General features: G+C 43.7%; 5 protein-coding genes and 1 non-coding gene across 19 annotated transcripts; 4 read left to right on the forward strand and 2 right to left on the reverse strand.

Annotated features, from left to right (window-relative positions):
• Nucleotides 1-17,192: 17,192 nt before the first annotated feature.
• POLB (DNA polymerase beta) lies at nucleotides 17,193-36,529 on the forward strand. 2 transcript variants are annotated; one of them, XM_059049138.2, is made up of 14 exons: nucleotides 17,193-17,435; nucleotides 17,760-17,817; nucleotides 20,128-20,194; nucleotides 21,456-21,530; nucleotides 22,139-22,197; nucleotides 23,633-23,682; nucleotides 25,565-25,616; nucleotides 27,201-27,255; nucleotides 27,353-27,425; nucleotides 28,566-28,636; nucleotides 29,232-29,318; nucleotides 34,621-34,685; nucleotides 35,153-35,292; nucleotides 36,297-36,529. In XM_059049138.2, the coding sequence occupies exons 1-14, from the start codon at nucleotides 17,375-17,377 to the stop codon at nucleotides 36,389-36,391; spliced, it is 1,008 nt and encodes a 335-aa protein (XP_058905121.1). In that variant the 5' UTR covers nucleotides 17,193-17,374; the 3' UTR covers nucleotides 36,392-36,529. The 2 variants fall into 2 exon arrangements, with proteins under 2 accessions (XP_058905121.1, XP_066878565.1); XM_067022464.1 differs by lacking the exon at nucleotides 34,621-34,685 and having other exon boundaries at nucleotides 17,224-17,435; nucleotides 29,287-29,318.
• A 909-nt stretch (nucleotides 36,530-37,438) lies between these two features.
• On the reverse strand, nucleotides 37,439-44,859 carry DKK4 (dickkopf WNT signaling pathway inhibitor 4). The gene is made up of 6 exons (XM_067022533.1): nucleotides 44,820-44,859; nucleotides 44,340-44,633; nucleotides 44,089-44,242; nucleotides 41,922-42,007; nucleotides 38,717-38,875; nucleotides 37,439-37,851 (listed from the first exon to the last, which is right to left on the reverse strand). The coding sequence occupies exons 1-6, from the start codon at nucleotides 44,857-44,859 to the stop codon at nucleotides 37,514-37,516; spliced, it is 1,071 nt and encodes a 356-aa protein (XP_066878634.1). The 3' UTR covers nucleotides 37,439-37,513.
• Nucleotides 44,328-57,071, forward strand: VDAC3 (voltage dependent anion channel 3). Of its 3 annotated transcripts, none has more exons than XM_059049141.2 (9): nucleotides 44,328-44,570; nucleotides 46,726-46,794; nucleotides 47,605-47,654; nucleotides 50,600-50,752; nucleotides 51,579-51,631; nucleotides 52,946-53,173; nucleotides 54,398-54,548; nucleotides 55,371-55,428; nucleotides 56,541-57,071. In XM_059049141.2, exons 2-9 carry the CDS (start codon nucleotides 46,728-46,730, stop codon nucleotides 56,630-56,632), a joined length of 852 nt encoding a protein of 283 aa, XP_058905124.1. In that variant the 5' UTR covers nucleotides 44,328-44,570; nucleotides 46,726-46,727; the 3' UTR covers nucleotides 56,633-57,071. The 3 variants fall into 3 exon arrangements, with proteins under 3 accessions (XP_058905124.1, XP_058905126.1, XP_066878644.1); XM_059049143.2 differs by having other exon boundaries at nucleotides 44,427-44,570; nucleotides 55,371-55,432; XM_067022543.1 differs by lacking the exon at nucleotides 44,328-44,570 and adding an exon at nucleotides 44,646-45,152.
• A 10,123-nt stretch (nucleotides 57,072-67,194) lies between these two features.
• On the reverse strand, nucleotides 67,195-175,249 carry SLC20A2 (solute carrier family 20 member 2). 11 transcript variants are annotated; one of them, XM_067022539.1, is made up of 12 exons: nucleotides 174,684-175,249; nucleotides 167,804-167,862; nucleotides 116,207-116,757; nucleotides 111,513-111,653; nucleotides 110,154-110,239; nucleotides 106,930-107,026; nucleotides 97,095-97,211; nucleotides 92,378-92,581; nucleotides 90,508-91,072; nucleotides 81,756-81,941; nucleotides 80,132-80,216; nucleotides 67,195-68,658 (listed from the first exon to the last, which is right to left on the reverse strand). In XM_067022539.1, exons 3-12 carry the CDS (start codon nucleotides 116,493-116,495, stop codon nucleotides 68,494-68,496), a joined length of 1,935 nt encoding a protein of 644 aa, XP_066878640.1. In that variant the 5' UTR covers nucleotides 116,496-116,757; nucleotides 167,804-167,862; nucleotides 174,684-175,249; the 3' UTR covers nucleotides 67,195-68,493. The 11 variants fall into 11 exon arrangements, with proteins under 11 accessions (XP_066878640.1, XP_066878642.1, XP_066878639.1 ...); XM_067022541.1 differs by lacking the exon at nucleotides 174,684-175,249 and adding an exon at nucleotides 174,598-174,661; XM_067022538.1 differs by lacking the exons at nucleotides 167,804-167,862; nucleotides 174,684-175,249 and adding exons at nucleotides 152,645-152,845; nucleotides 154,299-154,503.
• SMIM19 (small integral membrane protein 19) lies at nucleotides 174,567-189,104 on the forward strand. The gene is made up of 4 exons (XM_059049157.2): nucleotides 174,567-174,846; nucleotides 178,811-178,948; nucleotides 180,469-180,593; nucleotides 187,040-189,104. The coding sequence occupies exons 2-4, from the start codon at nucleotides 178,815-178,817 to the stop codon at nucleotides 187,102-187,104; spliced, it is 324 nt and encodes a 107-aa protein (XP_058905140.1). The 5' UTR covers nucleotides 174,567-174,846; nucleotides 178,811-178,814; the 3' UTR covers nucleotides 187,105-189,104.
• Nucleotides 189,105-243,378: 54,274 nt separating this feature from the next.
• LOC131747628 (U6 spliceosomal RNA) lies at nucleotides 243,379-243,485 on the forward strand. The gene has a single exon (XR_009332959.1). It is a non-coding gene; the product is annotated as a U6 spliceosomal RNA (small nuclear RNA).
• Nucleotides 243,486-288,358: the final 44,873 nt, after the last annotated feature.

Raw genomic sequence — 288,358 nt, forward strand, 5'->3', positions numbered from 1 at the left:
ACCCAACAGCAACCACTTTACTTAATGGTGAAAGACTGAGTGCTTTCCCCTTACATTTCAAATAAAGCAGGGATGTCCCCTCTCACCCCTGCTGTTCAACATAGTAGTAGAAGTGTTAGCACAATAAGGCAAGGAAAGGAAATAAAAGACATAGGGACGGGAAATGAGATAAAACTGTCCCTATTTGCAGATGACACGATGGTTTATGTAGAAATCCCAAAGAATCTACAAAAGCTCTCCTAAAGCTAAAAAGTGACTTAAGCAAAGTCACAGAATACAAAGATAAACATTCAAAATTCTATACTAGATGAGCACATGAAACCCCAAATTAAAAATACACTAGCATTTATAATTACTCAAAACCAAATTAATACTTAGGTGTATTAATATCCAACATATATAAACAGCTCATACAACTCAATGTAAAAAAAAGAAACAACCTGATTAAAAAATGGGCAGAAGAACTGAATGGACATTTTTCCAAAGAGGAAATGCAGTTGGCCAACAGGCACGTGAAAAGATGCTCGACATCACTAATGCATCAGGGAAATGCAAATCAGAACCACAATGAGATACTACCTCACACCTGTCAGGATGGCTGTCATCAAAAAGAACATAACAAATGTTGGCAAGTATGTGGAGAGAAGGGAACGCTTGCACACTGTCGGTGGGAATGTAAATTGGTGCAACCACTGTGGAAAACAGTATACAGCGTCATCAAAAACCTAAAAATACAATTACCATATGATCCAGCAATTCCACTCCTGGGTGTTTATCTGAAGGAAATGAAAACACTAATTCAAAAAGATACATACACTCCACTATTTGTAGCAGCATTATTTACAATAGCCAAGATATGGAAGCAACCTAAGTGTCCATCAACAGATGAGTGGATAAAGAGGATGTAATACGTCTATACAATGGAATACTACTCAGCCATAAAAAAGAATGAAATTTTGCCATTTGCAGCAACATGGATGGACTTGGAGGGCACTATGCTTAGTGAAAGAAGTCAGACAGAGAAAGACAAACACTGTATAATATCACTTATATGTGGAATCTAAAAATACAACAAACTAGTGAATATAACAAAAAAAGCAGACTCACAGACGTAGAGAACAAACTGGTGGTTACCAGTGAGGGGGGCAGTGGGGAGGGGCATTGTAGGGGAGGTGGAGTGGGAGGTACAAACTATTGGGGGTAAGACAGGCTACAAGGGTGTGTGTGCAACACGGGGAATAGAGCCAATACTTTGTAATAACTGTAAATGGAGTGTCACCTTTAAAATTGTATAAAAAATGAGAATAATAAGAAATTTGAAAATCATAAAATAAAAATGGATCCGAAGGCAAAAAAAAGATACTTAGGTGTAAACCTAACAAAACATGTATAGGACCTGTATGCTGAAAACTATAAAATGCTGATGAAAGAATCCGAAGAACTAAATAAATGGAGAGAAATACCATGTTTGTGGATTGGATGACTCAACATTTTAAAGTATCAGTTCTTCCCAAGTTGATAGTCAGGTTTAACACAATTTTTATCAGAATCCAAGCAATACTTTTGGTAGATATAGGCAAGATTGCTCTCAAATTTATATGGAGAGACAAAGGAGCTAAACAGCTAAAATAATTCTGAAAGAGAAGAGTGAACTGGATTAATGACTCTACCAGTTTCAAGACATTCTAGTGATTAGAGAAGTAGACACACAGATCCGTCTAACAGAAAAGAGGAACCAGAAATAGACCCACACAAGTACAACCAACAGATTTTTGACAAAGTGCAAAAGTAATTCAATGGAGGAAGCCTAGTCTTTTCAACAAATGGTTGGATATCCATTAGCAAAAGAAAAAAATTTGACCTGTCTCACACTTTATATAAAAAAAATCTCAAAATGGATCATAGATTTAAGTGTAAAATGTGAAACTACAAAACTTTTAGGAAAAATACAGAAAACCTTCAGGGTGTAGAGCTTGGTGAAGTTTTCAGACATTATATCAAAATCATGGCCCGTAAAATTTTAAAAATCAATAAAGTAGACGTCATCAAAATTGAAAACTTTTGCCCTGTGAAAGATACTTAAGAGAATGAAAAGACAAGCTATAGATTTGGAGAAAATATTTGCAAACCATATCTCTCACAAAGGATTCATCTAGAATATATAAAGCATTCTCAAAATTTAACTTTTTTTTTTTTTTAACTAACAATCTGATTAGAAAATGGACAAAAGCCATGGAGAGATATTTCACGAAAAAAGGATGCACGGGTGGCAGTCATGTAAAGAGATGTTCAATAGAAATTCAAATTAAAATAATTAGTGATACAATATCATTATCACTTACAAAACAAGTAAATTTTAAAATGGTGACAATATCAAGTGTTAGTGAACCTGTGGGGAGCTGAATCACTCAGACATTGCTCATGGTGTATAAAGTGGTGCCCTGGAATAGTTTGGCAGTTTCTTAAAAAAACTAAATAGATACCATATGACTCAGCAATCACATTCCTGACATTTATCCTTGAGAAATGAAATCTTACGTCCACACAGAAAGGTGTTCACTGCAGCTTTATTTTTAAGAGCCAAAAACTGGAAGCAACATCTCCCACAACAGGAGAATAGTTAAACAGACTGTGATACATCATAGCGTGGAGTACTACTCAGCGATAAAAAGACGCAAACTGTTGACACATGCAACAGTTTGGATAGACCTCAAGGACGTTATGCTGAGTGAAAAAAAAAAAAAGCCAGTCTCAAATGGTCACATACCGTGTAGTTCCATTTATATAATGTTCTCAAAATGACTATGTTATGAGATGGAGAATAAAGGGAAATTAGTGATTTCCTGGTATTAGTAACATTGGAGGGGTGGAGGGGAGGTGTTTAAGGGATAACCCGAGGGAGATATTTCTGGTAATAGAATGGTTCTGTATCTTGATTCTGGTGGTGGTTGCACGAATCTGCATGTGATGGCGCAGAGCTGTACGCACACATTGAATCAGTGTCAGTTACCTGGTTTTTACAAGATGTAACCATTGAGAAAAACTAGGTGCAGGGTGTGTGGGACCTCTCTATGGTGTATTTGCAACTTCTTGTAAATCTGTAATTGTTTGGAACTTCCTGTGAATCTATAGTTATTTTAAAATTAAAAGTTTTTTTAAAAAAGAGCCTAAAATCCCTGGAGGTAGAAGCCCAGTTTTATGGATGGGTGTTGGGCTGGGGCTTGGGGAGAAGAGGAAGGTGTGGGCAGAGAGATGGTAACGGTAGAAATGGAGAGAACGTGAGTGCCATGGACACTTAGTAATATATTCTGTGTATATAAATAGTGTATGTCTATTGCGGCAACACGGATGGACCAGGAGGGCATTGTGCTTAGTAAGATAAGTCAGACAGAGAAAGACAAACACTCTGTGTTATCACTTATATGTGGAATCTAAAAACAAAACAAACGAATGTACATAACAAAACAGAAACAGACTCACAGATATAGAGAACAACCCAATGGTTACGGGGGTGGGGGAGGGAGGAGGGAGAGGAGAGGGATGTGATGGGGGGAGGGAATTAAAAGGTACAAACTATTATGTATAAAATAAATAAGCTACAAGGATCTATTGCACAGCACAGGAAAATATGGCCATGATTTGTAATGACTTTAAATGGAGTTTAATCTTTAAAACTTGTGAATCACTATGTTGTACACTTGAAACTGATATAATATTGTAAGTCAGCTCTACTTCAGAAAAAAAGCAGTGCTCAGTACAAATTGACAGTCTGTTTTCTAGTTAGCGACGCTGGTTTTATCTTATCCTTTTCTTCTATACCCATTCTGATGAATAAATAAGAGGTAGCGTTCTCCTTACCCTCCTCACCCCGTGTCATCTTGATGCCAATCTCAGTGAGATTAAAAATTGTTAAAAACAAAGATATGCATTTTTGCTTATTCCAGGCTGCTGAAGATATTTTCATAATCTACATTTACTTTTAGAAGCTTTCTATGTTTAGCATTTAATTTAAAATAATATCTGCATATGTTATGAAGAATAAAGTTTCAATTTTATCCAAAAAAAAAATATATATATATATGTCCTTATTAATAGAAGTTTCTAGAAAAGTGCTCCTCAATAGAACTTCGTATGGCAACAAGAGCCATCTAATCTGCACTGTCCAGTAAGGGGGCAGCTGAGACTTGAAATGTGGTGAGTGCGACTGAGGAACTAGATTTTTTCATCTTACTTTTTATTTAATTTCATTTTCTATGTAAATAGCCATGTGTGGCAAGTGACTACTATATCGGACAGTGCCTTCTAGAAGGAAAACACTGTCTTTGAAAGATGTATCTGGAGCAGGACCAGCATGTGTAGACTGGTTGAAATATGCCAGGCACTGAACTAACTTTACTTGAAATACATGTTTCATCAGCGATAAAAAGTGTGTAATTTTTTTCAACGTGGGACATGTTTTTGAATCACTGTCATGTCACAATTATGGTTATGGACTTACAGTTGTCATTTGCGTGTGTGAACTCGGTCATAGCTGTCATTCAGTTGAGCTATGTACACTTGGTACTACCCACGTTGAATCTAATTGCCTTTAAAAATCTCTTCAGAAAGATTACCCTTTTTCTTTTTTTTTTTCCCCTTTGGCCTCGCCACGTGGCACGCGGGATCTTAGTTCCTCAACCATGGATCGAACCCGTGCGCCCCACAGTGGAAGCGCGGAGTCCTAACCTCTGGACTGCCAGGGAAGTCCCAGAAAGATTACCCTTTGATTCAACTTGACACAGAAATGTATTATGTACGCAGAAACGCATAGAAACAGCAGTGAGCATAAATCTGATATTGGTCAAATAAATATTTCATGTGGAGATACGACCATAATTCTACCAAATTCTAATGGGTCACAAGAACAGAATATACCTACAAAAAGGAGAGCCTGTCTGTCACTGAAACACAAGCCAAAGGACAAAGGTCTATCTCGCATGCCAAGCAATGCAACGGAAGGCAAGAGAAACTGCCAGATTCCTCAGGGTAGCTGAAAAAAAGCAACAAGAGGCTGGTGTGACTCATTCATTTGTCAAGGCGATTACTGCTAAGATGTGGTGCCAAAGTTTAGTTGATGGCATTTTTTTCTTACTGGTGTATGAAATCATGGTGTTTCTTACAATTCAGTGGGTTTAGGTTGTTGAAATACAGCCTTCGGTAGCCCTCACATTTCTGATGAGGTTAAGTGCTATCATTATCCTCCTTTTATCCATGAGGAAACTGGGGCTGTAATCAGCTTAAATTAAATGTGATCTTCTTATGGGGGTCCAGGAGGTCTCTCAGAAGTGGTTCTCCCTCTCCAGGAAGAGCTGGCTGTGGGGTGAGGGCAGTGAGCAGTCAGATTTTTCCCATCACAAAGTGTCTCCCAGTTTGTTGGAACGATGCTGGCTCTCACATGATGTGGCATTCCTGCATGGATCACTGCACACAGCTCACTGAGAACTGCCTACGGGCATGGGCGCCTAAGACGAGCACATCCGAGAAGCAGGAAGAGCCCCTCCTCCTCTGTGTCCCTCCTGTGTTCCCAGTGACAAAGCTGATAACGGGGCCAGCCGTCAAGGCGGAGATGTTCCAGCATCAGAAACAGGACCACGAAGGGTGGACTTGGGATGAACAGGCAATAAGCCGGTGTTGTACAGAGTCCAGCCCTTCGACGGTCAGCTTCCATGTCCATCCTCCCACATACACTTAAACTCCCTTCCAACAACAAAACAACTCTGTTTCCACCTAACGAGATATGACCATCCTGCACAGAGATGAAAATGTTCTCACCCTTCCCCCCAAATCAAGAGATACAGCCACTGTATCCATCACCGGCTATATGAATGACTCCTCAAATTCAGTCACCCTAAATTATAAAGTTTTATCTCCAACAACCTGTATGTGAAATAATGTTGGGAAGAAGGAGAGAGAAGAAAATGGATTGCATGTCCAAGTAAGCACACACGTAACAAGCAAAGAGAAAATGCACACAGCCCCTGCGTCCTTGTTTCTGTACCTGATACCTTTGTCTTCCGTGAGGCTGGAATTGATCAGATGGCTTTCTTTCCCCACTACGCGTTCCATATTTGCCCTGCCGTCAGCCAGAGCCTCAGCTGGTCGGGATTCTTTGCCAGGTGCTGTGATCCAAATCTTCATTGCTAAAAAATCCAAATCCAAAATCATACAGCCTTTTTTTTTTTTTTTTTTTGCTGTAATTTTACATTAATCTTAACTATTGCACATAAAAGTGCCAACAGACGCTCCAGAGAATCCCCTGGGTTCCAGACACAGTTCTCACTGCCCCGATCGTATAGCAGCGACTCAATTTCTTCCTGGCAATCAGGATCAATCATTCTAATCAGTAGAGTAAGCACTTTCCTGGCCTGTTGGCTCAGAGGTGTCAGGGACCCAGAATGGGCACGTGGCAGTCTCATGCTCCAATTCAATGGAACGCTGCTGGTTGAAGTGTTCCCTCCTTGGGCTCTAAGACCTCCAGACCAGCAGAGCTCAAGACTGTCGGTGTGGGAAGCAAAAATTCTGCAAGGCTTTGTTTTGCATATATAGTGAGTAAAGTCTCTCCTTGCACCCTTTCAATCCCAGACCCATGCATTCTCACTATGGCAGAGATAGCATCATATAATGTCCTTTGATTCAATGCGTAGACTGCATCCTGTAAGGCAGAATCCCATCCTTTCAGGATGTTGTGTCCCAACTGGTACTGTAACTGTGTCTTCATTAAGCCACTCCAATATCTGTTTTCCCAGCCACTTCCGGACGATGGAGTATGTGGCCGCACTTCCTTTGCTGTGAAATGAGCTCCTTCATCAGAAGCAGTGCTGTAGGGTGTGTGGTTCTATGGGTCCGCAGACGGTGGTGCTGACAGAGGCAGATGGGGAGAGCAAGTCCGTATCCCGAATGCGGAGCTGTTCCAGTAGAATGACGCCCAGGATGAATCTCTGCCTCTTCCACTGTAATCAAGCTGCCGTCATTTGGCTGGCTTGTCTCCCTGGGAACAGTGCCACGCTGGGGGCTCGTGGGAGTCTCTGCTGGCCGGTTAGCAGCAGCATTATCCAGCTCTGCCTTGGTCCCAGGAAGGTCATACTATTGAACAAACAGTGTGGTGGCCGGGCAGAGAAACTGACCAGCATCCACTTACCATGTAATTTTGCCCGCCTTGTTATTAACAGGCTCCCTGCAGTGGATGTCCTCTGTGGGCATTGACAGGAGACACGAGTATCTTCAGTCTCTGCCCATCCTGGGAGGTTCATCCACGTGCCTCTCCTCCAACCTCCCTTGCCCACTCCTTCCATGTCTCTTATCATCCAGCCACCCATGAGTGACAGCCCAGGAATCAGAGTAGATCCATACTTCTGGCCATTTCTTATTCCAGACAACGTGGACAAGAATTGTAATGTTCAGAATTGTAATGCTCACTGAGAGGCTTGGCCTTCACTTCTGTGCTTCCGAGCTACCCGAGTGAGGCTGTGTAGTGCTGCAGCTATTTACTTCCAGGTGGTATCAGCATGTCACGCAGAGCCATCCACAAACCAGGCTTCAGTATTTTCCTCTTTAGTCCACTGGCCATAAATAGCACCCCCAAGAGGCCACAGGCATGGATTGAGAAAGAGGAAGAGGAAGCAACATCAGTTAGTGTTGAAGGGGTCTGAGCCACCCACTCCTGCAACTTACACCCTCTGGACCTTCCCTCCCAGGCAATTACCCCCCTCAGCAAAAAGAACCAGTATTCTGACCTCTCTCACTGTAGATTAGTTTTGCCTATTTGCACTTCACATAAATGTGGTCACATAGTATATACTCTTTGGTGTCTGACTTCTTTCCCTCAACATATGGCTGTGAGATTCATCTATGTATTGTATCTGTCCATTTATTCGGGTCTTCCGTAAAGCTTTAAATAACTTACATATTTTCCCCATGTAGATGTTGTGCATTAAAAAAAAATTCTAGACAGTTTGTTGTTTTGTTCTATTGTAACTTAGGTCATTTTTTCCAATATATTTTACTTCTACGATTTTTTTTTTTTTTGCTGGCTGTTGCTCATGGGAAAGTATTAATTAATGTTTATAAGTCATTTGTGTATCTGAGAACCTTACTGGACTTTTATGAGTTATAATAGTTTATCCTGACTCTATTGTGTTATCTGTCTAAAAGTTATTTTTAGCTGCAAATAATTATGGCTTTGTCTTTTCCTTTCTAATCCTGATGCCTTTTATTTCTTTCTCCTGTCTTACTGCATTGGCTAGGATCTCCAGTACTGCTTGTACAGTTGTGATTATAGTGGACATCTTTGCCCACTTCTGAGACTAAATTTTCCCTGTCAAAAAGAGTGTTTACCCTAGGCTTTTAACAGAGAGTCTTTGTCAAGGGAAGGATATTTTCTACTATTCAGTTTTCTGAGTCCTTTTAAAACCATAAATTGGTTTGAACTTTATCAAATGCTTTTTATTTATATATTGAGATTATCACGTGATGTATTTTTTCCTTTATTCCATTATAGTGAGAAATTGCACTGTTATATTTTTCCAGTGTTAAACTGTTCTGGTATTGCTAGGAAAAACTCTACTTGCTCAAGACTTTTAAAAATAGACTTTACCTTTTAAAGCAGTTTTGGGCTCACAGCAAAGTTGGGCAGAAGGTGCAGAGATGTCCCATAGACCCCCTGCCCCCACACATGCGTCACCTCCCCCGCCACCAACATCCCCACCAGACGGTACACTTGTTACAACTGATGATCCTACGCTGACACATCATTATCATCCAGAGGCCATAGGTTACATCAGGGTTCACCCTTGGTGTTGTGCAATCTGTAGGTTTGGACAAAAGTATAATGACATGTATCCACCATTATAGTATTGTACAGAGTAGTTTCGCTGCCATATAATTTTTTGTTTTGAAAATCAGCTAATATTTTATTTGATATTTTTACATTATTTTAATATCTGAAATGAGCCTATACTTTTTCCATGGGCATTCAAAGTAGAATGTATATTTTATGAAACTGAAGGGAAATTCTTTTTTTTCTCATGGTTGGTGTACATGGACTGTCATCTTTATGTTGACGGCTCATAAATCTACATTTTTATTGCTAAACTTCAAGTTTGTATATCTGCCTGTGGTGAACATATCCCATTACCTCAGAAACACTGACTTTATTATCTCCCCTCCCCCAAACCTGTAACTTGTATATTTTTGATTTCAAGTATTAGCATTGCCTTCCACTAAGCCCTATAAACTGGAGGTTAGTGATCGTGCTGGACCCCTGCATCTTCTTCACTCCCTCCCTATTTTCTACATTTTAATTTTTAAAAAATTTTCTCTTTCATGTTCTCTTGCCTTCGTTTTTAAAATAGTCTCCCTGCTTTCAGCCCACTTTCTAACACCTCCCACAAAACAAAAATTCATTCTCTACAGTGCTGCTAGAGTGATTTTACTAAAGAAAAATTGAAAAATGTCACTTGGCTATGTGAAATCTTCCAGTGACCCTATAGCACCCAAAGATTAAAGTCTAGTCTCCACAGTCTGGCATACATGATCCCATCTTGGTTTCTTTTTTTTTTTCAATCTTCAAATTAGAATTTTTTTAAAAAAAATTATTTTTATTTTATTTATTTTATTTTTGGCTGCATTGGGTCTTCATTGCTGCACACGGGCTTTCTCTAGTTGCGGCGAGCAGGGGCTAATCTTCGTTGCGGTGCGCGGGCTTCTCATTGCGGTGGCTTCTCTTGTTGCGGAGCACGGGCTCTAGGTGCGTGGGCTTCAGTAGTTGTGGCACGTGGGCTTCAGTAGTGGTAGCTCGCGGGTTCTAGAGCGCAGGCTCAGTAGTTGTGGCACACGGGCTTAGTTGCTCCGTGGCATGTGGGATCTTCCTGGACCAGGACTCGAACCCGTGTTCCCTGCATTGGCAGGCGGATTCTTAACTACTGCACCACCAGGGAAGCCCTAATTAGAATTTTTAAATTGAAGTATAGTGTTTCAGGGCAAAGTGACCCAATTTTATATATATATATATATATATATATATATATATATATATATATATATATATATATATATGTATGTATATATTCTTTTTCAGATTCTTTTCCATTGTGGGTTATTACAAGATATTGAGTATTCCCTGTGCTATACAGTAGGTCCTTGTTTATCTGTTTTATATACAGTAGTGTGTATCTGTTAATCCCACACTTCTAATTTATCTCTCCCCCCCTTTTCCGTTCAATAACCATAAGTTTGTTTTCTATGTCTGTGAGTCTCTTTCTGTTTTGTAAATAAGTTCATTTGCACTCATCTTGGATCCTGACTTCACATTCCTCTGTATACACCAATTGTTTCTTCTTTATGGAAGGTTTTTCACATGCATCTCCTAATCTAATCCTTTTCATGCTCATTGGTGGCTCTTCCTGTTTTCTTGGTTGATTCCATGACCTCTCCCTGACCTCTAAACTAGTTGCCCTCCCCACATCCCGCCAGGAGTTCTCTTCTGTAATCCATCTTTACTCCCAAGGTGATTTAATCCTGCCCCATGGCTTTATATACCACACTATGCTGATTCTTTCACCTCCACCCTGAACTCCAGAGTAATGTACCCCACTGCCCCTTCAGCATTGCTGACCGGATGTGGAACAGGCATCTCACATTCCAAAGTCAGCTCCCGATTTCTCCCTTCCAGTGTGCGCTCCATGTTCTCCCATCTCCTTACGTGGCAGCTCTCCTCTTCCAGCAGCTCAGTCACGGACCCATAGAGTCATCCGTGACCTCCTGACCTCCTGACCTCCTGACCTCCCGACCTCCTGACCTCTCTCTCACTCACATCCCACCTCCCATCCATCAGTGAATCCTGTTGGCTCAACCTTCAGCCTAGAGCCGGAATATGAGTACTTCTCACCATCTCCTTCAGCCTCACCTGGCCCAAGGCCTCATCACTTCTTGCCTGCATTATTGCATTATCCTCCTAACTAGTCTCCGCACGCCTGTTATGTCCTCGCTCCCCTACATCAGCCAGAATAAGTCTTTTAAAACCAAGTCAGATCCAGCCACTCCTCTGCTCACAGCCCTGAAAGGGTTCCCACCCTACTCTTAGTAAAGCCGGAAGTTCTCACAGTGGCCCTGTAGGATCTGGCCCTGCTGTTCTCTGACCTCACCTCCTACCCTTCCTCTGATGCTGTGCTCTGGCCACCTCCCTGGCCTTGGGCTGGCTGCATCCTCCTCTGAACACACCTCTGACCTCGTCATCTGTTCCCCTCATCCTCGCTCACTCGGCACCACCCACATTATCCTCCTTGCTGGTCCTCGAATAAAAGAAAAAGATTTCGTTCCAAATTTGGTCTCATTAGTATCACCATTTGTTAAGTGCCTGGATCACTTTCTCCCCAGATATCCTCCTGGGTCCCTTCCTCTTCACCGACATCTCTGTTCATCCGTGGCCTCATCAGAGAGGCCTCTCCTGGTCATCCTCTCTATCCTGGTACCCATCCCCTTCCCCACCTCCCAGGCACTGCCCTCTAACTCTGTTGTCCTGACTTCTTTGTTTTTTTTTTTTTTTTTTTTTTTTAAGATTTATTTACTTATTTATTTATTTTATTTTTTTGGCTGCGTTGGGTCTTCGTTGCTGCGCGCAGGCTTTTCTCTAGTTTGCGGCGAGTGGGGGCTACTCTTCGTTGCGGTGCGCGGGCTTCTCATTGAGGTGGCTTCTCTTGTTGCCGAGCGCGGGTTCTAGGCGCGTGGGCTTCAGTAGCTGTGGCCCGTGGGCTCAGTCGTTGTGGCTCATGGACTCTAGAGCACAGGCTCAGTAGTTGTGGCGCATGGGCTTAGTTGCTCTGTGGCATGTGGGGTCTTCCCAGACCACGGCTCGAACCCGTGTGCCCTGCATTGGCAGGCAGATTCTTAACCACTGCGCCACCAGGGAAGTCCGACTTCTTTGTTTTTATGCCACTTATCGCCATCTGATATATTTATTTGTCCCTCCACACCCCCACTAAAAAGCTCCACAAAGCATGGGATTAACAGATACACACTACCATATACAAAATAGATAAACAACAAGAATTTACTGTATAGCACAGGGAACTATATTCAATATCTTGTAATAACCTATAATGGAAAAGATTTCAAAAAGAATGTATATATATATCTTAAATGTATATATATATATATATATATATATATATATATTTTTTTTTTTTTTTGGTTTTTGTGGTACGCGGGCCTCTCACTGCTGTGGCCTCTCCCGTTGTGGAGCACAGGCTCCGGACGCACAGGCTCAGCGGCCATGGCTCACGGGCCCAGCCGCTCCGCGGCACGTGGGATCCTCCCGGACCGGGGCACGAACCCGTGTCCCCTGTCTTGGCAGGCGGACTCTCAACCACTGCGCCACCAGGGAAGCCCTGTGTATATATTTTAAAAGAATGTATATATATTTGTTATATATATATATTTTAAAAGAATATATATATTTAAAAAGAATGTATATATATTTGGTCAAAAATATATATGTGTGTATATATATGTATATACATATATATATATAACCAAATCACTTTGCTGTACACCTGAAACTAACACAATATTGTAAATCAACTATACTTCAATTAAAAAAAAAAAAAAAAAAACCTCTGCAAGATGGGACTCGGTCTGTTCATTGCTGTATACCCAGACTCCAGAGCAGTGCCTGCCTCTTGGTAGGTATTCAATAAGTGTTTGTTGATTGAATGAGCACTTTTTACCCCAGAGAAACTCCGTCAATCACATTTATCTCAGAAGTACCGAGCACGCTCTCTTTAAAGCGTTCAGGCTTTGGGAATCCTACAACGTGAGGCAGGGACTTTTTGCTGTTACTTTTCTCTCCTGAGCAAATGAAACAACTACAATTATTGTCTTGGGATGGGTGGAAGGGAGGAGAAAATTGACAGATCAGATTTCAAAAATACTATCCTCTACAGCAGTTCTTATGTCCCATTTTCCCAAGGGAGTCCGCAGACTTGTAGGTTCTAAAGTAGAGCATGGTTTTTCGGCCAGAGCCAAATGCTATTTCCACGTGGGGCCCCGAGGCCCTGCTCACCACTTGAGGTCCTCTCCATCCCAGCCACCTCTGGCTCTCTTCCTTTGTACTGTGTGTGAACCTTTCCGGTTCTCCCAGTGAGTACTGTGGCTGCTATAGCTCTCAATCCCTCTTGCTCCTCTTCCCCACCTATGATCAATTTTACAGACATTCAATAAATATTTATTTTAAAAACTGCTCCAGTTAGGAGCCCTGAAAGACTGCTCAGTGTTATATTCCAAATTAGGTTTTTTTTTTTGTTTTTTTTTTTTTTTTTTTTGGTGGTACGCGGGCCTCTCACTGCTGTGGCCTCTCCCGTTGCGGAGCACAGGCTCCGGACGCGCAGGCTCAGCGGCCATGGCTCACGGGCCCAGCCGCTCCGCGGCACGTGGGATCTTCCCGGACCGGGGCACGAACCCGCGTCCCCTGCATCGGCAGGCGGACTCTCAACCACTGCGCCACCAGGGAAGCCCTTAGGTTTTGTTTATGTCACGCTTTGTTAAAATGGCGACAAAACTTAGGATGACCCACTTGTCTCGGTTTGCCTACAATTTTCCTGGTTTTAGCCTTGAAAGCTGTATCTTAGTAAACCTCTTATTGAATGAACCACTTGTATCTTAGTAAACTTCTCAGTGCCCGCCAACCTGGAATGATCAGCCAGCCCACATCATAATCGGTCAGTATCCTGTGTAATTTGAAATACTTGACACTTAACTTCAGCATGATTACAATTTAGGATATTCATCCCAGTTTTACTGAGCACCTCTGTGTGGCGAACAAAGAGGCAGTGGCCCGAACGATGAGACATGAGCCCTGAAGCAGGTACCTCTGTGCACACCTGTGTCCTAGACAAAGGGGAAAGTGGCAAGAAGTGAAGCAGGGGAGTTGGTAGCAGGCGGACACATGAGGCCTTGAAGGCCACGGAAAGGAGCTTGGATTCCATTTGAAGTGCAATGAGAGGGTATTTAAGCAAATGAATGACATATGCTGATACATGTTTTTTAAAAAATCACTCTTGTCCTATTTGGAGAGTGGTCTTTAGGGTAGAGGTCCCCAACCCCCAGGCCACGGACTGGTACCTGTTAGGAACCAGGCTGCACGGCACAGCAGGAGGTGAGCGGCGGGCGAGTGAGCGAAGCTCCATCTGTATTTACAGCCGCTCCCCGTCGCTCGCGTTACCGCCTGAGCTCCGCCTCCTGTCGGATCAGCGGCGGCGTTAGATTCTCACAGGAGCGCGAACCCTGCTGTGAACTGCGCATGCGAGGGATCCAGGCTGCGCGCTCCTTAGGAGAATCTGATGCCTGATGATCACAGGTGGAGCTGAGGCGGTGATGCTGGCGCTGGGGAGCGGCTGCAAATACAGATCATCATTAGCGGAGAGGTTTGACGGCACAGAGACCATCATAAATCAACTGCTTGCAGACTCATATCAAAACCCTATCAGTGAGGCAAGTGAAAAAAAGCTCAGGGCTCCCACTGATTCTGCATTCTGGTGAGTTGTATAATTATTTCATTATATACTACAATGTAATAATAATAGAAATAAAGTGCACAAGAAATGTAAAGGGCTTGAATCATCCCACAACCATCGCCCCCCTGACCCCGGTCCATGGAAAAATTGTCTTCCACGAAACCGGTCCCTGGTGCCAAAAAGGTTGGGGACAGCTGCTTTAGGGGGTAAGAGCAGAAGTGGGGAGGCCACTAGGAGGCTATGGTAGTAATTGGGAAGCAAAATCATGGTAGATTGGACTAGGGTGGTGGCAGCAGAAGCGGTGAGAGGAGATCCAATTCAGAATAAATATTCTGGAGACAGACCAGACAAGACTTGCTGACAGATTGGATGTGGGGTGTGAAAACAACAATTAAGAACGACTCCTAGGGGCTTCCCTGGTGGCGCAGTGGTTGAGAATCCGCCTGCCGATGCAGGAGACACGGGTTTGTGCCCTGGTCCGGGAAGATCCCACATGCCGCGGAGCAACTAAGCCCGTGAGCCATGGCCGCTAGGCCTGTGCGTCCGGAGCCTGTGCTCCACAACGGGAGAGGCCACAACAGTGAGAGGCCCGCATACCGAAAAAAAAAAAAAAAAAAAAGAATGACTCCTAGGATTTTGGCCGGATGGCAGGGTGGATTAAATGTCATTAATGGATATGGGGAAAAGTTAAGGAGAAGCTAGAGGGGCAAGAAGCAAGAGTTTGTAGGACATTTTGTCTTTGAGATGGTATATTAGACTAGAGCTCAAGGGAGATCAGGGCTAGAAATATAAAAGGAGTCTTTGGGAACCAGCACACACACAAACAAACCAACACTTGAGAAGGGGTGGCTAGTAAGGAAGTTGAGGAAGAAGGAAAATCCAGAGCACGGGCTAACTTAGAAGCCAAGTGAAAACAAACTGTTTCCAGAAGAGAGTGAATGAGTGGATCAAATGTTACTGGTTTATCCAAGAAGATGAGGACAGAGAATTGATCATTTTCCTTGGATTTTCTGGCACTGATCTTTTAAAAGTTGACATAACTCATATAGGGATCCCACAAGACCCTAAAGTTGTAACTTTCATCATCCAGAGGTGAATAAAAACTTTTTTTTAATGAGAAATGATCATTCTTCAGAACCAAATAATATGAACATAACCTGGAATAGAGATTGCATAGGAAAAAAGGAGAACAGAGAATATCTAAATGAAGGGAATCAAGGTGGTAAGAAGCTTTAGAATAAAGTTAAAAGGCAAGGGACAAGAGGATAGTGCAAATATTTACAAAAAATTTACAAGTAAAATATACAAAAAAGTGTTAGTAGTAATATTTTTTAAATCTAACAAGTTCATAACAGATAACTACCCCATTAGAAAAATGAACAGGACTTCCCTGGTGGCGCAGTGGTTAAGGATCCACCTGCCAATGCAGGGGACATGGGTTCAATCCCTGGTCCAGGAAGACCCCACATGCCGTGGAGCAACGAAGCCCATGTGCCACAACTACTGAGCCTGTGTGCCACAACTACTGAAGCCCGTGCACCAAGAGCGCAGCAACAAAGACCCAACGCAGCCAAAAATAAATAAATAAGAAAAATGAGCAAAGGATATAAATAGGAAATTCAGAAAAGAAGAAATACAAATGTCCAAGAAGCATAACTTAAGATGTACACTGACAGTGTAAATAAAAACAACAACAAAAACCACACAGCTTAATCACAGAAACTTATTATATCTAAATAATTATTCCATTATTGAAAAGGATTTAGAAAGGACTGGATTAGAAGACTGGAAGTATATGTCCCAAAATATTAATAGTGGTTAAACTGGATGGTGAGAGAATCATTTATGTTACTTTTCTTCTTTTATATATTTCTTAGATTTTTCTACAGCAACCATGTATCATTTTATTAAGCTTTTATTTATACACAAAGCAATTGCCTGGAATTGGCAGTCGAGTATGAACCCCAGGAGTTACTCTTGTAAATAAAATATTGCTGATGTCACATGTCCATTTCTTAAGCAGAACTGTAAATTTCTCAGATATAGGTCATCATGTTGTAATGACAGTTGCATTGCTCATTATCTAGGTTAAGGGCTTCTTAGTGGTTTTTTCACTTTGGCCCCTGCCGCAAAAGGAGGGGAATAAAACATAAAATATCTTTTGACACTGGTTGGCATATCTGCTAAAAAGTTTAGTATGGGAGGCATTCTTGTGATCGGCAGATTTCATTCCAGGCTCCTGCCGCAGCCTTACAGGACTCCTCTGCAGCGTGGACTGCATTGCGGTCTATGTACTTTACTCGCACCCCATCATCTTACGTACCCCACCATCTCAAGTTTTGACTTCAGAGTCAAAACCAGACTTCCCTTCTAGGGAGAGGACTGCAGAAAACGTTATGCCTGGGAAGACAGGTACAACGCCTTAGGTTAGGAGTCCAGGTCTTCCCACAGGAACCCCACTGGGCTGTAATCCTGAGGCTCCCTTTTCCCGTCCGCCAAATCTAAGCTCGGGTCCAACGTCCTCCTCCCGGTCCTGCGCGCTCCAGGCTTCTTTTCCTCGCTTGCCGTTGAGGCCCCGCCCCGGCCCCGGCCCGGCCCCGCCCCTTGCCCCTGGGTCCCGGCCCCGCCCCGCCCCGAGCGCGTGACGTCACTCACGCGCCGCGCACCGCCCTCCCCCAGTCAGAAGCCCTCATTGTTCAGCCGGTCGCGCTGGTTTCGTCGCGTTGGGCTGGTCCTGCGTCCTCTCCAGGTCCCAGCCCCTCCCGAAAGCTGGGCGAGGGGACCATCCCTGGCTGTGAGCTCTCTGCGGTCCTCGGGTGCAGGCCACCATGAGCAAACGGAAGGCGCCGCAGGAGACGCTCAACGGGGGCATCACCGACATGCTCACAGGTTAGCCCGGCCCGGCGCCGCTGCCTTTCTCTTCTCCTCCCTCCCCGCTGCTTTCCCTTCCTTCTCTCACGTCCCGACAGCCCAAGGATGGGGTCGGCCCTTAGCAGCCCGGAGTCTTCCGTGCGGATCTTCCTCCGGCGCCGGTGGCAGATTGTCAGTCCTGCTGGGGACCCTTGAGTCACGCTTTGGCTGCCCTTGGACTGGCCGGTGTACGAGCGAGGCTCCCTGTCCCTTAAGAGGTCGTTACGCCCCCTTCCAGGAAACTCTGTTCTCGTTTGTGTACTCGTGGTTCTTGTTCACCCGAGCCTCTTGTTGCCTTTTCAGAACTCGCAAACTTTGAGAAGAACGTGAACCAGGCCATCCACAAGTACAATGCCTACAGGTGGGACGGGGCGGCATTGTCTGTTAGCATGCGTTCTCGGATGTGTGGCAATTAACAGGGCTGAGCGTCCAGTGGATATTAGGACCGTCTGTAGGAGGAGAAGAAAAGCAAGAACTGAGGGTATTGACTCTGGTGGCACTTTACTACGATATTTCTGGGAGAATTTGGGCAGAGTTCTGTAGGATCAGTTTTAACTAGTTGCCAATTCTGATTGAAAATAGGCTAATACATATTTTTCCCATCATCGAACGTGAATTACTGAAAATGCAGTTTGATTTTGAGTCATAATGAAAGATAGTGGGTGAGGTCTGTGCTGTGAAACAGATGTGGTTCAGGGGAATCTTTACATATGGTTGGTGTGTGGCTGATCTGTCACGTTTCGAATCTCATCCTTGTCCATTTCACCAGGGCCGTTATCCTAGCCGTTAATGCCATATCCGCCTGCTTCCGCCCCTTTAATCTGTAAACATGGCCAAGTCCCTCAGCTCTTAAGAGCAAAAACAAAGCAGTCTTCTTCACCTCCCTCTGCTCTCTAGCTAGCACCTTTCTCTTTCCTCCACTTTACAGTTAACCTTGAATAATCTGTATTCCTTGCCTGGATTTCCTCATCCCCAGTCATTCTTTATCTCACTGCAGTGTAATTTCCATCCTGCCATTCCTCTGAAAAGGCTCTCACCCGTATCTCACCTTATTGGACTCTCAGTGGCATTTATCTTGACTTCCACGATGGTACAATCTTCTGTTCTTTCTCCTCTTCTATCTTACCTTTTGATGTTGGTAGTTCCCAGAGGTCTGCCCTTAGCCCTCTTTTCTCACTTTTATACTTTCCTTGGCAATCTTACCATTCTTGGCTTTGAATACCAGTCAGTGACTCCAGATCTGTATTCACTGGGCTTTTCTCCAGATTTTCAAGCCCATGTTACCTTTGTCTCTACCCTTTCGAAACTAAACTCAACTCCCATCTTTCCTTCTCACTCACCATAACTAAAAACTGATTACACTCCCTTTCTTTGCCTCCTGTGAATTCCTCTGTAAAATATTTGTACTGTTGTCCACACATTTGATGATCTCAAAATCAGAGAGAGTTTTAACCCCGTATTCTACTTGAGTCTCAGGAGGCTTCAGAGAGGAGGTGTTTAATCTTCAAGGAGCCCATCAGGAGATAAGGGAGAGGAGGAACAATCTAAAGAAAAGAAACAAAATGAGCCAAGGCACTGAGACATGAAGGGGTATTGCATTTTCTAGGAAGTCAGTAATTCAGTTTGCATAAGGGGTATGGTCTGAGTGGGCAATAAGTCTGGAAAAAGCAGATGATGCCCTACTACCCCTGCAGGCTCCTCTCCACCCCCCAGTCCCCATATACATTTCTCTTGATGTGACCAAAGTATTCTCTTGAATTAAATATTTCCTCTTTACCTTGATAAAACCCCAAAGCATCTGCATACAAAAGGCCTTTCCTGATTTAATTCTTCTTCCCTTTCAGGCTTTGTGCCATAGTGCCAATTATGTGGAACTGCTTGTCTTTGCTGAAACAATTTCCTCCACAAATTGCCCTCAACCTACCTTTCCAGACTCATCATCAGTAACATGCTAATACAGAAGTCGAAATCCAAATCTGAAGGTTATATGTGCTAGAACAGAGTGAAAAACTAAGGCTTCAAAGACTATCCAAAAACTACATTTAGCATTGAAATTATAGACAGGATACCATCAGTGAGCTCCCAGGGTGGACCCAATCTGTCACCAGACTACTGAGCTAGGTATGTGTGGAGATGGCAAGGATACAGGTCACTGCTTTATGTGGAACCGAAATGAGGGCAATTGAAAAAAAAGAAGTGGTACAAGGACGTAGGGGAATACAGTTTTAAGTCATGAATTTAAAAATAACCATCCATAAGCCAGTTTGGTATGTAGTAGTTTGAATACTTCTCGGTGGCACATTTTTTATGAAAAGAGAGTTATGAACAATTTCTAAAAACTAGCTATTAAAAAAAAAGGCTCAATGATATTTTCCACTTAATCCCAGAAAGGAAAGGCTACTGGTTTCCTGAATCTCCCTAGTTTTACATGTACGGTTAAAACTGTGTTATTCTCAAATGTGAGGGTTTTCAGGATACTTTTACAAGTTAGAGATGCAGGTGGTCTGTCAGCTCGTTGAGTTTTAAATTTTTACACGGATGTGGAAAATAAGTTATCTTGGTGAAAGGTTACGCTGTGTATTTGTTTGTATGTATATTCCAGTTTAAGAAAAACTAATACTTTGCTGGCTTTCTAATTGGCTTTCCTTTTTCTGGTTCTTCTTACTTGTAGAAAAGCAGCATCTGTGATAGCAAAGTACCCACACAAAATAAAGAGTGGGGCAGAAGCTAAGAAACTGGTAAGTTTAGGGAGCAAGTTGGTCGAAGCGCTCACACATGCACCCATCTGATGGGCTCCCACAAAATGAAATTTGCCTCCGAAGCTGCCTTGACCCACGGGCAGATTTCACTGCCTTCTTGGAATAATATTAATGCTATTTCAAGCATACTTTTTCAAGCTTGGAGTGTTTTTATTGGGGGAGGGGGTGGATTTAAGAATTTTTTTTAACATACGTAATTACAATTTTCTTTCTCTACTTTGCCGTATATATACGTGTGTACTCATTCTAACACTGAATTTCAGCTTGAGTGTTAGTCTGCAAGGAGAGTGTGGTAACAGAGTGGTACTAGCATGTCTGCTGTCCCTTCTGATCCCCAGGTAGAGGACCTGATGTGAGTTACTGTTCCCAAGGAGATCTTACCCACTAACAAGCGCATGGTTAAGCCCCTCTGCATATTATGGCATTTAGCCCTGTTCTCTGTAATTTCCACGGAGCCCTGTATGCTAATAGTGTCACTCTAGCGTGGGACCTGGCATTCTGTTCTAACGCATCCCTCATTGTGATGCAGGTGTATGTAAAAGCTTGAGAACTTCTGTTCTAGAGGAAGTCCACGACAGCATTGTTATAATTTCAAAAATTGGAAAACATCTAAATGTTCTCCTGTAGGGTATTTTTAAAGTAAATTACGATACATTCATACAGTGATACGCTATGCGGGCATTAAAGATGTTGTACTTGATTTATCGATATAGAAATTTGTTCATGATGCATTTTTAAGTTAAAGCACTTTACAAAGCAGTATGATTCTATGTTTGTAAGAAAAAAGTAGGCGTATATATAGACACACACACACACACACATACACGCATGTAACTTTGCATATATATATATGAGCAAAAAAGAAGTCAGTATATAGCAGACGTCAAGTGGCAGGGTTACAGGTTATTTTAATTTTCAGGGTGATGAAATTAACAAGTGATTCTAATATTTTCTTTATGCAACTTTATATTTTCTAATTTTTCTACAACAAAAGTGAATTTTGAAAAAGCAAAAGGTCATTTAGAATTGTCTTATTAGTGCTCCTCTTTTGCCAGTCATTTAAACATTTTGGCTTTGGGAGAATATATTTTTACCGGTGCTCAATTTTCTGTGTCCTTTGCTTGAAAACCGGTCATGTGATGATCATTGTTTTTTTCATTTCTCATTTTTTCCTTTATCTTTTAGTGATTTGGTAAGCATAATATTTATGTGACTTTTATATTTTTTATTTTCTATGTAGCCTGGAGTAGGAACAAAAATTGCTGAAAAGATTGATGAGTTTTTAGCTACTGGAAAACTGCGTAAACTGGAAAAGGTAAAATGCTAACTTATTTGTTTGCTTATGGTGTCTGCCTTTATGGCAGCTATCATGTAGCACCATTGCAGGGTGGGTGATGTCATCCATCCTCTGTTAGATTCAGTGAGAAAAGGAAGGAGCAGTTTATGGCTTTGTAAGTGTCCTATATTTTAAATTTTGAATATTGTTCTTATAAACTGTTCACTTATTTTATGTTGCATTTAAGAGACTATTAGCATCTGTGATAGAATTACATCTTTATTTTCAGTACCATTTAGAAGGGAGGTTATAAACTTTGACTAAATGATTGTTATCTTTTAGAATTTCTCTGCTTAAACTCTCGCAAGCATTTTTATGGTTTTATTTCACCCTGATGATAGTCGTTGTATCACTTCTGGTCTTTTTATGAATAAGCCTTTTAAAAGTATTGGATAAATTAGAGAAGAGCCATCTTCATTTGCTTTCTTACTCATCTGTAACCACTGGGGTTTTACATGAATCCTTCTGCATGGCAGTGTAAATGGCTCTTCAAGTCTCTTAGCAGCCTAGTGTATTTCTAGTAAGATCATTTGAGTCCTCAAAGCATTCCTAAATCATTGTTAGACTTTATTTTTTTTTCCTTAAAGATTCGGCAGGATGATACGAGTTCATCCATCAATTTCCTGACTCGAGTTAGTGGCATTGGGTAAGAATTATTTTTTAAGCAGACACAGTAGTAGCATTGTTTAATGTTTTTATGTCAGCCAAACGAAAGTACATGCTGTTTCTCTTCAAAGCCTGTACCTTTCCACCTCTGCGCCTTTGCCCATGCAGTTCACTCACCCATATTTTTACACGTCTCAGGCTGGTTCTTCAGAGGCTGCCGCGACTTGAAGAGCCCCATTCAAGGCACATGAATCCGGTTTGAGTCCCCAGCCTGAGATCGTCTCTCCTTCCTCTAAGCTCCATTAGCACTTGCTCTGTGGACTTATTATGACTCCCTCCAAATTGTGGCTCTTTTGCCTCTCTGAGCGTGGTATTTATCTTAAACATTTAAGCTTTTTCTGTAGTACCTGGCATATGTGCTTGGAACAAGCACTCAGGTGTTTCCTAGTGAAGGCATCTCTATCTTAAATTTGACCTAGCAGAGGCTTCTTTGACACTGGAGAGAGTAAAGGTTAACACTGAAAGATTAGGGCTGCAGTGCTTTACTTAACTCTCATCTTGATGGAATGAGGCCATTCTTTTAGGTATATGATGATTGTTTCTTAATGGCAACCATTTGATGAATGTTATTTTAAAATATATTAAATTCCTAAACCTCGTATACTGAAAAGGAGCATGACTCCTTGGGGACCCAAGACAATTATAAAATGTTAATATTTGTTGTAGAGAGCATCTGTTACATTATTCTTATTTTCCAGTCAAGGAAACTGAATGCAGAAAAGTGAGATAGCTGCGGCAGGGCCAGAATCAGAAGCTAGGTCTCCCGGCTCCCAGTTCAGATCTATTATTTCTATGCCACGTTGCCTTCCTGATATGGATATCAGTTTCTGTACTACACAGTTTCTGTACCAAGGCTCTTTGTCATTAAAATCTCAGCTTAAATGTCATCCGAGAGGCCTTCCCTCACCACCCAATCTAAAGAAGACCCAGCCACTCTGGCATATTACCCTATTTTAATTCATCTACCAGATATTTTTCTTTGTTTATATATCTGTTTATTTTCTCTCTCTAACCACTGGAATCTAAACAGATAAGACCAGGGCCCTTATTTGTCTTATTCCTGCTATATTTTCAGCACCTAGAAGAATATTTGACACACAATAGGCCCTCATTAAATCTCATCTGAATGAGTGGTTTTCAAGTGCCTGTATGTCTGGTGTATGAATAATGTACATGGGCATTATGCCACCTAGCTGCTTGGGTGTCTTTTTCCTATCTAAATTTATGACTGTCTTCCTAGATTAAGGCTTCAATAATTTGAACATTTATCAAAGTAACCACACAGTAGTTTAGCAGGTGTTGTTTTTAGCTCAACAGTAGCTTTTATGTTTGACAAGAGGAGACATAACTGGTTATTGGTTACAAGGATCCTGAGTTTCACTTGATACTGAGATAATGCTTTTCTTTCTTTGTAGTCCATCTGCTGCAAGGAAGTTTGTAGATGAAGGAATTAAGACATTAGAAGGTGAGTCGGTACAGTAGGTCACTAATTTCAGGTCAGATATAGTCCTGAAGGGGCCATGCTCTAACAAACTGGAATTTGAAAAAAACCTTTCTCAATTAGTAGAAATGAATGGTAAGATTTTCTTTTTAACTCTGCAGTAGAGAACAGATATAAAGTATAGTTTACATTCCCATTTTAAACACGTTTTGGTCTATAATTTAGAAAAAAAAAATCAAGAAGAACAAGAAGTGGCTTCTTGGTTTAAAGGCAGTGATTCATTTGTAGATTTTTAGACGATTTTTAAATTGCTTTTGTTTCTTTAATAAAATTCTATACCGTAAAGTCCTATACATTCAGCCTAAAAGCCAAGTTATGTATATTGAGAAAAATTCTGTTAAGAGGCTTGCAATGCTTATTGAAGGGATTTTTGCTTTCAAAGAAGTGATAAAAATAAAAGTCAAGTAATTATAAAACATTTTCCTTAAACCTAATATAGCAATCTTTTAAATATAATTTATCTCTTCATGCTTTCAAGGGTGTATACTATATGGATTCATTACAGCACATCTGTGGCACTTAGGGATTAATATTTGTGGGCTCAACTATTTATAAGCAACCCAGATGGTCAGGTGGACAGATTTTGGAGACTGACCTGGGTTTGAATCCAGTCTCCACCCCTTTATTAAAATAGATGACTGTGATACTTCAGTCTCTCAGCTACAAAACGGTATCGTAATATCTCTCTCATGTGATTTAATGCAATAATGTATGTAAAAGACTTAGCAGAGTGCTTGGTACCTAGTAATTACTTAAAAATAGTAACTGACTCTTAAAAGGCATGATTAATTAGTAATATTATTAACTTAAGAATTTGTGTGAATCACATAGCCAGAGAATGAATTGTTCTATATATGCATCTCAGAGAGGGTTTGTGCTTTTCTGCTTGTGGCATATATATATTTACCTGAGTGAAATATTGGTTAAAGAGGTCAAGAGTTTGTTTCTCAAAGGTATTCCGTTGCATCCCTTGCGAGTGTCCAGGATCTACTGTGGTGGTTTTACATTATTTCACCGTTCACAGATATGTAATGTAATAGCTGTAGATATCCTGCTCTCCGTATATAACAAACTCAATATTTCTGTGGCATTTTCGGTCGTATACCTTAATGTTTTCTGTGTGCACCCAATTATGAGAAATATTACGTGCTTATTTTTAATAATAAAGGTGCTTATTTTTCTCCATTTTATGTCTCCAGCGAGAATTTATGTTTGTGAATATAAGGGTGACCATAGGAATTGCTTTTGAAGCATAATCTTGCAGTTTCTTTAACAAGGCTCACTCCTGTGCCTGTACCCACTAAAGGACCACCCAGATGGAACTCGGTCACTTTCAATTTAAGATATTACAGTTTTCTTGATTAAAAAAATGATAATACTACCTGTCCTTTCAATGAGATTTTTAGCATAATGCCTGCACAAATCAGTACTCAATAAATATTAATACAGTGAAGGAGTGAATGAACAAATGCACAGTACGAATGAACTTCTCCTGCTGCTATTAACCGTAAATTAAGCAATATAGCTTCTTAGAAGGCTGCTTTTTGCTATACTCAGTGAAGTTTGGTATGATCCTGGTATGTTTTATCTACTGTTCTATGTAACTATAATTGAAATTTTGATTCAGTAAATAAAAATGATTATGCAGTCACTGTTGGGTTCTACTATTGACTTGAAGAATCACTTTTATCTAGTTCTCAATATCTGAAAGTTTTTTTCATTTTCTTTTCAAAGTCATTTCAGTGTGTTTTCCAGGTAGTTCTTTGAAAAAAAGGATCACTGAAATTAGCATTTTTTTCCAAAAATATTTAAATCAGTATCTCAACTTTATTTATCTTCTATACAGATCTCAGAAAAAATGAAGATAAATTGAACCATCATCAGCGAATTGGGCTAAAGTAAGATAGCAAATTTTCTTTTGACACTTGAAATGTAAAAGTAAAAATTTTTATAGCCATTCTTCCGTACACCATAGGTCTTCAGACTTAGCTAAACACAGCCATTTTACTATTCAGAAATGCTAAGATTTGTTGCAGACTCCTGTAGAGAATAAGCCTGTATTCACACGTGTTTTTTTTACTGCCTTCTAGTTTGTTTGCTTATTTTGAGTATATCCCACATTCCCTTGACTTTAGCTGGGAACTTCCCCTTAAGATACATAGAACCGAGGGCCTCAGTCGGTCAGGGTGTTTATCTCACGCTTACATTGTAGAAAGCACTGCCTCTGAGGTTAGGATATAAACAGGTTCAGTGTAGCTCTTAAGAAGTTTAGAGTCTACCTGAGAAGACGGGACATGACCATGAAACACTAAATTTTTTAAAAAAAGGAAAAGGAAGAAAACCCAGACACCTAAATACCAGAATAGGAATAACCAGTAGATGTGTCGTCTGTCAGCATGGGTAATTACTTTGTCAAGTGCAAGATACAGACCCCTCCCTTCTGACTGATTATTTACAGCACGTAGTGTGCATGCATAAGCACGTATCTCCTCTGGTCTTAGGTTGTCCTGTTGGCCATTCAGTCCTAATAACCTTCTGAACGTCCCTGCTGATGCCTTACCACAATATTTTACAACTTACACTGCCTTTCCACGACTCTGAACCAGTGAAAGGTCAGGGTGGTGTAGTTCTCACTGCCCTTGCATTTACACAGTAAATGGAGATCTTCTGAAGAACTTGCTTGTTGTGAGAATTGGTTTTGAACAGGCACTCTATCATTCTTAGATGTTATTTAATGCTAAGACAGTATTTTTAATAGCCTTATTGAAATATCATTTCATACACCATGTAATTCACCCACTTAAAAGTGTGCAATTCAGTGGTTTATTATATTCACAGAGTTGGGCAACCGTGACTGTAGTCAATTTTAGAACATTTTTGTTATCCCCCAAAAAGCCCAAACCCGTTAGCCATCACTCCTCATTTCTTCCCAACCGCCCTTCCCTCCCTCAGCCCCTGGCAACTGCTATATTCTACTTTCTGTCTCTATAGATTTGTCTTTTCTGGATATTTCTTGCAAATGAAGTCATAATATATGGGCTTTTGGGGCTGACTTTTTTCACGTAGCATAATGTTGTCTCGGTTCATCCATATTGTAGGATGATATTTTAAAATACAAGTATTTTTCAGGATTTAAGAGCAATAAACTGTAATCCCTGGATTTGCCAGTAGGGAGCAATCTAACTTGGAACCGTATTAACTTAAATATGTTTATTTACTCTTGGTATGTGAATGAGAAGTTTATTTAAAATAAGTTCGGATGGAGTATCTGGAATATCACAAAGCATGACACTTAAGGATTTTGATCCAAGTTAAGGAATAAACCTCTCCCCACCCCCCCAATTTTACTCTTGTCGTAATGAATTCTAGTCTTGATTTTTGAAAGATCTGCTTGTATAAGGACACTTGATGAGGTAGGCAGTTTAATTTCTAGGATTCAAATTTCACAGAAAATCTTTTGTCTACTTACTCTGTCTTTATAGATATTTTGAGGACTTTGAGAAAAGAATTCCTCGTCAAGAGATGTTACAAATGCAAGTAAGAGTGTGCTGAATTGTATTCTTTGATTAGAATTGAGAATGTCAATTGGTGAAAAGCCATTTTTAGAATACTGACTTAATTTTTCTTCTATTAGGATATTGTACTAAGTGAAGTTGAAAAAGTGGATTCTGAATACATTGCTACAGTGTGTGGCAGTTTCAGAAGAGGTAACATACTTCCTAAGCTTAGGTTATTCTTGCCGTGATGTTAAAATTGCCGAACGTATATGAAAACCATGGATTAAAAAGGTGTAATTTATGCTACTTTATAGATTTACTAAGATCTAGTAGTAGTAGCTAAATTTGTTTATAAACGGGAATATAAATTAGGAAATTCATCCAGATTTTATTATAGGATGGGTTTGTTTGATGACTAGTTCTAATAAAATGATTATAAAATAATTCTAGGTATATTAAATGCTAATAGTGGTTATCTGGCTAGATGCTAGTGGAGCCGTGTGTAGTTTTTGTGTTCGTTGTTTTACTTTACTTAATTTTCTAAGTTTTCTCTAATGGATCTAAGTTTAATGTCTCAGAGACATCAGCTCAGAACCAGTTCTCAAAACAACCAGGTTCTTCAGAAGATCTTGATTTACTATGTGAACGTGAACCAAAGTGAGAACCACACAATCCTGGTCTCTTACTGGCTCAAAATTTTGGAAGGGTAACCTAAATTTTAAAATATTATCTGAAAAAATTGAAATAGAACTTTATTTAAAACCTTGAAATAGATGTCTGACCGAATCTCTGGCCACCTCTGGAGTTTTGCTTAGGAAGTGGTAAGAGGCTATCAGAAATTCTCTGGGTAGCTGCTCTAAGAATCTAGCATTCTTATCTATGATGCCATAATAGTAATTGTTACCAATACTCATTAAGTGAATTCATTCAGAAAAAGTGAAATGAATTTTCTGATTAACCTTTGCAGAGTTAGAGCATATTGTTTAATTTGAGATTTTTAAATATTTAGTGTCCATAGATATATTTTAAAGGTACATTTAAATGTTATTTTTAGTCATTATTGAGTAGTTACTCAGGTACATTTTTAATAATATTTAACCAATTGTATGCAACATATATCTAACATCAATTACTGTTGTTATCCCAGATTCTGCTGTTTACATCAATATACCTGAATAGTTGGACAGAAAATTGAACTCTTTTAACTAATTCTGAATATGAAGCACAGTGAAATAGAAAGTTAGGCTGTAAGAAGTAAGACTCTTCTATGTGTGTCATCACCTTGGTTCTGTGTTTGCCTAATTGATAAATTTACAAGGAGAATTCCATACATACTTTTTGCTGTCATAGGTGCAGAGTCCAGTGGCGACATGGATGTTCTTCTGACCCATCCAAGCTTTACCTCTGAGTCAACCAAACAGGTACCTCAGAATTTATAAGCAAATGTGATTGGTCTTACACAGCAGTGAATATCATTTTCTGAATGATAGTTGGATATTTTCAGAATGAGTTTTTGTCTTAATCTTTCTGAGAGTCAGTTGAAGTGTTTTGTACTGACTGAATTCTTTGAGAGGCAAAGTAAGTTGTTGGAAGGGATACGCATTGTTTGTCCACAAAGAATTGGCAGGACAGTCTAACATTTGAAAGAGATGAAATTTAGTAAGATACTTCCAGAATTATTTATTTGTCTATCAAGAAACTTAAGCTCTGTTAGAAGACCCATGAAGGCAAAATGCTTTTGATTTTGGAATATATACCTTTTAAAGATGAAGCAGGTAACTTTTTGTTTAATGAAACAGATAAAGACAAATGATGTCTATTTAGTGGTCTCATGATATTGGTGAAAAGTGGTGGTTTCCTTTGATAAGATGAATTTTCTGTTAGAAGAAAAAGTACGCAGAACATAGGAAAACTAGGCATTTCTGCATAGAGCATCAGAAAACTCATTTTAAAAATGCTCTCTTGCTGTAACAGAGTAATTGCTTTTTTTCTTATTCCCTAATTATGATTCTATAGCCAAAGTTGTTACATCGTGTTGTGGAGCAGTTACAAAAGGTCCATTTTATTTCAGACACTCTGTCAAAAGGGGAAACAAAGTTCATGGTAAGTACTCGCTTGAGTTAACACATTTAAAAAAAACTGTGGAGACTGTCCAGTAACCATTCTGAGTGTGACCTCACTGTAGCTTAGTGTCACGGTCAGTCAGTAGGACATCCTAGACCTTCGAGGAGATATATTCTCTAATTTGAGAATATTTTAGTAAAGAGGTTTTTTTTATTGTTTGTTTGTTTGTTTTAAAATTTATTTGGTTGCGTCAGGTCTTAGTTGCTGCAGGTGGGCTCCTTAGTTGCAGCTCAAGGGCTCCTTAGTTGTGGCATGCGAACTCTTTGTTGCAGCATGCATGTGGGATCTAGTTCCCGGACCAGGGATCGAACCCTGCATTGGGAGCGTGGAGTCTTAACCACTGTGCCATTAGGGAAGTCCCAGTAAAGAGTTTTGTTCTAAATTCCCCACTTGCAAATAATCTGTGCCATTGGAATAGGTAATTATGCATAATCTGCTATTTTAAAAATATCCGTAATGACTTTAATACATTATATTTTTTCCCTAAAATGGCAAATACTCCTTGACTCAGAATATATTAATAAGTGAGGTTAGAATTGTCTGAAGAGTATTAATCTATTACAAGACCAAAGAAAGAAGGCATCAGGGTACGTGATAGAATGTCCAGGGGAAGAACCATGCTGTGTGAAATGATAAGTACGGGGCTCGTAGAGGGGGCACCTGTGGAGTCATCCCAGTGAAACCCATTGTGATGGACCGTCAAAGTCCTGTGTTCTTCCTAGGGGATTAAGACTTGAGGATTCAAGACAAATAGCAAATGGATTAAAAACACTAATAAATGGTCCTGTATAAAAACCGAAGGCAAACAGAAATCTAGGGCTAATGTAATAAAGGCTCACGTTTATCTGCTGCTCACTTAAATACAGTATTTGGGTGCTCTTTTCTCCATGCCCCCCTTCTCCTAAGTCATGTGACTGAAAGGAAAGAGACTATGCTTTTGGAGCATGGACATGCTAAAATTAGCAAGAGTCTCACTGTGTAGATTTGACAGTCTTAGCCAAAAGTAGAAGAAGATGGTTGAGATAGGTAATTGAATTACCATGTCATTCAGAAAATGGACCGGTGGTTGCCAGGGCATGGGCGGGGCAGCCGGGAGACGGGGAGTGAGTGTTTATGGGGACAGAATGTCAGTTGGGGAAGATGAAAAAGTTGTGGAGACGGATGGTGGTGATGGTTGTACAACAACGTGAAAGTACTTAATGCCCCTGCACTGCACACTTAAAAAGGGTTAAAGTGGTATATTTTAGGTTATGTGTATTTAACCATATACGCAAAAAACATGTCATTTGATTCAGCGTGGTGATTTTAATGGGCGATGAAAGTATATTGCCTAAGTTGTCACACTTTATCAATATTTTCAAAAGAACTTTGGGAAAGGTAAAAATAAAAATTCTAGTCAGTTTTGGGGAATTACATTTATGATCTGTTCTCCCTAGTCTGTCAGGTTTTGAGCGCTTACTCTATGCCCAAAAATATATGCACACGTGAGATATCAATAAAAATAGGATTCATATATGCCATATGAACATCCTTTTAAATTTAGATTGACTTTAAATCACTCAGAGTGAAGGTGCATAAACCTTACATTTAAAGAACATTCAATAAGATAAAATTCTAAAAATCATGTGCTAGACAAGTTGGGTTGTTTTTTTTTAAATAGTAGGAAAGTGTCCTCGTATGCCACTGGGGGCCCCTTCTGGCCTGACTCTCTTCCTTCGATGGTCATCTCTGTGAAAGCTCTGGACTCTCTCCTGGGGAAATGCAGCAGCTGTTTTCAGAGTTAGCCACCAGGAAGGTGTTTACGCAATAAAAAAGCAGAAGCATTTTTTTACAGTCTGAACAGTATTCTTCTGTGCCCAAAGAGATCCAGAGGAAAGACCTACAGAGGCTGTAGTAATCCAGCTAGCAAGAATACAAGAAAAAATGACAAGCTGGTGGGCTGGGTGTAACCTGCAAAGGAAGGTGGGTAGCCAAGTATATGAACGTAAAGAGTTGCTGACATAGTGGAATTGGGTTATCCTAGTAGCGGCTCAAAGAAGAGAAGTCCTTTGTCTCGGAAGATCAGAGGCAGCCAAATCCCAGTGATGCTGCAGAGTCGGCCGGTTCAGACCTCACCGTCCATGTGGTGTGTGAAAGACGAGGACCACTCACCCATCCTAGGATACGGGCTGGAGTTGTGGAAATCTTGGCTCTATCTTGCCTTCCGTTCTCTCGGTCATACCTGGCAGCACGTGTACAGGTATTGCCAGAAAGGGAATCCTCCAAACCTATTTCCAGAAGAAAACAGGTTAAAAAATAAGAATGCAGGCTTTTTGTTTGTTTTTAAAGTATAGAAGACTTAGACCACAATAAGAGACTAAGGCCTTTATCTTGTGACATAGGAATCCATCTTAGTGGATGGTCTGTGTATAAAGTTTGTAGACTGTACATGTAGTTCATGTATTTACTGAAGCTTAGAAAATGCCATGTTTGAGCCCGCTGTTTTGCCATTTATAATTAGTATTTGTTAGGATGAGAAGCACTCCAGGTCAGCTCTCAAATCATTTTATTTTGGAGGCAATAAGAAGTGATTTGTATCTTGTTGCAAAGACGGTGGGTGTTGGTACGTTGCATCGTAGGAAAGTAGATTTGGATACGGAGGCTTTAAGATCTTTTGGCTCCATTACCAATTTGTTGTGTGGCATTGACAAGTTGCTTTACGTCTCTAAGGCCTTAATTTTCTTGTTTACAAAATGATATCCTTGCCCTCTGTCAAAGGACTGTTATGCAGATCAGTTTAAGTAATATATGTGGAAACATTGAACGGTTTGTACAAATATCTTTTGAAGATACTGAATCTTCAAAGAGTTGTGCAGTTATACTAGTATAATACATAATAATAATGTAAAAAATAATATGTTTCTATTTGGAAATAGATCAGTTGGAAGAAGGTAGTAACCTGGAAAGAATTAAATTGGGGAACAGAAAAAGGGATAGAAAGAGAGAAGATGGTGCTATGAAAGAACAAAGTGGGGAGATTGAGTGTCAGTCTTCAGTCAATTCACCAAATACATACTTAGCATCTACTACATTCCAGGCCCTGCTCTAGGAGCATGGGATAGATCAGTGAATCTAAGTAGAACTTTTATTGGAGGGTATGGGAAGGCACTGCTACTTAACAATGAACATATTAAGTAGGTAAAACGTTAGGTTAAGATAATAAGTATTATTTTTTAAAGAGAAAGGGAGTGCAGGAGACGGTTTTAAAGAGTACAGCCTTATTGAGAAGACGAGACCTGGGGAAAGACTTGAAGTAAGGAAGTTAGGCAGGCAGGTCTCTGCGGGGAGAGAGAGGCAGGCGGGAGTCAGGGCAGTGACCCTGAGCACATGAACACGAGCAGAGATCGCCAAAGGAGTTACGATCTCTAGGTTTCTGAAAGGAAATCGGCTGCAAAATGAATTCAGCTTATGAAGTGGAATAAACTCTTCTCCATATCAGTCCACTTGATTTCAGAACATCTTGTTGCTATAAGCACTGACTAAATAGTTTTAAAGATACGGCCATCCGTGTGTTTTTAAAGTTATCCTCAAAACCTGAATTCTCTTAAACTAATAGTAATCAAAGCTTAGGAAAGCCAGGGTTATCCCAGATCTTCTTGTAAACTCAGGGTCTTTAGTTAATGGAGCTCTTCTTCCTGTGAATATAATAACATTTGGAAGAAAAACCAATTTCCTCTGCATTTAGATGCCTTTTTACTTTATATATGGTGAGTACCACTCAAATTTTAGCATTTTGTGCAGGTTTGACCTTGGAGGATGAGTTTCTGTGAAATATCTACAGCGAAGATTCACAGGACAAGAGATGATACCTTGGCTACACTGGGGAAATGAAAGAGGCTTTATTTCAGACAGTCAGCATGAAGCTACCTAACTGAAATGCCAAACAAAACGAATCCACTCAATCGAATAAAGAATTTACAGTAATACAGGGAGATTCTTTAACATTAGCACTTCAGAAAAAGTGCAGGAAATAAAATTAGCCTTGAGGAAAGGAACAAAGCCATTAGATGCAATCCTATTACTGATGTGACAGACAGAAAGATCATTGCCTGTGGGTTCAGACACCCAGATCTGCAAGGTAATGCCTCATGGTAATTCCATTTGAAGGTTGAGTTGGAACTTGTTAGTGCCAAAGAAGGTAGGTTTCATATTTGAAGATAAACAGGTTTCATTAATCTCTCAGGAATAGGAGTTGCTAAAGAAAATATCCATTTTAGATTTTAGATTTTGATTTTTCTCTGTTGCTAAGTGAAAAGTGTGTCTTTTAGTGACGTGTGTACCAACTCGACTGCTCTTTAGGACCAGAAACCTGTCACTTGTGTGGTCTTCTTAGAATGTGGCATTTAGTAAAGGAGAAACTAACACACTATTGTAAAACAGTTATACTCAAATAAAGATGTTAAAAAAAAAAAAAAAGAAATCAGAACCTGAAAAAAAAAATAAATAAAATAAATTTTAAAAAAAAGAATGTGGCATTTGAAGCTTTAGGTTTGAAGTTTGGTGATGTTTGTATTTCTTTTTACATATTTATGCGTTGCCGCCCAGTCCATAAACTTTCCCCATTTTCCTGGAAAAGGAAAAGATAACAAAACAGACCTTGATAATTGTTGTTTAAAAACTGCAGAAGTATAATGAAAACTCACCTGTAGAGAAGGAAGAAAACGATCCTCTAATTTTCTTATCTTTTAAATTTTTCTTAATTTTCCTCTCTCTGTCTTTTCTAATTTCTGGGAGACTTCCTCAATTTCAACTTCTTCTACTTCTATCATATTTTAAATTTTGATTTAAATCTTTTCCTTGAGTTTTCTTTTTCTGTAGAATTCTGTCCTTGTTTCATGGATAAAAATCTGTGATCTGAGAATATTACCAGTAGCTTTTGTGTCTGTTTTCTTCTCCCTGAATAATCATTGTTTCTTCCAAGTTGCTTTTTTCTGTTTGTTTTGGTCTCCGTCTTTCACACTTTCCTTGATTAGCTTCTGGTTTAGAGTCACACAAAAGCCAGACCCTTATAACTGGAACCCTTGCCTGCTGTTTCATGTGGTTCTTTAGTTATCATGAAGCACAATAGGAAGGCAGGGGTAATATATAGTGCATAGAAAACCTACTAGGTTACAAGCGCTCAGCGGTTCTAAAACTGCCTCCATTTAAAGCAAAAATAACTTGACAGTTAACAATATTTGATTAGAATTAAGCCTTAAGTTTAAAAAAATCTTTAAACATTATTTTTAAATATACGTTTTAGGGTGTTTGCCAGCTTCCCAGTAAAAATGATGAAAAGGAGTATCCACACAGGAGAATTGATATCAGGTATTACTCACAATTTGTTGCTGACCTATTAACTTTTCCCTTCTTTTCCCCTTTTCCCCCTTCCTCTGTATGTCTTGGAATTTGCATAAAAGTGCCATATGTCCCTGCAACAGACAATGTTTAGCCTGAAAGTATGTAAAGAGTAATGACTGTCTACAGAATCTACTTTATTATCTCTAGGTTCACCATGGTGCCTTCTGCAGCTCAAAGCAGATCCTGCCTGGGGAGAGTTGGTTGCAACAAGTGATACTGCTTTGCATTTGTCCGCACCTCTTGCAGAGCGTAGTTTACTGAAACCTCAGCTAACTGCAAGGTTGAGGTCATTTGAATGGTCTACCTAATGATGGTGTCCTCTTCAGTTATTGGACCACACAGACTTGTTTTGTGCCTTAATGGTTTTAAGAGTCCTAGTTTTGCTAAGTTGGAAATACGTAGTAAAAGATTGGTGAATTGTTTATTATTTGTAGGTTGATACCCAAGGATCAGTATTACTGTGGTGTCCTCTATTTCACTGGGAGTGATATTTTCAATAAGAATATGAGAGCTCATGCCCTAGAAAAAGGCTTCACAATCAATGAGTACACAATCCGTCCCTTGGGAGTCACTGGTGAGTATTTTTGTCTGCATTAGAGATAATCCCAGTCATCTGGATATTTTGGTTTAGCAACTTTGGTTTTTCTAAAAAGCCTTCCGGTAACCGTGCAGGTTAATTGCAGTTTCTTTGGTATTGTTAGCCCCTCAGGCGACAAAAAAAGCTTTAATCCACAGGGGCTCCCAGGCCCTCAGTTGAAGGCCCATGATGACAAGATTCATTTATTTCCAGCTCGATTAGAATGGATTGAATTCTTTCTACTTCTGATGGTCAGTAAATAATCTTATTGATCTGAAGTGGTTTTATTTTCTTAAATGTATCTCCAAGACTTCCAGAGAACCCAGGTATTACTGCTGTTAGTGCCAGGCCAAACTTGGTAGCTTTGGCCCCAAGCTTTTAAAGTTTAAAGAGGAAGAATTGCTTAATCTCTGTTTTGTAGATCTTGTTAACATTTCACAGTATGCTATGTGATTTACTCTTCTCTTCTAGGAAGATGAAGATTTTGTCCCTTTGTCCTACAAGTGTTTTTCATCCCTGGTAGATGAGGGCTGTGCTTTTCACGTGTCAGTGTGTATACAATACAGACCACGTGAGAACCTCGCTAAATGCAGGTTTTAGTTCGCTGGGCTTCTGCATTGCCCGTAAGCTGCCAGCTGGGGCCAGTACTGCTAGTCCGGGGACCTTATTTTGAGTTGCAAAGGAACTCACTAGAGTATTGTCTCGAATACGGTGGAGATGCAGCAGACAGAAAAATCATGGATTAGGGCCACTTCAGATGGCCAGAGTTGGGATACTGAGGTTCTTTGTGTAGCTCTGGTAATATGTGTGGCCAAGCACAGACACAAGCTCATGGGGAAGGGGGAGGGCGGTCAATATCTTTTTTTTTTTTTTTTTTTTTTGAGTGGCTTGGGGACTATTTTCTTTTTCCTCTGAAAGTGAGTCCTGTGTAGCTCTCAGTCCTGAAAGCTCTAAACTCCAGAACTGGTTCAAGAGGAAGGGTCTGTTCTCCCTGCTTTCAGGAGTTGCTGGAGAGCCGCTGCCCGTGGATAGTGAGAAGGACATCTTTGACTACATCCAGTGGAACTACCGAGAACCCAAGGATCGAAGTGAATGAGGCCCATCCTCCCCGGCACAGCCCAATAGGTCTTAATTTATTTCTTAACCTTTGCTACGTAAGGGTCTGTGGTGTTTTTAAATAGTTGTTTCTTCATGCCGTAGCTTGCATTAGTCAATAAAACCTCTTGTACTATTATCAGATGATCTTGTGCTTATTTTATTAGCAAATGTGTTTAATTTATATATTCTGTTCACGATCACACTTTACTAAGGGTCAGTGGAGAGGATTAAGAGATGAGATGATAACAAATCTTAAATGGGAGTTTTTGTTTTCCCATTTTCTGCCCTTATGCTATCAACCACATTACCTCATTACCTTTCCTCCTATTTACTGATTGTAAATTAGTCATTGAGGCAAGCCTTTGGGAGAGGGTTCAATCTTTTTTAGAGACTTCTTTCTATGCTTGGCCCATATGCGATTTTGTAACATATACTTATAACCTAATTCTAAGAACAGGTGTGTGGTTTATCTCTTAAATGAAATCTGTAGCAGTTGATTGTAATCCATCAGAAAGAGCTTCCCTAATTAAAACCACTTTCAATATGTACCCATATGTATAAAATATGGTCTCTTAAACTTCGAACAGAGATTTTACTTTTTTTGCCCTAATTTTCCTCCAATGTAACTTTTAAGTTCAGATGGTCAAAATGTATAAGTAAAAGCACTCCTTGAAAGCCCTCGCTTTGAAATATAGAAATTATTTAAATACAAAATGTAGGAAGTTCTCAAATGTTAAGTAAAGCTATTGAAAACAAAATAAGGTAAAAATGCTCTGTAACTTGCAGTGGGCTATACAGACCTAAGATACTACCTTTTGAATCTTCTGTATCAACCAAGTTATTTTGTAGCAAACCGGTATTTCCCTTCCAAGAAATAAATGAGTATAAACAATGGGGCTTTTAAGGAAAAATAAAGTCTTTGCTGTGATAATTTTCCCTGCTAACTACTGTCAGGTACCATAACTTCACCAGAAATTACGTAAAGATTTATTTGAACTAACTGAATCACTAGATCAAAGTTCAGTCTGTTATAGAATCACATCACTTTTCTGCAGAAATAGACAACAAGCCCAAACTAGTTTCCATTCATCACAAAGCAGCCTCTCCAGCTCAGTCTGTTTCACTTACTACAAGATTTGATTTTAAGAGTTATTTGTATGGGAAGAGTTTTAGGTTCTTGTCTGCGACTTCTGCTGGCAGACGTGCAGCCGTTTAGATTTTTCTGGCACACTCTTAACCGTGAGTGTTGTTGACGCCCAGTCGCCTGACTTCGACATGATAGTCCAGGACCACAGTCACAGCGCTGGAAGATTCCTGGAGCTTGCGCGGTCGCTTTGTGCCCTCTCCTAGAGCAGACCTGTCCCTCCAATGGGACCGGTTTACAAATTTTAGTCCAAAAATGACGAGCACAGCAAAGTTCAGGTCCACAGTCGAAAGTTCTAAGACAGCTTTCTCCCTCTTGTCGTGTGACGAGATTGATACGGGCTTTAGTAATAAGCAGGGGAGTGGTGGCTTGTGAGGGCATGACTGGGTCAGGGCGTCGGGTGTAGGATAAGGTCGCAAAGTAAAGATAGAACAGCATGCCTGGCTCCTGGGCTGAAAGCAACGATGGAGTGAGTGGACATCTCAGTCTTCCCGAACAGAATTTACTGCTTTATAAAGTTAAAACATTTATTAAAGAAAGATGGGATTTCCAGACTTGAGATGTCAAATAAGTATCACTCAGCAGTGTTTTATTAAATGAGATTTGTACTGAACCAAAGAGAGACCGCTACTTAACACAGGGGTAATTAGCCGTCTTCAACAGACAAGAATGGCCAGTTCACCACCTTCAAAATCCTAGCTGCTTTATGTCAAAGACTGGAATTTGAGACTACAATTTTGTAAAAAGCATCTTAGTGACGTTTGTATTTTGTCCGAGAATGAAAAGTTATTGCATCTATGTTCATCTCTCTTTTATTTTGTATCCTGAGGATCTAGAAAGGGAAATTTCTATTAAATTATAGGCTGTAAAAAGATGTGCATATAAAATTTAATTAAACAATTCAAGGCTTTCTTGCTAATCAGCCCGTTACTATAGCGACTTCCGTCCTCTTGGCCTGCCAACTACCTTGTGCCCCTCCCCCCACCATCTCCATAGCTGTTTATGGAAAGAGATTGGAAATAGGACATGCTCCCTAGGTGTTTCTGGGGTGGAGAGGCATAAGTCAGTTTCAGCCTATCCTTAAGAGCCTAGGAGGAGAAAATGTTTTTCTTTAAAAAAAAAAAAATATATATATATATATATATATATATATATATTTATATATGCTTAGAATGCTGCTCTTACCCTTCCTGCCTTGTGATTTTGTAATATTTGGCTTCCTCTTGGGTTTGTTTTCCTGAATTGGGTGCTCAGTTGTTCCTTGTGTATCTGTGTCGTCTTGGTCATCGATCTGCCTCTCCAGTATCGGGGTTGCATCTTCCATTGCAGTGCAAACATCTGAGAGACACAAGCAGGTGGAGTTAGAGCATGAGAACCACAGACAGGCTCATCATCAGACTGTCGCAGGGGTTGGCAGTACTTCCGCCTTCAGTTTCTGTATAACTTTCCAGATTTCCGGGACACGGGCACTAAATATTTACGTCTCACATATGGCAAAGCAGGTGCTTAAGTAATTAATGGAACCTAAGTGAAAACAGAAGAACTCGAGAGAGTCCAACTTGAACCCTTGCTTTAAAATCATCTCCAAGTTGCTGGCAAGAGTTGTTGCCGGGAAAGAAACTATTTTGCCGCATCGGGAAGAGGCAGCTGCGGAGAACCACTTTGGAGCCTCTAGAGAGCGCCTGTCGCGGAGTACCCTAGTCTAAGGGACCCGGATGCTGTTCCTGCTCTTTGGGAGCGCTGCGTATGACTTTGAGGGACAGAGAGAGGACCCCTGCAGCCGTCCGCACATCCCAGGACGCCTGTTTCAGGGAAGGAGCGTGCAAAGGGGAATCCTCCAGCCTGCAGACAAGATGGGTTCTGCTGTCTTTGGGTTTGGACCCTACCTGGGGTCTGATTCTTTTTCCTCGAAGGTAGGGGGGTGAATCCCATAGCGTTAGGAGATCCCAGACCTGCCTGGAGTCCCAATTCTGAAGATGCAAATTTTTCTACATGAATGGCTCTGGCAACTATAGTTAACAATTCTGTACTGTGAACTTGAAAGTGCCTGTGAGAGTGGAGCTTTTATGTTCCCACCGTAATAAGCAACAAAAAAATGGTAATTATATGAGGTAAAGGACACCCTTAACCAACCTTACTGTGGTAAATATATTTTGCAATATATATTTGTATCAAATCATCACACTGTACACCTGAAACTTACACCGTGGTTCATGTCAATCACATCTCCCTAGAGGGGGTGAGGTGGGGTGGTGAATGGCTGCCCTGAGCTCTGCACACACGGGCTCCCGTGTGTACAGGCCTTGCCTCTCCCTGGGGTGTTCTCCAGGGGCCCCTATCTGTAGACTCCCTCCCCGGAGCCCCTCCACACCCCTTCAGGATGAGTCTGCGTCTGGCTCCTCCATCGTCCTGGGGCTTGTGATGTGTCTGACTCACTGGTGTGATCTGGCTCCGGCCCAGGGTGAACCCTGGTGTGTGGTCCAAGCCTCCTCAGAACTTTGGCCACAGAAAGCCATCTGGTGGAACCCCCTGGGTGGGCCCCGTCTGGATGGACGGTGTACTCCTGGGGAATCTCCATTTTAAAGACGAAGACACCAAGGCTCAGAGAGGTCAAGTAACTTGCCCAAGGCCACACAGCCGGTGAGTTGCAGACCTCGGATTGAACATAAGTTTTCTGGTTCCAAAGTTGATTCTTTCCTCTACACCACACTATACAGCTCACTAACCTAAGGCCATTCCCCAAAACATCAAGTTGCCTGAAACACAGCTATATATTCACTAAGGGGACACTGCCTATTACTATTTTTAGGTTCCGTAGGAGTATGCCACCCTCTTTTTTCTTGATTTATGTCTCACGTATAAGTGATCATAGTGCTTCACTAGCAAGTGATTAAGATGAGCTAATTTGCAGGTTGTGTCAGCCAGGCTGTACCCTAATGCCCCTGTGGAACGTTGACAAAACAATTTGCAATTATTTGCTGCCCTTTTGACATTCAACTCGGACTCTAACTTGGGTAGGAAAGCCCCCACAACTGTGTTCACAACCGTATGGAGAGCTTGGATGAGGCTCTGGGGATAAAGACAGGACAGGGGTCATCACCCTGACTCGAGTCCCAAGCCCCCGGCCCAACAGCAGGGTTAGCTAGTCTTTACCTTGGTTTCTTGCGCCCCCTTGTGGCCAACAGTGAAGGGAGCTCCCAGAAGGCCCAAGATAAATTCCAGGGACTGATCCCAGAGGCATTTCCCAATTTGGGGTGGAAATTGCCCAAGGAACAGCATGCCCGTCTCATGAACCTAGTATTTCCCCACCTTATGAAAGTGAGTTTAACTTTTCTGATTATAACAGAAACACGTCTCCAAAGTTTAGAAATTTTGGAAAATACAGAAAAGTGTGAAGAAAATAAAAATCACATATACTCTGACCCAGCAGAGATAGTCACTGTGAGATTTGGGAAACATTTTCCCCATTTCTTTATATGTATGTACATATACACACACGTATACAGCATCTGTCTATTTTATATATAATCTATCACCAGTCCAGAATTAGCCATTACTAAAGCCTACATCTACCCACGTGGGCCTCCTCTACCCAGTCTCTCTGTCTGCCATGCTTCTTCTTAAAGTAAAACTGTAAAACACACACACACACGCACGGAATTACACTGTACTTAAACTTTTGTTTCCTCCCCCCTTTTTTTAACTGAGCCTTTCCCCCAGATCATCAAATATTATCAGAACACACGGCTGTACCATATCCCAGAAGATGGGTGTATTATAATTGAATGAATCTTCTAAATGTTGGCCATTAAGTTGTTTTTAATTTCTTACTACTGTAATTCATTCAAGCTATTCAAGATGAACCTTTGCACGAGTCTGTTTCCTTGAGCAGAGTCCTCAGACATGGAATTTAAGGGTATGATATACACCCTGAATATACAATAACACAGTCTTGGATGTCTGTCTCTCTGCACTGCAAGCCATGCCCCTCTTGTCCACCTGACCCATCCCTGGCACAGTGAGGCGCTTTCACCACTGGGTGCCTGTGCTCTGCTGCCCCCTTGAGGAGGCCCAGGGATGGGGCTGGTCCCTCCTCTTCTTCAAAGATGCCAAGGGGATCCTCACCCTTCATCAGAATTCTGAAGTCCTTGAAAACAAACAAGTGGGCCCTGTTTTCTTTAAAGAAACAGGGAATTAAATAACACCGCTGGCTTCAGAATCTAAATTTTCCTTACACTTAGGGCAATCGAGCTACTAAATCTTCACAGTGGGGCTTCTGTTCTTAGGGTTGTTTTTTTTTTTCTTCTCATTTTTGAGGGTAAAACTATACTAACCTTCTGAGATTTTCTCTCACAAAGGTCACACAGGCAGGCGATCAGGTTACCTTGACTACAGCAGGTGGCGTGTGCTGGGAGCCTGCTCACAGAGCCTCTGGACGCACACAGCACGGATGTGTCTGGGCGTGTGATCCTCCATCAGCTCTGAGCATGGTGTCCTGTACGCAGTAAGCACGTAGCAAATGTCTCACGAATGAAGGAGTCCAAAGCCCCTTCCCTGCTCTAAAATTCTGGTTCTAGACATTTTATAGGAGAAGAATGCCAGGTGATTAGAAGTTGGACTGAGAAAGTCCTTTCTATGCTTCCCAAGAGCTTAGAGCCCATTGTGGGTCAGGCGTGAGCAATGGCTGTAGTTTGGAGGTGGCAGAGGCCAGAGGCTTGATGTGGACGTTGAGGGTTAACGTGGATCCTGCTAAGCCGGGGCCAGAGGGATGAAAAGCAAAGGAATGACTCCCTCTGCAGCTGCCGTTTTCCTTAACAATTTCTTTTACCACCTTCCTGCGTCAGGTGTTGGGGAGAAAGAGGAGGTCTCTTGGTGCATGACCTGGGGCTGGTGTTATCAGTTCCCTTCAGAAGAAAGGTCTTTGGATAAAGAAGCCCAAGGGAGGAATGTTGCCAAATTCCCATTCAAAGTGCTCTTTACAGCCTTCAATGGCCTGTTGTACCCGACAAAGTCCAGGTCTGTGCCAAAGTACAGGCTGAAGTTGTGGCTCTAATATGCGTATGTATGTGAATAAACGTAGTTTTGCCTGTACAGCTTTTAATCACTTATAGCATATTAATTTTCATCTGTGTTATTGACTAATGAACATTTTCCGCATGCCAGGTAGATTGTTACGTGCCCTGGATACATTATTTTCTTTACTATTCCCTACAGTCCTCTGAAGTAGACCTTATTTAGTTCTGTTTCACAGATGTAGAAACAGAGGCATAGAGAGGTTAAGTTGCTCGCCAAACACCACAGAGTTGGCAGATGTGAGATACAAACCCAGCCTCTTTTAACTACAAAGCTCATTTTGTTTAGCCTACTAAGTTCTATTGCTTTGCTGATGACATTTATAATCTTCTGCCTCATTCAGCAGGTATTTGTCTAAGTCTTACATTATGAGCCCTTTGGGAGCATTTATCTTATCTCTTATTAGCCTGAAATGCCTTACGCACAGCAGGGAAATAATCTTTGCCTCATGATTCAAGCAGCAACCTGGTACCAAGAACTGAATATCAAAGACTTTGTGGGGTTTTTTTCTTCCCAACTTTCTATTTTGAAAAATTTAAAACTTGTCGGAAAGTTTCAAGAATAATGCAATGAACATCCACATATGCTCCACCTAGTTACACCAGTTGTAAACATTTTGCATGTTTTTTCCCTTGACCATTTGAGAGTTAGTTGCAGACACATGCTATTTCACTCCTACATACTTCAGCACGTATCTCCTAAACACCAGGCCATTTCTGCGTAATCAAGGTATAATCATCACTCTCAGAAACTTTTACATGTTACAATACTAATATAGTCGACATTCAAGTTTTCTCAGTTGACCCAAGAATGACCCTCAATAGATGCTTTTTGTTTTTTGATCCTGGGTGCAATTTAGGATCACATTGCTCTTGGAGTCATATCTTTGTCTCCAAATTTTAATCTAGAACAGTTCACTAGCCTTTTTCTTAATATTTCATGACATTTACATTTTCGAAGAGACCAGGTGGTTGTTTTGCAGAATGTTCCTCAATTTGGATTGTCCCTCAGTCTGACGGTTTCCTTGTGAATAGAGAGAAGTCACCTTTTTGGCAAGAATGAGCATGTGATGTCAGTCTGTACCATCCCTGGTGATGTCAAGTTTGATCAGTCGGTTGAGGGTGACTTCTTTGATGTGAAAGTACCCTTTTCTCTTCACTAAGTAACCTGTGGGATAACACTTTGGAACTGTATGAATATCCTCAACCGTCCAGCATCTATTAATGAATTTTGCTTGAATCAGTTATTGGTGGCTCCAAAGTGGTGATTTCCTATTTCTATATTTCTTCTACACTTATGAGCTGCAGTTCGTCTCTGAAGGAGAGCTTTCCCGCCTCCATCTCCTCTCTGCCTTTGAATGATCATTTACCCAGGGTAAATGATAATTGAATAAGTCACGTCACTTACCCCCTCGGGACTTATTTTTCTCATCCTTAAGACGAGATGACCTAAGGGCCACATTCTTGAATTTTAGTCACCCTGAGACGAAATCCCCATACAGATCTGACAGGCATCTGCCAGAGAAGGAGACGCCGGGGTCGGCTGTGCCAGCATCCACTGCGGACTGGCTGGTACCGCCGCATCCACCGCCGCGGCCCCTCCCCTGGCAACGGTAACTAGTAGCCTCCACGCCTTCTCGCGAGAGCGGGGCCCTCGCGGACAAAGGTGCGGTCCCCCGGCTTGCGCGCCTCACGTCAAGCCCCGCCCGTCACTGCGCGCCCGGCCCTACCGCGCACGCGCGCACTCGGACGGTTGGAGATGTAGGTCCGCCTCTGGCCTGCCGCGCGCGACCCCGGCGCGATACTCCGGCGCAGCCGCGACGCGGGGCTCGGGGCGCGCAGGCGCCGCGGGCGTGGGGCCGCGCAGGCGCGAACGGCGTTTCTCTGAAGAAGACCTTCTTCGGTGCCCTGGCGGAGCGGGCGCGCCCTCCTGGCTGAGCGGACAGGTCCTCCTATCGGAGGTGAGACGAGCCGGGGCAGCGGGCCGGCGGCCGGGCGGGGGCGGGGCGGCGACCGGCAGGGCCCTGCGGGAGGAAGGGCCGCCTAATAGGGCGCGGGCCCGCGGGCGGGGTCGGCGGGGACCGGCTCCTCGGGTGATGGACCGTCGCCGCCACCTGCTCGCGCCCGTCCGGCCCTCAGGACTCTCCGGGCGTGAGGCCGGACGGGAGGTTGGTTTCGAGGGAAGTCGGGTCCTCGAACCCCGAACCCACCCCCGCCCCCGTTTTCCTCCTCGGCATTGGAGTCCAGCATCAGGGGGGCTCTTCCACTCTCTGCCGCCGAGGGGAGGATGCTGAATGTGCACCTTCAAGGGGCGAGGCGAGCTGACGGTCCCGTTAGTAATCGTGTGAAGCTGGGTTATAACTAACCCGCCACTCCCTATCCCCCGACTGCGGTTCCTGCAACCCCGGTGCGCTGTGCGTGCCCACGGACAAGTGCATTTGTAGTCATGGAAATGTGCGGAACGTGACGTCTCTGGGGTTTCTCGAGTTTTTGCTTGATCATACCAGCAGTGCACTTTCCATCAGGATCCTGGGCCTGAAAAAGTAAGCTTAAACTAGGCAAAATTGAGGTCCAACCCCCTACACGACTTTTGCAGTGTCTGGCAGGTCGTTTTGAAAAAGAAGCAAAATGCTGAAAGACTGTAATGGGTCCCTGGATGGATGTTTCTGAACATTTAAGTGTATCTTTGGTCGGTAGAGAAAAAACCAGCCTGTAAAACCTTAACATTTCTATTTGAATACGTAGTGCCTGCTTTTTAGACTGAACTTCGGGAAACATTTCAACAGATACCGGCATCGGTTGTGATCATAAAGAGTAATATCAGATTGCAGTTGGCAATGTGTAAAAAGCCTAAAATTGATCCTTTGAACACAAAGGACTGAATTGTAAATCAGTTGCTCTGGGAGTGAACTATGAAACGTTGTGGCTTAGAACAAAGCTTTACGATGCTATGAGTCAGTACATTTATCTCCTTTCACCTTTACGCTTTCTTTATAACTTTATATATATTATAATACTCTGTTCTCCGAACATATCCTAGTATCTGTCATATTTGACAGGTTTAGGTTAAGGGACAAATTTTAAGTGAATTCACAATTACGAAGTGCACCATGAAGTGTGTGTAGTGTTCAGGTGTGGTGGGATAGGCAGAAACTTAGCAGCAAGCCAGACTAAGAGCTCGGCCAAATAGAAATAAATACCTTCGGTTTTTGTAGGTGGTTCAGGGGCTAGCTGGTGCTCTGGATGTTTCTGGTGTGGTAGTGGGGCCACTGGGGTTGCTTGAGGTGGTTCTACGACCTGTTGGATGTGGCTTTTGAGGCTGCTGCTGCAGGAAGAGGTCTCCCGTGGTGCACAGGGCAAAGGAGTGGTATGTTCAGCAGTGTTGATAGGCCTGAGATTTTGATGTGAGGGTCGTCTTGGCAGTAGAAAGGCTGGCTGAATACTAAGTAGGCAAGATGGAAAGTCGGGCCCCTTGGGTTTTGAAGGCTGTAACTTTAGAGTGTATACTGATTTGGGGGAGCAGACTGCTGCAGGTAGACCCTGTCCTATATCTGGTTACTAGGTAAGATTATAGCACTTTATTTTAAGAAGAGTTTTGAGAGAGGGCATACTCTGGGTGAATACATTTCAATTAGTGTGGTAATTCTTAAGAACTGAATGTCAGAGTGGCAAAAACGGTAACCCTGAAGATGTTTAATTGCATCTGTTTTACAGATCCTCAGAAAATTTACCTTGACACCTTACACAGCTCTTTGGCTTTATAACAGCCCGAGAAATGTTTTTCTAATGTATATTTTTGCATTTTTTTAAAAAGTGAAACTCCAGTTTAACAGAGCATCTCCTTCAGCCTGGGAGAAATTTCTTTTCTTTGCAATGCAATCAGAAAGATGACCTTTGTGAATCTCATGAAAAACCCTTTTATTCTCTAGCATTCTGGAAAGCTCTTTTTAAAGGAGCAGCATGCTTTCTCTTAACTTGGCTTGCATTAGGGCATAAGCATTAATGACGCAAAGGAAGAAAGAACTGTATACCTCTTCTCACAGAACTAAACAGTTGAACAGTGAATAAATACTAAATAGTTACTTTTATCCCCTTGTCCTCATTTTTCTCTATAAGATATGTGTAACACACCGACTTACTGTGACCTAGGAAAGGCTGCCAAGGATGTCTTCAACAAAGGATATGGTAAGTATGCTATTGTGAATTGCCAATTTGGGGGTAAGCATTAGTACTGAATGCCTACTATATGGGAGATACTGTGCTTAGTAAAATGAGGTTAAGTCAGCATTAATCTATTTTACAAGGTTTAAGGCGATCACCATTAGCAGGTTACTAGACTTCTGTTTTTAGAGGTAGAGTCCCACAGGCATTAAAAGCTGTTATGTACATTAACACATACACAGCATTTGCGTATTTAATATTATCTGTCAGGTGAAATCATATAAATCTGTAATATGTGTGTCTCCTTTGGTTAGCCCTGGGGACAGCTAACGTAGGGGGTGTAGTTTTCCTCCAAATAATGGCAGTGTTTTCACGAGGGTGAAGACACAGCTTTTGACTTCTTTGGAGGAACATACAGTGTTTGAAAGCAAGTGGACATTTATTTTTAGTTTTAAAACTTTAGTCTTTACATTTTTAATTTTTTGTGCTGAACACATTTGATTTTTTATTAACTAGTAATGTTAACTATATATTTTAAGCTTGTATATATATATCTGCATAATTTCTAATAATTTTGGTTCTTAAAATAGTACATATTCCTTTCATCTGTTTGTTTTTTTAACTTATATTTTCAAAATATGTCTTTATTATTTTGAGGGACTTAAAAGTTAAACTTATTTTGCTATAATTCAATTCCTTGTGGAACTCTCACCTAACAAGAATACTGAGTATTTTCCATATGGAATGTACTATGGACTATTTTCATAATTTCTAAGTTGCAAAGACTGGAGTGCATGTCACATTTTGTACATTAATGTTTTTTTGTGTGTCTAGGATTTGGCATGGTCAAAATAGATCTGAGAACCAAGTCATGTAGTGGAGTGGTAAGTACTTTATATATATATATATATATATATATTTTTAAATTAATTAATTAATTATATTTTTGGCTGCGTTGGGTCTTCATTGCTGCACGCAGGTTTCTCTAGTTGCGGCGAGCGGGGGCTGCTCTTTGTTGCAGTGGCTTCTCTTGTTGCGGAGCACGGGCTCTAGGTGCGTGGGCTTCAGTAATTGTGGCTCACAGGCTCTAGAGTGCAGGCTCAGTAGTTGTGGCACACGGGCTTAGTTGCTCTGCGGCATGTGGGATCTTCCCGGACCAGGGCTCGAACCCTTGTCCCCTGCATTGGCAGGTGGATTCTCAACCACTCTGCCACCAGGGAAGCCCCTTAATATATTTTTAATAGATGTAGCATAATTAACTTAAAGGAACCTGTTTAAAAATCATTGTTTAGTCAAGTTACTTGAAACGGCATACTTTTGGTGCTATGCTGTCTTCCCTACAGCTTTGTCCTGCTCTCAGATTTCAGTGAGCTGCTCAGCCACTTGAGCTCAAGGACAGTCAGGTTGAATTTGGGGGAAGACCCTTTGTGTTTGTCATAATAAGAGTATTCTGAGTCTTATTCTCAGAAGATACAGAATATATGTATACATATGTATGTATGTATATATATATATTTTTTTTGACCCATGCCATATCTTTATGCTTTCATGAATATGTATATGGGCACTAAAATCTTTGCTTCCCTTGTATTGGGTTCATGCAAATTTTGTTGTCCTTTTACAAAAACAAATTAATTTTAGTCTCTGTCCCTTCATGATTAGTTGAAACAAATGTAGAAATGCATGTAGAAGATTAGTCTGCAGTTTTTATTAATGTTCATAAAGTCTTTTACTGGACGTTAAGAATATGGTAAAGGATATATCAGTGTATTATCAAAGCGTCACTAACCAGAGCTTTCTTTAAGTAAGTCTCAGCAAATAGATCAACTTTACCTTCACCTTATTCTCTGATTTCTCTTTATTGGCTGCATCTTTTTTGTTTGGTATTTACCTATTTCAACCAGCACAAATTTTATTTCTGGATATAATGATTAAATTAGAAGGGCAAGAAGCATGTGGAATATTTATGGTACTTTGTCTTATGCTTCATGTAGTCCTGGTTTGTCACTATTATTCTTTCCCTGGGTTTTCTGGTAGTAAATAAATATGTATGCAACTACCCTACTAGGATGGGATTTTGTTATATCATCTATTAAAATAGAAAAATTATACTCATTTTGATTAGTACTTCAGAATTTGCTCAAGGTAGGTTTGTGTTGCAAAAATCAACAACTAAAATCTTATCTCCCTTTCATGCTGCTGTTGTGTGTGAATATTCATTCAGATGGTAAGAAAAACAGTATATTTGTGTGCTTGTTTTTATGGCTGCTTTTGTTCTCTGGTACTGATTTAGGGTAAATTTCATCCACCGCTCCAAATTTTCTCAATCGTATCTTGGTATTTTTATGATATGCCATCTATAACAGTAACATTTTCATGATTGTTTTGCTGCATACTAGCATTTAATGCAGAACTGTAGAAGTTATGTATATGTTATAAATATATTTTGCACTGTTTGAGCTAATTATGAAATTAGACAAAAACTGAAGCAACTGTGAGCCTGGAACTCAACTTAGGAAAATTCTAGCCTTTGCTTTGCGATTTGTACATCTGGCATTTTAGATTTTTGACAGAGCTTCAGACTAAGAAATGATGATGATAAGAGAGAAATATAGACTAAATACTCTTTTACCTTTATTTTTTGCACCAAAATTAAGGTTTATATTTGCTATACGTGCAAGTTTATGAAAGGTAAATGTGAAAAATGAAACATTAGATAGCTGGATCTACTAAAAGAAAGTGATGTGAACTATTAAACATGACTAGCATTTTATCGTGTTTTACCAAGGCCTTGCCCTTAGTGTGCAGTGTGATATTCTCTTTGAAAACTTTCTGCGTGGTGTAGATAAACAGATCACAGTTTCCCAGTTGTTTCATCGGCCTGTAGAACGAGCGTTAGGGGGCAGGGTTGGCAGGGTTTCATTACTGTTGGCAATATTTCAGAAATGTTCTTTAGAAACAGGGCCAATCAGAAATGTTTTTTCTCGACAGTTCATAGATTGACAGTGACAGGTGTTGACTGTTTGCTTCCCCCAGAAGGAGATCTATTTCTAATTGCTTATTGTCATATGACTGAGGGACACCTAACTGGGCGGAGGATATATTTTAAGGCATTCATAGTAACTGTTTGACAGGGAAGAGGGATAAATTACAGCATTCCATTTTCTTGTGAAAAGTGGGTACTTTCAATTATTGAAATTGTTTATGCTGATAGTCTTACGGATAGTTTTGTGGACAAAAGCAATAAAGTTTTTAAAACAGTGTGAATGTACTTAATGCCAGTGAACTGTACAAATAAAAATGGTTAAAATGGTAAATTTTATGTCGTGTATTTCACCACAATAAAAATAAGGCTTTTTAATGCATTAAAGTTCTGGCCCTATTAAAAGGGGGCAATCTAGGGCTTCTAGTGTTTGGGGATTTTTAAGGACTTTAAAGTTAACTAATAGTTAAAAAGGTATGATAGAGAACTGATAGTCTTTTTCATGTCATGAAAGTACATATTTAAGATTCAATATTTTTGTCTTTTTAGAAAAGACATTTATTTTCAGTAAAGATATTTTTTTTTTAAAAGAGAGATTCCCATTTAGTAAGAGAGTGTATGGCACAGAAGTATCAGTAAGAGAGGTGGAGTAATGGGAAGATGCAAGACTGGTTAAAATATTTAGAGATTGGAAAAAAGGAAGGAAAGCAGGAAATAAGTTGCTACAGAGTAGGGCTGTGGTAAAAAGTAAGTTGTGTTGGTTTCTGCTACATTGAACATTACTTTCTGGAATGAATATTTTCTATCTGATGAGCTGATTTTAAAGTAATTATTTTTTCTTCCCAGGAATTTTCTACTTCTGGTCATGCTTACACTGATACAGGGAAAGCATCAGGCAACCTAGAGACCAAATACAAGATTTGTAACTATGGACTGACCTTCACCCAAAAGTGGAACACAGACAATACTCTTGGGACAGAAATCTCTTTGGAGAATAAGGTAAGAGAGCGTTGGAAGTTATTTGTAGGGTAAAGTGATCTTGGGGATAAAATGATGAACAAATCCCAAATATAATTTGAGATCTTGCACCCTGTCTAGTTTTTGTATTTTTTTCTCTTTGGTATGTTTTATGTTTCTAGAAAGTAAGGTTTTGTTGCTGTGTACATAATTATGATATATTTTGTTCTGACTAGTTCTATAATACTTACTGTTGCACAGCGGAGCCTCTCCTGAGTAGACCAAGCTATTTGTAGTGATCTAATTTAATTTTGTTTTGTAATCATTGCAAAATTGACTCCACAGAAAAATGTTTCTAAAATTCTTTAATGTTTTCAAAGAGAAAATCTTTCAGCAGTTATTTATCAAGTGCCTGCTACATTCAGGGCACTATTTTTTGAAGTATGTTTATTTGCACATTACCATATATAGATAATGCATATGTATGTATAGTTGAATAAATTACTTAGGTTGGCTTGTTAAATATCCAGTTATAATAATTTCAAGAGAGTATCACAGTTATTTTGTTGTATTGGGATTTTGTGGTTTTGTACTCTAATTTACATTATTGGCTATAACAGGATTTGACCTGTATGTTTTAGCCTTTTTTTGGGTGAGAGAATCATGATGAAGCCTGGGGGTGAGGGGGGTGGGATGGGGGGCTGGGAAGGAAGACGAGGCAATTTATTAAATCATTTAATATTTGGCTTTCTTTAATGACTTTCTTATTTGTTAGAGAGGAAGTTAGAGAGAACTTTAGAATTGGTTTTTCAAGTCAAGAAAAGAATTAAAAATTGCTGATTGTTAATTTGAAATCTTTATTTTTCAGTTGGCTGAAGGGTTGAAACTGACTCTCGATACCATATTTGTACCGAACACAGGGTAATTATCGCAACCCCATTTTCTGAAATGTTCTTGTGGCTTGAAGGGATAGAGAGGTCTAGGGCAGGGAACTGCAGAAGGAGCTCTGGAGGTGAGGGGCACAGAGACCTGTGTGTGCAGGAGAGAGTGAGGGACACTCCCTGAGGACACTCCCTGTGTGACACTCAAAGAGGCACGTAGTAGAAAAAATTTAGGAGCTAGAGGGGTCTGAGACGAGATATTTTTTAAGCTGTCCTGAAGATTCATGGATGTGATGTCTTGCTGAGAAGTTAACATCTTAAGAGAAGAGTGTAGCCTCCTGGCACCAGAACACTGCAAAGAATAGTTCCGCTCACTTGATTTCTTAGCCTTTGTAAATCCCCCAACTTCTCTGACTCAGTTTCTTCATCTGAAAAACGGGGATTATGTTGTTTCCTACCTGCCTTTCTCTAAAGGACAGGTGCTTGATGGGGGCCACGTGGCATTTCTCCTCCACTGTAACAGCAGGCGTGTCCTTCCTGCTACACACCCGTGTTGTCTTCAGGACAAGCGCAGGACTATTAAGGACTGATTTCGTGTTTTCAATGTTGTCCTTCAAAAATGTACACTTCTGTTCCATCCATCTAACATTGTCCAGGGAGAAAACACTGGCCTAAGGGAAATAAATATGCTTATTAAAAAATAAAGTACACTTCTCTCTGTGATAGTTAATAGTTTAGAAGTTTGTCGGGCATTACCTTTTGTAGCACTTGGAAACATTTAAAGAAATTTGGTTTCTTGTATGTATATCTGTATACATACACATTCAAATTATTAATTTGGTACTGAAATACCTTACACCTGTTTTTTTTGGCGGTATGTGGGCCTCTCACTGTTGTGGCCTCTCCTGTTGCGGAGCACAGGCTCCGGAAGCGCAGGCTCAGCGGCCATGGCTCACGGGCCTTGCCGCTGCGTGGCACGTGGGATCCTCCCGGACTGGGGCACAAACCCGTGTCCCCTGCATGGGCAGGCAGACTCTCAACCACTGCACCACCAGGGAAGCCCATTTTACACCTTTTTAATACTTATGCTTTCATGAAATTAATCATGAAATACCCTATTACTTGAACTTACAGTGAGGAATAGGTAACAAATAGTATATATATTTCTAATCCTAACAAAATTACATTTGTAGAGCTGTCATTTGAAACATTTTTACTGTATATGTGCCACCTGTCAAAACAGTATTTACATTATGGGAGAGGAGGGATCTTACTCTAAAGATTTCTGGACAGCAGTGAGAACTTGTGCTGTTTTCATTGTGTTGTTTTTGTTTGTTTGTTTGTTTTTTTACAGAAAGAAGAGTGGGAAATTGAAGGCCTCCTATAAACGGGATTGTTTCAGTCTTGGCAGTAATGTTGATATAGATATTTCTGGACCAACCATCTATGGCTGGGCTGTGTTGGCCATTGAAGGTTGGCTTGCTGGCTATCAGATGAGTTTTGACACAGCCAAATCCAAACTGTCACAGAATAATTTCGCCCTGGGTTACAAGGCTGCAGACTTCCAGCTGCACACTCACGTGTGAGTGTTCATAGTTCAGAGTTCCTCCTTTAGTGCCAGCACAGTCACCCAGAAGGATGGTAGCCGTTAGCGTGTGGAGAAGGTTGGAAGGGGTGGTGCTCGCATGAACTCATGCCTTGGTGGGCATCCAGCCTCACTGTGCCGCCTGTAGTCGGCAGAGCACTGCGGGCTTCGTGCACTTGGCGCTAGTGCTGTGCTGCTGGCAGTTGCTGGCCTCTGAGCCTGTACCCCAACCACTGGGACGGAGAGCCCGGGCAGCGGTCACCTCCTGATCGAAGGGATCCTTTGGAGGCGTTCCTGCTTCCTCTGGTTCCCTGTTCATCTTGTCAGTTTCTAGAAGCAGGTCTGTTAGGATCATGAACAACCCCCTAATTGATCTGAGCGTCCTGGAGCATCCCCGGTGTAATTCTGTGGAGGTTTTCAGGTACCCTCGTCAGAACCCAGTTACCTGGGCTGTATTCAGAAGTAGCGGAAGTCCTCAGAGCAGTCCTGGGTTCAAGTCTGTAGGCTGCAGCCTGTTGGTTACATGAATTTGAACTTTTAAACTGTATTTTATGTCTTGGCTTACTGGGCACTGCTGCTGTCCCAGGGAGAAAAGCGAAGGATCAGCTCTGTTTTTGAAATGTTGCAGATTGCTTTCCACTAGACACTGTATTCCACTTATGGTGACTAAAAGTCACTAGTGGTGTAGAAAGAGGCATTGAAATAGATGAAACAGTATTATGAAAACTCAGGGACTGACTGCTGAGGTGCTCTGAAGCAATACGTCACGTACTTCCCTGGGGCCATGCACTGTAGCTGTTGTCTGGAGGGTGCTTTCTAATGCTAAGATTATGTTCTGAGTGAAATCCAGAATTGGCTTGTACTACTATATATTTTTTTTCACAGAATCTTTATATAACTCTACTTTGAAGTTTCTAAATACTGTGAACATCTCAGAGACATACAGATCATATTTACTTGAGGTGTCTGCCTTTGTGCATAATTGAATTGTGTCTAAGAAATTCATGTCATGTGGAGGAGCCAAGTAAATGAGTCAGATGTTACTGTGCTTTAATTAGGTGGCTATAAATCACATAACTGGTTTGTTTGGAAGTCAGTTATGCTAGAAGTCTGCTGAAGTCTATAGCTGTAAAATAAGACCCTGATTTAGATAGTCTTAGAATTTGTTTCCATATTGTAACAACCTAGATATTTATGACTGTTCTTATGCTGTGAAAACAGGAACGATGGCACTGAATTTGGAGGGTCGATCTACCAGAAGGTGAACGAGAAGATTGAAACGTCAATAAACCTTGCGTGGACGGCTGGCAGTAACAACACCCGTTTCGGCATCGCCGCTAAGTACAAGCTGGATTGTAGAACTTCTCTATGTGTAAGAATGTGCTGCAGATTGGGTCTGCTCTCAGGCTTTCGTCTGAGTCGTAAATGGATGCTGTGATGTGGTTGTAGTTTGCATGTTCTTTATTAACTTTGAGCTACTCATTGTGTAGTGAAAAGAGCATATACCCAAAGTCAGGAACTGTGGGTTCTAATCTTAGTTCCTCCTGTATTTGTTGTCTGGCCTTCTAAAGTCATTTTCTGTCTTTGGCCTCAAAATTTTCTTATCTATAAGTTCCTGGGTTTCGATTACTATTCCTGTTGCCATTGGTAATTCTTGTTAATAACACTAATTGAGCTCTTAAATTTCAGGTCCTGTGCTAAGACTTTATGTGTAGTATCTCATTTAACCCTCACAACTACTCTCTTCGGTGAGTAGTATTACCCTCATCCGCATTTTATAGAGGAGGGAGCTGAGACTTAGAGAGGTCAGGTAACTTGCCCAAGGTCACACAACAAGAGACAGTGCCAAGATTTGATCCTAGATCTGTCTGTCACCAGGGTTCATGCTCTTATCACTGTCAGAGGTTGTAAAACTGGTAACTCAAAAGAATTCCGTTCACAGGAGGGATGTTTGGCTGCACAGTGTTTTAAAATTTTGCTCGAGGCCTTTAAGCATGCATTCTCAAGGTCCCCTCTGTCCCCTACTGACTTCTTAAAAGATTTATCTTTTATTAATTAACTTTTCAGTTTTACTAATTCTAGATTGGTCCTAAGGTGTTTCAGCTTTGGAAATCTGATGCATGGAGTGGTTGTGTTGGACTTATATATTATGAAATTAATTGTTTTCTGTTTCTATTTCATCTCCTAATCTTAGGCTAAAGTGAATAATGCCAGCCTGATTGGACTGGGTTATACTCAGACCCTTCGACCAGGTGAGTAAAGGAGTGAATAACTGTGGGCTTGGGGTAGAAGGTGATTGAGGGATAATGAAAATAACCTACAGACAACCTGCAATCACTTTAGGTTGATTCAGACCGTTTTGTAACATTTGGTTGTTCGAAGTAAAACAGATTAACACTTTTGTTTAAAAAAATATTTTTGTACAGTAAGTTCCCTACATATGAACGAGTTCCATTCCAAGAGCACGTTCGTAAGTCCAACAGAGTTCGCCTAGGTACCCAGCTAACACAGTTGGCTGTATAGTGCTGTACTGTAATAGGTTCATACTACTTTTCACACAAATAATACATAAAAAACAAGTAAAACGTAAAGAAAACACGTTTAATCTCACAGTACAGTACCTTGCAAAGCACAGTAGTCCAGTCCAACAGCCGGCACACAGGGGCTGGCGTCGAGTGGACAGGCAAGAAGAGCTACTGACTGGAGGAGGAGAGCAGGAGGGAGATGGCAGAGCTGAAGGGTCGTCAGCAATAGGAGACGGAGGGCAGGCTGCCATTTCCCTCACGCCTGACGTGGATGGCACAGGTTCTGGCTCCTTGCTGGATTCAATTCTGTCTACCCTCTTGAAGAAACGTTCCAGTGATGTCTGGGTAGTACTGTACCAGCTACATCACCACTGCTTTTATGCTTGCTTCTGGATGTCCTGGGCTTGAAATAGAGATGCCGTACTACTGTATTCTATACAGAACTGTACAGTAAAGTACACAAAAGCACAACCACTTGTAGAGGATGCATACGTGTGACAGTGTATGCCGGACACGTGAACACACGTTGGCCTCTTTGAAAGCTCACAACTTGGACGTTTGTATATAGAGGACTTACTGTATTCCTAATAATAACTTGGTTCCTGTGGCTTGTGAGTTTGGTTGATCACTTATCATTCTTAACCCTGAACTCCAAATAAAGTGTGCCATGACTGTGCTTTACAGATCAGATGGCTGTGGATAACCTGGCATCGGGTTAGTAACAGGTAATCTCATAGCCAGCTGAAACCCATGTCATTGACTCCACCCATTGTTTCTAGGAAATGCAGATCTGATGGTAATGCTTATTACAAGTGATTGTGGTGTTTGCTTCTTCCTAGGAGTGAAACTGACCCTGTCAGCTCTAATCGATGGAAAGAACTTCAATGCAGGAGGGCACAAGGTCGGGCTGGGATTTGAACTAGAAGCTTAATGTGGTTTTGAATAAAGCATCAGCTTTGTCCCTGGAGGTGAAGAGAAATGAACCCACTATGTTTTGGCCTTAAAATTCGTCTGTGAAATTTCAAAAGTGTGAACTTTTTATTCTTCCAAAGAATTGTAATCCTTCTCACACTGAAGCCTAGATATCGAGTCCAGCCTAAGGGAGGGGTGCTTGAAGGCACGCCCGGAAGTTGTCATGTTCGTGCCACATTTCAGTTCAGTTCCGCAGTGTTATTTTCAGTGTGTTGCTCAGCGACAGTGTAGTGTCATGTTACCAAGGAGATGACCCGACCCTCCAGTTGTCCATCACGTCCTGCATGTCCCACACCACTTTTTCATGACCTTGTAATATACTGGTCTCTGTGCGGTAGTGGAGTCTTTCGTTTTGCATCAGAGTAAAATAAAATAAACCCATCACATTTGGAACATAATTGTTCATCTCACTTGCCAGTGCTGGTTTCTTATATTTGGTGGGATTGATTTTGTTGTGAAAAGCACTCATCCGTGGGATTTGTGTCTGAATCATCTGTGCTGCCGCTCGTCCCGCCACTCTTGCTTACCGCCCTCCTGCTGCTCTTCTGCGGTCAGGCCGAGTTGTCAGACAGTGCGTTTTGTTCTGGGGGGGTTAGAAGCACGTCTGCTGAGGTCCTTGCTACCTGTTGCAGTATGAGAGACTATATCCTGTCGGTAGTTTTCCTGTCGGTGGTTTTGTAAAGCTGCTGAGGGAGAGCGAGTGTGTGAGTGGATGAAAAGAGGGCAAAGGAAAGAGTACAACTGGGGGAGATGCTGCCAGGGAGAGGCTGGTGGGAGGGGTCACAGCAGGACGGGGTGCATCCGTGGCCCCCCCACCGGGCCTCAGGACAATGCTTTTGATGACTAGATCTAGAAGAATGATGGCCAGTGGATGGAAATAGCAGTTTAGAAAAGAAATGAGTAGACTGATGTCTTCAGGGCTTACTGGTAAATCATCTTTCTAAGAGTAGAGCTCCTTTTGAAAATCTTTTTTTTTTTTTAAACAAAATATGTGCTGGTTGCTACAGATTCAGTCAGGGTAAGCATAAATAAAGGTGAAAATTCCCATTCCTCTCTCCAGTCCCTCTTTCTTCCACTGCCACTAATAGTTTGACATATGTCCTTGCAATAGTTTTCAGTGTCTTTAGAGATTACATATATATCTATATATATAAAATGTTAAAATGCATATCTTGTCTTGCGACATTCTTATAAAGTTAACAGCAGAGTTCTCTTTGTATAAGTATGCCTCATATTTTTTATTTTTATATTTTTGTATAAATGTAGCATTTATTTATTCTCCTTTTTCCTATATCCAGTCTGCTTTACAAAGAGTGCTGCATTGAATATCTTTGTCCGTTTATCTTTGTCCACTTCCGTGAGTATTCCCATGGCAGCACTGCCCAGTAGAACTTTCTGTGGTGATGAAAATGAGGTATGTCTGCACTGTCCCACACGGCAGCCACCAGCCATGCGAAGCTGTTGAGCACTTGAAATGTAAGTAGGTCGGTGGAAGAACTCAGTTTCATTTAAATTACTTTTAAAATTGAATAGCCACATATACAGTAGGGGCTGTTGTGTGAGAGGTGCAGGTCTACAGGATCGGTCTCTGGAAGTGAGATTGCTGAGTCATAGGTTGTGCACATTAGATAAGTAGTACAAAATCGCCCTTCAGAAATTTTGTACCAATCTGTGTTTCTGCCAATGGTGGTGAAGAGTACCCATTCCCCATATCCGCAAAAACGCTGAATGTTATCAGACTTCAAGATTTTTACCAGTTTTAGAGGTGAAAAATGATACCTTGCTTTAATTGCATCTCCCTAATGGCCAGTGAGATGGAGCTGTTTTCGTTATGTTTACTAATCATTTGTAATTCTCTGATTTGCCTATTCAAGTTCCTTGCTCAGCTTCCAAATGAGTCATCTTAAAAACAACTGGACACGATTGCTTTTGGAAAATTTCAGTGCTGCAAGGTATTTCCCTACCACCACCAAAGATTATCTTTACTAGAATCCAAATTCCAACCACTGCTTCTTATGTCAGAAGATATCTGGGATACCAGCCACATGACACAGTTTTATCGTCTCACTGTCTTTGTGGGTTGAACCGCCATTACAGGAGATTAAGTATAACAGAAAAGGAAAAGGGAATGAGGGGCGTAAACGACAAATTCCTTCTGTGTTGTTGACACCTGTATCTTCCAGGGAGAGCTCTGTGCAGCCTGAACGGGGATGGGACGCTGAGCTGGGCTGGCGGCTGCACCGGGAGTTCCTCGCGTTAGAGGGGTGTGGCTGTGGACGTGTCTCTTCAGTCTGGTGGTGTTTAGGGGCGGTGGACGGAAATGATGGTGCTGGGGCATGACGAGGTGCAAGGAACTGCTGCTGAGATGCTCCCCTAATCAACTGCTTCGTTACCTACCTGATGAGGTTGGTTGTGCTTACGGCCTGAGTCAGATGGGAAGGAGATTGCTGTAGGTCGGTGCCTTTTCCTTCCTTGCGCTCTCCCTTTGAAGTGATGTGTTCTTACAGCGTTAAGGAGCCAGACTTTGTGTTGATCCAGTAACCCGGACATGAACGTAGGGACGTGAAGTTCAGCCTTTATTCCGCAGTTTTACTGACTCATATTGCTGGCTGGACTGTGTTCTGAGTACCCTCGTCATTAGGTTGTAGCAGAAAGGAAAGCACATTTCTTGAGCTTCTGTGCCAGGCCCTGTCCTGGTCACCTACGTGACGTAATCTGCTGGCTGCTCACACAAACAGCTTGGAGCACAGTCGCCCGGGAGAGGAAGCCATGCCAGGGGTCCTGGGACAGACGTCTTCCGTGTGGTTTCTCATGTGGAAATTCTCAGTACTAGCTCTTCTCTCCTGTAAAATGCACCTGAGCAATTCCCCCCTCCGCTGCCGCCCCCGTCTCTCCAGTTTAGCCTTGTAACTCCTGTGGCCACTCATTTATCTGATCTTATTTAATTTGAAAAATCGGTCCATTCAGGACCCCGCTGGGATCCACATTCTTGAGCCTTACCCTCGAGGTAGCTTATTTGCCCTTCAGTGCAGCCTGGGAGCAGAGAACCAACATTCTGGTTTAGACGCGTCTGATGTCAGGTGGTTCTTTGATTCGGTGGCTCCATGCCTGGGAATTTGCCTTAAGGAAATCATCAGAGATGCACACAGATTGATGTACCGGGTTTCTCACTGCAGTGTTCTTTATAATAGAGACAAATTGATAACTGTTCAAACGGGGATGATGAAATGAACGGGGAATGACGGTATGTCTCTCCATTAAGCAGAATATTACTCAGCCATCAAAAATCATGTTTCTGAGGAGTAAGAATCATTGAGGATTGTTCACAATGTTACACAGAGAAAGCAAGGTAAAAAAACTAATCTCAGTTTTATTTAAGAAAAATGTTTATGCAAATATAGGAGAAAAGACTCCAGAATATTAATGTTCATTACCTCAGGAAGGTGGAATCATAACTAATTTTTATTTGTTTTATGTTTTACTACAATTTTTCTGGTTTTCTAAAGTGAATTTCTTATTTCTGTAACCAGGGGCAAGTTCTTCTAATCAGTGTTATTGTGAAAAAGGCAGAGGGCTCCTCGCAGGCCACAGCAGGCAGCGTATCTGGCAGTGGTGAGTGCGTTCAGGGCTCATCAGAGGATGCGCCCTCTGGTCCCAGGGTCCGCGAGGCTGGCCATCAGCCAAGGCAAGAAACACCAGTGGTTCCTGCTAGCTTCCCTTGGGAAGGTTACCCAGAGACATTGAGCAAAGTGTGATGTTGCTCGTGATGAGAAACTAATAGGCATGAGGTTTTTATTAGATTTTGTAAGAAGAGATGAAAGTTCACACACCATATTTTAAATATTAATTCCCTCTGCAAGAGACTGTGCATTGCTAATCCATCATCATAGTCTGAGCATCGCTGCTCAAGGGGCAGAGGACAGTCAATGTCCTGAAGCTTCATTTAGTTACTAAGTGACTGTGCTTGGAAGCTCACTGCCAACTTGGCCAGGCTCAGGTTCTAGAACCCGGGACAGAAGGAGCCCTGAGAGAGAGCCGGAGCTGTTTGTGGGCCACCCCGCCGTGTTCTCTGCACGCACATGCACGTGGAGCCCCCCTCCCTTTAAGCCTGCAGCTCTGTGTGCTCTTGGGTCAGTTCCCTTGGCCTCTTCTCCTTTAGAAACAGCACCCCTGTTCTTTTTTTTTTTTTAACATCTTTATTGGAGTATAATTGCTTTACAATGGTGTGTTAGATTCTGCTTTATAACAAAGTGAATCAGCTATACATATACATATATTCCCTTATCCCCTCCCTCTTGCGTCTCCCTCCCTCCCACCCTCCCTATCCCACCCCTCTAGGTGGTCACAAGGCACCGAGCTGATCTCCCTGTGCTATGCGACTGCTTCCCGCTAGCTATCTATTTTACGTTTGGTAGTGTATATATGTCCATGCCACTCTCTCACTTTGTCACAGCTTACCCTTCCCGCTCCCCATATCCTCAAGTCCATTCTCTAGTCAGTCTGTGCCTTTATTCCTGTCTTGCCCCTAGGTTCTTCATGACCTTTTTTTTTCCCCTTAGATTCCATATATATGTGTTAGCATACGGTATTTGTTTTTCTCTTTCTGACTTACTTCACTCTGTATGACAGACTCTAGGTCCACCTACCTCACTACAAATAACTCAATTTCGTTTCTTTTTATGGCTGAGTAATATTCCATTGTATATATGTGCCACATCTTCTTTATCCATTCATCTGTCGATGGACACTTAGATTGCTTCCCTGTCTGGGCTGTATTGTAAATAGAGCTGCAGTGAACATTTTGGTACATGCCTCTTTTTGAATTATGGTTTTCTCAGGGTATATGGCCAGTAGTGGGATTGCTGGGTCATATGGTAGTTCTATTTGTAGTTTTTTAAGGAACCTCCATACTGTTCTCCATAGTGGCTGTATCAATTTACATTCCCACCAACAGTGCAAGAAGGTTCTCTTTTCTCCACACCCTCTCCAGCATTTATGGTTTGTAGATTTTTTGGTGATGGCCATTCTTACCAGTGTGAGATGATATCTCATTGTAGTTTTGAGTTGCATTTCTCTAATGATTAATGATGTTGAGCATTCTTTCAAGTGTTTGTTGGCAATCTGTATATCTTCTTTGGAGAAATGTCTATTTAATTTGTATGGAAACACAAAAGACCCCAAATAACCAAAGCAATCTTGAGAATGAAAAACGGAGCTGGAGGAATCAGGCTCCCTGACTTCAGACTATACTACAAAGCTACAGTAATCAAGATAGTGGTACTGGCACAAAAACAGAAATATAGATCAATGGAACAGGATAGAAAGCCCAGAGACAAACCCATGCACGTATGGTCACCTTATCTTTGATAAAGGAGGAAAGAATATACAGTGGAGAGAAGACAGCCTCTTCAGTAAGTGGTGCTGGGAGAACTGGACCGGTACATGTAAAAGTATGAAATTAGAACACTCCCTAACACCACACACAAAAATAAACTCAAAATGGATTAAAGACCTAAATGTAAGGGCAGACACTATCAAACGCTTAGAGGAAAACATAGGCAGAACACTCTGACATAAATCGCAACAAGATCCTTTTTGACCCACCTCCTAGAGAAATGGAAGTAAAACCAAAAATAAACAAATGGGACCTAATGAAACTTAAAAGCTTTTGCACAGCCAAGGAAACCATAATCAAGATGAAAAAACAACCCTCAGAACGGGAGAAAATATTTGCAAATGGATCAATGGACAAAGGATTAATCTCCAAAATTTACAAGCAGCTCATGGAGCTCAATATCAAAAAAACAAACAACCCAATCCAAAAATGGGCAGAAGATCCCTGTTCTTTGGCCCTCCACTTAAATTTGACGTTCAGGTTCTGCCCTCGGCCTTGGTTATTCTCTAACTCGACGCCCTGGGGGTATGTGGGAGTGAGGAGCTTTTTCGAATGCACTGGCCTGGCCTCCTCAGTGTAAGGGCAACCGCTCCATCCTCCCTCCCTGGGGCTGTGAACAGACGGCGGGTCAGGACAAGGTGGCTTCGTCCTCACCTCTGTGAAGGCTGCCGGACACTAGCTCGGGGCGACAGTGACACAGCAGTGCAGGGCCGGGCTGCCCAGCCGGGGTGGCACGGAGGAGAGGGCCACGCGTGCTCCGGCCGCTCATTCTCCCCAGTGCAGCAATCAGCAGCACTCCCTTCCCCGGGAGTATAAAATACAGGGCACGGAGAGGCCGGAGTGTGATGGACGGTGGCCCGTCACACGAGGAGACATCCGGCATATTCACGCCTGCTGTGTGCACTTTTAACCCTCCCTCCCCCGGAGAGATGGCCAGGCGAGCTCCCGGCTGGCGGTGAGTGGGCCGTGTGCTCCCTTCCACGTCCTCGAGCTGCTTCTCATCCCTCACCGCCCACCGTGTGTGTCCTCCCTCCTGGACGGCTGAGCCTCTCCGGACCTTTCCTGCCAGCGGCCTGTCACACTTCTCCGCTATTCTGCCGGCATCAAACGGCGCCATTTCCCAATAGAACCACCGCTCTCACTGCCACTCTGCGCGGTAAGTCTTCGCCAAAATTCGGCCTCTTCCGTGAAAGCTTCCCTTCCCCAGGCTCCTAGACTCTAGAAACATCCCCCCGGCGGCCGCAGTCACACCCTTCAGCCGATTTCCCTTCCCGACTCCCCCTGAAGATGAGCTGCCAGAGACAGATCCTTCAGTCCCCTTAGCCTCTGTCCTCTAACCCGTCTGTCCTCTTAGCCTCTGTCCTCTTAGCCTCTGTCCTCTTAGCCTTCTGTCCTCTTCGCCTCTGTCCTCTAACCCTTCGGTCCTCTTACCCTTCTGTCCTCTTAGCCTCTGTCCTCTTACCCTTCTGTCCTCTTAGCCTCTGTCCTCTAACCCTTCTGTCCTCTTACCCTTCTGTCCTCTTAGCCTCTGTCCTCTTAGCTTCTGTCCTCTTAGACTTCTATCCTCTTAGCTTCTGTCCTCTTAGACTTCTATCCTCTTAGCTTCTGTCCTCTTAGCCTTCTGTCCTCTTAGCCTCTGTCCTCTTAGCTTCTGGTCCTCTTAGCCTTCTGTCCTCTTAGCCTCTGTCCTCTTAGCCTTCTCTTCTCTTAGCCTTCTGTCCTCTTAGCCTTCTCTTCTCTTAGCCTTCTGTCCTCTTAACCTTCTGTCCTCTTACCCTTCTGTCTTCTTACCCTCCGTCCTCTAACCTCCTGTGGCCAGGCCAGCACTTGGCACATGATGGGCGTACAGTGGTTGTTTACTTAATGAAGAAAACCGTCAGGCAGGTGGGCCTGGTTTGGAGTTTCTGCCTCTGGATTGAGGTCCTCCTTTGGCAGGTGCCCATAGTTACCTGTGGCCATCAAAGCAGCACAGATAATTCTTGACATTCCTAGCAACTGTTTGAATTATGACATAATGAACATTCCATGAGGTGACTTCACTGCTGCGATTTAAAAAGTTCTGGAAAGAGGCTCATGACCGCAATTACATCTGACCCCACTGGGTGCCGCTGTTGTCGCAGCCCATGGAAGATGTTGGCCCGGGGGTGGGGTCCCTGCCTTCTGTCCTGAAGGTCAGTCTGTCTCATTGCTTTTGACCTCCTCCCTCCCTTCCCCAACACCTCCCAACTCATAGTTTGGAATCTACATTTCGGGTTTGGTTTAACGTCTGAATTTCAGGCCTTGGGGAACAGGCAGCAAATCCATCCTGCTCTGGCACTGTTGATGGTCTCATTTTGTTCCAGGCAGTGGAGGTTGAGAGCAGTTGCTCACCCTTATTGAGTCTGAAATTCCCTACTTAAAATCAGATTTAATTCCTCGTGTTTCTTTATAAAAACAGAATAACCCTCTCACCCTTTTTCCTGGGCTTCCTTTCCAAGGTCTTAATCGTGTTCCTTCTCTGACCCTTCCTCTCTTGGCCATGGCACCGTCCTTTATCTAGAGCCCACATTTGTGGACACGGTCTGACAGCCGCTGAACAGGAGGAGACGGAGATCCAGTCAGTCCTGGGGCTGCTCTGTCCTGTTACCATTGGGCTGCCTGAACTTTTTCCTCATCCCGTGCCTCAGTTTCCCCAGTGGCTGGCCAGCTCCAGGTTTCAAAGGCCAGTGTTTCAAAAGGAATGGTAGTGGGGTGACGGAGTGTAGGTGATTTTTTTCTTAATATGTTTCAGGGGCATTTCATTGTCTTTTCAATAATAAAGGATGACGCGCTGTAAAGTTATTTAGGAAGGTGACAGTCCGAGAACAGAGTTACATCCACTCGTGAGAGTTTAAGCACATTCCGCCGGTGTCCCAAGCCTGCAGAGAAGCCATTCTCCCCGTTCTTTAGCCTCTAGTTTTGCCTCGCTCAGCTAACCACGATTAATCTACTCCTTTTCTTTATCACCTAATTCAGTGCTGCCCTTCGAGCGCTTCTGTGGGAAATCATCCTTGAAAAGTGGAAAAACAGGCCCCTGTTTACGGAGCCCTACTGTGGGCCAGGCCTGGAGCGGCCCCTCTCCTGCCACTGTCCCAGAGACCCTCACGGCCCATGTGGCCCCATTGCCCTGTGAGGAACGTGCGCCCCGGTGCCCCCCGGAGAACCTGGAGGCAGTGGGCGGGGCGGCCTGCACACAGCCTCCTGTGCGCCCCGCAGAGCCTGTGTCATCTCCCTCAGGCGCCCTTTTCCTGCCTCCCTCTGTACTTGAATAAGCTCGCTGATGCCACAGATCTTTACACTCTACCATTTTCTGAGGGATGAGATGGTTTTAAATCTCTACTGTGCAGCTTATTCTGAGGAGACAGGGAGATTGATTCTTTAAATTATCTTCTAGAAATGAACAGATGTGTTTACATATTTGCTCAGGAGGTCAGTTCATTTGGAAAAGCAGAGAATGAAGTACAAGAACCTTGTCCCGGAGCTCGAGCTCCTTCCGCAGCCTGGGCTGCGTGCAGGCTCAGCCCCACGGGGAGGCCGTGTCCCCAGGCGCTCCTGAGCTGCACGCCGCTGGCTCTGCACAGCGCAGTATCTGGTGACAGAGCCACAGTGAGGTGCCAGGGATGCCGGAGGGTCCCTTGTCCGAGGAGTGTTTGCATTTTTAGAGGAAGAGGCTGATTAACTCAAAGGAAAGACTATTGGGTGTCCCCTCCCCTGGGGGAGTCCCTCCTCTGCCCTCATCCCAGTCATGTGACAGGCTGGGAGGAGCAGCTGCACACAGCTTAGTCATTGCCTAGTCTCAGTGTTGTGGTCGGAAAAGATGCTTGATATGATTTCAGTTTTCTTAAATTTACTGTGGATTGATTTGTGGCCTAGCATGTGATCTATCCTGGAGATCGTTACATGTGCACTTGAAAATTGTGTGTATTCTGCTGCTTTGGGATAGAATGTTTTATAAACAGCAATGGACTGGCCTGAAGGCTAGTGTTTCTGGACTGATTTTCCATCCGGATGATCTCTCCATTGACGTCGCAGCCCAGGACCTGCGAATATTGTGTCACTGTCAGTTCCTCCCTTTGTTTGTTAATATTTGCACTATGGATTTAGGTGCGCCTGTGTTGGGTGCATATATACTTACAATTGTTATATCTTCTTGGACTGACCTTGGATTAATCCCTTGGTCATTATGTAATGTCCTTGTCTTCTGTTACAGTCTGTTTCCATTTGTATGGAATATCTTTCTCCATCCTTTCACTTTAAGTCTGTGTGTCTAGATCTTAAATGATTCTCTTGTAGGCAGTCACTGAGGGCCCAGTGTGGGTGTGACCTTTGTCCCACTTCATATCCAGGACCTCTGCCACCCTGGCTGCAGGGCTGAGACAGCAGCCTTTCTCCCAGGACACAGCTTGCAAACTGACACTGTGTCGTGCTGTTATTTTTCTTACAAAGTTTAGGAGGAAAGAGAACTTCTTGAATGCATGGTTTTAACAAAAGCAGGGACACGAAAGGCTTAAAATGCCATTGAAAAATCAGGGTGGGCAGGTTTCTTTGTGGAGAAGAACTGTTTACACCCGGCCAGCTCTCCCCACCTCTTACCTTTCCGGCTCCAGAAGGAGATGGACTCCTGCTGCAGAGACTGCAGGAGCTTCCTTCTGAAGCTCCTCATGCTCCACGGAGCTGGGTTTTTGAGCTGCTTGAGCAAGAAGGGAGATGTGATGTGCGTTCCTGCTGCGTCCTCAGCTCTGGACGTGTGAGCTGCGGCCCCAACTCCCCTGAGTCTGGCTGACTTAAGAGCGAAGAGGGAAGACCGAGCAGAGTGTGACGGTCCCTTTAACAAAGGTCCCATGGGGGACCAGCCCTGCTGGCAGACGGCTCATCACCGAAGGCTCGGTGTGTGCGAACGCACGGCAATTTCGGGATGCCGGGCTCTGCAGGTCGTTCTTTCCTTTTCTCCCTCATGTGTATTTTCTGCACAAACGTGTACTAGTAGTAAAATAAGAGAAACAAAGGTATTTGAAAAATAGAAGTAAACAAATCATAGCTTTTATTTTTGTGGAAACTCAATAAGAAACATTATATAGGTATTTAGAAAAAGACTTCAGAGGCAAAACTTTTGAGGGGCATGTTTTTATTATAAATGTAATATGGTTGATTAATGAAAAATCACAATGAAGTACCGAGAAAATGTTTGTCAATATAAAAGTTTTAGCAGCATTTCCATAGTTTCAGGCTCTAGCATTAGTCACACTTCCTCCCGCTATTGAAAAAGAAGACGCCAGTGGGGCTCCAGCAGAACATCGCACCGCTCCACTTAGTGAAGGCCTCAAGGAAATCCTCAAGTCCAGTGTATGTGTAACAGCTCAGCCCTCCCCACTCCTGAGCTTCCAGAATGTCAAAGCACTTGCCTCCATGTCTGAGGTCAGAGGTCCATCCTTCAGGCTGCAGGGGAGGAGGGGGTGGAAATTTAAACCGGACTTGATAATGTAGTGCTCGATCACGCGTCCTCGCCGCTGTACCTTCTCTACACTGGCGACAACGAAGGGCCAAGATCTGGCACGGGGCAGCGGTGGCAGCGTGGTGGCGGGGAGGGGGACCGGAAGTGGGAGGTGCACATGTGGGGGGCTGGTGCCTCACCATACACCCTGCTCCAGGGCAGCTCAGAGCATGGTGCTCCTGCCGCCTCCCAGGCTCATGGCAGGATTAGTGAGAAGGGGAGACAAACAGTATGAAAATAGAATACTGGCAAACTATTCCCCTGCTTCTTTGGTACTCTCCAAACTTCTCTGATCAAAAAAGGATAAGGGAAGCACACCATTAAAAAAATTACAGTTTTAAGTATTTACAGAAGCCATTATGATATATTACATAATCAATACACAGTATATGAACAAATTCTTCAGTGAAAGCACTTGTGAACTCCTGTTCCAGTATTCAATAGCACAGACACGCATACACCTTCCCAAATGGGTATCATCCATCCTGTATCTCACTTACGTTACAGTATATTAAATGGGAAAAAAATACCGTTTTCCAATCTACATTTTCCTTTTCAAAGGTTCTTAAAATTTGCCACTGAAATCAGTATGTACAAAGATTTGTTGAATATCGAATTCTAGGCAAGTGTCTCCACTCCCATTTCGAGTATGTCTGAAATAGCACTACCTATTATTCTATGTATACCATATATATTTAATATATAAGTAACCGCACCATGTTATATCACCACGATACCAGTTTAGTGCACATGATTATGTACAGTAGTCAAGTTAGCTCTGGAGGACGACTCTACACCTAGGTGGACAGTGTGGTTTGGAACATCACAGAGGTGGTGGAGGCGCTGGCGGGAGACAGCACGCAGCGCCCACACGCAGCCCGGCCCATCCCTTGTTTACCAGCTGGAAGAGGACCGGTCACACGAATGGAAGGATCCCGTACATGAGCAGAGCCATGACAGCAGCACTGAACAGCCCTGCTACAGGCACGGTCACGAACCAGGCCACAAAGATGTTCCGGAAGAGGCGCCAGTCCACGGCCTTCCGCGAGCGAATCCAGCCCACGGCCACCACCGAACCCACCTGGAGGGACACAGGCATTTCAGAGTCAAACCAGAGGTGAGACACAGTCTACACACTCGACCGATGTTAACTGGCTAATCTCAGAAATAAACTACATCACAGGATTCCCAGTTTTTCCCCCTACATTGGGTAAAAGCTTTTAAAAATACTTTTTAGATTTTAGGTACAATTATTTTAGGATTATTCCATTCAGAATACGGTTCTGATGCACTTTTCCACCTGTATTCTGCTCTATTTGAGTGGACGCTTAGCCAACCAAATGTTTTCTATTCCCCCTGCACTTTATCAACTAGCGATGACCGACCGCCCTCGTTTTAAAGATTCCCCAGGCAGGATACTGCTTATTACAGTACGTGAACCTGCTATAAGTGCACAAGGAAATGGCAATAATGCATCCTTCTCCTGGAAGAACAGCATCATGAAACGTTGGAGCTGGAGACCTCTGCAAATATCTAATCCATCTAATCCCCGTGGCTCAGTTTGCAGAGAATAAAACATTTCCAGAGGGTTTGGGGCATGAGGAGATTTGTAAATCACGGCAGGTTGAGAACTAGAACTGAGGCCTCTTGATCTTAAACTGGTTTTCTCCACTATCTCCAATTGCCTTGCAGTCCTTGTACTTTAGCTGATTGAAAAATTAATTAACTAACTCGAGCATACATATAATTGGATCTAAACTCTCAATCATGTTTCACAAAATGATAGAGATACTTGAAGATCAGAATGTTAACCTGGATTAAGATATTCTTCTGTACACTCGCAGTTCATTTTGTGATTTGTTGAAAATGTACAAGGGAAAACCCCACAACTCTAAGTATCTAAAAATGGAAATCATAAGAAAGTACAAATCCTGTAGCATCTCACGCCTCACTCAGGCTCTGGTGAAACTCAGAGACGTGCCCTTGACGGTGGCCCTTGGCCACTGGGAGGTGGCCCCTGAAAATCTCCAGGAAACAGGCTTCGTCTCTACTGACCCACAAATACTTCAGAGTCAGAAGGGGCCAAGGAGGTTTCAAAGAGCAACTGGGGTCTATTCTGGGGTCAACGGAAAAAATAAAATCCAACACTCGTTTATGGAAGCAAACTGGAACACCAAAACCAGCAGCATATTTAAAGGCAGTTTAATCTGACATTTTGACAACCCAAGCCGTGATTAACCAGCGATTCCATACATCTCCAGGTAGCAACGAACAACCCATCAAAGGGGCATCAAAATGATCATTCTGTGTAAACCCTTTGTCTATAACCAGTGTACTGCACGAACTTGATCATCCTGCTTAGCAGTTCCTAGCACACGCCAGCCAATCGAGACTTTTCTACTGCAAAAGGACTAGCTAGGTTCTCCTGGTCCTAGAATATGGTCAAATCCACTAACACTAGTTTCCGAGATTAGACTCTCCTTGTTACCATCCCTCCAGGGCCTGTCCCTCTTCAGCGCACTTCAGCTTGGCTCACACACAGAGAACATGCTTAAGTTTCAAGGTCATCTACGCCCTCTTCCTTTGTTAAAACACTTTTCTTAAAAAAGCATAAAAGTAATATATTATAGCAAGTTTATGTAACAGGAGTGGACAATTACCCACTACTAGTGGGTTACCCCCAAACACCACTATTGTCATGTTTATATATTCCTTTCTACTATTTTTTATAAATACACCTTTATTTGTAAACAAGAGGGTACACTACTATTTCCTTTCTTTAAGAAAATAAGCATCTTCCCATAGTGCTCACAGCCTCCAGGAGTATCATGTAAAATGCTACACCCTATAGGTGGATGTACCTTAATTTATTTAAACGTTTCCAATTTGCCTCTAATTTTTCCCTATTAGAAATAATTTCATGATTAATATACTCATTCATATAGCTTATATTTAGGCTTTAAAAAATAATATTCCCTGAAATGGATTATTAGTCACAGGGGGCATTTAAAAAATATCTTGAAATAATGTGGAAACGTAGAGAAAATCTGCAAGAACTCTCATACACCCCTTATGCAAATTCACCAAATTTTATACTTTGCCACAATCATGAAGAAACATTTTAATACCACTGAAATATCCTGTTCCTCACCAACTGCCTGCCCGCTCCCCCTCAATTTCTGCTAAAGATTTAGCAATCCAATCTTTATTACAGGGGTTACAGAGTGGTGATTTACCAACTCCCTTCCCATGTTATCAGATGGAATGTTATTTTGAGAAAGAACTCTTTCCTCTCCTAATGCATTTTAGGATCTTGATACCTACTGCCAAGTCAGTTGTAAATGTACAAGGGCATCCATAATCTGTGAATTTCAGCACACTATAACAATCCTGTAAATTGTTCTCTTTTTGCTAATCAACAAAACATGTTACTGTTGCTTTTATCTGCATATCTTTAATTACTACTATGGCTGAACTTTATCCAATTTTACTCCCTCTAGTCTTTAGATATAAAAATTGTCCCTTCCATAAAGATGCAAAACATGAAACCAAAATATAAAACATGGGAGGTGGGGGAGGAGTAAAAAAACGTAGAGCTCTTAGAATGTGTTGGAACTTCAATGACTATCAGTTTAAAACAAGTAGATATAGGTTGATGTATATGAACTACACAATAACCACAAATCAAAAATTTATAACAGATGCACAAAAAGCACAGAGAAAGGAACTCAAGCATAACACTAAGGAAAATCATCAAACTATAAGGGAAGAGACTAAAAGAGGAAGAAAAGAACAAAGAACTACAAAAACAACCAGAAAACAAAGTGGCAATAAGTACATACCTATCAATGATCACTTTAAACATAAATGGACTAAATGCTTCAATCAAAAGATACAGGGCAGCTGAATAGAATAAAAAAACAAGACCCATCTATATGCTGCCTACAAGAGACTCACTTCAGAGCTAAAGACACCCACAGACTGAAACTGAAGGGATGAAAAAAGGTATTCCATGCAAATGGAAATGAAAAGAAAGCTGGGGTAGCAATACTCGTATCAGACAAAATAGACTTTAAAACACAGTCTATAACAAAAGATAACAAAGGGCATTATATAATGATAAGAGAGTCAATCCAAGAAGAGGATATAACGTTTAGAGACATATATGCACCTAACATAGGAACACTTAAATATATAAAGCAAATATTAACAGACATAAAGGGAGAAACTGACAATAATACAATAACAGTGGGGGACTTTAATTCCCCACTTACATCAATGGAGAGATTGATCATCCAGACAAAAAATCAGAAAGGAAACACTGGTCTTAAATGACACATTAGATCAGACGATCATCTATAGAACATTCCATCCAAAACCTGCAGTATATACATTCTTTTCAAGTGCACGTGGAACTTTCTCCAGGATGGATCACACAAAACTAGTCTCAATAAATTTAAGAAGATTAAAATTATATCAAGCATCTTTTTCAACCACAACAGTATGAAACTAGAAATCAATTTCAGGAAAAAAAATGGAAAAAAACACTAAAAAACAAAAGACTAAACAACCTGCTACTGAAAAACCAATGGATCAATGAAATCAAAGAGGAAATAAAAAGATACCTTGACAGATAAATTAAAGTGAAAACACAACTGTCCAAAAATCTGTGGAATGCAGCAAAAGTAGTTCTAAGAGGCAAGTTTATAGTGATACAGGCTTACCTCAAGAAACAAGAAAAATCTCAAACAACCTAACTTTCCATCTAAAGGAATTAGAAAAGGAAGAACAAAGCCCAAAGTAGCAGAAAGAAGGAATAATAAAGATCAGAGAGGGAATAAATAGAGACCAAAAAATAATAATAATAGAAAAGATCAGTGAAACCAGAGATGTTTTTCTTCAAAAAAACCCAAAAAGCCAAAAACCTGACAAACCTTTATCCAGACTCATGATAAAAAGAGAGAGGGCACAAATAAACAAAATTAGAAATGAAAGAGAAGTTGCAACCAATATCAAACAAGCATAAGAGACAACTACAAACAGTTATATGCCAACAAACTGTACAACTTAGAAGAAATGGATAAATTCCCAGGCACATACAATCTTCTAAGACTGAGTCAGGAATAAAAGATCTGAACAGACCAATAACTAGTATTGAAACTGAATCCATAATCAAAAAACTCCTAATAAACAGAAGCCCAGGACCAGATGGCTTGACAGAGGAATTCTACCAAACATTTAAATAATTAATACCTATCCTTCTCAAACTATTCCAAAAACTTGAAGAGGAGAGAACACTTCCAAACCCATTTTACGAGGCCAGTATTACCCGGATATCAAAACCAGACAAAGATGCTACAAAAAGGAAAATTATAGGACAATATCCTTGATAAACACAGACGCAAAACTCAACAAAACATTAGCAAACTGAATTCAACAATACGTAAAAAAGATAATACACCATGATCAAGTGGGATTTATTTCTGGGATGCAAGGATAGTTTAATGTCCACAAATCAATCAACATGATACACCTCATTAACAAAATGAAGAATAAAAATCACATGATCACCTCAATAGATGCAGAAAAAGCATTTAACAAAATTCCACATCCTTTTATGATAAAAACATCTCAACAAAGTTGGTATGGAGGGAAGATATCTCAACATAATAAAGGCCATTTATGATAAACCCACAGCTAACATCATACTCAATGGTGAAAAACTGAAAGCTTTTCCTTTAAGATCAGGAACGAGACAAGGATGTCCACTCTCATCACGTCTATTTAACATCGTATTGGAAATCCCAGCCACAGCAATCAAATAAGAGAGAGAGAGAGAGAAATAAAAGGCATCCAATTGGAAAGGAAGAAGTAAAACTGTCACTGTTTGCAGATGACATGATCCTATATTTAGAAAACCCTAAGGACTTCACCAAAAAACTGTTAGAACTAATAAATGAGTTCAGTAAAGTTGCAAGACACAAGAGTAATATAAAGAAATCTGTTGTATTTCCATACACTAATAATGAACTATCAGAAAGAGAAACCAAGAAAACAATCCCATTTATAGTCAAACCGAAAAGGATAAAATACCTGTGAGTAAATTTAACCAAGCAGGTGGTGAAAGACCTGTACTCTGAACACTAGAAGACACTGATGAAGGAAACTGGAGACAATACAAATAAATGGAAAGATATCTTGTGTCCATGGATTGGAAGAATAATATTGTTAAAATGTCAACACTACCCAAAGCAATCTATAGATTTAATGCAAAGCCTATCAAAATACCCATGACATTTTTCACAGAACTAGAACAAATAGTCCTAAAATTTGTGTGGAACCACAAAAGACCCTGGATAGCCAAGGCAATCTTGAGAAAAGAGAACAAAGCTGGAGGTATCATGCTCCTTGACTTCAGACTACATTATAAAGCTACAGTAATCAAAACAGTATGTTACTGCACAAGACCAGACAAATAGTTCAATGGAACAGAATAGAGAGCCCATAAATAAACTCACGCACTTAAGGTCAATTAATCTACGACAAAGGAGGCAAGAATATACAATGGGAAAAAAACAGTCTCTTCACTAAGTGGTGCTGGGAAAACTGGACAGCTACATGTAAAATAATGAAATTAGAACATCTTCTCATACCATATACAAAAACTCAAAATGGGTTAAAGACCTAAATGCAAGACCTGACGCCATAAAACTCCTAGAAGAAAACAAAGGCAGTACGTCTTTGACATTGGTCTTAGCAATATGTTTTTGGATATGTCTCCTCAGGCAAGGGAAACAAAAGCAAAAATAAACAAACAGGATCTAATCAAACTAGAAGGCTTTTGCACAGTGAATGAAACCATCAACAAAATGAAAAGGCAACCTACTTAATGGGAGAAGATATTTGCAAATGATATGTCCAATAAGGGGGGAATATCCAAATATATAAACAATTCATACAACTCAATATAAAAAAAGAAACAACCCGATTTAAAAATGGGCAGAGGGGCTTCCCTGGTGGCACAGTGGTTGAGAGTCTGCCTGCCGATGCAGGGGACGCGAGTTCGTGCCCCGGTCCGGGAAGATCCCACATGCTGCGGAGCGGCTTGGCCCATGAGCCATGGCTGCTGAGCCTGCGCGTCCGGAGCCTGTGCTCTGCAACGGGAGAGGCCACAACAGTGAGGGGCCCGCATACCGCAAAAAAAAAAAAAAAAAAAAAAAAAAAAAAATGGGCAGAGGACCTAAATAGGCATTCTTTCAAAAAGACATACAGAATGCCAGCAGGCACATGAAAAGCTGCTTGACGTCACTAATCATCGGGGAAATGCAAATCAAAACCACAATGAGACATCACCTCACACCTGTCAGAATGGCTATCAACAAAAAGACCACAAGTAACAAATGTTGGCAAGGATGTGGAGAAAAGGGAACCCTGGTACACTGTTGGTGGAAATGTAAACTGGTAGAGCCACTATGGAAACCAGTATAGCAGTTCCTTAAAAAATTGGATATAGAACTACTATATAATCCAGCAATTTCACTCATGGGTATTTCTCCAAAGAAAATGAAACCACTAACTTGAAAAGATATGTGCACCCAATATTCACAGCAACATTATTTACAAACAAGAGTCAAGACATGGAAGCAACCTAAGTGTCCATCAACAGATGAATGGATAAAGGAGAAGTACTGTGGCACAAGAGAATATTACTCAGCCATAAAAAGGAATGAAACGCTGCCATGTGCAACAACATGGATGAATCTGGAGGGTATTATGCTAAGTGACATAAGTCAGAAAGACACATACTGTATGTTTTTACTTATATGTGGAATCTAAAAAATAAGACAAATAAATATAACAAAACAGAAAGAAACTCACAGAATCAGAGAACAAACTAGTGGTTACCAGAAGGGACAGGGGTGGGGAGAAGGGTAAGAGAAGAAGGGGATTAAAAGGTACAAACCACTAGGTATAAAATAAATAAGTTATAAGGGTCTAATATACAGCACAGGGAATATAATCAATATTTTATAATAACTTTGTATGGAGTATCATCTATAAAAATATCAAATTACTATGTTGTACATCTGGAACTACTATATTGTAAGTCAACTATAATTCAATTTAATAAACACCAGCTAAAATGACATCATGATAACATTAAAAATTCTCTTCATGTATTTTGTCCATTTACATATTGGGATCTAGATGTGTCTCTTATTTGTTTATGTGGTGTTTAAATAAATATTAACTCTGATATTTAATGCAAATACTTTCTCAATCCAGTATTTTGCTTTCACTTTTAAGTTTCTAATTTCATGCAATATAATATGCTACGCTTTTCTTCTGTGATTTATCCTTAGCTTGAATATTTGATAAATTCTCATTTATTTTAAATTTTCTAAAATAAAATTCTATTTTATTCTAAATTTTTAAATAGTTTAAAAACATCAAGCCATCAGATGTATGTTCACGTATTTTGAGAAGTGTGGGTCTACTTTTATTTTTCTAGGGTGCTAGCCAGTTACTCCACTTACTGGTTAAAATTTTCCTGCCCCAAACTATATGCTTGTATATACTAGGTTCTATCTCTGGTCTATCTACTTTTTTATACAAGTATCTAATTTTTTACTATTGTGGTAAAATACATAATGCAAAATTTATCATTTTAACAATTTTTAGGTGTACAATTTAGTGGCATAGAGATCCTCATTGTTTGGCAGCCATCACCACCACTTATCTGCAGAACTTCTTTGTCATCCCAAACTGAAACTCTCTGCCCATCAGCCCTCCTTCCCCCCACCCTCCTGCCTCCTGTTTCCTTATAACAGACTTCCAATCTGGTAAGGCTACTCCCTCTTCATCGCTTTTCTTTGTAGATCATTTTATATTCTTGCTAATTTAACCCACCAAGTTAACTTTAGCCTTATTTTGGAAAGTTATGATAAAAATTTGGTTGGGCTAGTATTTGAGGACTTTCCCACCCAGTGACACAGTGTGTCTCACATTCAGGTTTTTCTTTTACCTCTGAGCAAAGCTTTGTGCCTTTTTCATGTACATCATTCACTTTACTAGGGTTTTCAAATGTCTTTTTGGCATGTATTTCAACAGATGACCCTACGTTGTTTTCTAATGGATCGCTGAGCCCTGTGTTATTGAAGACGTCTGTAAACACCCATTAGTGGAGCCCTGTGAGGGGCCAGCCCTGCATAGGCCACCAGCCCTGCCCTGTTCAGAGCCTGCATTCTGATAATCCAGATCAATGTGGTCCTGCTGAAATATTCTTCCATGATATTGTTGATGTCATTTACTAGCATCTTAAAGTTTTAACATCAACATTCATATGTAAACACAGCTTTCATTGTTTGTGATGTTTTTAATCACGTTTCAGTATTAGGGTTATTCAGTATATATGTTTTATAGACCAAACTGGAGAGTTTCCTGTTTTATTTTGTTTTTTTCTCTTACATTATGGAAAGTTCATATAATGTGAGAATTATCCATTCTTTTAAGATGGAAAAGATTAGCCAGTGAATCCATCTACAACTGGAGTCAGCAGTGTCCTCCTCCTTTTTGCCTATTCAGGTGAGAAGAATTGTTTTTGGAGAACTTCCTTAATTTCTTCCTATTGCTCTGGTCAGGTTTTCCACTTTTTTTTTTCTACTTTTTGTGTCACATTTACTTGTCATGTAAATTTTTGCAAAAAATAATTCAATTTACAGAGGTTTTCAAATCCTTAGCATACAGCTATATGGTTTTTTTTTTTTTTTTTTTGCGGTATGTGGGCCTCTCACTGTTGTGGCCTCTCCCGTTGCGGAGCACAGGCTCCGGACGCGCAGGCCTGGTGGCCATGGCTCACGGGCTTAGTTGCTCCGCGGCATGTGGGATCTTCCCGGACCAGGGCACGAACCCGTGTCTCCTGCATCGGCAGGCGGATTCTCAACCACTGCGCCACCAGGGAAGCTCTATATGGTTTTATATTTTAAAATTCTCTCCCAAATCTGTTATGATGATTTTCTCCTTTCTAACTTAATTCCCCTCCCTTCCTTTTCTAAGAATTTGATGTTATTTTGTTAGTAAACACTTTCCTCTCCCCTTCTCCTTCACTAGTTTTGTTTTAAAATTTATTTTGCTTTTATATCCTTCTTGCTGTTTCCTGAGAATTTTTATTGTTCTGAACTTTTTATAAAATACTAATCTGAATGTTTGGTTCTTTTATTTTCCCTTTGCTCAATTAAAGCATGTAAATATATGAATTTTTATCTGAGCATAAGTTTGCTATGTATACACACACGGACACACAATTTGTTGTTTTCTCTTTTCCAAGAAATCTATGATTATAATTTTTAAACTCCTTGATTCAACTGTTACTTAAAAAGAGCATTTAAAAATGTCCAAGGGGATACTTCCTTTTTTCAACATATATTTTTAGTTTAATTTATTTTGGATTAGAGATTGTGTAGAATATCTGTTCTTATTTTATAAATTTAGTTGTGATTTTTACCGTGGTCTTCTGAATTTATGACTAATTTTTATAAACGTTTCATGATACTTGACAAGAAGGCATAAAAATTTGATATATATTTATTAATTATACTGCTATAAATCAAATCCTTTATATTCCTAAGTACTTCTGTCTTCTTCATTTGTCACAGACTTTGACACAGTAATTTCTGAGTTCTAACAGCTTTTGCCTTATGTTTTTTTTTTTTTTTTTTTTTTTTTTTTTTGCGGTACGCGGGCCTCTCACTGTTATGGCCTCTCCCATTGCGGAGCACAGGCTCCGGACGCGCAGGCTCAGCGGCCACGGCTCACGGGCCCAGCCGCTCCGCGGCACGCGGGACCCTCCCAGATCGGGGCACGAACCCGCGTCCCCCGCATCAGCAGGCGGACTCCCAACCACTGCGCCACCAGGGAAGCCCTTGCCTTATGTTTTTAGTTGTTATGTTATTTGGATCACAAAGGGCCCAGAGTCCTATGTCTTCACTACTGATGAGGTCTTTTGTTGATATAAGGTGGTATTCTTTGCTGCGTTCCGACTTGCCTCTTAATAAGTTGAGTGTGTTTCCAGATTAAGTCCATCACCAGGCACTAACAGCAACAGAATTACTGAGAAGTAGGGGAACCAGACAGCATCGACATTACGAGTCATCTAAGGTAGCCCTTTCATCTTCCAGATTAGAAACTGAAACCTAGAGGCTAGTGGTCCTATTTGTACTTATTTTTTTTAATTGAAGTATAATTGATTTACAATGTTGTATTAGTTTCAGGTGTACAGTAAAATTATTCAGCCATATATATATATATTTTCAGATTCTTTTCCATTATAGGTTATTACAAGACATTGAGTAGTTCCCTGTGCTATACAGTAAGTCCTCATTGTTTATCTGTTTTACATATAGCAGTGTGTATCTGTTAATCCCATACCTCTAATTTATCCCTCTTCCTCCGTTACCCCTTTGGTAACCATAAGTTTGTTTTTTATGTCTGTGAGTCTGTTCCTGATTTGTAAATGAGATCATTTGTATCATTTTTTAGATTCCACATATAAGTGATATCATATGGTATTTGTCTTTCTCTGTCTGACTTACTTCACTGAGTATGATCATTTCTAGGTCCATCCATGTTGCCGCAAATGGCATGATTTCATTATTTTTTTATAAGCCTTTCACATGTAGTGGTGCTTGTTTACAGACACTGGTTGGAGTTTTCAGGCTGTGTGTAAATGGAGAGCCCATCGCTGTCTTGGTCACTGCGGTACCCTTGGTGCCCACAGTGGGAACAAACAAGCTTTTCTGGAATGACAGGAATCTACGAACCTAGGAAAATCTGCAAGTCGCTTTTGCTTTGTTCAAGTTGTTGGTGGGTATATTTGTATACAGGGGGCCCATTGGAGAGATATTTTAGAATTCCTCCAGGTACTGGGCAGCCCTGGGTTACGAGGCCTGGGTTCCAGCCCCGGCCAACCCCGGGGGTCCTTGGGTAACTCCCTAAAACTCGCGGGGCCTATTTCCTCTTCCTTCATCTTTAAGGTTCCTTGTGGCTCCAACAGTCCATGTACTAAACAAGGAATTCCCTCTCCCACTGAGTTCTAGAGCACATGACAGTGGTTAATATCATCCGGAATTCACTCGAAGGCAATTGAGTCGCTTCGACCACCTTATAGAAGAAAAAAGAACCAAAACAACCGTGTCTTACGATTCCGTGGAAACGATTTCTGCCTACGTCTGTCCCCCTGTCAACTCCTGGGCCCCTGGGCCTACAAACACGGTTCGTGGACGCACAACCTCAATGCAAAACCCACCGTGGAAACAACGAGAGAACCAGGACATGTGGAAGGAGGGCGAGCTGCCGCCGGCACGCGGGGAGCGGCCAGGTCTGCGGGACGGGAGGCGACCCGAACCACTGCCGGCGGGAAGGGCCGGGAGGGGCTGTCTGAGGAGGCAAACGCCCCCGGGAGACCCCGCCGTGACTCTTCCACCGACCGCGTGCCGAGCGCTGCCCGAGCTCCCCTCGGCCCCGGGGGCGGGCAGGACGCGCGGCCGCTGGCCTACCTTGCAGTGCGTGGTGCTGACGGGCAGCCCGACGTTGGAGGCGGTGACCACGGTGAACGCCGAGGCCAGCTCGATGGTGAAGCCGCTGCGGAGGAGACAGGGGACGCGTCATGGGCGCCGCCGGTGGCTCGCCGGCCCCGGATGCCCAGGCCTCACCAGGACGCTCCTTGGGTGGACTGCGCCCCACGGCATCAGCAGAACCAGGGACTGCGGCATGGCGGCAACATGGCACAAACGCTTGGCATGAGGCTGCCTGCGGCCCGAAGGAGCCTCGTTTTCCCGGTATGTTTTCAAAACCCACACCCTGTAGGAGCTGGGTCAGAAATTCCTGCTGAGCCGAAGACGGTGAACTGTCACGTCTAAATTGGCGCAGGGAAAACCACGCTCTCATTTTAAAAATGTGTACGTATCATAAAGGAGTGAATTTTTTCTCAGATCACTAATTTTTCTTCAAATCAATCTTGTAAGAGAATCTTTCATTAAAATGACTTTCAAGGGGGAAAAGATCTCTTACAATAGGTAGTGTCAAGTTTTAGCTGTATTTGGAAGGTTCTCCTGTGAATTTGTTATTTAAGCAACAGCTCGAAAGCAGTGGTCCCCAAACTTTTTGGCACCAGGGTCCGGTTTGGTGGAAGACAATTTTTCCACGGGGGTATGGTTCAGGCGGTAATGCGAGCGAGGGGGGTATGGTTCAGGCGGTAATGCGAGCGAGGGGGGGATGGTTCAGGCGGTAATGCGAGCGAGGGGGGGATAGTTCAGGCCGTAATGCGAGCGAGGAGGGGATGGTTCAGGCCGTAATGCGAGCGAGGGGGGGATGGTTCAGGCCGTAATGCGAGCGAGGGGGGGGATGGTTCCGGCCGTAATGCGAGCGAGGGGGGGATGGTTCAGGACGTAATGCGAGCGAGGGGGGGATGGTTCAGGACGTAATGCGAGCGAGGGGGGGATGGTTCAGGCCGTAGTGCGAGCCAGGGGCAGTGATGGGGAGCGGTAGATGAAGCTTCACTGGCTGTCTCACCCTCCCCTGCCGCTCACCTCTGCTGTGTGGCCTGGTCCCTAACAGGCCACGGACCACTGCCGGTCCACGGACCAGGGGTTGGGAACCCCTGCTGTAGAGGATATACACTAGAAGGACCATAGGAAACCACGGGGGAGTCTCCAAACCCCACCCCAGGGCATGGGCACCCCTCCTGCCGGCTTAGCCCAGGAAGCAAAGGAAGGATGTAGAGTAAACCCTGAAAGGCGGCAGGGGGCAGCTGCGTGCAGCCAGCAGGTGGAGCTGGTGAGCAGAGGATTTTCGGGAAAGGCAGGCCCAAGAACCCTTCCCTCGCTCCCCACCTGCTCTCTGGACCTCAGGTGGGATAATGGCAGTGGGAGTGTGGGAGGGGAACGGGGTGTGGGCGTGGCTGCAGGTGGATTCGCTTTTTCTCCTCCCTTCCTGCTTCTCCCTCCATTCCCATCCCTCCCACTCCCACCCTCACCTCGTGCCACCGTGGACCAGGGCTGAGCAGTGCACCAGGGTGACGTGTGAGGATGGCGCACGGGGACCCCGCTGCAGACCCGGCTGTGCAGAGAGCCGCGCCGGGACGTCCAGACACACCCACTCCGCGCTGCCCCGGCGGCTTACCTGGACGGCGTGATGGGGGTGAGGTCCTTCCCCATGGTCTGGATCACTCTTCTCCCCCAAACCCAGAGGCCTGTACAAATTCCAACCCCTCCGTAAAACAGCAGCCAGACGGGAGTCACTGCTTCTTGTAGGACCGCACCTTGTTCATAAATCAGCCACAGAGCTACCAGGGGACCAATGGCATTACTGGGAGGAAAAAAAGAGGTTAATTGTACAAACGTCGTATATGTATACAGACGACGCTGTACATGACATGCAGGGACTTCTCCAGAACAGCCCATCTGTTGCATTTGTGGCTTGCCTATGTAATCTACAGGTGATAAAAATGATTTAGTAACTTTTTTGGTTGTGGTTTAAAAAAACAGAACGTTTACCATCTTGACTATTTTTAAGTGTACAGTTCAGTAGTGTGAAGGATATTCACACTGTTGTGACACAGGCCTCCAGAACTTTTCATCGTTTGCTCATTAAATAAGAATTCCCTTTGCCCCTGCCCCACCCCTGGTAACAACTGTTTAACTTCGTCTCTGAGTTGGAGTAGCTCTGCGAAGTTTCTCCTTCAGTGCAAGCGTAAGGTATTTGTCTTTCTGTGGCTAGTTTATTTCACTTAGCATAATGCCTTCAAGATTCATCCGTGTTGTAGCATATAACAGAATTTCCGTCCTTTTTAAGGTGGAATATTCCACTGTGTGTGTGTGTGTGTGTGTGTGTATATACATGCACACACACACACACACACACCCCCCACATCTAGTTTAGCCATTCACCTGTTGATGGAGACTGGGGTTGCCTCCACGTCTTGGCTATTGTGAATAGTGCTGCTGTGAACATGGGGGTGAAAATGTCTCTTTGAGATCCTGCTTTCCATTCTTTTGGGTATATGCCCAGTAGTGGGATTGCTGGGTCATATGGTAATTCAATTTTTAATGTTTTGAGGAATCTTCAGACTGTTTTCCACAGTGGTTACACCATTTTACATTCCCACCAACAGTGCACAAGAGTTCCAATTTCTCACATCCTTGCCAACACTTATTTTGTTTTTAGAGTAGCCATCTTAATGGTTGTGTGATTTGTTAATTTTTTTTTTTTTTTGGCTGTGTTGGGTCTTCGTTGCTGTGCACAGGCTTTCCCTAGTTGCGGTGAGCGGGGGCTACTCTTTGCTGCAGTGCATGGGCTTCTCATTGCGGTGGCTTCCCTTGTTGCAGAGCATGAGTTCTAGGTGCACAGGCTTCAGTAGTTGCAGCACACAGGCTCAGTAGTTGGGGCACGCGGGCCCTAGAGCGCGCAGGCTTCAGTAGTTGCGGCATGTGGGCTCTAGGGCGCACGGGTTTCAGTAGTCGTGGCACGCAGGCTCAGTAGTTGTGGCTTGCGGGCTCTAGAGCACAGGCTCAGTAGTTGTGGTGCAAGGGCTTAGTTGTTCTGCGGCACGTGGGATCTTCCCGGACCAGGGATCGAACCCATGTCCCCTGCATTGGCAGGCGGATTCTTAACCACTGCTCCACCAGGGAAGTCCCTAATTTTTTTAAAGTACTGAAAAATCACAAGAAGTGGATACAGGTTCTTTTCTTTCTTCCTTTCTTTCTCTATTTCTTTCCATTTTCACTGCCAGCACAGCTACTAATATTAGCTACCAATTTGGGGCAGCTGTGCCAGCCTCCCCACTATGGGATCACAAACATTACTGCTAATCATTAGTTCTCAGGCCCACCTCTTAAACTGGCTATTGTCACTCCCATTTTACTGATGAGAAAACTGATGCCAACGTCATGTCTCTAGCAGGAAGCAGAACTGGGATGTGAGCTTAGGACTCACTCAGGTGCTTACCCCTCCCCCCAGACCCCCTATCATCACTCAGGCCCTTGGCAGGCATGCACTGACTTTTTTGGGAGGGATGCCACAGCTTTTTTCTTTTTTACATTACGACTTTATTTCTTTAGGGCAGTTGAAGATTCATAGCGACACGGAGGGAAAGGTACAGAGGTTTCCCATATAACCTCTGGTCCACACGTGCATAGCGTCCCCGTCATCAACATCCCCACCAGAGTGGAACGTCTGTTACAACCCATGAACCCATACTGGCACATCAGAGTCATCTGAAGCCCATAGTTTACAGTAGCGTTCACTCTTGGTGTTGTACATTCTATGGGTTTAGACAAATGTATAATAAATGACATGTATCCATCATTAGGGTATCATACAGAGAATTTTCACTGCCCTAAAAATTCTCTGTGCTCTACCTATTCATTCCTCCTCCCCACCCCAACCCCTGATCTTCTGTCTCCATAGTTTTTGCCTTTTCCAGAAAGTCATATAGTTGGAATCATACAGTATGCAGCTTTTCATATTGGCTTCTTTCATTCAGTAATATGCATTTAAGGTTCCTGCATGTAATTTCATGGCTTGATAACTCATTTCTTTTTAGTGCTGAATAGCATTGTGTAAACGTACCAGTTTTTTTATCAATCCACCCTATTGAAGGACATCTTGGTTGCTTCTGTGTTTTGGCAATTTTGCGTAAAGCTGCTATAAACATCCATGTACAGGTTTTTGTGTGGATATAAGCTTATTAGGATAAATACCAAGGAGCATGACTACTGGATGGTGTAATGAGAGTGTGCTTAGTTTTGTAAGAAACTGTCCCACTGTCTTCCAAAGCAGCTGTACCATTTTGTACTCTCACCAGAAATGAATGCGAGTTCCTGTTGCTTCACATCCTTGCCAGCACTTGGTGTTGTCAGATCAGTTGACTGTCATGTTTATGTGGGTCTATATCTGGGCTCTATATTCTGTTTCATTGATCTGTCTGTCTATTCTTTCACCAATACCATACTGTCTTGTTACTGCAGCTTTACTAGCAACCTTGAAGTCGGGTAGTATCAGTCCTTCAAGTTTGTTCTCCTTCAGTTTTGCATTGGCTATTCTGGGTTTTTTGCCTCTCCATATAAACTTTAGAATCAGTTTATCAGTATCCATAAAATAACTTTCTGAGGTTTTGATTGGGATTGCATTGAATCTATAGATCAAGATGTGAAGAACTGACATCTTGGCAATATTGAGTCTTCTTATCCTAGAACATGGAAAATCTCTCCATTTATTCCATTCTTTGATTTCATCCATCAGTTTTAGTTTTCCACATATAGATCCTGTACACATTTTGTTGGATTTATCCCTAAGTATTTCAAGGTGCCAGTGTACATGGTACTACTGTGTTTTTAAATTTCAGACTCCACCTTTCTCTGCTAATATGTAGGAAGTGATTGATTTTTGTATATTAACCTGTATCCTGTGTCCTTGTTATAATTGCTTATTAGTTCCAGGAGGGGTTTTTTTTGGTCAGTTCTTTCAGATTTTCTACATAGATGGTCATGTCATCTTCAAACAAAGACAGTTTTATTTCTTCTTTCCTAATCTATATACGTTTATTTCCCTTTCTTGTCCTAGTGCATTAGCTAGAACTTTCAGTACAGTTTTGAAAAGCAGTGCTAAAAGGGGACATCTATGCCTTGTTCCTGATCTTAGTGGAAAAGCTTTGAGTTTCTTACCATTAAGTATGATATTAGCTGTAGTTTTTTTGTATTTTTTATCAAGTTGAGGAGTTCCCCTCTATTCCTAGTTTACTGAGAGTTTTTTTTTTTTTTTATCATGAATAGGTATTGGATTTTGTTAAATGCTTTCTTCTGCATCTATTGATATGATCATGTGACTTTTTCTTTTTAGCCTATTGACATGATGGATTACATTAACTAATTTTCGAATGTTGAACCAGTCTTGCATATACCTCAGAGAAAGCTCACTTGGTCATGTTGGATAATTCTCTTTATACATTGTTGGATTCAATTTGCCACTAGTTTGTTTTTTCTTCAGCGAAGTTCATAAGAAATACAGGTCTATAGTTTTCTTATAAAGTCTTTCACTGCTTTTGGTACTAGGGTAATGCTGGCCTTACAGAATGAGTTAGGAAATATTCCTTTTGCTTCTATCCTCTGAAAGAAATTTGTAGACAAGTATAAATTCTTCCTTAGATATTTGGTAGAATTCATCAGTGAACCTATCTGGGCCTGGTGCTTTCTGCTTTGAAAGGTTATTAATTATTGATTCAATTTCCTTAATAGATATAGGCCTATCAGATAGTCTATTTCTTCTTGTGTGAGTTTGGGCAGTTCTGTCTTTCAAGGAATTGGTCCATTTCACATAGGTTATCAAATTGGTTATTCATAGTATTGCTTTTATAGTATTTTGTAGTATTATCCTTTTAAAGTCCATAGGATCTATAGTGATGTCCCTCTTCCCTTTCTGATATTAGTAATTTGTGTTCTCTCTTTTTCTCTTAGTTAGCCTGGCTAGAGGCTTATCAACTTCATTAATATTTTCAAAGAACCAGCTTTTTGTTTCATTGATTTTCTCTATTAGTTTCCTGACTTCAATTTCATTTATTTCTGCTCTAATTCTTATTATTTCTTTACTTCTGCTTACTTTGGATTTAATTTGCTCTTCTTTTCCTATTTTTCTAGGCTGGAAACGTAGATTGATTTTATTATTATTTATTATTTATTGATTTTATAACCCTTCTTTCCTAATATATGAATTCAATGCTATAAATTTTCTTCTAAGCACTGTTTTTGCTGCTTCCCACAAATCTTGATGTGCTTTCATTTTCATTTAGTTCAAATATTTAAAAATTCCTCTTGATACTCCTTCTTTGATCCAAGTGTTATTTAGAAGTGTGTTGTTTAATCTCCACATATTTTGGGATTTTCCAGTTATCTTTCTGTTATTGATTTCTAGTTTAATTACACTGTAGTCTGAGAGCACACACTGTATTAGTTCTACTCTTTTCAACGTGTTAAGGTGTGTTTTATGGCCCAGAACGTGGCCTATCTTGCTGAATGATCCATGTGAGCTTGAGAAGAATATAAAGTCTGCTGTTTTTGGATGAAGTAGTCTACAGATGTAAGTTATGTGCAGTGGACTGATGGTTTGTTGAGCTCAGCTATGTCGTTACTGATGTTTTGCTTGCTGGATCTGTACATGTCTGCTCTGTCTGAAATGAATACAGTTATTCCTAATTTCTTTTTATTAGTGTTAGCATGCTATATTTTCCTCCTTCCATTTACTTTTAACCTATATGCATCTTTATATTTAAAGTGGGTTTCTTGTAGACAACATAGAGTTGGGTCTTATTTTTTGATCCACTCTGACAATCTCTGTCTTTTAATTGGTGCAGTCAGACCACTGAAATTCAAACTGATTACTGATATAGTTGGATTAATATCTACCAGCTCTGTTAGTATTTTCTATTTGTTGCCTTTGTTCTTATTTTTGTCAGCCACTTTTTTTTTGCCTTTAAAAAAAATTATTTATTAGGCTGTGCCAGGTCTTAGTTGAGGCATGCAGGATCTTTAGTTGTAGCATGTGGAATCAATCTAGTTCCCTGACCAGGGATTGAACCCAGGCCCCCTGTATTGGGAGCACGGAATCTTAACCACTGGGCCACCAGGGAAGTCCTGCCTTTCGTTGTTTTAATTGAGCATTTTATATGATTCCATTTTCTCTCCTTTCTTAGCATATTGGCTATACTTCTTATGCAAACGTTTTTTGTGTGGTTGCCCTAGAGTTTGCAATATACACTTAGAGTTAATCCAAATTCACTTTCAAACAAAACTGTACCACTTTACAGGTAGTGCAGTTACCTTAAAATTTTTTAAAAAGTCCTAGTTCCTCCCTCCCATCCCTTGTATCATCACTGTCATTCATTTCATCTAACATAGGCATATATAAGCGCGCGCACACACACACACACACACACACACACACACACACACACACACACACAGAGTTTTAATTCAACTGTGGCCTGAGAGCGGACATTTTATCATTTCTAATTTTAAAAATTTGTTGGGACTTCCCTGGTGGCACAGTGGTTAAGAATCCGCCTGCCAGTGCAGGGGACACAAGTTCAATCCCTGGTCCGGGAAGATCCCACATGCGACGGAGCGACTAAGCCCATGTGCTACAACTCCTGAGCCTGCACTCTAGAGCCCACGAGCCACAACTACTGAAGCCCGTGTGCTGCAACTACTGAAGCCCGCATGCCTAGAGCCCATGCTCCGCAACAAGAGAAGCCACCATAATGAGAAGCCCGTGCACCGCAACGGGAGTAGCCCTCGTTCGCCGCAACTAGAGAAAGTCCGCGTGCAGCAACGAAGACCCAAAGCAGCCAAAAAAAAAAAAAACAACTTTTTTTTGTTAAGATGTGTCCTGGGTAAAAGGAGCTGCTGTAAATAGGCCTTTCGTGATGTGGTGGTAGGTCTGGGGATGGAGAAGCCTTCTGTAGTCCTTTGATGAGGTCTCGGTCTCTCAGTGAGCCTGTCCCTCTGGACTGTGAACTTCCCAAGTGTTTCTCAGTTTTTGCTTCCCCCTTAAGTGGGACAGGATGGCTGGAGGTGGGTGCTTCCCTTCGCCCAAGTGGAAGGTGAGGGAAGTCTGGAGTGTATTTCCCCTCCCCAGGTCAGTTAGGCTGTGGTAATCCCCGTGCAGGCTGGGCTCTGGTGACCTGGTTTCCCCTGGGAGCAGGCCTGGTTAAGCACACAGTTGCTCTCTTCTGTCAAATGCTTTCCCTCCCCCGACAGGAGCAGGACGGGATTTCTCTTCCCCGATATTCACTGTGAGGACCGGGTACAGCTCTTGGACGTAAAACTCACAATATCATGGGGTCCCCCTACCATGGGTCCCCTGGAGCCTCTAACTCTCTGCTTGTCCCCCCTGAGCCTCCAGGGTCCATCATTCCAGTCCAGGTTTCCCTGGTTCCCATGGCAGCTTCCACTCCCGAGTCACCCTTCCAGGACTCCCTGCATCTGTCTGTCCCTCCAATCTTGGGGGCAGCGGTTTGTCCTGTGTCCTCCTCTCCTTTCTGGATCCAAGAAGAGTTGTCGGTTTTTCAGTCCATTCGGTTTTCTCCTGTTGTTAGGGTGGAGTGACCACCTCCAGGCTCCCTGTGGGCTTTCAACAGCCTCTGTAGCTCTCAGCCCACCCTCCACTCTGCAGCCTGAGTCACAAAGAGCCAGCTCCCGAGTCCGCTTCTCTCCAGCTGCGTGACTCTGGGCAAGAAAGTCGCACTTCTGAGCTTCAGATTCCCTGTCTTTGAAGGATACCACTTAGGACTGCAAAGGGCTGCTCTGAGGAGGGTTAGGGTAAATTACAAGTGGTTCAGCTCTGAGCCCTGGTACGGACTTGATAACTTCTTCCTGAATGAACAGAAGCCCCCTCTTCACATCACACTATTATTTCTAAAACCTTGCTTTCATCAGACCACATCCCTGCTCAAAAGCCTCAAAAGCAGTCCCCCAAACTGCAAACAGGTGCTCTAAACTCTGGTCACCTATAGCAGCTGCCGCCTGGACTCTTCCTCTGGCCTTTAAATGCTGTTTTGGGGTGTTCTGTTACTTTGCTACGTGCATGTCTTTCTTGTCTCCTTAACTGGAATTTAAACTCCTAAAGGACAGGGATCCAATTCATAACACTTTGACAGTACCAGGCTTTCAATAAAGAATTTGTGGATAAGGAGGAGGAAGTGGGCTGGTGGGGGAGGGCAGAAAAAAAATTATTAAGAGGAGACAGAACATGGTGCCCCCAATTAAATAATATGGCGACCCCTAGACGACACTGAGCAGAACATAAGATTCCAGGCCTCTTCTCTGGCAGAAAGACTTCTTTGAAAAAGAACAGAAACGCTGTTGCACGTGGGTAGACGGTGTAAAACGGAGTCATATAACTGAGCCAAAAAAAAAAGCAACAATGGCGTGTTTTCCTGATCTGGACAGAAACATTAGCCTGTGTGCTAACTATAATAATAGTAAGAGTGAAAATGTAGGGATGCTGATTATGGGAGAGCACTGTCTTGAGCTTGTTATATAAAGCATCTCACTTAATCTCACAGAAATCCCCTGTGGTTGGTACTAGCTTTACTCCCACTTCACAGATTGGGACACTGAGGCTTTGGGAAATTCAGTGACTGGTCCGGAGCTGCCCAGCCAGTGAGAGGGGGGTAGAGACTACACATTCGGGGCCTCCACGACCCGCCGACCCGAGCGTCTCCACGCTCTTGCTTGTGGCTCTTCCCGGAACACCCCCCCAAGGCATGATCTGCCTCGGGCCCTCGCACCTGCTGTTCCCTCTTCCGGAATGTTCTCCCACAGACGAGCACACGGCTGCACCCTCAGCCCCTGCAGGTGTCACCCGGCAAGCCCTCCTGACCCGAGCAGCCGTCCAACGCGGCAGCCCCCAGGGGTCCCCCCCCCCGGGGTCCCCCCCCCCCCCCCCCGTCTACTCTTCTCTTCCCTTTAACGTGTGTCACCGTCTGGCACACTACAGGAGCTACTTATTCACAGGTGACCCTTGAACAACTCGGCGGAAATCCAGGTACTGCTCCTCTGACTCAAAACCAAAAGGAACTGATGCATGACTCAGGCAGCGCAGGAAGCTGGAATGGCGTGGGCAGAGTCAGGGCTCAAACCTCACGTCTTCTCATTCCGCGCGCTGTGATCTCCGATCCAACACAAACCTTCCCCCACGCCTAGTTCATTTAAAGATCCGCGCAGTGAAGATGCGGGTGCTACACTTGTGGGGGGAAAGCCCATGTCGGTGGACCCGGGCAGTGCAGACCCGCGAGGTTCCAGGGTGGCTGTGCGTCTGCCGTGCACCTCCCCCTACCCTCTGCCCCGCCCCGCCCCGTCCGTGCGCCCTGGGCACTGACCTCACGTCGTTGCCGCCGTGCGCGAAGGAGCCGAAGCAGGCGGTGAGCACCTGCAGGAAGTGGAAGAGCAGGTGGACCTCGGCCGAGTCCTTCTCCTTCTCGTCGTCCGCCGCGTCGTCGCGCGGCGGCTCAGGCTCGCTCAGCGGGGTGGCCAGCCGCACCTCCACGCCGCCCTCCTCGGCCTCGATCTCGGCCTCGGCCACAGCGTTGCAGTAGCTGGAGTAGCTGTCGTAGCGCAGCCGCCGGCGGGAGTAGGCCACGGCGTCAGCCACCAGCTTCTCGCTGTCCTCGGGTGCGGGCGTGTCGCCGCGGCGCGTGGCCAGGCCGGGCAGCCCGCAGATGGCCGCCGTGTAGCACGTGTAGCTGTTGTTGCGCCGCAGCAGCCGCGGGGCCCCGTCCGGCGCCGGCCGCTCATCGCGGATGCGGTGCAGCAGGTCCTTGTAGAGCCCCGAGTCCTTGTGCACCGTGTGGTACACGTGGCCATCGCCGCGCGCCGGGCCGTCGAAGCCGAAGGTCCCGTTAGACACGGGCGACTTGGCGCCGTGCGTCATGGACAGCGCCCGGCCTGCAGGGGGACAAGGGGACAGACTGAGAGCCGAGGTCATCTGGGGTGGCGGGGTGGCGGGTGCTTTTGCTTTTTCCCACGTGCTCCATTGTCTAACTTGACTATGAAGCCCCTGCAGTATGGTTCAAATAAAAAGGGAAACTTGGAAACATACAACAAAGGGTAAGTAAAACTAATAATTTGGTAGTTAAAAAATGATGTTACAGTCTCTTAAAATGTGTCTTCCAGAAATCGCGGTAGCACTCTCTCCTTTTCTAGGAACCAGTAAAAGGAGGATTCCCTGTAAGGAGCTCATTGTACAAAAAACTTCATACCAGAGGGACCCAACCAGAGCCCTGTGAGATACACACTGTAGGTGCTCCTTAAAAATATGACACAAGTGGACTCATCTATGAAACAGAAACAGAACCACAGACATAGAGAACAGACTGGTGGTTGCCAAGGGGGAGGGGTTGGGGGCGGGATGGAGTGGGAGGCTGGGATTAGCAGATGTCAGCTACTACACAGAGAATGGAAAAACAGCAAGGGCCTACTGTACAGCACAGGGAACAATATTCAATATCCTGTGATAAACCATAATGGAAAAGAATATTTTTTAAAAAGAATATATATATGTATAACTGAGTCACTTTGCTGTACAGCAGAAATTAACACAACATTGTAAATCAACTATACTTCAATTTAAAAAAAAAAAAAAAGCCAGTCTGGGCAGTCAGAGGCAGATCTGTCAGCTCAGTGGGCAGAGTTTGTTCGCCCTCTTTGGCCAAGTCCCAAACGCAGCCTGGAAATCGGTGCCAGCGCCCCTGCAGGGAGGCGGGCCAGGCAGACGCTGGTGCCTGCCCGTTACTGTCCACAGATGCTGTGGGACAAAGGACCCCCCACACACACCAAGACGGTCCTGATGGTTTCTGTAATTCTCTAGTGGGACCCCACCCCCCACCCCGCTCCCGTTCCAATGTCAGCTTTCGCTCTGCATCTTCCAGGAGGAAGGTGTTCATGTTAAGCTGGATAAACCGACGTTCCAATCTCCAGCAGTTAGGTGACTGCGTGTGGAAGATGCAGGTGAGGCACTCAGAGGGGTGGTACGGGGGGTCTGGGCGCCGCTGGGAGACTGTAGGTAAATGGCTCTTGGAGGAAAATCACAGGACATGAGTAAGCCTGCTCTGCAACTGCCTGGTCCCTGAGGCCTCTTTAGTGCCTGGGTTTTCTCAAAGCAGAAACCGGGAGACACTTGTGTGCACTGGAGCCTCAGTGCCACACGTAGGTCGGCAGGCCCAGCGCCACCCCAGCCCCCGGGGGTCTTACCGTATGGTACGCGGGGGTGGTGTCCCCCTGTCATGCTTTCTGAGGTCCCGGACGGCTCCGCGGCTGACCCGGTGAGGGGGACGGTGCTGTCGTCATGAGCCCTGGCACCCGGTAGCTCTTTAAATACTGGGGACTCCGTTTCCGGAATTTTGTTGAGGCTTTCATCAGAGACTCGCGATAAAGCACTTTCTTTTTGTAATTTGCCTAAAGAAAATAGAGTCATAACTGAAAATTTTGTCAGAGAATTCTTGTTACTGACAAAAGAATACAAAAATAAATACCTTGTTACTTACGTGCTTACTTTGGGAATGAAGAAAAAAGTTAGACAAGATAAAGTGGAGAGTTCAATCATCTGGGAAACACAGGCTAGAAAACTCAGCTATGGAGGGAAAGATGGAGGCTTAGGCCTGAGTTATCTCATCCAAGACCAACAAAAAAGACAGGATTAGATTGATTCCCAAGGTAAACATTCTGTAAATTCTACAATCATCTAGACTGGCCTTGTGTTTTCTTAAACTAACCTCAGAATCCCTGAAATGTTTATCCTTTTTTCTTCAAAGATACTGTTATAGTCTGCTTGGTTTTCTTCTGTTCAATAAATGAATGCTCTCAGATTTCTTTAGGTCACCGAATCTTAGGAAACAAGTAAATCATTTTTCTCAAAAGGAACAGAGAGATTCTACTTACTTTTAAAAATCCTTTACTTTCAAAAGAAACCAGGGATTTTAAAAAAGCAGTTTGAAGCTGGAGAGCATTCTTTTTAATCAAATCTGGTGTGTGGTGCTGGTGATTTATGACCTTGCTTCCTCAACTGAGCGGATGTCTAAGCTCTTACCTACCCAGCTGAAATGAAGACATTCTCAGTTCCTCTGCAGAACACACTCAGCCTCACCTCTATTTCTATACTTACCTAGATAAGTCAGATACAAGATAGATTTTTTAAAAACTAAATTTATGTACTGCAAGGAACAAAAAAGTGTGCATACAGATCTCTGACCTCAAGTTGCTTACAATCTAGATGAGAAAGGATAATATTTGTAAAGATTATAATAACAATTTTTTAAAAACACCCTTTTTTTTTTTTTTTTTGCCACACTGTGTGGCTTGTGGTATCTCAGTTCGCCGACCAGGGATCGAACCCGTGCCCCTCTGCAGAGGAAGCGCGGAGTCCGAACCACTGGACCGCCAGGGAATTCCTAAAAAAACCTGTTAACACATGAAACAGGTATTATTATTTTCTCTCATTTATAAACAGCAAACTGAGGCCCAGAGAGAGTAAGTCATTTGCCGAAGGTCACATAGGTAGCAAAATGCAGTCGGTTTACTCTCTGTCCACGCCCTTAACCACAGTCTGTACCTAAATTAATAGAAAAATATACATATACACTGAAATGTCAAAATATATGGCATTGACCAAAAAATCTCCTGGGAAGCCAGTATATGGGTAGTGTTGTCCGTTTCCTGCTGTAACATTATAGCCTAAATGTGGAAGAAAAGAGTTTATGGTCCATTTCACATTAAGGTTCAGCTATTAGAAAAAGCCTTTAGACATCAGAGCATTTAAGTATAGTTTATCACTTCCCATGGGGTTAAGTCAGCCAAGCAGGATGTTTAAGGGGGGCTCGTTCTCAGCCTAGAGTGGGAACTGCTACACAGGAGACGAAGCAGCAGCTGGTAATCAATCTGTCATCAGTGTGGCTTTACTACTTAGTTTCAAGTTGTATGTATTAATGTAGTTTTTTTTTTTTTTTTTTTTTGTGGTACGCGGGCCTCTCACTGCCGTGGCCTCTCCCGTTGCGGAGCACAGGCTCCGGACGCGCAGGCTCAGCGGCCACGGCTCACGGGCCCAGCCGCTCCGCGGCATGTGGGATCTTCCCGGACCGGGGCACGAACCCGTGACCCCTGCATCGGCAGGCGGATTCCCAACCACTGCGCCACCAGGGAAGCCCCTAATGTAGTTTTTTTATTATTAGTTTTTAAATTTACATGCAGTAAATTGGCTCTGTCTGTGTGTGTAGAATCTTGAGTCTAACAAATGTCTAGATTCCTACAGACAATCCACAGACAGGGTAGGGAAGGGTTCCATCAGCCACTAAAGCCTCCCTGGCGGTCAGCCCCTCTCTCCATCCCTAGCCTGACAACCACTGATCTGCTCTCTGTCCCTACAGTTTTGTCTTTTCCACATGTCATATAGATGGAACCATAAGACATGAGCTTTTGAGGCTGGCTTCTCTGACCTGGCACGATTAACGCGTCTGAGGTTCATCCAAATTGTTGCAGGTTTCAGTAGCTCACTCTTCTTCACTGCCAACTAGTGTTCTAATACACGGATGTATGTATTTACAGAAATACGTGCTTGTTTATTCGTTCTGTGGATAATCCAAGCTGTTTCTAGTTTTTGGTGACGGCAAATAAAGCTGCCATAAACATTCATATCCAGGCTTTTGTGTGAATTTAAATTTGCATTTCTCTAGGGTAAATACCTAGGAGTGGATAAGTGTATATTTAACCTTATAAGAAACCACCAAGCTGCTTTCCCGAGAGGCTGCACCCTTTTGCATTCCCACCAGGAGTACACGAGCATTCCAGCCGTTCCTCAGTCTCATCAGCACTTCGCACTGTCCTTTTTTTTATAAAAAAAAAAAAAAAAGCCATTAAAATAGGTGTGTGGTGGTATCTCGTGATTTTAATCTACATTTTTGATGTTGAGCAGCTTTTCATGAACTTATCTGCCATTCATATATCTTCTTTGGTGAAGTGTCTGTTCAAATTTTTCCTCATTTTTAACCAGGCTGTCTTCTGAGATTTCTTTATATATGCTGAACACAAGTCTGCAAACACTTTCTCCCAGTCTGTAACTTGTCTTTTAAAATTCTCTTAATGGTGTTTCTCAGAGCAATAGTTTCTAACTTTGACGAAGTACGATTTACCAACTTCTTTTATGAACTGTTTTTGGTATCATATCTAAAAACTCTTTGCTTTGCCAAAGGTCTCAAAAGTTTTCCCTTTTTTGTCCTAAAAGTTTTACAGTTTTCTATTTTACATTTTTATTCTATGATGCATCTTGAGTTAATTTTGACAAGGTGTAAGGCTTAGGTCAAGGTTCTCTTTTTGACATTCAATATCCAACTATTCCAATACCATTTATTGTAAGGACCATTCTTCCTCCATTGAACTGACTTTGTATTTTGTCAGACATCATTTGGCCATATATATTTGTGGCTCTGTTTCTGGACTCGACTCTGTTCTGTTAATCTAGGTGTCTCTCTTCACCAATTCCACACTTCCCTGTAGCTTTACAGTTAACTCTTAAGGCCAAGCAGTACAGGTCTTTCAACTTTACTCTTTTCCAAAATTGCTTTGGCTATTCTAGTTCCTTTCCCTTTCCATATAAATTTTTTAAATGACTTGTCTAAATCTACAAAATATCCTGCGGGGATTTTTATTTAAATTGTGTTAAATGTATAGATTGATTTGAGACGAACTGACATTTTTCCGGTATTGAGTCTTTGCGTTTGTGAGCATGGTATGTCTCCTCATTTGTTTTGTTCTTCTTTGAAATATGGGTTTCTCAAATTCAGATATATCCGTATGAATGTGCGATCGTAAGGTACACTCTGAGGCCAAAAGTAAATACTTCTTTTCTTTCGAGAGCCCTGTAAAGGGCTGTGTGTGGCCTGCAGACTTGGAATTCAATCATGTTGCTACTGACAGGAAAATACCTCCTGCCATTTTCTAAGCCACAGTCGTCATCTTCTTTTTTTTTTTTTATTGCTTTCACTGAGGTATAATTTCCATACGGTGAAATTTATACATTCTAAATGTACAGGTAGATGACCTGTGACAAATGACTACAGCCTGTAACTACTCCCCAATTAACAGAGTCCTGCGAAGTGCCTCCTGTCCCTAAAGTTCCCTCCTGTCCCTACAAAGCTCCCTCCTGTCCGTGCAAAGCTCCCGTCTGTCCCTACAAAGTCCCCTCCTGTCCCTAAAGTGCCCTCCTGTCCCTGTGCCCCTTTGCAATCGGTCTCCAGCAACCAGAGGTTTCCCGTTGTGCACTACTGTTCCCTGGGACGATGCAGTATGTGCTCCTTTGTGTCTGGCTTCTCCTGGTAGTTCTCGTCATTGCTAATCCGTCTTCTCTTGTGCGAACAGACCATAAGTTGTTTATCCCTTCACTTGTTAATGAGCATGTGGGTTGTTTCCATTTTTTGGCTAGTATGACTGACCAATGTGTGTACAAGTCTTTTCATTTCTCTTGGATAAATACCTAAGAGTGGAATTAATGGTCCACATGGTAAATGTTTGCTTAACCTTACAGGAAACGGCTCAACTAACTTCCCCCACGGCTGTACCAGTTTTTATTTCACCATAGATATATGAGAATTCCAGTTATGACACTTGTAACCTAGTCTTTCTACCTTTAGCCATTCTTGAGGGAGGGAAGCGCTATCTGACTGTGCTGTTGATCTGTATAATCTAATATTTCTCATCGGGCGGTTACCTTCCATTAGCCATGGCAACTAGGACCTCACTCTCACCCGGGTCCCGAGTTACCAAGGAAAAGTCTGAGCCAGGAAGCCGTCAGGAGCCACGAGCCAAGGACGGGCCTGAGCTCGGCGTGTGTTCCCTCTGTGAGCCAGGATCACGGTGGATGACAGCGAGGGCCCGGCAGTCGGAGCCCTCTCGCCGATCAGAAGAACAGCAAAGCCCTTACCTGCTATCTTTCTCCGCATCCACGGACACACGAAGAGCCACACGAAGAGGGCACACAGCAGCGCGACCCCGAAGGAGGAGAGCACGATCGCCCACGTGGGAAGGACCAGGCCCAGCACTGGGGATAAAGGGGACACTTCTCAAACGCTGGCATCACATCCACATACCCGCCATTCCCCAAACCTGAAACAAATCACCTGGATTCCGTGTTTAGTAAAACTCTCAACCAAAAAAGATGTGATAGGCTTTCAGGGGTACAAAAAGCTGTGTGTTTAAGACACACAGCTTTGCGAACATGTGGTTAAATCAGTAAGTAACCTAATTACTAAAAATCGACCAGCTTGGCACAAATGGCTTATTAAGTTGGGAATAAACCCATTTACAGTATTATCTCAATATCTAAATTCCTGAGGGGACAAACGGGTAACAGAGGGTCCGTCTTCCCTCCTAGTGCCCCCGCCCCCGGGCAGTGCCAAGCCCAGGGCTGCAGCGGGCACGGCAAGGCTGGCAGCTGCCTCTTTCCTTTCTCAATAGCCAGCAGCCCGGCTTTAAATGGACATGACGCTCGGACCACACACACAAACCTTTTTTAACATCAGCTTAAATGGAGAAACAGCAGACACAGGAAGAGTCTGCTGCCCCCTTCATAAGTGCCTGAAAGCAGGGCGTAAATTTCTTGTGAGAAACATGCCTGCCTTGTTCCAGGAAGAGCAAAGTGACCACTGGAAACAAGGCACTAATACCAAGATAAGTCTGCACAGACCTTGCGAAAATAACCGTTCTATTCTGTTTCCTCCCTGTATTTCCTAGTCACTTTCCATAATTTATCACCCTTTGTCAAAATGGTATATAAGTCCCAAAGTCTAACTGCTTCTTTGTGTGTTCATGTCTTTTCTGTGAAGGCCCCCATATGCATAAATCAACCCTTTCTTCTGTTAAAAATGAAATAAAATAAAATAAAAACTTAGATAGAAAATTGTTTTTTGTTTTTTTGCGGTACGCGGGCCTCTCACTGCCGTGGCCTCTCCCGTTGCGGAGCACAGGCTCCGGACGCGCAGGCCCAGCGGCCACGGCTCACGGGCCCAGCCGCTCCGCGGCACGTGGGATCTTCCCGGACCGGGGCACGAACCCGCGTCCGCTGCATCGGCAGGTGGACTCTCAACCACAGAAAAGTTTTTTAAAAGGATGCAGACTCTTCTTTGAAGTGTCAACTCATGGAATTACAATATAGAAAACCTTTTCATTACTATCCAGTCCAGCACACGAAGAGGCCATCCCATCAGCCAGTGAAAGTATGCAGGGTGGAGAAGCATCAGGCTTCCTAGCCCTGTGGGCCCCAGAGCCCAGCTCTCCCGGCCGCACAGGCGTGACTCACACACGCTCACAGGTGTGCCCTTGCACAGGCACAGAGGTACAGGCACAGGAGCACTCACTACAGCGTTATTTGTCATGGGAAGAATTTGAAAGACGACCGATACACGCATCATTCCATGGAACCGTGAAGTCAGTGTGGTGCAGAGCATAAAAACGAGGTCAATCTAAATGTCCTCATAAGGAAAGAGGCCCGCAATCTAGTTAAGTAAGAAAGGCCAGCTGGATCATGGTGTGTGTAGCATGACCCAATTTATGTTTAGAAGAGAAAAAAACCCCACACATACACTCCTACCATATGTGTGAATAGACAGAAAAAGTTCTGGAAAGGATCAGTGGTTACTCCTGTGGAGAGATGAGAAATTGGAGGGGGCTCTCCCTTCTCACTACATATACTTTTGTACTCTTTGAAAATGTATAATGGGCACACACTTTTGTAAATTGTTAAACTTTTTTTTTTTTTTTTTTTTTTTTTTTTGCGGTACGCGGGCCTCTCACTGCTGTGGCCTTTCCCGTTGCGGAGCACAGGCTCCGGACGCGCAGGCTCAGCGGCCATGGCTCACGGGCCCAGCCGCTCCGCGGCACGTGGGATCCTCCCGGACCGGGGCACGAACCCGTGTCCCCTGCATTGGCAGGCGGACTCTCAACCACTGCGCCACCAGGGAAGCCCTGTTAAACTTTTTTTCAAAGTTTGAAAGGTGTGAACTATTTAAAACTCTGCCTTAAACAAATCTCTAAGGATACAGGCTTTGTTAGTTACACTGTTAGCCACTCTATACATACGAACCAACTTACAGTTAAAGGTATCATTAGACCTTTTGGTAACGGTAAGAGGGAGAACAGGTAGTTAATACGCTAAATGGGGAGTCAGGATTAACATATATAAATATAAAAACCAGAAAACCAAGATCACCCAGCCTTAGTACAGGGGAGGGGTCACCGGTGGCAGCAGACACTCAGCGGTCAGGCCACACTCCACCCTCACACGCCAGGTTACACCAGAAAGCATATGGCCCCGTGCAGAGCTGTTCTGAGGCACCTGGCAGCGCTTCTCCGGCCCCGGCTGTGGCCTCGGATCTGAGGCTTGGAGCCGCTTGTAGACCACTCGGGCTGGCCTCACTGGCCGCGCTCACGGCCACGGCTTCCTGCTTCTGCTTCACGTCTTCGTGACAGTGTCTGATACATGCGGTAAAAGGCCACTCCAAAGCCGTTTCTTGCTAACTGAGTGGTAACTGTTAATTACCGACATCAAACTGATGAACGAACATCAACACCCACTACAGCTTAAAACTACTTGGCTTTTTTTTTTTTTTTTTTTTTTTTTGCGGTACGCGGGCCTCTCATTGTTGTGGCCTCTCCCGTTGCGGAGCACAGGCTCCGGACGCGCAGGCGCAGCGGCCATGGCTCACGGGCTTAGTTGCTCCGCGGCATGTGGGAACTTCCCGGACCAGGGCACGAACCCGTGTCTCCTGCATCGGCAGGCGGATTCTCAACCACTGCGCCACCAGGGAAGCCCAAAACTACTTGGCTTTTGAAGAGGTTTCACGGTTTCCTTGGTGGCTCCTGGTTCCGTTGATGATAAAATTGTTACTTGGGCTACTTTTGGCTTCACTGCGTTAACTTGATCTAAGACAGGCGAGCTCTGGGTACTCCGGGGAGGGGGTGCAGTTTGGGAGCTGGATGTAGGAATATTTAAACGAGTGAATACTTTTGCTCCCAGGCCCCGTTTGCTTCCTTCCCTGCCGAGCAGAGCTCACAACACGGCAGGGCGGGGCCGCTCTACGTGTGCCTTCCAGGCCCGTCTCCACGCTCTCCGCGGAGGTCACGTGAGTTCTGGAGGGTGTCAGGACCCACATCCGAAAGGGAGGAACTGAGGCCGGCTACACGACTTCCGATGCTTCTCTTAGACAATAAGCCACAAGTCGCCTGACCCTTGAACCTTTACCATCACAACCTCCTTCGCCATCGGTTTGGCCTGGGAGGTGGCCGGGAAGGCCCGAAGCCACCCTCTGAGTCACAAGAACCGGACGGGAGGTCAGGGGCTCCACACATCACTGAGGGTGGAAGGGGTGGGAGACAGAGGGGAAAACGCAGGGTGCGAAGCACAGCAAAAGAGCCAGGGAAGCGGGGGCAGTCATCAATGGTGAGTAAGAGAGGAGAGAGGAACAGACGGGGACAGGATTTGGGTCTTACCAAATTATTATAACAATTTAGTAAATTAACAGAGCATCAGAAGTGCACAGGATCAACGTACATACAAAACAGAAACAGACTCACAGGCACAGAAAACAAACTTATGGTTACAAAGGGGAAAGTGGTGGGATAAATTTGGAGTTTGGGGATTAACACATACACACAACAATATATAAATAAGGATCTACTGTATAGCACAGGGAACTATATACTCAGTATTTTGAAATAACCTATAAGGTTAAATCTTACAGTAAAAGAACCTGAAAAAGAATATGTGGTTGTGTGTGTGTGTTTGTGTGTGTGTGTGTATATATATATATACCCCCCACACACAAATATACATATTTACATATATGTAAATATACATACGTATATATGTAAATATACATATTTACATATATACATAAAACTGACACCTGAACTACTGTACGCTTGGGAAAAAAAAAGCGCACCAGGATTTACTCTTAAAGCCTGCATATAAGAAATGCAGACTGACAGGGGACGCAGCTCTAAACTGTACTAAATACATAAAATCAACTTTCACGGATAAAAAAACAATTAAATGCAAAAATCCAGCACGGAAAAGCCTTTGAATCAACGTACCTCCAGGGGAAAACTTTTTTTCTCCTGAAAATTCAAGGTTGACCTTTTCACAACAAAATTTTTGAGGAGGTGCTGATCCTCTGCGAGGATCTCAAATTGTTTTCCGGTAACAACGCTCCAGGGGGCACTGAGGCCCGGCGCCGTCACCCCGCGGAAGGCAAAGTAGGACACGGCTTGAATTGCTCCGGTGCCCGCGGCCAAGAGCGGCTGCCAGGAGCCCACACTGGGTGCTCGCAAGCCCAGGCCTCGCTCCAGCCCCTAAATGGCCTTTCATCTCAAGCTCTTTCATTTTCTGAACAGCAAAGATATGACGAATAGTGATTTAGCTCTAACCACAAGCATCCTTGCAACTCTCTCCCAAATCCCCCGAAGATCAGGATATCCAAGTGACATGGGGAAAAGCACAGAACTTTAGAAACACAGTCTTCTGGAGTCATTATTACTTTGCTACATCTCTTGTTTTTCATATATAAGAATCATTGTTAGAATCTAATAAAATAAATTAAGCTTCTATAAAACCAGTAAGGCTTTTTAGTCCATATTAGTTCCCTTATACTACTCATCAGCCTCTCCTGCACCCTCTCTTCTCTCTCTCTCGGGTTTAATTTTATAAATAATATACGGTTATAAAAATATCAGCCATAGATAATCATCAAGGACCTACTCTACAGCACAGGGAACTCTATTCAATACTCTGTAATAACATATATGGCAAAAGAATCTGAAAAAGAATAGATATGTATACGTATAACTGAATCACTTTGCTGTACACCTGAAACTAGCATAGCATTGTAAATCAGCAATACTTCAACATAAAATAAAAATTAACAAAATAAAAATATCAGCTGTATAAAACTGTATCACGGGGCTTCCCTGGTGGCACAGTGGTTGAGAGTCCGCCTGCCGATGCAGGGGACGCGGGTTCGTGCCCCGGTCCGGGAAGATCCCACGTGCCGCGGAGCGGCTGGGCCCGTGAGCCATGGCCGCTGAGCCTGTGCGTCCGGAGCCTGTGCTCCGCAACGGGAGAGGCTGCAACAGTGAGAGGCCCGCGTACCGCAAAAAAAAAAAAAAAACAAAACCAAAAACTGTATCACGTACAAATGTGAAAATACCTCGTTGTCCGTCCTTCTTGAACCCACTTCCCAGAGTAACACTGTTAACTATTTGGTGTGTATCTTTTCAGGCATTTTCTAGACATAAACATATGGTGCAGAATGTTTGTGAGTTTTTTTTTTCCTTAAATTTAATAGATGTAAATCACACTGTATATATTCTTCTGTGCCTTCATTTCTCACATAACAATATATTATGGACATCTTTCCACAGTAACACGCACACACAGACACACGTCTGCCTCATTTGTAGAATCACTTTTTACTACTCCTCCCTTCCCTGATAAATGAAGTTTCTAGTTTTTGTTTTGTCTTAGATCAACACGCTCAAGCATTAGAGGAGCTCCCTATGTGAAAGGAATCCTGGGGCAACTTTAAGAAAATGAAATATTGTTTTGAAATTCAAAAATGCTATTTCTTAATTTGTCCTATAGTTGGGATTTTTTTAATGCATATGGTACCAGCTTTCTCAAACCAAGGGTTCATTTATAATAATTCTGAGAAGGAAGTGACTTTAAATCACTCTGTTCTGAATCAAGGTCTCAGTGATACTGGAGACTCTTCTCAGCCCAGGCCTTCCCCACCCAGGGCCCTGGGCTGGGAATCACTGCAGCTCCAACGCCCAGCTTCTCTACAGCCCGGAACATTCTCTACAGCTAACACGGAACACAGAGGTCCTCTGGGAACAAAGCTCCTTCTCCCGAGTCAGCGGGGACCTGAGGGGTGGCTGATGCTCTGGTTCCCTTGGGGGGGCTGGACCAGAAGAGCTGCCACTGGAGGAGGAGGAGATGGAGAAGATGGGGGAGGGGGAGGAGAAGGGGGAGGGGGAGGGAGAGGAAGAGAAGATAGAGGAGGAGGGGGAGGCAGCCCCATCTCAGGTGCAGACCACTCTGGGGAAGCCAGAAACCAGGCCTGGTTAAATCTGAGAATTCATCTGCTGGTAAGGAGTGAACAAAGGTTGTTAGCTAGAGCTTTTGAAGAGCACCCCTTGCATGAGAACCGTGATAAGACAGCAGCGATTACGGTAAAAGGTTATGATAAAGAGGTGGTTAGGGCAGGGGTCCTCTAAATGCACACGCATCCGATCACCCAGGGTCTCCCTGGTAAACACAGACTGCTGGGCTGCACTGCTGGTTCATCGGGTCTAGGGCTGAGCCTGAGAATCTGCATTTGTGACAAGTGTCCGTGTGATGCTGATGGTCTAGGGACCACACTTTGACTTAGAAAAGCTTCGTTAGCTGATCCGCTCTGACGCCTCAAAGCCGTGTGCCATGAACCTCAGCGTTTGTTCTTTAAATGCGGAACAAGAGCCAGGTCCTGTATAGCTGAAGGCTTTCCTTAAAGATAAACTTCAGGGGCTTCCCTGGTGGCGCAGTGGTTGAGAGTCCGCCTGCCGATGCAGGGGACACGGGGTCGTGCCCCGGTCCGGGAAGATCCCACGTGCCGCGGAGCGGCTGGGCCCGTGAGCCATGGCCGCTGAGCCTGCGCGTCCGGAGCCTGTGCTCCGCAACGGGAGAAGCCACAACAGTGAGAGGCCCGCGTACCGCAAAAACAAAACAAAACAAAACTTCAGGCTTCTGTCTAACCCAACCCAAGTGAGTACTTTATTTTCCTCAAGTTATTTTTGCTGCTTGCAAATTATTTTTTAAACGACAAAAATGCAAAGACAAGTTTCTAAAAAGTGCAACTCAGTTTCTGAAGGATGACTTTTGAGAAAAGTCATGTCAAAACGCAAAGTAAAACAAATCAAACTAGGCCCAAGATATAAGCAACTTCAAAATAACTTAGAGAGGAGGAACAGAGGAAGTCAAACCAGAACCCTGTCACTCAACAGCCCATGGGTCCCCCACTGAATTCACGTCCATCTAGAAAAATGCTACTTATCAGAATCTCTGAAAGTTGAAACGGGGTAAGGCGAACGCTGCCACTCTTTTCTGTTAGCAAACTTTTCATTCTTTTATCTCCTGGGCCTGTGTGTTGAATAGAAGTGTTCTCAGGAAGAAAAGGACTGGGAAGAATAAATTCCAACAGGCAGAAAGGCAGGCAAATTCTGAAAGGGGCACAGGACCGAGCCACTGGGGAAGTGATTCCTCCCAGGCCAACCCTGTCCCCGGCTATGACGCCACAGCTACAGATGACCATAGGGTGGAATGAACGTCTAGTTTTAACCTTAGACAAGTTTAAATAAAAATAGGATCTAGACTCACCTATGGAATATCCCAAAAACACTCGCCAGGAGCCAAGACATTAGCAAAGTCCTTTTCTGACTGACTGTATTCTGATCATCGTTAACAGTGACATTAGGTACCAGGCACTAGATACTGCGTGTCTCACCCCTGCTCCATCGCGTGTCAGAAGAATGTCATATAACTGGGGCTTGGGACCAGGCTGCCCACTTAAAGTCGACTTCTGCACTTGACTAGTGATATGACCTTGGGTACTCAGTCGGCCTCACTGTGCCCGCGGCCCACCTGTCAGGGGGCGTTAGCAATATTACCAATTTACCCATTTCCCTTTTTCCCAGAGGACGCAAAGGATTAACTCATGTAAAACTCAGCTCAATGAAAGCATTTATTTATTAATAATTTTTCACAACTTCTCTAGGAAGTATTTATATTATCCTTAGTTGCCTCGTCCGTTATCTAGTTTCATTTTCTCTAGAATTTAGTCTCCTAGTAATCTGATTCTTCTAGCAAATTTGCAATAAAACTGCAGCAAAAGATGAGAAAAAGAAAAAGTGATGGAAAAATTAGGTAAGTATGGGAAAAGTCAAATTCTAATAAAAATCATACAGTTGTGGTCTTCTGACATTCAGACCGAGAACCAGGGAGCGAGTAGAGGCTAGAGAAAAAAAAATGCAGAAATAGAACTAAATGGTCGTCATTTACACCAATTTCCACTTCCAGGACTCGGTCTGACAAAGGCACAACAGCCTTCATTTGTTTAATCTCTTAAATCACTAGCCCGGGAGGTGTCTGGCTACTGACGGCTGCCAGGCTTTTTGTTCTGTTACCCTGGATTCTGAGAGCCTGCACAGAACTAAGAACAAGGGCTCAGGTGGACAAGACATCTCTCTGCTACAGCTGGCTTCCCACCTGGCGCTCCGGGACCCGCCCAGCACCATGTGGAAGCTTCGTGAGATTCACAGACTTGGTGGAGGGGGGTGAACTTCAACTTCATGGTATGCAACTGCTTTTTCTCTGCCTCTGTGTTTTTTGCTATGGATCATGAAAACAGTCTGTGACAAACACACTTCATACGCCGTGAATGATTAAGCCCGAAGGGCCGTCAGGCCACTGTCATCTGAGGCTAGGGTTTCATCTCCCTCCAGCTCACCATGACGTTCAGCCTTGTGCTTTTCAGATAACTTAGAGCCGCTGAGGTGCTTCACGCCCCCTCCCTTCACCCAAAGTCTGAAAGCCCGGACCACAAGCATTCAAGCTGTAAGAGCCGTGCTTTGAGCGCTGAGAAGATGCCAAAGTAGAAGGTTACACAGCGTTCAGAATCATTCAGAAAGAGTGAAGTACACAAACACAGAATTAGGTACGGCTATACAATCCGAGAAAAACTGCCTTGAGAAAACCCGGTCGGAGAAATTCATAAGGATTTCCCCCGTTTGGGAAGAGGGTGCTTTCAACTGTAATACGACACACCATTTAGCAGAAACTTTATCTTTTGAACAGAGAGAGGCAGGTTTTTATCAGATATGGCCCGTAACTGAATCTTAATCCTTAAAGGACATTAACAAGAAGGAAAACGACACACACAAACATCTCTGCTGACTCTGGACATCCCACAACAATGGACGCGCTCAGGATCTAGCTGTAAGAGGCACATCTCACAAAGGGGAACGGGGGACCCTCTCTACCAAGATACGCATGGAAATGGTGAGTGAGAATGTTAATGACCTCCTCGGCCGGGAACGTTATGCAAATGACAGTACTGTACGTAAGTTCTTCTTTACCCACTGAAAACGTAAAACAAAGGAACTTTTAACCCTGCTCCGCCCCAAACCCCAAACCCTTGAAAAGAAGGAACAAAAGACATCGGAATGGGAAGAAAAGGAGCAATTCTGAAAAAGAAAGTCGTCACTGGTTCCGGTATCTGAAACGCAGAACCAGAACGGCAGGGCTCCAGTCCCTGGACTCGGGGGTCTGACGAGTTCCGGGGGCGGGGTTAGATGTCTGTGCTGTAGACCACGTGACAGCCCCGCCCCGGACCTTCCCGAGGTGGTGACCTACCGCTTACGCGAGCTCCCCGCTGCCTCCCGGGGCGCCCCCAGCTCAGGGAGGCTCAGGCTGTCCTGTCACGTTCTGCGACTCAGCACCAGGAATCTGAGGCAGAAGGCGGATTTCGATTTTCTTTTTTAAACCTGAAGTTTGTTGCCTATGTACTTCACACCTCTCTTGAGTATTTAAAACAAGCAAAGGCATCTCCTGCTCTTTTCACTGCTCCGTGGTGATCCTGAGTAGAGCTTCTGACTGTTGGCCCACAGATCCACCACCGCCGCTGGACTCTGACACCACCTGCTGGCCGTGACCTTCCGAGGGCTCTTACCTGGGGCTCCTGTGTACATGATGGAAAACACATTGATCGCGATGGTAGCAGCATAGAACACGGGAAGCGCCCGGAGGCCGTTGGGAACGGGGTCCTCCTGCGGGGTAAGGAGATTAGGGGGTTAGGTCAGGACTCCAGGGGCATCTGCAGGCAGCACAGGCAAAATGACACAAGTCATCGTTCCGGGAAAGCCCTGTTCCTGCCGCGGGCTGTGTGCACCTCCAGACCCGGGGCCAGCCTGGGCTGACCCTCCTCCTACACGAGTGCTGTGGCAAAGGGCCCACGATGGTGACCAGCAGACGTGTTGACGCGCTGGGATCACATGATGTGGTGACAGATGCGGGGACAGAGAAGGGCTGTTGGTGAGGCCAGCTTCGGGGACTAAAGCCCTGACCCGGCGTGCTCACTATTCTAGCTACATTCACATTGCCCCCCAAATCCACTTTCAACAAATATTTTGAGGCCTGACCCTCTGAGGATGCCCTGAGAAAGTCAAATGACTTTGACACCACGGCGTTACTACTAGATTTCATGGTACTCCGTGACACCATCCGGGTTTGCTGTGTCGAAATATATAAAGCAAGGAAATACAGGACCACGTGCTACGACTTTCAGAATCCTTTCACGAGGTGGAGCATTTCACCTTCAACTATGAAAAAGTGAAAAGAACTGTGGGTTCTTTGTCTAAGAAAACATTTTTGTACAACCTTAGGCTTCTGGTACAACACTTCTGAAATCTAATATTTCAACGAGAACAGTACTGCACGTGTTTTAGGCAAAGTCACATCTGGGAGACTATTCGAAATGTAGAGTTTACAGAGGAAAAAATATAGAGTTTGAGGGTTTACATCTACAGAGGATTCTGAGGCAAAAATATGAACCGGGAACTCCTCGACACAGAAGTGGCACGTAGGTGTTGCTTAAATAATTCAAACACGGGCTAATTTCTGATGACCATGTAAGACCCTCTTGTACATTGGAATGAGTCTATGACCCACCCATGATAAAAGGAAAATTAGGTCTAAGCCTTGACGTGAGCTACAGAAGTCAGGATAAGTACAGACTATCTCACAGGTTCCTACTGTCAAATGCAAACGTGTGCAAATCAAGTACGTTTGCAGAAGGGAAACTCATCAGGAACCCGCCTGGAATGTCTCAAGCGGCCATTAGCACTTGTCGGGAGGCCTGAGGTGAATGCAAGTGAGATGTCAGGGAAGGAGGAGCGGGGGTGGAAGGTGATTCAGCCGCATGGGAATCCAGCCACAGCCACAGGCAGGGCAGGTGAGCAGCAGGTACAAAGGGCTGGGCAGGAGCCTGGGATGCCGCACATCACCTCCTGACCTGCCGTGGACCTGGGACAGGAACCCAGGCTGAACTGAAAACGAAACGCTGAGATGCTCACATGCCTACTGCCTCCGCTTCCAAAATGCTGTTTTCTGGGGGACGACGGCTGCTACAGAAAGACTCCCAACCCATAACTTCTGAAGGCGTAAAGTCTTCAGTTTGCGTCTTGTAACTGAATCACCTATGTTTTCTCAAATAACCTATTCTTTTTTTTTTTTTTTTTTTTTTTTGCGGTACGCAGGCCTCTCACTGTCGCGGCCTCTCCCGTTGCGGAGCACAGGCTCCGGACGCGCAGGCTCAGTGGCCACGGCTCACGGGCCCAGCCGCTCCGCGGCACGTGGGATCTTCCCGGACCGGGGCACGAACCCGTGTCCCCTGCATCGGCAGCCGGACTCTCAACCACTGCGCCACCAGGGAAGCCCAAATAACCTATTCTTAAAACGCAAATGGCAGCTGTCTCATGGAGACCCGTCTCCGTTCCTCCTCCTGTCTCGATCCCTCCCTCCCTCCGTCCTTTCCTTCCTTCCCTGCACCCCATCACCTGCCTCCCATCCAAGCAGCCATCCCTCTCAACAGATATTCGGCCGGCGTCTCTGAAGGGCTAAGCAGCACTGGGTGCCGTCTGCGCATGCGAAGAGACAGTCACTGTTTCTACCCTCACAGATCTCACTACGGTCAAATAGCGAACAGGGGGCCAAGCAGGAGATAAATCGCTGCACGACGACGCGAGTGCAATGATAAGAAGGCACTGAGCGTGCGGGGATACAGAGGGAGGTGCCCAAGCGGAGGCTGGGGCAGGAGCACCTATGACGGGGGTGCATGGGGGGGCAAGAGTGGGTGGTACCATCCAAGATGTCACTGGGTCCTAGGACAGCTGGACCCCGGAGAAGGGCTGGTAAGTTTGGGCATCCAAGAGACCGAGCCCGCCTAGAAGAAGAGCTGCGTCTTCAAGCAACGAGACAGCTGAAGGCAGGCGTGTCCCGACGTGCTTGCGTGTCCTGAGCAGCCAAAGGCAAGCAGCAGGGCTTATGAAATGCCGCAACAACCCCTTGACAGGCAAATCAAAATGTAACCGAGGTGTTTTTTGTTTCCTGCCGAGAATACTGATCTCAGTAAGCTTCCATTTTCATCTCATTTTATTTTCGAGAAAAGTGTACCCACACCCCGCCCCCCGTAGGTGTTATTTCCTTCTTTTTAATCCTACCCTCAAGGATAGGAAGAAAACCAGTGTTTGAAGCTTCCTTTCTCCGTTAAAAAACAGAAAACACCTTACATTTGGGTAAAGAAATTCTCCAGCTGTTTTTAGTGCTAGTTAATTTCAAAATCGTAACACTACCTTTCTCTATTGTGTTTACTGTTCACAAAACAATTATCTCTCCTTTTTTGAGGTGTGAGCACAGGTGCCCAAGGATGCTGACCGATGAACTAAGTCGTATGGCACGATACCTCATGTCCGGTGCTGGTTCTGGGGGAGCCCCTGGGTGCCCGACCCACCTCCTCCCGCCTACTTTATTATTTTTTTAATTTAATTTTATTTTTTTGTGGTACGCGGGCCTCTCACTGCTGTGGCCTCTCCCGTTGCGGAGCACAGGCTCCGGACGCGCAGGCTCAGCGGCCACGGCTCACGGGCCCAGCCGCTCCGCGGCACGTGGGATCTTCCCGGACCGGGGCACGAACCCGCGTCCCCTGCATCGGCGGGCGGACTCTCAACCACTGCGCCACCAGGGAAGCCTGCGCCTACTTTAGAATAATGTCCAACTCCGGCTTCAGGGGGCTGTGCCTTCACGATTATTCCTCTGACCCCTCTCACTATTAACTTCTATTGAGTAGAACCAAAATTAGGTCTGAAACTTACTTTAAAAAACAACAGCCTCACTTACCTTTTTTAAGATGAACATTCTGATCAGTACAAACAGCACGCCAGACATGAAACCAGACAACAGCGGAGATATAAACCAAGAAGCAACTGAATAAGTAAAAGAAAATCGAATGAATTGTTAAAATCCTACATAACCCAGGTCCTATTTATATAACACAGTGATAAGCGACACATAGCGCATCCATTAGTAAACATTCCTGGAATCGTTCGCCTTAGGTCGGAACCCAACAAACCCACTGCCTTGGCAGGCGGACCTCCGCACAGGGGGCACCGTCCTCGCACACACGCGGCCTCCCGGCTCCGGCCTCCGACGACGGCTCCTTTGACTCCCACTGAGTCCCTTCTGCCCGCCCTTCGCGCAGCCCCGTCCCTGTGCCACCTGCAAGGGCCGCTGAAAAGGGGACCACCTTCCCTTTCAATTTCCAAGGCCAGCCTGGGACTGTCACCCCGCAGCCTCTGGCTGCACTCTGGAAACATCTGCAGAGTTTTCAAAAACGAGTTACGTTCTGGGTCCACCCACAGAATCCTGATGTTAAAGGTCTGGAATGGGGTCTGGGCACCGATATCTTTAAATTGCTCTCCCAGGTAATTCGAAAGTGCAGCCAGAATCAAAGCACCCCTGTTTTAGAAGCCTGGGACCTCGGGTGAGTTTCCTGGGATGTCGGGTGAGTTTCCTGGGATGTCGGGTGAGTTTCCTGGGGTCAGCAGAGTTCCCTGGCAATCTGTGTCCTGCTTGCAGTTCAGAGATCCGCTTATCCTAGGGCTCCTAAGGCCACTATGATTCGTAAAAGGATGGAGATGGGCGGGAGAGAGTGTTTTTCACAATGGGCGTGTTGGTACTTATGGGGCTGAAGGGACTTCCCCCTTACTGAAGAAGTCAGACCCAGGAAGCAGGTTGTTGAGACTCTGCTAGCAGCCCCCACTGGGCAGCCCACAACCCGGAAGGAGCACCAGGTAGACTGGGGGTCTCCTGGATGCACTGGGGGGTAAGTAGCACCAGGCCCACTTCCTCGCTTCCCCATCACCAGGAACTCTGACTCCCGGACCAGCGCCCAGTTTTTCTCTGCCTACACACTGAGTTCAACCAGATAAATTTCTTCACGCCCTGTGAACAAGAGACACTGATTTTCAAAGCTGGATGACAATGTAGCATTTGAAAAGAGCATCTGGAGCAAAAAACTGCATAACAGTTCACAATCTCTGCTAACAGACATTTTAAGGGAAAACGGTCGTACACCTATCCATAGAGGTCTTCTAAATGCTAACATTTAAAGGAAAAAGTAGGACGGTGACTTGTAATAACATTTCCTCTAGAAAAGGGAAGCTTTCCTGCCTATAAATGAAAGAAAATGGCAATTACCAATCTTGACCAGCTCCATCCACTGCACGCCTTTTGTACCAATTGCGACAAGGGAGAATCCAATGGTGGCCCCAACAATACAGTGAGTCCCCGAGATCGGGAGCCTCAGGAAAGAGGCAATGAGCTGCCAGATGGCCGAGCCTGCGGGTTGAAGATAAAAAAACGAAGACAGAAAAAAAGTCAGGTATACAGCCATAGAAGGAAGAAACCCAAGTTACCCTTCTCCTTCCCAAGGCCTCCCTGGGGTTAATTGTCTCTGGATTGTTGCTTTACAAAGCCCTGAGAGAAACCACTCCAATAACTCCAGCCAAAGGAACATTCTTCCACACTGAAGGGGTAATGCTGACTTATTCAAAGGAAAGTATTTGGAAGTATTTAAAGAAAAGCCTCGTGATGTCAGTTCCGAGTTGCCTCTGTCATGGTGAAGCCGGGGCGCTGGTGACAGGTGAGTTGTGATGTGAAGTGTGGCCAGGACCAAGTCTCAGTCTTCTGACTGAGGACTAGTGAACATGGAGAAACAGGAAAGGCTGCGTATTGGAAAAGATTCTGCTGTAGTTACGCCTCTCGGTCACATCACGAGGAGGCCAGATACTGCCTATGTATATATTAGTCGGAACAAGAGAGAGTATAAAGTACAGACATCAAATCACGATGCTGTACACCTGAAGCCACTATAATGTCACGTCGGATATACTTCAATAAAAACAGAGAGAGAGAGAGAGTGTGTGTAATCCCACGTTACTTTTCGCAGCTTTGCCTCTCCTGTGACAAGTAACTATGATATCTAACCCCACGCTGGGCATCTACCCTCAGCCCCTGCCCGGGCGGCTGGGCCTTCTTTGGCCTGCTCCCTCCAGGCCTTCTAATTCTCAGGAATTAAGAGGATCCCTGGGTTTGGGCTTTGTGTCCTTTCACCTCAATTTCGCCACCCTTTTCTAGGCTTCGCGTTCTTCCAGGCTAGAGTTCACTTCAGATATTTTCATAAGCAGATCAAGTTTTGCAGGGAGTATTAAAAGCATCGGCTGGGGAGAGGTCACTTTCTGAAACAGCTGTTGAAAAGCTCACACGGGGCTGCAGGGGACAAAGGGCCTGGCTGATAAGCAGGGCACGGCATTAATCCCAAGCGTTAGCTCTGGAAATCTGGCTGCTCGGTAGCAGCACTTTTAAAAAGACCCCTGGCATTTTCGCCAAAAACATGTGCGTTACGGAGGCTCGTGAGAGGTCGTGCAGGTCCCCGTTTGCGGAGCAAGGCTGACAGCTGCTCTGGGAGCGCCAGGCAGGCTGACCTTTGGGCCGCGGCGGGCCGTGACCCCGAACCTACCCCCTGAAACGTGTGCTGGGAGGAGGAGGGCCAGCCTCGGGCTGCCAAACCGGTGACAGGCTTGACGGTAGCAACCAGGCTCTCCCGCGGGCAGCCCTGCAAGCCCGGACACCTAAGCCTTCGGCTCCTCAGGGACTAGTTGTTTTAAAAATAAAGCCAGACTTTGGAGCGCGTTTCACACCACAGAACCAGAACTTAAAAAGCAAATATTCTTACAAAAAGTAAAATACCCTAGTGATGTTAAGAGAATGGGATAAACTCACCCACTTGAATTCAGACCATGAGGTCTTCAATCCTGAAAGCCACTCTCCTCTCTCTTGCTGACTTTATAACAGGAGGGTTTGTAAGGAAAGGTAGGGGGCCAGGATGCCGGAGAGAGGGAGGAAGTGGGGGTGGGCGCTGGGGAGGAGGGGACAGAGGGGAGGACGGGGCCTTGCAAGGCTGGCCCTCCTTGACCTTGGGAATTCCTGGAGGTGAATGGGATTCCATTAGCTTTAAGAAAAACAGTGGGAAAAAGAGAGAGTTTAACCTAAGATAATGATGTCCTGCAGTGAAGGAGGCGATTAAGCACAGGAGGAGGCTGCCAGACAAAACCTGGGGAAAGCGGAGGTTAAGATGGGTGTCTGAGGCCACAGTCTCCTGGAGGATGAAAGAACGGCAGAGAGGAGGCAAAGAAGACTCAGCGCTTCCTAGGGTGGCTCCAGGAGATGGCTCGGTCGTGCTGTCGTGGGTATTTCCACGAAAAGATGGCGCGTTCTGAATTCTCAGTGGATTTTCGGAACCACTGGCGGTTTCATACTAAGTGGATCGACTGTTGCTTTAGGGCTGAGCTAGAGTTCCCGGAGATGCCTTGTTCAGGAAGTGTGGCTGACATGAACAATTTTTCTACCCAATCAATTTAACACTACGACAACTTTACCAGCAAGCACAGAGACCCAGGGGCTTGGGGTGAAGACTATAAAGAGAAAAGAGAAAAGAAAAAAAAAAATAAAGAGACAGGGGGAGAAAAGGGACAAAGAAAGGGATGTTGACTTTAAAAGGGGAAGATTGGGAGAACTCAGGCATCTGAACAGAATCGTCTTGGTTTGGGCCAATCATGATTGTACCACCATCTTAAAATTCCCCAGTTCCCATGTGTAAGGAACCCAATTTTAAAAGTCTAGGTAACGCTCACCAATTCCCAACAAAATAGGCTTTGAGATTCTTCTAACCACACACCAAAAAAAAAAAAAAAAGACACCAAAGCAAACAAAATCAAGTTATTCAAGCAAAACCCCCAAAGGCTTTGGTTGACCTAAATTCTAGTGGAGGTAAGTATCCTTCATTCTTTGCGTGTAGAGACCAAGGCCAGGGGTGGGAAACCCCGCAAAACTGGACAACTTAATGCTGTCTACACGGCAAGTCAGTGGTGATGTGGAGCTCAGCCCACCCGGGGCCCTGGGGCAGCCTCACAAACAGACCCTCCTCAATAAGCACCACCACTCCCCAAAGGGCTCATGCAATGCAAGGAGGAACCTCTGTTAAGATTGAACTTCATCACTGTCGAGCACAGGGAACTCTACCCAATACTCTGCAATGACCTATATGGGAAAAGAATCTATAAAAAGAGCCGATATATGTATACGTATAACTGACTCACTTTACTGTACACCTGAAGCTAACACGACATTGTAAATCAACTACACTCCAATTAAAAAATTTTTTTAAAAAAAGATTGAACTTCATCAGTGCTTTTCTTTATGTCTCCTCTACTTTCAATATATCTTGTCCGCATCATACCGACTGGCAAAGTCTTAATTTCTGCTTGATATGATTACGTCTTAGATATTGATCATGACTATTGAGGGTGAGTTTGCCAAACTGTCAAACTGTCAGGGAAACGTCAATCATATAGGACTGTGATGAGAAGTACATGTTCAGTGAAGGTGAAAACTCAATCCTTACAGTAGCTGTCGTAGTAAATGATCTTTGATTCTTAAAAATAATGATGAATTAAAGTAATCACGAGCCTTACATCTTTCAAACAACACGTGCCGCTGGCCGAGAGGGACTCCTCAGCACATACGGCCAGCTTACTGTGTTTTAGTGGCATGTGATTCCTTACTGAGGACATGCGTCCTCCAATCAAAGGCCTCAACTACTCTACTTCTCAAACTAACCCGCTGTAACGCAAAGACGATGGGCCGTCTTAAACCTGGCAAATGACCTGCACGTTCTGGGGGCTTAAGAAGTGCTGGTGGTGGTAAAGCCCTGGGGACCCGCGGGATGCAGCCGTGTTCTTGGTCCACCAGCATCCGGCCTCCCGGCGCAGGGCTCTCCCCACAAAAGCATGTGCCCTGTTGAAAGCAGAAGGTGGCAGGACTCCCCTCTCCCCCCGCTCCCCCACTACCCGTGTGGACACACTGCTATGCATCAGCTCGACCTAGAGGCAAGCAGAGGAGGAGCTTGTGGGCTGCACCCAAGGCCCTGCTGCCCGAATCTTCCAGCTCAGCGAGGGCAGCGCCCACGGTGCTGCCAGTGTGGAGTCGCCTCGGGCAGGGGAGGAACCACACGCCCGACACCACCAATAAAAGGTCCTGCGGCAAACAGGTGACGTACAAGTGATCTTCCGGTGGAAAACAAAACGGGCGTACCAGATGGAGCTCCCGGGGGTGGAATCAGAAAATGCAAACAAACACTAACAAAAGGAAGACAAATGACCGAGAAGACCGGAATTTCTTGAAAATGCAGTCACTTAAGAGTCAGTTGGTAACTGCTCTAAAACTTCAACGGAGAATACAGAAGTTAAGCTAATAAATGCTGCTTCGGGCAACCGAGTTTTTAAAACATTCCTTCCTAACTGATGAAAAATCGATGAAAAAACAGAAATGAACCTTCAAGGTTTATAAATAAACCTAAGTAAACCTCTCAAACACATTCACTTAGACGTGTCCTTTCTTCAATAACTTTCAAGCAGCTTTAAAATGACAAAGAGCTATGCTACAGGTATCTTTTTCTGGACTTTATGAAAAGCACTGACTTAGCCAAAATCTATTTGAACAAGCAAGTCTGCCATACATTCAAGGAAAGAAATGGCTGCTTGATATTTGAACACTGACCAAAAGCGTAACTGAATTCAAACACAGAGAACACAAGATGTAGTAAATGAGAAATCTGCAAAAGTATACATCCATATATACATGGCTGAATCACTCTGCTCTATACCTGAAACTAACACAACATTGTAAATCAACTGGACTCCAATTAAAAAAAAAAAAAAGAACCATCAAACCAGTTTTTGAAAAGTTAAAACAAAAATCTCATTTATGGCTATGACAAATGAGAAATGGGTCAGTGGACACATTCCCGCGGGTGGAAAGGCGAGGCTACTGACCGACCATGGCGCTGACCTCCCCGGCCATGAGCGTCTGCACAGTGTGATTGTACAGGTTCACGTCAATGATGCCTTTGCGGATGGTCTCTCCGACTTTGGCCCCCAGTAACACCGAGCCGGTGGTTTCAAAGATCGAAGCCAGGATGCAGGCCTGCCTCAAGGTCACCACGCCCGAGCCCACGGCGGTACCAAACGAATTGGCGACGTCATTGGCACCCACGGAAAACGCCAAGATAAAAGCTATGAAAAAACCCAAGATGACCATCCAGAGATACTCATCTGTGGCCATTTTGGAAAGAGGGCGCCGAGTACTTTTCTTTTGCAGAAGTATTTGAAAGCCGCCGAGCTTGAGGTTCAATCGTTGTCAGGCCGCGAGTTCTCGTAAACAATGAGTCTGCTCTGGAAAGTGCCGGATGATGCCGGAGCTGCACAAACTGCTAGCTGCTGGTTTTCAAACTAGTGTCAGGACAGTTCATTGGGTTGTGTTCAGTCAGCGGTAAAACACATTCCATATTTTCCTTCCCAGTCTGGGGAAGCTGTGAGGTCTCCCCCTGTAACAGGAAGAAGACAAAAGAGAACAATTACCTTGAACAACCGGTGACAACAGTTTGTTCTTTCAGAAAGAAATGTTTGGAAACTGCTGATAGGGTCTCACGCTGGCATGTGGCAGATCTGACCATAAAGCAACGCAAGGAACATTATAATCAGGCGAACTGCCCAGCCCACCCCCAGAAAAGCTGATTCTAGAACGTCACAGGGTGAAGCTGCTTTATGAACACAGACTGATAGGAAGTCTTAATAGGATACATTTTTATGCAATTTGAAAAACATATGTGGTCTTTATTTTAGAAAGAAGAAATTGCCTCGGATGAGCAAAAGACAAGGAAACGAGAAATTCAGAGTTACCGAGTTTTTCAAATAGGTGGACCGTGCCCAATTTCTTGCAGCAGGATGACCCGATGTGGCTCTGTGACACTGTGGGGTGTGGCAACTGTCTACCTGACCATTCGCACACCCTGAGCTCAGCAGGCCCGGGTCAGACACCAAGTGACTCTTTCAAAAGGTAACAGGGTGGGAACTGAAGGGGCTCCCGGGGGACAGGGAAGCTGGAGCGAAGCCACCCTGTCAGAGCAAGAAGCAGATCAGGTCACTACGCCCTGCTTCCCACCTCGCTCAGGGAACAGCCAGAGGCCTGACAGGCCCTCCCAGATCTCCGTGGGGCTCCCCCAGCAGATCTCCTTGGGCCCCCCCACCAGATCTCCTCGGGGGTCCCCCACCAGATCTCGGGACTCCCCACCAGGTCTTCTCAGGGCTCCCCCCAGATCTCCTCAGGCCTCCCCACCAGATCTCCTCGGGGCTCCCCCCGCAGATCTCCTCAGGGCTCCCCCTGCAGATCTCCTCAGGGCTCCCCACCAGATCTCCTCAGGCTCCCCCACCAGATCTCCTCAGGGCTCCCCACCAGATCTCCTCGGGGCTCCCCACCAGATCTCCTCAGGGCTCCCCACCAGATCTCCTCGGGGCTCCCCCACCAGATCTCCTCAGGCTCCCCCACCAGATCTCCTCAGGGCTCCCCACCAGATCTCCTCGCGCCTCCTCACCAGATCTCCTCAGGGCTCCCCACCAGGTCTCCTTGGGCCTCCCCCTGCCAGATCTCCTTGGGGCTCCCCACCAGATCTCCTCAGGGGTCCCCCAACAGATCTCCTCGGGCCTCCCCCACCAGATCTCCTCGGGGCTCCCCACCAGATCTCCTTGGGGCTCCCCACCGGATCTCCTCGGGGGTCCCCCACCAGATCTCCTCGGGGGTCCCCCACCAGATCTCCTCGGGCCTCCCCCACCAGATCTCCTCGGGCTCCCCACCCGACCTCCTCGGGCCTCCCCCGCAACCCCGCCCGGGCTCACTGACCTCAGCTCCTGCCCACCCCCTCCCCTCACTGGCTCGCTCACCTCAGGGCCTTTGTACCTTCTGGCCCCTCTGCCAGAAACAGCCTGTCTGATGGCTGCACAGCTCATCACATGCTCCAAGTCCCTCTCTGCCCAGATGTCACCAGAGCAGCCCTCCCTGACCCTGTCGAAGAGCACCCCCCATGCCATTATCCCTCCTCTCACCTGACCTTTTGTCTTTTCTACTGACCACCTCATTCATTCATTCATTCACTCACTCACTCCTGTCCGGCCCCTCACGGGACGCAAGGACTTTGCTGTGTCTCCAGCACACAGACTAGCGCCTGGCATGGGGTAAGCCCTAATCAAGTTGTTGAATAAGTGAAGAAAGAAGCTATTAAACAAATGAAATAACTCTTGCATAGGCTTCCTCCTGGGATGAAGATGTGACATTACAAAATCAATACATATGTGAAGTAAAAATGTCACTAAAAGCCTCAAAACGGTAGTGTTCTATTATTATATAGTCCAAGCACCACATCTGTGTAGTTCCTTTGAGTGGTTCTAGGCAATCGGGAATGGTGCCCATATATGCTAATTGAACTGAATAAAATAGGCTCATGTACCACGTCATACACAATATAATGATCAATCAACATTAAGGTTATTTAGAGGGAAAAAAGCAGGACATAAAATTTCTGTACCTGTGATTGTGGCAATGTTAAAAGGCATATAAAAGACCAAAAGGTAATCACTACAATTGTAACAGTGGTTGAGTTTAAGAAGCAGTGTCAGAGATCATTTTCTCCTTTCCTCCAAAACCTGTATGCCATGGTGACATGCTTTTCAAATTAAAATAATACATAAAAAACAAATGAATAAACGTATATTGAGAACCATCTTTTAAAAAAATATAATTCACTAAAATGTGGTGAGTACACGTGCTGGGAGGGTAGGGTAGGTAATGCTACAAGGCACACGATGAAATAAAAAATGTGCCCTGACCACCTTCTCATCTCCTAAGCTTTGTAGCCCATGCAATTCTGGAGATTCTGGGCCCAACGGAGACACGGGAAAAGACCACTCTAAAGGCAAGAGACAACGTCCTATAAATGAAGATACAAAATTACACCATTCTGGACCAATATTATCTATCTTAAAATAGAAAAGAATTCTAGATGAAAGCTCATCTGTCAGGTTAGGTGGCCCAGGGGGCCAACAAGGCCGATGCTCAACAGATATTTACTGCCCCCCCCCCCCCGCCCCCGGCCGTGTGCCCGTCGCGAGGAAGATGCTGGGGTCCTGCACGTGCGGAGCTCCCATCCAGGGAGGGAAACAGATGCTCATCAGCAAACACACGTCAGACCATCAGCTGCAGCCGATGCTACGGAGGCAGGAGGCCCTCGCTGCACGTGCAGCATCACGAGCGCACGGATGGGGGCAAGGCCTGGTCTGCGCGGGCAGGAGAGGGTCCCCTGCCATCTAAGGATGGGGGATCAACCTGGGATGAGGGGAGGGGACCGGTGGCAGCCGGGGTGAGGGGCCCACGATGGAAGCTGAGCTGGACCATATTAAAGACTGTGGTCACCGACTAACACACGGGTGGAGGCAGCTCGGCAGCGATGCCCTCAGCCCAGCTTTGCTTGGAGTGAGGCTTTTCATCATCTTTAGGGTCCCCCGGCGCCATTTCAGAGCCGGGATTCCCTCTCCTACTTAGATGACCTTAGATAACTTATTTCCACAACTGTGTCTATGTTTTCTCCTTCACCCTCAAACCCTCAGCCAACCAGCTTAAGTCCAAAAGCAGCTGGTTGAGGAGAAATGCTTGCCCCTCTTCTGAGACCAGATGATTTCTATCTTGCATGGTATTTACCCGGCCAGTTTCTTATTGCAAGTACCAACACCCTGACTTTCTCCATTGATTTTGATCAAATGTGAGAAAAATACAGAGCTTCAATAACCACACAGTCTGCTCGATGGAAAAAGATAGCAACGCCGCTGCAACCGAGCCCTCGGAGGGCCAGAGGACCACCGTGCGGGAGGCCACGGTGGGAGTCTGCCAAGAACACGGCCCCAATTCAGAGCGGCTGAGGCCCGACCAGGATGCCGTCGGGGAGTGCTGGTGTCTGAAAGTAGGATTTTGAAGGGAGGTGATCCCATCGGTGGGGAAATCTGACTTATTCAATAAATGCTGCTGGGACAACGTGCTAGCTGCTAACTATCTGGAAGGAAGAAAATGAGATCCCTACCTCACACCAAGTTAAAGATTTAAACATAAAACCGGAAACCTGAAGAAAATTAGAACATAGGTAAATATCTACTTAACATTGGGATGGGGGAGCCTAGACATGACATTGAAGGCGGTTAATGGAAAGAATCAACACATGTGAGTTCACGGGAATCCTGCAGCTGGAGACAGAGGAGTCTGAGGTGTGGAAGCATCACTTGGATATGCCTCTTCTCGTCCTCAGCAATGGTTCTCAACGAGGGGCAGTGCTGTTTGGAACCTCCAGCAAATGCCTTGTTCCTTCTAACTCTCCTAGGAGGGCTTTTCTGAAAAAGGTCAGAACGAGGTGGGGGGAGGTTGGAACAAGCTTCCTCTTTCTCTCTCCTTCCCTGAGTGTGAAAGCCCCTAAATGGCCGGGATTCACAGCACTGAACATTATGAGATAGTCGTCAATTTTCAGATGCCATCAACCTCCTGCACTGGAGGAACAGAGCCCTTCAACTGTTTGACTTATTGCAGGAGGTACTGAGGGTTTCATAAGCTGTGTCCGAAACGCGTCCTGTTCACAAGATCCTGTCCTTCCTCAGTGCCTTCTGAACAAGCTGCCCAGCTCGGCTCTCCTGCCCTCATGTCTAGGCCTTCAGCTCTGAATGAGCCCTCCTCAGGGCTCCTGAGTTGAGGCTTATAGATTCTCTTCTTCCACGAGCATTCGCCTCAACTCTCCGTAACACCCTCTTCTCCACCCGAGAAGCCGGAATGTTAAAGGAAGGGTGAAAACAAACGTTCTCAGGATATTCCTGGTCACGTTTGTACGCTGTTTATAAACAGCAACGTTGCTGAGTTGTAGCACTTAATAGGCATTTGTGCACAGAGGAGCTTGGGTGGGAGGGTCCTGCTCCGAAATGCTGCCAAAGGCGACACCCGAGGAGACCCGTGACCCTTCCTGCAAAGGTGCTGCTCCAGCCCCCCTCCACCCTGCACTCCCCTACCCCCAGCCTGGGCTCGAACCATCTCCCCAGTCAGGCTACCAGCCCCAGACAACCAGGTCGGTGGCAGACTGTGGCCTGTTCAGGAGCTCAGACCCGTGCAGAAAAAGAATCCCAAAGACGACTGCTGGCTTCTTCCCCAAGCACACACCTATTTTCAGCAATTCATGTGCCAATTTCCAACTCAGCTTTTTAAAGAACACCTCTCATCCTGAAGGATGCTTGCTGAGCTGCACTTACGTTTCACCCAGTAACTTCGCAGTCCTTCTCCTGTCGCTATGATGCAGAAGGAATTCAATACATCTATAAAATGTCTCATTTCCTGGGTCTGCTAGCAAACAGCGTAAGTAGGGCAAGGTCCTACTTGATGAGGCTTAATCTCGTTTACTGACGTGAGCTGAGTCATAATTAATAGCTGCTTACATCCTTCAGCTTGATATACTCAACAGCAGATACGAGGAGAGTATCCACTGTGTTGCTTCTGGGCTGTGAGGATCTTTTCCGGGACACTCATGGGCCATACCCAGGCCACGCCCTCCCTTTGACAGATGACGGGAAGGAGCCAGGTCCCCCACGCAGGGAACCTGGGGCTCTGAAGTAATTTTCCAACACCCCCCCCTGAGGCCCAAGTGCTTCACACACACCCTCTGAAAATGTACCACCTGCTCTCCCGGAAACCGGGGCTGGATCTTGAATTCTGACACTTAAGTCGAAATATCTCTTCAGGGGCATGATGTAAAAAGTCCAGTGACCCTCTGCTACATGTGGGTGAGCCTGACCAGTAAGACAAAGAAACTGCTAGCTTTTCCTGGCAATATTTCAATAAAACGGAAGATTCACTTTGGGAATCTTATGACCTGTGGAGGACAGGACAGCAGAAACATTCTGCTTTCACCATTCGGGATGTAGATCTGGTCATAAGGAGTTTCTATTAACGACCTCATTCTTGAATAGCTCACGAAAACATCGACTGCAAACGCTTCCATGTTAAAGACAGTTTAAAAAGTAGGGGCTTCCCTGGTGGCGCAGTGGTTGAGAGTCCGTCTGCCGATGCAGGGGACGCGGGTTCGTGCCCCGGTCCGGGAGGATCCCACGTGCCGCGGAGCGGCTGGGCCCGTGAGCCGTGGCCGCTGCGCCTGCGCGTCCGGAGCCTGTGCTCCGCAACGGGAGAGGCCACAACAGTGAGAGGCCCACGTACCGCAAAAAAAAAAAAAAAAAAAAAGTAATAGTATATTTAGGGTAGAAAATGCTGAGTTTCATATTCTCACACGAATGATACAAAATGGAAACATTACTTGAATGGGTCTGAAACTGGCCTCCGCCCCCCTTTAAACAGCACATTCACAGGTAAGCGGAGGAGCCCTGGGAGCAGAGGTGCCTGGAGAAAGGCAGGTGTATGCTGTTCTGACGACGGCAGAGGCGGGGGGACAGGCACAGGGGACGAGGAGGGGAGAAGAGGGAGAAAATGACGTCAGAAGGAAAGGTGACAACGCAACCAGAGGTTAGGCACCGCCTGGAACAGGGGTTTGGAGGCAGAGGAGGCAGGTAACGGAGGCAGGAGGGGCGGGTGTCCTCGCTGGGGACTGAGCGTGGCCACAGAGCCTGGAAACAATGACGTACGACGCGCAAAGTGAACGACGCGGGACTTCCCTGGTGGCGCAGTGGCTAAGCCTCCGCGCTCCCAATGCAGGGGGCCCGGGTTCCATCGCTGGTCGGGGAACTGGATCCTGCAGGCACGCCGCAACTAAGGAGCCCGCCCGCCACAGCTAAGACCCGGTGCAACCAAATAAAAAATTAAATTAAATTAAAAAGGGAACGACGCAAACTGGAACCAGGTTTAGAAGTGGAAACCGGGTCCTGGAAGTGGCCAGGACGTCGGCCAACACGTGCGGCCCCTGCCCAGCCCTGTGTGTCCTTCGCCTCCTCCTCTTCTCTCTGCCATTAGAAAGGAGCATTTGTTTCTCCTGCCCGGAGACGGGGAAAGAGCACAGGACCAGTCAGGGCCCCGCGTCCACGCCACTCCAGCCTGCTCCTGGCTCCACAGCCCTGCGCAAGTCGTATCAACGCCTCTTCTGAAAAGCGGCAAGAACAGCACACAGCATGGTGGTGGGTGAAGGCCCCCAGCTCGGCGCCAGGGATCCACGCGTGGCGACCTGCTGTTACTGGCAGACAAAGCCCTGGGCAATGGTCAGGAAACCCGAAGCCCAAGCCTGGCGCTGCTACTAACTAGCAACGTGACCATGGGTAAGTCCCGCCTCACCATCTGTAAAGCGGGACAGAAATAGCGAATCCAGTGCATGCAAAGTGTTTCGTAAGTTGCAGTTAGCCTCAAGTAACTTGAAGTTATGGTATCACTGTAGTCGCAGGAATTGTAACAGCGTGAGGTTCCCAAATCCTTCTAGAAGGATCTTTCTCACTCGTATGCTCCCGTCTCCCTCCAGCGCTGCTCTTCTTCCTCGATGTACCGACTCTGGCCTTGTCTTTGCTTGAAGACTGACATACACTGGAAGGCGCAGGGACTTCTTAAGAGGGGTGGAGGGAGGTGAAGAGGTAGAGAAAAAAGAACCCTAAAAGGTACTAAGAGAAAAAAATCCACCCAAAATGGTAAAGCCGCTTTGGAAGACAATTTGGTGGTTTCTTATACAATAAAGCATACAAGCCAGCAGTCCCATTCTGAGGTGTATTGACCCAAGACAAATGGAAACACACATCTACCCAGGAAACTTTCTGTTCTCTCTCTCGAGTGTGGTGGCGGTTACACTACTATGCATGCGTGTCGAAACTCATGGAACTGCACACTTACAAGTGGTGGGCTTGACTGTATATAAATGGTGCCTTAATCAAGCTGATTAGAAGACAACACTGGAATATATAAATAGGTGAGGTGATGGACGCACGAATTAATGAGAGGACAAGAATCCCTTCGCAATGTAGATGTACAAATACATATCAAATCATCACGGCGTACACTTTAAATTGTAACATTTAAATGGTAGTATCTTACCATTTTATTTGTCAGTTATATCTCAACAGAGCTGAGGAAAAAAAGAAGGAAAACTACAGGGTCATCTTTGATATTTTCCCTTCCTGTACTGCCACACTGTCCCCCCAACCCCCGAGTCCCCTAGGATAAGGTATAAAAGTTAAATAGTTAAAAACGGAAAGAGCGAGCCACTCCCTTACCTGAGGAAAGAAGGAACATTCCATTCAGACACAGTAAAACCAGCCAGTGCAACCAATGGAGCCCAGGGGTCAGGGGCAGGCTGTCACCCTTGCTCTAAACAATGGTGTTGAGAAGCAAAGAGCACACCAGATCAGAGGAGGAGGCTGCACTGCACAGGGAAAGGCCCACAGAAAGGGACTCAGACACAGCTCTTCGGAGGCCAGAGACGAGAGAGGAAGGCCTGCTGCTGGGAGAGCCTACTGACCGCCCTTCCAGATGGGCACTTAGTGTTTCCACAGAGAAAAGAACAGCCGGCCTTCCCGTGGAGCTAAGTCTCCATCAGTTCCGCAGGACCCCAAAAGAGGTACCCTTCAAGAGCATTCAAGGATATAAGCATTTCAGCTGCAAACCACTTCTGTGGAGGGCCACAGACTGCAGGTACTTTAAATCTGAACTTGTGGACATCTCACGTACCAAAGCTTCCAGGAGGTCAGTTACAGTAGATGAGAGCATGAGATAATAAAAGTGTCACCTTGTTTGCAACTCCAATACCAAACTCGAAAATCAGTCCACTAATGTCATCTCCCAAAAGTACAGTCAGAAATGATTTACACAGTTCTGGGCAACGGTGTTTATTTTCATATGAGGAACGGTGCTTGTACACTTGCCAGGCTGGGCCAGAGGCAGGGCCATCCCAGGCCTCTACCTTGAACGAGGAGGACTCAGGTCGGGAACGGGTGTTCTTTATGACATCCGTCTCAAAAGTTCCAGAAAACAAGTAAATAATTTAAAATGTGAATAAATACTCATGTACAAAGATGTTTATTAACAGGGTCATTTATAACGATCATGAAAAAGAGGAAACCACCGAACTGTCCCCAGACAGACAGGAGAATGGCTGCAGAAACACGGGTGACTTCTAAAGATGAAATATTATGGAGTCACTAAAATGGTGTAACTTGAGAGTCTTACATGACATTGGAACATAGTAATAATGCTAAGTGAAAAATCAGTACACAAAGTGGCCTGGGCCATATTTCAACCGTGTTTAAGAGTGTGCCGGGGGCTAAGGGACTAAAGAAACAGGCCCAATAACAGCGACTCTCTCTAGGTGTTCTTTACAGTTTTTGATATTATGAAAATGGTCTACAATGAGCAATTACTACTTTTATCAATTAAAAAAAAAACCCTTCAAACGCTACGAAGAAAAGTACTTTTTTTTGAAAGTTAGGCATGTACAACCAAAATATGCTTAGGTTTTCCTAGTAAAGAAAATGAATTTCATATGAATCTGTTTTCAAGCCTAGGCCTCTCAGACAATTCTTTCTTCCTTACGACCCACGACTGAAGATGCAGAATACGTCCTCTGTTCTCTTCATTTATCTTAGCTCTGTTTTTCACTTTCAAGGCTGTGCCTTCGTTCTGGTGCCTGAGCCCTCGGGGGAGAGGTCTCTGCCTGGTTTGGGGCCTCCATGTGCAGGCGTCTAAAGGCTCCTCCTCGGTCACACTTTTGCTTTCTCTGGATTCCTTCTTCACCCTCTTCTCATGCTCCTCTGGAGGTTGTGGCCATCGGGACAGAACTTCACCCAAAGAATAAGAAAATTTCCTGATGGTCCAAGTACTTCACAGTAGTTGAGGTGAATGCGTACAAGAAACAACCTATGATGAACTCTTTTAGCCTATCCCGGTTCACAGAATTAGAGGATCATAAAACATTCGATCTGAAGGGACCTTTAGAAGTTGTCTATTCCAATTTTGGTCCTTCTGAAGATGTGGCTGCCCTAACTGAGAGTACAGCTTGTGAATATCCACTTGCTACGTAGGCGGCGCTCAAACGAAACCCGTGTGAAGGCAGCGGAAGTGATGCGCCTGGATGATGTGCACCGGGCTTTCTTAATGACACTACTCCTGACCCCGGGGGGGTGGGATGCCTTGAGGTCCTGGCCTCAGCCAGGGGTGGGGAGGCAGAGACCATGGGGAAAGAGCAAAGGGTGATAAAGACAGCGGGTTGCCAAGAAGGCTGCGGAGCCTGCACCCTGGAGCATTTGCAGGGTCAGCTGATGTCTCAAGTGCTGTCCAGCTCCATTATTTTACATCATCCAGAGACCACAGGGCCGGGAAGAGGCAGTTCAGCCTGGAACTATGAATAAGAACCACAGGATTGTCCTGTGGGGAGAGGGAGTGGAAATTTCTGACCCTCTCCGGAGCAGTGCAGTCAACGGCCTTCATGAATTTATGGAACATGAACAAACTTATTTTGGTCCTCTAGCTACAGTTTCCACTGCAGAGCCTGTGGGCTCGGCCCTTCTGTACCAGGCCCCGTTCCGGATATATTCACTCTCCCTCCTGCATTTTTGTCATTCTGACATTTAAATTTCTTGTTGGCTCATAAAGCGTGTGTGTTATTCAGATGTTTTCCACACAGCCTTTTGCTCCCTGGGAAAGCACTGTCTAAACCTAGTAAGTAAAAATATTCGTTAAAGGATGAAGAAATAAAAGCACAATTAATTCCAATGAATTAAAAGTTAAGGGAGTTAGGATGGTTTGGCCTGAAGAAGGGAAGATTCAGGAGGTCCTACATGACTTACATGAAAAATATTTCTTAAAAACGGAAAGATGGAGCTTCCCTGGTGGCGCAGTGGTTGAGAGTCCGCCTGCTGATGCAGGGGACGCGGGTTCGTGCCCCAGTGCGGAGCGGCTGGGCCCGTGAGCCATGGCTGCTGAGCCTGTGCATCCGGAGCCTGTGCTCCGCAACGCGAGAGGCCACAACAGTGAGAGAGGCTCACATACTGCAAAAAAATAAAAAAAATAAAAATACAATCTCTTAAAACAAACAAACAAACAAAAAAAACCGGAAAGATGGCCTCAGGAGGCATAAGTGCTAGTTTCCTGGAGGTGTTCAAATGGGATCTGAATGACTGAGTGGTGGGTTAGAGCAACAAAGCCCCTACCTATTGTTTCCATTTTAAACGGATAATTCAGTGATTCCATGAAAACGTTACCAAAAGGAAATACATCATCAGCCACGCTTTACCCAGTTGGAGATACAGCAAACACTCTTTCCAGCGACAGGCGAATGCATAAACAAGATGTGGTACCTACACACAATGGAATATTACTCAGCCATAAAATGGAATGAAATTGGGTCATTTGTAGACACGTGGATGGACCTAGAGTCTGTCATACAGAGTGGAGTAAGCCAGAAAGAGGAAAGCAAGTATTGTATATCAACGCATACGTGTGGAACCTAGAAAAATGGTACAGACGAACCTACTGGCAGGGCGGGAATAGAGACGTAGATGTAGAGAATGGACGTGTGAACACAGAGGGGGAAAGGGAGGGTGGGACGAATTGGGAGATTAGGTTTGAAACAAATACACTACCATGTGTGAGTAAAATAGAGAGCTAGTGGGAACCTGCTGTAGAGCACAGGGAGATCAGCTCGGTGCTCTGTGACCACCCAGAGGGGTGGGGTGGGGGCTAGGGCACGGGAGGGAGGTCCAAGAAGGAGGGGATATAGGTACACATAGAGCTGATTCACTTCGTTATACAGCAGAAACTAACACAACACTGTAAAGCAATTCGACTCCAATGAAAAAAAAAAGTCTTTCATTGTAATAAGAAAAACTACACTCAGGAGGAAAAAGCTTTGTAACTGAATGGGTTACCACACACTGCAATAAGCTCCCACTGGAAATGTGGAATTCCTTGCGGTGAAGATTTGAAAAAGATTTGAAATATAGATTATTACCACCTTGCAGAGTGTTTTAGGTGCAATAGTGCTTGAGAGCCAGGGACTAGAATAGCTGAGCTTTACACATTTTCTCCCACTCCAAGACAGAAGCGGCTTCTGAACGTTTTTCCCTTTCTGTAGGTACTATAGGCAGATTCCCTCCAAATACTCTAGGTAAGTTTTTTTCTTCACTCATAACCAAAAATAGATGCGTTTTCATGAGCAAATCACTTAACGTCCCTTCTATCAACTGGCAAACGTCGGATCACTTGTTCCAGTTCTGTGCCCTGAAGTGTTGGGCGGCTTGGCCAAGTTCCAGGAACTATATTAGGGAAATACTTTCCCTTCGGCCACAGTTTAAAATGGAACTATGTATATAAATAGCTATCTTGGTTCTTCCATATTTATTTGCTAATTCTGTTCCAAGTGTAATGGAAGCTCAATAAAAATGTGAATGACACAAACACACTGATTCCTGAGACCACTACATATTATTTCTATTAATGGAACATTAGTATAAATAGAAGAGTTGATAGATGAAGATTATTATCTTAAGTATTTTCCATGCTCAACTTATAGCCCCGCGTTTCTGTTCTCATTCCAGAGGTTCTTAAGCAATAGCTCTTAGGCAGCAGAAGGAAGAGAGGACAGATAACTATTAAAATGATTTAGTCGGACTCTCTGTGGTGTAGCAAAGTCTGTCCAAGGCTCTGAAGTGCCTCATCAGAAGGCTGCAGACTTGATTCGATTCCACCAGTAAGTGCAAAACAGCAGTGTCGGCAGCCCAAGCAAGGCAGTACGGCCATCAATTGTTCATCTGGTTGGTAAGTCAGGTGAAAATGTAGCAGTTCTTCGTATCTCTGAGACTATGAAATTAAAGTCTTGTTACTCAATTAAGAAACCATAAGCATTTACTTGATATCACCTTCAAAGAACCACGGAGACAGAAGTTAAAAAATATAAGAGAGAGAAGACAGTTGATTAGATTTCTTTGAAAATTATTTCCCAATTCTGAGAGTGCTCCTGGCACTTCATTCCTTATGCATGATTAAGATAAACTTTCCTGGGCAAATCACTAGTTCCGCGTGCCTCCGTGTTTCCTTCAGAAAACTTAGAGCTGGGGAGGATGCTTTGATGCGAACATAAAGAGCTTTCTTAAAATAACCAGAAAGCAACCGGATATAAGCTACTCTTGAGTGATGTTTTAAATCAGTTAAGAGAAGAAAAATATGTAATTATACTGTCTTTTATCATTGCCTACTTGATTACCTTTACTGGAGTGTGTGTGTGTATTCAAATTGCTGTCTTGTGTCACTTCCTTTAACTTCTTTTAGTATTTCTTGTAAGGCAGATCTGCTAGGAGGGGATTCTCTCAGTTTTCATTTACTCGGGAATGCTTTTATTTCGAACGACAGCTCTGCAGGATGCAGGACTCTCTCAGCACTTCCACACGTCTTCTCACTGCCCGCGGGCCTCCACTGTTCCTGATGAGACGTCAGCTGTCGTCTTGGTGGGCTTCCCTCATACTCCCCAAGTCACTTCTCCCTCGCTGCTTTCCGATTTTCTCACTTGCAAAATTTTGACTATAATATGTCTGGGTGTGGATCTCCTTGTGTTTATCCTCATTGGCGTTTGTTAAGCATTTCGGGTGTGCAGGTTAGTGTTTTTCATCAGCTTGGGGACGTTGTCAGCCATGACTTCTTTAGAGTGTTTTTTCTGCCCCTTTCTCTCTCTTCTACTTCTGGCATTCCCACTGTGACATGTAACAGTGGCCTGTATTTTTCTGAGGGTCTGTTCATTTTTCTCCATTCTTCTCTCTTTCAGTTCTTCAGACCAGATAATCTCTGTCATTCTATCTTCAAGTTTGCCGATTCCTTCTTCTGACAACTCAAATCCACGGTGCAGCCCTCTAATGAGTTTTTCATTTTGGTTACTGTACTTTTCAACTCGAAAATATCCACTTTAAAAAAATGTCTTAATTGTGGTTAAAATAAACATAAGATTTACCATTTAACCATTTTTTAAGTGTATAGTTCAGTGACATTAACTACGTTCACATTATTGTGCAAACATCCCAGTCATCCATCTACAGAACTTGTAATCTCAAACGGAAACTCTACACCCATTAAACAATAATTTTCCATTCTCCCTGGCAACCACCATTTTACCATCTGTCTCTATAAATTTTACTACTCTATCGTATGAGTGACATCATACAGTATTTGTCTTCTTGTGACTGTCTTAATTTCACTTAGCACAATGTCTTCAAAGTTCACCCACGTTGTAGTATGTGTCAGAATGTCCTTCATTTCTTTAGGCTGAGTCATAGCCCATTTTATGTATAGACCACATTTTGTTTATCCATTCATCTGCTGATAGACCTCTGGGTTGCTTCTACCTCTTGGCTATTGTGAATAATGCCATTAAAATGGGTGTACAAATACCTCTTCAGGTCCCTGCTTTCAGTTCTTTCGGGTATACACCCAGAAGTGGGATTGCTGGGTCGTATGGTGATTCTGGTTTTAATTTTTTGAGGAACTGCCGTACTATTTTGTACCGCAGCTGCGCCATTGTACATTCCCACCAGCAGTGCACAAAGGTTCCAATTTCTCCACATGCTCACAACACATTATTTTCTATTTTATTTTGTTTTTTAATAGTAGCCATCCTAATGGGTGTGAGGTGATATGTCTCACTGTGATTTTGCTTTTCATTTCTCTAATGATTAGTGATGGTGAGCATCTTTTCATGTGCTTGCTGGCCATTTGTAAATCTTCTTTGGAGAAATGTCTATTTAAGTCCTTTGCCCATTTTTGAACCAGGTTTTTTTTGCTGTTGTTTTTTGCTGTTGTTGTTTTTTGCTGTTGTTGTAGGAGTTTTTTACACATTTATATTTTGGATAATAACCCTTTATCAGATACATGATTTACAAATGCTTTCTCCCATTCTGTAGGCTGGCTTTTCACTCTACTGATTGTGTCTTTCGATGTGCAGAAGCTTTTAATTTTGAGGTAGTCCAATTTATCTGTCCTTACTTTTGCTGCTTTTGCTTTTGGTGTCGTATCTACATTTGGTTCTTTTTTTTTTTTTAATCATTTCTATCTCTTTAAGGATAGTCTCTATCTATGAGATGAGTCACTGCTCCCACACCTTCCTTTAATTCTTTAAGAATGGTTTCTTTTAGTCTTTGAACTAAGAAAATAAAATAATAGCTTCTTTGAAGTCTCTGTCTGCTAAGTTCAATAACTGGGCCCCTCCAAAAGCAGTCTCTACTGCCCAGTTTCTCTAACATGTCCCATAATTTTCTGTTGAAAAATGGACATTTTAGATAATATATTGTAGCAACTCTGGTTACTGGTTACTCCCTCCCCACCAGAGGTTTGCTGTTGTTATTTGGTTGTTTGTTTACTTGGCTGGACTAATTCTGTGGAAGTCTACTTTCCCTACAGGGTACAGCTGTTGATGTCTCTGCTCAGATATTTCTCCCTTTTATATATTTTAGTCTGGCTTGCTAAGGATCACCCATGGGACAGCATAAGACACTTACTGGTCAAAGGTTGTGCTTAAGTCCCCTTAGCTCGTTAGATTTTCACCCTCTACCATGACGTTTGGGGCTTAGAGACTACTTTCACAGTTCAGAGAGGAAGGGGTGGAGGGAAGGTCTGAATAGAAAGGAGCTGCACGAGAGTTGGAATTATTATGTTTGCCGGCTGTGCTGGTGGCCATAAAAACCTGAGCACGTGTAAAACCTCATACCACTGTACACCAGAAAAAGTGAACTTTACTGTATGTAAATTTTTAAGTGACTGGATTTGCCTTTTAAGAAGATACCTCTACACTGTACTGCTCTTACGCAGCTAGATCCAACTTGATCACTCGGGTTCTTAAAAGTTCAGTACTTAATATTTAATAGGGGGACAGAAAACAAAATCTTTCTTATTATACTATTGCCTACTGGAGGTAATTTCTTCTCAGAACACAATACAAACTAAACTTAAAAAAACATATCCTTCTAATGCTTAATAGTTAGTAGGATAAGGTCAAGCTTTTATACCTGACCAAAGAAGTCTCCTCTGGATTAGGCGTCGTCATTTTTCTTCAAGTAAAACTTCTGGATTTCCTTAATTGTTACTGACAAGGCCCACAGAGCCTGAAGACACCATGACTTAAAGATCCAGGAGAAATCAAGCGAATGTAAACAAAAGTAGAGATGGCAAAAATCAGGCCTGACAGACGAGGTGTGAGGCTGGACGCACTGCCTGCTGGGTCCCCAGGGATCCTCAAGTCTGCACAGCAGGCTGAGGCACAGAGTGACAGAACAACTCAGCGAGCCTCTCTTCCGGCTCCAGCCGCCACTTTAATTTCAGGTCAAGTTGAAAGCAATCCCTGTTTTTTTTTTTTTTTTTAAACCTTTATGATAGTAGATGAGCTCATTTATAACTCCCAACCACCTCGCTACGTTGAGTGCATCCATACCCTCTCATTTTTGCTTTTAATCTTCAGAGTAAAGGCAAAAACAAACAAAACAAAAAGGGAATGAACAAACAAAAAAAGGAAGAAAATAAACTCAGTCCAAATTTTAAACCCAAGATTCATTCTCCTCTTGCTCTTACAAAAGCCACCCTTTCCCTCAACAGCCACCAGTTTCCTGCCTTTTCTAATGTAACCTATAGTTTCACGAAATACTTTTATCTGCTTTATCCCTTTTATTTATTTTTATTTTTTATTTTTAAAATAAATTTATTTATTTATTTTTGGCTGTGTTGGGTCTTCGTTGCTGCTTGCGGGCTTTTTCTAGTTGCGGCGAGCGGGGGCTACTCTTCGTTGCGGTGCACGGGCTTCTCACTGAGGTGGCTTCTCTTGTTGAAGAGCACGGGTTCTAGACGCGCGGGCTTCAGTTGTGGCGCACGGGCTTACTTGCTCCACGGCATGCGGGATCTTCCCGGACTAGGGCTCGAACCTGTGTCCCCTGCATTGGCAGATGGATTTTTAACCACTGCGCCACCAGGGAAGTCCCTGCTTTACCCCTTTTAAAAAGATGCTCTCTTTCTTCCTTCGTGCCACTCAACTGGCAAAGCCTTCTATCAATCAAACTGTGACCACCTGCTTATTCACCTTGATACGCATCTGTGCTCTCACTGTGTGCGGATAGCTCTGTGTCTCACTGAAGTGGGAACCGCTTGGTGGCAAGGATGTGAGAAGTGGCCTCCACAGTCCTCACCGGGAACAGGGCTCCATCCAGTGAGTATCTGACTATCTGGGTTAAACGGTTCACCCACTGCTCTTTTCCGCTCCCCTGCCCAGAGAAAATGAAGATAAACCCATGGGGGATGTGTCTTTACTTCCTCGGGGAGACAAGAGTGTGGAGAAGGATTACGAGATTATTCCTACTGTGTAAGTGCAGGAGAAAGAGACAAAGATGATGAAGAAAGGAAAGAGAGGATGAGGAGAAGAACGCTCCTTGTAAGGATGAAAACAGTAAGAAGGAAACTTGAAAAACCTGCTTTCTCAGCTCTCAGGATTCCAGGAAACACTCCTGATGAGTAACAAAGGTTCTGAACCAAAGACTAGGTCAAAACGTGGCTGTACAGGATCCTGGATTCCTTCTGGTTTCTCAAGGCTCTTTGGCTTTACATTAAGCTGAAGATTATCAGTCCTGTTGAAAGTGGATTCAACTCAATCTCAGTCCAGACCTCCATCTACAAGTGAACCTGGGGATGGATCCACTCATCTGGGCCGAGGCTTAGGAACAGACTGAAATGAGAGACCCTTTACACAACCCTCAAAAGGACTTACCCGGGCTTCCCTGGTGGCGCAGTGGTTGCGAGTCCGCCTGCCGATGCAGGGGACGCGGGTTCGTGCCCCGGTCCGGGAGGATCCCACGTGCCGCGGAGCGGCTGGGCCCGTGAGCCGTGGCCGCTGCGCCTGCGCGTCCGGAGCCTGTGCTCCGCAGCGGGAGAGGCCACGACAGCGAGAGGCCCGCGTACCGCAAAAACAAACAAACAAAAAAAGGACTTACCCTCTCGACTCACCATACAAAGTTGGTTGAAACGGAGGTCTCCTGCAAGACTTTCTTAAATCAACGGCCACCCGTACTAAAACAGCTCCCGCAGACAGCCTTCTGATTAAGGCCACAAGGACATCCTGGCAGCCTGTGACAGAAGTAACTAAGACAGCCGGTGCTCTCCTACAGGGCCATCACTCACCTCAGTAAACGCTTCTGAGATACACGCAGATACCACACGGCTAAGTACTGTGCAAACACTACCCGAGGCCCCCAGCGCGTGGTTCCACCACCCACTACTCTGGATCTACGATCCAGAAGGACGGCCCCTGACAAAACTTAAGTGGGTAATCGTAACACTAGGCACACCATTTTAATGACTTTTAAAAATATGCTGGATTCCCCAGCTCCCTACCTTCACTCTCCGCATAACACTGAACCTGAGACCCTGGCCAATTTGACATTCATATGAGAGTTCACGGAACCTCCAGAGCACCCAGTAGTGACGGCGGACCCCTGCTGAATGCCCTTCACACTACAGAGTTAACGGGATCAACCTTCACTGGTAACTGCAGCACATCAGCCTATGTGGGCCTCTTCCCAAGGAACAAGATCTCAAGATCTCAAGTAACTGCAGCACATCAGCCTATGTGGGCCTCTTCCCAAGGAACAAGATCTCAAGTCTCTGCCTTACAGTTTTCCATTGTAAAAAATAATACACGTGCATATAAAAATTTTGGTAAACATGGAAAAGGAGAAAGTAAGGCAAGGAACCATGCTCCTAGCCCACCACTGCAAAATAACCATTGTTTCTGTGTACATTTTGGTGTACTAGTTTTATCCACAGGGGTAGGCATTAATTATGTAAGCCACTGGGAGGCCACTGGTGAATTAAATATAGAAGTCAAAATAAAAATGAGTTACAGGGCTTCCCTGGTGGCGCAGTGGTTAAGAATCCTCCTGCCAATGCAGAGGACACGGGTTCGATCCCTGGTCCGGGAAGATCCCACATGCCGCGGAGCAACTAAGCCCGTATGCCACAACTACTGAGCCTGCGCTCCAGAGCCCGCGAGCCACAAGTACTGAGCCCACGTGCCGCAACTAGTGAAGCCCGTGTGCCTAGACCCCGTGCTCCGCAACGAGAAGCCACCGCAATGAGAAGCCCGCGCACCGCAACGAGGAGCAGCCCATGCTCGCTGCAACTGGAGAAAGCCCGCGCGCAGCAAAGAAGACCCAACGCAGCCAAAAATAAATAAATTTATTTAAAAGAAATGAATTACAATAGTTCCTTTTTGAAAAGGAAGTTTTTCATTATTACATAAGTAATATATGCTCGTTGAAGAAAAAAAGTCTAAAATACAGGTAACCAAAAAGCCAGGGGGAAAAACATCATGCATGAGCTCATTTCCTACAGATAACTGCTGTTTATATTTGGTGCACTGCATTCTTTTTTTATGTACATATAAATGCCTTCCTTTTGAAACAGGAATTAAAGCCATTAGCCCATTTAAAAATGCCTTCCATTCAAAAAATGAGGTGATACATGTTTTCTGTAACCTGCTAGTTTTACTCCATGTACATCCAACATCTTCATTTCAAATGGCTGCAGTGTGTTGCATTATATGGCAACACCATCAATTATTTAACCTGTACCTTATTTGGTTGTCTCTGGGGATCTTTTATTGAATTATTAGGTAATTCTTGTGTAGTCTAATAATCAGCTAAGGAGCTTTTTTTCCTCTCCTTTCGAAGAAGTTATATTTTTTGACTCAACAACTACCATGAGACAAAGTTAATCCCAAACCACTTAACCACTCTCATTAAAAAAAATTTTTTTTTAATTAATTAATTTACTTTTGGCTGCGTTGGGTCTTTGTTGCTGCACACGGGCTTTCTCTAGTTGTGGAGAGCAGGGGCTACTCTTCGTTGCAGAGCATGGGCTCCTCACTGCAGTGGCTTCCCTTGTTGCGGAGCACGGGCTCTAGGCGCGCGGGCTTCAGTAGTTGTGGCACGTGGGTTCAGTAGTTGTGGCATGCGAGCTCAGTAGTTGTGGCTCGCGGGCTCTAGAACACAGGCTCAGTAGTTGTGGCACATGGGCTTAGTTGCTCCGCGGCATGTGGGATCTTCCTGGACCAAGGCTCGAACCCGTGTCCCCTGCACTGGCAGGCAGACTCTTGAAACCACTGCGCCACCAGGGAAGTCCCACCACTCTCATTTATTTTTATTTTATTTATTTATTTTTTTTTTGCGGTACGTGGGCCTCTCACTGCTGTGGTCTCTCCCGTTGCGGAGCACAGGCTCCGGACGCGCAGGCTCAGCGGCCATGGCTCACGGGCCCAGCCGCTCCGCGGCACGTGGGATCTTCCCGGACCGGGGCACGAACCTGTGTCCCCTGCATCGGCAGGCGGACTCCCAACCACTGCGCCACCAGGGAAGTCCCACCACTCTCATTTTTTAAAATTAAAAAAAATTTTTTTTTTTTGCGGTACGCTGGCCTCTCACTGTTGCGGCCTCTCCGGCTGCGGAGCACAGGCTCCGGACGCGCAGGCGCAGCGGCCACGGCTCACGGGCCCAGCCGCTCCGCGGCACGTGGGATCCTCCCGGACCGGGGCACGAACCCGCGTCCCCTGCATCGGCAGGCGGACTCTCAACCACTGCGCCACCAGGGAAGCCCACCACTCTCATTTTTAATGACACATCTGTGGACTAGATATGCCTGACTTTAGAAACAAAATTACTTTTGCCAGGGCGAAATACCCAAGAAGACTATTTTGTCATTTCTCTTTGTACAGAAATGCAAATAGCCTTTTGCCTGCTACCGTGAAGAACCAAATCAAGCAGCCACTTGGATTTCCTCTACTGGATATATAGTTAGTGAGAGTTCAGGGTTTTGTTCTATTCAGAGACTGATCCAGGGCGTTAGAAGTCAGTCGTCTCTGCTCTCTGAACCACTGAGACAAACCCGTCTTCTCTGTGTGCAGACACCACCGGGACCGGGTCTCACATACGCTGTGCGTGGCCACAGATGTAGAATGTGACAGTACACGCGGCCTCACGTCTGAGAAGTCAGTTTTTTCCAACATAACGAGGTCTGAAGACTTAGTGACAGCCTTGGAATACTCACCTGCCACCTTCACCCTCTGTCTCGCATGACAAGGCAAACGAGTCTGCACCAGACTGCCCTCACTTGAAGGAATGTTGAATACTCTGCAAATGTGTGATAAAGAACAGCTATAAAAAAGCTAAGGATGCCACTATCCCAGTCCTCAGCGCTGAGCTTTGAGGGCCTCAGAGCCAGGCCAAGGCAGGACGTGGCCTCTCTGGGGACAACAGTGCCATCCTGGTGCGACACTTCCTAGGCAGCACTGGCAAAACGTGTCCTCAGAGAACCCTTTCTTCGCTCGGATCACAGGAAGCTCTGATTGTCCTAAACGCTATACAAAGTGTAACAGACACACTCTCCGCCGTTTGTTTTCAACCCCAGACAACTCCTTCAAACAAAAGTACAAAGGAAAAAGACACAAAAGGGCAAAGGCAACTAAATTAAGAGGCATTTTTATTATGTGCAAAATGGGGGGCTGCGGGGGCAGGAGAGAGGCTCTTAGGAGTAAGTACCTGGACTGGGGAGGGTCGGAGCTGCCAGCTGCCCGGTTCGAGATCATTAATTACATGGGCAAGGGCAGAGCACCTGTGGCCTTGGGCGGTGCAAGGGGATAATTCACTAGGTATTTGTGTTAAGTGCTCCGGCTCTAAGTGAGACCCACTACCACAATATATTTGGGTCCCCCCGCCCCCAGCTTCCAGGTGGCAGGCACGAGGGATGGCATCCTGCAGGCGGAAGGGACAGAGTCGGGAAGATGGGGTGGTACCACACTGCCCCTGTCCCCGCGCCTCTTCTGAAATGGGGAAGAGCCCCCCCCCCCCGACATGGGGGCTGTCACAGCAGTCTGCGGCACAGAGGGGTCACGGGCCAACATCAAGGGGCTCCCCATTTTCACAGCTGCCCAAACTTGCCCCCAGGCGGCTGCTGAGAAGTCACACGGGGAGCAGACCGTCTAATGACACTGTGGTAGAGCAAAAGCAGGAGACACAACACCATACGACTTCTATCACAGTATCTCATCCGCTCCTCATCTGAAATGGGCACGGCCTTTTTTTTTTTTTTAATTTTTAAGAGCTTTATTGAGGTATATTTGATATAAAAGAACTGCACATATTGACTGTGTACAATTCGATGAGTTTGGACATAATGCAAACACCTACGATGCTATTACCGCGATCCAGGTAACAGACACGTCCAACACCTCCCAGAGGTGTTCCTGTCTGCGTGTGTGTGTACGTTAAAAACATTTAACGTGAAATCCACCTTCTTAACAAATGTTGAGGTTTGCAATACTGTATTGTTAACTATACCGCATTTGCTGTACAGCAAATCTCTAGAATTGGTTCACGTAGCATAACTAGACCTCTATACCCACTGGACAACTGTCTTAACTACTGAGTTCAGAAAAGTAATTGCAGGGCTTCCCTGGTGGCGCAGTGGTTGAGAATCCGCCTGCCGATGCAGGGGTCACGGGTTCGTGCCCTGGTCCGGGAAGATCCCACGTGCCGCGGAGCGGCTGGGCCCGTGAGCCACGGCCGCTGAGCCTGCGCGTCCGGAGCCTGTGCTCCGCAACGGGAGAGGCCCGCATACAGCAAAAAAAAAAAAAAAAAAGAAAAGTAATTGCAAAATTCTCCTGGGTAATTATTAGTCTTCTCTCAGTGACAGAGGAAATCCAGAGCAAAGTTAGGGCTAGGGGGAGCTTTAACAGGGCATTTAACTCCTGACTTCAGACAGAATTTTGAAAACACTGCAAAACAAATACAAACCCATTTTTAGATGGCTTCAGGAAAAACGTTTATATCTCCCAGGACCCAGGTTCCCCATTTTGTAAAACTCTTCTTTGTACCTCATCTAGGGGTCCTCCAACTTCATCCGGATCACTTGGGGGGGCTAGCTAAAACACAGATTGCCGGGTCCCACCTGCACAGTTTCTGAATCAACGGGTCTTGGGTGGTGCCTGCGAATGTGCATTTCTCACAAGCTCCCAGGTGGTACTGATGCTGAGAGTTCTAGGAGCGCACGTTGAGGGCCACGGTTCTAACCTAACCCTTACTGGACCGAACCCTTACATCCTCAACAGAACTGGACACTAGTTGGCCATCGTGCCCTGGTCCAGAGGCACACAGATCCTGGAATAACAATCCAAGAGTCCCCTGGTCGTTTTTTGTCCTCTCAGCCTAAATAACAGAAGTCCCCTAACTTCTTATTATAGGCATCATTTTTCAACCCTTTAATCATTTTTGAGGTTCTCTGTTGGGATCTCTCCAAGTCCCTTTTAGTTGTGGGGCCGTGAACTAGAGCCAGAACCTTAGTCAGAGATGGGATGAGGTTGAGTATCAAAGGAAAATGACCCCCAGATTCGTAGCACACCCCGCTTTTATTAATCTCCAATGCCCGAGCTTGCCTCGTTAGCTCCCTCGAATTCCTGTCCTTCTGACACCGTTCTGGGCTGCAGTAATGCTGAACTGACCTTCGAAACGCCTTTCTTCAGAGAAGCTCAAAGCGCTTCTCTAACTAATACGACTGTTGACTCGACATCCCCAGCCTGACTGGCGATGAAGTAGCTTGTTCAATCGTGTTATCAGTTTAAGAGGGAGAGAAAGTCGGGAACCCAAATTCAGGTTTCTGTCCAGACATCGCTCTGCGGAGAAAGATGCTCCTTACTTTTATTGCTTTTATGCGGTATCAAGTTTCCTCCTTTATAGACTAATAAACAGTCCCTTTCCAGGTGCGGGTGAAACTCCTGCTCTCCTTCCCTGTGTGGGGAATCGTCCCAGAGACCTGGGGCTGTGGATCGGGCCCTGGGGGCCATCCCCCTCTTACCTCCATCACTTCCCCAGCTGCTGGAAGAGACAGGGAAGCAGGGCCCCGTGGCACTGCCGGCTGCCCGGATCCTACAAGGCAGAAGCCCAGATGGTCTGAAAGCAGCCCACGGGTGACCCCCGACCCTCCCCATTTGTCTTTCTTTCCTCCCTTCTATTCCTTGCTCTGCAGGTTTACTCAGTGTGCAAGTCTCGGTCCAGGCTCTGTCCCGCCTGATTTGAACATGTGGGCTCTTTGAGAGTAGGAACTATGCTTTCTTTGTGCATTGTATGGCTCCGGGGGTGCTTAATACATGCTAAATAGTAACAGCCGTCCCAGCATTTCCAGAAGCAATCGGCATTCCTGCCGAGGGCCAGATCCTATTACCATACACTTGTGCCCAAGACAGGCAGCGCTGAAGACACCTCCCTGATCACTGCTCCTTTCATCTGGAGCTCAATGTATCAAATCCTATTCCTGCAAGAGTTCCTTCTGAAAGAGAACATTCTAGAAGTGTGATCACTGAGCACATGCATTAGGCTCCCAACCCAAAGGCAACCTGTTAATGTAAGTCTAGCCGCACAGTTACCTATTAACAACCGCACGTGGATGAAGGGGAGCCAGAGAAAAGGTTCCTCTCCACTTCCCTGAAAACCCCTCAAAGCTTCAGAGCAGACGACTCTTCTCTAGGAATGAAGTCACAGTAAAAGAAATCTACTGCGATCAGGAGTTACTCTGTCAGAGCCTCTGGGGCTACAACTATTTCAAGAGGGAGAGGACTAGGACAGGAGGCCAGGCTGCCAGGGAGAGCAGCTTAAACAGGGCTGGAGGGCACACCTGCACGAAGTGAAGGGCAGGGGGGCTGCGGGAGGCTTGGGTGCGCCCGGCACACGGCTGAAACCACGGGTCCCGGGCTCCTTCCAGGGGCCACAGAGCTGCCCCTGTTTCTCAGCATCTGGACCCCCTGCTGGTGACTCTGGGTTGAGCTCACCGTGATTGGTCACAGCCAAAGTCACAAGTAGTCAACAGAGCCTCTTCTCAGGAGCGCACCGAGACCACTGTCCCTTTACCAGCCACCCAGGATGAGCCGCAGGAGGAGAACCGCGGCTCCGGCGAACAGGAGAAATTCCCACCCTGACGCTGACATCACCTCCTGGCCTAGATCACTCTGTCAAAGCGCATAAATCACAAAAACAAACACTCGGAAAGCGTCTACAAGCATTTTAGTAACTCCTCCTAAAAGAACACACACTTCCTCGTAGTAAAAACACCTTTGGAGACTTCTTTCTGTTAAATTAAAAACATGGATAAATCTTAAACAGCTTTTCTTTTTTGCAAGACTAGGCTACAATTGAGCGGATGAATAAGTAGCTTGAGAAGGATCTAGCACCCAACCACAGCGCACCTCTAAAAACACTCCACTGAGACTCTGATGGCGCCTTATGAACAGTCAAAAGTAAGAAAAGTTCCTCTCTTTGGATAAAAGTATATATTCTGAAGAATATCCCGGAACAAAGTCCCTTTAACTGCTGAAGATGACATTGCAGACTTTTCTGTTACAATTACAATGAATCTGGCTGGCAAATTTCTCTTCTACTCAATAAAAAGACTTAAGTTTTTTTTTAAAAAAAGTTTATTTCTAAAAATAGCCTGAGAACTCAGTTCTATTTTCCCCTCTTACATTCTTTTCCTACTAGATGTACCACTGAAACATTTCCTTTCATTGCTGGCACCTTGGGTTGTTCGGATTTAAAATCGGACAATACATACTAACAAAGAAGTCTTTAAATGAAGCTTTCCAAATGGAAAATGGCATCTGAGGGCAAGCCTTCCTCCTGGCCCACAGATGATGGAAGCCCTAACGCCTGGGAGCAGCTACTACCCCCTGTTAGAACTGTTTTATTAAAATCAACATTCCCAGGGGGAAGATAATTTACGTATTAACAGATAAAGAAATTCCTGCCAGGTTCTGTGTCATAAGCAAGCTGTCTGGCATGAAGTCAGAGTCTTCTGAATTAAAACACACTTCGAACTAAGCAAGGTGATTCAGACTTAATTGAAAATATTCTCCATTAAAATCTTTAGTATTCTTCAGTCCAAAGTTAAGCTGGCAACTTGTCACATTAAGAGCAGTTAAGATTAGGGAATTCTTCCAGAAGATAATTTCAATTACTTTCCAAAAGCTTCCTCCTAAATTCATTTTATTTTTTAAGGGCTTCTCTTTAGGAGTATATGGATTTAAGCACCAAATCCTCCTTTAACAAAAACTGTCCATCTACACATTTTGCAAAATTACATTTGACACTCCCATTATGTCTGCACATAAACTTGTAGCTCACAGTAAGTGTAACAGGAATCCACTTTCAACATTTTTTTTCCCCTCTAAGAGTTAGGTTACCATTGAAAATAAAGCTCAGTGACACACCATTCCATTAATCAAATATTTGAGCAGATACAGTATATAACAATCCACAGATTGCTTTTGCAAAGATAAAAATAGTAAGAATCACATACTTTCTCTTGGGAAAATCGAGTAAGGCAGGTTTCTTGCATTAGGATACATTTAAGGAAAGCCCTTCCGCCACCATTCTTAGAAGCCTCTAAAGTGCCCACCCCAGAGTTCCCAGTTTTCCCAAGAGATAAAAAGTTACTATGATGGCAACCTTAGGAAGATTTAAGGAGAAAAGAACGAAGAGAAATCTGAAAGATTCACCCAGTACTCACCGGTACTTTCAAAGGAAATCGGGGCTGCAGTTCTTCAAAGACTGCTCTCCGGGGGTCACCAACACAACCTGAGTCTAAAATAGACGCCTCTCACACGGGGCGGAGAAGTCACATTTCAGCTTGCTAACTTCTACTTGGGTAAACAGTTTTACAACTCATAGAACAAACCCTGGCTAAAATTAACTGCACCGGCGCAGCGGGCAGGAACTCGCTGATCTGCATCATGTGTGCGGGGATTTATTCACTGGGACAACATCGGTGTCCTCTTAATGGGAGATCTGGCCAAGGGGCGTGCCCTGGGGAACAATACGGAGCATCATGATTATGCTAATTATTGAATTCAGTCCCATGGTGCTATCTCCCTTTACGCTGTTTTCCTGTTTTTGCAAGTAGTGACAGAGGGTGAGAGAGTAAGCTCTTTTTCACAGCAGGCGTTCGCTTGATTTTTAAGCACTTTCAAATCAGACAAAACTTTGGCAACAAGGTGGCAGTGCTGTATGCTCTTCACAAGGAAAAACCAAGTAAAGGGATATTCTGTCAGATTATTTACACAGCATGATTAGACGTGGTACTACGTGAAATTAAACAGGCATCAAAGACACATACCAGTAAGTCTACCCACAAAGAGAGGTAAATGAAAGCTCTTTTTTGATATGTAATGAACGAATTTCGTTTGCTTTCTGGCTTTGTCTTCTGCACCTCCCAAGGAGTCGCTATGAGGATACAGGTTCACTAATAAATTACAACTGAGAACAAATATCTCAAATATTTGCAAAAGGCACCGTCCTTAGCAAGAAGCATGTTGAAGTGTATTTAACTGCCTGGCTGTCTGGAACTGGTAAATTGTCCTTTATAGGTGACAGACCACCTATAAGTCATGTTGAAGCTCAAGTTGACAGTTAAAGACCCCAAGTACATAGCTGATACGCAAAAGAAAACTACAAGTAACACGGAAGTTTCTTTGAAAAATACAAATTGCCTTAATAAGTACAACTGGGATCACAGACACAGAACTGCTTATCTGCTCAAGAGACATTTAAGTTCTTATGACATATTTTGCCCTTACTGGACACTTTATGAGAGCTATCCAGGCACACTACGAACATCGATCAAACCTCCAAACGTCCCTGGGAGATGTCACTTTCCCATTTTGTTTTTTTAAACAGATGGGTAAACAGGGAAATTCGATGCCTTGTCCAACGCTTCTCACTGAATCAACACGGGATTATTCGACCCCTGCTCCCAGCCTCTCTATGACACGTGTTCCACGTTAACTATTCAGCTACGATCCTACAAATCTTTTCAGAGCTGTCTGTTTTCCCAATTTTAAAATGTCATACGTCAGTTTAGATTTCGACAGATTTACTCTGCTCAGCTCCCAAGTCCCAGGTCTGAGCCCTGAGGCTCACACCCCGGCTGGTACGGGCAGGTGACACGGACCCATAAGACCTGGCTGTGTCCTTATGAGGCACTGGCCACCTGTGGTACGCCGCCCAAAGTGGCGAACGGGTTGGTTTTCACTGGCGTGAGCTGGCAGCCACCGGCACAATCCCCCTCCCGGCTGTTTACTAAAACTGCTGGCTGCCAGTCCTAGCTTCCACCCCCAGGCCCAGCCTCGGGCGGCTACAGCCAGCACGCGCTCACCCCCGCGAGAGGGGAGCTGCCCTGCACTCACCAGCCCCACCCCCGCAGCACTGGAGTGTCGTCCCCCCCCCCCCCCCCCCGGGCTCTGCGCCAAAAGGAAAGAACTTATCGAAGATGGCTGACCTCGACCCACACGATCAGTCCTCAGTGATCCACGGCGAACGTAGTCCGGAATTCTTAATGCCAAAGGAGGACATCAAGGGGCTATTTTGGACACAATCCTCCTTATCCTGTTATATCACAGTTCAGTCAAAGAGTTTCTAAGCCAAAACATTATTTCTAGCCTACACTGGAAAAAAGAAAAAAGCCAATACACCATACATGCTTATGCATAGGATCTGGCGGCGGAGGGGGCCAAGACGATGGACCCACAGCCCTCCCACTGAAGGCAGGGGACGCCGAGCAGTTTTCCAGGTCTTCACGTGTCAAATATGCTAAGTATGACTCCACTGTTGCTTCAACAGAGGCCGCCACACCTGTTCCAAAATGCAAGAACTAAAACATTCCAAAGAAAACAGCGTATCCTCCCATGTACGAGTCACCCTGCTGTTTCCTTTTCATCAGTGAAGAGAATGTGAGAGTCATCTGTACTCTTGATCCAGGCATACCTGGGACAGCAGAGAAAAATCTCTGTGCCTCATTTTAAGGCAAGGTAAAGCCTCCCGTTGGCTGTCATGAAGTGTGGGTGGCGGGGGGGGGTGAGGCAGAGGCAGAGCTATGCGTGGAGGCCGGCGCCCGGGGGCTCTTCAGTCCGACAGACCCGTGAAATCCAGACAAAGACAAGTGTTCTCACGAACTCACGCTGCTGGACTGGTCTGGATAACGACCCTCGGGAGCAGCTACCTCGATTATTTAAAATTTTCTAGTCACATTAAGCAAGTAAAAACAAACAGGTGAAATTCATTTTAATCACATTTTTCCGTAACTCAGTACATCCACGAGGCTGTCATTTCAACATGTAATGAATATAAAGATCGCCAGTGAGAGGGCGGGAGACATGCAAAGCCGAGGAGCTCAGACGAACAGGAAGAAAATGACTCAGAAAAGAGAAAGGACTAAAGGAGGACAAACAGACCAAGAGGAGGAGAGATGAAAAGAAGCAAAGCACTTCTCCCTGGGTATGGAATCGAGCTATAGAATCATGTAACAAATACTGTGCCCGGAATACTGGGACGTTGCCGTTCCGGGCCGTGCTGCTGAGGGTACAGAAAGCAAAGACGAGGTCTCCATGCCAAGGAGCTCACGGCTGAGTGAGAGGGACGGAACCCCCCAGCCCCAACCTGGCAACTACGCGGTTCTGGTAAATAGGGCCATGCACTTATGTGCTGTGGGCCACGGCAGCACAAGGGAGGGGGGCAGCTTCATTTTTAAATGAAGGTTATTTCCAATGACATTTTTTTATTGACGTATAGTTGACTTTCAATTTTGTGTTACTTTCAAGCGTGCCGCAAAGTGATTCAGTTATATACGTATAGATATTTCTTTTTCAGGTTCTTTTCCCATATAGGTTTTTACAAAACATTGAGTAGAGTTCCCTGTGCTCTACAGTAGGCCCTTGTTGTTCATCTACTTTGTATATTGTAGTGTGTGCATGTTATTCTCAACCTAATTTATCCACCCCCACTGAAATTTTACATATATGTCCTAGAATATTTCAGGATTCTGAATTTTATTTTGGAATCTAGAAGAGTCAGAGATAGATTATTCCAAAATATTTAAAAATGACATCTGGAACCAGCAGTAAAGTTTCCCCTCTGAGTTATTTATCATCTTCAAATTACACCTGGTTATTTGGCCTAACTAGTGAAGGTACAGGAAGGGGAAAAAATTCACATCTCACCGCAGTCCCCAGTTTTTCAGAGGATGTGGCAATAAAGTACTCAAAGGCTTCGTGCTGAAAAAAACATCCCCAGCCCGCTGGGCAGAAAGTCTCCTTTGGACCATAGCTGGGGAGTCAGTAAGACCTGGTTCAAAAGGCAGCCCCACCCACCGGCTGCATGAGCCCAGGCAGCTCAGCGGGGCCCGTGAGTCCGCTTCCTCACCACCAAGAAAACGGGGGCGATGGCGCGACAGCAAGGGGCAGCGTGAGGACTCCGGGGCGGCCAGGCACGGCCGCGCACGCGCTCTCAATACACCACCGCGCCTTTAGGGTGGCGCCCTTTCCACCTTCAGCGCGGTGCTCGCCGAAGGTCGGTTTGGGATGTCACCGAGTGAGGATGAAAGCCTCCCTACTTTCCTACTTCAAAGCGTCAAAGAAGAAAAAGTGGAAAGGGGCTTCCAACAATTGTCAAGTGTTTCAGGGAAGCCAGGGTCTGCCAACTGTCTCTGAAAACGCTGTGGCCTGGACAGCCTGCTCGGTTCTCCTCTATTAGAGCAGCTCAGGCTGCAAGCCTGCGGCTGGATCAGAATTTAGGGCCACTGACCAACAGTATATGCACAAATTTCATATCTGGTAGGTGGTGCAGTAATAGCCCCCTATCTGTTCCTGCTTCCCTGTCCCACACCCTGGGGGAGCCCCTGCCCACAATGACCCTGGGCTTGGCCTGCAGACATCACGCAAAGACTTAAGCGCCGGCCCAGGGGAGCCTGCCGCCTCCTGCTGCACTTCGGGGCCCTGAGACCACCACCTGGAGACTCCCGGCTAGCCTGCTGAGGATGAGACCGCGTGGAGCACAGACTTGCCCTCTGCCGCTGAAGCCCCACCCCGGGCAGCCCGACGATGGCCCGACGGGCCAGGAGGCCATCCCAGGCCACGCGGCCCCAGCCAAGCCACCAGCTAACTGCAAAGACCAGCTGGGCTAGCTCCAACCAGAAGAGCCACCGGGGTGACCTGTGAGACAGAAGGTTTCCTCTTCCCAGCTGCTAGAATTAGGTGGCTTGTTATATAGCAAAAGCTCACAAATACACAATCTTCAAAAGGTCTGTAACAGTCCATCCCTTTACTTCCAAACGAAATCCTTTAAGACTAATCTACATCTATCTTACTCTTAAAAATTCACAGTTCTAGCTTAAAAAAAAATCCACAATTCTGATTACTACATTTACTTTGTCATCTCCACTATCACGGTAATCAAACTACAATGAAATAGTGATATGGTCTGATGATAAAATTGCTAAAATGTAAGTGCTCTATTTATTTCATCCTATAATTGGAAACAAATATAAGTGGCCTTCGATGCTACAACTCTCTGTGCTAAAGTGATGACTTCTCCATCCTAGCCTTCAGAGTGATTACATGGGCAGAGTTCATATCCTTTCAGTCTGTCTTAATACTTCAGAAATGGATTAAGAGTACCATTTACACACACATGAGCAGAGAAATCTGACTTAAAAGAATAAACCACTTGGGCTTCCCTGGTGGCGCAGTGGTTGAGAATCCGCCTGCCGATGCAGGGGATGTGGGTTCGTGCCCCGGTCCGGGAGAATCCCGCGTGCAGCGGAGCGGCTGGGCCCGTGAGCCGTGGCCGCTGAGCCTGTGCGTCCGGAGCCTGTGCTCCGCAACGGGAGAGGCCACGACAGCGAGAAGCCCGCGTACCACAAAAAAAAAAAAAAAAAAAAAAAAAAAAAAAAAAAAAAAGGGCACAACAATATATGAATTTCATAGGGTGATTATGAAGATTAAACGAGTTTATGTTTGTAAAGCATGCAGAACAGTGCCTGGTGCTTAATATATAAATATTTTGTTAAATAAACAAACTCATGTTTGTGCATACATAGCAAGATAGATAGATAGTTAGATAGCTAGACCAATAGACAGATGTGTAGCAATACAGAAATACAGATATAGCTGTATCCCCAAGGACAGAACGTGTATGTAGCAGGTGCTATACATATATTTAATTGTTTCCTTCCTCTGAAGTTCTCGGGGCGCTGTACTAGAACACGAGCGTCAGCCCTGTTTTCCCGTGCCTCAACATCAGCCTCCACTCAGAAGATCAGAGACTGTCCCGCCCCTTCTCTCCTGGGGCAATCGTTGTGCACGTGAGATTCTAGGTATAAACTGCTAGACAGACACAGCACGGCTGCCAGATTCAAACAAAGCTGTACTAATGTCTCATGTAATAAATGTACTTTCATTGGAAAAATAAGCATAGGCTCATTAAGTACAATCGGAACCTCTATAATTTATTAGTATTCAAGCTAATCTAAAACAAGAAACCTGAAATGTACTGTAATTTGAGATCTCAGGGGGAAAAAAGTAGACTTAAAGCCACATAATTCAAAAGGTAGGTTAATGAAATCTTACTAATTCTAGTCTAATTTGGCTTCAGGTAGTTATATATCCAAACTGAAAACACTTTTAAATGCAGTTTTATTACTTGAACCTATTAACCAGTATTAACCTGAGTTCCCTCTGTTTTTAAGATGAAAGTACAGATTATACTAAAAAAATATATACTGCTAAAAGTACTTGAAAATATTCTGCTGTGTTGAAATAAGTAAAAATTTCCTGCCATCTTATGCTATTTGTTTCGAAACCTCTTTTTCACAGATAATGCAGCAGTAAAAATTTCACCCACCACAGATCACACTGTACTGTCAATTCCGCACTGGTGGACAGACTGTGAATTAACAAGTTACGCTGAACTGCTCATCGTAAATGCCCACTTCTCAGTTGACTCCATCCAATTACAGGAAAACTATTAAGAATCAGGCAACAAGCTATTAACCTCCAAAACCTTCTGGCACATTTGCACTCAGTATTCATTTCTGTTATTTCAGCCACGCTGTTTCACAAGCAATTAAGCCAACTTCAACAGCTCCTACCATCTCTTTCAGGGTAAGGACTAAAAGAGGGCTGTAGGTGAGCTCTTTAATAGAGCCGTGCTGCTGGGTTCATTCGAATCCCAGCTTCACCACCTACTAGCTTAGCAACCATAGGCAAGTTAACAGACTGCTGTAAAAATGAGTCAATGGACATACAACACTCAGAACAGTACTTGGCATGGATTTTTTAAAAAAATATATTTATTTTACCTATGTAAAATAATGATGAAGGGGAATTCCTGTTTGAACCACCTGTACATAGTAGAGAATCTACTTTGGGGCTCTGGGTTTTTACAGGAAACTGTGCAGGGTAAAACTGAAAGGACCCTCATAATAGCAGCCCAAGGTCGCCAGTTTTACTAATAATAATTTCAAGTAAGTTCTCACGGCTCCTGTGTCGCATTCTCAAGTTGCCGAGCATTCGTAAGATGCCTAAGTGTGTGGGAAAACACGACACTTGGTACCAGTTTACCAAAACAGTTGGGAAACCAAGGATTCGCTTTCTAACTTTTAACAGTTTTATTGTAAATGGATGTGGTCTGTTCTCAACCAGACACACTGAGAAGTGGTCACTTCGGGGATAAGCAGTTCAAAATCAACCTCAAATTAGAAGAGCTGAAATACTCATAAGAGATTCTAACTTCACTTGGCTACAAGAATCCGGTAGGTGGCTGGTTTCAATAGGCGGACAGAGCCTAGTCTCTTGAGATAAATGTACCTGATTCTACCTCTTAAGTACTGTATGTTTCATTTTAAAAAGTGCTCCAATGAGGGCTCATTTTTCAGAGTATCAGCAATAAACAAAAAAACAGAAGGATTAACAACTCAGCTCTTAAAACTGTAATAGCCCAGAAATTATAATAATCCAAGAGGCCATTCTCAGAAACACAGAGACCAGTTCCTTTACACAGACCCTGGTTCACAAAAAGAAGCGTGGACAAACGGTACTGGGGTACTGGGGTTGATTATAGACTGTGAAACAGGAGACAATTATCCATTTTAGACCTTAGTGCTTACATTGTAAGACTCGGTTTCTTCTTTTTCTTGACATTCTCTTCCTGTCTCTCTAATTGCCAGGAAAGGGTGTATTTCCCAGTTCTTTGAGTCAGATCTGTTTTTAAAAAAATGTTCCTAAAAAATAACTAAAAATTATTCTTTTTAGTTGCACTAATTAAGATCCTTTCATGTCAACTACATTGAAAGGAGGAGTTCTTGATAAATCCAGATTTCTTTAAGGCTTAACATGCGGAATACAGCCAATATTTTATAATAACCATAAATTATAATAACCATTACCTTTAAAAATTGTGAATCACTACATTGTAGACCTGTAACTTATAAAACATTGTACAACTATACTTCAATTTTAACAAGTAAAAAAACAAACCCTCTTCTTAAATAAGATGACGGACACGTAAAAGAGTAGCATATTAATAAATTCCAACTAACACGTTGATTTTGAATAAGAAAATTCTTGTTATTATTCAACTCTAAGATATGATATTGGATTATAGGATAATAAACAGCCGTTAGACAAAGGGTATTCTAGTTGTTCATACACAGCCTATCAGAAAAACATGCAAATCATGATGTCAGACTAGTACTTACTGTTCTTTGTGTAAAAGTGTTTTAAATAAGCCATATCTTCTCCTAAGAGTGTAGTGGTTGGCCAGTGTACAGGAAAAATAATTAAGATAAAACCCCGAACAATATCCAAAAGAATCTCTCTGAGATCATTCACTAAACTAATCTCTTTCAAAATTTAATACTGGACACTGAAGAAGAAAAGGAGGAATCAATCACATTTAAGTTATGATTCTTTAGAATGTGTTGGACAATTCTGAGACACACTGAGAAAAAAAGTATTAACAACAGCCAAGAAAAGACGGCAGCTAAAACTTAAGGGTCAGAGATGAGATCAAAATTAGAAACATATAATGTCTGGAGAACCATCCATATAAGGGTATCTTTAAATCAGTAACTAAGTTAGGATAATCCACTGGGCAAAATAAACAGCTGCCATCATCGGAGTGGCTGATTCTTCATCTCTCATTCAGAAACCTCTGTACCATCTCAGGAGCCAAATATGACATGACTTCACGCTCAACAACGTTTGGAGCTATTGTCAAAGCTGGTCTCGACTTTCCTAGTCCCAGGTGAGAAACTCATATACTTCGATCTTTCCTTTTTATAAAGGTACAAAAAAGCAACAGTAGAGGATGAACTTCTGCCAAGCCTCCCACACCACAGCTGGTACAGCATATTTACTTATACTCTCCAACCCCATGGACTTTCTGATTCCCCAGAGTAGGCTGCTTTCCCCTCTCATTTACTTATTATCAGACTTTCAGGGAACTTGTTAAGCTGGTGCCAAGCATGAGAAAGGTGAAATAAATAAGGGTCTTACCTTCTAGGAGTTCAGTGTGGTATGGAAGACAGACAGAGATAAAATTGTAATACAGTGTAAGGCCTATAATAGAAGTTTGCACAAAAGGAGGGTTGCAACTGTCTTTGGGACTTGGGGAGGGTCTGCGATGGAAATGACCAGGCAGAGAAAGAGCGAAAGGCATTTGAGGCAGAGCAATCAGTCCAGGCAAAAGCTCAGAGCATGTTCTGAGAATAGCAAAAACTATGTGCCCGGAGTGTAAGTGACAGGATGTGAATGGGGGAAGAGGCAGAAGATTAGGCTGAAAAAGTCGACTGCTGAGGTCCCTGTGTGCCATGCTAACTTGGTGGTCCACTGTCTTGTAGCCCTGAGGCTCTCAACTCTGGCTGCACGTTAAAATCTCCTGGGAAGCTTTAAAACAAAATACTGATGTCTGGTATTTGTTAGTATCAATTAATTGGTCCAGGATGGGGACTGGGCATCGGCGTTTTTTAACAGTCTTCCCGTGTGACTCTGTTACGTGGCTGGGGTGAGGCAACAGGGAATCAACACAACTGTATGCACAGGATGGGGGTGTAAGAACACTAAAAAATAATAATAATAACTGGGCAACAGTGTGAAGAGTAGATCAGAGACCAGGGGAGGAATGTCAATGGACAGGTTACCTAATACAGTCAAGAGGTAAGAGTCTAAGCCAGTAGTTAGTAGTAACCTTTCCTGGGTCACTGACCTGTGTGAAAGTCAATGATAAAGGTTAGATGCCTTCTCCTCAAGAAAAATGCACCTATGTCAAAAAATAAACACATAATTTCAGGGGATTATGAACCTCTTTGAGCAGTGGACTCAAGTGAAGAAACCCTGACCTAAAAGCAGTGAATAGAAAGAGGAGAGAGAGATTTTTGAGGTGGAATCAATAGCATTGATGACTCCCTGGTGAGGGGAAGGAAGAGGGATTCAGGCTGACACCACCACCTCTAGCTTTAGAATTGTTAGTGATAAACATGTATTGTGCACTTACTTAAGTGTCAGGAAGGACGCTAATCACTTAACGTGTACTCCTCTCAGGGAATCTTCCCAATTCCAGAAGACAGATTGCAATCAGGTTCATCACTGAAGAAACTGAGATTTAGAGACATTAAGGCGCTTGTCCAAGGTCATGTGGCATTAAGTGGTGGAGCAGGAATTCAATCCTCCAGAGCCTGCGGTGCCCCCGGCACCTCTGGAGGGTGGAGAGGAGACAGGACAGAGCAGAAGTAGATTTAGGATAAGAGGAGGAAGGGGGAGGGGAGGGAACACACAAATTAGTCTTGGACGTGCTGTGCTCCAGACAGTACAAGACATATCAGTGGCACTGTCTGCTACATCAGGAAAAAAATAGAAAGGAGCTCAAGAGGGGACAGCAGAAGACATAGCAGTAGAATGTTTAGGGAGTCCTCTCCATGAGCCGGGCACCATGCTAAGTGCTTCTCTCGGGGTATAAGTGCTATCATTACCTTCCCTCTACAGGGAAACAGACTTGGGAGATCAGGTCCCAGAGCCAGCAAGTGGTGGAGCCCATCTCCTTAAGCCCTAACCTAAACCTCTCTGCCACCACAAAAAGAAATGGAACCCATGGTCGGAAGTGGCAGCAGCCCCCAAGCTGTTCTAAGACCACTAGTGTGAGATACAGGGGTTTTTTGTTTTTTTAAAGCTTTATAATTAAAAAAAAAAAAAAAAGACAGTATTTATCCATTTCCACAACCTAAAGGATTTTTATATTGTTTCGATTACTGAGGGGTGGTAAGAGATATCTGTGTCTCACCCAAGTGAAATATCAGAGCTACATCTTCACGGGGCAGTATGCAGACTTGGGTGCAGGCCTGTGCAGATAACAAGCAAGACACAAATTCCAGACAGTGTTATCATCTGAGTCAGGATTCAGAACAATTAGTCTAATGAAGATAGTGTCCTATGTTTCCGGAGGCCACAATGAAGCCAGGAAGTGGTGAAATTTCCTTTTTTACAGCATGAAAAGAAAGTGGCTTTTCTCCTCTCTAAAGAAACAAAAATAAAGTCTTAAACCACACACTACAGGCCTAGACTAATTACTTCAGGTTTAACAGTGGAATAACTTATGCACTGCAAGTTTCAGATAAAAACCTGTTATAGGGCTTCCCTGGTGACGCAGTGGTTGCGAGTCCGCCTGCCGATGCGGGGGACGCGGGTTCGTGCCCCGGTCTGGGAAGATCCCACGTGCCGCGGAGCGGCTGGGCCCGTGAGCCGTGGCCGCTGCGCCTGCGCGTCCGGAGCCTGTGCTCCGCAACGGGAGAGGCCACAGCAGTGAGAGGCCCGCGTACCGCAAAAAAAAAAAAAAAAAACCTGTTATATTTCAACATTTCAGCACCTTTGAAACACCCGTACTGGCAATCATGTAGCCTTTGAGTTAAAACCATCCCCTCTACAAAAGTACTTTAAAAGAGCCTACAATAGTATCCTAGAATTTTCTCCTGTTTTGGAATTCAAGCATCTGAGAGAAGAAATATGACAATCCAATTAAAAGGGTTTTGAAGTCCTATGGTACAACCTTTCACTTAGAGCAGGAATTCCTTCTACAGCCCCTGTCCTGGTCCCCCATCATAGGCTTGAAATCGTTACTCTCCTGGGCACCCACCCCATCACTGGAGAACTCTCACCAGAGCTCAGAGCAGGTCACAGTCCTTTGCCTTGTGATGTCCGCTCCTTCAGATATTGACTGAGCGCTTGTGCATCCACGCGCCCAAGCTCTCCACACCACCTTCGGGCCCTGTCGGTCCCTAATGCACAGCGCTCTTCAACGCCCTCTCCTGCTCCAACAACCCAACTCCTCCTCCGGTGGTTCCTCCTGTGACTTCACTTCTCAGCAGCCCACCCCCGGTCTCCCTCCCCTGTTAATGTCTCACCGAAGCATGGGGCACAGGGGTAAACACATTCACCAGGTGTGGCCTCACGTCTATTTTCAGCGGCCACGCCACAGAGAGGCTCACAGACGCCTGTGGCCAAATCAACTCGTGGCTCAACCCTGCATGCGGGGCAGGGCAGTCCTCAAGTCCGGCGGACGGCTCCTCCTGAGGCTACTGCATCTTGCTGGTTTTAGAACATTACCACAACCTATTCGGATGATTCTGACTCCGGTCCGCTATGTGTGGCATTAGCCATCTCTCCTAGGTTGATGCCAGCCTTCCTTGAGGCTACTGCCCTGTCGACAATCCGATGAAAGCCACACAATGTACACAGCTTTGCAATCAATATCAAATGATTCTTGGACCCCCATGAAGCCCCATCCGTTGGCCTGTTTAAGGTGAAACCTTAGGAATTCTAGGACCTATGGAAAACACCTATGGTCACTAGAATTCATTCAGCTCCGTCTCTAAAATAATTGATTCTCCTATCTAATGCCCAACTTAACACCCAGAAGAAGCCAATTAACTGGACTTCAACTGACCTTAACTCACCTTAATTCTATCAGAGAAGATATCCAGAAACTAAGAAATCTGCCCCAAACCAAACCACAGGTTTTAATAATACTGTAGACACAAAAGCACAAGCACCTACAGTTATACATACAAAGATACGCGCTGCATCACTGTTTGTAGTGACAAAAAAAAAGTGTGTGGGGAGAAACATCCTGAATATCCATCTGCAGGAAATGGTTGAATAAATTATGGTATATTGAAAAATCTAATTCATTTTTTGGAAATAAGAGTTGGAGCTGATCTATTGACCTGGAGAAATATCCATGATATATTAAGGAGGAAAAGCAAGCTTCAGAATAATATACTGAGTATGATCCTACTTTAAAAGCAAAAAAACCTGACAAACCTTACAGCCTTAACCATACTTTTCTGAATACAGGAAAAGGTGTGGAAGAAGTCACATCTGTGAACATGGGTGGGGGATGAATTCTTTTTTTCTTTGTTCATCTTTGTATACTTTCACTTGTTACAAGCAAATGCTGCTTTTGCCAAGTAAAGCTGACAATAGGATCTATACTTAGACTCAGCGCTCTCATCCCAACACTCCAGGCAGGTTTTCTTTTTCTTTGGCTGCACCCCACGACATGCAGGGTTTTAGTTCCCGGACCAGGGATTGAACCCGTGCCCCGCGCAATGGAACCGTGTAATCTTAACCACTGGACCGCCAGGGAAGTCCCAGGCAGGTTTTCTAAATGCCTAATTTCTCCAAAAGGTTGCCACCCACAGTACACCTTGGACGAAATCTAACTTCCTTTTTGACTTTTCAGTGATTCTGAGTTTTTCACTGTTTGGGGTACTTGATTCCATGTCACAGGCACTCTTCTGTAATACAGAGTAAAGCTGTGTTTTGTAGATTAAATGTGTCCACAATCCACAAGTGTGATTATTTTCCCCCTTCGGAAAATACGCACCTCAGCAGAGCCGTAAATAAAAGGTATGCGGAATCCACATTAGTCCAATACGCAGGAGATGGATGCGTGAAGCACAAACACTAGCAAATTCTAAGGTGAAGACATATGAGCAGAGATGCCATTCCTGTCGGTTCAGGGGTTCTCAACCTTGGCTAAACATCGGAATTAGCTGGAAGCATTTTAAAAAAATACCAGTGCCTGGGCGCCACTTCCAGAGATTCTAAGTTAACTGGCCTGGGTGTAGGTACTTGTTTCGTTTTTAAAGCTAACTAAGTAATTCAGACAGAGTTAAGAACCACTGTTTTTTACAGTTCACCCTCTTCCTTCCTTTCTCCCAATCTTTTACAAAGAGCTTTTTCTTTATCGGTTATTTTAAGGCTACATTTGGGAAAGCCAAAACCAATCAATCAGCTGACCCTGTCCACCGTCTATAATTCATATCGTCCTTATGTGGACTTTTGATGCCCAAATTAAAGTTATGCAAATCCATGCCTACCACAGTTAAGGACCCTTCACATGTCGAAAGAGTATTTGTAGCTTCACCTGAATAATAACTTATCATTTATTATAAACTTTGGAGACAATGATTTTATGAAACATCTTAGGATGCCAAACAATATGTTGGAAAGCAAAAGTGCCAGCACTATTCTACCGATTAGCTGACATTTTGCCAGACATTAGTCAATTAATGGACTTCCTGGTTTTTTGTGCTAATCTAAGTATTTTTAAAAATTCAGCTCTACTACATTGCAGAAAATTGATAAAAAGAAAAACCACTGCATGAACTATCTCCCCCATTCAAATTTAGTATCTCAGAACAATTATATGCCCAAGAAAATTTTTAATAAAGTATGAAAGGGGATTCATTAACAAAATGAAATACTTATTTAGTACATATTACATTACAGTACAAAAGAGACAGAATTCTATACTTTGGACGCATGTCGCAATTTATACAGAAAGATGGTTTAAAACAAAGGACAATATATATTATTTATAATGGCTGGTATTAACAAATAATTGCCTTTATTTATATATATATATATATATATATATATATATATATATATATATATATATATATCTACAAGTGTGGATGGCATTAGCATATATTTTCAAAGAAGCTTACAACGGTCCACCAAAGGAGTTTTGATGCAGGAATTGTACTCTTAAGCATTTATCCTAGTGAAATGAAAACTCAGGTCCACACAAAACACCTGTATACAAATGCTCACAACAGCTTTATCTGTAACAGCCCCAAACTGGAAACCACCCAAACGTCCTTCCAAAAGACAAAAGGTTAAACTTGATACATCCATACCATGCCAGTACTCAGCAATAAAAGGGAACAAACTATTGATACATGCAACAGTGTGAAGGGACCTCTGGGGCATTATGCCGAGTTAAAAAAGCCAATCTCAAAAGGTCATAGGCTGCATGATTCCATTTATATAAGAGTCTCAAAATGACGAAATTATAAAGCTGGAGAACACATCAGTGGTTACCAAGGGTTGGTGGGTAGAGGGAAGGTTATAAAGAGGCAGCAGGCAGAGGCCTTGAGTTGATGGGTCAGTTGTGTGTCCTGGTTGTGGTGGTGGTTACACAGATGTACACGCGATGGAATTGCACACACACACCCCCCCCATATACATACACACCCACATAGTCACACACACACCCCACATATACACACACATCCACAGTCACACACACACCCCACATATACACACACACCCAGCCACACACACATCACATATACATACACACCCACATAATCACACACACACACACCCCATATACACACACACAGTCACACACACACCACATATACATACACACCCACATAATCACACACACACACACCCACAGTCACACCCACACCCCACATATACACACACATCCAGTCACACACACCCCACATATACAGACACACCCAGTCACACACACCCCACATATACAGACACACCCAGTCACACACACCCCACATACACACACACACCCAGTCACACACACACCTCATATACATACACACCCACATAATCACACACACACACCCCCCATATATACACACACACAGTCACACACACACAGACCACATATACCTACACACCCACATAATCACACACACCCCCCCCACATATACACACACACCCACAGTCACACACACACCACACATATACACACACATCCACCCAGTCACACACACACCACATATACATACACACCCACATAGTCACACACACACTATACACACACATCCAGTCACACACACACACCCCACATATACACCCACACCCAGTCACACACACCACATATACACACACATCCAGTCACCCCCCCACATATACACACCCACCCACAGTCACACACACAGCACATATACATACACACCCACCCCACATACACAAATACATCCACACAGTCACACACACACACCACATATACATATACACACACACATAGTCACACACACATATACATACACACACACCCCACATACACAAATACATCCACACATAGTCACACACACACACCACATATACATACACACCCAGAGTCACACCCCCACACACACCACAGTCACACACACACACCTCACATATACATACACACCCACAGTCACAAACACACACACCCCACATATACATACACACCCAGTCACACCTACACCCTCACAGTCACACACACACCCCACATATACACATCCACCCACACAGTCACACACACATACCACATATACATACACACCCACATAGTCACACACACACACCCCATATACATACACACACATACACACACACCCAGCCACATACACCCACCACATATACACACCCACAGTCACACACACACAGCCACACACCATATACATACACACCCACACCACATATACATACACACCCAGTCACACACCCACACAGTCACACAACACCCTCCCCCACATATACATACACACCCACAGTCACACACACACACACCCGACACATACATACACCCTCCCCCACACACAGTGCATGTAAAACTGGAGAAATCTGAATAAGCTCTGTGGATTGTACCGAGGTCTATTTTCCGCTTTTGCTCTGGTACTAGTTGCCTCTGTGGGAAACTGGGTGAAGGATACATGGGAACTCTCTGTATTTTTACAACTTCCTGTGAATCTGTAACCATTTCAAAACAAAACGTTTAAAACAAGTTTGAGGGAAACATGAAGGTGGGGACTGACTTACAATGAACCGTTTTTCTTCATCTAAGTGAAGGTATAAAAGTTAAGGGGAGAAATACGAGACGGCTGGAGAGGAAAAGATGATGGATAACATTTCCTGAGCATTTATCACGCACCAGGCACTACAGCTGATCTCATTCAACTCAACACTCCGTCCAGGGAGGTGGTGGCTGCTAAACAGCCTCACTTTTCAGATGAGTAAACGGAACGGTGAGAAATTCAGTCAAGGTCACACAGCTGGCAAGTAGCAATGATGTCAAAGTTAAGTAAGACCACCTCAAAGCAAAGAGGATGATTACTGTATCAAGAAGGGTTTAAAAAGTAGCTTAATATAGGTAGAGCAGGTGACATACTACAGATGTAAAATCTTACATATGCCCACAGCATACCTGCTGAACAGTGTGTCTTCCAAGAACTTAAATCCACAATACACATCAGCCCCGGATAACTGAATGCACTTGACCAGAGATGTATTTGAAACTGTGGTTATTTTTTATTTATCTTTTAAACTTTTGCATAGGAATGGGAAGAAGAGTAACATTGATTTCTCCTCTTTAAAAGGTGCTCGCTGAATGGAAACAGGTAGATAAGAGGGAGCCAACGTTTGGAAATAATACAAACAAGGCCCTCAAGATGGGGGGAAATCAAGCTGATTGACTGTCACGAAGCCTGTTCATGAAAGAAAAGGGAAAGCTTGCAATCTCGTCAAATGCCAGGCAGGATCGTCTGAATGAGGTTAGAATAAAACCAGAATCCTCATACAATGAACGACAGGGGCTAGCAAGATGATTATTTATCTGCAATAAAATAGTTTTAAATACAATAATGCAGTTAAGGTTGGCTTCGGTATGGCTTAGAAAAAGCAAAAGGAAACTTTCTGCCCTTTAACACCCCATCCATAAATTCAATGCAAATAATAAGGGGGGGGGGTCGGGGGTGGGGGTAGTGGGTGGCAGTTTTAAACAAGATTGGCCACAAGCTGACAGATAAAGCTGGGTGATAGGGACACGGAGATTAATTCTCAAAGCAGCTTTGGGGACCACTGGTGCCACCTGCACCACCAGCCCTGATAGCATGAAAAAAAGCAAAAAGAAGCGAGGCAAGTACGGTGATAAACACACCACTGCTTTTCCCAGGTCAGGTGGAAATGTTCACTCCTCAGAAATCTGCTTAAATATCCTTAAGAAAGAGTCAGGGACACCTAAAATGTAAAATGGGCTGTCCTTTTAACACTGCAACTTCTCCTGAACGATCAAAGAATATTTTCATAAATACAGTTTTTGAAGACTGTTCATCACAGGCTTGTTTATACTGGTGAGAAATCTGATACCTAAATTATCATTACGGAGGGATTAAATATTATTATGGTGTACTCTTACAATGGAATACCAACCAGCTATGTAAAAAAAGGGAGACATTAACCCACAATAACAGGGTATGGCAAAGGCAGACAGGAACCAGCTGAAAGCGCTCCAGACGGCCAAAGCTGGAACAATTCGAGCAATACAGTAGTGCTGTGTCAGATTATAACACAAGTATAAATACCCATTGGTCTACAATGATATAAGTAAACGACTGGATAAATGAATACCCGGGGAGAACAGACAAAGCCCCCGCGCTGCACAACTCCAAACACTGTAGGTAGGTCCCGTGCCCGGCCCCAAACAGGTGGAGCATAGCCCCCGACTCCTGACGTGGGTGCTGCCTTCTTCCCAAGAGCACAGATGCCCCGGGGAGGAAGAGAGAGTAACTTTGCAGTACAGACACCCGACAGACGCCGCCTCAGTCAGGGTACCAAGGTCAACGTCACACAGACAGCAGGCACCCTTGAAACGATGGGACGAAAACGGCTCTTGGCCCCAGGGGTCTCTCTCCCCCAAACACACAACCCCAGGCGAACCATGAGAAGAACATCAGCCAAACCCCTCTTGGGGGCACTCTACAACAGCTGACTGGTATGCCCCCCAAAAACAAGAAAAGTCTATAAGAAACTATCACAGGCACGGAGAGCCGAAGGAGCCCTGAGGACTGAAGTATGGAATCCTGGACGGGATCCTGGAACACAAAAAGACAGGAGGTAAAAAAAGCTCAGGAGGGCTTCCCTGGTGGCGCAGTGGTTGAGAGTCCGCCTGCCGATGCGGGGGACGCGGGTTCGTGCCCCGGTCCGGGAGGATCCCACGTGCCGTGGAGCGGCTGGGCCCGTGAGCCGTGGCCGCTGCGCCTGCGCGTCCGGAGCCTGTGCTCCGCAACGGGAGAGGCCACGACAGTGAGAGGCCCGCGTACCGCAAAAAAAAAAAAAAAAAAAGGAAATCTGAGGAAGCATGGACTTCGGTTAATAACGATGTATCAATACTGGCTCATTAGTTCTGACAAACACACCACACTAAGGTTAAGATGTTAATGATCAGCGAAAACAGGGAACTCTTTGAGCCAGGTCTGCGATTTTCCATAAACCCCAAACTGTTCTAAAATAAAAAGATTATTTTTAAAAAATGAAAAAGAAAAATTTTCATGAAGATGTAAACTTATAATGCTGTGGAATGATGGCCAATATATAATAAATGAAAGAAGAATTACTAAACAACGTGCACGTTATGAATCTATTTTTGCTTTAAAAATATACATATATTTATACACCAAAAAGTCTGGAAGATCAACCATATATCAAACCACATACCTAGTGATTTTTACCACCTCCTTTGTACTTTTCCATAGTATTTGGTTTTGTTTTTCCACTCGGCATTGGTTACTTTTAACATTGAGCCTCATTACTCCCACGGTCAAGAACACAGTTGTTTTATTTTGGGGAAAAAGTAGCTGTACAGCATAGAATTAATAGAGACCACCTTAGCTCAAAATAAAATGCATTTATGAAACAGCTAAACTTTACTTTGTCAAGGGGAAATATTTTAAAGACAGAACAGAAAAGTGATTGAAAGCATGGGATTTCATCAGACCTGGAGTGCAATCCTGGTTTCATCATTTACTGTCTGTGTGACCTTGGGCAGCTCAAAAACCTCCCTCAACATCCTCACTCTCGCAGAGGCGAGATGCAACGCTCACCACAAACCTATGCATCTGCCGAACTGCCCTAACATTTATCTGCCTATTTATTTATCAATATAAACACTCATGGCACATAATACATAAATGTCTATTACATAAATGTATTTCATAACCCCAAATGTTATTAGAAAATTGCCTGACTAGTAGCAAAGAGTTCGATGTATGTCAAGAGCCTGGCCCTCCTGAGGCTCCATAATGGTAACTGTTGTTGTTATCAATAATAATAATACACAAAAATCCAAGAAAAAAATGAAACACTATCAGAAAAAGATTTCATTTCTCAAAGTATATAATATGGAGCACTGAAAGACAAAACCAATACCTCAGCTCGTTCTACACCATCTGCTGTGACGTCCCAAAGCCCTCTGCTAACCAGACATTCATTAGGGTGATTAAATGTGTTAACATGCCCACAGGACTGCTGTGGAGAGTCTTCCGGAGAATACAAGTGAAAGCCACTTGTCTGATCACAGCCAGCTTAAACTAAACCTTGGACTATTAATGCACCAAGTCTCCCTTGCCACGGAAATGAATGTAACATCAATACAAATTAACACCAGCCATAAAATACAAACTAAACTGATTTAAATCCCTTGACTGTAAATAAGGAACTTTAAATATGCTTTAGAGAAGACATATATTTTGATCAAAATTCTGGCCTGGTAGTTCTATCCCAATACTGATATTTTAAAACTATCCCCAATACAACACTTATAATACACAAAATCACGACAGAGTAGACAAGTCTAATCATGCTATGGATTAGTGGACTTTTATAACAACACTCAACAACCCAGAACACAAGAATCATTTGTTTCAAGCGAAAAGTTTCCCCGGCCTGGTTTACCCTATGGTCTAGGACACAGACCCAGGTTTTAAAGAAATTAATCCACTATAATATGACCAAAATAATATTAAATCACTGTGCCGATTTTTTCTACTACACTAGAAAATGCAGACTGTTCAGTCTGGTTCTGTTAAAAGAAGTTAATTTAAACAGCTTTTAAAATAACAAAAACAGGGCTTCCCTGGTGGCGCAGTGGTTGAGAATCCGCCTGCCGATGCAGGAGACACGGGTTCGTGCCCTGGTCCGGGAAGATCCCACGTGCCGCGGAGCGGCTGGGCCCGTGAGCCGTGGCCGCTGAGCCTGCGCGTCCAGAGCCTGTGCTCCGCAACGGGAGAGGCCACAACAGTGAGAGGCCCGCATACCGCAAAAAAATAAAAATAAAAAAAAATAAAAAATAAAATAAAATAACAAAAACATAGATATAATCCAGGAACTACATTTAGGTTCGTAAATATAACCCAGTGTGGTGATTACAGCTCTACAAAGACTGATTTTATAACACGCTTCAAAGTGTCTGCCTCCAATCAATCTTACTCTAATTTTCCTGAGAGCAGTTGCTACGGAGACCTAGCCCAGTGATGTCATTCTAGCTAAACACTTTAAAACCTGTGGCATATATCTGTCAAATATGCTAAACTGTAGCAAATTTTAAATTTGAGAGTGGATGTGATGTATGGGAAGAAATCACCATCACTGAGAACTACACCTGGTGAGGAGACTAAGCGAAATAAACTTCTTTTGGTTAAAAAAAAAAGAGGGCATGGACTACAAGGTTTTTAGTAAGGTTAAGTCTTCCTAAAAACTATAAAAGCAAATTTGAAATGGGAATTCCAAGCATGTGGGGCGGCAACATTATCTACATAGTAAGAGTATGTTCATCTGCCATGTTCTCTACCGGGTGTTTCCTTCTCCAATTTTTAAACAATAACTGAATAATGGACCATACTGGCACCTCGTATATATTACCTCATTTAATCCGTGTAACATTACTAGACAATTATCACCATTTCAAAGTGAAGACACTGAGCCTGAGTGCTTTCAGTCACTTGCCCAGTTCACACAGGTAATAAGGAGAAACCAGCAATCACTTCATAATTGCAACACACACACACACGCACATCCCCCGTTACCTACACATTATATCTGACTTTTTGAGGCTTTTGACCTCTACTTTCTGACTCTCCCAATTAATCTCTTCCTATGACAGCAGCTACTTACGTATATTTTTGCATCTGCCCTACTGTATTGCGCTTGTTCACTTATCAACATTCCCTACTCAGTGATGAGCTTCCAGAGAACGGCTCACACCTTGCTCATCTCTGTAATCCCAGAACACAGTCCTGTATTTAGCACATCTGCATGCATTTCTTGTTAGTACTTAACACTGGTTCTGATGTTGATTCTGCTAGCTGCTCAGGGGTGGTGAACATTACAGAACCAGCTTCAAGATACCTGCCAACCACTACCTCAAGGAGGGACGCAGGCAGAAAGGAGATTCAATAGGATCAGCTGGAATCTGTAGGCTGTTCTTAACATAGCATTTAGACATTACATTATGTGGTATATAGGGTTTTTCTTTTTCACATTTAATAAAGCTGCATCTGCACTCACATTAGTCCACCTCTAGTAGTTCACTGCACAAAACGAAACTACAGGACAGCACGACACTCACAGTGTATGCAAGAATGAAGGAAAAATATACGATAATGTAAACCATCAACAGCAGAACGTTAAGATTTTGCCAAAAAGCTACCTTTTCATTACAACATGACTCCAGAGTCCAGAGGGGCAAGACCACACAATTTATACGCTTTCCCACACAAAAAACTAACAGGCTTGGTTATTCATGACATTTGGAGACTGGTACAGTGTAATTACAAAATGACACAGGTTAATACTTAAGGAGACATCAAGTCTCTCAAAATAAAATGAATATTTCCAAGATTAAGTTTCTGTTTTGTTATTATAGTCCTGGAACTTCAAGGAACATATAAAAATTCAGATGACTTAGTACTCAGATTATTTAACAGAATTACTGACACTTTTTATTCTTTTAGGGGACCTTTTACCTACTAAATCTTAGAGTCTGCGGTTTGTGGTTTCCATTTTCCTTCCAGTTATAGAAATTGACTGCGAGTCCTTTTGTGGTATTTACCTTTCTTTTCTCATCCTCCATCCACCCCTACCCCCAAACCTGCTTTGGATGTCTGCCTTCTTTAATTTTTCAAGACAAGGCAGTGAAGTGAAATGGCATGAACTCTTGAATAAAGAGTTAAAAATGTTAAAATCATATGTTAAAATCATAGACTCTCCTCTCTTTAAAGTACTATTAGTCTTCCAGAATACCAATCTAATTCTTAGAAGCAGAAAACACAGGAAGCTCAATGTTCCAAGAAAAGTTAATAATAATTGATTCATCCTGGCTACCCAGGAAATACACAGCAAGGACCTGTGTTCTATGCAAATACAGACAACAAATCCGTCTGGTAATACCTGCCACCCAGGGACAAGGAAAATAGAAAAAGAGCTCATGGAGCAAAGGCACAACAGGTACAGGAAGAAAACAGCATAAGTGTAGGGCTGAGCAGGAATCAGAGCTCAATGAAAGCCGTGACAGACCAGTGAGCTCTACAGACAGAGCAGATGGAGGTGCTGGAGGAGAGGTTGTCACCGACGGGAGGTGACAGAAGTGAGCAGAGGCGAGGAGGAACCAGGCAGGGGTGAGAGGACAGGAACGGAATTACAAGAAGGGACAAGAAAGAACAGCGGGGCCGGCGAGGAAGGAGGCATGCCCAAGGAACAGACAGCATTTTCAATGGGAGACTGAGTCATAGAAAAAGGAAGGAGGCAAAATGCAAAGACACCGAACAAGAAATTCTGGACAAATGAGGAAAAATGTAAAAGTGAGACCAGGTGATAAATAGGTAGGGTAGAAAGGCAAAAAAAAAAAAGAATAAAGTAAAAGAAACCTCTGGGAAAGGAAATATTTTAAAAAGACAAATGGTTTCTGGAATTTCACTATATTAAATTAAATTTTTAAACCTGTTCTTTTGTTTCTGTTTCTCTCTGCTGGGTAAAACTTGATTGAGAACAATGGTTTCCACAATCTCCAGAGGAGAAAAGTATTGATGAGGTCAACTGACTTAGTAGCAAAACTAAGAGCTGAGAACAATAAAATTTACTTATGTCAGTTAACCATCTTAGCTCTAACCCACAAACTAATTTTCTTTCTTTCTTTTTTTCTGTCCACTTGTTTCATCCATACCTATTTCCTCCCTCCTGTATTATTATTTTTTAACATCTTTATTAGAGTATAATTGCTTTACAATGGTGTGTTAGTTTCTGCTTTATAACAAAGTGAATCAGCTATATATATACATATATCCCCATATCTCCTCCCTCTTGAGTCTCCCTCCTACCCTCCCTATCCCACCCCTCTAGCTGGTCACAAAGCACCGAGCTGATCTCCCCGTGCTATGCGGCTGCTTCCCACTAGCTATTTTACATTTGGTAGTATTTATAAGTCCATGTCACTCTCTCACTTCATCCCAGCTTACCCTTCCCCCTCCCCATGTCCTCAAGTCCATTCTCTACGTCCGCATCTTTATTCCTGTCCTGGCCCTAGGTTCTTCATAACCTTTTTATTTTTTTAGATTCCATATATATGTGTTAGCATACTGTGTTTGTTTTTCTCTTTCTGACTTACTTCACTCTGTATGACAGACTTTAGATCCATCCACCTCACTACAAATAACTCAATTTCGTTTCTTTTATGGCTGAGTAATGTTCCATTGTATATATGTGCCACATCTTTTTTTTTTTTTTTTTTTGTGTGTGTGTGTGTGTGTGTGTGTGTGTGTGTGTGTGTGTGTGGTACGCGGGCCTCTCACTGTTGTGGCCTCTCCCGTTGCGGAGCACAGGCTCCGGACGTGCAGGCTCAGCGGCCATGGTTCACGGGCCCAGCCGCTCCACGGCACGTGGGATCCTCCCAGACTGGGGCACGAACCTGTGTCCCCTGCATCGGCAGGCGGACTCTCAACCACTGCACCACCAGGGAAGCCCGCCACATCTTCTTAATCCATTCATCTGTCAATGGACACTTAGGTCGCTTCCATGCCCTGACTATTGTAAATAGAGCTGCAATGAACATTGTGGTACATTGTGGACTCTTTTTGAATTATGATTTTCTCAGGGTATATGCCCAGTAGTGGGATTGCTGGGTCATATGGTAGTTCTATTTTTAGTTTTTTAAGGAACCTCCATACTGTTCTCCATAGTGGCTGTATCCATTTACATTCCCACCAGCAGTGCAAGAGGGTTCCCTTTTCTCCACACCCTCTCCAGCATTTATTGTTCCACAAACTAATTTTCACACTGACACATACACATCAATGACCTTAGTGACCAACTGCTTCATTTACTAATCACAAAAGCTTTCTCTCTCTCTCACTTTTTCTCTCTCTGTGCTTATCAGTATTTGGAGAAATTCCTGCTTCTTACTACTGCCCTAAAAAAGAAAGGGCAGAGTAAGACATTTACATCAATACTGCTAAAAAAAACAAAAGTCTGATGGAAGCTTAACACAAGGTTAAAACAATAACAGTGTAAAGATGCAAATTACCTATAAATTTCTATGACCCACCTTATTCTGGACTCCTACATAACTGAAAACAGAACACAGAGATCATCCTTCATTGCCATCTAGAAACAATAGAAGAAAACAAAACACTTAACAAGAACATAAAAACAATAAGGAAGAGCTATTCTGAAAAAGGAGGGAAATTATTCTACTCTGAATCCTAGGAAATAACCAAGGGTGGAAGAGCTACTGTACCAAAGGTCTATTTATGAAGCTGTAATTCGTATAACTCTTATTTTTAAGCTGAAAAAGTATAGTCATCAGATTTTCAGTCCAAAAAACTGTGCAAGAAGAAAAGCAGGCACACACAGAGGCTGAGAGGAAGATAAAGGAAGATGAACCTGAAGACGAAAAGCTTTGAACAATCGCTGAAAAGAAGCAGTTTCTCAACATGCGGCGCCTTGAGGAATTCTTCAGTGAAAGTCAATTTCTGAGGGCCAACATCCTGTTATAAGCTCCCAGTTCTCCTCCTGTATCTCCTATTTCTCTATCCACACAGATGGAAACTCTGATCGTAAGCACCTACCAGCTTTAGCAGCAGGGGAAAAATAACTCAGAGATTATACACAAAAGCAATGGGTTAACAAAGACAATGTAAGAAACATGTAAAGAAAGATGCTACAGTCTTGTTGCTCATATTTGCAGAACTATCTTCTTTCAGCCGCTCAAAAATCCTAAATGGCATTGGGCCAATTCTTGAAATTTGCCTTTTCTTCGGTTTTGTTTTTTTTTTTAAACCATTCTTCCATGAATATCGTAACAGGTCCCTTGGCCATACAGTCCATTGACAGGCATCTGACATGATTATTTACTTCTGGAAACAGCTGCTGAATTCCAAGGCACTGGGACACTTCTTGAAGGAACAAACCTGGTTCTCTGGTCTCTATTGAGGACATGATGAAACTAGGATTCTCTGAACTCGACGATGACACGGAAGCCAAGCTGTGCTGTTTCCAAGGTAAGACACCTTGAAAAAAAAAAAAAAAAAAAAAAAAGCTAAAAATCAATCAGAGTTTAAAAACAAAAAAACTCTAATAAAGTAGTGAAAATTCTCACAGTGTTAACATTTTCGCTAAGACTGAAAAATAAGTAACCCATAAAAAATTTCAATCTTTCACTTCAACTTTAAATATATTTTCAAAAAAATTTTATAGGGCATCACAGGTTATACAATAAAAAATACTGCAAATAATTGACTGTTCCTGAAATTAACAAAAAATATCCATTAAAATTGTAAAGAAATTCTGGTGACGACGTTTTGATGTTTACCACGGCCAGGACAGAAGATGGGCTTTAAGAAAACACTATTTCTCTGCGTTCATATCTGATTTGGAAATGGTATGAACAAGCATGATTTTTTTTTTTTTTTTTTTGGTGCCTCTCACTGTTGTGGCCTCTCCCATTGCGGAGCACAGGCTCCGGACGTGCAGGCTCAGCGGCCATGGCTCAGCCATGGCCCAGCCGCTCCGCGGCACGTGGGATCTTCCCAGACCAGGGCACGAACCCGTGTCCCCTGCATCGGCAGGCGGATTCTCAACCACTGCGCCACCAGGGAAGCCCAACAAGCATGATTTATACTGAGCTATAAAGTGAGCTACAGAACTGATGACCTGGAACATTTCTTCTAGCCATAAAATTCTGAAATTGCATACTATCTGGGGATAAAATCTTGACACCACTGAACCAACTGTAGGCAAGCCATCTGACTTTGCCCTGATTTTCTCATCTATAAAATACAGGGCTGATTCTTCTGACATGGGGAGATGGGTACTAGGGTCGCCTGAGGATGGCTTAAAATACAGATGCCTGCCCAGCTCCAGCTCTAAAGAGCTCTAACCTCGGGCTTCCCTGGTGGCGCAGCGGTTGAGAATCCGCCTGCCGATGCGGGGGACACGGGTTTGTGCCCCGGTCCGGGAGGATCCCACGTGCCGCGGAGCGGCTGGGCCCGTGAGCCGTGGCCGCTGAGCCTGCGCGTCCGGAGCCTGTGCTCCGCAACGGGAGAGGCCACAGCAGTGAGAGGCCCGCGTACCGGAAAAAAAAAAAAAAAGAGCTCTAACCTCTTGGATTAGGCTAAGGCATCTGTTCCTGTTACTGTATAACGAACCCTGGGTCATTCTGTCTACACTCATACTTAAAGAACCGCCACACTAGGTCACGTTCGGGATGCAGCTCTACAGCCCTAAGAGTCATAAAACAGGGCAGTAGGGATGCCATTACTCCGGCTTGATAGGTTTAAGACAAATGAATCACTGTGTCATTTTCTCCTTCCCTAAAAATCCCCCATTCAGAGAAGATGCCAAAACTAAGATTAAGGCTAACGTGCCAACTGGATAAACACTTCAATGGAGATTATTTTTAGCCCAAATTGTCCCAACTATATCCTCGGATATTTAAATAGAACACAACTGCAGGACGATATTCATAGTCATAAGCTGCTGCTCTGACAGGCCATCCCAAAATATGAGCTGATGTTAAAATGATAGCAGCAACATGCCACTTCTTACTCGAATTGTAAAGCTGCCCCCAAGACAAAGGTCACACTCCCCCCGCCCCCCGGCAGAAGCGACATGTCACGCACAACACCGTACCTGCAGAGCTGCTAACCGGGGCTGTGGCCCAGGCTTCACTCCAGGGCACCTCCTCCTCTGACTCCTGGCCAGCGGGTACGGTGACGTGTGTGTTCCCCTATCGGCCGAGTCATGTGGATTCAATGGGCTCTGTTGGTGCCCAACACCCCCAAAATAATATTGTCAGCTCCCAACTGAAGGGATACAAAACTGGGCTTTCGGAGTATATACCGCGCTTCCCTCGTCTTGCTGGATTTTGTTTGCAGGCCCGCATCCAAGTCCACATGGCTTCAAAGTGACCTCACTCCAGGTCTGTCACCAAACCAACAGTGCCGTTAAGTTTTCTGCCACCAAAGAAATATTACTTGGTTGGAAGAGGCCTCCGGGCCCCGAGAGTATGTTCTACTGTCCAAGACAAGCTGAAAAAGTGGGTCAAGATTTCACAAAAGGACAAGGCAAACGTACAGATGGGCACCAGAAGCCTTCAGTAATGCTCCAATCCTGGAAAATTACAGTCACCAGGGGTTTAAAAGTGTTTAAAAAAGAAGAGTTCTTTCACATGAGTTATTTGACACTGAATTAGTGTCTTAAACAGTCACTGCCCTTTGTCCTGGTGAATCACTGTCCTAGAATTCAACACCTACCAAGAGTCCTAGTCCCCCCTCAGCTTTGAGGTTCAAAATTTGGTTTTTCTCCTCTTGCCTTCAGTCATTTCAAACTACAGTCCCCTCCACCATTTCGTTATCAACCTCTTCTGCCTGGAAAAATCCAGCGTTGTTTCTGCAGCTCAGAGTCATTGCCACCATGCATGCTACTTTGACATTTTTAAAGAGCTTCCTTTACGGCTGAGAAACTAGGGTCAACTTTTAGCTCCCTTTTCTGTCTTTGATAAAGTAAAACTCCCCAGAGAGCCCCCACTGATTCAAGAGTCAGGCTGCCTGGGTTCATATCCCACCTCCCTACTTACTACTCACATTGTGGTCTCGGGCAGGTGACTTAATTACCTCCCTGTGGCTCAGTTTCCTCACGTGAAAAATGGGATTATAACTGTACCTACGTCAAAGGACTGTTGTGAGAGTCGAATACACTGACACGTAAAAGCACATTTTCAGCACTGCATCAATGTTAGCCATCATTATTTGCTTGATGCAACTCCAAATTCTTGTAGCGTTCCACGTGTGTACACAACGTTTGCCCAACTGAAATAACTACCTACTCGAGGACTGGGACCACATTTTGAATATTTCTGATGTTCCCCCCATGGCACCTCATATTCACTCAATCGGTAAAAATAAATCTACTCGGTACAAATTATTACACTGGATAAACAAGGAAGTTCGCAAACACAGACCTGTGTAAACATGTATTCCCTGGCCTTGAGTAGCCTGTATTTTGGGTGGGGAAACAAAACACAGGAAACACTCATGCAACAATATAAAGCCATAAAAGATTAAATGCCAAAGTATGTGGTTTAAACAGCTACCATTCAAAGGGCTCACTGTGAGCTGGGACTCTGGAGAGGGCAAGCCTGCAGCGGCCCTGCCCCTAGAGGTGACTTGGATTGCCACAACAGGTGGGAACAGAGAGAGGATTCCAGTGTATCTGCTCATTCCACAAATATTTACTGCACACCTTCCGTAGGCCGGCCTCTGTCCTTGGCTCTTGGAATACGGCCATGAGGGACCCAGAAACGGCCCCTGCACCCCGGGACCTAAAAGGGCACTCACTCCACGTGAGAGCCAAGTTCTGAAGTAAGGAAGAAGGGCCTGTCCTCCAACCCGATGAAACACAACGCAGCTTAAATGTCTCGTGAACAGGAGCCAATGCTGGCATCATAGTCACTCCGGATTCCAACAATGGCAAACATACAGAAATTAATAACTTTTCATGTACTGTATTCTAAATATCTTCCATTGTTTATGAAGCACATTAAAGAGATATTCTCCATATTTCTGGATACAAATAACATATTAAGAGATTTACAGACACACACACAGTCAGTATTACTGGAACAGTTTTTGTAATAGAGGCTGTGGAGGTCCAGCTGCTCAATTTTGCCCAGATGAAAGCCTATTCATTAAAGCCCTGTGCTTTGTCTCCTCCCGCCCTTTTCCCTTCTTCTTCTACTAGTGGCTGCCCACAGTGCCTGAAGATGCATGTGTTGGCAGGAATCAGTTAGTCACGATGGGTGGAAGTAATTAACACATGCATCTTTTTCTCCCTACATCCGTCCACTCATCTCCTCCCAGAAGAGAACGCCTTCAGGTAAAGGAACCCTCTTATAAATACCGACTGGCAAAGCATTCTCACTCCTTTCTTCTCCGATGACGGACCACCATCTGAAGATGCGTTAAGTCCAATACGCTCTAATCACAAATAGGACACATTTCCAAGCACTTCGCTCATCCTCTGCAGGCCTCTCACCCGATCCTACTCTCCCAAGATGCAAACTGCTGGATCCCACCATCATTCTCATCATTGTTACGCCTACACAAATTATTACATTGTATCTTTGGAAACACAGAATAAACTTCTTGATAAAGGAAGTCAGAACTACTCAGTTAAATCCAGTAAAAAACTTAACTTCTTCATGCACAAAGTACTGGACTCAAGATATGTTTAAGACATGTAAAGGCAAACTGAAAAGTAAGGTAGAACCCCTACAATGTACATTACTTAACATTCTCAACATTTACATACCCATGAAAGTTAGACTCACAGCCAACCCAGTTTTTTATTTCCTTGGTTTGGTACAGGAAAATCACGTTCCTGTTTGACTGTCATTCGTTAACTCTTAATTAGGAACGTTGCTTAGAAACTATATATGGAAAAGGGGCACCTTTCAGAAGGGACCATTATGGTTTTTCCCAACATTTACTTTTTTCCAACATCCAAGCATAGCCTGTTCATTGGGTGACAATGACACGTAATGGGAACTCTGATAAAGAAGCGACACAGGGCTTTGGAAACTATTGAATACCCCAATAAAGGGACTAATTGCAGTTCTGTGCAAATGGAAAGCCTTCTTCCAACTTGAAAAACACATTAAATTATCCCATGAGTCATTTTATATTGCCCACACCCTTATTTTACAAAAAACAGAAACAGAAGCAATTAATGTACATATTCCGCATTTGGACACGTTCAAATCAAACTCGTGTACTCAAGTATTTCTAAGCAACCTATGTTTATGCAAAAAGTTATCCGGAAGATTAAATGAGATAAAGCATGTAGACCATTTGGCAAAGGTCTGGCAAGCAATCAGTACTCAACATTGCACATTATTATCGTTCCTAATTTTCCAACTCTGTAATCCTACTAAACAGTTATAAAGTTATGCACATGATTATGTATATATAATATATATAAACTAATATGTGTTACTACTAGAAATAAAGCTTTTATGTTATGTACCAAGCAATGCTCTTCATCCAGACAGAGGTGAGTTTAATTTTAACAAAATGTTCCACAAAGAAGCAGAGAAAGCTGGCTAAGGGGTGGGATGTTAAATGTTTCCTCTAATCTCTGCTTATCAATTAAGGATACAACCTCTACATGGTCTAGTATGAATTATAATCAGCAGTCAGCTGATCCTAGAGAACTCGCTCAAAATGAAGAGTTAAGACCTCAAGCACGTGGACAGGTGGCCATTGATTTGCAAGGCTGCGCCAACCACTGAAATCTGATTACTTCAGTACTCATCCTACATAAATTCATTACCTGTCTCATGCTATAATTTTGCAAGTCCTTACACACAAAAATTTTAAATATCCAAAAGTCACTTAAACTGACAAGACTACAGCATCCTGGGCACATCCAGTTTTTAGAACACTTCAATAGCCTCGGCCACGCATCATTTATTATGACAGGGAAAATGCAAAGCCAGTGAGAGCACGTGCTTTCCTAAGCAAATATTAAAAATAACCCTATGCCCTCATTACGAAAAAGGAAAATCTTCGCGTTTCCAGCTTAATCTCGACCCGGGGACAATTCACACTCCCCCCTCCCACGCCGAGACGGCGCCCGGGCGCGCCGAGGTGGGGCTGGAAGCTGCTCGCGCTCTCGGGAGGACCTGTCCCCTCTCCCGCGCGCGCGGCCAGACCCACGTGGACTCCAGGCGGGGGCGGCCGGACCCACCGCCGGGGTCGCCGCCCGGGGTCGCGGGGAGGGGCCGGGGGCGGGGCCAGCGCCGCGCCGCGAGGCCGGGGAAGGGAGCCGGGCTGCACTCACGCGCCCGGGGGGCGGCACCGGGGCCGTCGCGGCGTCCCTCCGGTTCGCACACTGAGAGGGGGGCGGGGGGGCGGGGGGGGAAAGACCTGGCTCCTCGTTCCATCCGGAAGCCGCCGGGCCGGCAGGAAATGACGAAGCAGAGGTCGTCCGGTCCGTGCGGTAACCGGCTCCGCGCGTCCGGCCGCGACTGCCGGGGAAAGAGCGCCGAGCGGAGCAGCCGGGCCGCGTGCCGCCTGCAGAGCGAGCGGCGTGAGTGGCCCCGCCCCGCCCCGCCCCTCCATGCGGGGGGAGGGTGAGAGGGAGGGGAGGGAGCCCGAGGGCGCCCCCAGCCCAGCGCCCGGCAATCCCAGCTTCTCTGCCGCCGCGCCCGAGGCGGGAGGGAACAGTGAGGCCCGCAGCTCCAGAATCGTGGATCGAAAGGCGGAAGCCGCCGCCTGCGCAGCGCAGGGCACCCGGGATGGGAGGATGGGGGGATGGGGGGATGGGGAGATGGGGGGGATGGGGGGGATGGGGGGGATGGGGAGGTGGAGCGGGCGCGCTTCAGGATCGCACCGCGCGCACCCCGCGGCGGCCGAGCCCTGACGGCTCCGGCCCCCGCTGCCTGCCAGGGTGGGGGTTACATTGCCTGCACGCTAGACTGCTCCTCTTTCAGGGACTGGCAGGTCTCACGAGTCTGGGCAGGGCCGGAAGCGCCCACGTTTGGGAGTCCAGCGTGCGACTCGCTAGCCTGGGTGGTTTGGGGCGAGTTGTGTACCCAGGCCCCAACCCCGCGTCGTCTGCCAGGTGAAAGCTCCACCTTCCAGCAGGGTGATGGTGACAATTAAATGCATATGTGGACTGCCCAGCACAGGCCCCTCAGATGTTAATTGCCTTCGTCTTGCTGGTTGAAGGCCTGTGACCTTGTACCCTCCCGCTTCAGCAACCCAAGCCTTTAGCGTTTCAGAGGACTGAGGGAGAGAACCACATTGATGCGATGGGTTGTGTTGTAAGGAGCTCGTAGAACTGTATGAGTGACTCCAATCTGAACTTGTTTCAAAATATCAAAGCTCTAAGTGAGAGACGAAGTGGATAAGATTCAAGACGTGATGACAAGTGATCCTCAAAACTGAACCACCTAGACATGGCATCGGGAACCCCAAATACGGAAATAATTTTAAAACTTCATGATACAGCCGCTTGATCGCGAGAAGAGTACTAGTTCTCTACTTAAAAGTTTGTCAAAGTGAAATCAAGCCCCAGTTGTCACATTTTGTCAATTTTAATCTCTGGATAGTTATGTTCAGCTCATCCTAGCAACTCCTTACTGAAATAGTTCAAGCATTAATTTACAGGAAAACGATGAGAAAAGGTGCAGTTTTCTCAGAAAAGCCCTGAATGACAATCCAAGCACATGGTGGTCTTGCTGAAACACCCATTAACTTGCCTGGAACGAACCACTGTAACACCCCTGGGCATTGTGCTTTAGACTTAGAGGGAGGCTGTGAGGTGTGCAGTACCGCTCAGCAGGTGTGCGTGTGTACACTTGGTTAGACTGTGGCGAGCTGGGAGGGGACCGGTCATAGTTCAGGCCACATGGGAGCCGTGGTTTGTACTATGACTTTGTACTGGACCACTCCTTATTCCTGGCAGTCTTACAAAGGCATGCCATTGGCCATGACGGAGGACCAGGCAGGAAAGGCCTACCCTCGGTGCAAGTCTTTCACAACTATACTACTAAAAATAACTCAAGTGCGCGTCCCCAGAACAGAAGTGTCATTGCGCACCAATCAAGTTGTATAATTCACAGTAAAATTTCACCATTCTTGGTCAGCAGAATTTTCGAATCCTTCTCTAAACATAATGAAAAACTGGCATATTTGTAGGAGGAGGAAGACAGCTCTGTAGGAATACACCATTTATTGAGTGGCACATGAACAGAATTTTGTGGAACACTGAAGCAAGAAATTCACCTGGCTCAGATCCAGTCAGATGTTAGAAAACAGGTAGGAAATACTTTCACAGTGTGTCAGATAAAGGGCCCCTGCAAAATGTTTCAGTAGCCACTGTGAGTCGGTTCCCCTTTTCTTCTCCAATTTGTTAGTAACTCCCAGTCCTGAAACATGCCACTGTCACTGCATGGCTATGCCGGCCCTTCCGCAGCACCTCAAATCAGACCTCTGAAGTCATCCCTTATGGCCAAAAACAGTCATCGTTATTTTATGTTTTGGCACCAACGAAAATCTAGAAAAAAATTCTAGATTCCATAAATTGTAGACAGTTAGAGTCTCTGATGTTCCAAAAGTTTCCATTCCTAAGGTAGGCTGATTACTTACTATGAATAATGTTACATCCAGAGAAACTCTGGAGTTCAATTTTAAGGAATAAGAATTGAAACTCTGAATAATGCCAAATCCCCCTGTGCCTCCCACTCTCTTAAAAACAAAATCCATAGCCGATCTTTAGTATCTAGGAATTGGGTATGTTTAATGATTTAATAATATTTAGATCTTGCATCTATAAAGTTTTAAGTTCTGTTTTTATTATTCTCTGGCTGATTTTTAAAAGACCAATCTTTATGCTCATCAGACACCAATAGATGTTTCAGAGGAATGACTCTTGCCCTCAATGTCTAGAATTTAAGTTAAATGGCCATTTAATACAGTCTGCCCGCAAACGTCTGACAGAGACTTTAGGTGCCAGAACGGGGCCAACATGCCACCTGGCCTGGGAGCAGACCCCAAGGAAATTGCATTCATTTTATGCAGAGGCAAACTGTAAAAGAGAAAACAAGACTCTGCCCTTAATATACACTTATTAACTTACTGAGCCAAATCTACACTAAAGAACATTTGGGGGACTTCCCTGGTGGCACAGTGGATAAGACTCCACGCTCCCAGTGCACGGGGCCTGGGTTCGATCCCTGGTCAGAGAACTAGATCCCACAGGCATGCTGCAACTAAGAGTTCGCATGCCACAGCTAAAGAGCCGGTGAGCCGCAACTAAGGAGCCCTGGAGAGGCAACTAAGGAGCCCACCTACCGCAAGTAAGACCCAGTGCAACCAAATAAATAAATAAATATTTAACAAAAAACAAAGAGACCATCACTCTCCTTTAAAAAAAAAAAAAAAACATTTTGGAGGCTCACAGGACAGATTGCAAGATATTTCAGTGGAGGAATTTCTGCAATCCCTTCACTGTTGTAGGATGTCTAGAAAAAAATTGCAAAACAATTTCTTGGACATTCCAGATCCTTTTTTTCTCGGTATTAGAAAATGGCTATCTTAGTAGAAACTACAGTGCAGTTATAACCTGTCATTTGTTCAGTTTTTCTCCTTTGGACAGAGTATCTAAAACAACACTTCTGAATTTCTTTCACATATTAGGTCATTTTACTTAGACTTACCTAGTTCAGATTTAACACAAGAGCAGAACTTTCTCTTTAAGGAAACATTCAATGAACTTCCCAAATGCGAACAAGAAACCAGTACTCTTTCCCTTGCTACTTGATACACTTTCTGTTACCATTCATTTTCTGTGGGAATGTCCAAAGAATGCATTTCCTTTGAATAGAAGTCACAGCTGTGTAAATAGCAAAAAGTAACTTTTTATCCCATAGCTTCCACAGTGGGCCAGGAGGCCAAAACTAGATAAAGCTGCAGACATTTTCGTCTTCCAGGTGTGTCAGGGGCCTGGGGAAGAGCGCGGTCCTGGCTGGCACATCTCATCCAGGCCGCCGTCACGAGTCTAACGCTCTCCTTCTCTCTTAGCATCCCAGCCAGTTGTGTGGCCCTCTGTTTTAAGTATTCAGTTGCTTTCGTCTGGGTGATAGTTACTGTTTGGAAACCGTGCAGTGACATTTCAACCCATATCCTTTTAGAAATATGATTTTTTTAATCCCGAGTTTGAACCTTTATGTAGGAGCTGTGGTGTTTCAAAGTCAGAAACAGGCGAAAATGTGTTCCATGCCTTAGCGATCTAGACCAGGGTTGGCCAACATTTTCTTCACGGGCCAGATGGTAAACATTTCAGGCTTTGAGGGCTGTGAGGCAACAATGGAAGATGCCCCGCTTAAAATGTATCTGTTTAGAAATGTAAAACCATTCTTGGCTCCTGGGCCATACAAAGACAGGCAGGGGGCTGGAGCTGGCCAGCAGGCCCTCTGTTTGCCAGCCCTTGTCCCGCCGTCACGCCATCACTGACTGAAAGGAACCCTGCCCTCTTTGCTGCCTTACAGCCCCATGCCTGGCGGTTACGGAGTGATGGGTGACGAGGGCTCTATCGATTACAGCGTTCACGAGGCCTGGAATGAAGCCACCAACGTGTACCTCGTAGTGATCCTTGCCAGCTTCGGGCTCTTCATGTATGCCAAGAGGTAAAGGCTTTAGATTCTCAGGGTTGATAAGAACCCCGGGCGTTTACAAGTTTTGCAGGTTTGTTTGTTTGATCTAAGTTAAATGCACAAAAGTAATTTCATCAGCATTTTTGTTCCTGCTGTGAAATCACTGTCTAGTCGGGTCAGCCCTCACATACTGGACACCAGGATTTGGCTGGGAAAACCCAGTTGCTCTGAGAGATGGGGATTTAAGTGCAGCTCTTGGCACCCAGACCAGATGCTCTATACTCCTATTCTATCATTTCTGATATAGCTCAGTTTTCTCATTCAGCCAGCTTCACTGTCACCTTTGGATGAGCACATATTTTGGGCCAACGTCCCTGAAATGCACAAACTCTAACTGCTCTGTGTTCAGCAATTGTGTCTTCGCAAATTTCAAGCCTTCCCTTCTGTTTCTTGTGCGTAATATTGGTATGATCCAATTACTTGTCTGTCCATCCCCCAAAACTCAGTCCCCTGAGAGCAAGGACTTTTATCTAACCTGCGTGTCCCTGACGTGCCACGTGGTGTAAATCCTCAATAAATGTTTCTTGCTGTGATTCCAGATGCTGTAACGTAATTCACCTGTTCTTTCCCACACTCCCTGGCTCCTTTCCTTCAAGTACAGTTAAAAACTGCACGCTGAGGGGCGTGCTTTGAAGAGGAGAAAACAGCAGTAGTTGGATTGAGCTGTTCCTGCGGGTAGCCATGTGCTTTGAGGTGTCCTCTACCAAGGTCAAAAGGCAGTTCCAGATAATTAGTCAACCAAGAATAATTGATCCTCGGCCTGGGGAACAGTTCAGACCCGTACTTGCCACGGGACCTGCAGGCTCGTCCTTCCGGACCTGAGACCCCTGGGCCGCTGGCCGCCTGGACTCTCGGGGGGAGCGGGTGGGCCTGGGGGTGGAGGGGAGGCAAAAGGAGGCCTCCACAGAGCATGAGGGAGCCGCTGGCAGGTAACAGCCTTCCCCTAAAAATAGCCACCGTCTCCTCCCCACCCCACTGTTTCAAAGGCAGAGACAGGCTGTTGTTAATTTTAACTAGATGAGCCCACTAAGGCCATGCCACTCTATTCAAGAAATCATTCATCCATTGTTTTTCAGAATTAAGGTCTGCTCACATTCCGTTTATTCTCTGCCCGCGATAGCTTAGTTTTATTTGCATGACATGAGAGGGAGGGAAAAAAAAAAAAATCACACTCTTTTTGTCTCAGCATTTTTCCATACAACAGGGCTTTTTTGCAGGGATTGAGGGGAGACACTTTGTTGTATGAAGTGGGCGTGTTCAGCTGCTGCCTTTTCTTTCTTAGAACCCTGTGACTGTACGCGTACAGCTTCATACTTCTAGTGAAAGAAAGGATACTTGAGGCCAGGAAGCATCTCACAGGGACAAAATAGAAGATGATGGACTCAGGGCCACTTACGTCCTTAATGCAGCTTCTGGTTACTACGATCGTGTGAATGTTCCAGTCCTACAGCCGTGAATACGAATCTCGTTTCTGCCTTGGTTTTGTGTTTTAGAAATAAAAGGAAAATTATGAGAATATTTACTGTGCCGCCTCCAACAGACACCCTGTCAGAGCCCAACTTTTATGACACAATAAGCAAAATTCGTTTAAGACAGCAACTGGAAATGTACGCCATCTGTAAGTATATCCTGTGCTCAATTACATACGTAAGCATATTTAAAATAGACTCTTTGGGGTTGAGTCTCGTTGGCAAAGGTTATCAGAAATAGCTGATAAGGACACAGGGAACTGTATTCAATATCCTGTGATAAACCATAATGGAAAAGAATATATGTATGGGATAAAGAAGATGTGGCGCATCTATACAATGGAATATTACTCAGCCATAAAAAGGAATGAAACTGAGTTATTTGTAATGAGGTGGATAGACCTGGAGTCTGTCATACAGAGTGAAGTAAGTCAGAAGGACAAAAACAAATACCGTATGCTAACGCATATATATGGACTCTAAAAAAAAAAAAAAAAAATGTCATGAAGAGATTAGTGGTAGGACGGGAATAAAACACAGACCTACTAGAGCACGGACTTGAGGATATGGGGAGGGGGAAGGGTAAGCTGTGATGATGTGAGAGAGTGGCAGGGACATATACACAGTACCAAACCTAAAATAGAGAGCTAGTGGGAAGCTACAGCATAGCACAGGGAGATCAGCTCTGTACTTAGCGACCACCTAGAGGGGCGGGATAGGGAGGGTGGGAGGGAGGGTGACAAAAGAGGGAAGAGATATGGGAACATATGTATATGTATAACTGATTCACTTTGTTGTAAAAGAGAAACTAACACACTATTGTAAAACAGTTATACTCAAATAAAGATGTTAAAAAAAGAATATATGTATGTATATCTGAATCACTTTGCTGTACACCAGAAACTAACACAGCGTTGTAAATCAACTATACTTCAATTGAAAAAAACATTTTTTTTAAGAAAGAAATAGCTGGTAATGAAAACGTAGGGCCTTTTTGAGATGCTCAACACAGTGTCAGCAAACCTGGTTTGCGTGAAGTTAGTGTTTCAGGGCACTTCACTTATTGGGGGCCCTTCCAAGACCCTGAGAAGAGCCCTAGCAACGCGTTTCACATTTTGAAAATATGGCAGAAATGAGATGCCTGAACGATCTGTGAGGCTGCTGTCTCACCCTTCTCGAATTTCCCTCCTTTGCACTTCCCTTGTGTGCAGTGGCGTTGAGGTGGCCAAGAGCATTTTGGGGATCTGGCTGAGGGGACGTTGAGTTGAACCTCCCTTGGTTTGGGTTTGAGATTTTGTGTTTATAGAGTTTGCGGTCACTTCTTTACAATTAAATTACTATGTGCTGCAGCCATAGCAGCACAGGAAGGCTTCCAGGGCAGAGGTTATTAACATGTCCGGTGGTACTAAACCCTGTGAGTAAGTGGTGGAGAAGAAACAAAGGTTAAAGGGCAAGGAGCCAGGATGAATTGTACATCCAAGCCACAGCCTTTGATGCCACCATTTACAAAAAATGACGTGTGGTTTCCACGGTGTATCATTAAATGAGAAAAGGCAAGATGTAATTATATGTATACTAGGGTACTGCTCCTTTAAAATCAAATGACCAAAACATCCCTATCTACATGTAATAAAAATGTTCTATAGAATTTTTTTTTATTGAAGTGTAGCTGATTTACAATGTTGTATTAGTTTCAGGTATACAGCACAGTGATTCAGATATATATATATATATATTCTTTTTCAGATTCTTTTCCCTATAGGTCACCACAAAATATTGAGTATGGTTCCCCGTGCTCTACAGTAGCTTTATATACAGTAGTACGCATATGTTAGTCCTAACCTCCCAATTCATTCCTCCCCAACTCCTTTCCCCTTTGGCAGCCACAAGTCTGTCCTCTGTGTCTGTGGGTCTGTTTCTGTTTTGTAAGTAAGTTCATTTGTATCTTTTTTTTTTTAAGATTCCACATGTAAGTGATATACGATATTTGTCTTTCTCTGTCTGACTTACTTCACTTAGTACAGTGATCTCTAGGTCCATCCATGTTGCTGCAAATGGCATTATTTCATTCTTTCTTATGGCTGAGTAATATTTCATTGTGTGTGTATATATATATATACACACACACACACCACCTCTTCTTTATCCAGTCATCTGTGTATGGACATTTAGATTGCTTCCATGTCTTGGCTATTGTAAACAGAACTGTAATGAACATTGGGGTGCATGTATCTTTTCAAATTATAGTTTTCTCTGGATATATGCCCAGGAGTGGGATTGCTGGATCATATGGTAACTCTATTTTTAATATTTTAAGGAAGCTCCATACTGTTCTCCATAGTGGCTGTATCAATTTACCTTTCCTCCAACAGTGTAGGAGGGTTCCCTTTTTCTCCGCACCGTCTCCAGCATTTATAATTTATAGACTTTTTGATGATGGCCATTCTGACTGGTGTGAGGTGATACCTCATTGTAGTTTTGATTTGCATTTCTCTAATAAATAACAATGTTGAGCGTCTTTTCACGTGCCTGTATGTCTTCTTTGGAGAAATGCCTATTTAGATCATTTGCCCATTTTTTGACTGGGTTGTTTCTAAAAATGTTTTGTATAATTACACAAGCCTGGAGGAAGGCATGGAAAGATACACATCAGATTATTAACATTCATTACCTTGATGGGAACACTGTGGGACTTGAGGGAAAAGATTGGATATTTTTAAAAGAAAGATGTCTGTGTGTTTGCGGGCACACATAGAAAGAAGCAACAAAGAGTGATCAGCAAGATGTTACTGGTATATGTCTCGGGTGGAGTGGAATTTCAGGTGAAAAGTAGAAAAACCATATATATTTTTTTTTACACAAGTAGAACCTCTAGAAATTTCTTTAGCATAAATTTTGTCCTAAGAAGTAGTAACAGCAGTTCCTTTGGGGAAAGGAGCTGCAGGACTAATCAGGTGGGAGGAAGGTACACCTTCTCTGTTTCCTCTTTTGTCCCTTTTGCATTCATGTGTTACTAGTTCAGAATAAGAAGTAAAACTGAATGTAACAGGGACTTCTCTGGTGGCGCAGTGGTTAAGAATCCGCCTGCCAATGCGGGGGACATGGGTTCGAGCCCTGGTCCGGGAGGATCCCACATGCCGCGGAGCAACTAAGCCCATGCGCCACAACTACTGAGCCTGTGCTCTAGAGCCTGCGAGCCACAACTACTGATCCCGTGTGCCACAACTACTGAAGCCCGCGTGCCTAGAGCTGGTGCTCTGCAACAAGAGAAGCCACCGCAATGAGAAGCCGGCACACTGCAACGAAGAGTAGCCCCCGCTCCCCGCAACTAGAGAAAGTCCGTGTGCAGCAACGAAGACCCAACGCAGCCAAAAATAATTTTTTTAAAAAAAGATGATTCTTTAAAAAAGAAAAACTGAACGTAACAGAGCAGCGTTATTTACAGTAGCCAAAAGATGGAAACAACCCAAGTGTCCTTGACTGATGGATTCACAAAATGTGGTCTATATGTGCATAGGATGTTATTCAGCCTTTAAGAGGAAAGAAATTCTTTTTTTTTTTTTTTTTTTTTTTTGGCTGCGTTGAGTCTTCTTTGCTGCGCGTGGGCTTTCTCTAGTTACAGCGAGCGGGGGCTACTCTTCGTTGTGGTGTGCAGGCTTCTCATCGTGGTGTCTTCTCTTGTTGTGGAGCACGGGCTCAGTAGTTGTGGCTCTTGGGCTCTAGAGAGCAGGCTCAGTAGTTGTGGCGCACGGGCTTAGTTGCTCCACGGCATGTGGGATCTTCCCGGACCAGAGCTTGAACCCATGTCCCCTGCATTGGCAGGCGGATTCTTAACCACTGTGCCACCAGGGAAGTCCCAAGAGGAAGGAAATTCTGACACATGCTACAACATGGATGCACCTTGAAGACATTATGCTTTGTAATTATTTTTATCGTGAAGTGAAAGAAGCCAGTCACAAAAGAACAAATATTGTGTGATTTCTCTTCTATGTAGCAAATTCACAGAGACAGAAAACAGAATCGTCACCAGGAGTGGGGGAGGAAGGAGTAGGGAGTCACTGTGTAATGAGGACAGAGGTCAGTGTGGGGTGATCCAAAGAAGGGTGCTGGTGGTGGCAGCACATCAGTGTGAATGTAGTTAATGTCCCTGAACTGTGTACTTAAAAATGGTTAAAATGGCGAGTTTTATGTTTTTGTATTTCACCTCAAAAAAAAAATATCCTTAAGAAAATTTAAGTATTTAAAAAACAAAAGCAGGGAACCAGAAGCTCTGTATAGAAAATTATAAGTAAAGAGTTAGGTTTTCATTGATGCCTAGTCAAAACAGAAGTTTGTGGGAGTTCCCTGGTGGCCCAGCGGTTAGGATTCGGTGTTTTCACTGCAGAGGCCCGGGTTCGATCCCTGGTCAGGGAACTAAGATCCCACATGACTGGAGGCACAGCCAAATACAAAAAACCAACAAACAAAACAAAAATCAGAAGTTAGATCCTATCCAAAATTATTCTGTAGTATAACATATACAATTATAAAGCCAGTGTACAGCTGTTCTTCTTCTTTGATGAGACTGGCATAAAATGAGATTTATCAGAACACCTGTATTTGTAAGGCCATGTTAGTTTTCTGTTGCTGCTGTATTACCACAAATTCAGTGGCTTAACACAACACGGGTCTTACAATTAGAGAGGAAAAGTCCTGCAGCAGATGCACTGGCTAAAATCAAGGTGTCGGCAGAGTTCTGTTTCTTTCTGGATGCTCTAAAGGAGAAGCTTTTTCTTTGCCTTTTCCAGCTTCTGGAAGCCACCCACGTTGCTTGCTTTGTGGCTTCATTCGCCTCAAAGCCAGTAGCACTGCATCTTTCTGATCATTCTCGCATTTTTATAGTTCCCTCTCTCTCTGAACTCTGCCGGGAAAGGGTCTCTGATTTTCAGGGCCCCTGTGATCAGGTTAGGCCACATAATCCAGGGTAATTCCCATTGTCAAGGTCCTTACCGTAAACACATCTTTAAAGTCCCTTCTGCCTCAGAAGGTAACATATTCACAGATTATGGGGATGAGGATGTGGACATCTTTGGAAGCCGTTGTTCTTGTAAATAGTGAGTATTTGCACATTTAAAGAGTCCCATCGCAGGGACTTCCCTTGTGACACAGTGGTTAAGAATCCGCCTGCCAATGCAGGGGACATGGGTTCGAGCCCTGGTCAGGGAAGATCCCACGTGCCGCAGAGCAACTGAGCCTGCGCTCTGGAGCCCATGAGCCACAACTACTGAGCCCACGTGCCACAACTACTAAGCCCACGCACCTAGAGCCTGTGCTCCACAACAAGAGAAGCCACTGCAATGAGAAGCCTGCGCACCGCAACAAAAAGTAGCCCCCGCTCGCCGCAACTAGAGAAAGCCTGCGCAGCAACAAAGACCCAACGCAGCCAAAAATAAAAAATAAATAAATTTAAAAAAAAGAAAGAATCCGCCTGCCAATGCAGGGTACATGGGTTCGAGCCCTGGTCCGGGAAGATCCCACGTGCCGCAGAGCAACTAAGCCCGTGCGCCACAACTACTGAGCCTGCTCTCTAGAGCCCGTGAGCCACAACTACTGAGCCCGCGTGCCGCAACTTCTGAAGCCACGCACCTAGAGACCAAGCTCTGCAACAAGAGAAGCCACCACAGTGAAAAGGCCATGCATTGCAACAAAGAGTAGCCCCCACTCGCCGCAACTCGAGAAGGCCCACGCCCAGCAACTAAGACCCAACAACAAAGACCCAATGCAGCCATAAATAAATAAATAAATTTATTTGAAGAATAAAGAGTCCCATCACATTGCATCATTCTTAGTGCTGATGGCATGTCCAGTCCTGACTTAGTCTGGAGGTTCAAGAGGAAATAGCAAACAAAATTCTTTTCCTTAAAGAGGACTCCCCAAATTGTAAAGCTTTCGGCCACAATAATCTGGATTCTCCCTGAGTATATAAACAAATAGTATTTCTTCCTTGGCTGGTAAAAACTTAATGAAGAGACTGAAAGTTTGAAAGCCAAGCAGTGAATGACATTTGCAAAGACTTCAGCCCTGCACTCTCTGTAGTTTCAGTTTAAGACCTTCAATCAATATTTCTCAGAAGCACAAAAAGAACACAGAGTTGCAAGTCTGTTTTTTCTTTAGTTTATATTAATGACAATGTTCAGTAAATCTCTTAGGCTTGTCATTTAAAATATAGTCAAATTCCTTATGATGTGGACAAAAGCATTATTATTAACTCTTCTTGAGGTGGAGATGGGGAATAAGAAAGAAGGACATTACAAAATGTTAATTTAAGTGTAGTAGCTTAATTCGTGTTTACTCTATATTTCAATGCTCTGACTAATGCTGATGTACAAAACAATAATAATAAACATCCGAAAATGGATATCAGCACTGCTGAGAAATTAGAGGATTGTGAAGTATAATAAATTTCCTCTAATGAATAAAAAATTGTTTAATTCTAAGCTAATTCTTTATTGAGAATCAGGACTGTGATTTAATGATGGGAGCTCATAATTACTTTGCGATTTTATTAATCGTATCTCCTTTTTTCTTGCTTATTGTTTTGTTTGTTTTTCAACAGCCAGAAAGTATGATTATCAGCAGCCACAGAGCCAAGCTGACAGTATACAGCTTTCATTGGAATGAAATCTCAGAAAATGAGCAGCAGAAATGATCGTTGTTCAAGAGTGCAGTCTCCTCACGCTGCTAAATCATGGGCAGCATTTTTTAAAACTTCTGTCTCCATAAAATCATTTTATTTGTGACTTTTCCCCAATTTTTTGGTGTGTTTTGTTTCACTTTTTTTTTTTTTTTTTTTGGCGGTACACGGGCCTCTCACTGTTGCGGCCTCTCCCGTTGCGGAGCACAGGCTCCGGACGCGCAGGCGCAGCGGCCACGGCTCACGGGCCCAGCCGCTCCGCGGCACGTGGGATCTTCCCGGACCGGGGCACGAACCCGCGTCCCCTGCATCGGCAGGCTGATTCTCAACCACTGCGCCACCAGGGAAGCCCTGTTTCACTTTTTTAAACCTCATCTCCAAATCATTTGTTGCACAAATTAGAAATTCCTCAACAGGCCTGAACACAGAGTCTGCACGTACCTAGGAAGATAGACTATCACCAGAGACGGTGACTTTACCTTGTGAAGACTTCGATCCCTTCAGGATACAATCAGGAAATAAAAACACATCTTTGGGAGCAAGAGTCTGGAGCTGATGCCACTTTGGAACTCTTTTGCCAACTTAAAAAAAAAATCTAATCATTGGAATAGCTTCCTCTTCGACTGTGTTCTGGGATAAATATAATACGGATAACGGACTAACGTGTGTGCTTATGGCTGGTGTTACCTCTCACCGAATTAACCGTTTTTGCTACTTCAGAATTTGCACAGTAAACTGTCTTTTCTGCATTGTGAAATTGTGGTGCGCACCCCCCTGCTAACTGTAGAAGTTTTCTGTGACTGGAGTTTGTTCCCCTCAATTGTATTCCCAGGAGTTTCTTCCACCAGAAGAGTCTTCTTTCGGCCATGCTGGGGCTACACTGCACAATACGTGGGCACCTCTGACTGGTGTCAGCGGCTTGCTTTTGGGTCATGTGACCGTCAGTCTTTAATGTAACTTATGGTTTCTTAGGCTTTTTTAGCATAATAAGCTTCCCTGCAGACTCTCATATCTTGTACCATTTTTGTACTGTACATTGCAACGTTTTCGCCCAGTTTTTCATACTTATTTAAATAAAAGCCGGTTGGAGATAGTGGCAGGGAGGTTCAACTGTCCGTGTAACTGTCCATAAATTCGTTTTCGAATCAAAACTATAATTTTAAGAGTTAGAGTTAATATTTCAAGCATTATTGCCTTTCCTGTATAATTATGAAGTAAAGAATATAAATCTTAAATGAAAAGGTTTAGATCAAATAAAATCATTCCAGGGAAATTGCATTTACTTTTAAAGTTTAAATGTTTCAAGTGTATATATATATCGTACAAGGTGAATTGTTGGCCAAATGGAGTAATTCTTTCTTAACTCACAGATGAGTTTGAATGCACAGCCTGTATGTAGAATGAATCCTCGAACTGAAGGATTGTAAACAGTTACAGTTGTGACCTGGGGATAGCAGAGCAGCAAGGGGACAATCTTCTTAAACTTTGCTTTGCTCTCGTGTAATCAGGAGCGGGAGCGGTTTACCTGCTGCCCCTGATATGTGGCACACATCTGGACAGATCACGAGAACTGGCTATCTCAGCCGGTTTGTACAGTGTACCTAAATAAATATCAATCACAACGGAATGGACCGCGATGGTTTTTTATTTGCATCCACTAGACAGAGACAGCCACGGCTAAAACCTCACAGATCATTTGGTGAGAGTGGAACTCCGGCAAGTGAGAGAGGAAGATTCCTCCCCATTTCTCCTCTAAAGCCCGCTGATGGGAGTCACGCCTCCATCAGCAGGATCAACAACAAGTCCGCCTTTGAAGTTTCCTCTCTGCTTCCACAGCTGAGCTGGGAAAGCGGGGGATGCCCTGCAGCCACACTTCAAAGAGACACCAGTTGACTATCCTGCTTCTGCCCCGGAATCCACCAACGGTTCCATGGAACTATTTTCTTTGGAAGAAAAAAGCCATGACTAATAAAACAGGTCAGTGACACTTGTGTTCTCTGTTTCCTCATTTCTCTCCCTTACTGCATAAGATGCTCCGCGGTGAGCACGGAGGGGCGGCCTCCCTGGGTGCGCAGCTGGGCCCAGCCCGCTGCTCCGAGGGGCACAGATGCTTGCTAGTGACCCCACACCGTTTCGGGTGGAACTCACGATAGGACTCATCAGAAAACGAGACGCAGAGTTTAGGGTGAAGTTGCTGTAATGTCGGAAATACAGTTATTGAGTCAAAATAAGAGAGAAAATGGTAATAAAAATAATTTCAGATATTAAGAATAAATGTATCTTAGTACTATATATAAAATAATCAACAAATTTCATACATCACTTATATGTGGAATCGAAAAAAATGATACAAGTGAACTTATTTACAAAACAAACTTACGGTTACCAAAGGGGAAAGGGGTGGGGGAAGGATAAGATAGGAGTTTGGGTTTAACATATACACACTACTGTATATGAAATAGATAACCAACAAGGACCTACTGTATCACACAGGGAACTCTACTCAATATTCTGTAATAACTTACATGGGAAAAGAATCTGAAAAAGAATGGATATATGTGTATGTAAAACTGAACCCCTTTGCTGTACACCTGAAACTAATACAACATTGTAAATCAACTATACTCCAATATAAAATAATAAATTTTTAAAAAGAATAAATGTATCTTAGAAAATATAAAGAGAGAAGGGGGCTTCCCTGATGGCACAGTGATTAAGAATCCACCTGCCAATGCAGGGGACACGGGTTCGAGCCCTGGTCCAGAAAGATCCCACGTGCTGCGGAGCAACTAAGCCCGTGCGCCACAGCTACCAAGCCTGCGCTCTAGAGCCCGTGAGCCACAACTACTGAGCCCGCGTGCCGCAACTACTGAAGCCCACGCGCCTAGAGCCTGTGCTCTGCAACAATGAGAAGCCCGTGCATCACCATGAAGAGTAGCCCCCGCTCACCACAACTCGAGAAAGCCCGCGCACAGCAACGAAGACCCAACACAGCCAATAAATAAATAAATATTTTAATAAAAGAGAGAGAGAAGGGACCAAAGCATATTACAGGGAGCCAGGTGATTCGTTCAACACACAGTTACGGAGGACAAACTCTGTGCTAGCCATATGTCATCCCCTATAGGCTATTTGATTCTAATGACAGACTAGGAATAGGTGCTGGAGAACCGGAAGTAAAAAGGACACCTGGCTTATATTCAACCTGTATGCAAAATAGTGAGGCTCATGGAAGAGGGACTGGAGCTTAGTCTTAAACTGTTTCCCACTTGACACCCTAATAAATCCAGAGCCAGACTCACACAAAACTACAAAGCAAGAAACATTTCCCGCCTGTCTTTTTGTCCCTCTTCAGCCTCCTATCAGTCTCTTTGGGCGAGACAGGTCTTGACTGAGGATTTAAGAGTGGGGATGAGGAATTAAGCCAAGAACTAAGGAGGTGGAAGAACGTGGAAACTTCCAGCAGCAAGTCATCTTTCTTCTATCCTGGACCTCTTGCCCCAAAATAAACGAGTGACCTTTAGCACTGGAGTGTATGCTGACCTTTATTTTATTTAGATATAGTGAAAAGCTAAAGCCATTTATGCAGAATTCCACACCCGAGGTAGGAAGGTGATAAGTCAAAGGGGAAGCCAATCACTGTCTGGGGTTATTTGTAGCCGTACAGCACCAAATTTGATACTGAAGGACCACTGTGCTGTTCGCGTCTTTTATTTTTGATGTTTCTAGTTCCAAAGTTTCTTCTTTTCCAAATCAAGAAATGACAGAGGTCTCACTGTTACATGAGAGTGACTCCATCCCAGAGATTTGTATGAAAACAAAATTTTGACAAATTGCAAGCTAGCTGAAGAAAGTTGGGGCTTTTTAACTGCAACCAATATTGATGTTATTAAACTCAACTGCAAATGCCTTTGGCCTCAAAAATCTGAAAAAAAAATGCACCACATAAATGTAAAGTATTTATGACATAACAAGTTAATGTATGTTTATTATATTCATTTTGGGGGAAGGGATTGCAAGTGTCTCTCAATAACATTTAATCTTGAGGTTTTACAAAAAGGCCCATTTAAGTTGACTACAAGCTAATATAAATCTTACATCTGAAATGCTTTCTAGCACCCAGTACTAGAACAGTAACTAGCCCAAAGTAAATACTTGGTAGGTAGTTGCTGAAATAATTAATTTAGTGGCAACAATTTACAGAATTGATGTTTATTTTTTTATATTTTTTATGTATTTATTTTTGGCTGCGTTGGGTCTTCATTGCTGCGTGCGGGCTTTCTCTAGTTGCTCCGTAGTTGTGACGCACGGGCTTAGTTGCTCTGCGGCATGTGGGATCTTCCCAGACCAGGGCTCGAACCCGTGTCCCCTGCGTCGGCAGGCAGATTCTTAACCACTGTGCCACCAGAGAAGTCCCTATTTTTTATATTTTTAGAAAGTGTTTGTAGGTTCTGTTTCTGGTAATGGAGGAATAATTGTGTCAGACTAACTCCCTTACAGATAATGAGTTCCGAACAAAACATAAAACCAACTGTCTGAAGGAAACCATAAGCAGACAAACCAGGAAGAAGATGACGCTTGAAAGAAGGAACGGCACTGGCTGAGATTTGTGTTTATATGGGTTTTCTGCCTGAAGGTATTTCTTAGTCCACCAGTTGAGAATAACTAGAACTCAAGGAAAAAGCTACAGTGAAATTGGTTTGAGGAACAGGGCAGTGTTCAGAGCTTCTAGACTGAAAAGTGAGGGGGAACATCACAGAAAGAAGGGAACCCCAGAAGGGGGCACCCCAAAATATATATGTAAATTCTGCCAAGTCCTTGGCTGATCCCTGAATTACGAATCTACGTGAGAGACCCTAAGGAGACTGGCAGAAAACAAACAGCTGAAAGGCTGAAAGAACTAAGCAAGGTATTCAGCTGTTGCCTACCATTGGAGATACAATTTGAATCCTGCCAAATTAATTACCTGCTAGAACAAAACTCAACACTTTTCAGAGGAAGATAAAAGAATCTAGAGTCTCTAACACTGTATCGTCCACAATGCCCAACATACAATCAAACATTATAATAATGAGAAGAGCAGGAAAATGTGATCCACCGTCAAGAGAAGAAATGGGACAACGTGGTCCATCAAGAGAAAGAACAGTCAATGTAAACTGACTCCAAGATGATCCAGATGTTGAATTATCAGACAATGACTTCAAAGTAGCTGTTACAAATATGTTTAGATAAATGAAATACTTTCAGGTAAATGATAATTGAAAGGCTTTATCATCAGCAGATCTGCTGTAAAAGAAATACTAAAGGAAGTTCTTTGGGGAAAAAAAAAAAAAGAGAAGTGATAGCAGCTGGAAACTCAAATCTAAGCAAAGTCTAGGCATAATGAATGACCAGCTGGGGAAAGACAATGATGGAGCAAGTAGGGGCTCTTATCAAGTGGGAATAAAGAGTATATAGGACTTTTTGTACTATTTTAACCTTTCTATAAGCCTGAAATTCCTTTTTTAAGTTCTAGAAAAAGTATTTGTCAGTCAATTTCTTAGTCAACCAGAATCTATTTTTTGTATCACACCAATCATTGGCAAAACTGAAAAACAGGCAGTGTGTCTGAAGGTGTCTTGGACAACATTATGCTTCTTTTGTCTCTACTTCTTCACACAGTTTCCAATATCCTTCTGTCTAACAAAATCTATTCCAAGAAAGAATCTAAAACACATTTCCACAAAAGTATAAATGACTGATGAAACAGGGTGTTTGTTCTGCATTTTAACAGAGAGAGCCTTCAGCTGGAAAGGAATGAAGTTTTCAGACATTACAGAGAAGTTTAATTGTTAGGCATAAGAGAGCCTTTACGGCCTCTGAAATCATTATGTAAGCAATTAACTAAACTTCACCTATTCGTTTGGCTACCACTTCCAATTCTGTCCTTCTCCATCATCTTAGTTCAAATTCTAGCAATCAGAATGTCACCTCTTCCCCACCAAAATGATTAAATGCATTGGAATCCCTAAATAGAGTGATTCTACGGTTTTGTATCTGTTAAAACAGTCAGCTCTGTCTCATCCCAGTGAGGTAGGAAGAGAGATGAGCTTTTGGTTACCATTTTACAAATGAGGACAAGAGAACAGCGGGATTGACTCTTCCAGCCCTGAACTTCTGCAATACTGAGAAATGTAAAGATTAAATGGGAAGAAATGTCTCCAGGGGCAAACAGAGAGAGGTATGAAGGCAGGTATATGAAAAGGCAGTTTCTGACAAACATATAGTCTGCTGTCAAGTTTTTTCTTTATCCACTACAGTGGATACTTTAAAAATTCTAGGTGTTTAACAAATAATCACTTAATTAAATCATCCAAGAAGGCAGCCAGGCCTATGGAATAAAGCTGTCTTAAGAGTTTTCTATTTTTTCCCAGTGCAAGAGAGTAATAGTGTTTCTACCATCCTTGCAGTCCTTGCTAGAAGTCCTGTATACTTGGTGACAGTGATTAAACTCCAACAACATATAGTAGTTTATTTTATTTTATTTTTTTAGTGGCTTACAATAACACACATTTATTTTCTCACAGTTGAAGAATTTGAGAACAGGGTCTCTGGGTGGCTCACGGTCTCTCGAGGTAGCAGTGAGTATGTCAGCCTTCAGGTGGGGTCACCTTCAGCCGAAGGCTGGAAGGGCTGCTTCCAAGGTGGCTGCCTCACATGCTGATGGCAGGAGACCTCACTTCTTTACCACGTGAGCTGTATCATGTTAATACCCTCCCAAAAGCAAAAAAAAAAAAAAAAAAAGGATGGATTCATTTTCCTTAAAATATCCCAGAGCACAGTAAGTATACTATATATTTTTAAGGTGTTACAATTTTAAATATATATATATAATTATTCTTCAAAAAACATTGGTAGTTAAATCTCAGTTCATCATAGCAATGAAAATGGCCCCAAGGAAAGTCAAAAAAAGCAAACCATTAACCTTTTTTGTGTGTGTGGTTACACATTTGCCTTTCCAAATTTGTTTTGCTACACCAGTATTTTAATTGGTTTGTGATTTCTTGAACTCATTCACCCTAACAGTAAAGGCCAGCAAATGCAAAGCTCTTTGAATTCCAAAGGGAACAAAGCTGGCCTGGGGCTGTGAAGGGATTGCAGGTAACCTACAGATTCGCCAGTTGGTTTCAGAAAATCTGTAGTGGACCAATTCCGGCTTTTGAAAGAGTAGTCATGGTGCAGGTTTTTACAGATTAATTTCTCTGTTGTTACATTCAGGTTTGGTAGATTACCACAGCATCACATTTTGAATTTACTTAAAGTCAACATCTCCCACAATTTATAATTCTTAAGCAAAATCTAATGGATCTAGAGATTATCATACTAAGTAAAGTAAATCAGGCTAAGACAAATATATGAGGTCACTTATATGTGGAATCTAAAAATATGATATAAAGGAACTTATTTGCAAAACAGTAACAGACTCACAGACATAGAAAACAAACTTATGGTTACCAAAGGGGAAGGGGGGGAGGGATACATTAGTAGGTTGGGATTAACATAGACACACAACAGTACTATGTATGAAACAGATAATCAACAAGGACCTACTGTATAGTACAGGGAACTCTGCTCAATGTTCTGTACTATCCTATATGGGAAAAGAATCTGAAAAAAGAATGGATATATGTATATGTATAACTGAATCACTTTGCTGTACACCTGAAAATAGCACACAACATTGTAAATCTACTCCAATATAAAATAAAAATTTTTAAAAATCTAATGACATTACTGTCTTATATATCAGCAAAATATCAATCAATAAAGCATTGTTGATTGGAAACCAAGTAAGGCTGAGGAAATATGTCAACAGTCCAGGACACAGAAAGGGACATTGGCCTGGCTAATTGCAAAGAAACTTCAGGCACCTGTTTTGAGCTATCAAGGCCTTTATCAGCAAATCTTTTTTGGGAAAGGGGTTGCTCCCTTTCTTCCTTGAGACTCTTGATCATCAGAGTTAGTTTTCTCTTTTCATCTTCAAGACCCGTGATGTTTTCTGCAGACGACTGGAGATTGGGTTTTAGAAATGCCAGTTCCAAAGGCAGATTTTCATTTATCTACAGATGATGAGTGAATCAAAGTGGTTACTTACTCAAAATTTGCTTATTTAGTTGCATTGTAATTTACTTACGGTTCTAGATGTTTTTGGCTACTTCTTAGGTGCCTTACTTAATAGCCTGTGGCCTGTTGCCATGGTGAAATAGAATTAATAACAACTCTTAGTTATGCTAACTTAATGTTTGTAAAATATATGCTTTGTTCGTTTATTAAAAGGAAAAAAGATGCCGGCAAATCAAGTATGCTTCAAAAGAGTTAACAAGATTTTTAAAAACACTAGTCCTTAATTACTGTTGTGGAGAACTTTGAGCTGGATGTATTAACCATAAACTTACTGTTCTGCTAGCTGACAGCTTTGACTGATGCTTAACGTTTGCTTTTTCATGCTGTTTGAGGGTAAATTTAGCTTGAAACAGTTCTGCATAGAGGGAAGCCACTTCATGGTCCAAACAATCCATTTCCTTTTGAATGCTATTATAACTTGTGATTTTTGGCCAATCAGAAGGATCTAGTTCATCTTTCTCCTAAGAATTTAAAATATAATTTGAATTTGATTTAGTTTGTATCAAGCCACATTTAATACCATCAAAGACAATTCTTCATTTCTGTATGTTTCAGGACAATTTTGAAAGCACCAAGAGAGATACAAAATGAACTAGGTAATGGTTTAGTTAATAGAACACAGAAGTTGAAACCTGAGTTCCAGCCTATTTCTATCTGTGTGGTATGTATTTGAATTTGAGCATAGCTCACTAACTTCACCAAGCCTCAATCTGTTCACCTGTTGAATGGAAATAAGACTGCCTGTACCCCAGGGATGTTCATATCCTAACTGATATACCACCTGATCCCCTGGGAAGGCAATGGAATGATCCTTGGTGATGTTCAATATTTTTTTACTGTGTAATCAATGTCGATATTTAAGAGCTCGAAAGAGCCGAATCAGACAAGGATGGAGTCCCTAAAGCCTCCTGGCCACTATAGCATGTATCCATCAGCTTTCTCTGCAGTCCCAGGAAAAGCAGCCAGCTCATGAAAACTCGGGAATCAAGCATCAAACAAAACTGCCACATGTGAACACGCAGCTAGGTATCTCACGACATCGAAAACCCTTTGGTCTCTGTGTCACCCTTCAAATAACGAAAATATCTCCATTTTTTTCCAGATGGAAATATGGGCACAGAGAAATCAGGGGAGAGGCCCAATGTTAAAAACCAGAATTATGTTGTCTCTTGAGATCCTTGTCACTCTGTGCTTCTTATGATTCTCATAGAAACAGAATGGTTTTGGAGGTTCAAGCCTCGTTTCCAGTAGAAAATAATGCAGACGTTACTGCTGGGAAATAAATTAGCACACCTAATTTATCAGCCTTATTCAACTCCCTTGGAGATCAAAGAAAAGTCAAGCAAATTGCAGCAAGTTTTCCTTACGGTATTTTTAGAGTATCGTTCCCCAATACTCAAAATATAGAGGATTCTTTCCTCTTCTTTGTATTCATTTGATTACCCCATAGTTTATAAATCACACGTCGTCTGTTTTGTACACTTTGTACCAGACAAGTCTGGGCGTGCAGAGCTTGTAGCCAGTTCACAAAAGCCACTTAACATATTTGTTTGTCATTTAAGTTATGACTTTGCAAACAAAAGAAGACAAGGGCTTTCACAGTGACAGGCAGGTTTACATAAGCTGCTGCACAAACTAAATTCGAAATAACTCTAGTTCATATTGAAAAAGTTATTCTGGGCTTCCCTGGTGGCGCAGTGGTTGAGAGTCTGCCTGCCGATGCAGGGGACACGGGTTCGTGCCCCGGTCCGGGAAGATCCCACGTGCCGCAGAGCTGCTGGGCCCGTGAGCCGTGGCCGCTGCGCCTGCGCGTCCGGAGCCTGTGCTCCGCAACGGGAGGGGCCGCGGCGGTGAGAGGCCCGCGTACCGCAAAAAAAAAAAAAAAAAAAAAAAAAGTTATTCTTTCATTGCCACTCTGTCATAACATTCTTTGATATTTTTGAAAATATCCACAGTAATTAATAAGTATGACACAAAGCTTTCCCTACCTCTTCTCCTGTGTATCCTTTTCGTAAGTCACAGAAACTGCAGCCGCCAAGGCTTTCTACTGACGATTGGATGAAGTCTTGCTTTTCCTCCAACGCACTTATCCTGACACGCTGTAAATCAGGAAAAGAGCCAAGAGACATAGGCTTAGGAGCACATATAGGATGTGGGGTTGGTTCCTTTGCTTCTTTCTAGTATCCCTTTCTGCTATAGTTTCAGTTCAGTTACTCAAGAATATGCAAGTTAAAACAAGTAGAAGACTCCTACAGTGCAGGTACCATCAGTGACGCAGTGAGCACAGAGTCAGTAGGTGTGTGTGGCCGATGTGCATCCGAGGGGCTAGCAGTGTGAGCTGTGGCCCGAGAAAGACCTGATTTCCATCCCAGCTCTTTTTCTACGGGCTTCGCTCTGTGTCCTTACCTGTAAAATGGAGATAATAACTCCCACCTCAAAGAACTATTTTCAGGGTTGAATGAAATTCCCAATGATAACAGCTCAGCATAGTGTCTGACAACATGTGTTCCGTAAGAAGTGTTGTATACTCGCTTTGAGCCAGCCTATTTATTTGATGCTAAAAATAAAGTAAAGCGTTGCTAGGATGAATCAAGAAAAAAAGACCATTCTCAGGAGTGAAATATTGGCATGATGTAATTTTTAGAATAATGGAGTCTCTTACTTTCAGTAACATACGGTAAAAGAACATGCATAGATTATGGCAAACCTGTTTCATGAACAAATAAGGACCACTTAGAATTAGCATAGCAGGATATCATGGAAAGGGCGTTAGATCTGCTTGATTTCAATTCTACTTTTACTCCTTGAGCAAATTTCTTTATCTTTGACCTTTAGCTTCATTGTTTGTTAAATAAACCCCTGGAAGGGGTGTAGTGAGGATAAGATATTAAAACAAAATATATGTCTGTCCATCGGTCTAGGATAATATATTAAAGCTATATACACATCTATCCATCTACCTATCTGCCTATCTATCTGGAGAGATAGAGAGACCACACTATAAACTGTATAGAGTAGTGATTATTCCAATATTGTGATAAATTTTTTTACTGCAAGTAAGATTTTTTAATTAAGTACTAAAAATTAATATGATATATGTAAACATTCTCTTTGCAAAGTTATTTGCATAATTGCTTACCTAATCCTTTTGTCATTTGTATAATTAAAAGTTAACCTGAAGGGAGTTGTGACCGTGATGGGCCCATGGGGTGGGGGGAGCGAGTTTCTATTTCTTGACCTGAGTGGTAATAACAAGGGTGTATCCGCCTTATCATTACTAATTAAGCTATACATTTGTTTAGTGTGGGTCTTGGTGTCTGTGTTGTATTATACAATAACATTTTTTTTAAATAAAAAATTCACTCAGTACAATAGCCAAGACATGTAAGCAACCTAAGTGTCCATCAACAGAGGAATAAAGAAGATATATATATGTATATGTGTCTATATATTTTTTCATCCCCCCAATGGAATATTACTCAGCCATAAAAAAGAATGAAATAATGCCATTTGCAGCAACATCAATGGACCTAGAGATGATCATACTAAGGGAAGTAGAAAGACAAGTGACAGAGAAAGACAAGTATCATATGATATTGCTTATTTGTGGAATCTAAAAAGATCCAAATGAATGTATTTACAAAACAGAAACAGACTCACAGACAGAAAACAATCTTATGTCACCAAGGGGGGTGGGGGGGAGAGCTAAATTAGGAGTTGGGGATTAACATATACACACTACTATATATAAAATAGATAGACAACAAGGACTGACTGTATAGCACAGGGAACTAAATTCAATACCTTGTAATAACCTATAATGGAAAAGAATATACATATATACATATATATCACTTTGCTGTACACCTGAAACTAACAAAACATTGTAAATGGGGCTTCCCTGGTGATGCAGTGGTTAAGAATCTGCCTGCCAGTGCAGGGGGACACGGTTCAATCCCTGGTCCAGGAAGATCCCCCATGCTGCGGAGCAACTAAGCCCATGTGCCACAACTACTGAGCCTGCGTTCTAGAGCCCGCGAGCCACAACTGCTGAAGCCCGTGCGCCTAAAGCCTGTGCTCTGCAACAAGAGAAGCCGCCGCAATGAGATACCCACGCACCGCAACAAAGAGTAGCCCCCAGTCGCCTCAACTATAGAAAGCCTGCGCAGCAACGAAGACCCAATGCAGCCAAAATAAATAAAATAAAATAAATACATTTATAAAAAACAAAAACCAAAAAACATTGTAAATCAACTATATTTCAATTAAAAAAATTTTTTTTAAATTCACTCAGCCTGGGAAATCCCTGGTGGTCCAATGGTTAAGACTGTGCTTTCACTTCCGAGGGCGTGGGTCAGAAGCAAGAACTAAGGAAAACCTGATCTCCCTCCCTTGGCCCCTTGGACTTTTGCTCTCTTCTCCCTGCAGACAACCTCCCCTCCTTGAAGAGCAGCATACATGCCCCGAAGGGCTGCCCTGCTTCAAGATCTCTTGGGGCCAGCATCTGATGCTGTCTTTTACTCACTCTGTCTGAGTTCCAATTCCAAATAACTGTGGACAAAAGAGACCATGGGAGCGGAAGGTTCTCTGCTAATGCATTGTCTTGTAGGGGCGAGAGGAAATGACTTACTGGAATTCCACATAGATAACGACACGGCCACTACCATGGGTCATTTATTCATTCCACCAACATGGAACCACCATGAGTCAGAATGCACTGGGGATTCAGAGATGAACAACACTCAGTCCTTACCCTTGGGGAGGTCAGGCTTCAGAAAGCAAAACAGAACATCACAAGAAATTCCTTAAAGCAGATAAAATGAAGTGCAAATAAAGTCTTTCAAGATCCTAGAGGAGGTGATGACTAATTTCATGGAGCAGATTACAGTAGAATAATCTTGAAGAATGAGTATTAAAACTCACAAACAGACTCCAGCAAAAGATATGTAATTTACTTTCATCAAAATTGGGAATATCTCTTCAGTGAAGGACACTATGGATTAAGTCTTGACGGGTCCAAGAAGAGATTTTTTTTTTTTAATTGGAGTATATTTGCTTTACAATGTTAGTTTCTGCTGTACAGCAAAGTGAATCAGCCACACGTATACATATATCCCCTCTTCCTTGGATTTCCTTCCCAGTTAAGTCACCACAGAGCATTGAGTAGTGTTCCCTGTGCTATACAGTCTATTCTCATTAGTTATCTATTTTATACATAGCAGTGTATATATGTCAATCCCAGTCTCCCAATCCACTCCACCCCCCTTCCCCCACTTGGTATCCATACGTTTGTTCTCTATGTCTGTCTCTATTTCTGCTTTGCATATAAGTTCATCTATACCACTTTTCTAGATTCCACATATATGCATTAATATATTTGTTTTTCTCTTTCTGACTTACACTTCACTCTGTATAACAGTCTCTAGGTCCATCTACGTGTCTGCAAATGGCATAACTTCGTTCTTTTATATGGCTGAGTAATATTCCATTGTATATATGTACCACATCTTCTTTATCCATTCATCTGTCGATGGACATTTAGGTTGCTTCCATGTCCTGGTTATTGTAAATAGTGCTGCAATGAACATTGGGTTGCGTGTATCTTTTTGAATTATGGTTTTCTCTGGATATATGCCCAGGAGTGGGATTTTGGGGTCACGTGGTAGTTCTATTTTTAGTCTTCTAAGGAACCTCCATACTGTTCTCCATAGTGGCTGTATCGAATTACATTCCCACCAACAGTGTGGGTTCCCTCTTCTCCACACCCTCTCCAGCATTTATTTGTAGACTTCTTGATGATGGCCATCCTGACCTGTGTGAGGTGTTACCTCATTGTGGTTTTGATTTGCATTTCTCTAATGATTAGTGATGTTGAGCATCTTTTCATGTGCCTCTTGGCCATCTGTATGTCTTCTTTGGATAAACATCTATTTAGGTCTTCTGTCTATTTTTTGATTGGGTTGTTTGTTTTTTGATATTGAGCTGCATGAGCTGTTTGTATATTTTGGAGATTAATCCCTTGAGAAGATTTTTGCAATATCTAAAACTGACAAGGATCTAAGGCAACTCAGGAAGGAAATGATGGGCGCTCCAAGTGAAGACGGTACAGTTTGTAAGCAAGCAATGACCAGAGGAGGAAACCATAAGCATTAAGCATCACTCATCCCTAAACATTTTATACCAGTTAGACCAGCAAAATCAGCAAGCTGGATAGTGCCAGGTGCGGGCAGGGGCTGTGGGCTGTCAGCTCTGGCATGGGAGTACTAATCAGGGTATCCATCCTGGAGAGAACTTATCAAGCTTATCAAGTCTGCATTAATACTCTGAATCCAGTGCAGGGGGAGGGGGACAAAGCAGAGAGGCCAGCTCAGAAGGTGTTCTGTGAGTTTGGCTTTGATTTTAAAGACAATGGAGAACCAAGAGAAGATTCTAAGCAGTCCAGGGACGTGGCCAGAGCAAACCTGATGGAGTGTGAAGTTAAAAACGGAGTGGGGTGGGCGAATGGCAACTTAGAAAATGAGTTAGGGGCGTGGATACGTAAAATGACACAGTGAGTAAAGCAGAATGCGAAATAGTACTACCTGAGCACGCAGAGTACATTTACTAAAAATCGGGAGTGAATCTGGAATCGAGCGTGTCATATTTAACATTCATAGGTTTCTCTTTTCCCATGCAGCAGCTTGTTTATGATTTTTTTAATTGTACAGAATATTGTTGAGAATTCTGTAGTCTCAATTAAAAGCATTACTTTAAAAAAAGTACATAGAGATTTAAGAATAGAGTCATTATCCTCCACTCCTGTCTGGAAGGTGAGGTCTTGGCACCCTCGGGGCAGTTTCAGACAGTTATTTTTTATAAGTCTCTTGTGAAAAATTAGAACCTAGTTATACATAAGTTACTCTTTAAAGAACGTAACTACTCTGAATTTATGGGATTGTGAATTTTTTTCAAAATATGTCTTACATTTTTTACGGTTTCTATAATGAGGTTGTGCCTCCTTAATCTACTATTTTTCCAAACTAAATTCTGATTTTTAAGGTAGACGAATGTGGGATCTGTTTTATATAGAGGTGCAGTGGAATCGTTAACCTTGACGCTGAACTTAGTTCCTCTTGGGAAATGAGCTGAGTGGTCCAGATCGTCACCGATGTCACTGTGGCCTCAGCCAGTGGGCGAAGCAGCCCAGGCCCCAGGGCATGTGGGAAAGTCACGCCTGGCCACCAGCAGGTTCCCTTCGGTGATGAGACCTACAGAGTCCATGCCACTCACCGGTGCAACCTGTAGACAGTCAGGAAGGGCTGGTTAGCTTCTCTTTTGTGTGTGCAGAGTTAATTGCCTCTACTCTTAGAAACTGTCCATTTTGGGCTTCTGCAACCTGAATATTAATTAGCACCCTTTTCTCTTTCTGCGCACCTAAGCGTCTCAGGGCAATGCCAATGTCGAGGACACACAAAGTCTTTTTTCTTCTTTGCGTCTAGTTTCCTGACTTTGCTTTCTCCCCTCTGCCTCTCTCCCTGCTTTCTCTCAGCCCCAATCTTCTGTCTTTCCTTTTGTACCTTGTGTCCTAGGCTTGCTGGCTGTTTTCCTCATTAATCCACAAGGAGACTGCATTGAGGCCTGGACACGATCTAGACCAGTGGGCCCTCTGGGAAGAACGTCTGTGTGGTCTTCTGCAACAGGACTGCACAGAGAGCTGGTTGGAGGACTTATGCCCCTTCCACAGTGATGTATTCCAAGGCCAAAGAGCCATGTAAACATTATGTTACCTGCTGGAATGTTTTTTGAAAAAGTAAATACTTAGGATGCAGGCAAGCTCTTCATTTTATTGAAAGTATCGTCCAACTGCTAGAAATGGTATTCAGTGGCACCAGGGATTATGATATGTCAGGCCCAATTTCCTTACTGGTTTTAACTTAAACACCTTTAAAGAATTGCTTCAGGGTTTCCCTGCTGGCGCAGTGGTAAAGAATCTTCCTGCCAATGCAGGGGACACGGGTTCAGGGCCTGGTCCGGGAAGATCCCACATGCTGCAGAGCAACTAAGCCTGTGTGCCACAACTACTGAGCCTGCACTCTAGAGCCTGTGAGCCACAACTACTGAGCCCACGTGCCACAACTACTGAAGCTTGCACACCTAGAGCCTGTGCACAAGAGAAGCCACTGCAATGAGAAGCCCACGCACCGCAAGGAAGAGTAGGCCCCTGTCACCGCAACTAGAGAAAGCCCGCGCAGAGCAACGAAGACCCAACGCAGCCAAAAATAAATAAATGAATTTATTTTTAAAAAAGAATTGCTTCGTATTTTTTGGCCTTTGTGATATGATTTACTATATTAAAGTAATAAATGAATAATAAATAATTGACATTATTTACTTATTATTATCTACTTAATGCAATAGGCAAGCTCCTGAAAAGTAGTATATAAATAAAATTAAGAATAGAAAGAATAGAATTTGAAATGACTGAGCTCTGTGAAGAAATTCTATTGTTGGGCTTCCCTGGTGGCGCAGTGGTTAAGAGTCCGCCTGCCGATGCAGGGGACACGGGTTCGTGCCCCGGTCCGGGAAGATCCCACGTGCCGCGGAGCGGCTGGGCCCGTGAGCCATGGCCGCTGAGCCTGCGCGTCCGGAGCCTGTGCTCCGCAACGGGGGAGGCCACAACAGTGAGAGGCCCGCGTACAGCAAAAAAAGAAAGAAATTCTATTGTTAATTGCCCAATAATTAAAGAATCTTCTTGCAAATAAGGTGGCAGCATTAGAGTGTGGGAAAATAATAGAATCTGGAGTAATAAAACCTGGGTTTCAGTTCTGATTCTGCAGAGTATGAGCTGTATGATACCCAAATGCTCTCAGCCACAGTTTTCCTCTGTAAAACAGGTAGGGATTATTTCACAATGTTGTTGCACTTTGCAAATTATAAAGGACTATACAGGTGTGAGCTGTTGCTATGATTACCGCAGAGCCTGTTAATATACAGGTTCCTATGTGATCCTCCTGCTCCTGGTGGTGGTGACAGAGCTGATTTTATTATACTTTTCTATACAGATGAGGAAAGTAAGGGTCAGGAAAGTCTAGGGATTGACCTAAGGTAACATCTCATCAAAGGTGGCAGAGTCAAGAACCCAAATGCAACTGTTTGGGCTCCTGAGTCAGTACTTTGCACTATACCACACTGCCTCAGACTTTAGGAGTAGGGAGGGGAAGTGGAGGGAGAGGGGAGATGAATTGTTACCCATGGATATGCTTTCCCTGCTACGGTGGAGAGTGGGTAGGTATGGGAACCAGTAGTGGCTGAAATTCTAGGTCTACCTCTTATTAGCTGTGTCGACCTGGATATAATACCTAATCTCACTGAGTCTCCCTTTAGTCAACTATAAAATAAAGATAATTAATATTTAATTTGTAAGGTGGCTAAGATTAATAAAATGATGTGCGTCTTATACATGGTACATAAAAAGCATTCGTTAAGGCACATATTAGTGTCAAATTCAGGCCCACAAAGGTATGGGAGAAAAGAAACCCAGTATGTCTAAAGTGGCATGTGGCAAGGCAGTAGTTCTGCCTGCCCTGCTCTCCTACGGGGCTGCTCGGGGACCAGGAGAAGAGAAACATTCTCATCTTCCATGAATTTCCTCCATGCAGTCATTTTAGCCATTGAAATTGCCTGCAATTCAGAACATCCTTCCCACTTCTTTCTGAGAAGCAACAATGGAATTCTTTCTTTTTTTTTTTTAAATAGAAGTATAGTTGATTTACAATGTTGTGTTAATTACTGCTGTACAGCAAAGTGATTCAGTTATACACATGTATACGTTCTTTTTTTAATGTTCTTTTCCATTACGGTTTATCCCAGGATATTGAATATAGTTCCTTGTGCTATAGAAGTAGGACCTTGTTGTTTATCCATTCTCTATATAATAGTTTGCATCCGCTAATCCCAAACTCCCACTCCATCCCTCCCCCAGCCCCCCTCCCCCTTGGCAACCACCAGCCTGTTCTCTATGTCTGTGATTCCATTTCTGTTTCACAGATAGGTTCATTTGTGTCATATTTTAGATCCCACATACAAGCGTTATCACATGATATTTGCCCTTCTCTTTCTGACTTACTTCTCTTAGCGTGATAATCTCTAGTTGCATCCATATTGCTGCAAGTGGCATGATTTTTTATGGCTGAGTAGTATTAACAATGGAAGTATTTCTTGATTACTAAAGGAAATGGAGGGTTTGCAGTCTTAGATGGCAGACTGAGTATATAAAATTATAAACTCTGCATTGAGATGCTAATAAATAATATCTTAAAAACTTTAACAATAGGCTAGGAAGGTGTGTCATCAACAAACAAGGGAGTCTAACAAACTTCTGTAAAACAAAAAGTGTGTAGCGAGCTGAGCGATGAAGCGGACCCTCTGGAGCCCAGATTATGGTGCTGTGTGGCAGGCACTGGGGTGAGAGGGGACCCATAGACCTCCCTGAAGAGCCTTCCGATCCCATGGTGGGCACGAAGTGAGGGTGAACACAGCGACTGGTGAGAGACTTACACACGGCAATCGCCCCTCCCCCATAAGTCTCCCCTACTTCTCTATGCACGATGCCTTACAGCCAGGCGTTTAAACCCCAAGCAAAGAAAAAACATCTTTTCTAAAGACATCAGAAGAATTCTCCGGGGAGAACTAAAGAGGCTAGACTGATGGTGACCCAAGTAAAACTCCCCTCTTCTCGGTTCTCTGCAGAGCCTGGCCTCCGCCCACCTGTCTGCCTAAGTCTAAAGCAGACTGTGTCCAGGGGAAAACTCCCACCTCTGTACGCCGTACTCGCAGTCAGTCTTTGAATTTCCACATTTCCAAATATAAGCAGATACCCAAAGCTAAGCAGACATTTGAGTCAGACCTGCAAAGCGAAAGAGAAAGAACAAGTACACGAAAAGAAAAACTGTCCCTAGAAGACATAGAACTCATTAATGAAACAGAAGATAACACTTTAAATACTGTATTTAGTACCAACGGAGATATGAGTAAAAAAATATATTCATGAAACAAGGAAAGGAACCTGTGGAAAAGAAACAGAAATTTAAAAAGAGCTCTTAGAAAGAAAAAGAGACAGATTTTTGAAATGACAAATTCAAAGGAAGGGTCAGAAGGCGAAATCAAAGAAATCCCTCAGAAAGTAAGCCCAAATGACAAACATACAGAAAACTTAACCAAAAAATAAGAGGCATAGAGCCTTAATCTGGGAGGCCTGACTTATAACTAGTAAGTTTTCCAGAAGCAGAGAGCAAAGAAAACAGAAGGAATGAGTTTATCCAAAAAACTATCATAAGTTCCAGAAGTTGTAGGGAAAGGGACTACAGGATGTCCAGAAAGATAAGTGGAAAAAGATCCATACCTAGAAATCTCACTGGGAAGTTTGAGAACTCCAGAGATTTAAAAAATTCGAAAGGCCTCCAAACAGCAAACAGGAAGGAAGAGGTTTAATGGCCCTTCAGATGGGCAAGTCTGCAGAAAATTTACTTCCCACCCACTCCTTTACTGGAAACACTTGGGAAGGTTTTCTGGTAAAATGAGGAGTAGGGTCTAGGCTCCGGTGCCTGTGAGCCAGGGGAGTACTGATGGTTGCCGTGTAGTGGGCCCAGAAATCGACCAGGTCCAGATCAGAGCATGGGGGTTCTGGAGGGGAGGATCCAGGAAGAAAGATGGCGCAACCATTTATTTAAACCAAATAGAATGACTCACTCAGAAAAAATAAACGAAGATATTGGGTTGACCAAAAGTTCATTCGGGGTTTTTCTGTAACATCTTACAGAAAAACCCGAATGAACTTTTTGGCTAACCCAATATAATAAAAGCATTGGATCCAAGAAAGTAACCAGAGACAGCAGGAAAAGCAAAAAGCTGTATGAGAAAACCACAGTCTACGCACACAAAAAACTGGAGTTTCAGAAAGAGAAATGGAATAGTTTCCAAGCAATGGATAACATATAAGAACCTGGAGGAGAGGGCATCTGGTCAAGAAGACATATCACGTTAATGCATCTGTGCCTTCTTACAACAACGAAAGGGTAATTAGAAACTCATGAGAAAAAAGTATAAGAAAGACATTTTCCAAATACAAGGCAAACTGCAATGTGGTCTGTTTGAATCCCACGTTAGAACCTTCGTATCTGAGGGACACAGGTGCTTGGGAGAAAGCATTGTGTTTAAAGACACTATTTGACAGTCATGAGAATGTCCATGCTGCGAATTATCTTTAACATTTAGAATCGAGTTATAGACAAACAGCAGAAGAGAGCGTTAGGATTGCAACGCAGGCTGTGCTTGTAACCACCTTTGATACTTTAAAAAAAGGTTCAGCCCCCAAAGTTGAGATGGAGAGGAAGAGCCTGGTCACGAACATTCATAACACAACATGGGGAGTTGGGGGGAAAGAGTCCATCTCGATGGAGCCAGAAATGGAGGTTGAAGTGTCCTGTGAGAGCTGCAATGGTGTCAGGGCACCAAATCCTTAACGGTTATAGCAGGAATTGAATAGATAACATTTAAAGCTGATGAAGCAATAGCGGTACAGATACACAATGGTGTAGATGTGTAATTTGCTGATAGGGGGCAAACTCCTAGAATAAATAACAATAGAACGAGGCTATGATGGCTGTGGTAGGAGGAGAGGAAGTACAGAGGAGTGAGGGCGCGGGGTAGTTTGCTTTCCTTGTAGCCCCTTTACAACGTGATTTTTAGTTTTTAGTTTAGTTTTGTTTTGTTTTGCCCGCACCGTGGAGCATGTGAGATCTTAGTTCTCCGACCAGGGATCGAACCCATGCCCCCTGCAGTGGAAGCCCGGAGTCTTAACCACTGGACCGCCAGGGAAGTCCCTACAGTATGTTTTTTCAGTCTGATAAAAGTTCTAATATTTTTTTTCAGCTTAATTAAAGTCTAGTACGCATTGCATATTATGTTGACACTTTTTACATCTGTCCCATTTTACAGAAGGGACACTGAGGCTTAGAGATGCTGAATACATCCCTTGATGCACAGCTCCTAAGAGCAGGACCCAAATGCCAGCCGAGGTGACAGGAGCTCTTATTCTCTTTATTTTAAAAAATTTATTTATTTAATTTATTTATTTTGGGCTACGTTGGGTCTTCGTTGCTGCACGCGGGCTTTCTCTAGTTGTGGCGAGCGGGGACTACTCTTCGTTGCGGTGCACGGGCTTCTCACTGCGGTGGCTTCTCTTGTTGTGGAGCACGGGCTCTAGGTGTGCAGGTTCAGTAGTTGTGGTTCACGGGCTCTAGGGCACAGGCTCAGTAGTTGTGGTGCATGGGCTTAACTGCTCCGCGACATCTGGGATCTTCCTGGACCAGGGCTCGAACCCGTGTCCCTGCATCGGCAGGCGGATTCCTAACCACTGTGCCACTAGGGAAGCCCAGGGGCTCCTTTTCTTGATGTGATATCATCATTCAGGTGATTCCCAGCCGGATTCTCCAGTGTTCAGATGAAGGGTGCAGACTGACTTAGGAAGAAGCATGCTACAAGTGTGGAGGCTTTTCCTCCACAGCCCTGCAGGGCACAAGGAGGTTACACATCCCAGCATCAGTAGAGAAGAATCAAGCTGAGTATTTATGTATGGAACTGTTTTAAAGAAGGCAATATCTGTGACGAGATGAATTCCTAAAGACCATTCTCAATGTGTACTTAGAGAATTTTAGGGAAATCATCTATATACACCATTGGTTAAGCTCTGAGGTGGTCTCCAGCCCCCTCCCAGCACATGTGCCCACGTACACCCAGGCCCACGCAGTAGCTTAAAACCACCAGCTCTTGGGTCTTGGACTTTCCTTTTTGTCACTGTCAGTATGGCTTCAACATAACTGCCTTGCCCCAACTTCTAATTTTCTTGGAGGAAGCACACAGTATATTGCCCCACTTACTTTAAATAGGGTCTTTTTTATTTGTGAAATTTTTTTTTTTGCTTTTCTTTTTTTTTTTTTTTTGCGGTACGCGGGCCTCTCATTCTTGTGGCCTGTCTCGTTGCGGAGCACAGGCTCCGGACGCGCAGGCTCAGCGGCCACGGCTCACGGGCCCAGCCGCTCCGCGGCACGTGGGATCTTCCCGGACCGGGGCACGAACCCGCGTCCCCTGCATTGGCAGGCGGATTCTTAACCACTGCGCCACCAGGGAAGTCCCATTATCTCTGATTTAAATAACTGATTTTTCAAGTCATATTTGGGATCCGGGTGGTCCAGGTCCTCACTCCTGATTCTGGCCCTGGAATCCATTCTTAAAACTGAGTGGGTTTGAGTTCTGATGATCTGAACTATAAAGCAAGCACTCAAAGCATTTTCTTCAACAGACATACAGGCAATTTGACAAAGGAACCTGTGGTTTTTATTTCACTTTCTCCTGAATCCTTCAGATTCTTACCCTTTCCGTTTTTCCCATTCTCTCCATCCTATTATCCACCGACTTCCTGAATAATCGATTAGTCTTCACTTCCTGTCTCTACATTCTTACTTTCCTCGCCCTGCTCAACCTCCTGAAATCTGACTTCCTGTCCTTTCCCCAGAAGTGCTGTCCTGCTGGGTAGGCTCCCCACGGTGTCTCTTCCCGTCATGCACCAGAGCTCAGGATGACGTCTGTTACATCACATGGCAGAAATTTAAAAAATACATGTTGTTGGGAAAACTTACGTAGGCCACGGATAATTAAGAGAAGGTTAGACATGGATTTCCTGATTCTTCTGTCATCTCATAGATATATTGGGGTTGCATCCCAGGTGAGGCGCTCTCCCTCCATCTGTCTTTCTTTTGAGGACAAGTGAGGGAAAACTGTGTTGCTTAAGGACAGTTTGGGTGCCTGCTGTTTAAGGAGTTATCTGGGAACTCCGGACGCCCAGCCTGGGGAGACTGGGGTTCATAAAATATCCAGGAAGCTACACATCTGGTGAGAAGCTGAGCTTGGGTTCAGGGATTCGAGCTCTCAGTCCTCACCTGTGCCCTCCTCTCTCCTTATCCCAGGTCATTGTCCAGACAACCCAGAATGAGTTCCCTTTGCCACTTCCAAACAGTTCTGTTCATTTCACAGCAATCACTAGCCCTCTTGAAGCTGTTACAGCTGGAAGTGTAAGTCAACAACTTGATAGCCAAATAGAGTGGACATTACTTGGTCCTCACCTCCTTATCAGCTTTAGGGCCCTTGACACCATTAAGCCCTCTGGTCCTGAAATCCACACTTCTCTTGGCTTTTCTGATATTACTTTCTTGATTCTCCTTCTTACTGGTCTGACCTCCAACTCATTCGCTAGCTCCTTTTATCCCATCTAAACGTGGGAGTGGTGAAAAGATAATGGATAATGTTTAAAACGGAAAACACAATCCAAGATTTTGAATATTTTGTATAATATTTAGAAATATGAGAAATAGATCCATGAAGAAATAATGAAAGAGTTGAATGTGGTTTCCTCTAGGAAGATTAGGAATTAGTGGCAAGAAGAGCTATTGCATTCTGTAATAACCCCTTTGTGCTACTTGACTTTTTATTTTATTTTATTTTTTATTTTTATTTTTTTTTGCGGTACGCGGGCCTCTCACTGTTGCGGCCTCTCCCGTTGCGGAGCACAGGCTCCGGACGCGCAGGCGCAGCGGCCATGGCTCACGGGCCCAGCCGCTCCGCGACACGTGGGATCCTCCCGGACCGGGGCGCGAACCCGCGTCCCCTGCATCGGCAGGCGGATTCTCAACCACTGCGCCACCAGGGAAGCCCTACTTGACTTTTTAAATGAAGTATAACTATTTATTTGATGAAAATTTAAAATCTACTTTAAAAATCTCAGTAGAAAGGCTGAAAGATAAATATGTACTGATAAACATAAAAGATAAACATGTATGGATATATGGAAATATCTCTAAGATTTGTTAAGAGACGAAAATCGCAAAGGAAAAAAGTGGTTAGTATGTGGCTATGTGTGTATAAGTACGTGTATACAATGCTCACATATGTATAGAATGTCTCTGGAAACACGTAAAATAATTTCTCAGGAGTCAGTTTCCTGACTCTGGGAAGGGAAACCAGGTAGTTGGAGGTCTGGGATATGACTAATATGTTTCATGGTATATATACCCTTTTTATTTTTTGAATTTTGTATTATGTGCTTTTTTTTTTTTACTTATTGAAAATAAAATTCTACTCATCCAAATCTGGTTTAAAGTAACATTTGACAAGTAGCTCTTGAAAGCATCACCTCCCAAGCTTTTATTAAAATATCCATAAAGGTAAAAGTTCATACCCTCGCCAGAAACTAAGACTGATGGACGTCAACAAATAGGATTCTCAGAAGACTTATTCCTAATTAATTATAAGTCAAATGAAGGCGAGTTGAAAACATGTACCCAACTTTCTCACGGCATGCCACTCTTAATTTACAAAACAGACAGTGTCTTAAAATGGTGGGAAATGCTTTAAAACCTACACCCCACTCACAGCTCAGAGGTTTGGGTCCATTTATTGATTCATTCTTATGACAAACATTACAGACTAAGTGCCTAAGTATCGTGTGAGATGCTGTCCTTGCGCTGGGGCTAAACCCAAAGACAAGACAGTCATAGGCATGGCCGTGCTGCAGTTGTAACCTGGCCAGAATACGGGGAAAGCTGTCTCCGTCACGCTAGGACTGTTTTTTTTTTGTGGGGGGGTTTGAGATCGCCAGAGCACAGCTGCCACCACCTTGCCCCCCTCCAGCCCACCCACACCTCTTTGTCACCCATCTACACATATTAAGAGACAGGAACTCTCGGGTGGCAGCTGGAAGGGGTGCAGAATATTCCTCACAAGTACAGAATTGCTGCCAGAGGTAGCTGGGAAGAATCCTGGTAGCTGGGCAGCCCCAGTTGTATTTCTTTTGTTTAGAATATTACAGAATCAGGCAGAGGGAGACTAAGTACACTGGTGAGTACTGGCCTCCAACTTAGATTTGGACTGAGAGCTGGACTCACCACCTCCTCTCCACAGGTGGATCTGTGATGGGACTTTTTTGTTTGCTTTTTTTTTGCTCGTACAATTTTTTTTATTAGAATATAGTTGATTTACAATGTTGTGTTAGTTTCAGGTGTACAGCAAAGTGATTCAGTTATACATACATACATATCTATTCTTTTTCAGATTCTTATCCATTATAGGTTATTACAAGATATTGAATATAGTTCCCTGTGTCATACAGTAGGTCCTTGTTATTTATCTATGTTATATATAGTAGTGTGTATATGTTAATTCCAAACTCCTGATTTATCCCTACCCCCTTTCCCCTTTGGTAACCATAAGTTTATTTTCTATGTCTGTGTGTCTGTTTTTGTTTTGCAAGTAAGTTCATTTGTATCATTATTTTTTTTTAGATTCCACATATAAGTGATATCATGTGATATTTGTCTTTGTCTGTCTGGCTTACTTCGTTTAGTATGATCATTTCTTGGTCCATGTGATGGGATTTTTTAAATCATCACTCAGATAGACAGAGTGAGGCCAAAGGCAACCCATATACTCTAAATATTGATAAATGTTGTCTTAGAATTCATTCCAAAGACATCAAATGAGGCCTATAAACATAGATCACAACAAAGAGAAGGGAGCAGCATATTGAAGACTTCGAGAATTCCAAACACCAGAAGAAACTTTCAGAAACTGTGCTGTCCTTAACAGAATCCAGGAAGATATGGTCAATATGAAATACAACAGAAAAATCATAAAGAGTAAATAGAGGAAGATGAAAAGACATCAGAATGAATTACAAGGGTCAGGGATGAGATAAAAAGGGAAAACATGGAAACTAAAGAGAAAATAGCAAAATATAATCTATAGACCAGAATTGATTGCGTAGAACACTGAATAGGTAATATGAATGAAGCATATGGTAGACTGCATGTTAATGACCTGAATTTAGAGTGTCCCTCTGCCTATGCCCTTTACCCTATAACTTCGGAGTTCCTTCCACTTTGACTTTGGGCTCAGCCGCGTGACTTGACAAAGAGACAGCAGCAAACTTGACCCATATAAGAAGCTAGAAAAGTGCTTGAGCATTCTGGCTCCTCACGCTGTCCTCTGCCTTCGCCCTGAGCGTGTGCCTAGACTAGCCTTCTGGAGGATGAGTGACCGCATAGGGCAGAACCAAGCCATTCCCGCTAAAGGCAGCCTCACCCAATGGCTACCATCCCTCCCGCTGACCGCAGACACATGAGCAAACCAAGCTATTAGCCGCGTCCAGCTCAGATGGGCAGAACCGCCAGCTGACCTATAGATTCTTGAGAAATAATAATACATGGTTATTGTTTTAAGCCATTTTGTTTGGAGGTGGTTTGTCATATAGCAGTAAATAACACAAGCTTGAGAAGGGATCCCAGAATTTAGGGGAAATAACAAAGAAACAGAGAATGTGGGTTTAGACAATAGAGGGCATCCAATACATGGATAACTGGTATTCCTGCAGAAGACATCTGAATAAATCAAACACAAGGAGTTATCAAAAGCAAAGTAAAAAAAAAAAAAAAAATTTCCTGGGCTGAAGAAATTCTATGAAGTCAGATTAAAAGTGTTCATCAAGTTTAAGACAAAATTTATTTTTAAAGGCTTAGACCAAGACATCATCTAGCACATTCTGAATTACATGAATATTTTCTTCTGTAGTCTATTAATATGGTAAATCACATCCATTGATTTTCAAATGTTAAAATACCTTTGCATTCCTGGATAAACCCTATTTGGTTGTGATGTATTATCATTTTTATATATTTCCAGGCTCAATTTGCTAATATTTTGCCCGGAATTTTTGTATTAGATGTTCATGAGAGATACGGGTCTGTAGTTTTCTTGTAATATCTTTGCCTAGTTTTGGAATTAGAGTAATGCTGGCCTTGTAAAACAAGTTGGGAAGTATTCTTCTTCTGTTTTCTGGAAGAGAATGTGTACAGTTTGTATTATTTCTTTCTCAAGCATTTGGTAGAATTTGCCAGTGAAATCATTTGGGTCTGAAGTTTTCTTTATGAGAAAGTTTTTATTTTATCTTATTTTACTGCAAATTCAATGTATTCAATAGATACAGGACTATTTCAGGTCATCTGTTTTCTTCTTGAGTGATTTTTTTGTTTTTATCTTTCAAGGAATTGGTTGATTTTATCTAAATTGTCATATATATGAGCATAGAAGTTTTCATAGTGTTTCCTTATTATCCTTTTAATATCTGTAGGTTCTGTAGTGATAATGGTAATTTGTGACTTCTCTTTTTTTTCCCCCCGTTGGTCAGTGTGGCTAAAGGTTTTTCAAGTCTTTTCTTTCTCTTTCTTTCTTTCTTTCTTTTTTTTAATCGTATCAAAGAACGAGCTTTTGGTTTCATTGATTTCTCTATTGGTTTTTTTTCTGATTTTATTGCACTCAGGACTTATCTTTGTTATTCCCCTCTTCCTGATTGCTTTGGGTTTAATTTGATCTTCTTTTTCTAGTTTTCATAGGGTGGAAGCTTAGATTATTGTGTGCCATGGACTGAACATGTCCCCACACCAAATTCGTGTGTTGAAACCCTAAGCCCCAGTGTGATGGGATTTGCAGTTAGTGAGTAGGGTTAGATGAGATCATGAGGGTTGGACCCTTATAAAAAGAAAGGGAGACAAGGGATCCCTCTCTGAGAGCCATTGCCAAGAACCCAACCACGCTGGCCCCCTGATCTCAGACTTCTTGCCTCCAGAACTGTGAGAAATAAATGTTGTTGAAGCCATCCAGTCTATTTGTTATAGGTCAACTGACTGAGACTGTGGGAAACCTTTTTTTTTCCCCCCTAATATAAGCATTTAGTGCTATAAATTTCCCTTAAGTTGTTTTAGGTGCATTCTACAGATTTTGGTATGTTAACTTTTTATTTTCATGCAGTGCAAAATTTTCTAACTACCTTTTAGACTTCTTCTTTGACCCATAGTTTATATATGTGTTGTTTAACATTTTGAGATTTTTCAGGTACCTATTATTGACTTTTGTTTTATTTTGTTATGGTCAAGGAACATGTTTAATATGCTTTCAAATTTTAAAAATGTGCTAAAATTTGTTTTATGGCCAGAATATGGCATATATTGATAAGGTTGCTTAAGAAAGAATAGGTTACAAAAAATATATTAAAAAATTTTAAAAAAGAAAGAATAGGTTATTGCTTGCAGGCAAAAGCAACGTGGCTGAGACACCATTTCACCCTTAACTGACTAAAAGCAAAAACAAGGTTAAGAAGTGGCCCCAAACAAATTACTATAAGAAATGCATATACTTTAAGCTGTTATTATATTCTTTCTTATAAGTCAAAGATTTCCAGATTGAACAAAAAATAAGGTCAGTCTATATTTTTAAAAATAAAAGACAGCTTAAAACTATGTGACCAAAGAAGTTTACAGATAAAAGATGGGCAAACATAGCAGGCTAATGCAAACAAAAATATAGCAAGGATTACAATAAGTTATTTTACAAAATAGAATCCAAGCATTTAATGGGACTGAGAAAAGATGCTCATCATAAACTTTTACGTGTTGACTAGTAGAGTAGCACAGTGTGTAAACTGATGAAAACTTAATAGAAGTGTGACTGTTTAATAAACCTCTGAATATTTGACAGACCAAATAGATGAGAAACACGAAGGGTAGGGAGCCGGGGGTGGCAAACGTTTTCTGTAAAGGGCCACATAATAAATATTTTAGGTATTGTGGGCCACATGCTGTCTCTGTCACAGATTCTACTTTTTTTTTTTTTTACAACCCTTTAAAAATGTAAAAATCCTTCTTAGTTTGTAGGCTATTCAAAAACAAGCCACAGGCTGGATTTAACTTGTAGACCATAGTGGGCCAACCCCTGAAATGGAAAATTCAAATGATATATTTAATAAGGCAATTTATAATGAATTTTAAAAGTATACATCAAACTTTGTACCTTAGAGACGTTTTCTATGCTTGTACAACGAGAGCTGCTCTGGCTGCAAGTTTAGAATCTCTCTCGAATTAGCTTAACGTGGTGAAGGAGCCACGATGAGCATCTAAGGAGTCATAATCCAGCTGGCTTCAGGCTCCAGCCCTAGTCTGAGTGGCCATGACCAAGGGAACAGGTCTCACCCCCATGATGGAAAAAGGCATTATCCGAGAGGGGATTGCGAGTTGAGGAGATACTCAAAACATATCTGTGACACGACAGCCTTTGGAGAACAAGTGTGTGTCACACACACAAACACGCATGTACACAAATGCTCATTCCTCCAAGGATGGCACTTCCTAAGGGGATGCCGGTTTCTCAAGTGTTTTTCAAATTGGGGGTTTTCACCTATTAATGGTAGAAGATTAATTTAGTGTGTTGTTTGGCACTTGAAAAAATGAAATAGAATAACAGAAAATATCAGCATATCTTTACCTGTAAGGTTAGGTGTTGTTTTGAGATTTTCAGCTTCTGTTTTATATAAAAATATATATTTGTCTAAAAAGTTTACAAAACACTAAATTCTTGGTACAACCACAACTGTAGTCAGCCCCCCACTCGAAGGAGGGAACCAACCCCATTCGGACTAAATTCTCAATTCACCCACCTCCCAGCACACATGCCAAAAAAGGGGGCTGTCTCGAAGTGTGAAACACTCACACTGGGCTTCATTGTCTAACTGTATGAAGTTGAACATGGTCCCAGTGAATGGGAGATCATTCATCTTTTTCTGCGTTCTCCATGATTTTAAGTAATATTTACGCTATCTACTCCTAGAAAGTTTGAAGAGACTCAGCTGTTGGGCTGGCTGGAATATGTACCTGTTTCACTGACAGTTTTTAAATTTTTACTTGTTTTTAAATTTAGTTGGTTGCACTGGGTCTTAGTTGCGGCATGCATGTGGGATCTAGTTCCCTGACCAGAGGTCGAACCTGGGCCTCCTGCATTGGGAGCATGGAGTCTTATCCACTGCGCCCCCAGGGAAGTCCCTGGCAGTTTTTAAAATAAATTTATTTATTTTACTTTTGACTGTGTTGGGTCTATGTTGCTGTGCGCGGGCTTTCTCTGGTTGCAGCGAGCGGGGGGTTACTCTTCGTTGCGGTGCGCGGGCTTCTCATTGCGGTGGCTTCTCTTGTTGCGGAGCACGGGCTCTAGGCACATGGACTTCAGTAGTTGTGGCGCAGGGCTCAGTAGTTGTGGTGCATGGGCTCTGTTGCTCTGCGGCATGTGGGATCTTCCTGGACCAGGGCTCGAACCCATGTCCCCTGCATTGGCAGGCAGATTCTTAATCCCTGGCAGTTTTTTAAAATGACAATTTTATCTCTTTCAAAGTTACTGCTCTGTTCATTTCTGCTACTCCTTTTTGCATTAATTTTGGTCATTTACGTAAAAATCATTTATTTTCTTCAACTTTTCAAATATATTAATATTACTTTGTAGAAGACCTTCTCTTATACTTATCAAATCTCTTCTACATGTCTCCTTTCTAATATTTAATGTTATATGTTTATTTTTCAGAACTGTACTCGCTAGAGGCATGTCTATTTTATTGTTGTTTGTTGTTTTCAGAGAAATGGCTCTTGAATTTAATTCTATCATTCTTGCACTTTAAAATTCGTTATTTTAGCTCTTATCTTTCTCAATTTCTTCCTTCTGCTTTCCTCAGATTTAAAAAATACATATTTTTTTTTGGCTATTTCTTTACTAATTTCTTGAGGAGAATTCTTGATGTATTTATTTTAACTTTTTCCTGATTAATAACAAAGTCATTTCAAGTAATGAATTTTCTTAAATACTGTTTTGGCCTGATTCCATAATTGCAGTGTTTTAAATGATTTTTGACTGTTTTTCATTGAAACGTCTATTTTAATTTTTAAAATGATTGTATTATGAAAACAGAAAGTGGCCTATATGATTTTGGCTTTTGAAACTTAATGGGGTTTTCATATGTGGAATCTAATTAAAAATAATAATATAAATGAGGGCTTCCCTGGTGGCGCAGTGGTTAAGAATCCGGTGCCAATGGGGGGGCCACAGGTTCGAGCCCTGATCTGGGAAGATCCCGCATGTGGAGAGCAACTAAGCCCGTGTGCTGCAACTACTGAGCCTGCACCCTAGAGCCCGCGAGCCACAACTACTAAGCCCGTGTGCTGCAACTACTGAGCCCATGTGCTACAACTACTGAAGCCCACGCACCTAGAGCCCATGCTCCACAACAAAAGAAGCTGTGGTGATGAGAAGCCCGCACACCGCAATGAAGAGTAGCCCCTGCTCGCCACAACTAGAGAAAGCCCGTGAGCAGCAAAGAAGACCCAACACAGCCAAAAATGAATAAATAAATTTATATTAAAAAATATGTCTATAAATGAACTTATTTACAAAACAGAAACAGACTCACAGATTTCGGAAACAAACTTAACTTATGGTTACCAAAGGGAAAATGTGAGGGGGAGGGATAAATTAGGAGTTTGGGATTGACATATACACACTATTGTATGTAAAATAGATAACTGACAAGGACCTGCTGTAGAGCACAGGGAACCCTACTCCATATTCTGTAACAACTTACATGGGAAAGTAATCTGAAAAGGACTGAATATATGTATATGCATAACTGACTCACTTTTCTATACACCTGAACCTAACACAATATTGAAAAATCAATTAGGCGCCAATGAAATTTTTTTAATTAAATGGAGTTTTTATTTCTGCTTAATACATGATAGATTTTTGTAAATATTTCAGTCGACTCCTTTGGGAGCTGTCTGGCCAACTTGAACCCCTTCTTTGAGAATTGTCATCTCCCCGCCGGGGTGGGTTCTCACAGTACGTGACTTTGTTTCCCACTCCCATGCCACACCTGCCCCCACCTCTCCAAGAGCTAAATGAACATGATCCAAGTTGGGCCAAACAAGTTTTTTTCTCCCAGGAACTGGGTATTGAGGCTTAGTGACATATAGAGCCCTGCTCTCCGCTGGTTGTTCGAACTGTGGGGAAACCTATATCCTACCTTGTGCATGGCTCCTGGCAACTCTCCAGCTTCCTGTTTTTTTTTGTGGTATGCGGGCCTTACTGTTGTGGCCTCTCCCGTTGCGGAACACAGGCTCCGGACGCGCAGGCTCAGCGGCCATGGCTCACGGGCCCAGCCGCTCCGCGGCACGTGGGATCTTCCCAGACCGGGGCACGAACCCGCGTCCCCCGCATCGGCAGGCGGACTCTCAACCACTGCGCCACCAGGGAAGCCCGTATTTTCTTCTTGAAGTGTGACTACATTTCAACCTCTGAGTTCCAAGAGATGCTCCTGTACACTAGAGTAAACGCCTTTTCTTGGCCTAGGGCAGTTTGAGTGGATCGCTATTCCCTGCGTAAGCAGGTATGAAGGATGTTTGGATGGAGAACTGAACTCAGTGTCTCTGTTCCCTTGGAAACGTTTTGTCCCACGAAGAAGTAAACATTCGCTTCCCTTCCAGGCAAGGGAGACCAGAGAATTGTGATATCTCAATGCTGAGTCACTCGTCTTTGTCCACGAGGAAGGAAAACTGCTCAATGTTTCTTGATAGTCAGGGCTTTTCCTAATCTAGAATCAAGAGCTCTTATGAAAGAAAAGGAGAGACCGGGCTTTTTTGGTGTGGAAAGGAGCTTGGCCTCAACCCTGGAGGAGGCTGGGAAAGAAGTGGATGTGCATTCTGAAAACGGGCTGTTTTCCAGGAGGTGTCAGGTGAGTGGGCAGGAGGAGGCCCTCTGTGGAGGCTGGCCTTGGGGGCCCCCAGCCGTGCAGGGCCAGAGTCCTCACCCTTTAACCATTGACTGCACAAAGCTTTATTCTTTTTAAAAATTTTTTTAAAAAAATATTCATTTGGGGGCTTCCCTGGTGGTGCAGTGGTTGGGAATCTGCCTGCCAATGCAGGCGACACGGGTTCGAGCCCTGGTCTGGGAGGATCCCACGTGCTGCGGAGCAACTGGGCCCGTGAGCCACAACTACTGAGCGTGCGCGTCTGGAGCCTGTGCTCCGCAACAACAGAGGCCGCGACAGTGAGAGGCCCGTGCACCGCGATGAAGAGTAGCCCTGCTTGCCGCAACTGGAGAAAGTCCTCGCATAGAAACGAAGACCCAACACAGCCAAAAATAAATAAATAAATAAATTTATAATAAATAAATTTTTTTAAAAAAACTAACTAGGCTGTATATAGGATTTTTTAAAGAGATGTTCATTTTATATTTTAATTTTCCTTATTCTTTTGGCTGCGTCGGATCTTAGTTGCGGCATGCAGGATCTTCGTGGAGGCACGCAATATCTTTTTGTTGCGGTGCTCGGGCTTCTCTCTAGTTTCGGCATTCAGGTTTTCTCTCTTTGGTGTGGCGTGCGGGCTCTCTCATTGAGGCACGCGAGCTCAATTGTTGTGGCACGCGGGCTTAGTTGCCCCACAGCAAGTGGGGTCTCAATTCCTCCGACCGGGGCTGGAACCTGGGTCCTCTGCATTTGGCAGGCACATTCTTTACCACTGGACCACTAGGGAAGCCCCGAACTTTATTCTTTTATTCACTTTTGCCCCCGTTTGTACTCCTTCTTTCCTAACCTGCACAGACAAGCATCCTAATGTGCTTTGAGATGCTAAGTAATGTTTTTTATTTGCTCGTATGAAAACATTTACTGTTGTTTTATGTGCACGTGTATTTTGAGATATAATTCACATGTCATATAATTCACCATTTTAGCATGTACAGTTCAGTGGTTTTTAGCATAGTCCCTGTGTTGTGTAAGCATCACCACTACTGTGCGTGTATAATTAATTTACATAAGGGTATTCTGTATTGTCATTCGGTTTCTTATGATTTTTGTAAGGCATCCATGCTGTTGCATGCACATATGGTTCATTGCTTCTCACTGCTGCAGAGAAGCCCCTAGTGTAATCTACCACATTTTTCTTATCCACTCCCTCTGCTATGGACACCTAGGTTATCTCCAAATCCCCCCCCAACCAGTGCTTCAGTGAACATCCTCGTGCCTGCCCCCTTGTGGGCGGGCGTGAGAATTGCTCTTCTGGAAGGGACTGGGTACAGGCTGAATGACCACCTGATTCCACCAAGTACCACCGGATGGTTCTCTAGAATCACTGCAGCAATCCACACTCCCATTGCTGTTCCCATATCCCCACGGGCTCTCGGCACCATCAGCTTTCTGCTTTCTACCCTTCTAGCCAATATAAAGGGATATATTCTTGTTTTGCCTCACTTCTCAATTCCACTGACATTGTATGTATCTTATGCTGATTAGCCTTCTGGGTTCTTCTTCTTGAATTGCCTTTTTTTTGTTGTTACTGCTGTTTGGATTTGCTTCTCTCTTTTTCCCCATTGGACTTCCTTTTTTTTTTTTTTCTTTCTTTCCCTGTATCCTCTAGATAAGAGACCATGTTTGGTTTATAGTCTGCAAATATCTTCTCCCAGTCTGATCCTGTTGTTATTTTTCTTCCCATGGTCTCTCATTTTCCACGTGGTTAGAAAATTCAAGCCACCTACACCCAGAGCCAGTGCCAGTGAAGTGCTGAGCATACACACCAGTTCATACCAGTTCACACCAGTGGAAAGCTGACTCTGCCACAGACGCTCTCACCTGCGACCACAGGGGTAGAGGTGCCCGGCCCCTGCCACAGGTGTGCTCTGCTGCCCCCTGGCTCCACTGTGACAGCTTCTGGAATATTCCCTCACCCGCCTCCCAGCAACCGTAAAACCAAAGGTGACTTGGACACCCTGTGAGGCAGTGAGGGTGGGGACCCCTCCCAAGGAGGGCAGGGGAGTGGGATAGGTAAGGGGCAGAGGGCTAAGCCCGAGGGGAATTTTGGGGAGGAACAGTAGGTTTTCTCTTTTTTAAGTGCTTTTAAAATGTATTCATTTATATTTATATTTATTTTTTGGCCGCATGGCATGCAGGATCTTAGTTCCCCTGACCAGGGATCGAACCTGTGTCCCCTGCAGTGTAAGTTCCGAATCTTAACAACTGGACCACCAGGGAAGTCCTGGAACAGTAGGTTTTCAAATACAAAAAGGCTTTATCCGGGTAGAAATTGGTTTAGAGAGTTGGTCTGTAAGGAAAAGACCCTCAGGGAAAATGTGAAGTTGGGGTTCCTGAGGGTTACCCCACCCCAGGCAGGGAAGCTGGTCACCTACATAGTCAGGGAAGGAGGCCCCTGGGTCTCAGGCTCCCTGAAATCAAGGCTCCAATCAGACTCAAAGTCTTGCATACAATGTACCAGAAAAGTGACAAATTCCAGACCAATGTGGCTTGGCTGGAAACAAAACAAAGAAAGCCAAACATTTGAAAATACTGAAATCCAGTCTAATCACGCGGAATTGCAACAACTGAGTTCTGTAGTTTGCTCTCACCTCTAGTGCTGAGGGTTAAGCCCGTTGAGCTGGAGTCTGGTGACTGCAGTGGGGTGTGTGCAAGGATCCTGAACTGGGAGGAAACCCAAACTCCTGGGCTGCGCTGGGTGCTTCCCTCCAGGCACCGCTGCTGCGCCAGGGTGGACAGGTCTCCCTTAGCAGCCATTCTGGATGACAGGCTTGAAATGCAGCATCAGTGGATGCTGATGCCATGGAAACATCCCCAGTGCGTTTTTCCTCTCCATAAGCCGAGACTAAGACATTTAACATGAGACAAGAAGGTGTGGTCCAGCTCCAGCTGTTTAGCTGACTGGTAGTTATTCATAGGACTGCCTGGCCCAGCACGACAAGATGCTAACCTCTGTACTGGGTTTTGGCAAGTCAAGCAATTAAAAATAACATGGTCAGGCAGCCTACTAAGGCTCTGTGTAGTTATGTCACCAGGCCAAGAAAAGTCTGTTCAGTGAGGGCCCATGGGTGACTGAGCACCCTGCCTCTGCTCTAGTGCACCCATCTGAAGATGAGAACCACACAGAAAGAAGAAGAGCGGAGGGCCAGGGAGACAAATGAAGACATCATACGTATCCCCAAATTCAACCATGATGGAAGCAACTTCTGTCCATTCTGGTACTTTCATTTCTTGCTTAAGAAAGTTGCAGGAGGATTTCTTTTGTGGGTAACCAAAACATTCTGACTAATAAAGGTGGTGTAAATGTTAGAATGGAGAGAAAAATTTTCACCACTTACATTCACTACCTGGAAAACCCCAGAGAATCAGCTGAAAACTTATTCAAGCAAATAATAGTAAAGTTGAATTTTTTAATTCAATAAGTGGTGTTGGGATGTTAGATCCCTACTTCACACCAAAATACATTTCAGAAAGAAAAAGGATGTAATTAAACCATAAAAGCAATAGAAGAAAATATGGATACATTTTTATCTGATTTGGGAATAGGAAAAGGCTTTCTTACCATTCAAACCAAAGCAGAAGACAAAAAAGACAGACCTGTAAAAATGAACTCTTCTGTTTTAATAACAATAAGGCACAGAAAGAAAAATCAATTAAGATAGGGAATTTGGGAGGAGGATCAGGTTTAGGGCTTCCAGGGGCCGTCTTTGGGAGTGGGGAAGATGATTGATTTGATCTGGGGAGTGTTGGTATTTGTGGGAACCGCTCTGTCGAAATGAACTCGAATTAGACACACGTGTCTACAACGGAGGGCGACCTCAAGGTTAGAGACATGTGTTTGGGGCAATTCAGCATACAGATGATAGTTAAATCTACTAGAAGTGGCTGGGGTTACCCCAGAGGGAGATAAGAGGTGGTCCCCAGAACCTGGCAGGACACTGACATTTAAAACCCAGGAGGATTCTTAGGTCCTTCAGGGCAGGAGATGCTCCAGGTCTGAGTTATCCTTGTGGCCCCAATATTACCTAGCACCGTGCCAGGTACATATTGGATATGCTATACACACCCTTTTTCTTAAACATCTTTATTGGAGTATAATTGCTTTACAATGGTGTGTTAGTTTCTGCTTTATAACAAAGTGAATCCGCTATACATATACATATATCCCCGTATCCCCTCCCTCTTGCGTCTCCCTCCCACCCTCCCGATCCCACCCCTCTAGGTGGTCACAAAGCACCGAGCTGATCTCCCTGTGCTATGCGGCTGCTTCCCACTAGCTATCTGTTTTACATTTGGTAGTGTATATATGTCCATGCCACTCTCTCACTTCTATACACACCCTTTTGATTGTTTCCGTTTGTTTCTTGAATTAAATTCATTTAAAAATAGGTCAGGGGCTTCCCTGGTGGCGCAATGGTTGAGAATCTGCCTGCTAATGCAGGGGACACGGGTTCGAGCCCTGGTCTGGGAGGATCCCACATGCCGCGGAACAACTGGGCCCGTGAGCCACGACTACTGAGCCTGCGCGTCTGGAGCCTGTGCTCCGCAACAAGAGAGGCCACGATAGTGAGAGGCCCGCGCACCGCGATGAAGAGTGGCCCCCGCTTGCCACAACTAGAGAAAGCCCTCGCACAGAAACGAAGACCCAACACAGCAAAAATAAATTAATTTTTAAAAAAGTTAATCTGTTAAAAAAAAAAAAGGTCAATTCATATGATTCAAAATTCAATGAGTGTGAAAGGATATTTTCTTGGTACCCCTGCCCCTCAGCCACTACTTTTCCTCCCTGGAATCAATGAAAATCAACACTTTCTTGCATATCATTTCAGAGATAGTTTATGCGTATGCAAGCAAAAAAATATATATATATATGCACACACACATATATGTATATAAACCACCTGGTTTCAACTCCTTTTTTCAATTGACACAATATTTCAGAGATTGTGTCATGTCAATAAATCAAGAATTTTTTCATGCTTTTTATGACTCTACAGTATTTCCATTTCTAGATTACCATAATTTGTTTACCCAGACCCTTTGTGATAGCTATAAAAGTTATTTACAATATTTTGCTTTCACTAACAATGCCGGAATAGAGAATTTTGATTGCATGTCATCCGACGGTGGTGGTTTTGAAATGGGTCACCTTGATTAGGCTGAACCTCGGGCTTCCCAATTCCCTTTCATGGATGTTTCCTGCAGGGTGGATCACAGAAGACGTTTTGATCACATGAGATTGGAGGACAGAGGTAAAGATGCAACTGCTTGTTTTGACCTTGGAAGGTGAGGGCAGGACCACTGTGTGTTTTTGTAGCTCACAAGACTTGGGGCTCGTCTGTGGGCGGAACTCCTTGGAGTGAAGAGGTCGGCTGTAGCCACTCTCAGCTTAGAAAAAATTCTGTCATGTTTTCTCACCTGATTTTACAGCTTGCTCTTCTGTATTTAAATATGTAGCCCCTACTGGGTAAACAAATGGAATTTGTCCATTTGTTTACCCAGTAGTTCCAAGGTCATTATTGAATACTCTGTATTTTCCCCATTGATTTTAATGCCATCTTCACCATGTTATACATATTATATTATACTATACATTCCTATATGTATTTGGGTCTGTTTCTGAACTTTCTCATCCTTTCTACTGAGTTGTGTGTAACAATTTATTTATTGAAATTTACAACGTTAAAAAATATCTAATTGGTCCAATCCCCCTTAATTACATGTTTTTCAAAATGTTAGTGGCTTGGGACTTCCCTGGTGGCGCAGTGGTTGAGAATCCGCCTGCCAATGCAGGGGACACAGGTTTGATCCCTGGTCCGGGAAGATCCCACGTGCCGCGGAGCAACTAAGCCCATGCGCCACAACTACTGAGCCTGCAAGCCACAAATACTGAGCCTGAGCACCTAGAGCCCGTGCTCCGCGACAAGAGAAGCAACCGCAATGAGAAGCCCGTGCACCACGATGAAGAGTAGCCCCTACTCACTACAACTAGAGAAAGACCGTGCGCAGCAATGAAGACCCAGGGCAGCCAAAAATAAATTAAAAAAAAAAATGTTAGTGGCAAATCTTGGTTTTTCCTTCCCGTTTTATTGGGATGTAATTGACATGCAGCTGTATATTTATGTACAGCATAATGATTCGACTCCTATACATCATGCAATGATGACCACAGTAAGTTTAGTGAACATCTATCATCTCATATAGATACAAAATAAAAGGTAAAGAAAAAAAAATTTTTCCTTGTGATGAGAACTCTTAGGATTTACTCTCCTAATGACTTTCATATATAATATACAGCAGTGCTAATTATATCTCTCATGTGTTTCATTACACCCCTAGTACTTATTTATCTTATAACTGGAAGTCTGTACCTTTTGACAGCCTTCATCCAATTTCCCCTCCCCCAACTAGTAGCCAGAAATCTGATCTTTTTCTGAGTCTGTTTGTTTGTTTTGATGTGTAATTACCTATGACACTATGTTAGTTCCTGTTGTACAACATAGTGATTCAATATTTCTACACAGTTCAAATAATCACCATGATAAGTCTCGTTACCATCTGTCACCACACAAAGATATCACATAGTTATTGGCTATATTCCCCACGCTGTACGTACACTTCATACCCTTCACTCCTTTACTTTGTAACTGATGTTCGAACCCTCATCGATTTCTTTCCTTCTCCTTCCCCTCTGGCAACCACCTGTTTGCTCTCTGTATCTATTACTCTGCTTCTCTTTGTTCATTTGTTTTGCTTTTTAGATGCCACATATAGGTGAAATCATAATGGTATTTGTTTTTCTCTGTCTTTTATACAAGGTTGAGACTCAACTTCTTGAATTTAAAAATTCACTTAAAAATTTTATTGGAATTGTGTTAAATTTATAGAGACTTGATATCTTTATGATATTGAGTCTTCCCAGCTAAGAACAGTACACTTTTCACTTGGTCAGCTTTTCCTTTGTGTCCAAAAGTAAATTAAAAAATTTGCTTTGTAGAAACTGCACATTTATTGGTAAGTTTATTTCTAGCTATTTTATCTTTTTGTGGGACAATTGAAATGTCTATCTTTTCTTTCATTATATTTCCCTCCAATTGGCTATAATTTATACATTTTTTTTCCCCACTTGGGCCTTAGGCGGGACCCACCTGAAGTGTTCCAGCCCGGTAATCGTTGCTTTTTCATTTTTCTTTTTTTTCTTGGTAAGTTTCCTACGCAGCCTTGAGAACAGTAAGTTAATACTACAGCTCTCTTGCAAATTTCTCTCTTAGCCACTCAGTTTCAAATTTCCTCAGCAAGGTCACAGATGGTGTCCCTCTTTGCTGGTATTTTAGTCAAATCAAGGTTTTTGTTTATGCTTTTTTTTCTTCAAGCCAAATAGTGGAGATATTTTTGGTAAAACTGGAGTTTGATCTCATCAAGTCTCCAGGCCAAGCACTCAGGAAGCAGGCCAGCAGCGCTGTTATCTGTTCCGAGGACCCCACTGGTGTGGATGATTGTATGTCTGTAGAAATTGCTAAGGCCATATTTTCATGCCCTCTTGTGAACGGATACAACTCTGCAGTGCTGGGAGTGTAAAAATCACTATGCTTTCAGCATATTAATTCATTAGAAATGGTTAGAACAGCAAGGGAATTTTGAGATCAGGCATCTAGTCTAAAGCTTTCATTTTATAGATGCAGAAGGCCAAGGTAGTTGAAAAGTGATGAATTAAAATTGCAGACGTTGGATGCCAGGGTGGGTGCCGTCTCTTCCAACTTACACTGTCTTTTCTCCTTTAACTTAAAATGTCTCAACACTTCAGAGGAGCACCTACAATAGTCACTGTTTCCACCATAAACACCAGAGTGAAAACACCTGGTCAACACATCCCACTTTCACTGATATTCAGGCCAGGAGCTGTGTTTGACCCTGTTTGTCTATCTCCGGACCTTTGTGCTAATCCAGCAGTTCTCAGAATGTGGTCTGGGGACCCCTGTGAGATCGCAAGACCCTTTCAGGAAGTTTTCAAGGTTGAAACTATTCTTATAATAATATTACAACATCATTTGCTCAGGAATGTTTTCCAGAATTTTCCAAGAAAATATACTTAGGATATAAATATGTGCATTTTCAGACATTAACTGTTTGTTCTCAGTACTTTTGCTGAGCTCTTACTACTTCAGTTATACTTGTTATAACGTCTTTAATCTCATTATTGTCAAAACAATTGTTATTTTGAAATCTTGAAGTTTGTCTCCAGCCTATGTGGAAACAAAGTAAGCACATTTTGTTGTCTTGATTTGCAATAATTTTTTTTGAGATTTTAAAAAATCGAAGTATAACTAATGTACAATATTACAAAAGTTACAGGTCAACAATGTAGTGATTCATAATTTTTAAAGGTTAGACTCCATTTATAGTTACTGTAAAATACTGGCTATATTGCAATCATATTTTTAAATATTAAAAACTTTTCTAAAATTTTAAACATTTTGTAAAACTATTTTGAAATTTAATAAAATTTTATTCTAAAATAAAAGAAAATTTATTTATAATATATCTTTCTTATTTTTAAAGGTGAATGGTTACTTTCGCAACCCACAGCTTCACCATCTGTGTATAGTCGTTTCTCTGGCTCAGAAGGCAGGAACTTTCAAAGAAAAAGGGTGAAATTGTGAATAAGAAATAAAAATATGGTGAATATTACCTTTTCCTTGGTTTTATACATGTTAATAATTTATTATTATTTCTGAAAGTATTACGGTGAGTGACTTCTGGTTTCTGGTCCAGCACGATCTTAGAAGTGATCACGCCATCCTAACAACAAGAACAAAGCTGAACAAACTGAAAAATCAACAACTCTTCTTAGATCTTTCGTCAGAGCAGTGAAGTCACAGGGCAAACGGCTGTCCAGAAATTTAAAGAGACAAAGAGGTAAATGGAGAGACTCACGATTTACCAGATCTAAACCCCCCTGGCAGAAAACTCCGTGGGAACCAGCGCCCAGGTAGGGAAACCTGAACTGTAATTGATGAATTGCTGGAGACTCAGAGGGGACAGTCTGAGAGTTAAAAACTGCAGGAGGATCCAGTCATAGGGGGTCCCCTATGTGAGTTTTACCTCTAGGAGCTCACAGGGAATATCAGAAAAAATTCCCTTGTGCTTCCACCAGCGGGAAGGGAAAAGTAACCATTTTGACAAACCCAGAGAATTCTGTTCTTCTTAACATGGTCTGCCCTTGGGAGAAACTATCCAGAGCCTAACCTGCTAGGGCTTTATCAGAGCCTAACTGGCCGTGGGGGAGGGAAATACCGGACTGCAGCCCCCTCTAGCTTTCCACATGGGGAAGAGAAATTTCCAGCTCCAGCCCCCTTTACCCATCCTCTCCCACCAAAGACGAGGAGAGGAACTGAGAAGCAACGGAGTTGTTCACAGAGGCTCAAACGACTGAGACCTAATCATAGGGCTATAGAATGCTACCCCGCCGCCACACTTACCGTTCCTTTACTAAAGCCCTGTTCACCGCGATACCTTTTATTCAGTACATCATGTCCACCTTTCAACAAAAAATTACAATGTGTACTAAAAGGCAAAAAAACACAGTTTGAAGGGACCAGAACCAGAGTCAGATATGGGAGGAATGTTGGAATTACCAAGAATTTTTTTAAACTGTGATTAAAATGCTAAGAACTTTCATGGAAAAAGCAGACAACATGCAAGGCATGGTGGATAATGTAAGAAGAGAGATGAAAATTCTTAAAAAAAGATGCCCAAGATCAAAACCACTGTAATAGACATGCAGGATACCATTGATAGGCTCCTTAGTAGACTAGACAAGGCTAGGAAAGAATCTCTACACTTGAGGATATTATAATAGAAACTTCCAAAAATGACCAACAAAGAGAAAAAAGACTGAAAAAAACAGAATATCCAAGAACTGTGAGACAACTACAAAAGGCATAACATATGTATGTATCGTGGGAATGCCAGAAGGAGAAGAAAGAGAGAAAGCAACAGAACCAATATTTGAAGTAATAATGGGAATGACTTCAAATTAATGTCAGACACCGAAACACAAATCCAGGAAGCCTAGAGAACACCAAGCAGAATAAATGCCCCCAAACTACACATAGGCATATTCAAACTGCAGAAAATCAAAGATAAAGAAGAAAATCTTGAAAGAAGGTAAAAGATAAAAAAGCTTACCTATAGAGGAACAAAAATAAGAATTACATCTGGCTTCACCTCAGGAACCATGCAAACAAGAAGAGAGTGGAGTAAAATATTAAAATGTTGAGAGAAAAGAAGACCCACCAACCAATAATACTGTACCCTGTGAAATTATCCTTCATGAGTTAGAGAGAAATAAAAACTTTCTCAGATAAAAATTGGGGAAATTTGTTTCCAGTAGACCTGCCTTGCAAGAAATGTTAAAAGAAGTTCTTTTTTTTTTTTTTTTTTTTTTTTTGCGGTACGCGGGCCTCTCACTGTTGTGGCCTCTCCCGTTGCGGAGCACAGACTCCGGACGCGCACGCTCAGTGGCCATGGCTCACGGGCCCAGCCACTCCGTGGCATGTGGGATCTTCCCAGACCGGGGCACGAACCTGTGTTCCCTGCATTGGCAGGCGGACTCTCAACCACTGCGCCACCAGGGAAACCCGAAAGAAGTTCTTAATGTAGAAGGAAATTGATATAGATCAAAAACTCAGATCTAGATAAAGTAGAGCATTGGAGAAAGAATAAGTGAAAGCACAATTAAAACTTTATTTTTCTTAATTGATGTAACAGATGACAGTTTGTTCAAAATAACAGTACCAAAATGCATTCAGTTATGTATGCTTATATGCATAATATAACAATCCTTTATCAGAAATGGACTCCAGCAGGGAGAAAATCATTAAGGATACAGTTGAACTCAGAACCATCAATCAACAGGATATAACTGACATCTATAGACTGCTTCACCCAACAACAGCAAGTTACACATTTTTCTCATGTTCACATGAAACATTCAGCAAGATAAACCACATTCTGGGCCATAAAACACACCTTAACAAATTTAAAAGAACAGAAATCATACAATGTGTACTCTCAGACCACAGTGGAATTAAGCTAGAAATCAGTAGCAGGAAGATAGATGGAAAAATCCCCAAACTCCTGGGGACTAAACAACACACTTCTAAATAACACATGGGTCAAAGAAGAAATCTCAAGAGAAAATTTTAAATTTCGAACTAAATAAAAAATAAAACAGTAAAATTTTAATATACCGTGAAAGCAGTGCTTAAAGGGAACATTATAGCATTGAACACATATATTAGAAAAGAAGAGATTTCTAAAACCAGTCATTTAAGCTTCTCTTTTAGGAAACTAGAAAAAGAAGAACAAATTAAATCCAAGGTAAGCAGAAGAAAAGAAATAATAAAAATTAGAACAGAAATTAATGAGATTCAAAACAGGAAATCAAGAGAGAAAATCAATAAAACCTAAATCTGGTTCTTTGGAAAGATCAATAAAGTTGATAAACTTCTTGCCAGGCTAACTAAGAAAAAATGTGAGGACACAAATTATTAATAACTGAAAGAAAAGAGGAGACATTACTAAAGATTTCATTGACATTAAAAAGAATAATAAAGGAATATTATGAATAATTCTGTGCTTACAAATTTGATAGCCTAGATTAAATGGACCAACTCCTTGAAAGACACAATCTACCAAAACTCACGTAGAAGAAATAGGCCACCTGATAGGCCTATGTCTATTAAGGAAATCAAATCAATAATTAATGATCTTCCCAAACAGAAAGCACCAGGTCCAGATGGGTTCACTGGTGAATTCTACCACACATTTAAGGAATAAATTATACCAACTGCTTACAATCTCTTTCAGAGGACAGAAGCAGAGGAAATATTTCCTAACGTATTCTATGAGGCCAGAATTACCCTAATACCAAAACCATCCCATGGCTAAAAAGGAAAAACCACATGATCATATCAATTAATGCAAAAAGCATTTAACAAAATCCATTCCCATTCATGATAAACAAAAAACTCTCAGTAAACTAGGAATAGAGGGGAACTACCTTGGCTTGATAGAAAATATCTACAAAGAACCTACAGCTAACATCATACTTGATGGTGAGAAATTCAAAGCTTTTCCACTAAGATCAGGAATAAGGCAAAGACATCCCCTCTTATCACTGCTTTTTAAACATCATACTGGAAATCCTAGATAAGCAATAAGACAAGAAATGGAAAATAAAATGTATGCAGATTGAGAAGGAAGAAATTAAAGTGTCTTTGTTCACAGATGACATGATCAGCTACATAAACAATGTGAAAGAATCAACAAAACACTCTTGGAACTAATAAGTGATTATAGTAAGATCGCAGGATACAGGGTAACCGTACAAAAGCCAAGTGCTTTCCTACATACCAACAAAAAACAAGTGGAATTTGAAATTAAATCACATTACCATTTACATTAGCACCCCAAAAATAAAATTTTAAGTATAAATCTAACAAAATATATTCAAGATCTACTTGTGGAAAACTACAAAACTCTGATGAAAGATATCAAAAATGAACTAGAAGAAAACAGAGAGATATTCTGTGTTCATGGATAGGAAAACTCAATGTTGTCAAGATATCAGTCCTTTCCAATTTGATCTACAGATACAGTGCAACCCCAATCAAAGTTCCAGCAAGTTATTTTGTGGATATTGACAAACTGATACTAAAGTTTATATAGAGAGACAAAAGCCCCAGAAGAGCCAACTCAATATTGAAGAACAACAAAGTCAGACTGACATTACATTATTTTAAGTTTTACTATAAAGCTTGAGTATTCAAGACAGTGTGATTATTGGTGAAAGAATAAGCAAATAAATCAATAGCATAGAACAGCAGCCCAGAAGTAGACTCAAATAAATATGGTCAACTGGTCTGATGAAGAAGCAAGGCATTACAATGAAGCAAATATAGTCTCTTCAACAAATGGCGCTGGAACAAATGGACACCCACATGCAAAAAAAAAGAAAAAAGAATCTAGATACAGACCTCACACCCTTCACAAAAATTAATTCATAATGGAGCATAGTCCTAAATGTATTATACAAAACTGTAAAACTTATAGACATACCATAGGAGAAAACCCAATGACCTTGGGTATGGTGATGACTTTTTAGAGACAACACCAAAGACCTGATTTATGAAAGAAGTAATTGATAAGCTGGACTTCATTAAAGTTAAAAACTTCTGCTCTGTGAAAGACACTGTTAAGAGAATAAGACAAGCCACAAACTAAAAGAAAATATATGCAAATGACACATCTGCTGAAGGACTGTTCTCCAAAATATACAAAGAACTCTTAACACTCAACAATAAGAAAACAAACAACCCGATTTTAAAATGGGCAAAAGACCCGAATAGACACCTCCACTAAAGAAGATATACAGATGGCAAGTAAGCACATAAAAAGATGTTCAACATCATATGTTATTAGGGAATTACAAATTAAAACAACAGTTAGTTACCACTCTAAACCTGTTATAATGGCCCAAATCCAAAAGACACCAAATGCTGGCAAAAACGTTGAGCAACAGGGACTCCTTTTCACTGCTGGTGGAAATGCAACATGGTGCAGCCACTTTGGAGGACAGTTTGGCAGTTTCTTATAAAACTAAACATACTCTTACCACATAATCCAACAGTGGCACCCCTTGGTATTTATCCTAATGGATTGAAAACTTATATCCACATGAAAACCTTCACATGGATGTTTATAGCAGCTTTATTCATAAGTGCCAAAACTTGGAAGCAACCAAGATGTCCTCCAGTAGGGGACTGGATAAACAAACTGTGGTACACCCAGACAATGGAGTATTATTCAGGGCTAAAAAGAAATGAGCTGTCAAGTCATGAAAAGACATGCAGGAAACTTAAATGCCTATTACTAAGTGAAAGAAGCCAATCTGAAAAGTCTCCAAACTGTATGATTCCAACTATATGACATTCTGGAAAAGGCAAAACTATGTAGACAGTAAAAAGATCAGTGGTTGCCAAGAGTGAAGGGGAGCAGAGGAATGAATTAGCAGAGCACAGAGGATTTTTAGGACAGAGAAACTATTCTCTATGTTACTACAATGGTGGATGCATGTCATTTACATCTATCAAGATCCATACAACGTACAGCACCAAGAGTAAACCCTAATGTAAATTATGGACCTTGGGTGATAATGATGCGTCTACATAGGTTCATTGGTTGTAACGCACATACCACTCTAGTTCAAGATGTAGATAGTGGAGGAGGTTGAGTGTGTGTGGATGTGGTGTATATAGGAACTGTCTATAATTTCTGCTCAAGTTTGCTGTGGACCTAAAATCGCTCTAAAAAATACAGTTTATTCATTAAAGGAAAGAGTATTATGATGCCAATTAAGTTGTAGTATCACTTGGAGACCAGTCACTCCGCATTTACAGAAAAAGGAATTGAACATTTTAAATGTAGGTGTGATGAGCTCTTTAAAAGTGAAAATTTATTTGTTACAGGTTTTCACATTAGAAATGAGAAAACCTCCAAAACAACCTACAGGGTAAGTTATCTTACTATGTTGGCTGAAGAAGTGCACACCATAGCTGAAAGGCTTACAAAAGGTTGACAGTTGACAATGCTGAATGCCTGCAGGATGAAGTCCATAGAGAAATCATGGTAGTGCCACTTTCCAATGACACAGTAACTAGTTATATTAAAGTTTGGGCTACGGATGTGATACATGAATTCTCACGTGCAGAAATTGTACTTCTGCTTTATCAATGGGACAAATCTATAGATGTGGCTGGGTTTGCTGTTTTGCATGTTTTAATCCATTATCGGCCCCAGCTAATGAACAATGAAGATCTTTCATGGGAACACGTGGCAACAAACACAAAGAGCCGAAGAACTCTTCTGACAACAAACTTGTTGCTTGGCAAGAAACACGAAACGTTGGATACCTTTCTTGAGGCTCATGGTTTATCCTGGAACAAGTCTGTTGACATTTGCACAGATGACACAAAAGCCAAGGTGAGTAAAAATACTGGCACCTTAGCACAAATCGAGGCAGTGGCATTCAATTGTACTGTCTTTGTATTCTTCACCACGCAGTCAAAAAACAAAACAAAACAGTTTCACTTAGGAGGTCCTTGATAAACCTGTACAAGTTGTTGATCTCATCAGACCTCAACTCCTTGAATACGCATCGTTTTCGTATTTCTCCCCAACAAAATGGGGAGTACTTGTGTTGCAAACTGGAGTATGGCGTTTGTCTCAAAGAAAAGCTCCTGTCAACTGCTTCATTTGTGATCTGAGCAAGCTACTCTTGTCATGGAACACCATTTTTACCTGAAAGAACAGCAGGAGGACAAATCATGATTATTCAGACTTGGGTATTTGGCTGACATTGTGTTGGAAATAAAGAGTGAGCCCTTTATTTCAAGGAAATCATTGACACTTTTTTCCTTGCCAATGATAAGACTGAACGTTTAGGGGAAAATTAGAATACTGTAAAACTTGAATTCACCACCATATGTTTGACAGCTTCCCGACACTTTCTTTATATGTTATGTGATGACATTAATGAATTATTTCGTATTGTTTGAAGTATGTCAACATTGAGAAGATCTGCATAACTCAGTAAACCAATATTTTCCAAATGAAAAAAATGTGTGAAGTTACAAAAATATTCATGAGTAAAATATATCCATTCAAAGTGTGAAATAGACTGATGGATTTTAATGTAACCATTAAGATGGTATGGTGTGATGAACTGGGAGATTGGGATTGACATATATACACTAATATGTATAAAATGGATAACTAATAAGAACCTCCTGTATAAAAAAATAAATAAAATAAAATTCAAAAATTATTTTTAAAAAGATGGTATAAAAGCTTAATTAGTACGGTTTCTGATTCCACATTGTAAGTAACCTTTAAATGCTATCACTTGTCGAGTTTTGGTGTAGTATCAAAGAATATCCATAATTATCTGAAAAAACTATTAAAATATTCCTCCCTTTCTTGTTTATCTGTGTGAAGCTAGATTTTCTTCATATACTTCAACCAACACAACACAACAGATTGAATGCAGAAACAGACATGAGAGCTGTCTTTTATTAACTCAGACATTAAAGAGATTTGTAAAAAATGTAAACTAAATTTTCTTTTGTTTTGGAAAATATAGTTTAAAGTATAGCTTAAGAAATGTCCTTGTCTTATAATATAATGGGTTTATTATTTTATTAATGAATAAATACATACCAAACATTGGAGAATTACTGTGTATTCCTCTTCACAGCACTTATCACATACCTACCAATCCAATAAAACTGGTCATGAATACTCAAGGCTGTTTGAATTGCCTAAGCTTTCTTCATTTACTCACACTAGTCCTCATTCTGGCTCCACCTCTAGCTGATTCCAAACTTTTGGCCCCATTTTCTACCGCCCAAGTCTGAACACACCTGTGGCAGCCACCCCCTACCTCCCTCCATCTAACAGAACCCAGTTTTGTTTCCCCCTCCTCTGAGTGGCCTTGACCCTCAGAGCGGTCCAGGGCCCTCTCCAGCCCCAAGGGGGCACCTTAGTTTTGTCTAACCCAATATGGCTATCACATTCCCTTTGCTAAATCATTGGTTTAAGCGTGGTTGTGAGACCATGAGATGTGAGAAATCTTCTGAGGATCCTGGGAAGGTTTCCTCGGTCTTAAAATGGGACATAAGACAGGGTGGATTCCCTCCTTCTGCCTGGATATTGTTGTTGATATATGAAGCCCAGAACCACTGCAGCCATTTGGAGCCCATGAGGAGAATTAGCCTAGCAAACAAGCCAGTGTGTGGAGAATGACTGAACATAAAGATAGAGGCAATTTGGCCCTTGATGACATTGCTGTTCTATAAATGAGCCCTGCCACTGCCCAGTCCCTAGAGTTCTAACTAGGAGCTCTTATATTTCCTATTGAGAATTTACCTTTTCTTTTAGCTGAAAATATCCAAATCCCTCTGAACATTCACGCAAATTATTTTTCCTTGCCTCTGTCCACTCCCATTAGCTCTCCACTCTCTGGTTTCCTTCGGTGGGAAGACATTCTAGAAGAGCAAAAGGCACAGGCTTTAGACCCAGACTGCCCAGGTGCAAAGCTGGCTTGGTCACATCCTAACTGGTGAGAGAAGGCAATTTATTGAATCTGCTGGGCCTTGGTTTCCTCATTTGTGAAGGGTGGCTAATAAGAGGGCTACATTTCATGAGTTTAAGGGGTGGGGGGACAAAAAGAGCTAATACTTTTAAAGCATTTGGAACAGTTTTCACTTTCTTGAAATCCATCAAAGGAGGATTCAAACAAGGTGAACTTTTAGTGAACGGCAGGCATTTTTGCTCACAGATTTCGTTTAGACCAAAATATCAGGTTGGACCATATGAAGTTACCAGTAACCCACTGTTTCTGACTTACGAAAATGGCAATTTCACGTGGTTCAATCTACTACCCTGGAAACTATGCTTCAGAGTTGTGACAGTAAGCTCTCTTCTCTTTTGGAAAAGAAGAGCAGCTCCAGAAGCAGGTCCACAAAGGACAGGACATTGGAGATTAAACTAGGGGCTGCCAGTGACTTCCCTTCTATTATAAGCAGGTAGCAGAGGCCCCAAATCAAAACAAGTAAGTGGATTACGTGTATTTAATTTGAAAACAGTACAGCGCTATCTAAAATTATTTTTAAAATATTGTTTATCATATAAGCAATCTTTAGTGCCTCATCCACGAAAAAGATACATTTTAATAGTAATATATTTTACATTTCAGTTTTTCACTTGAAAAGACCAAAATGTAAAGGAATTCTTTGGCAGCCCCATAGACATTGTGACTTTTATTCATCTCATGATCCTGGGCAAGTCACATGGTCTGGAGTCAACTATGGGTTCTTAAGCTGTAGAGAGTCTGAGGCTTCAGGTGTCTTTCTCACTAAACTGGTTTAAATTGTAATTAGAGGATAATTCCATACTAAGAAATGTGGCCTTTTGACACCCTCCCCGGGGGATAATAACATACCAGCTGCCAGCTACAAGGAACTTGATTTTTTTCAAAACACCGGGCATCGGGCAAAGGCAGTGCTGAGCCGGGTCTGCTCTGCCCTATTTCATAAGGGGAAGCGTCACAAATTGGAGCTGGACAAGACAGCCCAGAGAAAGAATGCGGTGGCCCCGTGATCCCTCACGGTCTGTCCCCTCCGAGGAGGAGCAGGCGCCACCAGGTGTCCAGGCAACGCCCCTCCCCTCTGATGCCTACAGGAGAGCCCAGGCTCCCAGGCGCGCCCCCCCCATCAGGGAGCAAGGTGATGGAGTCAGGCAGGAGCGTCCATGCAGCAGGGGATGGGGGAAGACATGGGAACGCTCACACAGAAGTGGGCACGCTCTGTTCAGAAGGTCACTTTCTGCTTGGGGGATCGCGTCTCTGCTCTGGAATTCTGATGTGGGCCTATTGAGGCCCATGGAAACGACCCCACAGAGACCTGGCATGGGTCCTGGATGCGAGCCACCCTTGAACCAGGAGCAGAGCCAGCTCGGGAGCTCCCTGGTGGTCCGAGCCCTGACCCAAATCTCCCTTTGTTCCGCAAATGGCTTGCATCCCAAGCTCTGGGAAACAGCTGTAAGCACTGCTAAATGGGAAATGGAACTCTACGCTTTGACTCAAGGCCTGGCCTTCAGGATGGACACGCTGAGGCCAGTGTCAAGGTACCTGGGCTCCTTTTGGAGCAGGCTTGGCTGAGCTGGCTGCCAAGAGGCTGCCCAAAGCTTGGCTTCCTCATTGGCTGTCTGTGTAGGGCTCCTGTGCTTACCTTTCTCCTCTGTCCTCCCTCCCTACCCCTCCCCTGCCCTCATGAGAGGACTTACCTCTGGGGAGGGCCGGGAACATGACCCGGGAAGAAGAAAAACCACCTCAACTTTATTCACCATCTTCCATTTCTTTTATAAAATTAAAGGTCCCTGCAAACCTTTTATGACAAAATATTAACATGTGATATTTTAGGGAGTGACTTAATTACTCCATATTTTTCTGAATCTTTAAACTAAATACAGTATTTCAACTGTTAACAGTGGTGAAATTAATAGTGATACCCTTTTTCTCCTTGTATGTATTTCTCACATTTCTTCTAATGAGGATGTTTTTCTTTTCGGATTGAAAAAATCTTTTCGAGCTGTGTTGAGCAGTTGTTTACATAGGCGCTGTGAGACTGGTGCTATGTGGAGAATTGTTGGGACGTGGGCTTGTGCTTCATTAGGAGATGCTGCTGGAGGACACAGACTGTGTACAGTGTCATTGGGGCACAGAATAAAGACATGTAACCACAGAACGAGACTATAGTGTGTTGGACTCCGACCAGGTCAAAGGTAAGTACATAGGGGGCACGAGGGGAGGGCACTACTTTCAGCTTGCATTTCACTCAGAAAGTTAGTCCCTCATCCAAAAGAAGGTTGTAAGAGTCCCTCCTCTGGGGAGGAGCAGAGCTATGGTCCTGCACAGAGGGAGAAGCCCTTCCCAGGACAGGCAATAAGGAGCCACATCAGCAGCAGAGGGACAGTGTGGGAAGCTGAGAATCAGGTCAAATTGGAACCAGGGTTCTTTTCTTTCTTTTTTTCTTTCTTTCTTTTTTTTTTTTTTTTTTGTGGTACGCGGGCCTCTCACTTTTGTGGCCTCTCCCTTTGCAGAGCACAGGCTCCGGACGCGCAGGCTCAGTGGCCATGACTCACGGGCCCAGCCGTTCCGCGGCACGTGGGATCCTCCCGGACCGGGGCACGAACCCGTGTCCCCTGCATCGGCAGGCGGACTCTCAACCACTGCGCCACCAGGGACGCCCCAGGGCTCTTTTCTTAATGACTAAGGCTCTCATCATTTGCTCAGTGAGGAGGCCTGGAAGGTCACAGCAAAGCTTCGTGGCATACGCTTTTAATCTCATATATGAGAATACCTGAGTGTGTGCAGGGAAATCCACGCAGTGCATTCCATAGCAGAGTGTGTGGAAGTTCACTTTCAGCAACACTTTTGTTACTTTAAGGCAGTTTCAAAGAATCTGGCCAGGGTCTGTGGAAGTTTTGACTTCCCCCATCAGAATGCAGCTTCTGAAGGGAGGATTCTGGGAAGTTGGTGGAGGAGGAAGCACCAGGAATCTGTCTCTCCACTCAGACAACAACTACAATGGCAGAATCAACCTGATGTAACTATTTTGGAACTCTGGAGTCTGTTGAAGGCTTGCAACTTCTGACAGAAGGCTTGGAGGCAAATTGCAGTCAATTGCAGCCAACTTCAGCTCCTGACTCATTAGCAGTTACCCATCCCCACTCCCAGACACATGGCAAGAGGCTGTGCAGCTTGCACACAACTTGTGGGAGCTAGAGTGGGTAAAAGAACCCTGTCCCCCAAATACTGGGGACCTGTGCTCTGACTACTGACCACAGAGGTGCAGACAAAGAGGGTGAAGCCATTGCTGGTGCACCTCCCCTCATTGGTTCATGTCCCTCCCCCTTCAGGTTGAAGTGAATGCCAGAAGATTTAAAGGGCCAGTGCCCTTTCCCCCTCCCATCATTTTTTGCTCTTCCTCTTTTGGGAGCCTGAACTTAAAGACTAGGACATTCAAAAACAGCTGAATATACAGAGAAAATTTAAAAGTGACTGTGCATGCTCAGGGAAAGGCTCAGAAAAGACCTGAGAAGACATTAACTTTACAACTCAGGCTGATCCTTGGCACAGAGACAGCTTATAACAGTCAAAAAACGACAACAAAAAACATCAAACCCTGGGGGAGGGGGAGAATCTGAGAGTTTCCAGAGTTACCACATCATTAGGTTAAAATGTCCAGTGTTTAATACAAAATCACAAGGCCCATTCAAACAACAGAGAAAAAAATCAACAGAAACTGTCCTTGAAAAAGACCTAATGGCAGATATACTAGACAAAGATTTTAAAACAACCATCTTAAAGATGCTCAAAGAACTAAAGGAAGATGTGGAGAAAGTCAAGAAAATAATGTGTGAACAAAATGAAAACATCAATAAAGAGATAGGAAACACAAAAAGAAACCAAAAAGAAATTCTGGAGCTGAAAAGTACAATAACTGAAGTGAAAAATTCACTAGAGAGGTTCAAAGGCAGATCTGAGCAGGCAGAAGGAAGAATCAGTGAACTTGAAGATAAGACAATGGAAATTATCAAGGCTGAAGAACAGAAAGAAAGAAGATTAAAGAAAAGTGTGACACAACACCATCGAGAAGACCAACATACACATTGTGGGAATCCCAGTAAAAGAAGAGAAAGAGAAAGGGGCAGAGAGAATATCTGAAGAAATAATGGCTTTAAATTTCCCAAATTTGATAAAAGACATGAATATAAACATCCAAAAAGCTCAATGAATGTCAAGTAAGATGACGTTAAAGAGACCTACACAGTCTCATTATAATCAAACTATCAAAAGACAAATGGAAAATCTGGAAAGCAACAAGGTAAGTGAATAGTCACATACAAGGGGATCCTCAATAAGATTATCTGCAGATTTCTCATCAAAAAATTTGGAGGCCAGAAGACTGTGGGCAGATTTATTCAAAGTGCTCAAAGAAAACAACTGTCAACCAAGAATCTTATATCTGGCAAAACTGTCCTTTAGAGTGAAGGAGAAATCAAGGCATTCCCAGATTTTAAAAAGCTGAAGGAGTTCATGACCACTAGACCTTCCCTACAAGAAATGCTCAAGGGAGTCCTGTGGAGTGAAATGAAAGAACACTAGACAGTAAACTTAAGCCATATGGAGAAATAAAGATCTCATTAAAGGCAACTACATGGACAATTGTAGAAGCTAGTATCATTGTAACAATGGTTTGTAACTGTACTTTTTGTTTTCTACATGATTTAAGAGACTAATACATTTAAAGAAAACAACAATTATTAGTGTAATAGCTAGTATTATGGTAACTTTGGTTTGTAACTCCAAATCTTGTTTTCTGCATAATTTAGGAGGCCAGTACATTTAAAAGAATTATTAGTTTATGTTTATCGGCATACAGTGTATACAGATGTAATTTTGTGATAACAATAACCAAAAGGGGTGGGGACAGAGCTGTACAAGAACAGTTTTTGTATGTTATTGAAATTAAGCTGTAATAAATTCAAATTAGAATGTTATAACTTTAGGATGTTAAATGTAATCTCCATTATAACCACAAATAAAATAGTTTATAGAGTATACCCAAAAGGAAATTAAGAAGGAATTTAAACATTTCACTACAAAAATCAACAGAACACAAAAGAAGACAGTAATGCAGAAAATGAGGGGAAAAATGGCTATAGGACATATAGAAAACAAAACAGCACAATGACAGAAGTAAGTCCCTTATTATCAACAAAGACAGAGATTGGTAGAATGGATAAAAACACGTGACCCAGCTATATGCTGTCTACAAGAGTCTCATCTGAAACCCCCAAACACAAATAGGTTGAAATGGGAAGGATGGAAAAACATATTCCACGCAAATAGTAACCAAAAGATAGCAGGATTGGCTATACTAATATCAGACAAAGTAGACATTAAATCATGTAAAGTTACAAAAGACAAAGAAGAACATTATATATTAATAAAAGGCTCAGTAGAGCAAGAAGATATAACAATTATAAACATTTGCACACCCAGTGACAGACTATCAAAATACATGAAGCAAAAATGGAAAGAATTTGAAGGGAGAAATAGAGAGTTCTACAATAATAGAGACTTCAATGCCTCACTCCCAATAAACCAACTAGATCTAACTGGAATATACAGAACATTCCACCCAATGACAACAGCATACACATTTTTCTCAAGTGCACATGGAACATTTTCCAGGTAGACCATATGTTAGGACTCAAATTAATTCTCAATAGACTTAAAAATGATATCATACAAAGTTATGACAGATATCTTCTCCGACCACAACAGGATGAAGTTAGAAATTAAAAAAAAAACACATAAAGAAAGCTGAAAAATTCACAATACTGTGGAAACTAAACAACACACTTTTAAACAACCAATAGATCAAAGAAGAAATCACAAGGAAAATTAGAAACTACTTAGAGATGTGTAAAAATGAAAATATAACATACCAAAACTTACATGACACAGCAAATGTGATGCGAAGGTGGAAATTTATAGCTATAACAAGAGAGAACTCAAATCAACAACCTAACTCTACAACTTAAGGAATGAGAAAAAGAAGAACAAACTAAACCCAAAGCTAGCAGAAGGAAGAAAATAACAAACATTAGAGTAGAGGTAGATAAAATAGAGAGCAGAAAAACATTAGAGGGGCTCAATTCGGCAGCATATATACTAAAATTGGAATGATACAGAGAAGATTAGCATGCCCCCTGCACGAGGATGACACACAAATTCGTGAAGTGTTCCATATTTTTGAAATTAGAACACTTCCTAACACCATACACAAAAATAAACTCAAAATGGATTAAAGACCTAAATGTAAGGCCAGACACTATAAAACTCTTAGAGAAAAACATAGGCAGAACACTCTGACATAAATCACAGCAAGATCCTTTTTGACCCACCTCCTAGAGAAATGGAAATAAAAACAAAAATAAACAAATGGAACCTAATGAAACTTAAAAGCTTTTGCACAGCAAAGGAAACCATAAACAAGACAAAAAGACAACCCTCAGAATGGGAGAAAATATTTGCAAAAGAAGCAACTGACAAAGGATTAATCTCCAAAATACACAAGCACCTCATGCAGCTCAATATCAAAAAAAACAAACAACCCAACCCCAAAATGGGCAGAAGACCTAAGTAGACATTTCTCCAAAGAAGATATACAGATGGCCAACAAACACATGAAAAGGTGCTCAACATGACTAATCATTAGAGAAATGCAAATCAAAACTACAATGAGGTATCACCTCACACCAGTTAGAATGGGCATCATCAGAAAATCTACAAACAATAAATTCTGGAGAGGGTGTGGAGAAAAGAGAACCCTCTTGCACTGTTGGGAGGAATGTAAATTGATAGAGCCACTAATGAGAACAGTATGGAGGTTCCTTAAAAAACTAAAACCAGAACTACCATACAACACAGCAATCCCACTACTGGGCATATACCCTGATAAAACCATAATTCAAAATGAGTCATGTACCACAATGCTCAGTGCAGCTCTATTTACAATAGTCAGGACATGGAAGCAACTTATGTGTCCATCGACAGATGAATGGATAAAGAAGATGGGGCACATATATGCAATGGAATATTACTCAGCCATAAAAAGAAACGAAATTGAGTTATTTGTAGTGAGGTGGGTGGACCTGGAGTCTGTCATACAGAGTGAAGTCAGAAAGAGAAAAACAAATACCGTATGCTTACATATATATGGAATCTAAAAAAAAAAAAAGGTTCTGATGAACCCAGGGGCAGGACAGGAGTAAAGATGCAGATGTTGAGAATGGACTTGAGGACACGGGGAGGGGGAAGGGTAAGCTGGGACAAAGTGAGAGAGTGGCATGGACATATACACACTACCAAATGTAAAATAGATAGCTAGTGGGAAGCAGCCACATAGCACAGGGAGATCAGCTCGTGCTTTGTGACCACCTAGAGGGTGGGATAGGGAGGGTGGGAGGGATACGCAAGGCGGGGGGGATATGGGGATATATGTATACATATAGCTGATTCACTTTGTTATACAGCAGAAACTAACATAACATTGTAAAGCAATTATACTCCAATAAAGATGTTAAAAAAAAACAATAGAGAAAAATCAATGAAACCAAAAGTTGGTTCTTTGAAAAGATCAACAAAATTGACAAACCTTTAGCTAGATGGACTAAGAGAAAAAGAGAGAAGACACAAAGGACTAAAATAAGAAATGGAAGTGGGGACATTACTACTGATCCCACAGAAATAAAAAGGACTCTAAGAGAGTACCATAAACAATTGTTTGCCAACACATTTGATAACTTAGATGAAATGAACAAATTTCTAGAAACAGAAAACCTACCAAGACTAAATCTGAGACTAAGAAATAGACAATCTGAGTAGACTTATATTTAGTAATGAGATTGAGTCAGTAATAAAAAAAAAAAAAATCTCCCAACCAAAAAAAGCCCTGGACCTGATGGCTTCACTTGTGAATTCTACCAAAACATCAAAATAAACAACTAATACCAATCCTTCTCAAATTTTTCCAAAAAATTACAGAAGAAGAAATACTTCCTAACTCATTCTTATGAAGCCAGCATAACCCTAATACCAAAGCCAGACAAAGACAATAGAAGAAAATAAAACTACAGACCAATATCCCTAATGAATATTGATGCAAAAATCCTCAATAAAATACTAGCAAACAAATTTCAGCAGCATATTAGGAGTATTATAATCCCATCATGACCAAGTGGGATTTATTCCTTGAATTTAAGGATCATTCACATATGAAAATCAATCAATGTAATATACTACATCACCAAAACGAGGGAAAAGCCCTACATGATCATTCAATTGATGCAGAAAAATCATTTGACAAAACTTAACATCATTTCATGATAAAAACATTCAAGAAAATAGGAATAGAAAAAACTACCTCCACATAATAAAAGTCGTATATGAAAAACCCACAGCAAACATAATGCTCAATGGTGAAACACTGAAAGCTTTTCCTCTAAGATCAGGAGCAAGGCAAGGATGCCTGATTTCACCACTTCTATTCAACATAGTACTGAAAGTTCTAGCCAGAGCAATTAGGCGAGAAATGAAAATAAATAAAAGGCATTCAAGTTGGAAAGGAAGAAGTAAAATTATCTGTTTGCAGATGATATAATCTTATACATAGAAAATCCTAAAGACTCCACACACACAAAAAGCTGTTAGAACTAATAAATGAATTCAGCAAAGTAGCAGAATACAAAGTCAACACACAAAATTGGTTGCATTTCTATACACAAACAATGAACAATCTGCAAAATAAATTACAAAAATAATTACAATAGCATTAAAAAGAATAAAATACGAATTAACTAAGAAGGTGAAAAACTTGTACAATGAAAACTACAAAATATTGCTGAAAGAAATTTTTTTAAAACATAAATAAGTGGAAACACATCCCATGTTCATGAACTGAAAGACTTTAAATAGTTAAAACGTCAATATTACCCAAAGTAAGCTACAGATTCACTGCAATCCCTATTGAAATCCTAATGACTTTCTTTTTCAAAAATAGAAAAACCCATCCTAAAATTGATATGGACTCTCAAGGAACCTTGAATAGCCAAAATAATCCTGAAAAAGGACAAAACTGAAGGACTCACATTTCCTGGTTTCAAACCTTACTACAAAATCAACTTTACTTCAATTAAAAAAAAACTTACTATGAAGCTACAGTAATCAAAACAGTGCGATATTGGCATAAAGACAGACATATAGACCAGTGGAATAAGAATACAGCACAGAAATAAACTCTTGCATCTACAGTCAAATGATGTTTGACAGGGGGGCCAAGATCATTCAATGGGGGGAGGGCAGTCTTTTCAACAAATGGATGGTGCTGGGAAAATTGGATATCCACATACAAAAGAATGAAATTGGACCCTTGCCTAACACCATATACAAAAATTAACTCAAAATGGATCAGGGACCTAAATGTAAGTTCTAAAACAAACTACTGGAATAAAACATAGACAAAAGTTTGGCAACACTGGTAATGATTGCTTGCATATGACATCAAAAGCGTGGATAACAAATGAAACAATAGACCAATGGGATTCATGAAAACAAAACCATTTTGTGCATCAAAAGACACTATCCACAGAGTAAAAAAGACAACCCACAGAATGGGAGAAAATATTTGCAAATCATATATTTGATAAGGGATTAATATCCAGAATATATAGAGAACTACTAAAACTCAACAACAACAACAAGAAAAAACCCGATTCAAAATGGGCAAAGGACTTAAATAGATATTTCTTCAAAGAAGATATGCCAATGGCCAATAAACACATGAAAAGATGCTCAAAGTCACTAATCATTAGGAGAATGCAAATCAAAACTACAATGAGATACCACCTCACACTCATTAGGATGACTACTATTAAAATATAGAAAACAACAAGTATTGGTGAGGGAGTGGAGAACTGGAACCTTTGTACACTGTTGGTGGGAGTGTAAAATGGTGCAACCATTATGGAAAACAGTGTGGAGGTTCCTCAAAAAAATTAAAAACAGAATTACCATATGACCCAGCAATTCCACTTCTGGGTACATACTAAAAAGAATTGAAAGCAGTGTCTTAAAGAGATATTTGTACACCCATGTTCATAGCAGCATTATGCACAGTTGCTAAAATATGGGAGCAACCAGTGTCCATCAACTGATGGGTGGATTACTAAAATGTGGTATATTTATGCAACAGAAAATTTTTCAGCCTTAAAAAGGAAGGAAATTCTGATAAATGCCACAGCATGTATGAAACTTGAGGACATTATACTAAGTGAAATGTCAGTCACAAAAAAAGACAAATACTATACTATTCCACTTATAGAAGGGTCTTAGACTAGCCCAAATCATAAAGACAGAAAGCATAATTATGGTTGCCAGGGGCTGTGGGGAGGGGAGATGGGGAATTATTTTTTAATAGGTACAAGCTTCAGATTTACAAGATGAAAATAGTTCTGGGATGGATGGTGGTAATGGTTGCATAACAAGGTGAATGTATTTTATACCACTAAACCGTACACTTTAAAATGGCTAAGATGGTAAATTTTCCGTTATGTTTATTTTAACAGAGTAAAGAAAAGGTATTTTTAAAAATTCAGCTTCTAAGAATGAATAAAACCAGGTCCCACCTTCCTGACTTATAGAATATTACTTCAGTAAAGCTTATTTCTCCCAGCTGTCATTCCCATTACAAAAAGGTCTTGTAAATCTTCTAATTCCATCAGTTAGCAGATACAGATAGAACATAAGTTGTGCACAGCAGGCACTGGATTAGACCCTAGGATGCTGTAATAAACGAAACAGGTATAGGTCCTGTCGTCTGGGAGCCTTTCCTAAATGGGCATTGCTGTTCTTGCCTTTGTTACAGTTGATCCTTGAACAATGCAAGGTTAGGAACTCCCCCACACCCAGTCAAAAACCACAATAATTTTACAGTCGGTCCTCCCTATCTGAGGTTCCACGTCCATAGATTCAACCAGCTGTGGATCGTGCAGTGCTGTAGGAAGCATTTAGTGAAAAAAATCCAAGTGTAAGTGGACCCACAACAGTTCAAACCGATGTTGTCCAAGGGTCAACTGTACATTCTACCTGGCCTGTATCTAAGAGTTCAGAAGAGTCTTGACGTTGTTGAGAACAAACTCTTTTCTCCATTATAGTTTATTTCTAGGTGAATCCAGCTGATATGTGTTGTGATGGCTAATTCTGTATGTCAATCTCCCTAGGCCATGGTACCCAAGTATTTGGTCAAACATTATTCTAGATGTTTCTGTGAAGGTGTGTTTTGGATGACTAACATTTAAAACTGTTAGAGAAATGCAAATCAAAATTATTGATACAATGTGGTACCACCTCACACCAGTCACAATGGCTATCATTGAAAAGTCTCCAAATAACAAATGCTGCAGAGGGTGTGGAGAAAAGGGAATACTCATGCACTGTTGGTGGGAATGTAAATTGGTGCAGCTACTATGGAGAGAACTGTGGAGGTTCCTCAAAAAACTAAAAATAGAGTTGCCATACGATCCACCAATCCCACTCCTGGGCATATCCCCAGAGAAAACTATAATTTGAAAAGACACAGCCACCCCTATGTTCACAGCAGCACTATTTACAACAGTCAAGACATGGAAGCAACCTAAATGTCCATCGAAAGATAAATGGATAAAGAAGATGTGGCACATATATACAATGGACTACTACTCAGCCATAAAAAAGAATGAAATAATGCCATTTGCAGCAACATGGATGGACCTAGAGATTATCATACTAATCGAAGTAAGTCAGAAAGAGAAAGATAAATACTGTATGATATCACTTATATGTGGAATCTAAAATAGGATGCAAATCAACATATCTACAAAACAAAAACATATTTACAGATATAGAGAACAGACTTGTAATTGCCAAGGGAATGGTGGGGGAAGGAAGGATTGGGAGTTTGGGGTTAGCAGAGACAAATTATTATATATAAGATGGATAAACAACAAGGTCCTACTGTATAGCACAGGGAACTATATTCAGCATCCTGTGACAAACCATAATGGAAAAGAACATGAAAACTATATATATATATAGATATATATATCTGAGTCACTTTGCTGTATAGGAGAAATTAACACAACATTTTAAATCAACTATACTTCAATAAAATTAAAAAGAAAACAATTTAATACTGGGAATTTTGAACAAAGTAGATTTTCCCCTGTAATTTGGTTGGGCCTCACCCAAACAGTTGATGGCCATTATAGAACAAAGACTAACTTCCCCTGAGCAGGAGGGAATTCTGCCAGCAAACAGTCATCAGACTTCAGCTGCAACATGAGCTCTCCTGGGGTTTCTAGCCTGCTGGTCTACCCTGCAGATTTTGGACATGTACCTTCATAAGCATGTGAGCTGTTTCCTCAGAATAAATCTCTCTCTCTTTCTTTCTCCTGTGTACACATATACACATCCATTTTGGTTGTGAGCATGGGAAAGGGTCCAAAGCTACCAATAATTTCCATTGTCAGGGAAAATAAATGGGTTTTGGTTGCTAAAGCTGAAAGGACTCTTAGAAATAATCTAGACCTGTGGTATCCAAACTCCTTTTTTCCAAATCAAATCTTACACAGTATCCCACTATACTGAAATGGGGTAAAGGAACCTACTTATTTCAACTGCCTTATTCCTCTCCCCTCTCCTCTCCCCAAGGTACTCTGGGAGGCACAGCTCCTGAACTTGAACCTTCCAGCTCATTGTTTACAAACCGGATTAATGTGTATGTGCCCCAAGAACATATTCTTGCATGGTCCCAGTTTTATTTTTACAGTGGTGCTACTCAAGTCTGCACCAACGTTATTATAGATGTAAATTCCTTACGCTTGTAGCTCTGGAAGAACTATAATAAAACAGGTTTACCAATTCAATAAAAATATTCCAAACCAATACAATTTAACTTAATAACATTCATTTGCCAGATGATGTTGTTTTGCTCAACTAAATTGCTACTGGTGATGTGAATATGGTAATGACTCTATGGACAGGGTTTTCTTGTGTTTGACAGGTCCACTCCTTTTTTTGGGGGGGGGTCTATGTCTTATTCCTCTTTCTTTTTCTTTTTTTAAAAATTTTTATTTTACATTGGAGTAGAGTTGATTAACAATGTTGTGTTGGTTTCAGGTGTACGGCAAAGTGATCCAGTTATACATATGTATGTATCTATTCTTCCCACTACTTTCTTTTAAAATTACTGGACAACCTTTATGTATAGGGGGCTCCATGGTATCATTGGGCCTTTACTCAATGTGGATATGGTTAAGACCTCTTCAGTTCTTTTCTGGGTACCCCCTGGAAATGAGACCAGTCCTGCCTGACGCCAAAGGGAAGATAAACACGGACAGACACCCAGGCTCGGGGCTGGGCAGCCCTTGGTTAGAAGGGGGCAGTGGAAGGATCCAGGTAAAAACGTACATGACTTTTCATCAACATGAAAAATTAATAGCAGATCAAAGGCTAAGAAATAGTGAGTTGAAGTGAAAGGTGTGTTCTTATCTTATTCTTGTGACTTTTCTGTAGGTTTGAATTTTTTTCTTTTAAGTTGGGAAAAAAAGAAATTCTCACAGAGAACTCAGAGCTCCCAAGAATATGTCTATATCCTCCAGTGTGAGAAGCACTGATCTCCTTCAACCCTTTTTAGATTGGAAAATTGAGGTTCAGAGCGCAGAAGTAACTCATGAGGATGCTACCGGGCTAATTAGTGGAGAATTAAAATTAGAACCTGTCTCCTTGCCCAGACCCTTCCCCATACTACTATGAATTGTAGGGCTTAGCACTCTGACATTCTCACACGGTTATATTTTGCTGCAAGAAATTGGTGAGGATTTCACTATACATCGACCTGGGTTTCCAGAACCCTACTAAGCTGACCTCTGAGAAACACCAGCTTGTATACCCCCCATATCACGGGCATAACTGTCCGGCAGGAGGAGCTGCGGAGTGTTTTATTCTTAAGCAGAACAAAAATCTCTTTGTTCTCATACTCCAGTGACTGACTCCTCCTCCAGTGAGTAAGTACCACCTGAGGCCGGGCAGGGCCAAGGGATAGGACCTGGGGCCACGCCCACACCCAGACCCACCTGACGGCACTTTCGAGGTTCTAAGTCCCGCCTCCAGGTCTGCACTTTAGTTTTTCACCAGTAAAAAGAGAAACTATAAAGCTTAGGAAAGAAGTAAAAATTATTCCATGTAAAACACTTTGAAAATAGGAGTATGACAGATGGCCAAGAGGCACATGAAAAGATGCTCAGCATCGCTAATGATTAGAGACATGCAAATCAAACCCACAATGAGGTACCACCTCACGCGGGTCAGAATGGCCATCATCAATAAGTCTACAAATAGGGCTTCCCTGGTGGCGCAGTGGTTGAGAATCTGCCTGCCAACGCAGGGGACATGGGATTGAGCCCTGGTCCGGGAGGATCCCACGTGCCACGGAGCAACTGGGCCCGTGAGGCACAGCTACTGAGCCTGCGCGTCTGGAGCCTGTGCTCCGCAACGGGAGAGGCAGCGACGGTGAGAGGCCCGCGCACCGCGATGAAGAGTGGCCCCCACTCGCCGCAACTAGAGAAAGCCCTCGCACAGAAATGAAGACCTAATGCAGCCAAAAATAAATAAATAAATTTCAAACATAGAAAACCCAAAAAATTCTAGAAAAAAAAAGTCTACAAATAATAAATGTGGGAGAGGGTGTGGAGAAAAGGGAACCCTCTTACACTGTTGGTGGGAATGTAAATTGATACAGCCACTATGGAGAACAGTATGGAGGTTCCTCAAAAAACTAAAAATAGAACTACCATACGACCCAGCAATCCCACTCCTGGGCATATATCTGGACAAAACTGTTCAAGAAGATACAGTCACCCCTCTGTTCATAGCAGCAATATTCACAATAGCCCGGACATGGAAGCCACTAGATGTCCATGGACAGAGGAATGGATAAAGAAGATGCGGTACATACATACGATGGAATATTACTCAGCCATAAAAAAGAATGAAATCACGCCATTTGCAGCAACATGAATGGACCTAGAGATGATCATACTAAGTGCAGTAAGTCGGAAAGACAAAGACCATATGGTATTACTTACATGTGGAAGCTAAAATATGAAACGAACTTATCTACAAAACAGAAACAGACTCACAGACATAGAGAACAGACATGTGGTTGCCAGGAGAGTGGGGGGTGGGAGAGGGGTGGACGGGGAGTTTGGGGTTAGCAGATACAGAGTATTATATAGAGAATGGATGAACAACAAGGTCCTACTGTAGAGCACAGGGAACTATATTCAATATCCTGTGATAAACCATAATGGAAAAGGATATGAAAAAGAATGTATAGATGTATAACTGAATCACTTTTCTCTACAGCAGAAATTAACATTGTAAATCATCTATACTTCAATAAAATAAATTTTAAAAAGACATCCAAAAAAAAAAAAAAAGAATATAGGAACATGAAACAAAGCACAAACGTTTTAAGCAAAGCTCATCATTTAAACCATCTTCAGGGTTAAACAGCTGAATGACTGAAAGATGCGGTTAGTGCTAAAAGGAGTGAAATGGCTGAGGGTTGAGAAGAATGTGTGAAGGCTTCCAGCCAGTACTATTGTCTCCATCATACCAAGAGGGCCAAGTTCATGGGAAACAGCCAGGGGGAAACACCAAGTCATGTTTCACATGAAACACAGACACTATAGGTAGTCATCAGAGAAAATTACATGCAGAGAGGGCGATTCAAAGAAAACCTCCTTCCCCCACTGCAACTATACAGAACCGCAAATACATCGCAAAAGGCAACTCTCCTTTGGTTTTCAGTAAACAGTCAACAACTTCTGGAAGGTATAATCTAGTTCTTAAGGGTCTGCACTGACAAGCAAGCCGAGGATGAACACGTTTGACCACAAACCTTAGAAGTTGCACAATGCTTTCCACAAATGTTAGGTTCACGCTTCATTAGAGGATCCTGGGACCCTGGCCGGCATGCCAGACGGCCTTCTGGTGCCTCTTGGAGAGTCTGGTGGTGGGAAATAAAAGTCTGTAAACGGTCTGGGCGACTGAGAAACAAAGTTTATAAGTTGCCTGTGCAAGTCTACTCACTGTTCCTCTCTCACAAAGGAAACTGGCGTGGCTGGTCCAGCCAGGGGTGGGTGACTGTCAGTGAATGGCTGGGCTGGCCAAGAAGGTGGTTTCTGGAGAGAAGTGCTTCCATGAGATTTGCTGGTGCCTAAAAGTGTCCCCCCCCCGCACCCCTCCCTCAGACCCCCCCACTCCCCTGGGGATGTCACCCAATCCCACGGTGGCATCCAGCCTCCACCTGCTCCCAATGCACTTTTACCAACCCGGTTCTCTAACCCGGATGTGCCCCCCGACCCCACATTTGGACGGCTGCACCCGGAGTCCCACAGGCACTCGGGGGTTCGCATCCCCGGCCCTGCTTCTCCTGTGTTTGCGGTCTCGTTGGAAGGCGCTGCCAGATGTCTATTCCGTGAGCCTCCCCTCTTCCTCAGTGGCTGGCTGTTTCATCTGCCCTCCCCACACTGCGGCACCATCCCAGCTCGGTCCTCCTGCCTTGAACTTGGCCTCCTAGACTCTGTCCTCCGTGTCGCCCACAGAAGTAAATTCAAGTTCTTCAGGACAGAGGTGCAGGCCGCCGTTCCATCCGCTTCCCACCTCTCCTCCCCTCAAGGCCACTGCGCTGTCTCCAGCCCGTGGGCTTCTCCACGCTTCCCCTTTGCCTGAAACACTCTTGTGCAGCCTCACCTCCTAACCATTAGCTCATCCCCTCCGACCTAGTTCCGGGGTCTGCTCTTCCTGGAAGCGGTCCTTGCCTCCCCGTGCAGGTGGGTACGGCCCCCGGTGCAGCTCAGCCCCACGAGGTGCTCTGTCGTTTCGGGCGAGCCCTAATTTTATAACGATCCCCATGTGTCCCTTATAACTTCATCTGTGAGCTCCAAGACAAGCAGAGACTTTGTATCCTCAATATTCAACGAACGTGCTTTGAGAATATTTGCTGGACGAATGAATAAATGATCTGAGTTTACTTTTCTGGGCCTCGAGGAACTATTTCCAACACAAAATCCACAATCGGACAACCCATCCCCAGCAAGGGGCTACTGGGGCCCCTCGATGGGAGGTGGGCTCCTAGCTCTACGTCTTACCATGTGGTAAACGGCGGCTCTGGGAGGGCTAGCTGGCTGGGTGATCGGCCAAAGATCTGAGTAGCCGTGCAGTGAAGGCGCTGGGCTCGCGGACCAGGGTTGCTGTCGAGGTCTCCCGCTCTACGAACTGAGCTCCCTTCCGGGCCTTAGTCTCTAAAGGAGAGCCTGGACTCAGACCAACTCTGAATTCCCTTCAGGTTTCAAGAAAAACCATCAGCTGTGGCAAAGTGGCTTCGCCCAGGGATTCAGAAGTGATGGATGATGAGAAGGGGACAGCCACGTGGCATCCTCTTCCCTAGAGCCGAGGGGGATGGCTGCCAAGGCTAGAGACACATTTCGTTGTTCTACTGGGAGATGGGGGAGGGCAGGGGCTTCGAGCACCTGGGCAGAGGCCAGGGATGCTGCTGACATCCTGCGGTGCGGGGGACAGATCCCACGGCAGACGTGACCTGGCCCCAACGCCAGCGCCGAGGTGGAGAAACCCTGCCTAGAGGTTTAGCCCTTCACCTTTGAGACCTAATTCACCAATAGGCCCGTGACTCAGGTACAGTGGATCCGTCTTCTATACAAAACAGATAGGCAGGCAGACAAGGAAAGGTCACCATCACTGGACCTCCAAAGAACTGAAGTTGTGTGTGTTTAAGGCAAAAAGTTTGGGGAACTTACCTGTTCAGGATTCACCCAGACAAATTTGTCCAGACTGCCGCCTTCCAGTCCTAACTAAATCAGGTGGAGGTAGGCAAGGATGATTCTGGACAAATTTATAACATCACACCTACTCCCGGTGACCTGTCCATTGCCCTACTGGTTCCCGCCCTCCAGTCTAGTGGAAGGTGTGACAGTTTAGTGTCTTGGAAACGTTTCCATGAAGATGTCACGGGATCCTGGGAAGCCCCCTTTGATCTCTTTCTCTTTATTTCCACATTCCCTGTGGTTTCTATTGCACAGCCTATTGCTCTGCTGTATGTAGTTTACGGTTATCCACTGAAGGAACCTGTAACATAGTCACACCCCGAACTGGATTGCAGGCCCTTCCAAGGGTTTCTGTGGCCCCTCGGTGTCCACCACAGCACTGAGTCTGTAGCAGAAATTCATTAAAAACTTGCTTGATTAATTTCCACCTTCTAAGGAGATGATTAGCAAATTACAACAACTAACTCCTGCTTATGAGGACACTCTGCCCCTCCCAAGTTTATTCTCTTGATTCCTTTTCTCTGCACTTCCCCTCACCCCTTGTGACCCTAGCATTATTTTAGTAACTCTGCTAGTAGGAGTTTCAGACAGGGTAAGGAGAGGTTGTGTTGCAAAAAGGAGAGGATGCTTGGGTCAACAGAAGTTGGAAGGCGCCTCTCCTTTGTACCTGGCCAGGGTGGGAAGGTGACACAGGAACACCGTCCTAGACCCCTCTCCCAGTCCCAGGGGAGGTGGCTGGCCTTTTTGCCTCTTTTCCAAACTTCTAGCAGAAGCAGAAGCCAGTAGTGTATGTGGAGATGGAGAGGTAAGAACCAGGTGCTGGGAAAAGAGTTTGTGGTACTGGTTCCTTCCTTCTGTATCTTTCCGTCCTACTCTTACCTTTCCAAGCTCACAGCTGCTTAGGTTGAGACTTGGAAGTATAACGACTGGGAATTTTCAGGGTTGTAATATATGATGCTCCTACATTTGTGATGATACTGGTCACCCTCGTTACTGTCAGATACTCTTGCATCAGCAGAATGGATGACAGTTTGAGGACCACTACCCACTTTCCAAGTCTGTGCACACAGAATGGGAAATGCTTTCAGAAACCGCCTGGTTATAGAGCTTTAGGACCAAACTAGTCAAGATAAGGACATTAAAGTGACTCTTTTCTATCAACGCTTGGATCGGGTAGTCACTTGTGAATACTGCCTTATCAAAGCATAGTTAAGGAGGTAACGGTTAATGCTAGATCCCTGCCTTCAAAGCTTCATTAAATCACCTGTGCTGATTAAGATGCTTCCAATTCTAAGACTCGATGGAATTTCTCCTCGCCTAAGAGTCAGGACACCTGCAACCTGGTCCCTGCTTTGCCGCTGACCTTCAGAAACTGACTTCATCTCTCCAGTCCCTTTTGCTAAAATGTGGATAATCACACCTGCTCTGCCTGCCTCCTAGGTTTGCTGTGAGGACAAGCGGAATGTATGGCAGGGCCCCCTGTCCCCACTCTCCAAGTTAGAAAGGCCTCTTGGAACCTTCTGGCTCTTTTCATCGTGCCGACAGAGCCCCTCGCATTACCACTGTCTGTGCTGTTACTGCGTGAACGGCCAGAGGGGGGCCCCGGAGGAAAGGAGGAAGCCAAGGCTAGGCTGCCCCCCGGCACTGCTTCCAGCCTGAGTGCCCCCTTCAGCAGCCACGAGTCCCCCGCGTCCCCTGGCGAGCTGGGGACTCAGCCCGTCATAGATGCTGTGAGCAGCCACCGTCCTGTGTTCTCAGGGCTGCAGAGAGAGGAGCGATGCCCACCTGGGCGGCTCCGCCCAGTACCCCACCCCTTCCGAGGCAGCTGGGCGCTTCCGTTCCCGCCGGGCAGCCAGGCGGCTCACACGACTCCCGGCTCCCCCAAGGTCAAGTCTCCTCTCCACCGCGGCTCTCCCATAGCATCGCCCTCCAGCCTGGCTGGGATCCTGCCCTGTGCTGACGAGCAGGGAACCAAGTGTTGGTGGGAAATACTGTGCAATTCCTAGCGATTATTGTAATGTGGATTTCCCCCTCCATTTAATCACAGGCAGAGACAGCTAAACACTAGATTATAGGCATCAGAAGTTGTCCATTGTTTACTAAAACCAGGAGGGTAGTTCAATGGGATTCAACGGTACGTATTCATTAAGGGAGAAAAAGGAAGTGTCTTTAAACTTCCCCACTGCGTGTAATTTACTCTGATGAACACCCACAGAGTATGTGCTTCATGTCAAATACAAGTTAATTTCCCCTCTGGCCCTTTCCCATGAACTTGCCACGAGGCCATAACTACTTAATCCCACCAGCACTGGAGTTCCAGAAAACTCTCACTAAATTATAGTCCTGGACTCCCTCCCTCTCACGCCATCCCTTACCTCATCTGTCAGCCTCAGATGAACGTAACTTCGGCTCAGTTTTATTTTTATTACGTCTCTCCTGGGGTCCTGACATCCTCAGAATCACTTCTCGGTGCTGTCACCTCCTTTATAAACTTCTTCCTTGGTCGGACCTCCAGAGAACCCATCCTCATGTCTGCATCATAGCAAAGCAAGAAAACATCACCAGCGATGAACCCACATATATTTGCTTAAATGTTTTAACATACAATTTGGGGGATTACCATCAAACCTTGGTCTTAACATTTTCCTGTTGCATGGAATCCCTCTGATTCACATGTTAAACAAGAAGCACCTTCCTTCATCAACTCGGGAAAATTTCTTGCCTCATAATGTTTGATCATTCTTTTTCTTTTTATGGCCTTCCAATTCATTGAGGTTTAAACCTTCTCATTCTGTCCTTTTATCAAGTTTCTTTCTTTCTCTTACATACTTTTCATTTCTTTGTCTCTCTGAGCTGCATTCTGGGGAAGATCTTTGGGTATTTTTCTGTTCATAATTCTGTCTCATGTTTACAAAAAAATTAATTATCTTAATAAAGCACAGTAAAGTCTTATGTAAAAATTTTACACAAACAGACACTCATATCCTTTAGCAGATTTCAGCATTAAACATTTGCACACATCAAGTTTCAGCTGTTTATTTATGAATAAGGTAAATCCCCAAAGATACAACCGACTTTGCACAGTTAGGGAGAAAAGATCATCTCCTGCATAAGCAGAAAATTGTGCGGATGGCTTCAGAAAACGTTCATTCTCAGTAGCTTTACCAAAGGAAACTTTCATTTAAAAGTCCGAGCCTTCCTTCCTCATTTTGCTGTGACCTACAAGCACTGAGTGGTCAGTGAGGATTCCAGGTTAGGAGCTGTTCTTTCTGACTCTGACGGAAGGACTGAGCGTCCCGCTGTCCCACGTGACATCAGGCCATTCTAGGACTCCAGCCCCAGGAGGAGACAGATCAGGTTAGATGCTTATGGCCTGCACCTACACAAAGACAGAAGACTATATATACATATATAACTGAGTCACTTTGCTGTGCAGCAGTAATTTACACACATTGTAATTCAACTATACTTCAATAACAAATACCCAGACATGGGGACAGGGGAATGCCTAAATTAGGCTGCGCTTTATTTAGGGAACTTAATCTTTTTTTGTTTTTTTAAGATTTATTTATTATTTATTTATCTATTTTATTTTTATTTTTGGCTGCATCGGGTCTTACTTGTGGCACACGAGATCTTTGTTGCGGCGCGTGGGCTCCTCTCTAGTTGTGGCGCGCAGGCTCCAGGGCGCACGGGCTCTGCAGTTGTGGCTCGGGGGTTCCAGGGCGCGTGGGCTCTGTAGTTTACAGCACTTGAGCTCTCTAGGTGAGGTGCCGGGGCTAAGCTGCCCCGCGGCACGTGGGATCCCAGTTCCCTGACCAGGGATCGAACCCGCCCGCGCCCCCTGCATTGTACGGTGGATTCTTTACCACTGAACCACCAGGGAAGTCCCTAGGGAACTTAATCGTATATACTTTCATTTAAAAAAGGATACATCCTTGCTCTGCTAACATGAATCCCTTGCTAGCGTAGTGTAATTACATGGGCCAGATGGAAGACAGATAAATAAACAGGATCGTAGAGGAAAAATGATATTGCTAAGCAAGAGGATGAGGTGCGTTGGGTGAGGTGGTTTACTGTCACATGTGTGCGTGAACTTGGCAAATTACTTAACCTCTCTGACCTCAGCTCCCCGAAATGAGAAACATGGATAATAACAGTGCACATCTCAGCGGAGGACCAGATGAGATAAGGTAAAGCCTTCAACACGTTTCTTGGCAAGCGGGAAGCACTGGAGAAATCCTAATGTTATGGGTAGTGATGTTACTAACAGCAGAACAGCTGTGGAAAAAGTGAGCAAGAGAAAATGCTCTGGTTTCAGTTGACCGAGCACCGTGTGGGGTTTTTTCTTCCTCCTAATTAGTTCCTGCATCCCGTCCGTATCCTGCTTGTATCCTGGTCCTGCCGATCACTGGTTAAGTGACTTAGAGAAGCGTGTTGCCCAGGATGGGTCCTGAGCTAACCCATCTCTCGGCGGACGTGTAGAAGTTTATTTTTCACTCAGGTAAGCTTGGCTGTAGGTCCAAGGAAGCTGTCCTCCCTGCCGTGGCCAGGGTCACCAGGACCTTCCCATTTCACGCCTCCCAGGGAGGAGTCTCCCCAGTCGCCCGGGGGGAGGGGGCGGGTGGCGCCAGAGCCACCCCGTCCGTCTTCTGTGTGTCCAGACAGCGCTGCTCCTGGAGGCCCCCCAGGCCAGATCTGGTCCGGTAGCCTTTCCTGTGCCTCACTTTCCTTATCTACAAAATGGAAAGACTGCCTCCCAGGGCTGTGAGGTTGAATAGTAGGTACGGAGGGTGGATAGTACCTTTGTCAGGGTCCTGGCAGGAAGCGGCTGACACACTGACACGAATTTACTGTTCCCAGAAGACAGTGAGTGACGGACGACACTTGGTACAGCGTGGGAGCAGGTGTTTGAAGTCCGACTCCTTCGAAGCAGGTCAAGCCCAACTCTAGAGCAGAGAGCAAGGGAGCCCCGTGGGCATGTAACAAGGGCAGATCTGGGGGTGGAGGCACAGCACATTGCCAGCACAACACATAATAAACCTTGGTCAAATCTAAAGCGCTCAGCCTGCGTCCCCATTCAGCTGGGCTTGCTGGCTCCCTGCCACCCCCAAACACAGGTCTGGCTTTTTCTCTGGTCTTTCTCTCCCCCTTCAGTAAAGCATCTAGAAGAAAGGGCTGTGACTGCAGACCCCAGGTTGCAGCACAAATCCAGGGAAACGTACAACACGGGGCCACCCACGTGTGTCCTTGGATGCACCGTGGCCAGTGTTCGCCTCGGTATGGACGGAGCCGCTGTATCTCCACCTGGACACGCTTGGCTCCCTGAGGCTCCGCTGAGAAGGAGGCGGGGTGACTAGGACCCCAAGGATCCCCTCCCCACAGCTCAAGGCCCCTCCTCCCTCCTGGACTCTCGCAACGGCTCCGGGTGGCCGCCCCCCCAGCTCTGTGCCGACTCCATCCAGAAAGCCTTGCTTCCATTTAAAAAAACATTCGCTGCTCCTGCTTTCACAGAGAACTGAGTCCAAACCTCAGCCTGTTACCCGAAGCTACTCTCTCTCTCTCCCCTCCTACCACACCCTCCATCCAAGGCCAACTCGAACCGCACCCAAGTAGTCAATTTCCTACTGTTCCCCTCCTCCCAGCTTGGGTCCTGATGGAAAGCCTCTCCCACAGCTACGGCCCTATGCGCCTCTGACTGCCAAGTCCGTGCCAGGGCGCCATCCTGCCAGGAGGAAAAAGTGCCTTTTTATCTTCCATGGTCTTGTATGACTGGTGTCTGCCTGATGCTGGTGATTTACGTATGTTTGTCTCCTTTACCAGATTACAAGCATCACCAAAATCATCTTCGTTTCTGTAGCCTTCTCATGATGATTGGCATGGCGTTTCACACGCATAGGTACTCAATAAGTAAATCCATTCGGAGTCTTTTTCAAGAGCAATTCCCGTAAGAGCCGGGGAAGGAGAAGTCTCCATTGGCAGCCCTTAATTTATTTCATTTTAGTTTTTAAATTGAAGTAGAGTTGATTTACAATGTTGTGTTAGTTTCAGGTGTACAGCAGAGTGGTTCGGTGACATATATATATATTCTTTTTCAGAGTCTTTTCCATTATGGTTTATCACAGGATATAGAATATAGTTCCCTGTGCTGTACAGTAGGACCTTGCTTATTTTATATATAGTAGTTTGTGTCTGCTAATACCGATCTCCTAATTTATTCCTCACCTCCTTTCCCCTTTGGTAACTAGAAGTTTGATTTCTATGTCTGTGGGTCTGTTTCTGTTTTATAAATAAGTTCATTTGTATCATATTTTAGATGCCACGTATAAGATATCATATGACTTTCTCTGACTGACTTCACTTAGTATGATCATCTCTAGGTCCCTCCAAGTTGCTGCAAATGATATTATTTCATTCTTTTTTATGGCTGAGTGATATTCTATTGTATACATGTACCACATCTTCCTTATCCATTCCTCTGTCGAAGGACACTTAGGTTGCTTCCATGTCTTGGCTATTGTGAATAGTGCAGCTCTTAATTTAGATACATCTCTCTTTGTTAAAAAAAAAAAAAAATTCCCCAAACCCAAACCTCTACCAGTGGAGGGATATGGAGCACAGGAGACATACCTGGCGTTACCTGGCATGCCCCGCCCCATGAGAACCATTCAAAGCGCTGCTTTGGTTGCAATAGAGTCAGGGTTCTGGGAGGCGCCCAACAGAGCCGGTGTCTTGCGTGGCTTGTGACCTTCCACTTCAAGATCACTTCGTCTCGGGCTTCCCTGGTGGCGCAGTGGTTGGGAGTCCGCCTGCCGATGCAGGGGACACGGGTTCGTGCGCCGGTCTGGGGGGATCCCGCGTGCCGCGGAGTGGCTGGACCCGTGGGCCATGGCCGCTGAGCCTGTGCGTCCGGACTCTGTGCTCTGCAACGGGAGAGGCCACGGCAGTGAGAGGCCCACGTACCATAAAAAAAAAAAAAAAAAAAAACCAAAAAGATCACTTCGTCTCGCAAGGAGACGAAGGTCTGGCTGTCCTTAAGGTGCCGGTCAGGATGGACTCAGAGACTCTCGTTAGGACATTTGCACACACAGGACTCCCGGCAGAAGAGCCTGCACTGCCAGGACCCCTGCTTCCCTCCTGCAAGCCTTCTAGCCCAGGGTCTATTTGCAGACAAGTCTCCACCTTTATCACTGAGCTAGCTGCCAGCGAGGGTAGGCTTCCCTCCCATACAGTCTGGAAAATGGGGGCAGCCTCCCTTCCTGGGGTGGCTCAGAGCCTCAGCCCTGCTGAGCTGAGCACTGCTCTGCTCTCTCCCTGGGAATTTGCTGGTCACTTCCTGTCCCCTGATCTGGCCCTGACGCCGGCCCAGGACGTGAGGACGGCTCCCCTCCCCCAATACCCCGACCTCCGCAGTAGCTCAGGAGTCACATCCTGTGTTTGTGTTGTGTATTCCAGCCCAGAGGTCCCAAGCCCTGTGCAGACGTCTCCTGGTTTCTGTTGCCTCCCTTTTCTCACCGTGTCCTGGCAAGGAAACTGGGGAGAGGGCACAGTGCTTGGTGGATGGGGAAGTTTGCACTTGGAATATAAAGCAGGAGGTTAAGGATAGGAAAGGTCAGAAAGGTTTGGGAAAGATCAGAAAACCCCAACTCCTGGTTTCGGAATAAAATTCACTCTGGCTCTAAATGAAAATTCACTCTGGTTCTAAGTCAAAATTTGCCTTCTTTTACGTTCCAGCCACCTGGCTGCTTTCTTGGTGACCTTTCACCGTCTGGGGGAGGAGTGGGCACGGGGGACGGGGCAGGCCCACTGTGCTTTGCTGGCTGATGATGTCACTGAAGAGGTGACCCGACTCTGCATAGAACAGACTCCATTCATCTATGAAGCATTTGACATACTTCAGAATGTTGATCTTCCTGTGAAACTCGGCATTTTATGGATGAAGTACTGGGGTCCCAGAGATGAGCCAGAGCCTTGAATCCACAGCTCCTTCCACTGGCCCACAGCTCCGTGGTCTGCTGAATTTGATGGGAGCCTGTGTCTCCGTTCTTCTGGATTCTTCCACGGTGCCGAGTGTGGCGTTCGACACATAATAATAGATGCTAAATAAATGTCTGCCGGTTCCATGGAAAAACATTTGCACCGCTAGGGGCTCAATAAATATCTTTTGAGACTGATTTGCCCGTGACCCCCTCCCCTCCCCTCGGGCTGTGACCTCTCCATCCAGGCTGCTGCCTCGCGTTCCAGACGCCTTCAAGTAGGTAGATGGCAGTTCTTACCTTTTCCTGGGACACAGCAGGTCAAAAACTGAACTGTTTCCCCCACCCCCTACCCTCCAGCCCCGGCCCCGGCTTCATCTCTTTGGTCTTTTTGCCTCACAAATACTTTCGTGAGAGTTACCTCATCCGAGGCCCCGGTGGGTGTCAGAAGCTTGAGGGAGTTGCCAAGTTCCCAGCACCGCACGCCCATGGATTTCTCAGCATCACAAGATTATAGGATGTCGGGGCTGGAAGCCACCCAGGTCCAACCCGATCATTACCGAGGAAGAAAGCATCCCCTCAAAGGGATTTGCAGGAACCGGAGGCAGCGCCACGAGCCCCATCTTCACACCCAGCCTGGGTCTCTGTCCTCATCAGGCTTGACGTGGCCCTTCTAATCTCTCTGTTCTCCCAGGTGGCTGCGTGTTTCAGCATCGCTTTGTCTCTGACTCTCAAGAGACAGTCGACAGCACAGCTCTTTCGAATCGGCAGCCCGAGCTCAGACAAAGCCTCTGCCTTTCCCGGAGCCGAGCAGTCTGCGCTCCTGCGAAGCTCATCAACTTGCCCCTGCATCTGATGAGGCTGTTTTCTCTAGAAACTTCCTAGCAGTTAGCCGGTAGGAACTTTTCGTTACTAACTAAGCAGCACACTCAAACTCTCTTCAATTGACCTAACATCCCCTACAAAGCTAAAGATAGCTCAGGATACTCGAGGGCTGTGAATAGCTAATCAGTTCAAAAAGAGTTACTTAGAGCATGATTAGAAATGAGCAAAAGTCCGTGGACTACGGTTTGACCCAGACAATAGGCACCTGGGCTAAATCATCTAAAGCCAGAGGGACACTGATCGAGATTTCCTCATGGACGTCGGGTCTGCGCCGCTGAGCAGGGCCAGAGAGCCTTCTGGCCGCCGCCACTCCTGGCCGGGAGCTGGGAGGGAAATACCGCTTCTGAGCGCCCGCTATGTGCTTTCCATACACGAGCTCACTGGCTTTGATCCCCTCGATGGGCCTGTGGGGTGGCGCCCTCATTTTACAAATAAGAGAACTGGCTCGTTAAAGGGTGTAGTCATTTACTCAGCCTGACGCAGCTAGAAGTAGAGCCAGCCTTCAAGCCCAGCTCTGTCTCTCCATTCAAAGACTACGCTTTTTCTGTTTCACCTGTGGGTCCCTTCTTTCCCTCCTTCCCTCCCTTTTACCTCTCTTTTCCTTCCATCTCCCTTCCATCTCCCTTCCTTCCTTCCTTCCCTCCCTCCCTCCCTCCCTCCCTCCTTCCTTCCTTCCAGATGCTTTTCCAGCTGAAACAACACACAAATCCCAATATACAAAACATATCAGAGTAGAGCTGCTTTGCTTTATTCATAATTGACAAAAACTGGAAACACCCCAGGTGACCATCAACAGATAAACAAATAAACAAGCTGCGGGACGTGCCTACCATGGAAGACACTCAGCTACAAAAAGGAAAGAACGCAGCACTGACACACACAGACCGTGGATGAATCTCAGAATACGTTTGCAGAATGAAAGAAGCCAGACACAAGGGTGCATGCGGTATGGTGCCATTGGCACAGAAATTTAGAAAAGGTGAAGGCGATCCACCGTGAAGGCAAATCAGTGTTTGCCTGGGGCAGGGGCCAAGGGCTCACTGCAAAGTGGCTGGAGGGGCAGCAGTCTATGTTGCGGGTAATGAAAGTGGCTCTGTGTGTGGAGTGTGAGGTGATGTTTCTACTTGTCACAGCTCATTGAACTTCACCCTTGAGTGGGTACAATTTATGGTATGTAAATTATACCTCAGTACCATCAGGTTTGTCTTTGTTTTTTTTTCGTTTGTTTTTAAAGCAGAGCTACTTTAATTGAGGAAGGGATGCCTCAATGCATCCAGACCCCCTGAGTGACCTGCGACCCCCAGAAGGACCCCGGAGTGCTCTGTGGAAATTTATATCTTCAGGAGGCCGTGGACCACACCAAGCTTGCCCCATGCAGCCCTAATACTGCCCAGGAGTCGAGGCCTCGTAAAGGGCACGAGGTCTGCTCATTTTCAAGTAAATCGTCTCAGCATACTTAACTGCGGGCTGCAGAGCGCCACCCAAATCAGGGACAAGCTCTGTCATGGACGAGAAAGAGGCTTCTGGTCCAGTTTTCTTCTCTGTACTGTAAGACGAACGCTAATGCAGAATAGGGAGATAATAAATGAAACTAAGGAATTTTACAAGCGCGTCTGTGTGTGTGTGTGTGTGTGTGTGTGCACCTATGTGACAGGCATGATTTTGCTTCACACCACTTGGGTGCAGGAAGCGTTTCATGTCCCTCAATCAGATCACCTCCAGCTCCCGTCCCTCAATCAGATCACCTCCAGCTCCCATCCCTCAATCAGATCACCTCCAGCTCCCATCCCTCAATCAGATCACCTCCAGCTCCCATCCCTCAATCAGATCACCTCCAGCTCCCATCCCTCAATCAGATCACCTCCAGCTCCCATCCCTCAATCAGATCACCTCCAGCTCCCATCCCTCAATCAGATCACCTCCAGCTCCCGTCTCCACTGACCAGAGCAATCAGACGAGCAGTGTCTGTTTTCATTGCCTCGGGGGCATGCGGGTCCTGGGGTGTTTATCAGTCCAGAGGATTTCAGGAAACACCTTTGTCCTTGAACTTCCTGGTCCCAGCTGGGCCTCCAGTGCCCAAACTCTAGTATGCATTTCAAAGACAGGGGCTTTGATCCCCAGCTGGGGCGGTGAGGGGAGGCTTGCCCCAGGCCCCCAGTGGACACACCTAGTATTCCGCCCCCCATGGAGCCCTGGGCATAGGAGGGCTGGTCACTGCAGCCTCCAGCGCCCCCGGGGCCTCCTCCCTCCCTGGGGCTGAGGGACCTCCCTCCTCTGCTTGCTGCCCCGCAAGGCCCCCCAGCCGGGCTGCCTTGATCTCCTCCATCCTGGGAGCCTTCTCCAGGACCTTCCATCCTTGTTCACTAGCAGGTCTGGCAATGGTTGTTGGGGCACTGGAGTGGAAAGCACTCCCCGGCCTTCCTTCCCCTGATGGGAGCAGGCAAAGGAGGGCTTTACTTTTGCTCGGTGAATCCACAGCAGGGAAAGGAAGCCTGGACGGGAATCAGCTTCTTTATTAATACGAGAGTTTATATTTATATTTGTGTTAAGATCCGTTAAAGAACAGGTTTATCTCTTTCACAATTGTAACCCCTGGCCTCAGCTTGAGACAGTCTAGGTGACCAATAAATATTGAGTGAATGAATGAATAGGACATGCCTGGAGGACACACACACACACACTAGAACTTGTCACCTCTGGGAAGGGGAATTCCGTGGAGGACTAACCCTTACTATTATTTATACTTCCATATTGTTTGCACTGCTTAAAGTTGTGTTTAGTGGCTCTGTAGTGTTTATATAGTCTGTATTAAAAAACTTTTCAGACTGTAAGGAAGAAGAACGTGTAAGAGCTTTATTGTGTCTGTGCTATACAAGAGAGGTTGTCCTGCAGCCACAGTTCCCATTCGGTAGGGTTATATTATTGCATGAGAAAATGTTAAGATAATGGACTTAGGCCAGACTCAGAAAGGTCAGAGTGTTTGGTTAAATATCTCTAGACGTGTGACTGACAGCCGAGTGGGTGGCCTGTCTCTCAAACACGACTTACTCATTCTAAATTTAATGAGAAAATTACTGAAGCATTTTATCAGAAATAACGATATCCCAGAAGGTGTGAATTATAGCCACATGAATTGCACCTCTTCCAGACCAGTTGAGAACAATCGCTCTTTTATGTTTGTGAGGTTTTAGTCACCCTGCGGGAGTTGAGAGGAGAGAGAAAAAGGACATGCAGGCTAAAATCCACGCAAGTCAAAGGAGCCCCTGGGAGCTGTGGGTGCTTTGGATGGCAGGTCATGACAGTGTCTTATTCCCTCTTAACTCTTTAGACTATCATTAGAGGAAGGTCTTTGGTTTCTCCGAAACCCCCAGAGAAAAAGCTCTGGGGAACCAGAACTGAGATGCAGCTGATCAAACCTAGACCCGAAGACAGCAGCTCTCCCCCCGGCTGGTACTCACGGAGTTTCCCGAGGAATCTCAACATTCTCAGACTGAAACTCAGAACCAGTGAAATCGGAATCTCTGGTGGGTCCAAGCACCCTGGTTTTTTTTTTTAAGATCAGTGGTTCTCAAACCCTAGCATGAACCAGAGTCACCTGCAGGGTTTTTCAAACACGGACTGCTGGGCCAGCTCCAGGGTGTCTTGGGGTCCGGGGCGGGTCCTGAGAACTGGCCTTTGTCACAAGTTCCCAGGTGACGCTGATCTAGAAGATTCTAACACTCACATGAAGTCAGGAACTGGCAGAGGGCGGCGGTGCCTTCCTGGGGCAGGTCCACGGGAATCGCATGGGCGCTTAAGCCCAGAGCCCCGGACTTACAACAAAGATCTAGAGTGGGATGGGATTGAACACTGCCCTCGGGGGGTTTGTTGGAAGACAGAGGTGCCGTGAGGCAGGAGTGTGGAGACAGAGGCCAGAGCAGGGGGGCAGGGGCGTCTGTGGGCCTTAGTACCCAGGTCCAGCCCCAGGGGAAAGCCAAGGCCTCTGTGAGTCTCCGGGGTGAGCAGAGCTGCCTAGTTGCTGTTACCACTGTTTTGAAAGCAGGACAAGCAACTAGAGATGATCATTCTAAGTGAAGTCAGAAAGAGAAAGACAAATACCATGTGATATCACTTATATGTGGAATCTAAAATATGGCACAAATGAACCTGTCTACAAAACAGAGACAGACTCACAGACATAGAGAACAGACATGTGGTTGCCAAGGGGGAGGGGGGGGTGGGGGAGGGATGGATCGGGAGCTGGGGTTAGCAGATGCAAACGATTGCATATAGGATGGGTAAACAACAAGGTCCTACTGTATAGCACAGGGAACTCTGTTCAATGTCCTATGATAAACCATAATGGAAAAGAATATGAAAAAAACGTATACATATGTATAACTGAGTCACTTTGCTGTACAGCAGAAATGAACACAACATTGTAAATCAACTAGACTTCAATTTAAAAAAAAAAAAAAGCAGGACCAGCAGAGCCAGGACTACAGGAGACAAGTGAGACATGCGCCGTGGGCCACAGACGGAAGTGAGTGCCAAAAAAATTCACGAATTTGTACAAGTCGTTGTTATCAAACTTTTCATTTTTAAATAATTATAGAGTCACAGGGAGTTGCAACAACGGTATTCCCCCGACGCTGACGTCTTGTATACCCTACCGTGCGACATCCAAACCAGGAGGTTGATATCAGAGCATTGCTGCTAACTGCACTCAAGATGGAATTTGTTAACCTGTAGTCACGTGGACGGCCGCGTGCACTTTAATGCTAAAGCTCGCCTAAAGCTCGAAATTCATGCCAGAAGTCCATGCTGAGCAAAACATCAAAATTTTAAAAAGACAGGGTCGGTTGAAGTCTGTTAACCACCACACCAGGGCCTGAGGCAAAAGGGAAGATTCGTAACATTTTGTTCATCATGGATTTTTCCATTCATTTTGATTTTTTAAAATACTGCATTAAAAGATTATTTATCTCAACAGCGGAGTTTTGGGGGCCCCCCTTAGGGCCTGCAGTGAGTGCCTCGCTCGCCTCACCCCACCCCTGCCCTTGGAGCGAGGGCGCGGTAACCGTGGCCTTGCTAGGTGCACCCCCGCAGGCAGGAGCGAAGGGAAGGGGTCTCTTCCGCTGCTCTTCTCTGCCGACATCTGCTCTGCTTTGGGGGCCAAGCAGGCTGGCTCTGGCACTGTGATTCAGCCCTAATTACAAGCTGCTAGACGTGGGGCTTCCTTCTTGAGGCCAGTCGGGTCACAACAGTCAGCAGCTCTGTCCCCTCCCACCAGCCTCTGGCCTCTGCACCCAACTAAGCGATCACTGACCACGTGAGGACGGAGGGCTGTCCCCCTCCTGCAGCTCTCCTCCTCTTCCCTGATGGCACACACCGTCCCAGAGTTCAATCCCTGGTCAGGGAACTCGATCCCACATGCATGCCACAACTAAGGAACCTGCCTGCCACAACTAAGACCCAGCACAACCAAATAAATAGATAAATATATATATATTTTTAAATGGTACAGCCACTCTGGAAAAAAATAAATAAAAGAATGATCTTCAAATAAGAGATAAAAACTTTTAAAAAGTAAAAGGACAATGGGAGAGAAAACCAAGCTTGTTTGGAGGACACCCCTTGTGTCAGCAGTTAACAAAAGGTTTTTAATGTCATGGTGTTAAGAGCAAAATACCAAAAAGTAAGGACAATGGAAGTAACTCTTATTCGACCTAAGGCATTTACCGAGTGTTTGCGGTGGGAAAAGCGCTGTCCTGGGACCACAGATACTTATCCTCTGTAGTCTTTGACCCCGTGGCTGGCAACCTGAAGAAGAAATAGCAACACACACAGGGATAAGTCTAACCCCAGGAGGACAGGGAGGCATGTACCTCTTGCAAGGAAAGAGCTGACAGCAAGTGTGAGCTGTGATCAGGGGCCAACGCAGCCAGGAAAGAGCTTGCCTGTGCTTCCTTCAGCTGTTTCTTGTGGGTCCTGCTATAGGCAAGCGCGCTATACTGTGCTCGTGTTTACTTTATCACTTGCTAGTGTTTCAGAAACAGGAGGCCAAGTTGTTATTCTTACAAACGGGCCGTTTGTACGCTCATGAACAGGAAGAAATCAAAAACTTCTAGAGGCTCAGAGTAATTCTGATGAGATCATTGTTAGTTGGCTTCAATATTGGGGGGACACGATTTATTTTTAAATCCAAAGGACGCGGGAGGGGAGGAAAGGATTCAGAAGGGGAAGAATAGACACTCTGGGGTTACCGTTTTCCTACAAGATTTTGGCTGAGTCTCCTGACCACGTGTGTCTAGTGAGGAAAGACGAACGGGCTCGTCCCGATGCCTCCAAGGCCCCCAGACACTCTCTCCGGGTCCCCTTCTCTCCTGAAGGGCATCCATCCGTGCCCACACACCACGTGACCAGTACAGGAGGACACGGGCAGGACCCACCAGGATTCTGAGCGAAATAAAACGGAATCTAAATGTGATCTGTCGAGGTTCCCGTTTGAGAAGCTCCGGAGCCGGTCTGCCCTGGGGAGGCGCCGCGGTGGAGGTTTGGTGAGAGCACGTCATTTCTATCGAAGAACGAAAGAGTTAGCGGGACGGATGAAGTCAGCCTGAAGTCCCCACGTGGGGGGAGGCCCCAGCTCCGTGCAAGAGGGAGGCGCCGTCACCAGCCAGCAGGAGCCGTTTGGGGCCCTGGTGGGTAGAACCACACAGCAGGCTGATGATCAGGACCACAGGCTGAGCACCGGGCAGGTCCGCCTGGCCCGGGCAGTAGCATCCTGTGGTTGCCGTGACAACGACTGCCACCAGGGGACTTAACACAGCAGCAGTGTATCCTCTCACAGTCCCGGCAGCCAGAAGTCAGGAGCCCAGGTGTCAGCAGAGCCGGGTTCCTCCGAAGCCTCTCTGGGAGGACCCTTCCTGGCCTCTCCCCGTGTCTGGTGGTGCCAGGGGTCCTCGGCTGGTGGCCGCACACACGCTCTCTGCATCTCCCTCCTATGGCATCTCCACCACCTGTTTCTCCTCTGACTCTCCATGTGATCTCTCCTCTTCTTAAAAAGACACACATATGGTGGGACTTCCCTGGGTGTCCAGCGGCTGACTCCGCACTCCCAATGCAGGGCGCCCGGGTTCGATCCCTGGTCGGGGACCTAGAATCCTGCCTGCTGCCTGGGGCGGCCAGAAAAAAAAAAAAAAAAAAAGACACCTATGGGATTTAGGGCCCACCCTCATCTGGTGTGACTTCATTTCTTTCTTTTTTAAAAAAACATTTATTTATTTGGTTGCGTTGGGTCTTAGTTATGGCAGGAGGGCTCCTTAGTTGTGGCATGCATGTGGGATCTAGTTCCTGGACCAAGGATCGAACCCCATCCCCCTGCATTGGGAACGCAGAGTCTAAACCACTGTGCCAACAGGGAAGTCCGCTGGTGTGATTTCATTTCAGCTAACTATTTACATGTGCAAGACTCCATTTCCAAAGAAGGTCACATGCTGAGGCTCTGGGCAGACGTGAGTTTGGGAGGACACTATTTCCCTGATTCCACATTTGCTGAGCAAGTTCTGATTTTGTTTTCAGCTGACCACATTGATCTGTCACTTGATGCCTGTGAGTCTGGATACAAACTGAATGGATCCTTGTGGTTTATACAATAGATGTGTTTACTCAGCCTCCACAGTCAGCAGCCCCAGGACAGACCCTGGACTTTCTCAGGTGGGAACTTGCCCCTTGCTGTTTCTCACTCCATTGGCAGCACTAATGAGAGCTTCACGAAGGCAAGAATGCCCTGTTGGCTCTGTGCTGATGCTTGCCCTCACCCAGCACAGTGCCTGCTGGACAAGAGCCGTTCAATCATTGTGCTCAGGAAGTAAATTATAATAGTTAACGTTTTTAGTGAGCACTGTGCTTCAAGTGTTACATGAACTATCAGGTTCCATTGTAACAGCAGCCTTTCAAGATAACTTTCCAAATCATTTTGAAATTAGGGAAACTGGGGCTTCCCTGGTGGTGCAAGGGTTGAGAATCTGCCTGCCAATGCAGGGGACACGGGTTTGAGCCCTGGTCCGGGAAGATCCCACATGCCGCAGAGCAACAAAGCCCGGGCACCACAGCTGCTAAGCCTGCGGTCTAGAGCCCATGAGCCACAGCTACTGAAGCCCGCGTGCCACAACTACTGAGCCCGCGTGCCACAACTACTGAGCCCGCGAGCCACAACTACTGAAGCCTGCAGGCCTAGAGCCCATGCTCCACAACAAGAGAAGCCACCGCAATGAGAAGCCCACGCACCACAACAAAGAGTAGCCCCCGCTCGCCGCAACTAGAGAAAACCCGCGTGCAGCAACGAAGACCCAACACAGCCAAAAATAAATAAATAAGATAAAATAAAGAAATTTATTTTGGGGGGGCTTCCCCAGTGGTGCAGTGGTTGAGAATCCGCCTGCCAATAAAGGGGACACAGGTTCGAGCTCTGGCCCAGGAAGATCCCACGTGCTGTGGAGTAACTAAGCTCGTGTGCCACAACTACTGAGCCCACGTGCCACAACTACTGAAGCCCGCGTGCCTAGAGCCCATGCTCCACAACAAGAGAAGCCGCTGCAATGAGAAGCCCGCGCACCGCAACGAAGAGTAGCCCCCACTCACCGCAACTAGAGAAAGCCCGCGCGCAGCAACGAAGACCCAACACAGCCAAAAATAAATAAAAAAATAAATAAAATTTAAAAAAAAAGAAATGTATTTTTTAAAAAATAGGGAAACTGAAGCTTAGGAAGATTGAGAGGCTTGCCAAGCTCTGGGAACAGAGCTGGATCTCGAGTCCAGAGAGTGACTAACTAGGTTAGTGTAAGAAAATCGTTCTCAGTCTAATCAATTCTGGTCACACGGACAACACTGACTTCTAAAACAGAGGGTTGACGTCGCTCCCTTGACCTTGCGCATCCCATGGGGAGGTGCCATCTCTGGGGCCAGCGGAGACTGGACTCTGTTGAGTCTCTCCAAAACTACAACACCACTTTCTGAGACTGAGTCAACAGGGAAAGTCCTCCGTTCTTCCTTCCTCTCAACATGTCTCTATACGTTCTCTTCTCTTGGCCTTTTTTCCCACAAGAAGAATTACCTCCTCCTGTCTTCTTGGATCTCGTGGCCCTTCCTAGCGCTCCCATATCGCTCCATCAATCTTGCCCTTCTCTTCTGTCTTTGGTTTCTTCTTCCCTTCAGTCCGCAAATATGCTCAACGCTTCCTACCCTAAAAGAACTTCTCCCCTTGATCCTGCTACTCTCTCAAGATGCCATTACTACTTCCATTTCCTGACAAGAAGAGTGCCTGTGACTGTTGGAGCAGGGGCAGTCCTGCTCTGCTGTGAGATGTCATCTGTGTGGCGGGAAGATGGTGCCAAAGAGGAAGCACCCAGAGGCCAGGACACTCATTCAACACTACCTTCTGACTCCACCCATACTTGGCTTTGACCTTCACCCCTCTTTATACACTTCTGCAGTGGGTGGGCGGTCTCCTAGAAGCTAACGTCCACCACCCACTCACTCCTTTCGGGTCTGGCTCCTGCCTACACCAGTCTTTCATTCGTGTCATTACTAGTCTCAGAAACATCAGTGCAGGTTCTTTGGAACCACTATGCCATGTTGCTTCTCCAAGTAATTCATGGTTTGGTAGGAGAAACACACTACATCAGTTGGGAGTTCATCTCACTGCAAGTAATAGAGTATCATCAACAGTGTCTTCAATTTATTGCTTAGTTAACAGAGGTGAGCTATTTGGGGCTGGTTTAGCAGTTCAGCAACATCATCAAGGACCCAGGCCCTTTCAGACATGCTCAGTATATTGACGTTTTGTCCTCATGCTTGCTGGTTACAAGTCACAAGGTGTCATGGCCTCGCACTGCATTCAAAAGCAGGAAGCAGCAAGGAAGGAAGTGGGAAGAAAAGGACTTTCCCTTTAGTAGGGAGAAAAACATTTTCACAGAAGCCCCCCCCCCCAATAGTTTCGTTAGCCAGAACTGAGTTGTGGCTGCTGGTCTCAGCTTCCCTTTTTTCTCTGGTCTCCTAAATCAGAGCATTTCTCTGATCTCTTCTGGCAAACTTAAAAGGTCTTCTGTGTACCCACTGTACCTCTTGGGTACCTCGATGACAAAATTTAATGCTTTCATGTCTTTGTTTAAGTGCCTTTCTTCCTCAATGAACCCCACCTTTCATCTTTTCATCCCCAGGTTCTGGTACTTTATAAGTACTTTTCACATGCATTTTTGAATGAATGAGTGGGTGAAGGAGGGAAGGAAGAGGCTCTATCTCAAGCCCCTGCTTTTTTCTTTTCTGCCCACTCTTTTTCTACTGTTGGTGTCAGCCCTGATACATCTTCCAGCCTGGAATCTTGCATTTTCAACTCCTCCTGGAACTAGGAGTCTCAAATTCAACACATGTAAGAGGGAACTTATCATCTTCCATCAAAAATAAATCCTCTGAAATAGAGATAATATTTTGGAAACCTGTTGGCTGCTTTTCTCCATTACAATCCCTCATGTGTGGTTTCTGACCACTCATTTGCCCTCTGGAGGGTTTGGCTTGCTGTGGGAGGAATGCAAAGTGGAGGTGGATAATAGTCAGTTTTAGAGATCCTGAGCAGTCTTCCAAAAACAATCATTTATTATGGAAAATTTCAAACACATGCAAAAGTAGACAGAAGAGGATAGTAAGTCTTCGCATACTCATCACCCAGCTTCAACAGTTACAAACTCATGATCAGTTGTGTTCATCTATAACCTACCTACTACCATCCTAAAAAAAAAATCATTAAATATCCAACCAGTATTCAAATTTTCCTGATGGTCCTGTAAGGGAGAACAATTAGCCACCTCAAAATGTGTCTCTTGGGCTTGAGAATTATTTTGGGGATAATTGTTTTTAAGAAACAAAAGGCTCAGGAAGAGCTTTTATCTACTCCCCTTAACTGAGGAATTTTGATAAAGGGTCTGTTCCAGGAAGAAGTATCACCATAGAAAACTAAAGTATAATAAGGATGAGGCGTGGTAGCCTGGGGGAAATCAAAGTCCTCTCTGTGTCCCATTGCCTCTGCGGGGGCCCACAAACATTATTTTGCCAAACGTTTGCTCTTCCTCCGATAAACTGCCTGCCTTCCCTTTGAAGTCCAAGCCCCTACCTACCCCCTTCTCCTTCTCTCAGACGGCACATAAACCTCAATTGCCTATCTTGTTCTGGAGCCCCATTCTTATGGAGCCCCCCTACTTATGTAATTAAGTTTATTTTCTCCTGCTAATGTCTCATGTCAATCTAATTCTAAGACCAGCCAGAAGAACCTAGAAGTGTAGTGGAAATGTATTCCCCGCCCCCCCCCCCGCCCCTCTCCCACCCCACCCGTGATCCTTGATTGTCTTACAGTTTGTATGAATTGTGATGCAATTAAGACCCACACATTGCAATTGGTTGATATGTCTCTTATTTTAAAAAATCTATTGGTTCCCTCTCATCACCCTTTTTTCCCCTTACGGTTTCTTTGTTGAAGAAACATGAAGTTTCTGGTTTTTCTGATCATCCCCCTAAGAGGTGGACTGACATATTCCTCTGTCTTCTGCATTTCCTATAAGTTGGAGGTTAAAGCTATGGCTTGTTCAGATTGAGGTGGACTTTTTAGGCAAAGAGGCACACTTGTTCAGTGATGTCAGCAAATGTTGGTGATCATTGCATAGAACCATTAATTACGTGTTGCCAAATTATGACATCCTATCCTTTCTTCTTCATTTATTTGCTAGACTACTTCTTTAAAGAGCTTTCCCTCATCAACTATTTAATTACGATGAGTTACAATTTGATCAGGAAAGGCCACATAAATGAACTCTCCTCCTGGTTCCATTTAGCAGGAAATGGTATTTAGATGCAAAAATCTGGTAATAGGAGTGCTCACTCTTTGTGGAATGATCATTGTTCCTAGGTCTTTTCAGTGGATAGAAGAAACACATTTTTTTTCTTTGTGGTACGCAGCCTTCTCACTGTTGTGGCCTCTCCCGTTGTGGAGCACAGGCTCCGGACGCGCAGGCCCAGTGACCACTGCTCACGGGCCCAGCCGCTCCGCGGCATGTGGGATCCTCCTGGACCGGGGCACGAACCCGTGTCCCCTGCATTGGCAGGTGGACGCTCAACCACTGCGCCACCAGGGAAGCCCAAGAAACACATTTTTAAAAGACAAAATGCATCATGAATTTGTATTTATACATCTGAATTAAAATCAGGACGATGTGGTTTTTTTTCTTAATCTTGTCAGTCTTACATCTGTGTCTTCTTTTTCCCATGCCCAAATCCTGATTCTCAATGACACCACTATAATTACTGGTTTTGAAACCAAGTAGGACCCTGTGGGGCCCTCCCGGGTGCAAATCCTTTCCATGTTCCTCCATTTCTTGTTTGTAGGAAAGAGGCTTCGTTCAGCTTCCTTGACCTTTCTTGAGTTCCAAAGGGCAGATTCAAACAGTTGCTAATCAGGGAAGGGAGGGAATGCAGAAACAAAGGAGGAGTAGCCAAGAAACCACTGTGCAGAAGATGGCAGAGTAGGAGGACACAGAGTTCGTGTCTCCTCACAAATAGGGCACCTACCAGGCACTGGTGGGGGACCTTGGACACCTAAGGGGACCAAGGAACCCCCATGTGACTGAGTAGGACGTGGTGGGGGAAGGAGAACTGGAGGCAGGATGGGACTGGCACCCCTGAGGGGTGGCTGGGGGAGGGGAGGGGTTCCCACACTTGGAGAGGCCCACCCACAGTGAGGGGATCAGTGGGGACCAGGAGAGACCTTTGGGGAATTGGGAGATAGGAGGGGAATGGGGCCAGAGTTTCCCCAGCCCGCGCAGGCCCTGGTGAGCCTGCTGGGGTCCCAGGGCTAAACCTCTGCCCTCCAAAGCCCCCTCCAGCCGCACTGAGCCTAAGCCCGTACCCACCATCCTACAAGGACGTTTTCCAGCCGAGTGGGTCTGGAGCCTAGGCCCCATCCCCTGCCTAAGGCACGCCCTTCCTAAGCCCCACCCATCCTTCACAGCCGAGGCCTTTTCTGGCCCTTATTTTTATTTTTATTTTTTTTTTGTTGTTGTGGTTCTGTTTTGCCTTGTTGTTGTTTCATTTATATTTTTATGTTTTTCTAATATAATTTTTACTTATCTAATTTTATTTTACTTTTTATTCTTTGTTATTGTTCTGCTCTTTTTTTTTTTTTTTTTGGTCTCACTGTGCAGCTTGCAGAATCTTGGCTCCCAGGCCAGGGGTCAGGCCTGATCTCCTGCGGTGGCGGTGGGAACACCGAGTCCAAACCACTGGACTAACAGAACCTCAAACCCCAGGGAATATTAATCAGAGTGAGTTCTCCCAGAGGTCCTCATCTCGGCACCAATACCTGGCTCTAACCAACCACCTGCAAACTCCAGTGCTGGACACCTCAGGCCAAACAATCAGTAAGACAGGAATACAGCCCCACCCATCAAAAAAAAATGAGACAACAAAAAAATATGTTACAGATGAAGGAGCAAGGTAAAAACCTATAGGACCAAATAAATGAAGAGGAAATAGGCAATCTACCGAAAAAGAATTCAGAATAGTAAAGATGATCCAAACTCTTGGGAACTAAATGGAGGCATGGATCAAGAAAATACAAGAAACGTTTAACAAGGACCTAGAAGAACTAAAGAACAAACAAACAGTGATGAACAACACAATAACTGAAATGAAAAATACACTAGAAGGAATCAATAGCAGAATAACAGAAGCAGAAGAACAAGTAAGTGAGCTGGAAGATAGAATGGTAGAATTAACGTCCAAGGAGCAGAATAAAGAAAAAAGAATGAAAAGAACTGAGGACAGTCTCAGAGACCCCTGGGACAACATTATATGCACCAACATTCAAATTATAGGGGTCCCAGAAGAAGAAGAGAAAGAGAAAGAGAAAGTCTCAGAAAATATTTGAAGAGATTATAGTTGAAAACTTCCCTAACATGGAAAAGGAAATAGCCACCCAAGTCCAGGAAGTGCAGAGGGCCCATACAGGATAACCACAGGAGACACACACTAAGACACATATTAATCAAACTAATGAAAATTAAATACAAGGAGAAAATATTAAAAGCCGCAAGGGAACAGCAACGAATAACATACAAGGGAATCTCCATAAGGTTGTCAGCTGATTTTTCAGCAGAAAATCTGCAGGCCAGGAGGGAGTGACAGGACATATTTAAAGTGATGAAAGGGAAAATCCTACAACCAAGATTACTCTACCCAGCAAGGATCTCATTCAGATTTGACAGAGAAATCAAAAGCTTTACAGACAAGCAAAAGCTATGAGAACTCAGCACCACCAAAGCAGCTTTAGGACAAATGATAAAGGCACTTCTCTAGCCAGGAAACACAAGAGAAGAAAAAGACCCACAAAAACAAACCCAAAACAATTAAGAAAATGGTAATAGGAACATACATATCGATAATTACCTTGAATGTAAATGGATTAAATGTCCCAACCAAAAGACACAGACTGGCTGAATGCATACAAAAACAAGACCTGTATATATGCTGTCTACAAGAGACCCACTTCAGACCTAGGGACACATACAGACTGAAAGTGGGGGAATGGAAAAAGATATTCCATGCAAATGAAAATCAAAAGAAAGTTGGAGTAGCAATATTCATATCAGTTAAAATAGACTTTAAAATAAAGACTGTTACAAGAGATAAGGAAGGAAACTACATAACGATCAAGGGATCAATCCAAGAAGGAGATAAAACAATTATAAATATGTATTCACCACAGCAAGATCTCTTTTGACCCACCTCCTAAAGTAATGAAAATAAAGACAAAATTAACAAATGGAACTTAATTAAACTTAAAAGCTTTTGCACAGCAAAGGAAACCGTAAACAAGACGAAAAGACAACCCTCAGAACGGGAGAAAATATTTGCAGATGAAGCAATGGACAAAGGATTAATCTCCAAAATATACAAAAAACTCATGCAGCTCAATATCAAAAAAATAAACAACCAAATCAAAAAAATGGGTGGAAGAACTAAATAGACATTTGTCCAAAGAAGACATAAAGATGGCCAAGAGGCACATGAAAAGATCTTCAACATCAGTAATTATTAGAGAAATGCAAATGAAAACTACAATGAGGTATCACCTCACACTTGTCAGAATGGCCATCATCAAAAAATTTACAAACAATAAATGCTGGAGGAGGTGTGGAGAAAAGGGAACCCTCTTGCACTATTGGTGGGAATATAAACTGATACAGCCACTATGGAGGACAATATGGAGTTTCCTTAAAAAAACTAAAAATAGAACTTCCATATGACCCAGCAATGCCACTACTGGGCATATACCCTGAGAAAACCACGATTCAAAAAGACACCTGTTGGGCTTCCCTGGTGGCGCAGTGGTTGAGAGTCCGCCTGCCGATGCAGGGGACATGGGTTCGTGCCCCAGTCCGGGAGGATCCCACATGCCGCAGAGCGGCTGGGCCCGTGAGCCATGGCCGCTGGGCCTGCACGTCCAGAGCCTGTGCTCCACAATGGGAGAGGCCACAGCAGTGAGAGACCTGTGTACCGCAAAAAAAAAAAAAAAAAAAAAAAAAAATCGCCTGGACATGGAAACAACCTAAGTGTCCATCGACAGATGAATGGATTCAGAAGATATGGTATATATATACAATGGAATTCTACTCAGCCACAAAAAGGAGTCAAACTGGGTCATTTGTAGAGATGTGGATGGACCTAAAGTCTGTCATACAGAGTGACATAAGCCGGAAAGCGAAAAACAAATATTGTATATTAATGCATGTATGTGGAATCTAGAAAAATGGTACAGAAGAACTTATTTCCAGGGCAGGAATAGAGTCACAGACGTAGAGAATGGATGTGTGGACACAGTGGGGGAAGGGGAGGGTGGGATGAATTGGGATATTAGGTTTGACACAAATACACTACCATGTGTAAAAAAGATAGCTAGTGGAATCCGATGACCTAGAGGGGTGGGATGGGGGGGGTGGGAGGGGGGTCCAAGAGGGAGGGGATATATGTATACATATAGCTGATTCACTTTGTTGTACAGCAGAAACTAACACAACATTATAAAGAAATTATACTCCAATTAAAAAAAAAAAGAAACAACTGTGCAGTGACAAAGCAGGGTCCTGGTTCCTCCTCAAGGGCTATAACAATATCTTTGAGTTGTTCTGCAGGAACTAAAGTCCCCACCCAGCTGGTGGTAACTTCAGACTGAGCACAGGAGTCCTGGAGCACCGCCCTGTTACCTCACCACCAACCAATCAGAAGAAAGTTTGCACACAGTGCAAGATAACAAAGACTCTGACACTCTCCTCAAATGTTACTGTGATTAAGTTTCCCCTTCTCCCTTTAAAAACTTTCATGGTAGAGCAGTCTTCACAGTTGGTTCTTGGACATGAGTTCAACTTCTTCCTAGGTTGCTGGCCTCCTAAATAAAGCAAGCTTTCCTTTCCAACCAACTCCTGTCTCTTGAGTATTAGCTTTTGAACAGCAAGCAGCAGAACCTGAGTTCGGTAACAGTTTGCTTCATCTCACAATTCGTTGACAACAATCTCAAAATAATAATGCCAACACCATTATCAATAATATGGTTACTGGACTTCCCTGGTGGCACAGTGGTTAAGAATCCGCCAGCCAATGCAGGGGACATGAGTGTGATCCCCGGTCTGGGAAGATCCCACATGTCATGGAGCAACTAAGCCTGTGGGCCACAACTACTGAAGTCCACGCACCTAGAGCCTGTGCACCGCAACGAAGAGTAGCCACCACTCACCCTGACTAGAGAAAGCCCGCGTGCAGCAACGAAGACCCAACACAACCAAAAATAAATAAATTTTTTAAAAAGATGATTACTTAATGCAGGTTTTGGGTGTGGATCTTTTTTTTTGGGGGGGGGGGGTATTTCTCTTTGTCATCAGGATCTATCTGACTACAGATGTACAGTCCAATTACTGTGAATTAAAGTCCGTTGAAATATCTCACCTCTGTGCATTATACCACCAACTCACTATACAGTCAGATTCATTTCTTTCAATTTTTTAGAATATTTCTCTTTTCCTTTTAAAAGCTAATTTTGTTTTATATTTATACAAAATACTTACTTGGTTTCAAAGTCAAATCTCCCAGACGAGGTATATATAGTCAGAGAAGTCTAGCTTCCACTTCCGTTCTTTCAACCCCATTCTCTTTTTCTCCCTATCAGTAACCTTTTTTCCCTCTCTTTATGCTTTATCTTTCCATTTTTAAAAACACAAGTTTAGATATATTTATAGAAAGAATATGTGTGTGTATATTCACATCCCTCCCCTTTATCATATAAATGATATATTAATGTTTCTCCACTTATTGATATAATCCAAAAATAACTATGCAGTAGTAGTAGATAGAAACATTTCTTTTTCCTTTTTTTCATTTGAATACCTCTTCATTTGGTAAATGTAAGTAATTCAACCAGATCCCTGTTGACAGACAGTTGCTTTGTTGCCAAACTTCTGTTAATCGGTGCTGCATGAGTAGCCCAGTGAATGCATCTTTTTATATTCATGCTACACTGTCTCTGGGACAAATACCTAGAAGCAGGAAAGCCAGTGCAGTGAATAAAAGCATATGTAATTTTCATAGATATGTCCAAGTTTCCCTCCATGGGAATTATACGTCGCTGCTGGGAAATTTGCATTCCCACCAGCAATGTATCAGAATGCTTGTTTCCCCACAGCTTGGCCAACAGAATATGCCTTTTGTCAACCCGCTAGGTGAGAAAGAGTATCTCAGTGAGTTTTAATTTGCATTTTTTCTTATTGTAGGCAAGGTGGAGAATCTTTTCATATGGGTAAGGCCCATTTGGATTTTGTTTTCTGTGACTTCTCCATTTTTTTAGTCCATGTTTCTATAGATTTTTTAGCCTTATTCTTTTTTTAATTTAGAAGCTTTTTAAATATCAGGGATAATAACACTTTGTCTATAGTATTTTTTTCCTGGTTTGTTATAATTTGCTTATGATATTTTTTGCCATGCAAACTTTTTTTAAATGTAATCAGATTTGCTAATCTTTTCTTTCATTGCTTCTGGATTTTAAGCTTTAGGAAAGTTTTCTCATTTGTCAAGTTACAGAGGAATTCACCCATGCTTTCTTCTAGTAGCTGTAGGGCTTAATTTTTCACAGTTAAATCTCTGATTCATGTGGAGCTTATGTCAGTATACCATGTGAAGAAGGGATCTAATTTTATCTTTTTCCACACGGCCATCCAGGTATCCTTAAAACACCTATTGAAACTTCTATTTCTCCCCCATTGACTTGAAAGGCCTCCTTCATTAGAAACTGTCATAGACAAATGGATCTTTTTCTAGATTTTCTAGTCTGTTCCTTGGTCTGTGTGTCTACTTCTGTGCTGATACCACACTGATCCAGTTACAGGGTTTTATAATATTTTCCTGTTTCCCCCATTGTTCTTTTTCAGGGGCTTCCTGGCTATTTTTGCTTTTATGTTTTAGTGAATAAACAAACTATTCATTCTTTTCATAGTTTATATGGTCATAAACTTTATAAGTAGTTTAATCTTCATGAGATTATCAAGACTCCTGGCAATGCAGCCAGTTCCAACACCCCGTACCTACACGCCTCTCAGAGGAAAGGCAGCTGGGGGCGGGGCGGGGTGGGGTTGCGGGGAACTGAGCATTTGCCCCAGAGAGCGAATCACCCAGAGACGCTGAGACTCCACCTGGCAAGCTGGAAGTCCAGGTGTCCTTTCCAGAACTTTCTAGAAGGTGAGGTCTCACGACTGGTTATGGAGAAATAAAGAGGATACATTTTTGTTTATGTTTCGGCACAGGAGGGCAAGTAAATCTTGGTGCTGCTCTTCTTCCTCTTGATTTTCTTGCTTCTCTTAATAGCATAAGCATCCTCCTCCTCCTCCAGATTAGAACCTCGGGTTGCCCTTGCCCCCCTCCTTCCCATGCCTCAACCCATCAGTCACCCAGGCCTGTAGGTCCCACCTTCATTCACAGTGTCTTCACGTTTTCCAGGAAGACAGATCAGCAGGGCCTCAAGGCTCTAACCACTGGCACCCAGCTGTCACTGTCAAAAGAAACACACGCTTTCCAGAGCCAGCTCTGTGTATACACATACCCACGTGCTTCTAACCAATTAACTTTAAGGAACAAAGGCCACCACTCCCCTTATAGTCTCGTCTGTCCACTATGTGACATAAATGTTGATGCTGTTCATTGTCTGATTTTATTTGTTATTTATTTATTTGGTTTTGGCCGGACCATGCTAGCTTGTGGGATCTTAGTTCCCCCACCAGAGACTGAAGCCAGGCCAGCAGTGAAAATGCTGAGTCCTAACCACTGGACTGCCAGGGATTCCCCATCCTATGATTTTAGAGCAAATCAGTGTGCCTTGTCCAGAGCGGGGTCACTCACAATCGAAAATCCATTTTCTGTGGGCTGCAGATAGCTCTCTCTTTAAGAAACACACGTGCTGTATATGTGAACATAAATATGTATACAGATATATAAATGTCTGTATACATATTCAGAGATGTAAAACTAGTGTGTTTTATCTAGGAACATTTTTAGAATCTAAAAATACTCTCAGACATGGAAGCAACCTAAGTGTCCATCCACAGATGAATGGATAAAGAAGATGTGGCACATATATACAATGGAATATTACTCAGCCATAAAAAGAAATGAAACTGAGTGATTTGTAATGAGGTGCATAGACCTGGAGTCTGTCATACAGAGTGAAGTAAGTCAGAAGGAGAAAAACCAATACCGTATGCTAACACATATATATGGAATCTAAAAAAAAAAAATGTCATGAAGAGATTAGTGGTAGGATGGGAATAAAACACAGACCTACTAGAGCATGGCCTTGAGGATATGGGGAGGGGGAAGGGTAAGCTGTGACGATGTGAGAGAGTGGCAGGGACATATACACACTACCAACTGTAAATTAGATAGCTAGTGGGAAGCTACCGCATAGCACAGGGAGATCAGCTCGGTGCTTTGTGACCACCTAGAGGGGCGGGATAGGGAGGGTGGGAGGGAGGGTGACGCAAGAGGGAAGTGATATGGGAACATATGTATATGTATAACTGATTCACTTTGTTGTAAAGGAGAAACTAACACACTACTGTAAAACAGTTATACTCCAATAAAGATGTTAAAATAAATAAATAAATAAATAAAAATAAAAATACTCTCAGACTCTACTCTTACGTATGTGTCAAGAGTAATGTGCACCAAAACCCACGTGCATGCCTTGCTAGTCATAGTACCTCAGACTGCAAACAGCCTAAATGCCCATCAGTGAGAGGATGGGTGAATAAATCGGAGTGCGTTCCTTCAGTGGAATTCTATGGGACAGTAAAGAGATCGGACTAGCGATAAACGCCTCGATTTGGACAATGGGCCGACATGAACATGCACCAAAGAAGCAGGCTCCCCCCTCCCCAGAAAAAAAGAGTACATATGCATAGTTCCCTTTTTGTGGAGTTCAAGACAGGTAAAACCATGTATGATGATAAAATCAGAACAGCCCTTGTGGGAGGGGGTGTAGTCTGGGAAGCGGCAGTAGGGAACCTCTGGTGGTTGGAGATGCTCTGCATCTCCACCTGGGTTGTGATTACCTGAGTGTGTAGCTGTGCAAAGATTCACTGAGTTGTGTATTTAGTATTCGTATACCTTCCTTGATGTATGTTACCCTTTAACTTAGAAAATCTCAGAGAACCGTCCCTCCTGAATCCTCCAAGACAGCGAACTTCTCTAAAACTCCCTGATCCCCAAATATCTGGCACAGGGAAAGCCTTGCTCTTACTCTGCCTTGAGCCCCCATCTAAGTGTGTTCGATATGATGGCGCCCCCTGGAGCACAAAAGAGATCCAGTTGAATGGGAATTTCTCAGCCTCTTATTTCCCACGTGAGTGAGGGAAATCTAGCTCAGTTTATGGATCATAAGTTGGAACGCGATAGAGTGAGATCAGAACTCCCATCAGGAAAACAGAAGTTCTCACGTCCAAGCACACAGCCGGCTTCACAGGCAACTCTAAATTCCTTGGGGGTGGGAGTTATCATCGAATCCTTGTTTTATCCTTTGTGCCTTCAGCACTGGCTTCCCTGAACAGAGTAGAAAATCTGAATGAATGCATGAATGAATGAATTAATGATGCGTAGTGGACGGAGGGGTGGATGCAACCTTACATCCTCAATAAAACAGCTTACTGATCCTTCCTGTATGTGTGTTTTCTTGGTGGTAGGTCCTCCTCAGGGCTTCATGATTAGAACAAGCCTCTCTCATCCCCTCCCCTCCAATTCTAGTGCGTCTTTGATGAAATATAATTATATATAAGTGGTATTTTTCTCAGTGCTCCTCTTTGTTGGAATACGTCCTGTTCTCATGATTTGTGTCCCATGGTGAAATTTTCCAGTCCTAAGAGTTGGCTTATAATCTCACATTTTCTTCCCATGGGAATCGGCAACATTAAGGGTCAAGTTAGTTTGAAATAACACATACAAAAAATATGGATACCTGGGTTTTCACCAAAGGCTTAACATAAAAATCAAACTGTCAAGCTTTGCCACCTGAGAAGAGTGAAGTTCTCTTTGAGAGCCAGCCCCTGCCAGCCTGGGACCTGGGCAAGTCAAGGGCCCCTCCACCCAGCGGAGGGGTGTGGGATGATTGGAAATACCTTCCAGGCTGGTGCAAGCTCAGCCTGGAACTGTGGACGGGAATTGTTTGGTGCAAGGCTGCTGCTGTGTCTCTAGAGTTTGTTAGAACAGGAGTTGTTGCTTTAAAATTTTATTTTATTGAAGAATAGCTGATTTACAATGCTGTGTTAATTTATGCTGTACAGCAAAGTGATTCAGTTATACATATATATATATATATACATTTTTTTCATATTCTTTTCCATTATGGTTTATCACAGGATATTGAATACAGTTCTCTATTTATCCATTCTATATATAATGGTTTGCATCTGCTAATCCCAAACTCCCAATCCATCCCTCCCCTACCCTCCTCCCCCTTGACAACCACTAGTCAGAACAGGAGTGTTTTTGAAGACACGCTTATCCACTTAAGTACTGCTGATGTCCTTAGGCCACAGGCTGAGGAAGGGTGCCTACTCTTTGCCACTTCCTAGAACATCTAGAACATTCTTTCACTTTATCTGACACCTATCCTTAACCCTCCAGAGAACTGGACTCCTACTACATGTTGGGTCAGAACCAGAACTCACCCTCAGCACATTGACTTTTGGGGCAGGACCCCCATTGTTGTGGGGTTTTCCTGCACACTGTAGGGTGTTTTGTAGCATCCCTGGCTCCTACCCATTGGATGTCCCAGTGTGACAACCGAGATGGCCCCCAGTTGAGAAGCACTGGATTAAACTGACCAGATATGAGGGCCTGTACTCAAAACCCAGGAACACGCTCCCACTTGTCTCTGCCCCAAACTTCCAACACCTTCTACTGTTAAGCCCATGGGAAGGGGGCAGTAAAGCATGAACCCCATGACTCCATGATAGCCATTGGGTGGGGTAGGGGTAGAGACTGTCAGACATAAGAAGGTAACAAAATGCAAATTTTGTGACAATGTTTGGTGTCCAGGACCTCTTCTGCCTGGCGCCAGGCCACAGAGGACTCACACAGGATTGCAGAGCTGGTGAGATCAAGGAGTGCATTTAATCAAACTTTCTGAATCAAATCTGGGAGCCGTAGCACCTCCTTTGTGGTCACCCTAATGTAGAAGGAATCGAACGTGAAATCTCCCTAACTAAATGCTGTCTGTAATTCAGTTCCTGGATTCAGAGATGACCTGCACGTCTGCAATGCCTGGGTAGCCCGAGAGCCACCGCGGGTGTGACAGCATGGGCTGGGAGATGGCCCTCACCTGTGCCGCTGCCCCTTCCACGGCCACGATGGCAGCTCTCCTAGCTGCTCCGTGCCCCCGTCTCACCTTGCCACAGTGGCTGTGGGCATTTGACTCTGTCTGATCCCAAATCCTTTCTCCTTTTTAGAAAGGACCCTGCAAGTTCCTTAGCTACAGAGGGGGCAAAGGACCAGGCCGGATGCATCATAATACCTCACCCCTGGCCACAGTGACCCTCGGCCAAAATCCTTTTTTGACATCTTCAAAGTTGGGAGAGAAGCCTCCTCTCCCCTCTGGTCAGGGATTGTTGAAAGGCACACGTGAGGCTGAGTGTCCCACGCGCTATATTGTCCATCATGCGGAGAAACCCATATGCATCGGGAGGACCAAAGCATCACCTGGGGAGAGGACGTCCCGATGACTTTGAGCCCTGGTCCTCACTTCCACGCTGCCCAGTCCTGACCCCAGGCTTCCTGCATATGTAGAGCCTCATCTGACTCCATAAGATCCCAGGGTCACTCCAGTTAAGTGGCCCCCGCTTTTATTCTAAGCAGGTGTGAGCTGGAGTCTCATCCATTGTAACCAAGAAAGCGCTGGTGATTCTAGACTGGAAACGCCATCAAGGACAGGACTCTGTCTCACCATGTTTGTTACCACTCACGGTTTCTATCACGGATGGATCTCAAAACTGGTTTTCAAGGGACACTGGTTGATTAATTCTGAATGTTCTAGTCTGAACAGTGGCAATTTGTAAACAACAGTCTTCACGTGTTTGAATAAGCCAGAAAATTACCTGCTTTACTATCCGCAAACCAACATGGCTTCGCCTTGCCTGAGAGGAGCTGTGCTCGCAGTTAAGGACAGCCTGTCTGTGGCAGGTCACCCTGCTCATCTCCGAGGTGACTCGGCTGACATCCTGGACATGGTGACCTTCCTCCCTTCATGAGGGCCATTCTGAGGCTGGTTAGTCTGAGAGGACGATCTTTAAAGCATGGAAGGACTGTTGTATCATGGGTATATCTGCCTGTATTCCATGGATAATATTACTTTTTAACAGCTATATTAGTATTTAATTAGCAGTTAATACTTACATGATATATACATATAATTATGTCTAGTTAGATGGCACGTGGAAATCGAGAACTCATTCCACGATCCTCAAGTTCTAATTATTTGAATGTTTCTCGTATCACTCACGGGGGCCAAAAAGCTTATGGTGGCGGGTGGTCTCTGTGGTCCAGCTTCTTCATCTGTTGAGACCACTTCTCCACCGTTGGGGTTTTTGCCTCCAGCCCTTTAGGGACAGAAGACTCGACATTTCCAATCTTTCAGTGGTCAGTTGGGTCCTCTGACCACTGCAGAATCCACAACTCACAAAAAAGTAAAACAAAAAAAAATATCAA

This window comes from Kogia breviceps, chromosome 20, assembly GCF_026419965.1.
Source record: "Kogia breviceps isolate mKogBre1 chromosome 20, mKogBre1 haplotype 1, whole genome shotgun sequence".
In the NCBI taxonomy this organism is placed as follows: Eukaryota; Metazoa; Chordata; class Mammalia; order Artiodactyla; family Physeteridae; genus Kogia; species Kogia breviceps.

Coding starts and splice junctions, on each gene's coding strand:
- SLC20A2 (XM_067022534.1), bottom strand. CDS start 116,495: ATGGCCACAGATGAGTATCTCTGGATGGTCATCTTGGGTTTTTTCATA. Junction 92,582..97,094: donor GATGCGGAGAAAGATAGCAG/GTAAGGGCTTTG, acceptor TATTTTCTTTAG/GCAAATTACAAAAAGAAAGT. Junction 80,217..81,755: donor ACCCCCATCACGCCGTCCAG/GTAAGCCGCCGG, acceptor TCTCCTCCGCAG/CGGCTTCACCATCGAGCTGG.
- DKK4 (XM_067022533.1), bottom strand. CDS start 44,859: ATGCTGGACTCCAATGCCGAGGAGGAAAACGGGGGCGGGG. Junction 44,243..44,339: donor TCCGAGTGCGCGCGTGCGCG/GTAGGGCCGGGC, acceptor TCTCGCGAGAAG/GCGTGGAGGCTACTAGTTAC. Junction 42,008..44,088: donor TATGGGGATTTCGTCTCAGG/GTGACTAAAATT, acceptor GAGCTGATGGAG/GATCACACGCCCAGACACAT.
- POLB (XM_059049138.2), top strand. CDS start 17,375: ATGAGCAAACGGAAGGCGCCGCAGGAGACGCTCAACGGGGGCATCACC. Junction 28,637..29,231: donor CCTCTGAGTCAACCAAACAG/GTACCTCAGAAT, acceptor ATGATTCTATAG/CCAAAGTTGTTACATCGTGT. Junction 35,293..36,296: donor CCGTCCCTTGGGAGTCACTG/GTGAGTATTTTT, acceptor CCCTGCTTTCAG/GAGTTGCTGGAGAGCCGCTG.
- SMIM19 (XM_059049157.2), top strand. CDS start 178,815: ATGCCTGGCGGTTACGGAGTGATGGGTGACGAGGGCTCTATCGATTAC. Junction 178,949..180,468: donor CTCTTCATGTATGCCAAGAG/GTAAAGGCTTTA, acceptor TTTGTGTTTTAG/AAATAAAAGGAAAATTATGA. Junction 180,594..187,039: donor ACTGGAAATGTACGCCATCT/GTAAGTATATCC, acceptor GTTTTTCAACAG/CCAGAAAGTATGATTATCAG.
- VDAC3 (XM_059049141.2), top strand. CDS start 46,728: ATGTGTAACACACCGACTTACTGTGACCTAGGAAAGGCTGCCAAGGAT. Junction 47,655..50,599: donor CCAAGTCATGTAGTGGAGTG/GTAAGTACTTTA, acceptor TTTTCTTCCCAG/GAATTTTCTACTTCTGGTCA. Junction 54,549..55,370: donor ATTGTAGAACTTCTCTATGT/GTAAGAATGTGC, acceptor TCCTAATCTTAG/GCTAAAGTGAATAATGCCAG.